General features: G+C 39.3%; 5 protein-coding genes across 12 annotated transcripts; 3 read left to right on the plus strand and 2 right to left on the minus strand.

Annotated features, from left to right (window-relative positions):
* Window positions 1-24,991: 24,991 nt before the first annotated feature.
* ERMARD (ER membrane associated RNA degradation) lies at window positions 24,992-43,088 on the minus strand. 5 transcript variants are annotated; one of them, XM_074580187.1, is made up of 19 exons: window positions 43,055-43,088; window positions 42,735-42,798; window positions 41,629-41,797; window positions 40,371-40,510; window positions 39,763-39,864; window positions 37,872-37,961; window positions 37,271-37,368; window positions 36,545-36,681; window positions 35,118-35,232; window positions 34,429-34,531; window positions 33,951-33,980; window positions 33,364-33,432; window positions 32,377-32,547; window positions 31,379-31,462; window positions 29,852-29,931; window positions 28,923-29,051; window positions 27,250-27,459; window positions 26,186-26,299; window positions 24,992-25,510 (listed from the first exon to the last, which is right to left on the minus strand). In XM_074580187.1, the coding sequence occupies exons 3-19, from the start codon at window positions 41,795-41,797 to the stop codon at window positions 25,351-25,353; spliced, it is 2,001 nt and encodes a 666-aa protein (XP_074436288.1). In that variant the 5' UTR covers window positions 42,735-42,798; window positions 43,055-43,088; the 3' UTR covers window positions 24,992-25,350. The 5 variants fall into 5 exon arrangements, with proteins under 5 accessions (XP_074436288.1, XP_074436292.1, XP_074436290.1 ...); XM_074580191.1 differs by lacking the exon at window positions 39,763-39,864 and having other exon boundaries at window positions 43,055-43,080; XM_074580189.1 differs by lacking the exon at window positions 42,735-42,798 and having other exon boundaries at window positions 43,055-43,072.
* Window positions 43,089-43,104: 16 nt separating this feature from the next.
* Window positions 43,105-46,938, plus strand: DYNLT2 (dynein light chain Tctex-type 2). The gene is made up of 4 exons (XM_074580192.1): window positions 43,105-43,366; window positions 43,937-44,143; window positions 44,966-45,124; window positions 46,447-46,938. The coding sequence occupies exons 1-4, from the start codon at window positions 43,280-43,282 to the stop codon at window positions 46,555-46,557; spliced, it is 564 nt and encodes a 187-aa protein (XP_074436293.1). The 5' UTR covers window positions 43,105-43,279; the 3' UTR covers window positions 46,558-46,938.
* Window positions 46,939-47,853: 915 nt separating this feature from the next.
* PHF10 (PHD finger protein 10) lies at window positions 47,854-67,075 on the plus strand. Of its 3 annotated transcripts, none has more exons than XM_074580195.1 (12): window positions 48,188-48,369; window positions 50,721-50,827; window positions 51,395-51,525; window positions 52,315-52,392; window positions 53,764-53,897; window positions 54,006-54,155; window positions 55,365-55,474; window positions 57,284-57,437; window positions 59,878-60,033; window positions 64,772-64,880; window positions 65,165-65,353; window positions 66,843-67,062. In XM_074580195.1, the coding sequence occupies exons 1-12, from the start codon at window positions 48,301-48,303 to the stop codon at window positions 66,926-66,928; spliced, it is 1,473 nt and encodes a 490-aa protein (XP_074436296.1). In that variant the 5' UTR covers window positions 48,188-48,300; the 3' UTR covers window positions 66,929-67,062. The 3 variants fall into 3 exon arrangements, with proteins under 3 accessions (XP_074436294.1, XP_074436296.1, XP_074436295.1); XM_074580194.1 differs by having other exon boundaries at window positions 48,190-48,369; window positions 52,309-52,392; window positions 66,843-67,075; XM_074580193.1 differs by lacking the exon at window positions 59,878-60,033 and having other exon boundaries at window positions 47,854-48,369; window positions 52,309-52,392; window positions 66,843-67,069.
* On the minus strand, window positions 65,593-70,934 carry C3H6orf120 (chromosome 3 C6orf120 homolog). 2 transcript variants are annotated; one of them, XM_074580196.1, is made up of 2 exons: window positions 70,860-70,934; window positions 65,593-68,855 (listed from the first exon to the last, which is right to left on the minus strand). In XM_074580196.1, the coding sequence occupies exon 2, from the start codon at window positions 68,808-68,810 to the stop codon at window positions 68,253-68,255; it is 558 nt and encodes a 185-aa protein (XP_074436297.1). In that variant the 5' UTR covers window positions 68,811-68,855; window positions 70,860-70,934; the 3' UTR covers window positions 65,593-68,252. The 2 variants fall into 2 exon arrangements, with proteins under 2 accessions (XP_074436297.1, XP_074436299.1); XM_074580198.1 differs by lacking the exon at window positions 70,860-70,934 and adding an exon at window positions 70,552-70,687.
* Window positions 70,935-75,982: 5,048 nt separating this feature from the next.
* Window positions 75,983-199,725, plus strand: WDR27 (WD repeat domain 27). Its single transcript, XM_074578256.1, has 24 exons — window positions 75,983-76,371; window positions 77,244-77,385; window positions 79,733-79,857; window positions 80,363-80,476; window positions 82,518-82,569; window positions 83,382-83,455; window positions 84,344-84,458; window positions 84,752-84,884; window positions 88,208-88,311; window positions 88,749-88,816; window positions 89,761-89,894; window positions 91,906-91,982; window positions 93,572-93,650; window positions 94,188-94,259; window positions 95,479-95,582; window positions 98,482-98,571; window positions 104,423-104,544; window positions 105,139-105,272; window positions 111,370-111,467; window positions 111,769-111,890; window positions 115,563-115,660; window positions 128,464-128,566; window positions 144,257-144,355; window positions 198,945-199,725. Exons 1-24 carry the CDS (start codon window positions 76,189-76,191, stop codon window positions 198,990-198,992), a joined length of 2,490 nt encoding a protein of 829 aa, XP_074434357.1. The 5' UTR covers window positions 75,983-76,188; the 3' UTR covers window positions 198,993-199,725.
* Window positions 199,726-288,358: the final 88,633 nt, after the last annotated feature.

Here is a 288,358-nt window from a genome sequence, read left to right on the forward strand (position 1 = left end):
AGACGGATGCATTATTCGTGCTGTAATTTGGCATGGATTTTGCTCCCCTATTTGTATAGTGTGCCAGGTGCCTTGCTGTTCATGAACCCAACCCCGCTGCTACTAAGGAGCCAGGAAAGCAAACAAGCAGTGGTGACATGCCAGTGGTACAAAACGCTCTCATCTCTGAAGGCCAGCAGCGAGGGCAGGGGCGTGCGGCATGAGCTAATACCCGAACGGCAGCCAAGAGTTTGAATGCGCCTTCTCATTTCCTCTGCTTCGGGAGGTTAAAGGTGGGCCTTTCATGTTCCTTAAGTGTAGCTTTGGTTTTGATGACTCAAACTGGCCGTACACGGTTGGACACCCGTATTTATAGCAGATTACGTCTCTTGGTAGCTCTCTCGCCACCGCGAGCCACCTGGTAGCTCTCTCGCCACAGCTCTCCTCTTTCAAGGAGGAGCCGGGAGTTATCACCTTGTTGATACTCATTTTGAATCGTATACCTTTTTTCAAAAGCTTCGTCCTTTTCTCTCCATGGCTGCCTGCTGCGAGGTGCCCGTGACGGCTTGTTTCCTTATCTTGCATGCCCCCCTCACTCGCACACTCTGCACAGCTTTTTTGGCAGCGAGCTCTGCAGACGCAGGACTTGTCCAAGTCCTCCTCCCAGCTCTCCCAGTAACCTTTGCAGGAAGAAGTGTCCCATTAAATGCGAGGTGTTAACTGCTCTCCTGCCTACATATTCCAAGATGTTTCCTGCTCATATTTCAGGAGCGGTCTGCAATGTTGCAACCCCCACTGGGGCCGTTCTGTCAGTCCAAGCATTTAATTAGCTAATTACAACCTGCTGACATGAATACACAGAATATGGTGTTCGAAGAGCAATTTTTTTTTCAATTCATTTATTATTAACCCCCAGTAAACATCTGATATGCTCTTCCCCGAGGGGACAGAGTGGTAATTGGTCCCTTGAACACTGAGTTCCCTTTCTAATCTGCCTGAGCTGGAGCCGAGTGTCACCATCTGTCAGTGTTTGCACATACAGCCCACCGCGCGCTTCACGTGGTGAGAGGGGAGAAAGAGAAAAAGGAAGCAGGAAAATCTCAGGGAAGGGTTTTGAAAGTGGTGGGGTCCCGGCTCCTCTGCCACTCACTCACCGGCCGCACATCTGCAGCCGGCCCGGCGGGCGGTATGGAGGGCCCAGCTGAAACGGCCTGCCCAGGGTGCTGCGCTAATTGGGCTGGCCCCCGTTAGCCCGGCTTTCTTCCGTGCTTCATCAGGCATCTGTATAATGTCTGAGGCAGGGGTGGAAATGCCACTCCCCTCCAGTGCTCTGACCAAAGTGATACAAAGCAGCGATAGCTGGGTTGTGTTTTTGAAGGGGACAAGGATGCCTTACAAATGTAAAATGTTGTGGGCATCTGATCCTGGGTGAAGCACCGTGGCTGGAGACAATCTGGTGAGCGCAAGATCTACCAAACCAGGCTTGGCTGGTCCACTGGGTGCTTCCGAAAGGAGTGAGACCAATGTTTGCATCACAACAGCTCCTATAGACCCTCCTCGAGGTGTTATGCGCGGAGCCACGGGAATGGGGGTCTGTCATGGAGGGAGACAATCCCTGCCCCGAAGAGCACACCCAGCACGCACAGCCCAGCTTTCCCCTCTGGCTCGGCCACCTTGCTCCCACCGCTCCAAGCTGCCTCCCCAGTGCTGTTAGAAACAATTAATCCAAGGTCCTAAATACTGATACAATGAACTCAGAAAAACTGCCAGAATAATTGTTCACGGTATTTGAAAGCAACTGGGCTTCAACTGTATCCATGCTGCTTTGGTACCTACTTTCTATGAATGCAGCACTGATTGCCAAAACAAAGTAGATGCTGGGAAATATCTACAAAAAATGAACTTTTAGACTTTGTGCCAGTAGTGACATTTCTGCTTAACGTGATAAAGAGTCTCTCCAATGGGTACTCCAATGTCAGCAGCATTTTCTCAATACTACATTGTCAGGGTCCCACAGTCGGACAGCAATGGCAAGGTGGAGACACGGAAAGAGGCAGGAGAATCCGGGAAACCACAAAAATCATGGATCTTTGGTTATAAGTAGCAAAATCTAACTTATGGTCTCATCAAAGGTTTTCAAGATTTCAAGAAAAAAAAACACACGTTTGTCTTTGGGCTTATAAAAATGTGATTTGCCCACATCTGCCTGTGAGGAAAAAGCAGCCAAATCCAGAGGAAACGGAAAATAAAAATAAATAAATAAATGAGAGAAAAAAAAAGATAAAAATAAATCAAATTTTGCATCAAAGGGGGAATGGGGGAAGACCAAGCACCTCGAGCTAGATGGTTGAGAGGCAGATGCCTGATTGTAGACAGCTTGTCTTGGTGCCATCCTGCGCAGACAGGGGTGGCTGGTGGTTACCCAGAATTTGTCCTGTACAGGGCGAATCAAGCACAGGCAGGTGCAGGTATCATCACTGAGCCTGACTAAGACCCACGTGTTCAATGCTGGGAGCAGAAAAAAAATTATAGAGCAGAGTCTGTGTGGTTTAGAAAGAGTCTAACTTCTGGCTAGACTTCTTCTTTGGCTCCAAACATTGACTATATCTGTGCTCTGACTCTGACCCCAGCATGGCTTTTTTGTGGCGGGCTACGAGCACGTAGCACAGAATCTATCACAAAGCCAGTTAACAACATTTTCTAATGCAACTTACTGTTTTCTAGTTATTTCTAATAAAGCATAGGAAAAAAAAAATTAAAACATGATTGTGTTGCACAAGGTCTCTGCATTAGGAGACCTTGCTTTTTAGTAAACTTTGGGCTGCAGTTCAGGTACAAGCTAGTGACATTTTGACATCCTGAAAGATAATTCAAAGCTGCTGAGGGAAAACCCTGTGCTATGCGCAGGAGGAAAACCTAAGATCTAAAGCAAAAGGCCAGAAATGTTGCTCTTACCCAGTGTAAGGGCAGAGTCCACTTCAGCCTTTAGATGTGGGAACCAAGCGTGAACTTCATCTTACTTCAAAAACATTTGGGGGTTGGATCTGGTCCATCTCCTCCTGCAAAAGGAAGGTTCAGTTCTAATATCATTTTTTGCGTGTGGTCCAGAACAGCAAAGGTGCCTGCACATCCCCGCTTTGGGAAATGCTTTCTCTTCAGATCCCTAGGATGGCTGGCATGAGCTTCAGCGAGCAGGCTGGCGGCAGGCCCTCCTGAGCGGAACCCTGTAAAACATCTCTTTTTGGTGTCGGGGCACCCCCTTGCACATGATGGTGAGAAATTTGTTCCTCCAGTACACTTTATAGTGATATTTTTTGCCCTGCGGTGGAGCCTGATGGACACCGTTCATGGGGAAGGTGGCAAGCTGTGTGTTTCTGCCTCGGGGGAGGTGGCACGGCCGGGGACATGGGCAAGGGCAGAGGGCTGCCGTCGGCGGCACGTGGGAAAGTGCCTGCTCTTGGGGATTCAATTAAAGCATCCCGGGGCGTAGAGGCATCCCTGACATGGCTCCATGGCCCCGCTGCTTCTCTTTTCCGTGTGCAGCTGCCCCAGGGCTAAAGCAAAGGGATCTCAGCTGCCCCTCGGAGCGAGGCTCGGGCCACTGAGTGCTTCTCACATTTTCAAGCCTGTCTTCCGTGGACTGGGGGTTTCCATGCACGACTCTGGTCATCCTGGATGAGCAGAGGACAGGGCCCTTGTTGTGGGCCTTGGCGCATTTCTGTTAAGCAGGTTTTGGGTAGGTGCCATGCACAGATGGATATAAAACATTTCAGCTGTTCCCTTGTTGTTTTCTGCAACAAAGGGACGCAATAATTTCACTGAACCCTGCTGATAATGTAGAAAACTTTTCTCTTCTCTTTTAGCTGCCCCGGCCTTTTTTCTTTTTTCTTTTTTCTTTTTTCTTTTTTTTTTTCCTTTTTCTTTTTTTTTTTTTTTTAATGCAGCATTATTCAAACAGGTTGGCTACTGACAACTGAGATCATGATGGCAAAGACAGTTTAAAAAAATATCATGAATTAATTATTTTCTCCCATGCCCGGCTGTATCACTTATCAGGCCTTCAATGGGAGCGCTGGCCCAGCTCTCTTACCATGTGCACGCTAATGGCTTGCTCCTCTATTATCCCTTTTGATCAGACACAGGTGGACAACAAGGCCTCCTCCTTGTCTGTTGAAAAAGGTGCACACTGTTGTCAGGGTGATTATATCTAATTACATCCTGGTTAATTATCAGACATGAATAATTATAGCAGAGCTACTCTCCTCCAGACATAGGTGCATCTTCCAGATGTCACATCGCGGTCTCCGCAGGGCAATTTCCCGAGACCTTTTGTTGGGATGCACCGGCTGCAGGAAGGGGCTGTGGGGGAACCGCTGAGACCCACCAGAGACTGAACAGTCCAGTGATCTTCACTTGCCCTCCCTGACCTTACAGCTAACTGGGCTGGGTTGCTTTCTGTTATTTATACTGGTAACACAGAGTCCCTATGTTTCCCTGGCTGGGCTACATTCATTGATGTCACCATGCTGGTATACACGAAATTCTCTTTCCTTTACATTCCCTGTCTCCCCTCTTGTGTCTCCTCTTTTTCTTTCATTTGGTCCTCCTCTCCCAAAAGTCACCTTCCTCTCTATCCCTAATACTCTCAGCTTCTGCCTAGGCTGAATGCAAGAGAGAAAGGTACATGAAGGCACAAAAAGAGCTGCTTGGAGGGTCTAGGAAGAGCGGAATGGATATCCATAGCACAGCAGAAGTGGGGGAATCAGCCTGCAGGCAAGTAGAAATGAGTGCTTGCTAAAATACTATTGCTTAAACCTCCTTCTCTCTTATTCCCCCTCCAAGTCAGAACGCACCATGGTAGCTTGACCATTTAAAAAATGGGCCATTACGGCCTCCCCCGGTTTTTTGAAACCCCTACCAAAAACAAGTACAGTGGGGCCAAGTACAGAAACAAGTACAGCTCTTTCCTAAGGGGTTTCAAAGATATGGGCAGGGGCTGCAATGACCAAAAATCACCTTGGGTGTGGCATTATGGCAGGAAGGGCAGGGGTCCCTGGGTGGCTCTGTGGGCCTGGGGCTTGCCAGGGGGGCTCGCAGGATGCCCACAGCACCTCACCGCAGCTGCGGGGTTGCCCTGTGCACACACTCCTACCACCCTGCTCACTGCTGGTGTGGGTGCAGACACATGAAGGAAAATGTGTCCCCCCACCACCACCGCCACACAAATGCTGGCACGCTGTCAGGCTGGCTACCGCCCAGCAGCTTGGGCACAGACACATCCCTCTGTCCCCTGTCCCCACAGCATTACCCAGCCGAACCCAGCACAGGAGATCTCAGGCCCTCTTCAGTAAGTGGAAACTTTTCGTTTCCTGTCAGAGTCCTAACACGGGTCTGAACTCTCCCAACAAGACCTCTTGTCACCTGAATTGCTGTGCTGGCTTGGCAATCAGGGCTGAGACACTTCTTGTCCCTCCTGGTCCCGTTGACTGCTTGATAGCTGATAGTTGGTAGACAGTTTCAGAGTATTATTTAGGCAAAATCTAAATAAGGAACAAATTGATACCATTTGTATTAAGAATAGCAATGCCTACCTCCAGTTAAATAAGTCTAAGGGCGGGAGAGCTGTCACTGCATGAGTCCGTGAGGTTAACTGAAATGCAATCAGTTCTCCTCCAAACATGAACCAGTCTTCAAATGTGTTAGAGGGCCGCCTACGGTGTGGACACTGAGGTGCCTGTTGTGCTGTGGGTATTCGGTGCATGGCATCGCTCCCACTCTAGCAACATTTACAAGAGTTGTCCTAGCGTGTGTCTTGATGGACTAGATCGGGTGGCAGCAATCACCTCAAACCCTATATGTTCATATAGCCCACTCCACTGTCCTACCCCTTGCCCTGCAGCTCATTCTTTAAGGTCTCCTCAGCCTGGCTCTAGTTGTTCTTTGAAAGACTTGAATATCTCTGACAACCTGAAAACAGCAAAATAATTAAAAAAAATAATCACCTATTGGATTTGGTGCAACTTATGACTGCTTTCACTTCAAAGGCCACTCCAGAGTCTGCTCTGTGGACAGGAGCAATAAAGAAACAGCAGCGCGAGAAGCACCCTAGGAATTTCTCTAAATAAATTCATGTTAAGGACGCACAAGTTTATCAAATAGTCTGTATTAAACATACTTAAATATTTCATTTAATGCCATAATTGACTAGATTTGAAGAGACATCACAGAATTAAATCACAAGGGTCTTCCTGGGTCCTTAACGCAAAATGTTACATCCTCCCTGTCACTTAATGAAAAATAAAAAGAGCATAAAATTAAAATTAAGTAAAGTAAAATAAAATAGCTATCAGCTTCCAAATGTCTTTAGTATAATTCTGATATTCTTTTTACATCATAAAAGTCAAGCCCCACTTTGAGTCTTAGTAGGTTCTTGGGCTCAAAAGGGGAATCTACATTAAGACTGGAGTTTGGATCTGAGGTGTGCTTTTGAATCATTTCTCCCCGTGGTCCCCATGTACCACGCTTTGGTTCACAGTGTGGAGTGTTCAATTCTATCTATCTGGTGCATTTGCATCAGATGAAAATAAACCACAACACACACCCAAGGAGCACGACTCATGAGCTGCTGCTGATGGTCTGTGGGATCAGCATAAAAGCCCTGAAGGCACATAGCATGGATGGTGAGGCCCCAGCACCCCAGCTCACTCTGCAAGCCTGCTCCTCTCATGCCAAACCACTTGCTGTTACAGGCTTAGCAACTGACGTCTGGTGGCATCAAGGCCAATGATATGCGTGCAAAATCTTTTCTGCTCTTAATCAGCTCTGAAACGGCTACTTCTTCAGTTCACTCATTTCTCTCTTGCTCCTGAATTGTAACACAGGCCAAACAGACTTTGTGTTTGCTAGCTGTATATCACAACCTGCCTTTACAGTATTTATATCATGTCACCTCTTTTTCAGCTTTTTTAAAGGTAATCTGTCCAGTCTTTTCAGTCTCTTCTCATGTGAGAGATTTCACATGTCCTTTGCCATTCCTGTCACCTTTCTCTGAACTCTTTCTTGCTTTGGTGCAGGCTTCTTGCGAAACTTGGGAGTATTGGGTGACCAGTCCTGCATATGTTATTCCAAACGTGAATGCATCATCGACTTACACTATTAATTGCTTGCATTTTACACATCGTTCTCTATCCTATTCCTTTTGCAGCCTAACGTCTTGCCTGACCAATAAATTAGAGCTGTGCTCTGCATCCAAATGATCACTGGACCGTCCACAGTGACACTCAGCTGCCTTTCCCAAGCCACTGCAGGTAATTGAGAGCCCTGTAAGGCATATACGCACACCCATTTTTTTCTCCCCTTCAGTGTGCAACACTTTGTCTGACCAGAGCTGAACTTTGTCTGACACCGTGTCACCCATTCATCTAGTTGGATTAGGTGCCTCTGAAGTTTCTCACAGCCTTTTCAGAATTTGACTAATTCTGTATTCTTTGCAGATTTGGTGGATTCACAGCCACCTTTCTCCAGATCTTTCCTCAATACCCTGAGCAACCCAAGAGGGAGTACGGAACATTAAATAACCCAAAGAGCAAATTTTTGCCAGATGAAAACCAGATATTTAAACCCACTTTTTGTTTCCTCAGCGTTAATCAAAACTCTTCTATGAGCAAATCTTATATAGGAGGTTTTGGGGTTTTTTTTCTCTCTGAGGGCCCAGGGCTGTACCACCTGTATAGGCGCAAGCAGAGAAAGCAAGAGTCCGTAAAGGTTAGAAGAGGAGAAATCTTTCTCTCAGACCACTCCAAAACACTAAGGACAGCTGTGGTTCCCAGTGGTATCCACGAACAGCCCTATGCCTCCTAGGCGTAATTTCCCTCTATTCTATTGTAGTTAAAACACCACCATTTCCCTTTATTCCTCTGTCAGCCCATATTTGCCTGAGGTTTCAGGAGTGCTGTGTGTCTGCCCCTATTTTTGCTTCTGTTTTATTTTGAGGGAAGAATAGTGTGCGACACGGCGTTGCCCGAGAGTGGCAGACTCAAACGTGGCAAGGAGGAGAGGGACAGGAAAGGTGCCAAGCATGAATTAAGCCTGCATTCTGCCAGAACAATGCTGCATCGTACAGACGTGTCCCGGAGCACACAGCACCCTAGTGATAATTTCACAGAATTAATTTTCCCAAAATGAAAAAAAAAAAAAAAAGGCAACAGCACAGAAAGGACGAGGCAAATTACCAACACTAATCAGTCTCCCTCTCTCTCTCTCCACTTTCCCCTTGTATGATAATTATGATAATTAACAAGCTAACAAGCTTCTAGTAAAAACAGTTCCAGAATTTCAATGTATAATTAATATTTACATCCATAACAAGTTGTCATTTATGGTGCATGTTGATTTTCTTTTTTCAAAAGAAACTGTGCTTTACAGTCAGAAAAGAAAAACCCTTCGAGAACATGCACTAAAAAAGCATCCCAAATTCAGAAACCTTGTTCTTATTTGCTGTTTATTTATGCAGGGATATGCAAGCATTTTAACATCTGGGTTTCTCACAAATTATGAGTGCACATATGTAAACTAGTGCAGTTTCCTTCTTTTTCTACACAGAAGAGAAAGCCACAAATCCACCACCATACTCAAAGTCAGAAAACAGAAGCATCCACAATGCACTTGTGTTTCAGGCGGGTCTTCACTCATAAACCTTGTATCATTATTTAGCGACCTGTAAAGCCAAGTTCAGGGGACCCATCATTTGCAGAAATTATGAACCCTTAGCATGCAAAACTCTGCTGTTTGTTGTTACATGTTTTCTCCAGGAAAGCTGGATCTGTAGTTTTCCATCTGCTGGGGAATACAGAACAGGAGGCAAATACTTCACTAAAATAGGCTCAAATTTCTCAGTGCTCGTGCAGAGTGGTAGCCATGCTCAGATATCACAGTGATGACGGACAAGAGTTGCATCAAGGAATAACAGTCAACAGCCACTTCTCTTTGAGTATAAAAGCATCACCCGTGGGCAGCTGGATAAACTGGCTGCAACAAACACCTTAAAGTTACAGCTTCTGCTTTACAGCTGAAAGATTGTATAACCTAAGAAATAGGGAGGGTACTATCTCGAGGGCAGGTACCGACCAAGTTCCTCTTAACCCATGCTCTTGTCTCATTCTATGGCAAATGGTTGTCCTCAGACTCTGACAACAAGCTGGCACGTCAAAGGAGTTACTGCAGGAGACAGGACAATGATTTACATGGCATCAAAAAATAGGTTAAATGATGAAGAAAATATCTATGGAGATATGGAGAAGAGAAGAAATGGGAGATACAGCCAAGAAAAATTCTGGAAAGACTTACTGTCCTTATTCATTAATATTTGACCCAACAGCCCTTTGGCCCAACAGCCCTTTGGCCAGCTGGTTTTTAGGTTTTGTCTTCCCCACAAGCGCAAAAAGCAAATTCTTAAAGGAAGCACGGGTGTGGGGTGAAGCCCCAGCCCCAGGGGAGGGACGATGCTGGTGAGGGGTGGGGGCAGCTCATCCTCCAGCTCCCGCCGGTGGAGACCACAGCCCATGATCCCAGGGTATCTGCTTGACAGAAGGGTTGGGAACAAGGGAAGAAAAAGGGAGGGGATGCACACCTGGAAAACTAGGGTGCCTTTGAGTGTCTCTAAGACACAGGTATTCAAGAAAAGGAAAGGTACTGTAAATATCCACAGCCTAGAGAGAAATTCATAGAAGTAGCCAATTTCAGAAGGAAGTCAACACTTGGTATTTAAGTTGGAACCGAAGGTAGATTTCTATAAAAGGGAAGTTGGACGTGAATTCTGGCATTTACTTCTTTGCTAGATGAGATGAAACATGTGGTCTAGGTATACAGTCAAGTCCACAGAACCTGAACTAATTAAAAAAATTCATTAAATCAGATGCTCCCATCCAGCTGTGGAGGTGTGCGTAAGCATTCATCTACACCAAGTCATCATTTTGTTCAATATTTCATGGGAAAAAAAGAGAGAGCTATGAACTTGTCCTTCTTCCAAACTACTACGCAGACAGATCTCTGCCAAATGTTGATAGCGGAATCATCTTGCAGTTGTTTCCCAAGTGACTGGCAAACTTTGAATGAATGCTCTGCGAAGAACCAAGATTATGGATTACAACCACCATGGTTGGACGCTTGCACAACATGAATAAAAAATCAGAACAGAACAGAAATATGTCTTGTGAACAAAGCTAGAAGTCTCCTTCTAAGCTCTGACTCCTGTAGTTATTTCAAGCCCGAATGAGGGTACTTTGCCATGATGAAATATAGAAAAAGTATCGTACAGAGGATGCTCAACAGCTGTTGAATCACACATTTGATTAATAAGGGCAAAATAATGACACAGGAGATTTAGATTTCTTTTACAAAGCATTTCACCTGCTGCCATATGGCATTTTAATTAAGAAACTAGGACATAAAAGATAAAAGCTCTTAGATTACATTTATTAAAAATTAACTGATAGTTCTCAAAGTGCAATTTGGGAAGGTAAATCTTTGTTATGGGCATCAATCTCCAGTAAGTGGGTGTGACTTTTATACATATAGTGTATATTTATGTCTATTTTTATCAGTGGGGAAAAATTAGTTTTAATATTGCAGGTGGCACAAGATAACATTATTCTGTTTATCTATGTTATGAATTATGGTAGAAGTTAGGCAGTTCAGATGGCCCTGTTAAGCCATAAAATATTGCAAAACACTGGAATCCTTCTTTTACTGTGGAAACTGAAGGACTTTTCTGCTGGAGAGTCTGTCACTTACTAGCTGCACTGATCCAAGATTGGGAATATTTAGAGGTCGCTTAAGCAAGGAAATAGTTCAACAGGGTACAGCTGTACAGAGGCAAATTAAAAGCAGCAAAGCAAAGCAGCCTGCTGTCAATAAGAAGAAGGATGCAAAACTGCCTAAATAGCGACTAAATAATAAGCTTCAGATGAAAAAGAGGAAATACTGGCACACTTTTCTTGCAGGAATTTCAGTTGAATCAGGGAACCCTCTAAGGACAGGGAGAACAAGTCTACCTAGACAGGATTCTGAAGGGAAAATACCAACTGCAAAAAGAAGTTGAATAATTTAGAGAGCTTCACACTTTTCCAGCTCTTGAGAAGGATGAGAAATAGAAATAAAACAAAGGCATATAAATGTGCTTATTATTTCTTCAGCCCTAGTGTTCTGCTACGCAGTTTGTAACACTATGTTAGGTCAGGTGCAAAGCCTGTCTGTGCCTCTGCATGCTTGTACTGTGTCTGTCTGTCTGTGGCCCCAGACTAACCCTGGGGATGCAGCTTTGGAAAGGGCTGGGGGTTCAGAAGTGGGGAATCTGCAGCTCACAGTGCAAAGGCAAGTCCCCTTCCTGAGATCCCAGAGCTACTGGGCTGTGAGATCCCATTGTGAGAAAATTTTGGTTACAGGCAGTTTTGGCTCACTTTGGAATGACACTAAATCCCAAACACACCAAAATTTCTCACAGGTAGGAAACTTTGCTTCTTAGTCAGTGGTGAAGTAAAAGTTTGCTGTGGTCTTTATCATATCTTCAGAGGATGCCCCAACAAAGCTTTACTGGGCATGCAACCTTTATTCTTAGCACAGCCAATTCAATTTTACCAGGAGAAAGATGACCACTGGCTGCTTTATTCATCCTGTACAGTCAAGATCTTTTTGACAGCCTAGGTTCAGGTCATGGGGACTTGGGAAACAATGACTCAGATCTTAAAAACAAAAGCCATCACCATGCTGCACATCCAGATTTTCAAAGGGGCCCTGCTTGATTGAATGTGTTTTAAATTAGCATAGAGAAAGAAACAAATCTGTTCACACAATAAATAAATCTTCCACTTTGGGTGCACAGTGCAAGACTTGGAGAACCAAGAAGCTGTTCTCATCTCAGAACATGGACGCAAGAGGGAAATAGCCCAGAGCGGCTGCTCTGTATTAACTTCTAGCTTGGACACACGCATTTTCTACTGAGCACTGCCTGCATTTAGCCAGTTCTGGAGGTGGCTTAGGTGGAGTGACCAAAAGGTTCTTTTAGACAAATAAAGGCATCCATTTAAGGAGCTGATTCAGAGCATGGATTTAAATTCAGCCCTCACGTATACGCACTTATTTTGCTACAGCCTCCCCATGAGGACAGGTGCTGAGCCTACAGAAATCTAGGTGCTATGGGAGAAAGGGGAAAAAGTTCGCTGGGGAAAAACATGCCGCTTTTCATCATGATAGATGCACCGATGCCCTGTATTTTGCTCTTTTACTGATGTAATTTTAAGAGATGTGCCCTCAGTAATGGGTGCGATGTTTCCATTAGTCCTCAGGACTTCTCCTCCCTTTATGTCATTCTGTAAAAACACCCGAGCACGAGGTGGTGCGAGCTCCTTGTGACTGCCAGGGACAAACAGCTCTGCAGGCTGGAAGGAGGTGGGCGCACTCCAGCGTGCCATCCTTCAGCCCCTGGAGAGGCTACAGCGTGTAAGGCAGAGCTCCCAGCTTGTGCCCAGGCTCCACTGCCACACAGCTGCGCTGGCTGAAGCAGAAGGTGGCTGGAGCAGACTGAAGCTGCAATAAGGTTTGCCCAGCCATGCCGAAGGGTGAGTCGGGCAGGTGCTGTTAGCAATAAGGAAGAGTGAACAGGCTTGATCTGCAGTCAGTCTCAAACACCTCTGAATCAGCTGGGCACACTTGTGTGCCTGCTGAGGGATGGCAATACCTGTGACGGGCACGGGATGGGAATGCATCATCATGCAGCTCTCCCTCCAGCCATGATAACACAGTCTGCTCTGTGGACCATTCCCAGCACCTAGAGAGAGCTAGGAAGAGCCAGTAGCTCTTGATGATCTTGTTCTTGGTGGGATTTCCAAGGCAATGGCTCTCTGGAACCTCTTTTTGTTCCCGGGAGAAGCAGCCATCTACTGGTCCCCTGACTCGGCCCGGGACTAACAGCCATCCTTTATTCCCTGCCAGTGCTATCCCAAACAGAGCTTTTAAGTTAAGAGCCCCTCATTGCTAACACTTGTAAATCTAAAAAGATTCCTCAAGAATCAATGTAATTTTTTCCTGTAACTATGAGGTCTGCATACAGTAAAAGAGGGAGAGAGAAGTAGAAGAGAAGAGGAAAGGAAGAAAAGCAAGCAAGTCCATACCCAACACCAGGGAATTTGACTACACCCATCACAAAAAATAGGGACAGGTATAATTCTCATATGGGTAAAAAGTGAGGTGAAAGCGAAGCTCCCCTTCACTCACACATTTGTTCTCTTTTCCTAGCTCTGAGTCGTCTCTCTTTGGTCAGTCATCCTTGCTGTAAGTTTCTTTAAATTGTAATTGGATAATCTTCCAGATTCTGAGGTGCCTTTTATCAGAGGAATTCCCCCATGGTACAGCCCCTGTTTGGTGAAACTGAGAGTTGCTAAATTAACAAAGGACTGACTAAAGATAAAATTCTTTGTAGTAGAAATCCTGTTTTATCAGCAACTATTCCTAAGGAACCCTGTAACAAAATACACATGCTCATACATTCATGTTACTATATTTTATGTCTAATAAGAATCTGAATTTCTGAATATCGTGACCTGTGCATGTGTCTCATTGGGAATTTGGACCTTAGGCTGCATGCTTGCTACCCTCAACCTCAGACATCCCAAACGTGTAGGCACCATTTGCACTAATTTCCTTAAATCTGTTTCATTTTTGCACTCTGAGTGTACATGTGGCCCTTAGTCACATGCAAAAAGCCCCACACATAACAAGTGAGCTCTCACTAGAAAAGGAGCGCAGGGACATGCCAGCGACACGGCCGCAGCCCCCCGGCTGCGTCCCCCTGAGTGTGGGCATGGACCCACTGCCCGCCTTTCCCTTTGCAGCAGGTTGTGCCTTCTGGCCTTCTCTTTCCACCCATTGCCTTCTTATGGGCCATTCACAGAAGGGAAATTCAGGAGCTTTGCCTTAGTCGGGATGTGCCAGCATTTGAGTCAAGGGCAAACCTGATTTATTTTTTCTCCCAGTAGGTAAGAACATGCTTCTGTGCAGAGTAACAGAAGATATCCTCCACCACCCCCTCCTCGCTGCCTATTTGTTTTCTCTCGCTTAAGTCTGTGAGGAAATCCTCTTGGTAAAGCCAGTTAATAAGATTAGATAAATGTCTTTGAAACCAAAATGCTGATATAAAAATCAGAACAACAGAGCACCAGCTGGCTTTTCTTTCACTCATTCAAATGCAGCTGGAACGGCACAGCCAGTAATGTGCAAACTGGGAGTGATAATCAATAAGCAGTGAAACAAGAGCAAGATGCCTCTGGAGGAATTTTCCCTTGGTGAGAAAGATGGATTAACTCTAATTCTCAAGGCAACTGAACAAAAAACATTTGCCTAAATTCAGACATAATTTAAATACTGCTCCAGAGAAATGTGACAGCCTGAAATAGCAGTGAAACAAGATCCTCCAGTCACAGCCAATGATGTTATTTAATGCTGGCACCGACCTTTTTTTAATGCAAGGTAGCTGCTGCACTGTACAATAAGGAACACATATTAACGATGTATAATGATTAAAGGCTGTGTTGTTAAGGACACCAGGTGAGACAGTGATATTGCTGGCTATTATAGCTCTGTGCATACAGAGGCACACAGTTCTGGGCAGCTTATCCAGCAGGGTGCTGTGTACACAGCAGGCTGAAGACAGAAACATTAACTAAATCACAAGATTCAGATCATTTATCTTATCGTCGCATGGGGGAAGAGTTTATCTTTCAAGCAGGCACACCTGCTCTCCTTGTAAAACTTTACTCGCGCCATTACTGAGCGTGTTATTGTTTCTTGTTCAAACATGCCGCTGCAGGAGTGAGACAGAGCCAAGGGTGGGTGTCTGTCCCTCTTCGAGCGAGCACCCGGCCCTGCATCTGCACATCATCACTGGCGCGGGAGCACCTGCCCCGCTCGGGGCACTGGTGCATGGCAGCAGCAGACAAGCTCCATTACCCATTCACCTTACCCATGAGAAGGGTGCTGGGCTAAAATCAAACATGCTCTAGAGGCTGTTACAGCAGGTCAGCAGGTCAGGGGAGGTGATTCTGCCCCTCTACTCTGCTCTCGTGAGACCCCACCCGGAGTACCACATCCAGCTCTGGAGCCCCCAACATAAGAAGGACACAGACCTGTTGGAATGGGTCCAGCAGAGGGCCACGAAGATGATCCGAGGGCTGGAGCATCTCTCCTGTGAGGACAGGCTGAGAGAGTTGGGGTTGTTCAGTCTGGAGAAGAGAAGGCTTCAGGGAGACCTTATAGCGGCCTTCCAGTACCTAAAGGAGGCCTACAGGAAAGATGGGGAGGGACTCTTTATCAGGGAGTGGAGCGATAGGACAAGGGGTAATGGTTTTAAACTGAAAGAGGGTAAAATTAGGTTAGATATTAGGAAGAAAATCTTTGCTGTGAGAGCGGTGAGGCACTGGAACAGGTTGCCCAGAGAAGTTGTGGATGCCCCATCCCTGGAGGTGTTCAAGGATGAGGCTTTGAGCAACCTGGTCTAGGGGAAGGTGTCCCTGCCCATGGGAGGGGGGTTGTAACTAGATGATCTTCCAACTCTATCCATTCTATGATACAGAATCAACACAAATTTCTCGTTTGTGCCTCTGTACCATGGGATATAGCGATGGGAATTAAATTTGGGGATTTAATTAAATTTTAGAATTTAATGGGATGAGTTAGTGTAGTGAATTGGGTTGAAAATCTCATTGACCTGGATTTCAGAAGAAACCTGGAATGTCTTCAAGACAAAATTTCCGTGAAATGTCAAACCTCTGGCCAAGGGCAGAACCAAACCCATGTGGATGAATGATCACCTTGAAAAGTGTATCATATTAAGCAAAGATCAGATAAATACTGGAAACTGGGACTGGCCTCTGAAGAAGTCACATTAGGGTGTGCCACCAAAGTAGAAATTATTCCAGCTGATCCGACCTTGACCTTACCCAACAAAACAAAGTAAAAAAATTGAGGCATTAAATACCATGAAAACCACAGAAAATTAGGCTCTTCTGAGGTTAAAGACATCACAAATATTCTAGCATGACCTGAAATCTATATGAAAGCTTCACCAGCAGGCCTTGGGAGAGAGGGCAATGTAAAAGATGGAAGCAAAGGTAGGATGGCTAAAGGGAAGGAGGCTGTGGAGGTGGAAGCCACTTATCCTAAAAGGCTGTAAACTAAGAAAGGGACTGAGTAGGATCCTGAAAAAACTGCATCATAGGAAGCTGTAAGATCAGTGGCAATATTTTTAACAAATATTCCAAGTGGGGAAGGGGCAAGGGAGATCTAAATAAATACATGGCATTTTTCCAGAGCAAAAAAACCAAAACCTGCATGCCCACTTAAGGAAGACCGAGAGGAAAAAGACCTTTATTTATTAGATGATCATAGAACAATCATGACCGCTGAACAGGAGACGTTGCAAAGGTAGATATGGTCCTAGTGCGTAGCATGCAAAGAAAAGCCAGTGCAGGCAGGCGGGCCGATATTTCTGCCATTATACTAGATGGTGGTGCAACCTCATCTGCAAGTATGGGAGGGTTGTGCAAGACTGGTCCCATGGATGAGGAACTGAAACCAGAACAGGTGCAGGGAAAGGCTACTGGGTATATCCAGGAAATAACGAATCTATTTTATGAGGTTTAGCTTGTTTAGCCTACAATATGAAGACTGAGAAAGCATATGGTTCCTTATAAATACATCAAAGTGATGTGTAAACATTAGATAGAGAGAAGAGCTACCCAATAAGGGGACAATACTGGCACAACAACAAATGAACACGAATGGGCCGTGGAAAAAATTGGACACTAGAAGAGGGTTTCTAGGCAATCTCAACAAGGTTCTGATACAGCAGTACAGCAAATAAAAGACTAGGAGAGACAAATGATTTCTGGTATTTGTTACAGCTGAAAAAGATAGTGCGCGACCTGGTTGGCTGTGACGGCAGCATACAGCACCTAGGAGGCCCCTTCTAGTCCCATCCTTGACACTTCTAAAAGATTTTCACTAATTGGAGAGGAAAGTACAAATACAAAGGTCAAACTCAGGATCTTTGGAAAATTTGGATAAAAACACCTGAATAAATAGAACTTATATTAGGCCAGTCTGTAAAAGTCAAAAGGAAACGATAGCTTCCTCTTGATTGCTAACAGCTGCAATCCCTGCCATTCAGCAAGGGTGTTGGCAAGCGAATCCCCATCGTCACAGACCCACCAACGTACACGATCAGTGCATTCACGCTCACACCCAGTTTCCTATAAGCCCACAGAAGCCACAGCTATAGATTATTGTGCTGCAGATGCAGGGATGCAGGGCTCCTTCCGTCATGCGTCCTGTCTTTCCCACAGACAGGACTGCACCTTGCTTGAATGTCAACGAAAATAAAATATCAAAATATCCATAGCATAGCTTTGACACAGTCCAGGTTAAATTAATGTCTGTGAATCGAGTACATGTATTTGCAGAGGTGGTTGCTCGCTGTACATCACACAATGAAACTGAGAAATATGGTTCGGTCCAGATGATTTATAATCTCACTCAGGACATCCAGTCACAGACACAGTGCAAATAATAAACAAAACGCAGTTGTACTGCTCAGGTCCCTCTCCTGAGATCAGTAACGTCTCTCTTTCTTCAGTACATTAACCTGGTTTAAAGTGAGGGATTCTAAGAATCTCTATTAGGCACTATCTCACATTACCTGATACAGATAGTCAACCAAAAAAATCCAACCCAACCCAACAACAGCTCCCCCAGCTTTATACATATGCAAATCACATAGGAGACTTCAGCCAAAAAAAAAAAAAAAAAAAGGAAGGAAGGAAGGAAGATTACAAATCAGGTTAAACTGGCCAGTATTTCTAGCATGAATAATAGATTGTAAATAAATAAACAATAATGGTGTGTGGTAAAGCTTTAAAGCTCACAATGTGATTCCTCATGTCAAGCAACTGCTGATTAATCTGAATAGAAATTAACAGCAAACTGGAAGATAATTGTGTAGCAGCTCTGTCTTTCCTGGATCCAGAGCGCAGGTGCTGGGCCACATCTGCCCCTGAGGACGGCACAGAGACCATTATTCTTACCCAGAAAACGCCCTGTCCCACTTTTACAGCAGAAGACTCAGGAGGACAGAGAAATGCTATCAATTTGATGGCCATCAGTTCTGTAATCATCCCACAGCCATCTCCCCAGGGATGTATTTAGTATCAGATGCATTTTTCAACCAAATAAATATTCCAGACTTCAGTGTTAATACACCATTAAAATGACACCATCGTGCTACATGGAATACTATAAATTAGACCTTGAATATAAGTGGCCAGACAGAAATGCTATTACACTCCCCCCTGCCCCACTTTCCCCATCTCCGCCTACCCTTCCAAAGAAAAATATTTGTAAAGGAAGCAGAAAAATTGCCTCCTTGTAACAATGCCTATGACTTTGAGGTGGACACTCTTTCTCTGCTGACGCAGATCCCTAAATATCAAGGAATAAGTGCTGGGAGGGCCAGCCGCCAGACATTTTCAGTTCAGAGCGCGGTGCTGAAGAGCTGAGCTGGGTTTGCTCTATCTTCCCTCCTGCCTCTTTTTCCCCCTCCCTCTTCCCTCACCTCATCTTCCTTACCCCCTCCCTTTGGCGCTATATAAACCAGAGGGCAGGGCATCCAGCTGCTTCCACAGCAGAACAATGTTTGGGCAGAGTCCATGTTGACACAAGTGCATTATATCCCGAAGGGTCAACTGCAGCTTTTTTTTTTTTTTTGGTTACTTTTTTCTTTAGCAACTGCGTAGAATTAACCTTCCGCTTTTGCACAGATGCCATTGGTCCAAAATTTATGAGCTCATCTAATTGTCACCTCCTATCATTCTACTGTCCTGTGAGTTTAAGAGTATTATTATTTTTCCATTAAAACAATTAGAAACCCTCCCCTTCCTTAACCTTTAATAGAAGTTACACCTAGAAGGTTGCGCATAGGACTGGTTAGACAAGCAAGGTTCCCTTCTCAGGCTTTTCTGAGCAAGGATTACCTCAGATAAAGGTCAAACATAAAACCACAGTGCACCAGCCCGCAGTCCCTGGCTAACGTGGGTACCTCAGCATCTACCCCCTCGTGCAGTGGAGAGCTGTCTAAGGGCTTGGTACGCACTACATAACCCCCCTCCACAGCACACCTGTGCTAGTCGGTCCTGTGGTCCCTAGGAACGGTAAACTTTACATGGGAGAGCCTACAGTGTACAGCCTGTTTGAGAAGCGCCTTGGTAAATACCCCATGCTACAGCTCTGAAGGGGCAAAACCGCTTCAGCCACCGACAGGCAACAGCCCAGCCAAACCACTCAGTTTGACTGCTGTTTCTGGGAAGTAGAATTGTTCCTCATGTTTTCAGAAAACTCCACAAAATGCGCTCAAGGTGGTGTTTAGCTAGTGCAGGTGCTCGCAGAGTGGTGAATCAGGCACAATGCCACCTATTACACAAGGAAGTGGCATTATTGATAAAGCTCCTCCCAGATTTGAGACTCACATTCTCAGGACAAGAGGCCCATGATTCTTCTAGCTATTCTAGGCACATTTCCTCCACTCTGTAAGTTTTTTTCCTGGTGGCAATATACTCTGCAGTCTATTAAAAATGGACTATCTGATGGTGCTTGAATTTTCCTTCTCTAATCGGATCTCTACTAAAATCAGCATAAGGGACTTCAGAAACACATCCCCACCCATCGCACTTCTAAATATTGACTGCACATCAATAGTTCAGGTCCACGCATTTCTGATACAAAACAATCAAACAAATGAAAGGAAAGATTATTTTTTTAAAAAAACTTCCACCATTCATTTTTCCAGGCAAATCCTTTGTGTGTTCGCTCTTCCAAAACACAATGCTGTGGTATCTCAGGATTTCTGAAGTGGCAGTGTAGGCACTGTACTCTTATGTTTCATTGAGTGCTCGTTCAAAACAGCTGTATGTTCTATATAAAACATGTTTACATAGTAAATGTACTTCCTGTAGACACAAAGAAATGTTAATGAATAACCATTCCTGCATTTCAAATTTTGCAGGGCTGTGTGGGAAGGATCAGTGCATGACAAAATAGTTAATGTTCACCCACTTTCTGGCACATGAAATCTGTTACTACAACTAATCCCTTACAGAGGAAAGAAAACATGGAAAACAAACTGGCGCTGGCTGGTTCTACTATGCTTTTTTTTTTTTTTTTCGGTAGAGAAACTGTGAGATGCATATACATGGGAGTGGAACAGAGGAGGTATTCAGTGGAGAATGCCAGAAGGCATGGACTCTTTTCGGTAGGCAAGGCTGTTGGCTTTAATTGTATATATTGTCTCGGATTCTCACCTTCAGAAAAAAAATGCCAGTTTGATCTCACACAGTATTCACTACCCATATTTACATCCTATTGCCTGGGGCCCAGGGAAGGCAAACAACAGGCATTTTCTTTTCAGCCAGTTTCTATCTGAAAATCTATATGGCTTAAAAGAATTCTTAAATAACAGATCTGCATTTATCATTGAAAATTTTTAAAAAGTGAAAATCAGGTGAACTAACCTATAGCATTGCCCCCGAAAAAGCCTCAAAAAGAAAACTGATTTCCACTCTAGATGAAGTTCTTTCTGAAACACAAAAATATTAAAGAATTCAGAATTCGGTACGGCTGTGAAGTCCCACGCACCATACCCCCTTCCCTGCAAAGTAAGCCACTAAATTAATTAGGCTTCACTATACAGCAATTTTATCTGAAATACATAGCTATTTCTTTCAGTCCCCTGAAAATACACTAGCCTGAAAAAGAAGCACAGAAGCACAGATAGGAACCAATCCACTTCAAGGGAAACCCAAACAGCACGGGGCGGATCCTCAGTGGAGTAAAGGATCTGCACTGAAGTAGATGGGACAGGAACAGTTTACGCCAGCCCTGAATCTGCTCTGCATCTGCGGACCAATTTATGAAAAAAAGGTGATACACCATACACGGACCAGATGCACTAATGTCGTATAAGGCAAAAACAAGCTCTGCTGGGGATGTTCCAACATTTCTACACAAGATTTCACAGCGTACAAAAATTACTTCATGTGAATGAAAAACTGCAACCTCTCTGCATGGTTTGAAAGTGCTACTGTGGACAAGGTTTTCAAAGGCCACCCAACAAGCAATGCTCAACTATATCTTCTTCACAGGGTGGCATATGAATAACACATTTTGGTTTTAACGGACTGAAAAATCATTACCCACAGCAATAAGGCTGAGACCTCAGAGCAATTTTCTCGATAAACACATTCCTTGACAATTATTATTTTTGTTCAAAAGATACATTTTTCTTTTGAGATAATATTTTTCATGATATCACAGCAATTAACAAAGGACAATCTGGATTTTTTTTTCTTTTAGGAATGTCAATACCTTTTATATTTTGTAATACACAATAATTTATTAAAATAAACTATATTAAAATCAGAGAACTCATTCTCTTAAACTACCTGAGGGGAGGGGGAGTTGATGAACTTCTGGCAAATTTGAAAAGTGATGAGCCTCTATCTAATTATTAAAACGCTGTTTGCAAAACATTTTTTCAGAGGTTTTCGATTTCCCCAGAAGTGATCTGAAACAAATGAGAGAAAAAAAGTTGCACCAGAAGCAACGGCCACCATTAAAGACATATATAACAAAGCTGACGAAATCAGAAGAAAACTTGATTTCTTTATACACGTTCTAGGGGATAAGAAAGTAGTCAGGATGCAATTCAATTTTGAATTACCGAACACTGCCACCACGTGTTCACTTCAAAGACTATCACGCTGCTTGAACACAGCTAGATGGTAAGTATTAAAAGATAAAGTAAATCAAATTTGTTACTCTCTCTCTTACACAAAAATTTTCTGTATAATGCACGTGATGACAACCCCAAAAAGGTTTTAAGTATTTTTAGCCGCTTGTGCTACACTTGTACAAGAACACATGGTTCCATTTCTAACCCCTCCTGTCATTTCGGAGGGCAGTAGAGAACGACAGAGAGAAAATAATGGACAAGCTTTGTTTCCACAAACAGACGCCTACCATAATTGATGCTTCATTGTGTTTTTACCTCAGTAAATTTCTTTACCTCAGTAAACTTCTTGTTCATCTTGATGGTCCTTAGAAGGTACCAAAACCCATAAATGTTCACACAACTACAACATAATTATTTCAGAGATTGGCTTTTCTTCAAATGTTTATGCATATGAACAAAAACATTCATATAATGATGGAAACAATGGATTCAGAGAACTTCCTACAACATTCATTTTCACTAGTTCTAATGTAAGCAGCAAAGGATCTCTACTCTTCCTTGAAAACTCTATCCATTCCAATTTGAATGACGAGCATTCCATTTCTTATTATTTAATACGATCTCTCACCTGAAAACGCCCCTTGAGGTGAAAGGCAGGCAGAGGAACTGCTTCTCACTACTGAAAATCTAAAATTATTAAAGATGTTCCTCCTCTCATTTAGGTGGGATATTCAAGAAAATGCAAAGGAATTCCAATGACAGCCAAAAAGATGGACTTTTTTCCATGTTTTCAAAACTTCTGTCATAAATTCTTTGATTTGGGATGCCTAATATTAGCTTGTAAGATCAGAGAGTATTAGAAACAAATTCTCAGCTATTTTTAATTAAAACACATACACACACACATACAAATTGATTAATTGAGCTCGGAAGAACTGACTAAATAATCATCACTCCCTCCTCAGCATTATCCAGGTAAACAAAATATTTCAACCACTTTCCCCACAGGATGCTGCAGCTTCCACATCTATGTCTGTATAGATTCATTGAGTGAATAGTAGCTCCAGGAAAATGCAGACCTCAGGGAGCAAGACCAACAATTAAAACAAATCCAAGCAATACTTGGATGAAATACCACACTTGCGAGAAAACATTCTTTGGTACAATTCTAGATATTTGAACTTTCAAGAACGAAAGAATTTTGAAAAAAGACTAAACAACTACTTGAATGCTTAATGGATGACTATGCAGTTTCGGACAGCTGAGCTCCAGAATTAATTCCCTTTAGGACAACAAAAATCAGAACACTTGCATTTAAATGTGATGTGTTTTGTCAGCATTACTCGTGTGTACCCACTGGATTTATTTGGTTATTCCAAGCTGCTTTTGCTCTCAGGAATACTAAATGTTCAGAGTCAAGATTTTTTCTAATGTCTTAAAACTCAAAGTGACTCCAAACAGATGGCAAAGATGAATAACTGAAGTGGAGACGTCATTTCAAGTAACTGATAAAGGACAAACCCCATGATCTTTATCACGTCTCTTGCCATTTGTTCTTCAGTGTGCATTGTAGAATATAGAGAATTCTGCAGCTCTATTCTGCAAGTCTTTTAACAGCAGGAAGAAACCATAAGCCCCACATGCAGCTCTACTGGCAAATGACAGCATTAAGTCAGAATAAATTGGATTGTCCCAGTCTGTTACAGATTTGTTTAAAAATAGACGGTAGCAGCGTTCCCATCAGAGAGCTTCAGAGGTAGGAAAACAAACTGGAAAAGCATCTTTGACAAAACGGCCAGAAGTCCATCATGTTTCTTAGTGCAGACAGAAAGCAGCAAATAACATCTATGGCACTAATTAGTAAAGGAAAAACTGTCAACGTGCTCCATCTTAGGTAAAAGTATATGAAGAGAATCGCATGCAAGATCATTATAGCAAAGTTTAAACATAGGAACAAAAGGAGAACTTATGATGTTGAAAATAAACATCTATAGTTTATAAGGTGCTTTTCAGTACAGGAACATACTTTCAAAAGGAGAAAGTGGGTCAGCTGTTTATATACTTTTAAACCATGACTCTGTGTTTTAATTTCTTGATCTCTCTCTTATAATAAATATGTAAAGCTCAAACAAATTTTTTGCCTTACAATACTTATCATCATCAAAGCAAGTGTCATCATAAATGTCACTGCCAAGCTACGCTTAGCAGAGTTAACACATCTGAGCAAAGCCTACGGGTACAAAATAAGTCTTCAAAAATATAATTAGGATTTGCCAACTCAGGTGTTAAAAAAAAGCCGAAATTTCAGACTGTGACTCATTTGATGCATTATTCTCTATTCCCAGTTTTAATCATTTTTTATCTGCTTCACATTTCTTCACATCATTCAGTTCCATAGTAACAAAAAAACTTGGAAAGTGACATAGTTAAGTTTCAGGCACACACAACGTATTGCAAGAGTAGCATGAAGAATACAATATGATCTTAGTTGATATCCATCCCCCACAATGAATAAACTGAACTAATAATTCTCTCACTGTGATTTCCAGTCAGGAAACATTGCAAAGAATCTTATTAAAATGTAACTTGAATCTCTAAATCCTTTGTAGAGTCAAACATTCTCCAGACATTACCCTCTTGTTTTACTCTCAACAGGAGAAAGCAAATGGATAGAGACTGGTGGTCTTTCTGTGAATCAGTTCTTCAACTGATGCATTCCTTTGAAATTCTACTCTTTGGGGATGAGAAAAGGGGAGAATTTATGTTGAAAAAAAATAAATTATTCAAATGAATGTTGTGTGCAACAAGAGAATAAATTTTTGAACCGCAATAAGCACATGTCTGTGAGCTGTGCATGTGAGTTTTCATATTTAATCTGCATGAAATTAACTCACTAACTGGCTAGATATGTGTTGGAAATGAGCAGATGAAATTGAACAAAACAAACACATGTTATGCAAAAGTTATTCCCCCCTACCTCCTTTAAATCCTGGTATATAAACAGCTGGTTACCGTATTACCAACTCTACCTCAGTGCAAGATCTGACTCTGTTTTGAACTAATAACAACAACCACAGCTGCCAATGAGCACTACTTTGTGCTAAATGTTCAACATTTCTTATCATGTTGATCACGGTGTCTGACATTATTTCCAGTATATTTCAAAGTAAAAAATTACTTTTTGGATTTTAAAATTTTCCAGAGCTTTTATTCACACTCTTTTCTTAGATATTTCCAGTATAATAGAAAAGTACAAAAAAAAATAAAATCAATCTACAAAACACACAATATACTTAAAGTAGAACTTGCATCATCCTGATTTAGCTTACAGTAAATCTTTTTCACTGGATTTGGCAAACACTCCATTCTTTGGAAGCTTGATCATTCAACTCCAATCTCAAACCCCACCTACTAACAAAAAGACTAAATCTTGCATCAAAAATTTGACAATGAAGTTTTTCTTTGAATTAGACATGTGAAATTTGAGGACTCCATTACTCTTTAGGTATAACAATGTCCAAATAATCTTAAACCCATTTAATTTATGTAGCTAGCTGCATTAACATTAGCTTTCTGTCACAGATTTCCCTTATTTTTATCAAAGCCTTGTTTGTAAGCTCCATGGTTTCATCCCACTTGTTTTTCTCAGAGCTTGTATACGTCACCAAGTTCTCAGTATACTGCAAGACTGATTTCAAAAACCTACAAGAAATAAAATCAGAGAAGAAAAACTCATTAAAGGATATAAAAAGAAATAAAGAAATAAAGAAAAATATCTCAATGCCTGATTTAAAGCTGGTAATGTCTCCAGATTTCCAAATCTCCCTCAGGATGATCAATACATTATGGTTTCTTCTACTTCTGGAAGAGAACCACTCCCTCATTCTCACAGTAAGAAGCGATGATTTTCAGAACTGCAATTAAACACTGCCATAGGAAGAATGCGGTGATAAAATGTGTGATATAATTTTCCCCAAATGGCTTCCTTTCCTTTCTCAGTCAAATATTTCACAACGCCTATGATATCCAACCAGCTGTTAATTGACACACAAGGAGCGACGTTACCAACATATTAAATACAGCTTTTATGTATTAATATTTTTTGAGTGTGTGATAGTTCTCTATCTATCCTAAGGAAGAGTCTAATAAAAATTAAATATTTAATATCTGGACCATATATTTTCAACTAAGTTATTTTAGTTCTTGGGTGAACGTTGTCTGAGATATAACGATGACAATAATGACAGAAAGAAGGACAACAATGTATTAAAAGTCATGCTGTTCCTTTTTATTCTTTTCTCTACAGGATTTATATTATGGATCAAAAAGGAATGTGTAAAACTTCCTATTTTCATGATGTAAATCTTATATACTCACTTTAGATACTGCTGATAATCAAAAGGATTCTTCTTACAAACCAAATGAATGTTGACTAGTTCCAGAGTAATCAACACTAAGATGAGTCGCAGCACCGGAGACAAAAATTTAATGCTAGAAATAAGCAAAAATATTTTAAAATAAAAAAAAAACTAAACCCAAAGTCAATAGAAATCATTAATATAAAAAAATTCTTCAGACTTCTGCATTCATACAAAATAGCTGTATATTGCATAGTTGAGGCAAAAAGAAGATTATGAAATGTCTTCCAGCAAAGAGCAGAGTAAATATCAAAATTATAAATGAAGACTATAAATTATGAGACCTCAAAACAAGGAAAAAAAAAGAAACACATACAGTTAAGATTCCAAAGGAAACATTACCAGCAGCCATTACTCCGTAGATAACAAATAAAGTGGAGTTCAACTGAATTGCAAATACGTATTGTCACTTGTCAGTTTAATTTATGTTTCTTAAATAATACGATTAACATTTTTAGGAACATAACCTGGACAAGAATACAAATATTTACAATTTCCCCAGTTTTTAAAGTAGATTCATAAATCTCGGGAAAACACTTCTGAATAGGAACAAAATTAAAGAAGCACTAAACAATTTCACTTCTATCTATAAAGAGGGTGACCAGGTATAATGATAAAAACCAGCAGAACTAGAGTAGGTAGAGTATTGAAATCAGTTTAACCTATTGCATTCAGCTAAAACTTGAATGGCATTTCTATGCTTAAATAGGAAAAGCTAGCAACTGAAAAATACAATCTAACATTTAAATGATACTTTTATTTGAAAGCTTATAATTTACAGAGAAGTAATCTAGCAATGCTAAAAATACCCACTAAATTATTCTCCAAGTTGAGATCTTCTTGTTATTTCAGTATTACTACATAATAGAAATCTGGGTTGACAACTCTGAAACGGTTAACAAGAACACACGAACACTGTTTGACTTTAAACTTGGAAGACAATCCACTGAAAGCTAGCAACAGCAGCATGCAGCCACACTCTCATAAACCTAACCACAAAGTAAAGAAAAACCATCAGCCAACCTGTTCAACATGCGTAGATAGTTATGCCTCTGGCGAGAACGTAGAGCCTTGTTCATCCACTGTTTGTATCTCAACTCAGTGCTGGCAATAACTTGTTCAGACACTTGATGGCACTGTGTGCTTATTTTACGGAGTACCACCACTATTTCCAGAACAGGTCGCGGCGAATAAAGTGTGCAAATATAAGTATCACATAGTGCAATCAGCAGCCTCCAAAACAGGAAGGAATTGTTAATTTCAACCTTTTGTTAGCTGGATTTAACATGAAATGCATTTCATATTTGGTGTGGTTTGATTCATAATGTTTTAACTCAGAAAACCTGAAAACAGATTACTCTCAACCTCATGACTGAAAAAAAAAAAAAGCAAGGATCTATGTAGTAGGGGTAGTGATTGTGTTGTCCATTACTTTACTGAATATAAATGCAAAACTGCTGCTGCTGAATATGTTTTCCATTTCAGATCAAAGAAATACAACCACAATAAACAAAACTGCCTGGCTGAAATGATACAGTGAACACATAAAATCACAGCAGGGTTGTCATTGAAGCCTCCCACCATAGTTCAATTCACAATGAATTAACATCCACCATAATAAAACTCACTCAAACAAATGGTACTAATGAGTACTCCCATTAGTGTGTGGTCTTTCTTCTGGGCAGAACAAGAAGCAGACTTCACATTTTGTGAAATGCAGGTGGTGAGGTCATTGTTTTAATCAACACCACACCAGATTATGCTTTGTTAAAGCACCCAAATATATTTCTGCTGTCATATTCTAATCTGCTAACCTAATGTGTCACACATCACTTTAAACACTCTGTTCTTATAGAAATGTTTCTTAATCTCCCTCATGCTCAAACTATCTCTGAGACAGCAAAACATTAAACACAAAAAGCAATAAAGTCAGAAAACACTAAAAATGGTTTAATACTTTAGTAATTAGGCTTCTTTTTCATACATGAAAAAAGTGCAGACAGGTAGGAAACAGAAGGCGCACACGCTATGTAAGTAAAGTGACAGGTAGAATCCTCTTTGCACTATTCTGCCCACGCCTAATGGGTTCGATTAGGAGATTTTTGTTCCAACATATTCATTCAGTCATGGGACTCTTAAGACTGCTGTAAGAGTGCCATTGATCATTATTCCAAGTCAGATATAACTGAACTAACACATCTCCAAGTCTGACAACAAGTATAACAAGACATCTTCTATTTTGGGGCCTTAACAGGTAAGAACAGAATTATGTAGTGACATATTACTATTTTAAATGCCACACACAGTTGTGACACCAAGTACATGAAAACTAATTTCTGATGCATTTTTAGCACACAAAACAGATTAAACCCAACTTAATCTAGTCAGTACATAAATATTTAAACCGTTTTGCTTTCTCAATCTGAAAAATGATTATTTTTATCATGTTAATTTCCAAGTAAAAGCTCCACTGTAATAATGCCCCAAATTTACAATGTCTCATCTTAATTTTGAAGATGATGTTCAGCTGCACTCTTAAATTCTTTAGATTAAATAAGAAGCAACATTAGAAAAGTGCATGCAACATTTCAAGCATTGCTCTAAAATCAGGGAAATGAGTAACTTAGGCTTGAGAGTTCTTGTATTGGGCTGCATGTAGAAGCCGACAGCAGGAGCCAGGAGAACATCAAACTCACCTCTCTGTTAGGACACTATTGATGGGATCATCTGAACTATAGCAATTCTGGGGCATATATCGCTGTAGCCGAGATAAAATTTCAGACATCATCAAAATTAAAGTACTAGCTTCAGCATTTCCTTCCAACCTTAAAAACAAAAGAAAAAATTAAGATTTGAGATGATAAAACTGTGTAGCACTTATTATTTCTCTAATGGCATACATCAAGAAGCATATTTTTCGGATAGCAGTGTATTCAATGTCCACTCTCACTCTCTGATATTATGGTTCTTTTCCCTCCACCTTATAAGCATGATTTTCTTTCTCCAACTAAACCCAACCTTTTCTCAGTCTCAATAGTTTTCTGAACCACCCTTAATCCTCTATTCATTCATCAAAATCCTGCAGCATATTAGTATGTGCTAGATGCATTGAATTTTCACCTCTCAGCTCTAAACAAGTACAGTTTCCTCCAGTGATATTAATGACTTTCTCCTTTTCAAATAACAAGAGAATGTTACAAGCAAAGTCTTCCACTGATTTGGTAACCAAGCCCTTTTCAGAATAAGAAGTTATTTTCTGGTTTTCATCTGGTGAGCCATCTTTTCTTTTTCTTTTTTTTATTGTGATGGACTCAAGCTCTGTTTTAACTTCCTAACTGCCCCTTCAGCATCTCTTCAAAAATAGAATATGGAGCCACTAACACCTTTGTATGTTTCATATGTCTTCTCATTCCCTTCAAGTTAGCACACTGTTGTTAGTTTTTATAGTATTTGTACTGATGTATGTAGCATAGATTAAGCTAAAAAGATCAAAGGGATCTTCTCACAACCCCTCTGGTGTCTATCATCTTCCTGGTAATTTATTTGAAGAGACATGTCACCATCTCAAATCCCATTCTTCGTAACTATTTTGAGAATTATCTTTTTTTCAATAGCACGTACATACCCTTTAGTTGTTTCAACGTGTTCCTCAGGCACTGTTGGCAATTCAGGCCATAAGTGAATGCTCTTCATACATTCCAGCACCTCAAAAATGTACCATGAAAAATGTTATGGAAAGTGTAACTTTTGACAGACAGGACAACATATTTTAATTTTCTTAGTGGCTATTTTAGAAAAAAACTGCAACAGGTCATAAGTTACTTGTTCAGTAGTTGTGATTGCATAAGCTGACATCAATTGTTAAGGTTTATGTTAGGGCACAAAGTCTTGATGTACACTTTCATGCTAAAACATCACCTGAATAAACTAATTTACTATTCTTTCTTCCATTTTCTTTTTAATAAAAAATTAACTGACATGACTTTTGTAATACACGGTTTGAATGCTGTCAAAAATTAAAAGTACTAACTATGTCTACTGCAATCTCAAATCAATAGAAGAACATCTTCAAACAGTTCAATAAATCATAAACTGACTGGCAGAGAACTACCACGACACTTGAAAGCACATTTTACTACAATGACAGAATCTTAATCAGCTGGCTTTTATACAAGAAAAACTTTAGTTACACCCTAATCCAAGATTCCTAGAGACGTGACCAAACAGAGTGTTCCTGACATAAGAAAGAACAAGAAGATTAAGAAAGCTACAGAACAGCAAACATTCAGGTAAGAATAAAGCTATTCAGTGACCGAGGACTGTCATTGTTTAACCCCAGCTGGCAACTAAGCACCACACAGCTGCTTGCTCACTCCTGCAGGAGGATGGGAGAAGAGAATTGGAAGGGTAAAAATGAGAAAACACATGGGTTGAGATGAGAATGGTTTAATAATTGAAATAAAATAATAATTGTTATCAATGATAATAATAAAAAAATAATAATAAAATTGTAATTAAAAGGAAAATAAGACAGAGAAATAAAAGTCAAGAAAGACAAGTGATGCAAATAAAACCAACTGCTCACCAGGAACTGACTGATGCCCAGCCAGTCCCCAAGCAGCAGCCCCCCGCCAACTTTCCCCCTAGTTTTATTGCTGAACATGACATCATATGGTACAAAATATCCCTTTGGAGAGTTGTGGTCGGCTGTCCCAGCTGTGTGTTCTCCCAACTTTTTGTGCACCCCCAGCCTCGCTGGTGGGTTGGTGAGAGGAGCAGAAAAGGCCGTGACTCTGTGTAAGCACTGCTCAGCAATAGCGAAAACTTCCCTGTATTATGAACACTGTTTCCAGCGCAAATCCAAATCATAGCCCCATACCAGCTACTATGAAGAAAATTAACTCTACCACAGCCAAAACCAGCACAAGGGCACAAACACCAATTACATCAAAAGGACTGTGCTTAATTACATCTCATTTTAGCAACTGTAAATTCCTGTAAAGTCCAAAAGATAAAACTAAAAAGCTCATTTAAAAACAAAAGTAAGATTTTAACTTTTTAGGGCAATCAAAGCATGAACACAACAATTATACCAATTTTAAGGATTTACAATTTTAAGGACCAAAATGCTTTCACAGTGGGAAGTACCTACCTGTTTCTTGAGTCGGGAAATTGGATGAAATCGAGAACGGTAGCAACTTGCACAGTTCATCAGTGGTTTTATGACCATGTGTTCCTGATTTACAAAATCATGGACAACAGACAAAAGTTTCTTTAAATTGTCCTAATCGTATGCAGACCTAGAGTTACAACTACTTTATGGAAGCCACCTAGAGTACTAAAGTCAATGTCTTCCAAATGTCTGAGGGCTGAAAGCAGTAATCAGCGCAGTCAGTGTTTAAAGCTTAATTTCTTTGACACATTTTAACTATGAAACCTGACAGCAGCTGACAGAAAAGCAACCAAGTACTCTCTTAATGCAGCAGCATGCAATATATCTTGAGAAACTAAAAAGAGCTTCAACTAATAAATGGAAGATTTATCTCACAGGCTGCTGTATGATATTGAAAGAAGTAATCCTAAATATTCACGGAATACTGGGGGGAGCAAATATAATAATTGCTAATGTTGAGAAACCTGTATTGCTAGACAAAAAGTATTCACAAATTCACAGTATAGAGTGTGGATACAAATCACACCTCTGTTAGTGAGCCGTCATTATTTATAGTGTCTCAGAGAAAGAAAATCTCAAATATTACATAGCTCAGTGACTGAGCTACGGCTGTTCTACATACCTTTCCAATAATTCAGCAGATAAATGTGCTAGGTACGGACAAAATTTGACAAATAAAATTCAGTGGAACCACTATAATTTATGGATCAACCATGTCAATAAGGAGTGGTTAAGCAAACGAATTAAGGTGCAATAAGAAAGGGTAATCTTTTGCAAAAAATTCTGTACTTATTTCACTACAAAACTAGAAAAAACATACTTTCACAATTTTTTACTTGGAGGAATACTGCATTTCCACAAAAAGCTGCTATCAAGATTCAGTCATAATCTCTCTCTGAATCAGAAATCTCTAAAATCGGATTTGCCATCCAAAACTCCTGAAAAAAATCTTCTGAGAGCATAATATTGGTCCCTACCTTAAAAGCAAACATGTCCTCATCTGAGAATCTGCAGAGGAGAGTAATTGCAAGTGCAACTATCTGATTAGCTACTTTTCTGGGAAATGCTTCTAGATTGATCTCTCCGTGGCTTAAACGATCTCTTATACGTGGACCCTCCTGGTGATTCAAGAAATCCCAAAGAAATTCCTGTGGAAACATACACGAAGTGTATAGAATTCTACTGTATACATAGAATGCAATATAGTCAGTGTATAGAATACCTCTGAAAGATAAGTATGTGATCATGTCTATAGGAAAAGGGCATTTAGATGGTCAGAAAAAAAAATGCAAACTATGCTAGTAGCAAAATAAAAAAAAAAAGGCAACTCTTGGTAGCTTCTGAGGAAATTCAAAACTAACATACATGCTATTTCATGAGAGGTAACAACAGATTTCCTTCAGCTTTGTGTCCCAAGTCCTCCACAGCCCCACTGCCTCTGGCAAAAGGACAATAAACTCAGGTCTCCCCTACAGTCTCAAAAGGCCTCTAAATTGAACGCCCCTAGTTTTCATGTTCATTATCTGTTTGGGTGGCAAGATGCAGGATGTGCTCTGGTAGGTTTGCAGATATGTCTTTGTGCTATCTGCCCAGGTAGTGTAAGAAGTGTCTCAGAGGCAATCAGAAATAAGTTTTAATTTTCCCTGTATGAGGCATCCATTTTTCCTCTGCCCCATTCAGCTGATCTTCAGAAGTCTAAAGACAAATATCTCTGAGACTTCTATATTTCAGATAGTCTTATATCCTAACCCAATATTGCTTATCAGGTACTACTTTGTATCCTTCACAATGAAAAAAGGTAACAAGCTTCTGGTTCTAAGCTGCTGGAGATAAGCTACGTGAAATGAGTATTTGGTACTATCACAAATACATTATTAAATATAAACCAAACCAAATCAAACCAAACAACAACAAGGGAAAAAAAAACACACAAAAACAACAAAAAAAACTTTCAAAACACTTGCCATGGTAGGTTCCTCAAGAACTGCAGGAAGCTGGTTGACTTCTTCATTATCCAAATGCTTTGCTAGCATCTAGAAAAAAGTAATGTGAAAAGAAACTTATTACTGAAAGCCAAACAATCAAAGAAAAAACACCAACTAAAGCAATTAGTTCCCCAAAATTTAAGCGATTACTTCTGCCACTCAAGAATCAATGTGCCTAATTATTACTCACAGACCATTTGAGATAATTAATGAGTTGTAAAATTTGAGGATTTCTGCTTGCAATGTTTATTTGTATTTATTTTGAATAACTGAATCTATGAAAAATGACAGAATGTTTGCTTCTACGAGATGAAGAATTTCAAGATAAAAACATTCAGAAGAAATTAAAGTCTGTCCATTAAAATTTGTATTAATTTTTATATTTTTCTGAGGGACTCCAAATTTAAAATGTTTACTGTCCGTCATCTTCCATTTGGGAAAAAATCAGAAATAATATCTTATCCAACAAAAGAAAGTGCTTTCTAGTCTCCAGTAATGGAAAACATGCATGTTTTTAAATTCTGGCACTGACACATATTTAAAAAAAAAAAAAAAATCCAAATTACCTCATCAAAAGTGGTGTAGAGAGTAGAAGGCTAGAAAAAAAGACAATGAATATTATTCAATTTTCAAGCAAAACCAATTAACTAGACATGCATACCAAACTTATATTTATTCATTTGCATGAGAACCAGAGGTGTAGGAGTAGCAAAACCAACCCCTTACAAGTGAAAAAAGGGGCTGTTGGATTTTGTGCCAAGTTTTTTAAAATAAATATAACATGATCTACTTTCCACCCTAAACTAGTGTTTCTGAACACTAACCTTCAGGTACTTTTTCAGACCTCTTTTACTGGCAGACATCTTTACAAAAAGATAAGAGACATTCATGAAAGTCTGCTGGAAATTTGTAAATAATGTTCCACAACTGATTGAAAAATCCTGGGGGAAAATCTGTAAATGTTTAGACACTATGCTTCTAGAATAAATACTTTGCAAATATTGTTAGCCCTAAATCATAATTGACTTTAGACAGAAATTTTACCTCAGCTGTTAGCAAACGGTTTGGACACTTATTAGTTGTAGTGAAGAGCAATCTAAGTCCAACTTCCAGCTGAGGAAGTAAGAGAATCACACAGTCAGCATACCTGAAAAAATAACAGAGATACCCAAAGGGGTTTTCCCCCCTTATAAATCTAATCCAAATGGAAAATAGAGCCATCCCAGAGTTACACTCTCAGGCCAAACAACCCAGAACAAAATTCCTTTGTAATGCACTTTGTAAATAAACAATAAATCACTACCTGTGCCCAACAGAAACTGACCACTGAATTCAAACCAGCTCAGAGATGAGAATAACTTACAAAAAGGTGGAGCAGGGGAGAGGAAGACAAAACAATGTAATTTGGTTTTTTTTTTAATCCAACATGTCAATATCTGAAGATTTGTTTCCACTTGCTTTGTAAAGCTCTCCTTTTGGCTACATCTGCAATAGTTCTTTTTAGATTTCAAAATATAGTTTATAATCCTAGGTGGCACAAAATAAAGCATGAAATCTACAAACTTTCTGAAAGATCACCGTAACAATGCATAACTATATGTTCTTAAGCAACAGTTTTACAACAGCAAAAAGCTTTGGAATCTACAAATGCTGGTATTATGCTATAAATACAGAATATATTCTTTTTATATTCTGTTAAAAAATATTTTTAAAAAACCCAAAACGACTGTTACCTGCTTTGCTTGAAAGCTGTTAAAGCATCCATCCAAAATGGTAACATTGTTTTTAATACAAAACTGGACAGTTTTACTAGCTCTTCAGCTATGGAAAGCATTTCATGATTGAGATCTGCAAGTTAGCAAAACAACATTGATAAAATACATACAATCTATGATTTACTAATTCATTCTTAATATTTCACTGAGAATACAGGATTATTTCAGCATTTTTAAAGGGAGACTTAAAAGTTACCCTATTTATTTTAACTATGCAAATACAATGGTAACTACATTTACGATAAGAAATTGCGTTTATAAGATTGCATTTTTAGTGATAACATAAAATTAACAGAATAAAGACAATTAAAAAATTGTGGCTGCTTTTTACTGAGACTAAAAGACTACACAGCAACTGGACCCAGCTTCTGTTGAGTTGTTCTCCACCTACTTCAAATCCTTAAAAAGACTGTAATATATATTAGTCATTTCAATTAGGTAAATGGTATGAACATTTGAACATGAGCACATCGTTCCTACTTTAACAATTTTCTGTGCTGACATCCAGCATAATAAATTAACGCTTCATACTTCAATGCTACCATATAATGAAACTCACACTTATGAATTCACTTATAAATATCTTATCCAAGAGAAAGCTTAAAATTGCGAGTGCAACTTGATTGCAGTAGGTGTTTTTTTGAAGCAATTCAACAGCTACGGCATTTATACTACTTGATGATTGGAATGTTATCAGCTTGATTTGGTTCCCAGAAGCCCTGTCTCAGTTCCGTGAACAGATGTTCCACCGGCAAATTGATTACATAGCACAAATTGGCCATGACCACCATTGACACCAAGATCCCCCATATGCTGTTGTTGCTTTAAAAATAGTAGGAATAAACCAAATAAGGCCCGTAGCCAGGGAGATGAGAAGATTTTACTGACACTTCAGGTCCTCCCCTGAGACAAGCATATGTGTACTGAAGATGTGTCAACATCCTTTACTCTGTTTTAGCACTACCTTCCCTGTCAAATGCAGGTCACTCCTGCTGGGAGCCTTACAGTTGGAACACACTGATTTTGGAAAGATTTAGACTTTGTAAAGGCAAACTAGATGACTATTACTTGAAATGAACTCTCATCATCAAAAAACTGGAACATACAGTTGAAGTCTTTTAGAAGCAGTAAAGTTAAACGTTTTAATGCGTTATAATTATTTTAGAACGCTGTATTTTTTGATTCAATAGTCAGTGGAACCACCTACATATTAAAAAGTTGTCCCACAAGTATGATTGATTTATCTAATGAGAGTGTATACAGGCATCTTAGTTAAGATTCAATTTTAGAACTGTAGAAAATGCACTATTTTCAACAGCACTTTTTGACAATGGAACAGTCGTAAATATAGCATAATAAAAAATTGCTCGTGGTTTAATACTTGCCTGGAAATACATCAAGCTCCTCTAAGCTAACAAAGATCACGTAAGGTCGATGTACTAAAATGCATTTAGTTTGCAGAAGATACGTCTGTAACAACTGACCCAATCCTGCAGTTAAAAAAAGCAGCATAGCACAATATCTAGGGAGAATACCATAATATATTAGAAAAGCTTATACAACTAAAACCTGCAAAGAATCAACATTTGTGGGCCGGGGACAAAAGGCGGGTTGTTTTTTTTCAAAGAACATCCAAAGCCTAAGCTCCACATCTCTTTTGAGCAGGGGCACTTAATAATTAATTGCATTCACAAGCATGAAAAAACAATGCAGAATCAGGAAAAAAGCATCACTGTATTCTACACTGGCTGCTGTTGCTCCTTCTCCTACCCCATTCCTCTGCCTTTTGTTCTGAGTTATTCCTGACTGCCCTGATAGACAAGGAACCGCGTTTCAAAAAAAGACCTTAAGCTTTCTCGTTTTTCCTGCTAGTAAAAAAAACAATGGTCCTAAAACTGACGAGCTTTATAATGGCTGAAGTATTCTATGGAAATCCCTTTCCAAAAGAAGCAGCAGCAGCAGGGGAAAACTGTCAGGATACTGTCAGAGGTCTTTGGATATTTTTCTTTTTTAATTTTTTTTTTTCAATAAGAGCAATAAGTTTTACTAGCAGCTTTTCAAGCACTCTCAAGTCTGACTAGTAAGAAAATGGGATTTTTTTGGTAACTTACTTTGCAGGAATTTCTTGTGGGGATGCAAAACCATGCCACAAAACATTACGAAGATTCAGACCATATGGAGATCCAATGAATACTCTCAGTACATTCATCTAATTAATAAACAAAGTGATTATTGCATGAAGAAATCTATTATTTATTACCTTGTATCTTTCCCTGACAGAAAATTTCAGAAGTTATTGAGAAACTACAATGCCTACTGTCAAAATGACTGGCCACAGCTTGCCACACTAACAGCAACTCATTATTTGCAATTCCCAGTAACTCAGAAAGAGGTGGACAACTCTGTAGTTTGCTTACCCCCTTGAAAGATATGTGAAATTTTATGTATGTAGGTTTTATGTATGTATGCTTTATCTACAAAAGCAAATAAGAACTTATGAGCTTGCCTTAAAAAATATTTCCATTTACAATATTCACTATTTTTGCCATATAACCCCCAGACTGTAACATGTAAAATGAAAAGTTTTCCAATACATTACAGAATTTACAAACTCTTCTTCTGTGCAAGCAATGGTTATGCCTGGAAACCTGCCATTTGGCAAGAAGAAAACCAGCTCAGTATTTATTACTTATTTCAAAACTATGCACTTACTACAGCTTGTCCAAAGACAACTGCAAGCTGCTCAGAAGCAAGCAAGTCTCTCAGAAGGAAAGGGCAATCTTTACCAATCAGTAAATAGACCTATCAAAAAAAAGCAAAACAGATAACATAAGTAATTCAGTATAATTCTTTGTATTTCAAACATACAACTTGACTATTTCACCCAGTAACCATTTTCATTATTGTAAAAACACTAATCAAACAAAACCCACAAAATGTTAAAATTTATGGAATATATCAGGAAACAGTGGATATCCTACTTAATGTTCGCATAGTTAGGCTTTCCACAGTGTCTGTACGCATACTGCTCTTCTCTTCCAAAAAAAAAAAAAAAAAGGAAAGCACAACAAGAACACATAATTAAGGGAATAAACTCTACCCAGGACACCATACTTCATTCTTACCCTAGAAATCTATAGTGTCTGTCATGTTAAACCAAGGAGACTTGTGGTTTGTCTTCTGATTCTGGCTGTTCCTTAAACTAGATTTTATCCTAGTGGGGCAATCTCAGCATCTCTAGTCTCAACTGCTATGAAGCCTTCCATTCTTTCTATTCTCCCTGGCATTTTTTTCCAGTCTTTCATAATTTTTCATTACTTCAAAACTTAACACCTCACCCCACTCATGGGCAAATTTGTTTGTCTAGGTGTGAATTAGCCCACTGTTCTTTCTCTGGCATTTACTTCTCCAGAGGTCCTCCTAGAGTTTTAACAACCAGCTATATTATCTTATCTGTGGGCAATATGACCTAGCACCAAAGCCTCTTAAAACAGCTGTTGCTCCCTTCTCCCTAACCTGCATGCCCATAAGTAGTGGTGGCATCTGTTTGTGTAGTCATGCAGTGAAGCTGACCTAGGAACCGATAGCACTGAAAAACAAAAATGGAAGTAGGGGAAAAAGGTGGAAAGGTACCCGGACCAGTTCATTAATCTAGCTTGCTACTAGACCTTCAAATATTTGCACTCACATAACATATAGAATACCGGCAGATGGCTGTGAAGACTGACTGAACAAACTTAAGCAGTGCTATCACCAAATGTTGAACCATAGCCTAATTCATGTTCCATCAACAAGGATTCACGACACAAAAAGGATTCACGACACAAAAAGGATTCACGACACAAGTTTCTTAATACCAGTCAGAATTCTTAAGTCTAAGTCATATCACATACCCTCTGCTTCCCTCATGCCAGTCATTGAACTCCTGCAGCATAACACTTTAAGCACGAACTCTTTAAGCATAACAAGAGTGCATACCTTTAATAACTATTACAAGGTAAAGGCAAGAAGGAACACACTAACAAGACAAACGTTCAGGACTACAGGATGGATCCCAAATCTACCCAGCTGATCAGTTAGGTCAAGAATTTAAGTTGTTAGCTGACTTCTAGATGTTTTTGCAGCACAAGAATCATGCCGAAGCACTGAAACAGATGTACACTCTGCGAACAGAGCTCTGAGGAAAGAAGTCATCCTAGCAGCCCATTTCCAGCTGCATGCTCCTGCCTCTCCTCACAGAAGTTTCTACATCATCAGATTTTCTGCGGAAGGTATGCTGCTCCCTGTTTCAGTTAAATCAGAGTAACAAAGACCTACTATACATACACTGATTAAACAAACTTTGCTCTTTTTTAATGAAACTGGTTAATAACAGCACTCACACAAGCAACTCTATCAGCACACGTGAAGGAGCCCCAGAAGATGCTTCCATTTGCACAACTGGATCCAGAAAAGAACATCTGTCCAACTCAAAATGCAGTCGGGCTATTAGCATACTACTACAGTACAGGGTAATCTCACTTTTTCAACATGCAATTAAATCCAAGAGGTCATTCTCGTCTTATATAACCAAATCTGCAAGACTCCTCATGCTAGCACTTACATCACCCAAGGCTCGCTCCAAGCATGATGTTAGTTTCATTAAGCCAAGGGCAACTTCTGTAGTTTGCGTATATTGTAGAACATCAAATACTTCAAGAAATAACTGTGTGATGGGGGAGAGGAAGAATGTTGTGTTAAATATTTGAAAGGAGAAATCAAATTGTCAAAAGCACAGACAAACCTAAATATTCCTCCGTGATAGTTGCTACGCAAATGTAGAAAGAAAACCATGCCAAAGAGATAAAAATGTAGATACCTGGAAAGAAACTTCCCTAGAGCACCTCTTGTATTTTTAGTTGCAATATATCTAGTGCCTTACATCTATAAAAATTATCAACACTAACTTTAGACTTTAAAACTTGATATTAAGCACAGATTATTAGAAAACCAAAATCCCACCATGTTAGGTTAAAACAGGCCCTCAGGTCTTCTTGTAATAACTTCCATGCAATCTAATTACAAAGTCGGGAAAATTAGAAGCAACTATGTATCAGAGAAGGACAATTAGTTACAAATTCTAAGCATTTTGGTTCATTGATATCTTCCACATTAAACTTCCACAGAGGGTTCATGTGCCAAAACACAAAGTGTCAACAGATGTTTCCATACCTCTGAGCAGTTTGTCCAGCGGAACCATAATGCATACTGAATTACAAATTGCTCCTTGGTCAGAGATTTGAAGTGCAAATTAACAGATTCACATACCGGTCCTAATGATCGTATGCTTTCAATATAATCCACACTTTGATCTTAAATTGAAAAACAGAAGATGATTAGAGTGCCAATATCCCGAAGGTCCAATATTTTAAAAATCACAAGGATTAAAACCTGCTACAGCTTGTGTACATAATTAGCACCGAGAATTTTATCCAGATTGTTTTAACACAACTAATACACTACAATTTACTGTCCAAAAGACCACATATATAAGATATAGAAAAGTAAAAGTGCAGTGTGAAACTAGATAAGATCAAGTACCTTCTCCAAATCAAAAAAAACCCAAACAATTTAATGCAAGAAAATATGGAATTAAAGAGGATTATGATGTTCTGGTGTTGTTGAAGTGGGAAGAACCTACTAGAGTACATAAATTCCACATAATCAAGATGGAAGCTAGTGCAAACTCAGAGGGATCGGTGAGGTTGCACCACTTACACCCTTTAAAGAACGCAGATGGATGTGGTACCTTCCAGAGCGGTATCACTGCTTCTCTTTGGTGGGACACTTTCATAGGAAAATAAATTCTTCTGATTTACTGAAATATATTGCTTGAGGCAGAATCATGTATCATTTTTACCATCTCCGGAAATTAATAAGAGTTTGCATGACGCAATTTCGCAAACTAAAATTCAATGAGTTCATCAGGGCATAAATACTTTGTTTTGGTTATAAAAACAATTGTAAACTGTTTTACATACAGAAGGGAAACCAAACAGTACTTCTGTATGAGCTAAAGTTGGGGAAACAAAACCAGAAGCAACAATAGGAATACTGATGGTCCCAGAGTGTTGCATATTTACTGCAAAAAGAGATATAAAGAACACAGAAGAAAGCAATTATGAGAGAAGCAGAACCGAACCTCTTATGTACAGGCACATGAAGCTGGGAACCAAGATGAATGAGGAAGCAAAGAGGAGCTATATATGTAGCACAGATCACATGAATCTTAGGAGCCAGTAATAACAAAATACAAAATGCAGATGAAAAATTTTAAGTTCCTTGTAGATATGAACTGTATGTACTCTAACCTGCAGTAATAACGCTCTGCTGTAATAAAATGTTATAACTGAGCTATGATTGCTATGAACTATACTGAGATTCTGCATCAGACTTAAATGTATCGCTACTACAACAGGTAAACACCAACCTGATTTAAGGTAACACACATGCTCCGTAACAGCTTGCCAACATACTTCACCATTTTCAGATACAATATTATTAATATCATAGGTGTCTGTCTTCTCAAATCCAAGTTTGCAAATCACATAATGCACAGGTGGAGAAAGACAAGTAGTGACTGAATCTGACAGCGCCATCTAGAACACACAAAAAAAGGGAGTTCTTGCATTAAGAAAGTATATGAGAACAAAGAAAATGATTATTAAAGCATACTCATAAGCACAGATATACAGATAGTAATACAGCATCTGTAAACAAGTTGTTAAATTTTGCAATGAAACTTTCACCTATGCATATGATGAAAGGAACCCTCTGAGCAGAATCACCTTGTGGAAAACTGAGGGGAAGAATTGCTCTATTTGCATAATGCCAGGATGGTATAGTTCTGAATGGTCATATCTACTGATGCCAAGATAGACTGAAGCAAAAGATCCCAGATTATCTATAACTGCTCTGTCTAATCTCCGTGCTTGCAGGGAAACTGAGGCTACTTCAAGTAAAACCAAGAGCTTCAGTCCTTATGACCAGTAAAATCATTGGTGGGGTGGGGTGCGGGGGAGGTGGAAGCATGTGAATTCTGTGCGAACTAAAATGGTAGTAACGGTAGAAGAATCTAACCATAAATGTTATGTGCACATTAGACTAAAGAGAAAGACAGACTGATTCAGAAGCACACATTGAAATTAAAGAATTTTAAAAGATAGAACTGCTCATGCTAACAAGGAGGAAAATGCTTCTGATATAGTAAAAAAAGTCACGCTTCCTCTTTAATCAAACAGAAAGGACAGACAAATCGTTTGAAAATGAAGTATCACAACAAATATTAAAAGATTCCATTAAAGTTAAACATAAACCACTTTTTTCCTCTTTAATTAGGTAGTGGAATTGACCCTGACAGTACCTAATTGCTGAATTCATGGCTTCAAGGAGAGACTGCATATTTATATGGGTAACAGCACAGCGCGAGTATGACAGTTCCTATGAGGAATGGCTATTAGCTGCCATCAGGAGTACCCTATCTGCTACTAAAGAAAAATATAAAATGTCCTTAAAACATGTAATTCAGTCTTTCACCTTGAGGTCCCCGGCGTTTCACTGTCAGAGCAAAACTCGAACTACCACAGACACCCTTTATTGCCTGAAACAGAGCAGACGAGGCGCAGGTAGATGACTTTTCCGGGGAAAGTACGTGACCAAGCCCCGGGTTTCCAGCGGCAGGGCTGCCGCTGCCCCCGCCCCCGCCCCCGCCACACCAGAGTCAGTGGGCTCCGCGGGCGACCGCGCAGCCCCGGGGGGGCGGCAGCAACCCCCGACCCAGCGGCCCCGATCCTCCCCCCTCCGCCAGCTCACGGAAGCCACCGCCCCGCCCCGCTATGGCGACCCGCCGCTGTTACCTCCGGGCCTGCCCGCTCTACGTCACGACGCTGTGCCGGCGCGTGGCGTCACGCCTGGCTCGCGCGGGAAGAGCGCTGCTCTGGCACGCGGCTGCTTCTCGCGCGCGGAGCGCTAAGGCGGCGGCTGCCGGCGGAGGGAGGCGAGGAGAAGGCAGGCGGCTGTGTCCGCCCGCCCGCCTCCCCTCGGGCGGCGCGGCGCTGGGCGCCGCTGGGCGCCGCTGGGCCATGGAGAAGCGCTCCAAGATGCCGAAGCTCCCCGCCGCCAGCCTGGAGGGAGGAAAGCGGCGCCAGAGCCTGTTCGATAAAGACGGCGTGAGCGGCCGCCGGGGCGGGGGCGGCATGGCAGGGGAGACCCGGAGGGGTTTAGCTGCTGGAGGCCGGTGCTGGCGGCGTCCCCCGACCGGGCCGGGAGGGAAGAGAAGGGTGTGAGGGCGGCGGTAACGGCCACAACGGCGGCACCGCGCGCCCGTCGCGTGGCCGTAGCGCGCGTTGGGTTGGGGGGCGGGGGGTGGCGGCTTGAGGGATCGGACCCATATGTTAATATCTGTGTGGCTTTACTTGGAAAACGGAGTGGATTCAAAGCGCTAGCCTGGTGTGTCCGATTGACGGAGTTTACATGCAAACTTCATGTGGATTTTGGTGGAAAAGAAGTTAAAATTGCGCAGAAGTTAACCACTGTTCTGTGTTTTCAGTCGAAGTGATAATGTCACAACAGCCAGAGGAATATGCCCATTTTCTAGCTTTTCTGTTTTTTTTGTAACATATTCCCAGACTAATAGGATTTTTTCCTTTTAACTGTACACCATAAAGTATTATTTAGAGACTGCTAAATGCTAAAATATTGATACGTGATGTGGACTTTTTTTTTATTGTCTTGCACAGATGAAAGGAAAAAGGAAACAATCACATTATGAAGCTTTAGGTATGGTTCCACTGGAAGAAGAGCATTTTAGTGATTCAATGAAAGCTAAGCTATTGGCATTCAAAGCTAATAGAACAAAGATAAGATATGCTAATACATACAGATTGGAGCCACGTAATAAAGTTCGGGATTATTTAGTAAGAGACAAAGCTCAAGCGATACTAACGGTATAGTATTTTTTAAAATTGTTTGTCTAATTTCATTGCAAAAGTAGCTTGTCTTTCAAAGATTATATTAATTGAACAGTGTAAGTTGCATAAACTTAAGTGTATGTGTAAATCTTTGCAAACTTCAAGGTTTGGCACACAAATGTAATGTGCTCCGTTTTGACACATGCAGAAGGCCCTGTGGAAGGTTGCCACTGAGCATGTGCTCTTAAAATGGAGCTGAAGCTTCTCAAACTCTTACTCATTTCTAAATCAAATTGAGCTATAGCTCAGTTCCAAGTGCCCTAATCTGCAAAATACACAGTTATCCAAAGATGCCGACCTTGAATTTGTGGAATTCTGGTCCTTCAATTAGTTCTACTAATATCACATGACCTGCGTAAAATATACTTGGTATCCTTGACAGTCTGACTGCCACATGCAAAAATGAGGGAGAACAATCCCTCATTTGTAGTAGCTGTTAGTGATAGCTTGAATAGTTACAACCGACTCTTGTAATTCTGCTGTCTTGAAGACATGCCTTGGATATTTGGAGCAGGTGTTTGTAGTACTGTTTTCCAGTGAACCAAGCCCAAATGATGGTGAAGAAGAATACACTCCGGTTTGTTAAATGGAGATTTTTCTGGATGTGTTTGTCACTGTGAAAAAATAGATAAGACATTTTAGAGTAAAAGTAGCGCAGCCTTTGCTGTTTGAGGGTATCATCTATATTGACTATTCTGCTCATTAATTCTTCTGATATTCTTGTGGAAATGACTAAAAGGATTTTTGCAAAAGACTACTAGGATGAAAACTAAGATCTTTCAAAAATGTTTTTGATAGAATAGACTTCAAGAAGCCAAATACGATGGAGCTTCTAGTCCCTCCTTGTGTGCTTCAATCTCAGAAGAAATATTAAAGGCTGTGAAGGCATTGGACTTTGACCGTTATAAGTACGTGGTATCAGTACTAATGGTGGAAAAGGCAGGTCAGGCAATAAATGTGAGCAAACCTATTATTCATAATATCTTTTGCAATTTTAAAATTCATCCACGTTTAGCAGCTTAAGTAGTTTGAGGTGGTCTCGAAGCCTTTGGGTTCTTTATGGGGAGTAGTATGCCAGGTGACAATTTAAGGTACTGGTGTGATTCTACCTAGCCCTGGTGAAGATTGTCTTCTTTTCTGAGTTCCGTAACAGTGGTAAGCAGCCCGTGCTGCTCTTCCCTGTCAACCGGTTATTTCCGCTGTGTGCTGTGCCAGTACGATTGCATGACTGCCATGAGTTTTCTCTTTCTTTTTCCAGTGTACTTTGATCTCCAGTTGGGTTGTCACGTTCAGTGCAAAATGCTGCGCAGTTGTAGAGTGGGGTGACATGAAAGGAAGGGGTGGCAAGGAAAGGGATTGGATTTTAACTGTAGCTGCCACCAAACAGATGCTCCTGGGACTACAAAATAACATTACTGACCTGAATTTGGCACACCCAAAATAAAAGTATTTAGACTTTCCCATGTTGTATATAAATGTACATGTATTGCAAAGTCTCATTGGCATTCAGAACACTTTCAGGTATCCTCCCAAGTGTCAGACAGCACTTCCATTTAGGAGTGTTCATCATCAGCTCTTAAAACCTGGTGAAACCATACCTGCTTTTAGTGAAACAATGTTTGAAGGGTCCACACCTTCAGTAATGAAGCCAGTCTGGGAGGGGCCTGGGTCTACCTACTTTTCTGGTGCTGTCTCATAGTACGTGCTGCCTGTGAAGTTGTACTTTGACTGAGGAGCTGTAGGTTATAAATGGATTACTGAAATGGTCCAGGTTAACTTTTTTCTCCTGAGGAATATGTTTATTCCAGCAGTCAATTCACACATTTTAGCTTTGAAAACAGTTTTATCAAAAAAAAAAAAGAAAAAAAAGCTGAGAGCCCAGTAAATTGTCACAACTGGACTGTGTAAGTTGGCAGTGGAGGAGTCAGTGACGTGACTTCTTAGCTGTATCTGTTCCCAAAACTAATGTCTATTCACTTTGTTTTTGAAGGGGTGCCGTTACAGTACACTAAAGTGCTAACAGGTGAACATGAGAGAGAACTGAGTTTTTGGTGTAGAGATTTTTGGATCTAACAGGGTGGAAGCTTTACAGTGAAGCAAGAACATATATTTTAACATCTAATAGGACTTGTTCATTTTCACTGTAATTTTGCAGTTGTTACTACTTGTAACTCTCATAATGCAATTATATCAGTATTTATATAATGCTGTGTGTTCTTTTAAAAAAATATAAAATAGTATATAGATTTACAAATAGCTTTTTCTTTTCTTTCCTTTAGGTTGCCAGCAGATGGGTCTGGGATGTTCAAAGAGATACTTGGGTTTCAGCTAAATGTGAGACGGGAACATTTATTGCACTGGCTTTGGTAATGGCTTGTTATTATGACTAATGCTCCAAAAGCCACACCTGGTTTTGTGCATCACGGTACCTGGTATATTTGAAAATTTACAGAATGTCATTATTTTAGTAGTAACTTTTGTCCTACTGCTGTTGGCACATTGAAATCAACATAGAGTTGAGATAATTTTGCTCATTTTTCTCTGTTAAAAAAAAACCACACACAAACCCAAAAAAATGCTTGTAAAATGCGTATGGTTGAGTACATATGGGCTTCATCTGTTGTAACACTCTGCTGTGGAAGCTGAAGCAGCTGGTGTAAGGCCAAACTTTGCAAAATTATGAATGTTGGTTGTCTGTTGCATGCCTGGAGTTGTTAATGAATGTTTACAATAAACTGCAGGTATTGGTATTCTTAAAAGCATGCCCTTTGTAAGAAAAGGCAGCGTCCTTTTTGTATTTTCTAGGTGTATCTTTGTTGCAATGCTGGTTTGTGTAGAAACATGGTCAGGAGGGAAGCGCCCTTTTGCACAATTTGTGCAAATTTCTAGTGGTTTGCCTCCAATGAAGCGTGAGTTCAGCCTCCAGCTTCCCTGGGCCTTCAGATGGCATTAAATGTCACCTGCCTTGGGGCTGGTGGCTGGGCGCTGGATGGGGTGTGTTTGATCGTTTCAGTCGAGTGATGTCAACGGCGGGAGGATGATGACGGGATCGGTAATGAGGCCATTGATGACTGGGCCGTAATTGGCAAGGGCCGTAATGATGAGATTTTGAAGAGTAAGCCCCCGGCGTGCCTGTGAAGCACGTAGACGTCTGCTTTTGGAACTGCCGTGTGTGGAAACCGCGTCCGGTGCATTGTTCAGCGATGGAAACGAGCGTCGGGGGCGTGGGGTGGTGCCGCCTGCGAGCGCCGCTGGGCCGGGTGGGCTCGGAGCGGGTCTGGAGCGGCGGGGGGAGCTCCCGCCGGGGGCGGCTCCGCGCTTTGTTCGCCGAGGAGGGGTCCGCTCGCCGCCGCGGAGCCCCGGCTGCGCGCACGCGTGTCACCGGGGGCGCGCGCCGCGCCGCCCCGCCGCCGGCGGGACGAGGGTCTCTGCTGCTGGGGGAGGGGGGGGAGCCCACGCTCCGCCTTCGCCCGGCCGTAACGGCGGGAGGGCCGGCTCCGAGCGCCCTCCTTGCCGGCTCCTCCGAGTGCGCCCCCCGCCCCCCTACACCCCTCCTGCGGGGGCTGGTGGTTCACAAACGTAGCTCGTCCCCGGCTGACGTTCCCGGAGACGGGAGCCTAGCGGCGGAGCGGCCCGGCCCTGCTGTGTGCTAGCTCCTGCGCCGGTCAGCGGCGGCGCTCGGCGCTCACCACCGCGGGGGGATGCTGCCCCTCCGCCCGGCGCTGCTGCCCAAGCGATACCGCGGCGGCTCGGCTCCGCGATCGCGGACGGGCCGCGGAGCCGCCCGAGCGGCGGCAGCGGGAGGAGCAGGAGGAGGAGGAGGGCGCGGCAGCGGCGCTGGCGCTGTTGGCGGGGCGACAGCGGCGCCGGGCCCGCGCGGCGGCGCTGTGGGCGGTGCGGGCCGGCTGCCGGTCCGGCGGCGCGGGCCGGGGTCGCCGCGGGCTGCCCGGAGGGGGGCGGAGCAGGAGCTGCGCGAGCCGCCGCGCTCGTGCGCGGGCTGGCCGGTAGGGGCCGTTGCCGCCACCCCCCGCAGGGGGAGGGGGGGCGGAGCCGGGCGCGGCGCGAGGCCGGGTCGCGCGGCGGCGGCGGCGCTTCTCCTGGCCCAGCCGGCGGCGGCGGCCCCCGCGGCGGTCATGGCGGCCGTCCTGTCCCCGCGCCTCTGCGACAGCGACCCGGCCACGCCCGGCGCCCAGTCCTTGAAGGTGAGAGCGGGCGGCGGCCGCGGGGCCCAGCGCGGCGGCCTGGGGCGGTGGCGCAACAAGCCGCCGCGGCGGGAGGCCTTGCCCGGCCCCCCCCTTCCCAACACGAGCTCGCCTCACGCCGCCCCGGGGAGCCGGGCGGCCTCCCGCCCCTCGGGCCGAACTTCGGGTTTGGGTCCGGGGCTGTCTGGGGAGGTGGAGGCCCCGCTGGGTGCCCGGGGGTCGTCCACCTTCCTAAAAAGTCCTTTGGCGGGAGCGGGGCGGAGGCTCGTTCCGTAGCGCTGGCGGTGTCCCGGCGTCGCACGCAGCAAAGTTTGGGTTGGAGTCGCAGGGTCTTCTGCCTGGGCCCTGCGACACCGTACCCGCGATTCCCGGGCGCTGCTTGTGGCACCACCGCGTACTTGCTGCTGTCTCTGCCCACTCGCCCGGGCGCAGGCTGGCAGTTACTTTTTGAAAGGCATCTTGGTAATTCACGCTTTCCGATTACATAATAAAAGATCGTTACGTACATCTGGGTAGTTGGTAGACCTACCAGCAATTGGTCATATAACTTTGTTTCTTAAGGACTAACAGGCTTTTTACAGAAACGCGTTTTCAGGGGAAGAAGGGGCTTTTTTGGCAATGTTTGACTTTCCATGTAAAGAAAGCCACAAGACTGTCCCTAAATATTATTTTTGCTACAGTAAGAGTAGTTGAACTACAGCATGTCTTAGATTGCAGTGCAAATGTTTTCACTTTTTCTGCAAAGTCCTCTGTGACAAACCATCTCATTTCTTCAAGTGTTTTAGTCTGTGAGCCTGTGTGTTTGGATTTGCTGAAGTTTTCAGCAAATAAGAAAGCAAAGATGGAAATGGAGGATGTTCATCGCTCCTGTGGTATGGGTGCTTAGACTTTATAACAGTACTGGGTTTAATAAAAGGAAATTTCAAAGCAAAAGGAGAAACTGACATGTAGCACTTCCTCCTAACTGTCAGGTTGAGATCTGTCTTTTAAAAAAAGTTTTGAAGTCTTGGTAGGTTTGGCATAGCAAAGCATGGCTTTGGCCCTGTTCATGTTTTTGTTGAGGTTTGGAGTGCATTAATGTTCCTTGTGGGAAGTAGGGATGAACTACTGATGAGACATAGCTGTGTCACAAAATACTCTAGTCTGATACTGTTTTGATTGGGGACGGCTACTTGGTTTGTACAGGGTATTGTCAGCAATACTAGGAAATAGTATTACTAGTAATATTAGTGGAGATGCTGTTTACCTGATTCTTTAAGTATAGCCGCACTAAGAAAGCGCAACTTCGTTAAATTTGCTTTTCAGTTTTTGTTATTGCATGAAACATACTCTTCTTGCTACTCCACAAGAAAGAAAAAAAAATGTAAAGAATTGTGAAAAATATGAAATAAACCAAAAATACAGGAGACAAATGCTTTTTCCCTGTGGCCTGTCTTGATTATGGTACTATGAAATGTTGTATAACAAAAGTAATGTATTCTCATTTGCTGAAATCGCTTTAAATGATAAGTCAAGTGATATGATATGTAAAACATACTAGAATGAAAGACATTAGCTAAGGTAGGCCTAGTAGTTGTTCTTGTCATTATTTAATAAGTAAAGATAAATGGGCTTGATCCATTTATTTCTGACAGGTTAATTCTTTCTTAAACTTTTCACAAAAGTTATGAAACATGACTCTGTCGTACTACACTTTAGAGTTTCAGGTTCTTAAAGAGCTGTTTTGTTCTTGGCTCTGCTATTGGTGACAGTAGTCAATTGACTTGAACACTTCTGCCTTCTGTAATCTTTTTATAAACCGTATACCATTCCTTTTATTTTAATTGTATGTCCTGTCTGTAAACTCCTGTGTTGCTTTTGGTAATATTTCCCTTGATTTTATAAGCATCAGCTCTCAGCAGGGGCTTGGTGTTTTTGCTCAGCCCTTGCTGTTGCTTTTGAGAACTAGCTGATTAAGTGAATTAGCCTTGTCCCTGACTGTCACCAAAGAGGGTAGTTTGCAGGATCCACAGCTGTCTGGCTGTGCTGGTGCCATGGGTAGTTTATGTCAAGAACGATGAACTTGGTGGTCAAAGCCACAGCTCTGTCTGTTCAGTGCTCCACCTGTGCAACAGGTGAGAAACTACCCAGTTCTCCTTCTGTGCCACGATGTGTCGTGCAGCTAGTTTGTAGCAAAGAATAATTTACTACGTAAATTGTCCTATGAGTTGTTTGTAAAGAGTATTATTAAATAGCTCAGTAGTTCAGGTATATTTAAACTGTGGGTTGCCTTGCAGTATTTTTTGACGTTTTACATTATCTGCTGAATGCTCCTTTAATTTTTTTAATGTTTATCTTCATTTTTATTTCAGGATGACACAGAAGAAAATTCCAATGATGGCAGCCAGCCATCCAAAAGACGACGTATGGGCTCAGGGGACAGTTCTCGGAGCTGTGAAACTTCTAGTCAAGACCTTGGGTAATACCAGTTTTTACAATTCCCACTTTTCATTGTTAGTCTTATCGTATTTTTGATATGCTTAAGTATTATCTCTTCTTTCTTTGCTTGTATATTCTTCGTGTGTGTTTCTGAATTCTGAATTCAGGCAATGTCCTGTGAGTAGCTAGCTGTCTTTTTCTCCCAGCATTTTTTAAGACATTTTATTTTAAAACAACACAAAACGTGCTGCGTCTAATTTACAATCAGAAGCACAGCTTACATGTTTTTAAAAATCACATATTTTTTGAATGAATGTTAACACTGTAGTACCTGCCTTTCCTGGTGTCCTGGCCACTATCATGAATATCTCTTTCTTCATGTTCTGGCCCTCAGCCCATTGATGGATGCTGGTTTGGAGAAATCTACATGAAGTTGGGTGTAACAAAGTGACTTTGAAATGGGTTAACAGGATGCGGTGTTCTGAAGCGCTTGTCTGACTTCATAGATGTTGTTCATTGACATATATATAGGAATTACTGAATTTCTAGGAATGTAAGTATCCCTTTTAAGGATTTTTTTTTTTATTTGTTCTAACATTGTTCTTAGGTACAGCTATTTTCCTGCTGAAAATTTGATAGAATACAAGTGGCCACCAGATGAAACAGGAGAATACTATATGCTTCAGGAGCAAGTCAGTGAATATTTGGGTGTGACTTCCTTTAAAAGAAAATATCCAGGTATTTATTTTTAAAGTTTTTTTTTTTTCTAAAAATCTTTGTCTTTATACAGTTTGGATGTAATCTGTGCCTCTCTCACTATAGCATGAGCCAACTGATTAAAAAAAAGACCATGGCAAAAGCAGACCTGAGTTATGTATGTTGTACTTTTTATTTTTGTTATTGGCATATTGAAAATGTATCCTATGGTTTTCAAAGTAGTTTAAGACTTACTGAAAATCTGTAAACAAGTCTGATTGGGGATTTAGATCAGCAAGCACCTTTTGAAAACTGGCCTCAATTTTATAAGTATTTCGTTGGTGATTTCTTACAATATCGTTATATCTCAATATTCAGTTTCCTGAATTGTGGCAACATTTCTACACTGTGGAACGATTTTATAAAATGAATTGGGGAGGTTCTAGGATTTGAGCCTTCATTATTCAGAATTGTCAAATCTGGTTCTTCTGTCATGGAATTTAATTTTTAAAAGGCATATTAAAAGAAAAAATGGATATACCTTCAGTGCTCGATAGTGTTTTCTGCATCCAAACTCATATGTCAGGTTTTCTCGGTATTTCTGTAAATCATAACTACAGGCAGAGCACTCAGAAAAATTAACAATGTCCCGACAGTGTATATTAAATCTAAAATCAATTTATAAAATTTTCATGTTTATAGGAATAGCAGTATAATACACTCTCACTGCCTGGAAATAAAATTGTCAAAATACTTTGACACTGTATATGGGGGAGTTTGAGTAACTGCGCACATTTTTATTGCTGTTTTTTGTGTTCTTTGGAGATTTAGAAAGACGAGATCTATCTCACAAGGAGAAACTCTACCTCAGAGAACTAAATGTTATCACAGAAACTCAGTGCACACTAGGTAAGAGAGCAAATTGTTAGATTCCTTGTTATGGTGTTAAAAATATGACGCACTGAAAATGTGATTCGGTTTGGTAGAGAAGAGTTGCATCACTCTCAACTGAAAACATAAATTCTGAAATGAAAAACGGTGTATTACTAATTTGTGTAAATTGGCCATGAGGTGTCAGTATTCCAGATTTATTATAAAAAAATAAATTTTGGACCTATTCTAATTACTTAGCAACATCCCTTCTATGTTGTAAATTAACTTTTAAAACCTTTTTATCCTTCTAGAAAAGAGAACACCATAATTTTTCAAATTGAAAAGAACATCAGTCTTGTTTTGCTGAGTTAGTTGGAACTCAGCAAACATTAGTATGTCTTACATGGTTTAGCTTATATGTAAGAAGTTAGAAGGGTGTGTATTAAAGCACTTTAATGTACTTGAAATGGAATGATATCATTGATGCGGCTTATGTCGAAAGAGCTTGAAGTATTTTTTTCTTCCTCTGCTAATACACGTTACTTGAAGCGTGTTAGAGATTAAATTACACCTGTCACATTTTTTTTCTGTGTATCACGGGTTTGTGCAAATGTAATGTCATTTTATATAGTAACAGTCTTTGGTATGCTACCTTATTTCTCACCTCCCAGCTCTCTTGATTTCTTTTTGTTTATTTTTTAACTTAAATATGTGGGAGAGAACAGTGTCTAATTTTTATCAATAGCAGCAAAATACTATATTCTGCCTCATATCCAGTAGAGATGTGCACTGAGTTTAACTATCCCTATTTTTTAAGGTTGTACTTATAGTAATATAAGTCAACCTCCATCTATTGCCAGCGTTTGGGAATTAGTTGTGTTGGAACCCTTAAAGGAGGAGTTCTGCATTGTAGCTGCAAACTGAGGCATTCCGACTTCTGAATCTCAAATGCTTTAATTGTGAGTCAGGAGCCTGTGTGCAGTTTGCTGCTCCATATTGCCCTCACAGTGGTTCTTCCTTGATTTGCATAGGGAGGTTATGTAAATCTCATAATTTCAGTTAAGGTTCTGCAAGTTAGTTAAACTAACACTTCACCAATATTGGAAACTGAAATTAACAGTTAACCAGGTCCCACTTAGAACAAAGGTTCTGCCTCACAGGGGAGTTTAGTAGGTGTTAAGCACGAAAAAAAAATGAGCCTCGCCTCCTTGCGTAGAAGCAAACTCCTCATCAGCCTTGGGAGCTGAACAGCACAAGTTCACTCCTACTTGAGAGAGAGAGAAAAGCATTGTGCACAGCAGGTTGTTGTCTTTAGCTGCTTAAAAACTTGAGTTCATCATTGTGGGATATAAATAACCTACAGTTAGTTTTGCGAGATAGCATCATTATTGCATTTATCTATTTTAGGTCTAACAGCTTTGCGTAGTGATGAAGTAATTGATCTTATGATTAAAGAATACCCTGCCAAACATGCTGAGTATTCTGTTATACTGCAAGAGAAAGAACGTCAGCGAATAACAGATCATTATAAAGAGTACTCTGTAAGTAGTGTATACGTGAACCAGATCTGTAATGTGGCATATAAGAAAAGGCTGTTCTCAAACTGATAATGAAATGTATATGAATTAATAAAATTGTTTTTATTCCAGCAAATGCAGCAGCAGAACACACAGAAAGTAGAAGCCAGTAAAGTTCCAGAATATATTAAAAAAGCTGCCAAGAAAGCTGCAGAGTTCAACAGCAATTTAAACCGAGAGCGGATGGAAGAAAGAAGAGCCTATTTTGATTTACAGACACATGTAGGAAGATTTAAATTTCTTACCAATATCAATAGGTAGCTCCTTGCTTGTTTTAGTAAAGTTGGTTTTGGTACCGTTTTAACTATTTTATTATCAAGGAGTTTGATTAATCTTGTTTCAGTCATGTAGGAACTTACTGCTATTAGATGGGTAATACTGCTAAAAAAAATAATCTCAAATATATTTAATGCGAAAACTTTTTTTTTTTTTAACTTGAAAATACATGTCTCGGGAAGCTTTAAAAATTTCAGTGTTGCTTTGTTGTCATGTCTTTAACCTGCTGGTAGTAGCATAAACTAAGAGGGAAGTTTAGGTTACTAAGAAGCTTCTGTTGCTATTTTATCTATTCATGTAAGCGCCTAATTCTTTTTTGGAACACCTCCAAAATTCTGCCAGAACAGTACGTAGGGTAAAAAAGTAAACTATTTATCCTCTAAGAGAGTGCTGCCTGTCAGTGTTATGCCCTTGGTTTTGTTAGGGGACATATTATTTTTTTATTAGATAAGTTTCATGCTTCTGTGCCTGATTTAAAAAAAAATTGAATTAGCTGGCATTTTGAAGCAGGACTATTCTGCTTGTGTAAAGACAGTAAAGCAAAAATTTTCTCTATGTACATTATTACGTGGTAGTTTATTATGGAAAGTTTACATTTTTCTGGTATTGAACCATGTTAGTGGCAAGATAGTGGATAATTAGTTTTATTTCTTTCTAAGGGAAAGAAGGCTTCTGTGTAAGCTTCTCCTTTCCATATAATTGTATGGAAATTCATTTATTTAATGGATTTTTTTTTTTTTAATAGTGCAGCCTGTTTTCAAATTAGATGGACATGTTCTTGCTACCCTCTACTGGTATGGACCAAAAATGATAATTCATGCTAAAAATGCCAGTTACAGAAGTTAATGTTTACTGTTTCAATTGTTAGATTTTAATTTTTAAATTATTTTATATAATATACTGTTAGAACTAGCCCTACCTAATATTTGTTCAGTTCACTAGATACTTAGTGATTGGACTTAATCTGTAATACTGTTTTTTGAGTGGGATCTCCGCATGTTTTAATGACTTGAATTTCCCATGGGAGAACTCAGGTAGCTGTTCCAACTCAATAAAACTGGCTAGTTAAAAAATATTTGGGGGGTAGATGGTGAGAAAGGCTCAAAAGTTTGTACGTGAAACAAAAACGTCATTGTTTTGTATTAAACAATACAGATTATCCAGGTCCCTCAAGGAAAATACAAAATCTTACCTACTGAGAGAACAAAGGTTAGTCCTTATCCAGTGGCTCTCATACCCGGCCAGTTCCAGGAGTACTACAAAAGGTATTTTAAAAGCATCCTAACTGCTGATTCTCTTGCACTGATCTACTTTCTCTACATCTAGCAGACAGAGAACATTTCAGTGTTTTTACTGTAAGGTTTTGAATTAATTTCATGTTTGAGACACTTGCTAGTCTAATAGAAGCATAGTGTGACAGCTTTTGTCAACAAAACATTACTGGCTGCAAGAGTACTGTCTCTGCTGATATATTGGAGTGCCTGAGATTTGGCCTGCTCAGATATTTACTGTGGTAAAAGGAGACATTGATTTCACTCCTGCCCCTCTCATGTGTTCACTTATCATCTGCCTCTGCATGTGTGCTAAGATTAATGTCTATATTGAAGTGTTGTAATGCTGGCTTGCGATCACATGTTTTTTGTGTGACAGCGTTACTGTCTGTTTTTAAAATTTTCAGAAAGCTTTTAATTTAGCAAAAAAAGAATAATTTGATTGGTCTTGTGGGCTAAGTTTAATGTTGGATGGGTAAGTGAGAGAGAAAGATATTGCTAGTTGGATCTTTATGTTTCATGAAAATATGTGTACTTGACTGTCTAAACAAATTTAAGACTGTACCTGGTGGCATGCTCCCATTTGACAAATAGATACTGATTTGAAAATTGTTGCTGAAGTTTTACCATCTGTACAACAAAGCTGGTACTCATCCTATACGTGACATAGTTTTCTATAGAGAAGGTCTTTATCTACATATGCCTTGCTCATTCTAGTGTGTGTGCATACAGCCCACCCCAAATTTACATGTTACAGGATATTCTTGAAGGAATTCAATTTTATTAAATGAATTGAATTAAAAATACTAGATATCTTGCTTATTTCGCTCTTACAAGCTGCAAGTGAAACTGCTTGTCCTTCTTAACAAAGGACACAACCTTTCAAATATGAGTCAAAATAATACACTCCTTACAATGCTTGTCCTTAATAGTAAAAGGACTTTCACCTTTGTCCTGGTATTTAAAGTTGTTTTTTTTTTTTTTTAAAAAAAAAGGGTGGGATTGCATGTGTTAAGCTGTATTTGGCTATAAGCAATGTGATTAGAACTTCACATTCTTCTGAAATTTTATTTTTGTATGCATTTTTTGTTCTCCTTCAATGATCAAGGAACTCAGACATATAGCTATATTGATTAGAATCATAGAATGTGTTGGGTTGGAAGGGATCTTTAAAGGTCATCTAGTCCTACCCCCCTGCAGTAAGCAGGGACACCTTTAACTAGATCAGGTTGCTCAGAGCCTCATCAAGCCTGGCCTTGAATGTCTCCAGGCATGGGGCATCCACAACTTCTCTGGGCAACCAGTTCCAGTGTCTCACCACCCTCATTGTAAAGAGCTTCTTCCTAATGTCTAATCTAAACCTACCCTGCTCTAGCTTAAAGATACTTACTTTGCTTTGGACCCTCGCTATTTATGTGCCCCAGGTTAGAATTGTTGTGCACATGCTCTGTGGGCACTGCATAGTCATAAACAAGATGTATACATTGGGCATAGTAATTTGGAAGGGTTAAAGCTTTTTAGGGGTTCCATAGCCTTTTATGATTATGTAGGTTCGGAACATTGCAAATATACTCTCCTGTGTTCCACAAATATCTGCTGTACAAAGAAGACAAGTACTAGATGGTATCACATATTGGAGGAGAAATTAATGTTTCCTGTGTTAGCAGAACTGCATGTTTTTATATGCCTTCTTGAAAAAAGGGAGTTTTTCTTACTTTTTCTCATTGAAGTCCTTGTATGCTCTGTGACTTAGTATTTATGCATAAAGTACACATGAATTATTTATTTATTTAATAACTTTAGATACTCTCCAGATGAACTTCGTTACTTGCCATTAAACACAGCTCTTTACGAACCTCCTTTGGATCCAGAGCTGCCTGCGTTAGACAGTGATGGAGATTCAGATGATGCGGAGGAAGGGCGAGGTGATGAAAAACGGAAAACCAAAGGCAATTCGGTGAGACAAATTGAAAGTATTTTTTAACAAAAAAGTCCTTTTCTTTCACTTTTGTTAGTTTCTGTAGTTTCTTAGTAGAATCTCTAACATTTACAAAATGAAGGAGAATCTTAAACTAAAAGTGTGCTCCCTTTTTTAGTACCTCTCTTTATTTTATAACATTGCTCTCCAGCTTTCTGTTTGATCCATTTTTAGAGTAAACCAAACAAGTATTTGAAATTTCAGGCCCTTTCTTCCTTATTTTTAAAGAAATCTTGAAGGATCTTCCCCACCATAGCTCTTCATTATGCCCTTATTCCCAACGGGAAGTTGCTACCGTTTCTGAGGGGAATGAACGCTGTAGTTCAGGTCACAGCATATTTTGGTATTTAAGTCCTACAGAATCTGTCACTAAAGCAAAGGTGTTGATAGCCTGATAACTTTTTATTTTCGTGATGTAGGAGCAGAAAATACTCAATACAGAAATAGCTACTTCATTCCAATTCAAAGAGAAGGTAAAAAGCACTGGGTTTTTGTGTTACAATACATCTTTAAAAAGATGTTTATGTTCTCCCTATTTATGCAAAAGCAAAATTATCTGTTACTGGAAGTTAAGAGAAACTTTCACCTACCTACCTTGATAGTGTTTTAAGTGCTCAATAACAGTTGAGCTGTCTGAGTACAAGTGAACCATTGATATATTGGTATAGTTAGTATGTTGGTGACAACCATTTTCCAGAAGTTTAACCCTAATTTCAAGAGAAATAGAATGTAAAATCCCAGGTGCATTTAACAGTTTCAAGTTCAGTTGACGAACATGTTAGATGGTGGGTATGCATAATGCTAAATTTTGCCATATAAACATTTATTTTGTTTGAATATTCATAAAATAACTGAGGAAGAAAGGAAGGGGTCAGTTTGTAGACTAACAAGGGAGAGAGACATACTTGTTAATACACCCTTTCTGCTTGTGTTTTTCTGGAGAAAAATAAATCATATAAACTCAGCATGCTACATATCAAGTCAAAATTTTGGTTTAGTCATACTCTAGCTTTTTTACAGTTGGTCTTTAACCATTTCTTCCCAGTTCCCTTTTCCACTGACTTCCGTTCCCCTTAATGGTAAAGTAACTGGACCAAGCAGACTATCCTTTAATTTTTCACAGAAGTTCAGAAGTCTTTTTTGTGGCAGTATGCGGAAGGGGAAATGTCTTTGTGTTGGAAAAGTGCAGGGAAAATTTAAAAGGAGATTCCTGTGAAGTGGGTTTGGCTATGGCAGCAGGGGTTCTTTGCTAGTCATTGAGGCATATTGTTTGGGAAAAATACCTGTTGAACACAGAAGTGGGCAGTTGTCAGGCCTCTTTTCCTGAGTTTTGGGCTACCCACCATTCGTCAGGTCTCCCTGGTGAGTCCTGCAGTATGCTTTATGCTTTTTCCTTTTTCACCCTCCCCATTGTTGGAGTCAGGTAGCAATTTTCCTGTTCTGTAGTGTTTTAATTGACTGTCCTAAATAACCCTTCCCCTAAAATACTGGTGAAACGTACCATTTCTTGTTCCCATATAGTTTGCTTTGCTTTTGTGTTATACTCCTCCCTTTGCCCTGTGTCTGTTTTGTCTGTTTTGATTTTAGGCTCTGGGGCATAGGCTGATTACTATTTTGTTTGCACAGAGTGCCTTTTACTGTAGGGCACCGTTGTTATTTGGCCTTTTGGGTTTTATTGTAATAAATGTGATTAATTGATTAATTATATTGCTTTCTTCTGGAGCTTTTTGGAGGCCTTTATTAACACTTTTCTGAGAAGAATCTTGTGCTGCTGCTCTTAATTATGCTTACATTGATCTCTCACCCTCTTTGAACCTCTTCCCCTCTTTCTTGCCTCCCCATTCCTCAAAAAAAAAAAAATGCTTTAACTGCAGCATAAATTCTGTTGTTTGGTTCTGTATTAAATGTTGAAGTGTGTTTTGCCTTTGATGGCATTCTGCTGCAATCCAAATGAAATACTTAGATTGCTCCTGGTGAAAATAGTAGATGAGGGTGGCATAAAAAACCTTCACATGTTTAGCTCAAGGCAGTGCTATTTGGTAGTACACTTCAAATGCATGGCAAGGGCACTTCTAACTTTTTGCTGGCCCTTTACTTTGTAAACAACATCTTGCATATAGTGGATTTCTTGCTGACTTTTAAAGGAAAACGGTTCAAAGAATTACACTGTTGTGCTCCTCACTCTGGTATCAAGACAACTGGAAAATCTGACTGCTATTGCTGATGCCAGTCTCTTAGCATGAGAAATAATAGATAATGAAGATTATGAGCAAAGATGTTCTAGATTGTGATGTACCCCATGCTTTTGCAGAAGGAAAGATGTATCCTCCTCTTATCTTAGTTGGCTCTAAGGGGCATAGGAGAGACTTGTCTGTCTATCCGAAAAATAAAAAATATAGCTATGGTATTTTTATTATAGGACAATTCGTCTGGCAATGTATCTGAAGGTGATTGCGCCACAGACAACCAGGAGGATTCTTTTCAGGGAAGACAAAAAACAAGAGACAAAAGTGCTACTCCAAGAAAAGATGGTTCCAAACGTTCTGTATTATCCAAATCAGTTCCTGGGTACAAGGTAGAAGAAAAAAGCCCCTGACTGAACTTCTTTACTGACCAACCTCTCCCCGAAATACTTGTTTTTTCAGTAATATGGAACTTCTGCTTGCTGTTCTTCACTAGCTGCTCTCCTGTTGTGTGCTCCATCTGTTTGCTTCCTTACTTCCTTTTTGCTTTTATTTCACGTGGGGCTTTCCTTTACCCTAGCTGTACAGCGGCCTCTGTTAATTTCTCAGATTCCCAGGCAGCAACACTAGAAATACCCATTGTGGATTTATCATTGGAACTCTGCATCTTTCTGGCTGCCTTAACACAGCAGTCAGAATGACTTGCCAGTTCAAAATGAGCATTCAGTATCCATTTTTTTTTCTACTGTTTAGTATGGTAGCATACCAAGAGATCAGCGCTGTAAAGTGCGGCTACGTGGTTGAACATACCGTTATGACATTAATTTTAAATACAGTCTTTCATCCTGAGATGTTACAATGTATAGGGTGGAAGGCAAGAAGCTTACTACAGTTGTATAGGCAACACTACGTAAACACTTTAACAGTATATGAAAAATAGCTTTTTATGTAGTTCATGCTATATAGAAATGTTTGTGGGCAATATGCTTTTATCCACACTAAAAATTTGGTGAGGATGTTAAGACGTTTCAGCTGTCAAGCAGTGATTGCCAAACCTAAGACCCAAATCATCAGTATTATTGTATAATAATTTCAAAAATTAAGATAAAAATAAGATTAAGGTAAAAATACTTTTCAGAAGAAATGGGAATTGACATGCATTATTTATGTGTTATTATTCTGCATACTAAGAGAGGATATGAATGTGGTATAACACTTTCAAAGCACATTATTGCCTAGTCTTGTTCCACTGAAAGAAGTGAGAATTTTCCATTGACTTGCACGGGAGCAGGAATAGACGCATAAAGAGGGAAAACACTACATTAAGACACGGTTTAGTATTTAGCAATCAGGAATGCTTGTTAAGAGAGGTTATGGAAAAGAAACTTTTTTGTCAGTGACAAGATTGTACATATTGAGAAACTCTCGGAAAAAGTGAGCTGTTGATGGCTTGCGTTTTACATTCATAAATATTTACTGTCTGTATTTACCAAGTTAACAGTAAATAAATTGTAACTTACCTTAAGAAGCTAATTTCTGCAAGAATTGGACAGCTTTGATAAATTTTCTCTACATACATACATACATCTGTACAAGTTCATAACAGATAGCAATCTCCAGTTGCATTTTCTCTGTTCAGGAACTTACTAAGAAATATGCAAACTATGGAGATTTAGACTGTGGTACCATATGTATATTTTTTTATATGTAACTTTGCAAATTGTTGTAGACACAGAATGCATACCAATATTCCCATGAACATGAAATCCAAAGATGGAGCTTGAAATATTTTTTTTAGCTTTGTTAAACTTGACATTAGAGATCGTGTGCCACTGGTTTACAGAGGTTTCACGTAGCCGTGAAATGCCTGAGTGTTTGATTAGTCCAATCTGTTTAATGGCCTTATGAATGCATAGGGAGAGAACCAATGGACTTCTAATTGTAGAAGAGTAATGGTAGGATACAGCATTGCATTTTGAAAATGGATTCCTGGAGCAATTACTCATTGCTTCAAGATGACCAATTGTGTTAGTATTACTGTAAACTTACAGCGCCACATCTTTGCAATGTCAGCGTAAGTCAAAGGCGGTGATGTTGTGTTGGGAGGGTGAGAGGATTGGCTTTCTTGTTCGTGGGAACGTCTAAATGCTTTCAGTAAACCAAATTAACATGAGCTGTTTTAACTGGTAAGACAGGAAGATTCTTGTTTGTTAGTCTACAAGAACACCAGGTAATGGTATACCGTATGTGCCTAAACGTTAAGGCACTTTGAGCTGAAGGCTTAACTGATTTAAAATGTTGTCCCTGTGAATTCTAAATCTTTGTAATACTTTTGTTCTGTATTGTTCTCTAATATTTGACTATTTTTGTAGGACAGTAATCTTTTGGTTACATGTAGTTAAAATTGAAGGATGATTGCTATGGCATCAACATGCAAATGTATAGTTATAGCCACACAATGAGTATTACAGGTTTCACACATTTCCACTGAGTTATTTTTGAGTAAAAGAAATAATGTATTTTATATGGAGCCATTTTTATTGTCAGTTCTTTAACAAAGAACGGTTAGCGTGTGTTTTACATTTTCTCATGTTACAAGTAGTGAGTCTTTGTTGCTGCAGGACTGGCTACTACAATTGCACACACAGGGTACTGTTAAAAGTACAGGAGTTTTTTTGCACATAAAACTGAAATGTATTGAGAAACTATATTTTACAACACTTCTGTTTCGGGTCACTGTATATGAAAATAGAACACTTTGCATTCAGAATAGGATGTTATAAAAAAGGTGTAGTTGGAACGCTTACTTTGAGACCTGCAGCACAGCAGCATGGAAGTGAAAACTTACAGAGCAGGCAGTCGTCATTTTGACCCTGCATTCATTTTCTCTCCCTTCCTCATCCCAATAAGATGAGGACATAGAAAGCAAAATTTACTCTAATCAGGTGGGATATTATGACTTCCCATTTGGATTTGATAGCCTTTTCTTCATAGCGTTTCTAAAAGCCGTTTATGGTGGTAGAACTTGGAACTGTTTTGAAATGTGAATAGTCTTGCATTTTTTTTTTTTTCATTTTTGTAAAAATACTTCCATACTGTTGGAACTTTATTATTAATAGGCTGTGATTCTCACCCTCCCAACATGCACGATATGTAATGAACACAATTTAGTGAAGTAAGAATAGATGGAAGCATTGTTAATAAATGCATCTATATCAGTGTGTAATTAGAATTATGTGTATCTGAGTGTTAACTGCACATACCCTAATGCAGGTACAGTGACCGAAAAGCAGCTCACTTTAGTTTTGCTGGAGTACAAGGGAGTCTGCTGCTGTATATTAAAGGCAGTAAAATACAAATCCATAACAAACTAGAAGTCTGATTAGAAAAGTGCACTTGCTATTCTAGAAAGGCTTGGTTTACTTAGAAATAGATGAAACCACAATTAAAAAAAATTAAAATGTAGCCTAGACAACAGAAGGGTAAATGCTGCAACACGGATGAGGTTTAAGCATGTGCCGCTTTTGTTGGGAGGAGCAGGGTATAAAGGTATACATGTAGGACATGTAGAATAGGTAACAGTAAAAGAGTTTGTGTGGTTTTGCTTCCATTATATTTATTATTTTGTAGAGATGTTTGTGAATGTTAGACTTCTTTTATTGTTTTATTATATTTATGTATAAAACAGGTTGACTCTGCTTTTTTAAAATAAATAAGCAAAAAAAAGCCTGTATGAATGCCTCTGTCATCTTTTGAAGGAAGTTACCTCTAAACATCTGGTATGGTGTTCTGTTTTCTTAAATAAAGCTCTTTAGACCAGGCAGTTTGAAGCAGATTGTAGCCATGTTTTAATATAAAAAGCAGATTGAAAACTTCAGAAAACTTAAAGCGATGCGTCCTGACTACTTAAAAATGAGTGAAGATAATAACTTGCTAGGTGCTAGGAAAAAAACTGAGGAAATAGACACACTTAAGATAACTTGCATTTCAAAAGATCATGGTAATTTGTTTTCTCATATATATATATATATATAGAGAGAGAGAGAGAGAGAGAGTTCTGTTTCCACTTTTAAAATTTATTTTAAAATGAAACTTCATTCTTCTCCCACCTTCGGTGCTTGGTAGTTGACTGGAACTCTCCTTGCTTATTGATAAGACATTCGGTTACGTAGAAAACAGGATAGATAAGCCTTGAACTCCCTCTATTAGCTGCATCTTTGCAGCAACAATTTTAGAAACTCTGGCGCTAGTCAATTTAACATTAGTCAGTACTAGATTAATTTTAACGGCATTTCATTATGCAGAGGTCAAAGCTCAACAATATAACTACTGAAATGTTTCTGAAATTCGTAATGCCTTACCCTCTTCCTTGGTTCTCATCGGGATGAAACTGTTGGTGTATCTCTGGGTTGGGACACAGAATACATACACAAATGTTGCTCGCTGTAGCAGCCTCTGCTGTTTTTCTCTCACCTTTTAAATGGATTTCATGGACCCAAATACACTCCAGATGGTCACTTGGAAAGATGGTGAATGTCAAACTGTAGTTAAATGCAAGGGTGCGTACTTCTTACGGCGATTATGACTGGATACAAGAAAGAATTGTAAAACAGATAGCCGTGTTCAGCATAGCTAACCAGATATTTTGAAACTAAAGATCCAGAAATCAAGATTGTTGCTTTTGTAATTCATTTTCTATATTTAGGGACAAATGTAATGCAAATGGAAAATTGTATTTAATTTCTTTCATAAACAGGAGATCTGCATGGAGATTCATAAAGAAGTACTCTATAATGGAAAAAAAAATACTGAAATTTTTAATGCAATGTCACGTTTAATTTACATCGAGGGGAATTTTAGTCGATGAATTCATAGGAAGAAGCGAGTATGTGCTTTTGCTCCAATTTGATTTTCATGTAACTCACTACATGTGCCAAATGCAAAATTCTATGTAGTTAATCTACGATTTTTTCCAGTGCTGCTGCTCATCAATTATTGTCATATGTTTTAAGGTTCACCCATCATAACAGATAGTTCATTAATTTTAAGAGTTAAGGAGATATATGACATTTCCTGTTAAATCTGTAAATTCTTCTGGAATGAATTTATAGCCCTCTTCTACCCTTCCAGCCAAAGGCCATTCCAAATGCTATATGTGGAATTTGTCTGAAGGGTAAGGAGTCCAACAAGAAAGGAAAAGCTGAAGCTCTTATACATTGCTCCCAGTGTGACAACAGTGGTAAGTATCTGCATACACTAAGCGGATTCCTAAGGGAGTTTGCTTGACGGATCTTTTTGTGGAAATACTTAGTGTACTACAGCTGTCTACCAACAGTCCAGTTGCCTTTTCTGTCCTTCGTTAAGACTCCATCTCTATTTAATGTTTCGTGTACTAGCACGCTCAGTGCGCTGTGGGATCTCTCCAGGAGGTGAGCTAAGCTTCAGCTTCTGAAAAAGCAAACAGTCTAACTCATTTTACGTTTCGTTTCAGATGCAAAAGTAATAATATTGGTTTTAATCTAGGCCACCCTTCTTGCCTTGATATGACCCCGGAGCTTGTTGCTATGATTAAGACTTATCCTTGGCAATGTATGGAGTGTAAAACATGCATTATATGTGGGCAGCCTCACCACGAAGAAGAAATGATGTTCTGTGATGTGTGTGACCGTGGTTATCACACTTTTTGTGTGGGGCTTGACGCTATCCCTTCAGGTAATAAAGTAAGAGTTAATTGTTCCCTTCCCACCTCTTCTGAGTCCTGGGCTTTTTCTGTCAGAATTAATTTATGCATTGCTTTTGAAAGAATAGTTTAAAACAAGTGTGAAGGGTAGGAGTAAGCAACAGCGTAGGAAAGCATTCACACTGCAGGACCCAATTTTTTTAATAAGCTTTATTTCTGTATATTTGGTTGTGCACAGTTTAACCTGGCTATTCCTGTACAGGAAATATAATTGGCTTTTACAACAGAATCCAAACAGACTCACTCAGAACTAGGTTGTTGGTGTTTTGGTTTTGTTTTGGTTTTTTTCGATATCCACAGAATACTGAGAATAATTACCTCTTTTCATAAAGGAAACCTGTAAAGAGGTTTTATTGCTGCATATTGCTGGAGTATAACTTTCACATCAATAAAGTGTTTGTGCTATTATTTCAGTTTCTAAATTAAAAAGTATGCTGAATTTAATATTTGTAAACACCTTTTAAAACCCCTTCCTTCTTTTTTTTTTTTTTTTCTTAAACATCAAAGCTGGAAGTGAAGTACCTTAGATGCCAGGCAGCCTGTACCTTTTGATTTCCTGGTCACTTGTATCTCCTGGCCAACTCGAGGCAGTGTAAAGAAAGCTTCAGACTTATAAACAACTGGTAGTACTGTTGCTTTTCATGTAGTATCAAGTCCATGGCAAGTTAGTTCAGTGTCTGCAAGTTCTGCAGGGCCGGTATTGGCTGTAACTACAGTACTTCAAATACACTGTACAGTCCCCTTTTGGGAAGCACTGGTGCTAGCGGTCACTTCAGTGCAGGTTCGGTGGCCGATTTAACTTTCAGGCTGACCTAAGGACAGAATCTAAACAAAATAGATTATATGCCTACAAAACTATAAGATTACCAAAGCAGCCTCTATGATTCCAGCTGTTGTAATATAAACAGTTAAATGCTTCTATGCTCAACCCTTTACTGTTCCCTCAGTAAATGAGTTTTTAGTACAAGGTCTGGCGATGAACCCCTGCCAGCTGTTTAACCTGCGCTGCCTGACTGCACCGAAAGAACTGATGCTGGTTTGGGGAGCGGGACCCCGTACCTGTGGCACAAAAGCAGCATTCCCAAACTGCCGTTCATTTCTGCTCAGCTCCCATGACCTCTAGCTGTGGTCATTCACATGAAAATGTAACTCACAAACTCAAGCATAGTTTGTCAAGTTCTTTCCTAATAACCACCTCCTTAGCAGTGCTGGCACTTCTTGAGGTCCACAAAGATTAGTGTAACCAGCTGTTACATGTAATGAGTCTGCAATGGAGGGCAAATTTTATATGCTGCCTTCTATACCTTTTAGAAAAGATGCCTACATTTTAAAGAAAAGCACTGGTTCTTTACATCAAAGGCAGTACTGCAAATAGATGAGCACCTATTAGTAGAATGGTGGAAGGTGCGTGAGTGAGTAACAAAGGAAGTTTCCCAATAATTGATAACTTTCTTTTCTTAGGTCGCTGGATTTGTGATTGTTGTCAGAAAGACTCTCCCGTACCCCGAAGAGGAGGAAGAAGGGGGAAAAACAGCAAGGAGGGCTAAAAAAACCCCAAAAACTTGCTGTTCAAAACTTAACTGCACAAATTAAAGTGATACTTTGGTGCTATTTAACCAACCACTCTAAGAGGAACAATACCACTTTTTTTTTTCCTTTTTACCAAATAAACTTTTAATTTTGGCTATATAATGATTTTTTTGTGATAAAAGTCACTGATAATGTTCTGTCAGGTGTCTAGATAGAGACAGACAAGCCAAATTCCCTCTCAGAAAGAGAAGGCTTTCAGTAATGAAATTTAAATTGTACGTGCACCGTTTGTATAAAATGATAGTATCGTACTTGTTTATTTCAGTGCACTCATCAGTAAGCTCTGTGAAAGGAAAGTTACAGAGCAATTTCAACATACGCTATTTGCATAGCAACTGGTTATTCTGAAAGACTCGACCAAAGCAAAAAAATACTGGAAAAACTAACTTTCAAGGAAGAGCGGGCAGGACCTGACCTTCATACAACATACTGCAAATTCGTTTCACCAGAAATTTTCCTTGCAAGCTAATGACTTATTCATAAAGATGTACTAAAAAGATCAATCACAAAAAGCTATAAAGGGAGGTGTAAGAAAACACCTCTCAAGTTGAAGATACTATATGCTGCGTTGCTTTTTAACGAGGAATGGAAATGTCGTATTGACAACAACAGCTGAAGGCTTGCACTCCCTGCAGTAATAGTGAAGAGGTAACACGCGCTTGATTCAGGTCATGGATTTGCAGAGGTGATGAGTGACTGGACAGACCTCTGCTTGACAGACGGCTGACTCGATGCGGAGCACAAGCAGTCAAAATACAGATCATCTAGCCCCTTAGGTGATTGATTGGTTTTTCCTTCCTTTACCCTAGGCTCCTCACCTCATATACACTCAAAAGCCATTGCTAATTATTTTTACACTGGAAATACTTGCTCAGAAAAGGAGTAGATTTTAAATATGCTCTAAATTGAGAGGGGGCACTGAAGTGCAGTACTTCATTATTTTACTTTTCTTTATAACAACAATAGAAAATACTGACTTGGAGCTGATTTTCCTAAGCACCTGTTTAAAGTGAATTTAACAAGAACCCAACTGTACATTCATTTTTAAGCCCTGATCTCTGAAGAACACTGCAAATACTGTGCTTGCTGCTCATTTTACATATGGGGAGGATTTACAATATAAAATTAAAATATGGCTTTTTCCCCCGATTCCTTTCTGGTTTAGGAAAAGTAACCTGAATACCTCTTCAGGAAACATAACAAAGAGTATTAAATATTACAGCAAGTCATTTGTGTTCAATTTCACAGGCTGAAGCGTGATTTAGTCCAATGTGTATCAATTTAAAAAAGAATTTCAAGTATTAATTTCAAGATTCCAAAAAGTATAGTCCAGAAAACAGATTCCCCATCCTGAAACTCATCTTCTGTAGACTGTGAGTATTTCTGGTTTGCCTCCATCTCCTCGGGGTTGTAAGAAGCCTCGCCAAAGGGGTACTGTACAACTGTTCGATCGTAGTATACTTTCATTTCAAATTCGCTCTCCAGGTGAGAGGGATGACCATAAATCCCTATTCCCACTGGGCGGCGGAAGTGTGCGGGTACATGGACAACATCTTGGCCGCAAGTTACAGACTGTAACTCATATTCGTCAAAGCTGGGGTGAAGCGTCATGTCAGATACGTACAAGTCTGCATCACCTTTTAAACTCCGCATCTGAAGTACTATCTTTCCCTCATGATTTAGTCTCAAATAGCTGTAGTTTCCTGCTCCGATTTGACCTTGAACAACGTGAAGAAGAATCCATTCTTCAGGTACATCCTCTTCCTCAAAGGCATTTACCACAAATAGTACTTGAGCTGCCACAAATATTACCAGGATTCTTCTCCAGCGCACTGCCATGGTCTTAAACTATATCCAGACTCTTCCCACGTCTCGAGCACTATCCTGTGAATACAAACATAATTCAGATTTTATCATATTCCATTCCTGGAAGGAATTGATTATTTTTTTTAATTTGATAATTTTTAGAAAGCCCCACTAGTCCATACAAATACAAGCAACTTCAATGAAGTATGTTCATTAACTTTTCTTCTTTTTTAATAGTAACAAAACCCATTGCCAAGATTCAGAGTGCTGTAGGATTAAAATGGCTTGAATTTCTTAAAACAAGTTAAACAGAAAATAATCAAGCTGGTGTTCTTTCATCCAGAACTGACACAGAGACTTTAGTTTCATTCTACCTGCATACATGCCAAATTTGACAAACACCTAGAAGAGATGAAACCCAATACTGATTTTAGCCTCAGTTTAAAAAAACAGTTAAAAAAGAAGGCTTTCGCGTGCTTGAAGAAGCTTAACTTTGTATCAGGTATTTAGGGCATCCTATTTGTTCTGCTGTCCTCTCATCTTCACTTCAGAAGACAGTAAAGGTGCAAATCTGGATGTATGCATGAAGCAGTATGCATCCTGACTTCCACTGGGAATGGAGTTGGAAATAAAACCAAATTATCTAGTGAGGTAATACATTCATTTATGCTTCTGCTGTGTGGATTGTTTCTGGGACTAAACTTGGCATATTTTCCCTGAAAAAAAATGCATTTACTTTCCTGAAGATTTTGTTACGGCACAAACGCTCAGTTCTTTACAGAACTTGCTTACAAAACAGAAGGTTGAAGTTACCGGGGCAAGGGGGAGCGGGAAAGGACTGCTGTGAGATTAAGGCTCTTGTACCTTTCTCTCCTTGGTGCACGCTCCCAGTCAGGCAGCCTCAGCGAGCGTGCCTGCAGCCTGCCCATCCTTTGAAGAACAGTTGCACCAAGTGCATGTGTACAAAGAAGCAAGCTCCGAACCTTGCTGAAGGCTTCCAAATCATATAGCTGACTGAACTTGACATGCAAATCACAGTCAAGTATACGAGCCACACACACTTTAAGAGGTAGATTCTCATCCCCTCATTCCTTCCATAAGGACACTACAATTACCTTCCACATGAAAGCTACCAGTAAGTTGTTTTGTACCCTGTTAGCATCAAAACAAACTGCATGACTTCCACTGAGATGTCACTTAGAGGTTTTACAGTTAAACAGATCTAGGGAAAAAACGTACAAGTATTTCTGTAGTCCCCATTTTTCTGCCCCAGAGGCCTCTACAATACAAGGCCACAATTCTGCAAAGACAGCATAAAAGAAGGAAGCATGGCATTCGCAGAACCTGCCAGACCGACAAAAGCCCTTCCACAGCGACAGAAAAAAAATACTCTTCTGCTTCTCGTCTCCCTCTATCAGGGAACCCACTCTCTGCCACTTTTAAATCGAAGCGGCGATGAAATATCCGAGCAGAGGAACAGGAAGAGCTCCACATCTGAGCAGAAAATTATTAAGTTACCGAGGGACGAACGAAAGCGTTCTTGGCGCTGGCACGGCACTTGGAAAGGGGAAGGGATTTCAGGAGACCTTGGACAGAGCCACCACCGCCCCCGCCGACTCCCTCCCTCCCTCCCTCCCCGCCGGCGGGACAGCCGCTGGGGGCACGGCCGGCTCCCAGGGACGCCAACGGACTCTGCCGCCCTCCCCGGACCCCGCCGGGCACGGCAGCGATTCCGGCGTCACCCCCGCCGACTGAGGGCCGGGGCACGGCTCACCTCCGACCCGCCGCTGGGCTCCGGCAGCGGCGAGGCCACGACCCGGGGGAAGCAGAGCACCAGGCTTCGCCGACGTGCGCAGCCGGTGGAGGGGGGGGACGCCGCGGCCAAGCCCCTCCCCAGGGGCGGGCTGAGGCGGGCCCGGCCTGGCCCCGGAGGCAGCGCGGCGGGCGCCGAGGCCGCCCCTGAAGGAGCCGGCAGAGCGCCGGGCCGAGCCGTCCCCCTCCCTGCACACCCCGGGAGCGGCACCGGACCCGTCAGCGGCTGAGGGGAGGGGGCTGTGAAGGGGGTGGGGGGACGCCACTCACCGCCGTTACCGCCGAGCTCTCCCGCCGCCGCTGTCCCGCCCCTGCCCGCACCCCTCCCCCGGGGCGGGGCGGGGCGGGGCGGGCCGGGCACCCCCAACTCTCGCGAGAGTTGGCGTCGTCGTCATGGCAACGCGGAACACCCCTTCCCCGCACGGACCGCGGTGGCTCCGGCCGCCCCAGGGCCTCGCTTTTGGCCGTTAATAATATACCCCCCGCACCCCCGAATTCCGCCATTCGGCGGAATTCGGGGGCGCGGGGGGTATATTATTAACGGCCAAAAGCGGGGGCGGGGGGGGAGGCGGGGGCTTCCACCGCGTACTCTTGCTTCAGGGACCGCCTGGAGTGGGGGTCTGCCGGGGCGGGCGGCCAGGGCCCGCAGGAGGTACCTGGACTATGGCCGGGGAAGGGTTTGCTGTGTTGTCAGAGGGGATGTGTTTGTTGGGGCGCGGGGGGGGGGGGGGGAAGCACGGCTTCAGAGGACCAGGCACCTGTAAATCCAGAAAAATAAGATTCGGTTAGTTGTAAATTCTGAGTTAAGGATGACGCGTTTGAGGGGGATGGTGAGGCGTCGAGTGGCTGAATATGTAGATTTTTCTACGTGTCAGGCGTTTTTCACAATGGAGTCCTAAAATGAGAGAAGTCCGATTTTATCTGCGCTGAAACTGGATGTAATACATTTACTGGAGGATAGGTTGCCCTTCAACAGTTGGTAACGATTTATGTGACTATCAGCATAAGCTTCGCCTAAGATCACAGAGAAACACGGCGTGAAGAGAAAAAACAAAAATAATTGCTTTTGAGTACGCATTGGTTTCAACAAAGTTACCTTAAATTGACGGAGCTCTTTAAAATTGTAAGCAAGACCGAAGGATTGAAATTGAAAAACAAATCTGCGCTGACTGTATTTCAAGAGGATCTGTGTGTGTACCCCAAGGGTCCTGTATTCACAGAATGAGCTAATGTTCTGTCTTCATAGCTCTCTAATTTCATAAAACCAACGTAACTTGTTTGGTTCATTCCTACCCCAAACAAATAGGCTGCATAAACCCGCCAAATGTGGATTGTGTTAAATTTGAGCTTTATTAAAATAAATTTCAATCTTATAAACAGGCTTATCAACGGCTTAAAACACATTAAAATATTAAAGCTGATAAATCTCTATTATTTAAAGTTTGTACGTGACTGAATATCGAGACCAATATAAATACACTATTGAACACAGAAGCATGACATGATAAAGAACTGGTGTTTCCCTAAAATGCCTGAAAATTTCAACAGTATTTTTTCCATGTGGCTGTCAGTTCCATTTGAAATGGGTGGATACCCAAGCTGTGGGAACACACTGGAGCCAAGGTCTTTTAGCATTGTGTTGCATAGAAACAGGACATTGCCAGGAGGTATGTTTCATGGGGGTGTGGTGTGGCATACATTTCTCACTGCACACTTAGATGTCACCAGTGTTCCCATGCAAGTGTCACCTTGTCCCAACAGGGCAGGAATCTGCTTCTTGTCGTGTTGCTGGATGAGTAGCGTCTCAGCCACTGAGAAGCAGTAACACCGGTTGCAAGGGCAAAAAGCAGTGGTGGTCCACACCTCTCTGAATTGGTCTCCATCAGATTGACGTTACTGGCTCAGGGTCCAGCTGCAGAAAAGCAGTTGGTGCTCTAAATCCTGTTTGAACAGTCAAGAAATTGGTCCAAGATCTCCAATACTTGCTTGGATTTCTACTAGTTCCCTAGTTGTTAGGGAGAGTAGGTTATTGAAAGTACTGTAGCAAAAAACATTGAAAGATGAATCATAGAATCACAGAATTGTTTTGGTTGGAAAAGACCTTTAGATCATTGATTCCAACCACTAACTTAGCACTGACAAGTTACTACTAAACCATGCCCCTCAGCACCACATCTACATATCTTTTAGAATACACATCCAGGGATGGTGACTGAACCACTTCCCTGGGCAGCCTCTTCCAATGCTTGATAACCCCTTCTGTGAAGAAATTTTTCCTACTGTCCAATCTAAACCTCCCCTGGCACAACTGGAGGCCGTTTCCTCCCATCCTGTCACTTGTAACTTGGGAGAAGAGACCGATGCCCACCTCGCTACAACCTCCTTTCAGGTAGTTGTAGAGAGCGAGAAGGTCTCCCCTCAGCCTCCTTTTCTCCAGGCTAAACAGCCCCAGTTCCCTCAGCTGCTCCTCATAACACTTGTGCTCTAGACCCTTCACCAGCTTTGTTTCCCTTCTCTGGACTCACTCCAGTGCCTCAATGGCTTTTTTGTAGTGAGGGGCCCAAAACCAAGGTGCAGCCTCACCGGTGCCGAGTACAGGGGGATGATCACTTCACAAGTCCTGCTGGCCACGCTATTTCTAATACAAGCCAGGATGCTGTTGGCCTTCTTGGCCACCCAGGCACACTGCTGGCTCGCATTCAGCCAGCTGTCAACCAACATGCCCGGGTCCTTTTCTGACGGACAGCTTTCCAGCCACTCTTCCCCAAGCCTGTAGCACTGCATGGGGTTGTTGTGACCCAAGTGTAGGACCTGATACTTGGCCTTGATGAACCTCATACCATTGGCCTTGGCCCATTGATCCAGCCTCCAGATCCCTCTGTAGATTCTTCCTACGCTCAAGCAGATCAACACTCCCACCCAACTTGGTGTCGTTTGCAAACTTACTGAGGGTGCACTCGATCCCCTCATCCAGATCACTGATAAAGACATTAAACAGAACTGTCCCCAATACCGAGCCCTGGGGAACACCACTTGTGCCCAGCTGCTAACTGGTGGCTTTAACTCCATTCACCAGCACTCTTTGGGCCCGGCCAGCCAGCCAGTCTTTCACCCAGCAAAGAGTATACCTGTCTAAGCCATGAGCAGCCAGTTTCTCCAGGAAAAAGTGGGAAACAGTGTCAAAGGCCTTACTAAAGTCTAGGAAGACAACATCCACAGCCTTTCCCTCATCCACTAAGTGCGTTACCTTGTCATAGATCAGGTTAGTCACGCAGGACCTGCCTTTCATAAGCACATGCTGACCTGATTGCCTGGTTGTCCTGTACGTGCCACATGATGACGCTCAAGATAATCTGCTCCATAACCTTCCCTGGCACCAAGGTCAGACCTTCTAGCCCTTCTTGTAGACAGGTGTCACATTTGCTAACCTCCAGTCTTCTGGGGCGTCCCCGGTTTAGCCAGGACTGCTGATAAATGATGTAAGTTGGCTTGGTGAGCACTTCTGCCAGCTCCCTCGGGTGGATCCCATCCAGTCCCATAAATGTGTGCGTGTCCAAGTGGTTAGCAGGTTGGTAACCATTTCCCCTTGGATTATGGGGGGGTTCACTCTGCTCCCTGTCCCTGTCTTCCAGCCTGGGGGGCTGGGTACCCAGAGAACAACTGGTCTTAGTATTAAAGACTGAGGCAAAGGCAGCATTACGTACCTCAACCCTTTTCCTCATCCTCTGCCACTATGTTTGCCCCCGCATCCAATAGAGAACAGAGATTCTCCTTAGCCCTCCTTTTGTTACTAATGTATTTATAGAAACATTTTTATTGTCTTTTACGGCAGTAGACAGATTAAGTTCTATTTGGGAATTGGCCCTTCTAATTTTCTCCCTGCTTAACTTCATGACCTCCTTGTAGTCCTCCTGAGTTGTCTGCCCCTTCTTCCAAAGGTCATAAGCTCACTTTTTCCCCCCTGAGTTTCAGCCAAAACTCTCTGTTCAGCCAGGCCAGTCTTCTTCCCCACCGGCTTGTCTTCCAGCACATGGAGACGGCCTGCTCCTGTGCCTTTAGGATTTTATTCTTGAAGACTGTCCAGCCTTCCTCCTTTGCCCTTCAGGACCGCCTCCCAAGGGACTCTGTCAAGCAGTCTCCTAAACAGGTAAAAGTCTGCCCTCTGGAAGTCCAAGGTAGCAGTTCTGCTGACCCCCCACTTTACCTCTCCAAGAATCAAAACTTTTGTCGCCATGCCCAAGACAGCCTCTAACTGTCACGTGACCCATCAGTCCTTCTCTATTCACAAAGAACAGAAACTACAGAAAATAAAATACAGTGAAAAGCATTGGGAAAAAAAAGCATACTGAACTGCCTAGAAACAATACAGGCAAGGACACAGCATGTTTCAGAACAAGTTCTGAACGAGTTTGCCTGCCTGAACAACCCTTTTTCTGTATCAGCATGTATCATTCTTTACTAATGAATAAACTGTCATAACACATTCATGACTGTACCACTCATGAAAATTGTCATCAGCACATTACTATAATTTTTTTCTCAAGTATTTTCAGCCATGAGTCACAGTTCAGAAAAGAAATACTGTCATATGCAGTGCATTGAGTTACCTCTATGCAGCTGGTGCTCAATACAGTGGTAGGGACATCTTCCACTGGACCAGGTTGTTCAGAGCCCCATCCAACCCGACCCTGAACACTTCCAATGACATCCACAACTTCTCTGGGCAACCTGTTCCAGTGCCTCACCACCCTCATCGTAAAAAATTACCTCCTTATGTCCAATTTAAATCTACCCTCATTCAGTTAAAAACAATTTCCCCTTGTCCTGTCCCTACAGGCCTTGGTAAAAAGTCTCTCTCCATCTTATAAGCCGCCTTTAAGTATTGAAAGGCCGCAATAAGATCTCCCCGGAGCCTTCTCTTCTCCAGGGTGAACAACCCCAATCCTTTCGGCCTTTCTTCATAGGAGAGGTGTTTCTGGCCCTCCTGTGGACTCGCTCACACATATTCGTGTCAGTCTTGTGCTGTGGTCCCAGAGCTGGCTGTAGCGCTCCAGGTGGGGTTTCATGAGGGAGGAGTCGAGGGGAGAGAATGGCCGCCCTCGACCTGCTGGCCGCCCTGCTTTCTATGCAGCCCAGGGTTCGGTTGAGGAGGGCGAAGGCCCCTTGGCGCCGACGCTACGTTTTGGAGGCAGGGACAACGGCCGCAAGCGGCTGTTGCCGATGGCTGGGGCCTGCGCTGCGCTGGGCGCCCGCAGGCGGCGCGGGCGAGCCGTTATGCTCGCGCTCAGCCGTTGCCCAGCTGCTGCGGGCGGGAGAGGGGCCGGGCCGCGCGGGGCCCTGAGGGGAAGGCGGCCGCCACGCTGCCGCCGCGCTCGGCGGGCGAGGCGGGGGTTTGTCCCGCTCGGCCACCCGTCGGCGGGGCCGGGCTGTGGGGCCGGATAAGAGCGGGAGCCGCGGAGCCGGGTGTGCCCCTACGCCTCTCCCCGCGGCGGGCTGTGTGTCCCGGGCACCCCCGCGCTGTCAGGCGGTAAGGACGCAGCCGGTGAGGCGAAGCCGGTCCCCTCTGGGGCTTCGCCGCGGGGCCCGTGTCAGCCGCAGGATGGAAAGCGGCGGGGACCGCTGTTCTGCTGAAGGAAACTGCAGTCCTGACGTGGTCTGCGAAAAACACTTGTTTAAATCCAAACTGTCGGAGTCCCTTGTTCAGCTGGCGTGTAGTCACCATCACTGTGCTTTCCCTTTGAACCGCAACGAGTTATGCATCTGGAATACAGCGACTGCTCAGGTAAACCCAAAAGATGTCTCTTTATAGGCTGTTATTTCAGAAGGAGACAAAAAGGAAGATATAAAAAAAATATTCGGGGATAGCATAGGAGTGTCAGGTTTCGCTTTAATGCTGGGAAGACATTAGCATTTGTTATGAGCATTGTTACTGAGATGAGACTAATGTAAACTGTTGTGGTGGGTTGACCCTGGCTGGCAGCTAAACCACCACCCAGTCTCCTCCTCACTCCTTCCCAGCGAGGCGAAGGAGAAAATCAGATAGGCAAAAGTGAGAAGAACTCATGGGTCAAGATAAAGATAATTTAACGAGTGAATGACAGAGGAAAAAAGAAGTGATACAAGCGCAATCACTCATGACCACATACAAGCGGACCAGTCCCCAGCCAGGCTTCAAGAACACAACCCCTCAGTCCCCCAATACCTTCATCCAATACCCCAGTTTTATTGCTGAGCACAACATCATATGGTAGGGAATATCCCTTTGCCATTTCAGGCCAGCTGTCCTGGCTCTGTCCCTGTTGAATCTCTTGTGCACCTCCAGCCTATTCGCTGCGGGTGGGGTGGGGCGGCACAGAGTGGGAAAAAGAGAAAGCCTTGATGCTGTGCATGCACTCTTTGGCAACAGCCAAAACATTGGTGTGTTATCAACACTGTTTTTGTCACAAAATGCAAAGCTCTGCACTGTGCAAGATGCTATGAACAAAGTTAACTCCATACCAGACAGACCCAGTACAACTACATAGTAGTTAAGTGATTTTGAAACAATAAAGAAAAAATAGTTGTTTTGGTAATGTTATCCATTTGTAATTTTGTATTGTTCATAATCTGAGTTTGAAGTGACTCATTTATCTCTTCTTTATCTGCATTTGTCAGCCATTACGTTTGTCAGGACATCATTACTCAATTTCTGCGGTGTCATTTGGAAGTAAACCCAACCCACTACTTGTCTGCTCTGCTTCTCGTGAACGTGTGATAGTGTGGAATCTTGACGAATGCACACAGAAAGTGCAAGAAGGTAGAATATTATTTATATAACATATACATATTACGTATATATAAAAGGAAGCGATGCAAAGGCAATCACTCACCACCTCTTACAGGCAGACCAATGCCCAGCCAGTCTCTGAGCAATGGCCATCTTAGAAGACAACTCCCCAACACCTCCTTTTCTTCCACTACTACTGCTATAAAAAGGTTGTTATTTCTGCGTAGCATGCATTAGCCACTCAGATTCATCAGCCCTAACAGTGACCAATACTGCTTTATTTCTGTTGCTCTTCTTTGGCAACGCCAAGCTGAATCAGGCCCGTAGTCCAGGCAGTCTGGTCATCATACCTTCCCAGAAAACTGGGCATTAACAACCGCCGCGCTCCCGAGCGCCCACCGGCCCGCAGCGCCCGGGGGTGCACCCCCGCGGCGACGTGGTGCGGGGCCGGGGATGCGGGGGGCGAGCGTGCGGCCCCGGGAGCTGGCCAAGGTGCTGTGCGGGTGGGGGCGAGTGCAGGCAACCTCGAGGGAAACGCAGAGAAGCACTGCAAAGGCAGTTAAGTTGTACTACAGTGGAATAAAAGGCACAGCAAAATTTTTAACCATAGCAGCACTGCATAACTAAGCATGAAATGCCAAAATAACTAAATGCTACTTATTCTGGAATATGTGTAGAACTAGTGTTTTACATCCTGCTTTGTCTGGTCCTGTCTCTCCTTCTGCCTCTGTTTGGAACACTATTGTCATGTGTATGGAGGAGCAAGGCGAGTATCTGATTTGGGAGGATAGTGCACGAGTGAAAGAGTGTTATGATGATCTAACACAAAGAAAGCAGAAGTTCCAGTATCCTGACCACCATCTTGGTTTGGAGCCTCAACCAATGGTGTTGGCTTCTAGGGACCAGTGCTAACTCCTCTTTGAGCTTAAATCAATTGGAAAGTAGAGGAATAATAGAAAGAAAGGGAGTAAGACCCCTGGAGTCACGACTCACTGGAGTCCCAATGACACTTTGTCCAAAATGTATTGTTATGACATGGTAATTGAGAGATATTTCAGTCACCCTTTGGTGTCAATATTGAGAGTCATATGGCATTGTCCAACACTATTAGAAGTTTCCTCCTTCTTATCTGTGGGTAGGTATTTGCCTATGATTTAATGTGTGGGAGTTGTCTCTTGTACACTACTCCACAATGAATTTGCAAATCTACATATTATGAAAATTAATGTTGTAAAGAAAAGTGAACATTTTAAGTGGTTTTATAATAAATGTCATTATTACATTTTAACCCATGTAAGAGTAACATAGAGAAAAATGGAAGTTAGAAATAGACAGTTAGTAGCAGACAGAATATGTGTAGCTTTTATACAAAGACATTTGAGAGCCAGATTATCTTCTGCTGCCCTCTCTTTCGCTTTTCCTCTTTATCCACAGGCACTTTCGCAGATGCTGTGTAGTCTTTCCCTCCCCAAAACGTGCTCTGCACAGTCTTGGCATGTTTTCTCTGACCATATTCTTATCAACTGTATCAAGGTAGTTAGGGAGTTCTTTGTGTCATCCATCTCTCCATCTTGGTAGATCTTGACACAATAATCAATTGTAGAAGCACTCTACAGCATCTGGGATAAAACCTAGGAAAGGACATGTATCGTTGTTGTGCCTGTATCCTAGTTAATTTGTTGCCTATGAAATCCTAAAATTTAATGAGATGTCCAAAATCTCCTCACATAGTTAAAGGTGGTAACATAAAATAGGGATCTGCAGAAGCACGCCTGCTTGAGCCAGTGAGATGACCGGAATGAAGTAAAACATGAGCCTGTTCTCAAAGCTAGTCTTACCATCTGACTCTGTAATTGTATTTAGTGGCGTACTTCCTCTTTCAGCCCTTTCCCACAGCAGAATTAAAACCAAGAGAAGGAAAGTCCCCCGTGCTTGATGGCTGAGTGGCTGGGATATTCTCCTGGAAGAAGTATTTTTCAAACCCCTGTTTTGCTGGGCTTCAGTCAGGATTTCTTGCCTCCAAAATGAATGTAGCACTACTGGGTTCCTTGGGGACATCAGCCTACTCTAAAAAATTGTATCCATGGCAGTTTTCAATGGAAGTATGATTTGATGGTCACACTTATTGTTAGTATCTCAAAGAGTACCAGATCATATCTAGGCAACAAGGCAGATGGAGGAATCTTGCTTGTGCATAGTTCTATGCTTTGCTTTCCAATAGCCTGGTATAATTAAACTGTGGGTTGTTCCGTACATCTTCCTGACAGAAACTGGGAGAGCTCTGTGGTTAGATAACTGCTATGCAAAGTTTCTAAGAATCTCACTGCACCAGAGTTTTATATTTCATTGAGTCTTATTCACGATAAAATTGCTGCAGGGTTAACACCTCGAGGAATTGTTATAGGAACTCTTTTGGGAATGGTGCTTCATGTAAGATTTAGTCCAGATGACCAACAAGTGGCAGTATGTGCTGGAAAATGGATCTACATGTTAAGTGCAAAGGTGAGATACCATTCTTTGTAGCCATGGTGCTGGTATTTCTTTAACTTATTCACTTTCAAATAAAATCATGATACAGAAATGTCAGTATAATTAAGCAAAAGCATTCATTTTTCTCATAGAGGTGAAAAGTATGAACTAATGCTTGATCATAGAATCATATACCACATAGAAGAACATATTAAAAAAGTTGAAATGAAACAGTATCTCAATAACTTAGAAGAAGAAAATATTCTGAGGACATCTGAAAAATTACTCCTATGTCATTCATTCTGAAGAAGCAAATGTAATGTGTAGTGGTTTTGCCAGCAGGAAGATATACAGGGTCTGCAGTTTCCATAAGAAAAATCACATTGAATTAATATTTTGTATCCAAAACTGGCAATTTTTAGCAACAGTTATTAATTATTATTAATTATTAATTAATTAATTATTAACTAACTATTAAATAATTATAATTTTTAGTTTGAAATCTAATCTGATTTTATTTTTACTTGACTAATTACAGAATGAAGTTATACTAGCTGAATTGGATGGCCACTTGGCACCAGTGACTGCTGCTGAGTTTTGCACATGGGAGAAAAGTATGCTTGTATCAGTGTCAGAAGACAGAACCTTTAAGGCAAGAAAACTGTAGAGCTGCACCTTAAAAAAATATAATTTAGTGAATATGTGAAGTAGGTTTTTTTCCCTTTAAATATTTTCTGAAGATTAAGCAAAAAATCTTTGACTTTACAGAGATCAGGACATTGTTCTTAGAGTTGCTTGGGAAATTATTGTAAAAATTAATTACTCTTTTTTAAAAGAGTAATGCAGGGTTTGTATATTCAAAACTTTGTACAGTGAAGTGTTAACTTTGGTGATTATTATCATCTGTCAAATGGAAATAAAATAAAATATTTTGATCAGTTTGGTTGTAACGGAAATATTTCAGGTATGCTGAACTGAATGAAAGCATTTCACTTTGAGTCTGCTGACACCGATTGCAATTTTCCCTTTTGGGAATTTTGGGCTATTGCATGTAGTGGCTGGGTAATTGCATACTGGTAGGATTTTTTGCCAGACATCTTATACAATGACACCATGGATTGCTGCTGCTGTACGTGACAGCAATTGAAGACAACTTAGACAGTAAGGGGAAAAAAAGAGCTTAAGTGAACCCAGGGTATCTTCCAGGAGATACTGGGTGGGTACCTTGATTAGATACAGTTTAGTCTACTACTGATTGTCCTCTATATGATTCTAAACATAGCCCAACATTTTGGTTCTACAAGCTAAAGGAAAATTAAAGTTTACTATATCAAAGGCTGGGGTTTTTTTTTGTTTGTTTGTCTTTCCTAAATTCAATTTTTATGTAACTATCTGTTCTGGAGACAATGTGATTTTGATTTTTTGTCCTGGTCTTGAAAAAAAAAAGCGAATATTTAATTGGAATTTTAGGAAATATTAATAATTCTGACTTTCTGTTTGATTGCTTCTTATTTAGTTCATGTTGATCTAAGAAATTAAATAGTAAAATGACTAAGGTAAAAATGACTAAAGGAAAAGATCTATATGCTTCTTCATATTAATTTAATGAAGACTTGATAAATTATACAAAATCCGAATAAATAAGTTTGGGGAGGGGTTGTTGTTATTTTATTTTTTTTAACCTCGATAAATGTTGGACTAAAATGACAATCAAATGAAAATAAATTGCAAGTTTCTCAAGTAATTTAGTAAGTAAGTCTTCAAGTTTTATTTTCTCTGCCTGATTCTGCAGATCAGAGGTAATTCTCTGAGGGTAGCCGTACTGGAGTCTATGATAGTTGGCTCCTGTGATTGCGGGACTTGCAGTGTCCAAAACCTTGTTCTCCCCTAGCCCTTTTAGTTGGCCAAAGAATTGAAACAGATAAGAATCTCTTCAGATAAATTTGTGAAGCAAGATCTTAGGAAACAGCTTTTTGGAAGAATGATGTTTACATTCAGAGAGAAATGAGACATGAATAATGAGAAAAGCTTGGGAGCTAAATAGAGGCTCACAACCATGTTCAGAAGGCAGGGATTGACTGTCTGTCTGAGAATTTTTCAATTCCAGCTGTGATAGCAATGATAAATATAGTGGAATTACTTGTGGAGATGAAAGCTCATAGAAGTAACAACATGAGAGGAAAAATTTGGGTTTATTTACCTTTTTTAATCAACTATTAAGCATAAAATGCATCACTTAGAAACGGTCATGTTAATAATGAAAGTTGAGTTATATGTGGGTCTATAGATCATAGTAAGTATTATTGTTATTAATAATGACCTCTTATCCCAGACCCTAGTATGAAAATTGTGAAGCTATGCAAGTTCCCTGTATGAAATCTAGAACCAGTTCAAGTATGTCTTCATTAATTTAGCTTAAGTTACCAAGAGATGAACCTAAGAAAAGATAATAAGTACTTCTAATTACGTTGTGTATCCATACCAGGTGAGTTTCACCTTTTTCACTATGGATACTTATCAATTAAACAAAGCCCTACATAGTTAGAAAAAAATGCTGGAAAAAAATCCTTTACCATGTTGCATCGCTTTCAATGGCTGCATTTCTCTGTTTTCACCACATGATGGCCGTTGAAGTTTCTGTTTTCCTTTAAAGATCTAAGTAGGTGCCTATCTTTTTTTTTTTTTCTCTAAAGGTGTGGAACTATTCTACCGGCCAGTTAATATATCAGTCAGGAGTATTAACGCGTAAGTTTTCTTTTTTATACATACTTTTTCATAGCAAAAATACACTCTCTCCCTAAACAATAATATAGAATTATTATAGAAGTATTTAGTTGATTTAGTGAAAATAATTCTAGTAGACAGGTAGTAGTTAACATATTATCCTTTAAAGCCAGTAGTAAGGAGGAAGGCAAGCATTGTCCCCAGTGCAGCAGGGACCCCCCCCTTCCAATAGCGTTTTTCCTTCAGGAACTATATTGTTTTCAACAGGACCTGCTCAAACTCCCCTTTGGTTGTTCTTGCATGTGGTGCTGTTAGTGGTGATCGGAGCACATTTTGGGGAAACAAGCTGCATGGAGATTGGTTGTTAAACTTTGTGCATACATATTATTGGATGAATTCGTGTAAACTAAAAGCTAAAGCCACATGGTAGGAAAGGAGAAGAAGGGGTGATTCCTCCCTGGTTGCCCGTGGCAATTGCTTCCCTTGAAAACGTGCCTTAACCGCAATATCAGGGTTTGCAGGTGCAAGGCCATGAAACTAACAGCATGGGAATAACAAGGGAAAACTAAAACCATGCCACAGCAGCTTGGGTGAAAGGCTGCAGAAAACGACTGCCATGGCAACTTGGGTGAAAGGCAGGCCACAGACCTGCAAATGGAAGGCCCTGAGCAACACAAAAGCTAAGGCACACAAAACATTGTGAAACCCTAATAATTGCAGTAAGGTTTTTTTTCTCCATCCTTTACGAATAGGAGGATTCAATTTTGAATCATGTATTATAATTAAGTATCTGATTTATGTCTACTCTGGAAATAATTTTATCTTTTTTGAAGCAGCATTTCCTTTGTTAAGTCTGCTAATTGATGAAGAAAATAAACAGATTATCACTGGATGTGCTGAGGGACAGGTAAGAATTGGCCATTAAACTTAGTCTCTATGTCAAAACAGTCAACTGCTATTGACGTATCTGTGTATAAAAAAGTTTCACAATCTGCATACATGTTTTGAACTGCTAAAACAGTTATTTTAGTAAGCATAATTCAGTTCTTTGAGCGTAAGCCATATATGGTATATAAGACCTCTATCACAAAATGGAAACTTTTTTCTGAAAACCAGGAAAGTTTCTAAAAGGACAATCAGTGATTATATGAGAAGAGTACACTGAGAGGCTATAAATATGTCTGGTTTAAAAGAAAAAAGGTGAAAAATAGGATTCTCCTATTTTGGCCAAGGAATGAAACACATGACAATAAATGGAAGAGACTATGATTTCAGCATGTTGGAATTCTAATCAAAATGTGATAATGGTGAATAGGCAGTTCACGTCCGTCGTCTTTAATTTAATGTTAAGAATATGTTTACATGAAATTTTCCAGCTGTTTTCCTTCAGTGTTACCGTTCAGTGAATTGTGAAGAAAATTAAAGATTTAACTATAGTGGTGCGTGAAAAGAGAAAGGTATAAATTAAATTCATGTACATGACTCAGTGAGCAATTACATGCAGGTTACCTGTGACTTTTAATTGTGGGAAATAGTCTATGAGGAGTTTTTTCCAAGACATAAACCTGTGGGAATTAGATGTGCAGTTCAAACGGATAATGGCTAATATTGAATATATGCTTTGATACTCTTAGAAATGCATATAATTGAATTTCTGGTCCAAAATGAGGTTCCAGATACAAAAATTCATTAGTTATATCAACAGTTTTAAATATTGGACCTTTAGTTTGTATTCATGCAAGCTTTATGGTTAGTGTCAAAAGGTTATTGCAATTGCTTTTTCTTTTTCTTGCAGCTTTGGATCTTCAGTTTAATCAGCGGTCATAATTACCGTTGTGTAGCACTTATCAACTTAAAGAAAGAGCAAGAGAAATTCTGTAATAAAGTGTGGAAATCTGGAAAAAAAATAGGTAGCACAGTGCTTCTAGATTGCTGTTTATGATATATTCTAGTTGTTATTGGCTACTGATGGTGTGCTTTTTATACTATGATAATTATAAGTGGTAGAGTTGTGAGTCTCAGACTGTACCATAGAATTCTTATTGAAGCCGATATGATTTATTATTTATATTATTTAAAAAAGAAACTTCTTGAGTGTGGTCTTAGTTCATGCTACTTTACTACTTCTAATTCTTTCTTAAATCCTATCTGTTTCCCATATTTTTTTGTTTTTATAGCTAGTATTGTTGTCTGTCTTCCCTAGGTGAAGGGCAAAATACTTCCAAGCTCTGCAAAACAAACAACATGAGACCAGAAGGATCAGTGGAAACATCATTGCCTGTCCTCTTAATTGAACACTGTGACTTCTTAATATGTTTCCGTAATGAAGAAAACATGTAAGTCCTTTAAAATGCTGCTAAGTATTTGTCTGGAATCTATTCCTAGGAGTTCCTATTGGTTCTTGGATTATTTTCACTGCAACTTACTATTTTTTTAAAAATGCAGTAGGAAAATCAAAGAACGTGTTTAGTGATCTGCAAGTTTTGGTAGCCTACTCTTAGACAGATAATATACACAAACTGATCCAAAGTTAAAACTGGTTTCTAGTCTGAAAAATTATTTTACAAAATTGGCATTGGGAATAGCCATTTTAGCATCTATTGATTCCAATTGATCAAGGAAGATCAATTAAAAAAATAATCAAGAAGCCAATTAGAATGAAAAGGCCAAATTTATTTGGCCGAAGTTTGCTTTCCTAAGGAAGTAAGTCGGATGCAGCCACTGTGTGCCTGTGTCAGTTTGCCTTCCAAATTTAAATAACTTCTGAACTACATAACCTGTTCTAGCCAAACTTCTGTCAGGTATAACTGATTAATCTTCTGGTTACATATAGAAACAATTTTTGATAAACAGGGAAGAAAAATACCCAGCAGTCTTGGATCATTTTGTTTGTCTTTATGTCAAATTGCAATACTTATTAACAGTTATTTTCATGATGCTTGCATTTTCAGAAGGACTACCATTGAAAGGAAGGAAATGGTGATTTTAAAAATGTACATCTCAGACATACTTTAATGGAATGTCAGAACTTCAAGGCCAGAAGATTAATTATTACAGTCAGTTAGTCTTTTTGCTTGTATAATACCACTCTCAAATCAACAAAACTTTGTCTTCATCAAAGCTATAGGTTTGATTTGAACTACAGCACATCTTTAAAGATGTCTTTAATTTAGTTGTTACAGCAACTGACTCATTCCATTTTATTTCTAAATTGAGTTAACCTCTTTTCATGTACAGTTGTTGGCTCTTAGTATGTTTTTTATTTTGATAGTCTAGAACCAGCTGCTATCAAGTTCCCTCCTTGCATAGCAAATTATGGGTCATGAATAAGTTATCTCTACACTCCTGGATAAAATAATTTGCACCTTGTGTAAGGCATGTGTAAGGCATGTAATATTTTTAACATTTGCTTTTGGACTTTTCCTGAAATTCAATCGCATTTCTTTTTCAATGCCCTTTTTGGACATGGTTTCCTGAAATGGATCCACAGTAATAGGTTAATTGAAATAATTTTCTGAATTGAGATAACATCACTTCCTGTACTCGCCTGATACTGCCTGGCATTGTACATCTAAGGACTATTTATGCTTTCAGCTATTTCATCACAGTTGGAGGTTTTGTTCTGCTTATAAACAACCATGACCATTAAATTATTACTATTAATCCAGTTCCATTATATTTTTGGGTTTAGAGTTTTGTATTTAGAGGTATTTTTATGTTTAATTTTTAAATTACCATGTGCTGGTTTTAGCAGGTGGTTCAGATTTGTCTGAACAACTGAGGAATCCCTGGTTTACCATTTTTCCTGCCTGCAATGAAATGCAACAATGAAACTTTTTTGCAAGACTGATATGCAAAAAATTACCGGCCTCATATCTCCCTAAGCTTTTTGACATTGAGGAATTTCTTCACAGTGGATGGCATTTTATTATTTTAAAGTGGGTGTGAGATCAACTTCCTGTATATATTGGTTGACATCATCGTTCATAATAACTTGATAGTGCCACTTCTTTATAAATAATTCAAAGAATTCACAAATTAAATCAGTCTCTTACTGCCATGCATGAAAGTAGTGCAAACCACAAATAAAATTATACAGAGCACATAAAAATGTCACAAACCACAACTGAAACTGTCTTCCCCTATCTGATTTTTAGAGTATTTGACTGTTTCTGTTTTGTTGTGTTTTTTTTTTTTTCTATAAAAAAATACTTAGCCACTGTGGTGAGTCTTTTCATGCCAAGTTTCAGCTTTATATTTTTACATACCCTTATTTCAACTCTTGTACTCTGACCTTACAAATCAATCCAGTAAGTCTATGCACTCTTATTTGGAAAATGTATTAAAATGTTGTGGTTTAACTCCAGCCAGCAACTGGGACCATGCAGCCATTCACTCCCCTCATCCTCACTTCACCCCCCCATTCCCCTGAGAAGGGCAGGGAGAAGAGGGAGAAAAAGGATGAAAAAGACTCATGGGTTGAGGTGGAGACAGTTTAATGGCACAGTAATGGAAGAGAAAATAATAAAAATAAAATAATAATAATAAATTATTAATAATAAATAATAATAGTAAAAAATTATACAAAATAAAGTGATACAATGCAATTGCTCTCACCACCCGATGTTTGATTGCCCAGCCTGTCCTGAGCAGCGATCATGGATTCCTGCTCCCCAGCTAGCCACCATTTATATACTGTGCATGACATCTATGGTATGGAATATTCCTTTCGCCACCTTGTCCTGTTTGTGCTCCTTCTCAGCTTCTATGGGAAGCTGAAAAAGTCCTTGACTTAATACAAACATTACTTAGCAACAACTAAAACAATACATGTTATCTCATAGTTATTTTCAGTATAAATCCAAGACACAGCAGCTAGTAGGAAGAAAATTAAGTCTGTCCCAGCTGAAATGAAGACATTGACCATAATGTCCGTTTTTATTAACTATGGCATCAAAACATTTTCTGTTCGAGGATGACAACCGTTATTTTGTTATAATGATCTTATGCTTGATAACATTTTTCTTCTGTGAGGGTGTTGACTGAAACTGTAACCAGTTGGTCTACCCTGTGGTGTTTGCAAAGACTGGATTTCATTACCTAACTGCAATACTACTGCCACTAAGCACAGACTGAGACAGACATTCAAGGCTCGTCTGTTTTTTCCCCCTTAATTTTTGCTGGTTTTTTTCTTGTACTTTAACTATGTACAAACGCACCTTAAATTTCACTGCTTTTTGTGTGTTCATATTACAGGTGGTAAAAGTAAGAATATACGTGGATTTGCGCCTTTGTTTGAATTCAGCTTTTGTGTATACAGTGCTTTACAGCATCTTTGTGTTACAAACATAAGTTATTTTTGAAGAAAATTGTTTCCTATGCTGTTTTAGACTTGCTATGAGCACTTACATAAAATCAAGGATTGTGTGTTCTGTTCTTAGCTTTCAAAACTTCAACGTTTGATTGAAACTTTTTACTTTGAGCTGCAGATTTTTAAAAAAAATCTGTAAATTTAAAATCTTTTTTTGGGGTTGTGGTTTATTATTATTGTTCTGGGAATGGGTAACAAGTATTAAGAAAACCCAATTGCTGTGTTTTGGATAGTAATAAGGAAAGCTTCTTTATCATACTCAGTTAATTTTTTCTCCTTTTTTAATAGATCTTCTGCCCTGAGTACTAACTATTTTTGGATAGGAAGCTCTACTGGCTTGCTAATAATTAATTTGGCAAACTTTGAATTAGAAGGTTTTTTATCTTACAAAGGTATGATAATAAAATATCTGACTACACCATAATGTGCTTACCTTTGTTATCTGATATAAATAGTATAAGAATTAGTTTGTGAAACAGCAGAATACAGTAAAACCTAAGTGGGTTTTTTAAAATGTTTTTTTTTTCTAATTAATTTTTATGTGTTTTTCTGCCATTACTGACTTGTCTCAGAAGATGTGTTGACACTAGGTTTCTGTAGTGGCTAGCAATGAATTTTTATCTGATTTTGCAGTTTATGAGTGTTAATACAAGGAATGTTATTCTAGTCCTACTTTACAATGTGGGGGTAAGCTAGGATATATATACTGAAGACAGTGGATTATAGTGGTGTCAAATTAGTATGAGTAATTTTTTTTCCTGTCTTAGTGATAGTTTTTTCTTTTGAAATGCAAACTCAGTTTTATAGCACTGTGTTCTTTTTGGCAAAGATTACAGTGACCTCAGCATTCGGTTTGCTGGATCATGTGCAATAACACGGAAGGCAGTTAATGGAAAGGTAATTATACAGTAAACATTGATTTAATGAATGTTTACATTTCCAGTTATTTTCAATAAGTATTAATTATGCATTTTGTTTAATTTTGCATTTATTTTGCTTGGGGTGAATTACACAGTAGTTTCTCTGGAGAAGGTTGATTCTTCTTTATGGAATCTACTAGTTTACATACATGGGTGGTTTTAAAGCTCTCACAGTTTGTGTACTGTCCAAAGTGACTAATAAGCAAAACGTGAATTGTTTTTTATAGTGTTCAGTGTGTACTTTGAATGTCAAGAATGACCATTGGGGGAGCAGAGGCAATCTTTTCAGGGAAAAAAGATACAAGCATTGTTATGCTTCGTTTCTCAAACAAATGCTAGGATGAACTGCTTCTGAATCCTTCCAAGAAATCTGTGCAGACTATTTGAGTTGTGAGAAAATTTCTGTGGAAAGTCACTAAGCGCTTTTAAGGAAGTGAAAGGCATTCTTTTTTGTATACTCCATTTTTTATGTTACAGTTTTCCTATAGAAGTGAGCTGAATCTAGGTCTTTCTACATATTTAACATAGCAGAGTTTTGTTTTAAAGAAGGATTTTGTTTTAAATTCAGTTCTTAGCATGTTCTCAGCATGTCTCTGAAACCAATCTTTCTTCCATGTGTGCTTCTTTTCTCACAACTCTTAACTGCAGAAATATATATATTGTAGAAGGTATTGGAATTTCTGTGACTGTTACATATGCAAGTCTATTAAGACACATATTTAAGCAACATAAGCCTATTTTTGAAGGATAACATTAACCACTTTTTGCTGCTTAATGCTCTGCAAGACTAAATCCATGGATATTTTTGACTAATTTTCATAAATGACACAAAGTGATTTAATTTTCCATTATAAATGCTTCAGTGCTGGAGCTTAAATTATGAAGTAAATGGAGTGTTATTTTATGGTATAATTGCTACAGGTTTTATGCTTGATCACCTCAATGTTTGAAGATATTATTGCTGTGTTGGAAGTTAACCTTGCTGCATTGGTGAGAACTCAGCAGACTGATTTTCTACTAAGTAGAAACAAAAAAAGTCTATCGGTTATTGCCAGGTACAGAATAACTTTAAATGTTTTCTTTCCTCTGAGTTGGATTATGTGTTAGTTTTCCTGACACTGAAGTGCATCAGATGGTTTTGTACAGTGCCATTTGTTGACATGGGATCATGTTTTAGTTGTATTGAGTGGGAGAAATCACAGAATCAAAGAGTGATTGAGATTGTAAGGCACCTCTGCCAGACTTCTTGTCCAGCCGCCCACCTCAAGCAAGGCCACCTAGAGCCAGTTGCCCAGCACCATGTCCTTTTGAATATTTCCAGTGAGGGAGACTCCATATTGTCTCTGGGCAGCCTGTGCCAATGCTCAGTCACTCTCACAAGTAAGAAAGTGTTTCCTAGTGTTCAGAGAGGACCTCCTGTATTTCAGTTTGTGCCCATTGCCTCTTGTCCTTTCACTGGGCAGATGGCACATGGCCTGACCTTGTCTTCCTGACAGCCATGTACTGGTGCATAGGGTTGTGCCTCCCCAGGTGCAGGACTTTGCACTTCCCACTGTTGAACTTCATGAGGTTGCTGTCAGCCCATTTCTCCACCCTGTGGATGTCTGTCTGGATGGCAGCACAAACTTCTGGTGTATCAGATACTCTTCTCAGTTTTGTGTCATCAACAAACATGGTGAGGGTACACTCTGCTCCTTCATCCAGATTGTTAGAATCATAGAATCATAGAATCATTTAGGTTGGAAAAGACCTTTAAGGTCATCAAGTCCAACCATTAATTTAACATTGCCAGCTCCACCAATAAACCATGTCCCTAAGTGCCACATCTACATGTCTTTTAAATACCTCTAGGGATGGTGATTCAACCACTTCCTGGGCAGCCTGTTTGAATGCTTCACAATCCCTTTGGTGAAGAAATTTTTTCTAATATCCAATCTAAACCTCCCCTGGGGAAACTTGAGGCATTTTGTCTTGTTCTGTCGCTTGTTACCTGACACAAGAGATGGATCCCCGCTTCCCTACAACCTCCTTTCAGGTAGTTGTAAAGAGCAATAAGGTCTCCCCTCAGCCTCCTTTTCTCCAGGCTAAACAACCCCAGTTCCCTTAGCTGCTTCTCATAAGACTTGTGCTCTAGAGCCCTCACCAGCTTTGTTTCCCTTCTCTGGACTCGCTCCAGCACCTCAGCGGCTTTCTTGTAGTGAGAGGCCCAAAATGGAACACAGTATTCGAGGTGTGGCCTCACCAGTGCTGAGTACAGGAGGATGATCACTTCCCTAGTCACCTACTCACTCACTCCTACTCACCCTAGTCCTGCTCACCATCCTACTTACCTGTATCATTCCTGATACAGGCCAGGGTGCTGTTGACCTTCTTGGCCACCTGGGCACGCTGCTGGCTCATATTCAGCTGGCTGTCGACCAACACCCCCAGGTCCTTTTCTGCCAGGCAGCTTTCCAGCCACTCTTCCCCAAGCCTGTAGCGTTGCATGGGGTTGTTTTGACCCAAGAGCAGGACGCGGTATTTGGCCCTGTTGCAACTTGATGTTGTCTGTAAATTTACTGAGGGTGCACTCGATCCCCTTGTCCAGATCATTGATAAAGATATTAAAGACAACTGGCCCCAGTATTGAGCCCTGGGGAACACCACTTGTGCCCAGACGCTAACTGGGTTTAACTCCATTCACCACCACTCTTAGAGCCTGGCCAGCCAGCCAGCCAGTCTGTCACCCAGTGAAGAGTACACCCATCCAAGCCATGTTTCTCCAGGAGAATGCTGTGAGAAACACAACATGTGCTTGTAATAAAATCATCAGTTATTATTCACAGGAATGGGATTTAACATGTAAATACAATGGTCTGTGAATCTAGTCAGGGTCAGGGCTTATCTGTGCTGCTGGGTATCTGAGCTGATAACTGATCTGCTATGCCTGATTTGTATTTATGAAAATCTCACTGGTATGACATATACAAACATGCATATAAATATCTAAAAAGTCTTGACGCTTTTTCCTAATCTGACGCTTTTCCATTGCATTGATTGATTTTTGTGCTTGGTTTTATAACTTAGGTGTTCTTTATTGACAAATTCTCCATTGTGTAAAGGTTTAAAGAAAAACTTGAAAGAACCTTCTAGTAAAACATTTGGTAAGTATAAACCAATCTTGAAATGAATTAATAAAGTTATATTTCTAATAACAGTAATTAACTCACAATTGGGTGGTGCCTAATACAATCAATATATTTATTTCTGTTTTATATATTGCATGATATTTTTACTTTAGTAGGAAGGATTTTATCCTTCTAATAGTATTTCATATCCTACATCTGTATTCGTAGTGAAAATGATGGTAATATGGTATTTTTTGTCTTCTAAAAACAATCCTGTGAGAACTTTCTGTGGATTTTCAGAGAGTTTAGTAGTGTAGAATGTTTACATTTTTTGTAAGTCATTCTTTTTCCATAGCATGCGATATATTTTTTTCTGTATAATTTGCCATTTCTTTCTTAATTTTAGTTTCCTGTTTTGGTTAATTTTGTTGTCCTGAATAGTCTTTTGTCAATACCCGAAAGTTTAGGAAGTTAATTTTTGCCTCAATGTTCTACTGTGTGAAAAAAAAAAGGTCTGACTTGCAGTTGCTGTTGAAGCACTTGTAGCTTCTTTGCTTAGCAATAGTAAAGCAAAGTCTAAAAAATACCTGCAAAATAATATTTCATCATCACCTTTTGTTTAGGAAAGATATAAAAATATTAGTAGCTGTATACACGTAGAAATAATCTATTTTTATTATATTGATGAATTTGTTGGGCCTGTTAGAATGTCAAAGTATGTACCTTTAGTGTTGTATGATATTCCAAGAGTGCATCTGCAGCGTTGTAGCTAGAATTCCAGGCTGCTTTGGACATCCAGCACCTATGTCTGTACTACCCTTGGTGACACGCCGCACTCAGACAGATTAGGTGCTGTAAGGAAATCATATGATCTCTGATGGTGAGTGGTACTGGGAGCTTCCCAAGAAGGACCCTTTTCTGCCTCATCGCTACATAAAGAGAAGGAATAGCTGGTGGGAGCTGAAGGAGCTTCTGTCCTCGGCATAGGTAAATGTGCCCAGGAGATGACTCCCAATGCACATGAAGATTTTTCCTGGGAATATCGACAAAATTTCCCCCTTTACACCATTTATTTAATTAGGTTGTTTCTGCTGCTATGAAATGCTCATATTTAATTTTGGGCTGGAGGCTGCCCTTCAGGCTTCTTAGTACAGCAGTGTGAATGCAGACATTGTTAATGACTTAAAACACATAAAAACCCAGACATTTCTCTAACCACTAACCAGTTTGTTAATGATCTGTAAATGTATTCCATATTCCAAATATAAAGTGTGAATATATTATAGCTAGTGCATATAAAGTCTAAGCATAAAATAGGCAACTGCAAAACACACTTGTGAATCAATGATGAAACAAGTTCCTCAGAACAATATTCTTGTTAATTCAAAGTTTAAAGAAGTTCCTACTCATCGATATTATTGGAGGACAGATGTTATGCAATGTAACAGTTCATATTTCTTTCCTTTTCTCAGTAATCATTATTTTAGGGTGATTGGTCATAAATGTATTTTGTGACATAAGGAGACACCAAATATTTCTACTGTGTCAGCTTCACTGTCTACCTTAACTCTAAGAATATAGTGTTAAAAAAACGTTTTAATGAAAATTAAATTATTTTGCTATAGGAGTGAAAAGCACAGTGAAAGATCAGCCATTGGTTTTCCATAATAAAATTAAATCATCAGGTTATACAGCAGCTCCACAGTGAGTAGATACATTACTATTTTGCCTCTTTTATTGGTATGTGATATTTTGTCACATAATAGAGCCATATAGTCTCATGACTGTGAAATCAATGACCCGTGAAAAACAGATATGATATTATCAAAGAAAATAATTTTTAAAATATGTTGTAAAACAAAATCCTCATAGCTTCTGGTCACTGTTCAACATCTTTTCAAAACCTATATTAGGCATCCTTTCTCTTTCATACAATTAAACTCTTTTTGTTTCTTCAGCTTGCAAAAAGAAATGTTTGAGAACTTTATATGAATGGATTTTGACCTTCAGAATACATTATCCAACAAATAATTCACACAAAGCAAAACTTAGGTGCAAACTTGAGCGTTAGATCATTAGAAAGTTATCTTGTTGTCAATGTGTACGTTATCTTACCTACTGACATTACTAGTAGACATAAATAGTAAGAAGGAAGTAGGATTGTTTTTTGTTTGAAAGAAACTATTTCTGTCATGAAACATTTAATGTTACATATAGAAGAGTCTGTGTTCTCTCCTGTAGAATGACCATGTTTTCTCCAAATAATAACCTGAAGAAAAAAGAGGTATCAAAGTGGAAGACCACTTGTAAACAGTAGGTAATCTAGCAACTCCATTAGAGGAGGAACAAATTAAAATTAAGATGAATACAGTTATATTGGAAATATAGTTTGCAGCTGCTTCTCTCATTGGAACTTTTTAGTTAGGAGTATAACTGAAACTAAAAGGCTTTGTAAATTTGCTATAAAATGACTGCAGCAAGTGATTCAGATTATCAGACTATCAATTAAATTTGAGTAAGTCTTACACATAAAAGAAAATACACACATCTATTTTCTTAGGTTTTTGTTGGTAGGAAGAAGAACAGATGCTAAATATGGTTGGAAGCATAGTCCCGACGTTCTTAAGCTGGAATTCTAGTCAGAAAAATAACTGAATGTGGCACAGGGAGACTTAGTGTTTTCAGATCATGTGCCTCACTCACCCCTAAAATCATGTTATCTTAAGCTAATGCAAGCTTACTCTAATGGATTTAAACAGAGTATGCATAACGGTACTATTGGACAGTGGATTCATCATCACTGTGGACACAAAGAATTAATGTTTTTTTAGAGCTGGCACTTTCACGTTTCTTGGTGCGGTATTTTACACACATTTTTTTCTCATTATTATTATTATATAGAGTCTTTGTTCTATGAAGTACAAACATAAAATTTAAGAATGATTAAATCCATCATTTTTCTCTTTTTATAAAACCATTTTGTAAACAATTAATAGCTCAAGACTAAATTTTTGTAATCCTTGCACACATAGGCAAGCCTTCAGATGAGCACTTCAGATAATTTCTAGATTGGTTTGCACTATTTTATGATAGATTAAGCTACTTAGTACTTCAAGTTTTGTCTGGTTTTTTTTTTGTATCTTGTTAAATAGGTTATCAGTGTAATTCTTATTTTTACATACAGAGATATTTTTCATACCGCATATTGCCACAACAAGGTAGAGTTCGCATTCTTTAAATATTTTTATTAGATAGGTATGCAACTTAAGTTTCATTTATATGTACAAGTCCATATTAACTCTTGATCTTATGAATTCATAATGGTTGGTGATAGGAGTAATTTAGGTATGACAATTTAAAATTCATTCTGCCTCTTATTTTGGATTTAGCATAAGTTTTCCAGGAAATATTTATATAAAGATGTTTAGAATAGCTCCCAAAGCACATGTATTTCATAATTGCAATGAAAATGTATCATGGGCTTAAATATCTTAATATTTTTCCTCTCTTTCTCTTTTTTCCTTCTTTGAAGAAAAAATAAAGAATATCCATTGGAAAGCTATCCTCCAGTCAAATATGAGAAAGAGATATCTGTTACATGTAAATCAACCCCAATTTGTTGCATTGAGTATTCTGGTATGTACAGGCTTTATAAAATGTACTGTTGCATCACTGTGCAGAAAGAAAACCAAAATTTGTGTGACATGCTTTATTAAGACCGGGTATTTACTAGGTAAATTCCCAGAAAACTTTCTGGCAATATCATATATGTTTGATCATAATTTTTTAACTTGCAAAACCATGCAAGCTGCTAACACGTATGCAAAAGGATTCTAATTCTTCTCTGATTTTACATCTTCTATCCTTTTGGATTTATTGTATGACTTTCCCACTAGAACTTGAATATTAGTAGTCTAATCAGTAGTCTTTCACTAAGGAATTTATTTTCTGAGACATTTACTTAGTGTCATTAGGGTGTATTAAAAGCTGAAGTTCTGTTTAAAAATAATCAAAATACTCCTATTTCTTATGTAAAGATTATTCCACTTTATATATTAAAATATAAAAAAAGAATTCTTCCATATAACCTAAAGAAATGCTTCATGGCTTTGGAGAAGTGAGTCTTGTAATAGGTTTAGTCATTTCCAATCTATATAAATATACAGAAACAACTTAGATTACCAGTCAAATGTATTAGCAAGTATATAATTATGTCAATGTACACTCTGCAAACCACAATACTTCCAAAGTATTTTAAAATGTATATCTTTATAAATATTTTGGGGACAAGCACAACTTTCATCTTCCAGAAATAAAAGGAATTAGACACAATCAGTAACTTTTCTAAAATATATTCCAGCCATCTCCGTGTTCCCTAGAGAACGGGAAGAAATTATTTTCATGGCTACTGCAAGAAAATGGTTGCAGAGAGCTTATTTCTAGGAATGTTATGTGCACTTAAAACTAAATGTCTTTTTTAGCAAAGAAAAGCTTTGCTATAGTTTCGATAATACATTTTAAGTACAAATCCTCTTTTACTTACACAGAAGAAAGAACATCTTTCTCTGTCTTTATCTCTGTCTCTCGCACACACACGCATGCACACACGGGCTTAAGCAACCACAGTTTAGCAAAACAAGGTTTAGCAAAACTTGCAGAGATTTTTTTTCTTGGAGTAAAAAAATCATGTTATTGTAAGGTTTTAAAGGGTGTTCTGTTGTTGTTGTAGTCTGTGTTGACCAGATGGTTCCTAGCTTTACACTATCTTTTGGGTTGCAAATTTGCAACTTGGAATTGAAGCTTGGAGCAGTATTTCAAGTGATCTTTGTGAAGTATGAATTACAATAATTAATATTATGTGCATCTTTAAACATAGTTGAAAAAAAATTAAATAGAAAACTTAAGTAAAACTTAAGAGGTTTTAAAGTTGCATTACTAAGTTAATGCACACCTTAGATTTATCAAACATCCTTTTGTAGTATTGGAAGTGTTATGAGTTATAACTTGTGGATCTGTTAGAAAACAGTTTTCTTCAGGATTTGAGATGATGTTCCATTAAACAAGCCTCCAAAATTCTATGCAAAATTATTTTCTCTCTTTCTGTATGCACAAGAAGGTTTATGTATTGTTAATTATGTTAATTATGTATGTATGTCTTACTTTATATCACTGACCAGATATACTTACCAAGTAGCTCTCATGCTGAAAATCCATACTGTCAAAACTTTAGGAAAAGTGGGGGAAATCTGCAGAAGAGCACCACCCTTTACCTCAAAGACTTCATACTTTTGAGTTTGTGGGGCATGCATTTTTTGGAATATTTTGTCCAGGACTACTTATCTTATTTTTGTGATGAAAATATTTAACAGCATTATCCAGTATGTGCAATTACTAGTACCTGGAGAAAAAGTCGACTGAAATACAGCTTTTCAGATAAAATGAAAAATATTTTCATAAAGTAGTTCTTTGCCAGTTTAGTATACTGGTGCATTTAACTGGTAATGAAAAAAGTTTCTGGAATGCCTCTTCTTAGCATATACGTGTACCCCATTGTGTGTCCCACTTAAAAGTAGCTTATAGCAGATGACTCTCAGAGATTAGAAATATGGATCTCTTATCTGTTTATATTGCCATAATGTGGGAAAAAGATGTGTTGTGGAACATAGTATTCTGAACCTGCAATGTAGATGGTTCTTGGACAATGGATAGCAATGTCTAATGTTGGTGAGTCAAGCATGACTTTAATTTCCTCTCCCTTTGTAAACATGCTCAGGAGGTGTATAAAGGGGGTGTTCAGGTGGTACCTTTTTAAAAATACTTTTCACAGTGAACCTAGTAGCACTGATTTGAATTCTGCGCTTCATTTCCTTACTTTCACTGCGATCTTCTCTTCCTCCACCATGTCTTATTTTTTCCCATTCGTTCATTTATCTGCTCTTTTTACTTTTAATTTTTTCAGGAAAAGTTTTTGAGCAGTTAGATTTCACGAATCACTGCCATTATGTAGACATTAAGGGAGTCTATCCTGTCACTGTGTGCCCCTCACTGATTACTAATGTAAATGAACAATCTGAATGAACTTGGATAGTTTTTAGGAGTACCTTATGAAGGAAATTCATCGTCTTTGAGAAGTGATCCAGAATGACTAATATGTGCTTTTCATTCTAATATATAAGAAAAGATGATATAACTTTAATAAGAAAATATAAAAAAATTAGTGTAAGGAGATAGATTTAAATGACTGCTAAAAAATTCTGCACTTAAATTTTGTAGCACTATTTTTGTGAAAAGTTAATTTCTACCTTGTGATGAATAACTGTTTTGAGAATATATCAGGACAAGAAATTAGTTGTGTAAAAATTCATACCAAATTTTGCCATATGAGTTTGTGATGTTCATACAAAATACATAGAAAATATGAATTTTTGGTGTGTGTTTTGTTGTAGTGACATGTGTGATTTTTATGATTAAAAGAAACAGCATATTAGGTCCTTGTTGCTTTCAAATATAAATCATTAGACGCTCGTCTTTACAGGGGATGGAGAGATGCTGGCTTGTGGCCTGGCTGACAAGGCTGTACTGATATTCAATTCCAACCTCACCAATACATATAATGTTTTTGCAGGTAAATTTATGAATTAAATTATGAAAGAAATAGTACATAATTGATTTTAACCTGAAATAGCATAGTAATTAAAAGATTCCGATTTCATCACCTTGAGAAGAATGGGTGAGAGGGAATACTGCTGATTCAAAATGTAGAGTTATTTCTCTGGTTGGTTAATTTTTGTTATGGAATTAAACTGCCTACCAGGCTTTCCCATTTCTCAGTTTTCTGGGAGGTAAATAGTAGTGTATCATGATATATATTGCAATCTGCATTGCATATGTATATTACGATAGTGAAATAGAAACAATGAAGACAATATACTATAATGACAATGCATATGTATATTGCAGTAATATATTGTAACAGATTATTAACTAAAAAATTGACTGCAATGACTTGGCAACAAATGTGTTTGGTTTGTAGCTCCAGACTTCTAAAGAACAACTATTTTAAAAAAAAGGGACTATTCCTATGGAGAAATCCATATCTGCAAAAATGTTTGCATGTGCAAATATATGTGCATTACTTAAAATTGCAAATGAGCCTTAAAAAAAAATGAATTCTAAATTTCTATAAGAACTATTTGTCTGTTAAATTTGTAATAGTAGTAAATGTTATGATTTAAAATTCATATAGCAGGACTGATTTACTGTGGAACTTCATAATGGAAGAGGACTGTTATTTACTAGCAGGCCTTAGCAAGTATAAAAGTAGACTATTTTAAGTTATTGTAGAAAATTATTTCTAAGTAAAAATCTCTGATAACTGATTTCTGAAAACTGGGGGGTTTTTTGAGTAATTTTCATTTTATTTTGTGGAAGCAACTGTGGCACTGTGACAACTAATGGAGGTAACATTATTGATATTTTTCTCTTTGTGAGAAAATTGATGAAAATATACCTTGTGGGCAGGGTAGTGAGGTCTTTTTTTTTACACAATAGCAAGTTCATAAACTTTAAAAAAAATTTGCTTCATGTATCACTGACTAATTTGAGCAAATGCATAGTGCAAGTTACATAAACTGCAGGGAGGAATAGTGTCTTGAGGTTTTATTGATGTATTATTGTCATAGGTTTGTTCTTTAGGTAGCACTGGAATAAAAGCAGTGATTTTGTCCAAAGGGACACCATGTTTCTGGAATATATTAAACATTGTTTTAGAAGGTCAGGATTTCTAAAAATGTAATTAACCAAAAGAGATAAAAGTTCTGTATTTCCTTCCTGTACTTGTTACAAACATCTGTAAAAATAATGATACAGTACTGCTACAGTATTTGTTACACAGTAGTTTAACAAATTTGTTCTCAGGGAATTCAGTGTTTCTTCAGATTATTAAGACATCTTTCTTAAGTAATTGGAAGAAGGTAAGATGTAAATGATTTTCAGGAACTTTAAAGCCTTTTTTTTTTTTGATAGCAGGGCTAAGCTGAACATAAAGTAGCACACAAATATTGCAAAATTATTCCATGAGGCTATAAATGATCATTGTACAGTATGTGTTCTGTAGCTGTTCTTTGCAGTTTGTCTTTTGCATCACAAATCCAGCTTCTCTTTATGTGAACCACTATCAAGAAGTTAGGCTGTTTTTACTTCAATGTATATAGAGATTATGTGCTGCAGAAAGTGACATTTGAATCCTGTGAAATACTCTTTTTTGGATGTTTTTTTCACTGGAGTTTGTTTTTATTCAGGCTTCATTGATTTTGGACAGGTAGTAGCTGGGTTTTATCTTTGTGTCCTCTGAGGAGAAGATACGAATTTCATTGACTGTGTTGCAGCCATACTGCCATATATTTGCTACATACTAAATAATATCAAAGGAATGGTTTGATACAGGCAATAAAAGAAAACATAGATTTTAATAAGAAAAAAATTCATTGAAAGCAGGGGAAAAAAGTTTAGAATTTAGAGGTTTCTAAATTTGAAAGAAAATCGTTTATGTTACTCTGTAAATCATGAAGGAAACAGTATTTAGGTTTTGACACATTAACAAAAGGCTTTGGTTTTCTATGAAGTAAAATTAAATATTATGATTTTATAAGATGTATTTTAAGATGTGTTGCTTAACATACAGAATTCAAATTCCTGTGCTAATTCAACATTCAGAGCTCCCTAAAATACTGCAGTAGTCTGCAAAAGCAGGCTAATTTACTGTGATGAGAAGAGTAACCTGCAACAAACTTCATGATACTACAGAGAAGCTTTTTCTGGTTACAGTAGTTAAGGTGTCAAGTACTAGTTCTTTTTCTTGCTTGAAAATTTTTTTGATTTATTACTAAATTCTTCTTCTGACAATTGGCTTTGTTCTATTCGTTTTCTTAGGTTTTGCTCTACTGTCTAATTTATTTCACTGGTACCTTTTGTTCTTTATTCTATGTCTTTTTTATGATGCATAGTCTGAAAAGTAGTGTAAACCACGTTCTACTTCACGCCCTTCAGGTAACATAAGAATGCAACTTGTGCAGGTAGTTCTTTTCAAAAGGAACATAAATGTGAAATTGTCAGATACTGTACTATAGGGGAGTAGGAACCATAAACCATCAGTTACGTGCTTATTTCATTCATGTAATTCTTCTGTACAGTTCAGATTATCATGAAATCACCTATTTATTTTCTACTTTAAATGCCTTTGGTTTTGAAGTGTCATAATAAAAGTATTTTCATTAAAACCCATGAAGCATTACTCTTATTCAGAGCTGCAATCAATGGTAACGTAAAACTTTCCTTTTTCAAGAAATGGCAATGATATCTCTTCTGTTAAAAAATTTCAAGGCAGCATTAACATCTGAATATAGCTGATTATCAAAAATCTTATTTTTATAATGCACCATCAGAGAGGAGTGGTATAACAACAGCTATTTTGCTATAAGCCTAATTTATTCGTTTTTGTTCCCTGAAGTGCTCAGTTACACTTTTAAGTAGTTCTGCATTCCTCTTCAGTGTTGGCTCTTCAGGTGTCTGTGTCCTGTAGTGAAGTGCAGGTAATATTGGCCAGCTTTAAAAGAGTTACAGCCAGCAGGGCCTCTTTGAAGAAGTATTTTTCAAAACTTCTCAATGTGCTTCAGGACTGGGGAACCCTGAGTAATGCCTGTTTTGAAGCTTACTGGCCTCTTGCAAGCCAGCTGGCATCTCCTTCACTGTGCTTTGGGATTGGGGGATCTGGAATGCAGAGATTCTTACGCTTTTTGCATGGTTCTTCCAATTTTCCAAACCTCAGATTTTCCTAAAGTTTCTCATGTTCCTTACCACTTTGGAAAACTGTTTTGTGTATTCTGGTAAGTTGTTTTTGTTTTCTTTAATGCAGATAATTCAAGGATTCCAAATGGTTTTACAAAACCAAAGCCTGCAAATAAATCTTTGTGCTGAGAATAAAATAAGTGTAGTAATTACATATATACTTATCCAGTACCTATGCAGTTTTCTGGTGAAAATTCTACAGGTCTTTGGTAACTGAGAATTAAAATATCTTGTTTAGAAGCCTTTTTATAGATATAGGTTATCGAAGAAGATTGTAATTGCTGAGATAAATTGATTAGCCTTTCTGTAATTTAAAGCAGTCAATTTTTTTTTTTTATATAAAACTTCAGTTGACTAAAGAGAGAATGTGCACAAGAGGGCAGCATAAGAACTTTGAATTTTTTAAGTATAGGTGAAATTCATCAGACTTCATCTGGAAAAATTAGAATAATGCGGGCCAAAGTTTGTTAATTTTGTTTGACATATTTTCTTCTGTTTTGACCTTTTTGATCACCTTCAATATAATTTTAGATCAAATTAATAATTTTAGCTTCTGGATGATGTTTCTGGCTTTTGAAGTTCTTTCCTTGTAGTTTTCCAATTTGTTTTTAACCGTGTGACACCAAACTGGAAAGTCTGTTTCTATTAACTGGAGATGATAATACTTTAAACTATGATTTTTAAACAGGTAGTTACATTTTTTTAATCTAATGAGATGGTCTTGCAGAAGCTGCTGTAGTGCAACGTTCATTGTGTTTTTACAAAAAACAGCTAGCTCAGTAATAAAAGCCCAATGGATAAAATAAAATATTGCAACTATTTGCAAGGTCTTAAGTGTTTTCTGGATCATGTTTAATATAAAATTTCATTCTAATATAATACTCAGATTTTTTTGAGTAACACTGTATCTTTTCTTAAATTGAATTTCAAGGATATTTCTTGAAAATGCTCTTCCAATAACTTTCAAAAACTAGGGTCAGAATTGTCATCATCTGTAGATAAATTAGATTGGTCATTCTTTTGTACCTGCTTATATTTTGTGTTTTAACACACTGAACTTCGTCAAAGTCAGGTGTTCTGTTGCTGGGACTTCTACAATAAGTACTTATTTGCCATAGCTATGGTGAGTTCCTTTATTGCATTACGTGATAAAATCCTTCTGGATCTCATTAGCCTTGCCTTCCTTCCTTTTAAAGCAGCATCTAATCAATTACATTGTCTTCTTCTAGAATATATGCCACTTTGCAGCTCTGTAAAATCAGTTTCTAAGCACTTGAAGTTAAGCATCCAAAATGAAGTTCATATGAAGCCTGACTCAGATCTTGAAGGCCTTCAATGCTAGAGTAACCATCCTGGGATTCAGGATTTTTCTCTGGGATGAATCTTCCTGCACCAGTACATTTCTTGCAGGCCCATGACAAAAAATAAACCAGTCTTTAAAAGCTCCAGTGTGGTAACTTCAGGTTTTCTGGACTTTCAACCCTCTGTTGTTAGAGATGAGCAGAGATGAAGCCATCTAGAATGAAACACTCAGGACAGCTTATTAGTCAGAGTGAAATAGGACATGTTCATCAACACTGGGCTAGATGCCAGGTTTTGGACCTCTCCGTGAGCCGAATACTGGCTAACAATCAGATGCAGAGAGCTGTGGTCTTGCATGATGACCATCCTATTTTGCCACTTGGGTACAGTAGCAAGTCACAGGGCTCTGGACCTTCACCATCCCAGCTGCACTTTGAAATATTTGGTAGCCATGTTGTCAGTGATGGTTGTTTTCTTCATTCTATTGCCTCAATATCCCTCTTTGGGTAGTCTTCTTCAGACTAATGTTTGGACCTCTGTCCATCAGAAGACATTGTTTCCAGACCTTAGAAACATTAGGAGCTGATTGTCAAACTTCTATTTTCTGTGGAGTTTTTTGCCACAATTTGGAATAATTTTAATCCAATTCAGCACTTCGCTCTGAGACAGTCAGTATTTAATGAAAAAGATCAGAAATACAACTTAGCAGAAAGACTTACTTTTAACAACAACCTTATAACCACTTCTGTGCTTCCGATTCAGTTTGGTGTGGAGATAGAATTTTTTAATATTACGGTGACAGTAAAGTGCTGTGAATGTGTTTTTGTTGTTTACTTAAAGTAAGTTTGTTTCTTTGTTATATATTTGTTTAGAACTGTTTTATAGTTCTAGTTGAGTCAAATCTGAATTGACAAAAGCTGAAGAAAATTTAGATACTAGTTTTTATTCTTTTAGAATGTGAATGTCTGTAAAAGATAAATGTGTCTTGTATATTTGTTATAACATTTTCTTACAAACTCCCTTACAGCAACAGATGCAATGTCATACAAATGCGTATGAGATTTCAGGTAGAATAACTTGGTATTTCTCTAACCTTATTTAATTTAGTGAATCTTAATTATTAATCAGGCATTTTTCTATAGTTTTTGGTGGAAGAAAAAATCAGTAACTGGTTTACTGTTACCAGTTTTAATCCAAGCATTTGAAGCCACTATTTAAAATTTGCTTTAATATTGTGTATAATTATATTAAAAAATATTATTAACTCTAGAGAAATGTATAAATGCAAGAAATAAGCTTTATGATATTTCCATTATGATTTTTATTAGGTCATGATGGTGCAGTTAACTCTGTTGGCTGGAGTCACGACAAGAAGTGGTTAGTTTCTGCATCAGAAGACAGAACTTTAAGGGTCTGGTCAGTCTGCAAGAATGAACCTGCCTTAATTCTGGTAATTATAAACTCTTGTCAGTTTGGTTCACAGGGGATGGTGTTTTGCATTTTTACCTACTTCTATTTTAGCAGCTCTGTAGAAGGAACATATGGCCTGATTTTCAGAGCTACTGAGTGGTGGTGATTCAAACTGATACTATGATCTGGGTGACCTCCGTTGACTTCAAAATGGGCTTTTATCATGACAATTTATGAAAAGAAAATATCCAGTCTTGGTAGACAAAACTAGCAGGCATGTCTGAAAGTTTTGGTTTTATTGTCTGCTCTGTGTATTCTATTTTCATTGTCTCAGTTCTGCTTGCCTGTATAATTACTCCCCCATTCAAATGTAAGTTTAGAGTATGAAGACAGATTGTATTAGATTCAACTGACTAGAAATACTATAAGCTTTACTGACAACTACTTTAAGTGGAACTAAGACTTTAGTTTGAGTTTAATAGATGTGAAAAGTAGGAAGGGCCACTATGTAGTAGATTAACCTCCTGCGTTATGGTTAGGATACCAAGGAGACTATGCTTTAACACCAGGAATCTCAGATAAAAAATATTCAGTGTCTTCAAATGCGTTCTTAATAATTTACTTTGTATTTTAGGGCAAAGAGAAGTTCCTTAAGACTGTACGCTTTGCGCAGTTTTATTTTATAGATGCATTTATATTGCTGTGTTGTGGATCTGAATTTCATCTATTAAGTTTCCATCTAGACACAACCAAGGATGACCTCAAACGGTGAGTAAAATTTCTCATTAATAGTCCAGTGAAAGTACTTGTACTGTTTGATCTGAGATTTTTTGGGTTGTGAGGCGGTATGGGGTAGAGGGCAAGAATATTAACAGAAGAAAAAAATTCAGATTTTACAAACAGTAAAAACTAATTGTAAAAATATTTCGGTTCTGGCATAATAGAAAAATAATTGAAATGTCAAATAATTTTTTATAGTGCATACCTTATCTGGTGCAAATACAGTTTTACTATTACTGTTACCATTTGGGACATTCTGACCTTTACCTTCTGCCTGGTTACATCTTAGTGTGAATTAATGTACAAAATTACATTTGAGAAGCTGTTGCAATTCTTTCTCTCATGGGAATATTTCTATGTACTTTTCCTTTCAGAGGCTCCAACATGCTGTGCCTGTTTTCTTCCTTCTCTGTCAAGTAGAAGTAGATCACTCTCATAATTGCCACTGACTTTCCAACTCTTTTATTGTACTTAATTACTTTTCTTATTATCCTATTTTGTCCCTATATTTCTTCATTGTTAGGCATCATTCCTTCTGATGTGGAATCAATTCTTTTATCAAGTGTCTGATATACCTTTTCTGTTCTTTTAGTTTATAATTAGAGCTAAAACTGTCCCTGTATCCTTTTACTAAGTTTCTCTGCTCTTCATTTTATTTTGCTGGTTTCCAGCAGAATTTGCGTATATAAAACTTTATTATAATATATATATATGAATGTATATATGTATATGTTTAGATGTAATAGCATTTAAAAAACTCTTGAAGATATATTTTTCTTTGTCTGATATTATGACTTTATATTTTGAGTTCATTTCCCAGCATTTCTTTCTTTTATGGAATACTGCATCACGCCTTTTTTTTCTCACAACTCTTTAATCCTGCCTTCTGAGTCAAATTTGGAAGAATGCTTGCATAGAACTGATTCAAAAAGGTGCTCGATCTAACCCCAAAGCACGCTTTATACCCTTAATTAGAAGGATGTGGCAATGCAGTCTGGCTAACCAATAGATTGCTACTGCATTTCAGGGGTGAAGAAGGTACAATGAGAAATCATATCACTGTTTCTATGTGCAGAGTTTCCAAAGAGCTCCTTGTAAGTCTTAACTAAGCATCACAGCAACTTAATTAAATGGTTAAATAGTGATTCTGTTTTAAAGGTGAAACTGAGAAGTGGAAATAAGAAAAAAAAATGTTGTATTCCTTATTGGCTTATTTAAATATATCCTAATTTACAAATGCCATAGAGGAGATTTATTGCAGTTCTGGGAACAGAATAGAGATCTCCTGACTTCTGCTTCTATGATTAGTCTCAAAATGATTCACAACCTAAAAAAAAGTATTTACCTTTTCCAAAATTGCTAACTATTGAATTTCCACTCTCATCAGCAGTTGTGCATACTGATATGAAGTGTAACAATTTGCTTCTCAGTTTATTTTTTTTAATTCTTAATTACTTTTAAGTCACGTAAGAATTTGAGCTGAACAAAACATCTATGAGTTGTTATCTCACTTTTATGGTTTTATGTATTGTTTTAAATATCAGCATGAGCAATTTGAAATGAGTTTAACAGGATAAAATTGTGTTCCAGCAACAGAAACAATGCATTTTAAAGCCTTTATATTTATAGCTGGTTGTAGTAATCATACATACAGTAAGGGAAGTAATGATAAAATACCTACTCTGATGAAATGAGAAACTATACCAGGACATATTATAGATGGATAAAGCAAAAGCCATGGTAAGTGGGTTTAAAACTTAGCATGCTAATGATACATAAGAGAGTGTTCATTTCAGGTACTTCTGGAAAGTTAATGTTCAACTTCTTAAGTAAATGGGTTGCACAGACCTGATCCAGCAGCTTGGTTCCTTTGAGAATGGAAACTAGATGAGAAGTACATAACTCATAACAACATTCTAACAGCAACCATCTCTAAATGCTTTTAATTTTCCCATGTTTATCTTTTCTTATGCCTAAGATTCATTACGTCGGGTCAGCGAATGACATCCACTCTCCTCTGTAGTGTAAGAGAGAATATTTTTCAGTTATGATGAATTCTAAGCATTCCAGAAGATGAAGTGATTCTTTTCCTTTTCATGTAGCTGTTTTTCTTACTTTACTGAACTCCAGGCTGTGTCTGGAAAGGTATAATGGGACTACTGTTTGAAGATAATTTTTTACAGTGCATATAAATATGTTTTTAATAGCCTGAAACCTTATGATCTGTTATACTGATGATGATTGTGGTCTGTCAATTACTTTCGACTTTGTCATGTGTAGCCATGTTCCTTGAAATTTTAAAAGTCAGATCCACATCAAGCTGGTTTTGGGTGTTTTTGGGAGTTTTATTTAGGTGCCTATTCATCTTCTGGTTTTAGCATAGTAACACACTTCCATGCATTGAAGTTTTTTTGTGTGTCATCAAAATATTTCTACTGTACCCTGAAAAACGCTTTCAGTGAAGGACACATCAGTCTCTCAATCTTTGCAGGAAGTGTTTGTATCTTAAAATCTGGTTTTATATTTTATTTCTGAAGATATACCATTCTGCGGAAAATAACTATATATTGTAAATGTATGCCCCAAAAATTATTACATGCCCATACCTTATCCCAAGATGTATACTTGGGATCTATCTTATATACCAAGTATGTGGGATATAAGAGATGACAGAGGCTGGTCACTTACACTGTTGTCAGAGTTATAACGATTGAAGACATTAAAGGAGGATGGAATTGTAGTTTTGAGTATATCAAACAAATATGACTTTATTTGGATACCTGATCTCTAGGATTGTCAGCTGAGATTATGTGCTGTGCATAGAATTGGAGACCTGGAAAAAATGTAGTAAGGAGATACTGTTCATCCATTTCTTTGCCTCTATCAACAAGCCTTACTGTGGCTTGAGGAGGTGTTGGTCTAATTTAGACAAATTTAGGGTGCACTTATGCTACAGGAGCCTGTCCAGTTGACTTATGCGATGGAATTTTGCTTATATTCACTTCACACTCTTGGTCTTTATCTGTGCATCATTTTCTCGGGCTTGTAGCATTTTGTAATAGCTGAAAACAACCTCACAACTGTTTGTGACAGTGTGTTCCTATTGGAAATCTTGCAACAAAGGAATTATCTTTGCTAATGACAGACTGTCAAATTTATCCATGGAAAGTGGTCAGATCTGAGATAGAGTTCTTGATCTAGTTGTATATAATCTTGTTTTCGGAACTTGCTTCTGATAGGAAAATAAAAATCTTTCCTTTCGAAGATTTCTTATCTTATTTGTTATTATCTTCTTCTTCTTACTTACAAAGTAACCCGTGTTATATTCACAAAAATCTGTTGTTTTTCTGCAGACAAAAGCACGGTTATTTTGTTAAACGCACCTTACTGATTAGATATTACAACTTTAAAACTTTTCCTTTGTGTGCTCTTCACATGTTTATCTTGATAAACATTACAACACCTTCTGGCCTTTACTGGATTAATTAATCTGATTAATTCCTCAAGAACAAGCCCTTTGTAAGATATAGAACAATCTCTTCTATAGCAAACAGGAAATTATGTTAACTTAAGATGTAGATTTTGCACTTTTGCTTATGTTTCAACATACAGTTTTATTCTCAAAGTCTGTTCTTGTATATTACAAGTGAGAGGCATTTAAGCTTTTGTTTTGTGTCTGTTTGAATTATGTAATACCTTTCTTCAACAACCTGATTACCTACCTTCTGTGTTGCCTGTTAATTCTTAGTTTATGGAGGTATTAGTAAAGCAATAAAAAGGTAACCCAAATTGTTATATAAACTGTAATCTCTAAAAGGCAAGAACTAACGTACAGTCTCTAGCTGAGTGTATCCACAATGCCTGGCTGAATTCTAGTTGACTTGCACTTTGACTTGAATGTCTATAGGACATGTGGCAAATGCATTGTGTCCAAAAAATATAAGGTCTTAAATATAGTAAAGTTCCTCTTTTTTTTTTTTTTTTTTTTTTTTTTTTCCTTTGTTACTTTGGTTCAGTTTTCTCCTAACTTGTACTTGACAAATCTCAGTTTACTGTTGGTTGAAGATTTGCTTTCTAGGTGAAATTCTACCATCTGGGAAACACCCTGTCATGTGTTTAGCTATGTAGCAGATTGTACTGTAGAAGAGAGATACTTCAGCTAATTCAAAACAATTGTTCTTGCATTTGGGAGCAATCTGTTTCATTAAGCCTCTTCTAGCAGGGTAAATTAGACCAGAGGAAGCTTCATGCTGCCTTCATTAGATTGTTCAGCTTGTTTAAAGTTAGCTTGGATATCTTTACCCCAAAATGGAGATAAATCAGTTGTTCCTGAAGTCTAGAACAGTTTATTCTTGTAGTTTAATTGAATAAAATACTTCCGGAATCCACAAATGGATCTTGGATTAAATTGCAAAATACTTCAGTTTACCTTCTGCTTCACCATCACCGCTGAGGTAGCTCTAATGTCTACCTGGAAAAGCTCAGCAGATCATTGTTTAAGAGTGACAAAGAAAGGCAAAAGCAAATCATTAACCATTTTTCTTTTGAAATGATCCAGCTGATAAATGTATTGCTTTTGTCAAATGATCTGTTCTGCAAACTTTTAGCATTGTCGGAAAGAAACAGTAATTATTCCTACAAGTGTGTCACATGTGAACTTTTGTATTGTCTTTAGACAGACATGCAAAAAGGGAAGTATAACAGTTACATTGGAATTATTTTACTGCATAGAAGTGCCTGCTTTTAGAATATTATGTAGAAATTTTGAGTTATTGAGGTACATTGAACTTTGCTGGCAGCTAAGCCCCCACACAGTTGCTCACTCGCTCTCCCCCAGTGGCATGGGGGTGAGAGTTGGAAGGGCAAAGGTGAGGAAAACTCATGGGATGAGATAAAGACTGTTTAACAAGCGAAGAAAAAAAACCCCAAGTGATACAAAAGTAATCACTCACTAGCTTCCACCAGCAGACCAATGCTCAGCCAGTCTCTAAGCGATGGCTGCTTTAAAAAAAAAACCCTCCCCCCCAGTTTTATTGCTGAGCTTGGTATTATACATTATGGAATATCTCTTTGGATAATTCATGTAAGTGGTCGTGGCTATGTCTCCATCTGACCTCTCGCACTCCCCCAGCCTATTCAGCCTGGCGGCACAGTGAGAAATAGAGGATATCTTAATGCTATGCAGACACTGTTCAGCCATAACAGATAGATAAACAGGTAAGATAAAACCCTGGTGTGTTATCAACACTGTTTCATTCACAAATGTAAAACAGCACTATACAAGCTACTATGAAGAAAATTAACTGCACCCCAACCAGATCCAGGACAGTTATTAACAACTCTGTTTATATTCCTTAGGTGACTTCTTCTATGGAAGTCATACTCTTCTTGCCCAGCATATCCGTATCCATGGAGGAATGTTTTCTGTTGACTTTGGTGGATTTAAGATCAGATCCATGTTGGCGGTGCTGATATATTTCAGTAAACGGAAAGAATCTAGTCAGACTAAATCACAACACAGTTTTGCCTTGTGTGATATAAATAAATCTGAAGTCATTTTAGAGGACTCAGTACGTCTGCAACATCTGCATGGAGCTGGCAGATATCCCACAGGACCTTGAGTAGTCCACTGTATGTTGGGAAGCTAAATTTCTTTGATAGTGTGTGATCAGCCCCTTGTTCTGTTCCCACCTAAGTAGAAATTATTCTTTCCTCACTGGTTTCTCCACATTTTCTTTCTTATTGACCCTATAATCAGCACATGAAGTGCTATATGGAAAGTACTGGTATTTCTGGTTTTTGATCATAGGTACTTGACATTTTCAATGTACATACAGGATTATTTTAGTATTTCACGTTGGTGGAAAAATCTATCTTACAAATACATGTTTCTTTTCTTCCAAATGAGTTTTGTTACCAAGTTTTTTAATAGAGTTCAGTAACGAGTCAAAAGGTCTGCAGCTTTAATATTTAATAATGAAAGAAAGCATTTTGGTTTGCTTTGTGATTCCAATGGGAGTTTACTGGTGGCCACAGATCATAATTTATTTCGCTAACACTAGCATTCATTTGATATTTTTTGCAGATACAAACAGAGAAGTGTTTGCAAATTGGTACAGAAATTTCCCATGGCTTCAACAATGGAGATTACCAGCCTTTCAGCAGTAAATGATTTCTACTCTTGTATCCTTTGTATTTCTTATTTTCTTTATTGTTCTTTGGACTTAATTACATGGAAATAACTGGTTAAAGTAATTAGCATTTGATTCTTTATTACTCTTTTTCTATTGGACTAAAAATGTTGTATTTTTTGCGATATTGAACTTCAGCCGTGGACATAAACTTTTTAGTACTGCAAGATTTTTGATGCTGCTCATAGAGCACTTAATGGAACCGAGTCTTGATACCTATTTATCTTTCTTTTTGTCTATCTATATGTTTTTATTCCTTTAGATCAGTTTAACTTTAACAGAGAACTGTACAGATATTGTGCTTACAGCTGGCAGCAACCGAGCACTGGAAGTTTTTGACCTCAATGCAGGCTGCAGCACAGCAGTGATACCAGAAGCTCATACTAGATCAGTCTATCAGATCTGCCAAAATAAGGTATATGCTTTATTGAATTTTATTTGTAGTACCAGTACAGCTCCACCAACAAAGAAATTGGAGGCTAAAAATATAATTGATAGTAATCAATAGAGTTTTCAATATGTTGGAAAGGATAGGCAAGGTCATAAGTCTGTGTGATAAAGGCACCCAGATCTCGTATTTTCTCTAGTGGAAAGCAGGGAGCAGTCAGAACAACTAAACAAGCTTGCTATCGGGGAAGCGTATATTACCCTTTACCTTACTTGTGCCAGACTGTAATACTGTAGTTCAGCAAGAACTTTTCCTTATGTAACTGTTCTCTCCTAAAGTTGAATCTGAACCCGTCTAATTTATTCTGAAACTTCAGAAACAGCAACTAAAAAAAATCGCTCAGTACTGCAATAGAATAAATTATTTAAACCCCCTCATGCTTCATCTGTTTTTTTTTTTTTACTTGAAGATTGATTTGAATGTTCGGAAGTCTTATGATACCATACATGCTGGAATGCCCACTGTGTTGGGTTTGGTTGAGTATGGTTCTTCATTTCCAGTTGGAAAGTCCTTGCTTCTGTGGGTTTAAAACAATTTCTTATTACTACTTTTGTATAACTCTGTGGGTTTTCCTGAGAGATGTGATCTGGTAAAATACTTAAAATAGTGCAAACTATTTCAGTACTATTTGTAACACATATAGGCTTAAAGTTCTGGCTTTTCTTTTTGCTTGGTCAGCTTAGTGGCTTCAGGTTATTTAATCAAGAAAAAATTTAAAGCTGTGGGCAGCTGTTCACTTGGGGAAAAAAACTAGAGGTATGTAGTATAGCAAATAAAATTGATCATTTTGGGGGAAAATTATAGATCAAGGTTCTCCATTTTTTCAGTTATATAAAATTAATATTTTAGATAAATCAATAGGAAAATTACACATCAGCTACTTTGTTACAGGTGTATAGTTTAAAGCTGTATTAGAGTAAATATAACTCAGTGCAATTACATTAAGATAATATGCTAAAATATTTTATAGACTTATAAAAACATGCAGAATGCTGTGTGTAAATTACATCCTGTTTAAAGTACGGAACACATTGGAAACTAAGGTTTAGCTAGTGATGAGGGGTAGTGCAATAGAAACAAATCTGTGGAGTGAAACAGTTGATACTGCAGATCCAGTACCTACATAACAAAATTTGTGAAGGCTTTCCTTTGGACTAGCCTTAGTCTCATCTTGAGGACTGAATGCTCATTAGTGATTGCAATATATATATTCTTGAAGTGCATTTTCTGGTTTAGGTCCATGCAAATCAGTTCCCATATTCCAAGACTGCTTCACGATGCTACCTGGACAGTAGTAAGTGGGGATGATCAGGAGATTTGTTCTTTAAATAAATAAATAAATAAAATCTATTTGGAAGGTCTTGCAAAACACTAAGCAGGATATGTTCTGTTTAAGTGTAGGAGAAACCTGTTAGCAAATTATTAAATACATAATATATTCTAGAAACATAGGTGAACAGCATGACATTCTATTATTTCTGGGTTTGGACATCAGCAGCTGTAAGCAAGTATATATAATTTGCAATGTAATGACTTTGATTTTTAAATTGTTCTTTTGGTCAGTTCTAGAGATTGTTTGTAAGAATTGTCAATATGTGAAATTTATCTCAACCTGCAGCGTACTTGATTTAAGCTTATTATATCACTTGCAATATGTTCTCTTCACAGCAGACATTGTCTGATGTATAATAGAACAGTATTCTGAATCTTCCTCCAGAACAGTTTCGCAGGAAATATTGCAAAAAGAATTAATATATAGATATAGAAGATTTGGCTGCACTGACTGTTATAAAGTATATCTCTTAGAAGATCATGGAGTGTGACACCCATTTTAATGGGTGTCTGTAATTCCTGTTTCCTTTTAGAATTTTAGTACTTTGAAAATATATTTAGAAGATGATAATAAGTATTGCTATGACTGTGTTAATCAAGAAACATAGACTGGGAGTGAAAATTGAATAAACTTGTCATATTACTTGTATATGCATATAAGTTGCTGCTAAATCAGTGTTTCTGTAAAGGTACAGAAAATGTGCATGACACTACAGAAATTTAGAATGTGCTATAGGGAAATGTTCAGAGGGACATTCAAACATTTAAATAACAGCTGAATCTAAGAACTGGTCGCCTTACTCTCTTGTATTATTTTGAAAATGTCTCTCTGTGGCCTATTAAATAAAACTAATGTAGATGTCTTCTGTCTCTCAAGAATCAAGAAATGTTTGTTTTGCTTATCAAAACATGCAGTAATTACGATGAAGCCAGAGTAGAATTATTTATAGTTGTTCCTGTTGAAATCTGCTAAAATCATTGAGTACAGCTCCTGCGACCATCCCCCCCCCCCCAGCTCCCTCCCCCAGTACTCTAATGACCATAGGTGCTCAGAATCATCACTTTACGTTTAGTAGAGTATAACAGATCCCTTGTTGCAGTGGCAGTTATCAGTGTGATGAAGCCCTGATCCAGTAATGGTATGTTGAAGATGATAAACCACCCTACTGAATCATTACTTGTCACAGCTTATCTTTCTTTAGTAGGAATGTTTTGAATATTCCTGACTGTAATTAGGTTGTAAAATCAGACCGTATCCTTGCCTGAGATATTAATTCTGCAGCCTCTCTACAGATGTCAGTACAGTTAATGAAAACTTGTCCCTTATCTGCACCTTGAATTATGGAAGGTAATCTCTGTTCTTGTTAACACTTTGTGAAATATTGCAGGTGAACATAGAGTATGTATTCATACAGTGTACATATATAGAATAAGTACATGGAGTGTTTGCTATTGTAGGCTAGCAAATTGCTGCAGTGGTCCTTTTCAGGTGAGGTGTGAATCTAGTGGTGGTTCTGCCCATTCTTACTGACTCTTCTCCCTCTTCCCTGGAGACAAGAACAGTGGCAACAATGAGATGGGCCTTCCAGCTTGTCTTCTATTGTGTCACTCTTCTCCCTTTCTCATTTGCAACCTCTGTGATGACTCTACTGCCTCAAGCTTCCTGACAGTCTGCTGGAGCTCCAGAATAACCAATCTGTGGCTGAAGCCTGTTCCTCTGATCCTGTGCCACTTGACCAGTTTACATCTCCAAACCTATTTCACCGGTTGAAGCTAGGCTGTATCTCTCTATATCATTAGAGGTGCTCTGTTTCTGCAGCTGAGTCTTCACTTCTCCACCTCCTATAACCTCTTTCCTTTCTCCTCCTCCTCTTACTTAATTCTGTACTCTAGTAGAATCCTCCCCTCCTGCCCCATACTGTTCCAGTCGTCCATGACCATGTAGATTACTGCTTTTCCCAGAGGTCCTTTTCCCTGATTATGTCCTCCCTTCTCACCTCCTTGAATCTCAGTCTCTTGCAAGGGTCCAGAGGAGACAGATACAAGGACTGGAAGAAACTAGGTTTGGGAAGGTAATGGCCATGAGGGAGGAAAAGGATGCGGGGAAGTGAAGAGAGCAGCATCAGTAAAGCTTACTCGCAGAAGGCTGGGACTTCTGCTTTAGTACAAAGACTAATTCTAAAAATCTTTAAATTAAATGAAGTAACAGACTTAGAAAGACTTCCTATTTTTAACTCATATTCTATGATTCTATAAATATTTAGCAGTGTGAGAATAGTTATCTGAAATATATTTCATATTTTACAGGGGTCATCATTCAGTGCTCAGCAACCCGAAGCTTACAATCTTTTCATGACCACAGCTGCTGGTGATGGCATCAAACTGTGGGATTTAAGAACATTGAGGTAAGGCTGAATTAAGTACCTTGGAATAAAAAGCCATGCTTTACCTTTATTCAGAATTTTCATACTTGTTGTGATATACCAGTAGAAATTTGGATGTGGAATAAGATCTACAGTCAGGCCTTTAAAAATGAAAATTAAAGGCTAATTGGAATTTACTAATTTTAAGAGACCAAAAAAAATGCTGGTTCCTCAGTTGTAGTTAGCTATGTGGAAGCCATTAAATGGTCAAGATTTATCACACGTGTCTTACCTACCTTTGTAGATCTAATTGTATATATAAAACAGTATATTGAACTGAATGCTAATGGTATTTCCAAACCAGCATGTCATAACTGCTAACGTAGGTAAAATTTATGATCCAGCTTTTAAAATCAAATGTAATTGTAACATTATTACAAATCATGTATGTAGTGCTATAAATTTGAGTAATATCATAAACTTAAAATAAAAATGCTACACTTTTTCTAAAACACTTTGTGTTGTACTTGAAAAATCTGTGGGACAAAGGGAGAGAGTGTCAGGGAGGGAACGTTGCTCAAGAGAGGAAATACTTGTGGCAACCTCTGTGCATGATAAAAGAATTATGTTTAAAATAAAAGAAGTTTAGACAGGGAGGATATGTAAGTTTTAAAGAATAATTTCATATTTTCTTTGTGTGTATGTAAACATAGATTTACTGAAAGATGTAATATAACTTTTTTGGTACTGAATTTGCTATTTAGGAAATGCTTAATGATCCTTTCATTTTTTCCCATCTTTCTGTGGTAAGAATACATTAAACCTATAGGGGGCATGTATGTTCTTGCCAAAACCATTGCTGTATTACCTGCACTCAATGTCAGAAAGTAATGAAACTAGAGACTACTAGGTTGGAATCTGTTACCTTCTTATGTTTTTCTAATAAGCTGCTCAAACTGTGTTGCTGAGGAGTAATGAAAAAGTAGAAAGCTTTTCACAGATCACTTATCTGTCTCTTTGTTTCTAAATACTAATGTAAGTAGAGCAGGTGAATGGTAAAATAGTTAAAGTGTAAAATCTGGGCAATCAATTAAATGAATATGTCTTGGGAAGAGGGGAATAATTTATGTATGTTCTTGCTCTATATTTAATTTGGCAAAGTAGTTGTATTCTAGAGGCCACTGAGTTCTATTAGCCAAACTTCAAAAAAGTAATTCAAGTCCTTATTGACACATATTTTAAGGGTGCTTCTTAGGTACTATGTATATGTATTTGTTACACATTACACAGTGATCAATATTAGTAACCACTGTGGAGAAGAAATAAAGAAAATATATCATTATTTTTCACTTGCTAGTAGAATTTAGGGGAAAAAAAATTCTGTTTTTAAAAATTAAATTCTCTCTTTGCTCATACCAGAGATTGAGTCTTCTGTATTTTAAAATCTATTCTTGAGTTCTCATAAGGAAGAAATCTGTTCACTTTTTCCTAATGTGTTCACCAGGTGTTTTTCACATAAATAAATTTGAAAGGGCTGAGTTTGGAAAACTCTATCTGAACTTGGAACGAGTCTCCACTGAAGTGTTAGGTCTACTATACAGTTACACAGACTGAAAACTTTTGCTGTTTTTTTTTGTTCATAGGTCTTGTCCAATCAAATCCAGTCCATCCCTTGCGCTGTTGGGTGCTTACAGGAGAGATTAGTTCCTAAACAATCTTATGATGGGCCAGTACCTTTAATCTCTTAAAGTTGTTGATTTGTAAAGTTGGTGCATCAGCCATTACTGTGTTTTGAATGGTCCCTCTGGAATGACCTCTCTCTATTTCTGCTTTGGGTTTGCCAGAATAGGGTTTGTTTAGTGAAATCTTTGTCCAGTGTTCTTGAAATATAGCAAAGGTAAGTCCACCTTCTCATTTATACTCTGCAGTATTGTGAGTAGTAACACTAACTGCAAGATCTCAACTTTATGGTTTGTTGTTTTTATTCTAAATATTTGCCCTAGACATCTACAGTGAAAACTTTTTTGTTTAATCTGCTTGTTACCCTTGTTGAGTTCTATCCATTGTTACTTTATTTAATAATACTGTAAAGTATGACATTCTAATTAATTAGGAAAAAAACCCTCCAGCATGGTCCTCTTGAAAGCTGCAGTCGAAAGCATGGGAAACAATTTTCAGAGTAACTCTGCACAATTTTTCTGGGACTCTCAGTTATATCTTTTATTCATTTTCTTTGATGATGGTTCTTTTTTTTATTATTATTCTGACATGCATTCCTTTTCTTATAATTGACTGGTGTATCATAGCAGAATGCTCAGGTTCATTTTTGATCTTTGCTTAGAGTAAATCTTCAGAGAGGTTATCCTGGCCTGCAGCTTTATAGGTTTTTGAATATACTGATTTATTTTTCTTTCTCTGAGTTCCACAAGAATTTTTCCATTCAGTCTGTATTATCAAACTACATTTTTCCCAGTGAAAATTCTTTTAATTTATCTTTACTTTTGTTCTCGAAGTTGATGAGAGTATTTTGCCGCTTGCATTTTCATCATCCTTACTAGATAAAGCTGTGAATCTGTCTGTCTGTTTCACTATTGATGATCTGGAGGCATTCCAAGATTGCTTCAGAGAGTGCCAGAAAGTCTTATGGGTTCCTCTGAAGGTGGCACAAGAAAAGGCATTTTAACTTTCTGATGTTGTCAGCCAACCTCACACAGCCAGATCATTTTGCCAATAAATGAGGGAATCTTGGACACTGCTAGTGACTTTTGGATTTACTCAGACTCTTTCTTCATTTGCTTTGAAATGCATGGATTTGTAAAGTTTCATCTGAAGATTCTGAATATTTTTGTACTTCTCCTGCATTCTCCTCATTTGTAACTGTAGCTAAGAAAAGCTCCAGAAAATCTACAAAGCAGACTTACAAATAAAGAACCAAGGAGAATAAATCTTTCTGGAAGAAGAACTAACTCTGGCTACTCTTCTTCCAGGTTTGGATAATAAACTATGAGGCTTTGTGAATACATGCATCATGGTAAGGTTCTGACCTTTGACCAACTTCCAATACATTGTGAAGAGCAATTTAATTCTATCTTGTCTAAAAGAATGGCTACTTGGAGAATAAGTAAAAATACTTTCTCTCGGATCCAAGGTGGAAGCAGTGAACGTAGGAGTTAGACTGAGGTGCAATGGGAATCAGAATGAGAAGAACAATACAGTTACCAGCTTCAGGATGACCAAGAAAGTGTCAGACAAGTATTTAATGATCAGGAGGTACAAAGGCTGATGCATGCTTACATTTTTTGAAGGAGTTTAAGTGTTCTTAATGATGAAACACTGTAGACTCCTGGTTGTCCGTAAAACACAAGAAACTTTACCATTCTACCTCATTCTGCTGTCTCTCTGTTGAATGCAATTTAGAGACATCACAACTCTTTCTGAAGTCAGGAATCTAGCAATGATTCGTAGGGATCTGTACCTATTGTCTCCACCATTTTAATCTTTTGGGAAAGTCTGGATTGGAATAACACAAATTGGTGAGTCTTATAGATCACTCAGGCTAGATATATCAGAAAATTCCAATACACTAAGCCTCTTTATCTGTCAGTCCTGCCTGGTTTTAGTGACTATGTTCATGAACATATAGGGCAGTGAAAGACATATATTTTGGCATCCTAGTGCTGTAAAACCAATGCATATAAAGAGTGTAGAAACTTAGGAATTAAGGAAAATTCCATTCCCTTACACAGTAAATGCATAACAACCCAAAATAACATACTAGACTAAATACCAGCTGCTTTAACATGTTCATATGTAACTTAAGCTTCACATGATAGTTTTTAATTCTGTTTTACCAGTCTGGATCCCTTCAATTTCTTGTTACCTCCCACTTGTAGATTAGATCATTTGATGCATTAAAACATCCAGAAGAAATTAAGTTCCTTTCATTCATTATGTTAGGAGGAAACTATCAATTCAAAGCATTGTCCTTTTTGCTTTGTTAAATGCTTCAGGTACTCCATTTAGACTCCGTCCTGGACATTTAGTCTTTGCCTGAACTATGTTGTTGGTGTACCTGTCTCAAGTCCTGCTCCAGCCTTGTTTTTTGTATGGACCCTGACTGACCTTCTAGGTAGTTTGCCTTGAGTTCTGTTTCTGGCAGACCGATGTTGCAGTCTTGCCTACAGCCCTGAATCTGGGTCCATCTCTTGCTGCTCCTGACTGGACTCCCAGGACGGATGCTGGACCTGGTTAATGACCTCACTTTTTCTGGGACTGTCAATGGACCTTGTTACCAGCACGCTACTCTGACTACCCTATTCAGATATGGTAGGATGGTGTCATGGTTGATGAGAACACTGCACCATGATCACCATTGGCTTCTCACTCACTTTCCCTTTTATAGCAGCCCTGCTTTTGCATATCCACCATTATATTTATTTCTCACGTAATGTGCATAGGCCTGCAAAATGTACACTAAGGAATGCCTTGTGATGTTTTGGGTTTTTTTCTGCTCAAAAAAAAAAGTGATAAGTTGGTCCTGGTAATTATCAAGCATGTAATCCTTGTAGTTAATTGGAACTCAAAAGCTGATTAACATTCTAAGCAATACTCCTAACTTTAAAGTAATTCCTTTCACTTCTGAAAGGGATAGTAACATAGGTAGTACTTACACAGCTCTGTAATGTATTATATAAACAGATTAAGATAATCCAAGGTTATTCCCCTCTGTGCAGGGAAGCCATGCACTGATGAATTTGCTAGATTGTGAGCACAATCAGCATATGAATATGCTCATAATTCAAGCTATGTGAATAATTGAATAAAGATTTACTGATTTTGCAGAGGTTATCCCAGATCCCACACACTCAGATCTTTTCATAGAATCATAGAACTGTTTGGGTTGGAAGGGACCTTAAAGATCACCTAGTTCCAAACCCCTGTCATGGGCAGGGACACCTCCCACTAGACCAGGTTACTCAAAGCCCCATCCAGTCTGGCCTTGAACGCTTACAGGGATGGGACATCCACACCTTTTCTGGGCAAACTGTTCCAGTGCCTCACCACCCTCACAGTAAAGAATTTCTTCCTAATATCTAATCTAAATCTACCTTCTTTCAGTTTAAAGCCCCTCATTACCCTTCATCCTATCACTGTTCTCCATGATAGAGACCCTCTTCATCTTTCCTGTAGGCCCCTGTAGGTACTGAAAGGTTGCAATAAGGTCTTCCCAGACGCTATTCTCCTTTCCAGGCTGAATAGCCCCAACTCTCCCAGGCCATCTTCATAGGAGCTCCAGCCCTCTGATCATCTTTGTGGCCCTCCTCTGGACACTTAATAATAATAGTCAGTGGACTGTACAAGGCTTGGTAGTCTCCTGATGACATCCCAGATACGAGCCCCTAGTAAGCAGCAGGGGGCTCTAGAAAGTGGGTCAGCTCAGCAAATGGATGCCTCCGTACCCTTCAGAAGAGAGTCACCTACTACTATCACCTGTTGCATTTTCTTAGTTGTGCTGGTTGTTATATGGAGAGCCGACTGGTCTGCCTTATTCAGCTCCAGTGTCTCTCCTGGTGTGACTGGTGAAGCAGTTCTGCAAGGGCACCTCAGGCTTCAGAGTAAGTCTCTTCCTCCTGCTGGTCCTTGCTATTGCAAGCTTCTGTTCTGCGTTACTGGCCCCCTTCCCTTCTGTGTGTGTCGATGGGGGAGTTTCTGGTTGTTTGGCTGTAGATCCACTGCAGACTGTGCTTGGAACAAGCTATCTAACTCCTTCGTGGCCTTTCTGATGCTATGCAGCCTCCTCACTGCCTCCTGCAGCTCAGCCACCTGTGGCAGGAGGTCCTCCACCTGGGCACACCTTTTGCAGGCAGGTGTGCTACCTATCTCTGCCCCAGGAGAAAGATCTAGGCTCCTCCTGCAATCTGAGGTCTGCACTGCAGCTTCTCACTTCAGCAGCTCCATTTGGTGGAGTCATCATCCACCACTGGGGTAGATGGTGCAGACCCCCAAGCCAGGGCTGCAGCCTTTGCTCTCAGACGAGTGCCCACCATTCTGCCTTGAGGGTCAGGTAGGATGAGTGCCCTTGACCTGTGCAGATGGTCACAGAATGGTGCCTGTTTGCTGGTCAAGTCTCCCACTCAGACAGGGGAATGGCCCTCCTTCGAAGAGGCACCTTTCTGCAAAACTGCCGTGCCAGGCCCTGGCTCATGCGCCATGCTCTGTGTTCCTACTCTGTTCATGGTGCTCCTGGTTGCTAGTGCTCCCTAGGCTGCTTTTTATAGGCATTTTCATCTTCGAAGACATGAAAAAATATTCTCTGTCTGCTCCTATCGGCCATTGCCTTCCCTTTGAAGGAAGAATATCTGCATCAACAGCAGACTTCTCAATCTGAGACACTTAGTGGTTGGCAGAATATGACATGAAGCAAGATACAAATTGTCTTGGTAGGTGCAGGTTGGGTGATTTTTATATGTTGTCATACAATATCTATTCAGTAATTGTTCCTATCTTTAGCTGACCAAGAAGACATAGTTTCTAAAAATTTCTGAGGAGCGAGGCCCTTCAGAGAGGGCAAAAAGGAGGACTACGGAACTACAGGCTGGTCAGCCTCACTTCAATCCCTGGGAACGTGATGGAGCAGTTAATCCTGGAAACTATTTACAGGTTCAAGTATGGGCTGGATGAGCAGGCAGTGAGGTGGATTGAAAACTGTCTGAATGGGAGCCTCAGAGGGTGGTGATCAGTAGCGTGAAGTCTAGTTGGAGGCCAGTAACTAGCAGTGTACCCCAGGGATCAGTACTGGTTCTAATCCAGTTCAGCATCTTCATTAACTATCTGGATGATGGAGCAAAGTGTAGCAAGTTTACTGGTGAGACAAAACTGAGGGTTGTGTTGCCATACAAAAGGACCTCAACAGTCTGGAGAAATGGGCTGACAGAAGCCTCATAAAGTTCAACACGAGGAAGTGCGAAGCGCCCTTGGCACCAAGTGCAACCCCCCAGGCACCAATATATGCTGGGAGTGGGGGATGATTAGCTGGAAAGCAGCTTTGTGGAAAAGATCTGGGGGTCCTGGCAGACACCAAGTTGAACTTGAGCCAGAAATGTGGCCTTGTAGGAAAGAAGACTAATGATGTCCTGGGCTGCATCAGGAGGAGTGTTGCCAGCGGGTTGAGGGAGGTGATGCTTCCCCTCTGTTTAGCACTGGGGAAGTCACACTGGCTCTATGCGAGCAGGGAGGTTGGATAAGATGACCTCCAGAGCTGCCTTCCAACCTCAACCATGATGTGACTGTGATTCTATGAAATTAGTATTTGCTTTTCTCTACTTGCCACAGAAATATAGAGATGTGCAACTTGCTGGGAGAACTGATGTAATGTTGAATAAGAGAGCAGGATGCACAATAACAGCTGACATTGGGAATTAATTTAAAAGGAAGGAATGGGACAGTTGTTCTATGCTGTCAGATGTGCTCATCATCTACCCAGAGGTGAGGAGAGCAGGGAAAAGTTATTACTCCCCAATTTAGAGGTCTGGGTTGCTACTGTGGTAGGTATGGGGAGGTAGATGTGACAGCTGCTAGATTACTGTTGCAGGTAATGAGATTGCAGGGCAAAGTGTTGGGGGGAGCTCCCAACCACCACCACACTAACACCTCTGGTGGCAGGAACAGTCTGCCTCTGACTCACAGTCTGAACAGTTGAAGAATAGAAGTTCAGCTGCTCTAATGCTGTTTGCTGCTGAAATAGCCATTCCTCATCTCTCTCTGGAAAAAAGTCAGTGGGTGCTTATTGGACCACAGTGAAGATATTTGAAGAATATTGGACTACTTGGACACACTGAATTTCTTTTGCAGAATACTCAGATGCATGATAATGCTTTGATGCATGATCCCAGGGAAAAATCAGTTTCACCTTCTTTCAGCCTCTGAAAAGATTTGCCAATTGTATAAAGATAGTTTTAGACATTAAGGTAGTATCTCCAACTAGTAGTATGATCCTGTGAAACTAGATCATAAGCTCCCCTGGCAACATATTTTAGTAAAATTCCTGCAGCCACATGGAACTCATCTCATACATTTTCTAACAATTACACTCTGAGAGCCTTAGGGTCAGAATGGCCCTTCAATTTCCAGATACTTTTCAGTTTGCATCTCCACTGTGAACTAACTACTTGACATCATCCTGAGCAAGATACAAAGGTACACATACTCACAATTTCATTACTTCTTGGTCTCTTCTGAATGTGAGGATCCTATGATTTGCCATCTTTTTGTCCCTGGAGGTTTGAGTCTTGTTATCTGGATTGTGAGGTAAGAGGGGATAAAGCAGTGGTTGGAGTTCCTCCAAGTTTGTGACTGGGGATGCGTGAAAGTATACAGGATGGGGAACATGTGGTCCCTGCTGGACGCTGTTGGTGAAAACATGCTGAGCTCCTATGTGAAGGGTTTGGTGTGTGTTTAAAATGAAACCCATGTGTACAGAGTATCTAAGGTAGCTACTACTATAGTCAAGTTATACTTGAATTTTGTAGATCCTCAATGGATCTGCTGATACTGAAGGGTCTCTGAACAAATACCAGAGCACTGGGACAAAGTAACAGAACACAAGGAAAAGTGGTTAAAAAAAATCAAACTTTGGTTTGCAGTCAACATTTTTTTAAAATGCAGTAAGTACAATAAAATACTTATTTGTGAGAGTATTCTCCGATTTATAAAGACATGCACCACTCTGGTATCTTTCTTTACAAAGACAGAAAACCTGTTGCATTTTTTTTTCCTAATACTCTGCAAGTTGTTTGCGACATAAAAAGATACATATTTTGGAGTGTAGACTAAAAGCTGTACAATGGAGAACATAGGGAAAACTTGGCTGTTTGCTGTCCCATGCAATTACCAGATGTTTGTCATGGTAACCCCTGAAAAGCTCTGACCAGAAAAGAATTCTTAGGAGGCTGGACAGCATGCCAGTTGGCCACGTAAAGCTTGCAATATCCAAAATAAGTTTGATCACCACCTGTTGCTACTTAAAAAAAAAAAACCAAAAAAAAAAACCTACAAAAACAAACCAGGAGGAAAAAAAAAGCCTGAAATAAGAGAACTCCTAGAATAAGATAAATTATGCACATAGTACCTATTTATTTATTCTAGGATTTTTTATCCACTTTTTTCTATTGCTGTGATACCTGGAGATATCTGGAGTTAATAGATCATATAACAAAGTTTCTACTGGATTCTGTGGAAAGTTTAACTAGAATCAGTTTTTTAAAATGTCTTTTTAGAGTAGGATTTTGATGGGGTGGAGAAGTAGCTGTACTTGTAATAGAGCATACATCCTGATTATAATGGAAAAGATGAAGAGGAAAACAAATAAGAAAACAGAATCCAGGATGTTACCTGTTACTGTGGCCGTATTAGCACACGGGAAAGTGGCACTGTCCTATGACTCAGACATTGCTTTATATTGCTGTGGGATAGCAGAGAAAAGATCAGTGATAGCCTTGGAACCCTGTTAGTTCTTATGCACCCATTTATAGGTGGAGTAATTGAGTTATTGCTCACAGATGCAGAGGAGTCAAATTCTTTTGAAAGGAAGTTGTTTGCAGTGATTTATTAGGAGACTTTTCTGTGAAGAAGAAACACCTCATTGAGGAAGTTAACTTTTACAGGCCCTGAGAACAAGGTCTTAAGCACTGAGAACTAATCCTGATAGCCAGTGCTCTACTTAAGGAAGAATGGTGATCCTGAAGGCATATTTAGGAGGGACAGAGGATATATCAATTTTGTTTATTTTTCTCATGGGATGCCGTTGTATCTTACAAGTATAAGATTATAAAGAAACTTTTTCTTCAAACGTTTTTATGAACATTGTCCATATGTGACAATGGGAAAAGGCACTGAGGAGGACTGTATTGTTCGGGGAACTCTGAAATTCGCAAACAATGCAATTGGGACTCTGACAGAGACAAGAAAAAACATGATTGAGGCTGAGCTGTAGGAGAGATCTACTCTACACTACAAAAAATGTTTGGTAGGAGCCTAACTGAGGGCAAAATCTTGCAATGCCACATCTGACTATGAAGAGGAACAGCAGACAGATGAAGCACATCATGCTTCATTTTTATTTCTGTCTGCATAAGATATTTGAAGAAAAGGCTTGCCCAAAGTTACAATAATGCCTTTGATGCTTAATCTCAGAATCACATAGTGATCGTGGTTGGAAGGCACCTTTGGAGTGCTCAAGCAGGGTCACCTACAGTCCATGCCTACGTCCAGATGTCTTTTGAATATCTTTAAGGAGGGAGATTCTACAACTTCTCTGGGCAGCCTGTGCCAGTGCTTAGTCAACCTCACAGTAAAAAAGTGTTTCTTGATCAGACAGAGCCTCCTTTCTGTATTTCAGTTTTTGCCCAGTGCCTCTTGTCCTTTCACTGGACACCACTGAAAAGAGCCTAGCTCTGTCTTCATTAAAGCCTGCCTTCAGCTCATTGATGGCAGATGTCATTGTGAGACCACTCATAATTATCTTCAAAAGGTCATGGTGATGAGGAGATGCGTCTGAGGACTGAAGAAAAAGAAATGTCACTCCTATCACTCCTATCTTCAAAAAGGGCAAGAAGGAGATCCCAGGGAACTACAGACTGGTCAGCCTCACCTTAATCCCTGGGAAGTTGGTGGAACAACTAATTCTGGAAAGCAGTTTCTAGTAACTGACCACTGGCACAGGTTGCCCAATGAGATTGTGAAGTTTCGCACCTTGGAGATATTCAAAACCTGTCTGGACATGGTCCTCGGCAATCAGCTCTAGGTAAGCAGAGAAGTTGGATAAGATGACCTCCAGAGGTGCCTTCCAACCTCAGTCATATGATTCTATGAATGTTATGGTATGGGAAGCATGTGCTACCCTTTATGTTTTCTTTTAAGTTACCTTGCAAAAAGTAAAGTATTTTAAAAGTATAAATGTATTCTGTGACTTGTCCCCCATTGCCTAAACTTTGGACTCATATATGTTAGAATGACTCATTTGAGAGGAGACTGAAGTAGTTAGCGTTCTCCTTTACTGTCAATAGGAAGCTTGAATAGAGGTACGTTATTCAGTGGCCCAAATGTGGCCATTGGTTATTGGAAGTCTCTGAATACTCATACAAGAGCTATATGCAAACTGAAGTTGAAGAATGTTTTCACATCTTAGGCACAGTAATTGACTGTGTTTATGAGTTACTTCTCTTTGAACTGTAGTGTTCTCTTAAATTGAATTTTTTACAACAGTTTTAGGGTAGAACTAGCCTGTGGTGGAAGGTCTGGTTACTGTATACACAAAATGTCCATTGATATCAGTAGTTTTCTTAGATAGAAATTCAGCCAAGTATATACTGTCTGTGAAAGTTCAGTGTTAGGGTCTGTAAAATGATGTATTTTCATGCATTCAAAAGTGTCTTTTTTATGATTTACTAAGTGATAGCCATTGGAGCAGTCACGAAGTAATGTTTTTAACTATGCCAGTTTCACCTGGGTAAACGAAATCAACTTGGTATTCAGTGCATTCTTACACATACAACAATATCTAAAACAGAACACCGGGGTATAAAAATTTAGAGATTCACATGTGCGTTCAGTCAATCGAATTAACACAGTGTCTGTGATTTCACTGACCAGGAAAGAGTGTATATCACAGGTTTTGGCAGGAGATGTTACTCTTCCAAATTTGTTCCCGGATCTATCATACAAAAAAAAAAAAAAAAAAAAGAATGTGCAACAGCCGTATTATGGTTAAGTATATGAATTTGTTTTGTAAGGAGAAGGGCAGGTTGATCGCATTCATAATAAAGACAAAAGAAGAATACAGATTATTCTGGTTTGTCTGTTTTGAAATGATACGTCGTGAATACAAAAATGAAGCTGTGAAATTATCATATAAATGATAATTCTGAATGGCGTTGAAACTTGTATTAAAATGTCTTTTAACATTGAAGCAATTCTAAATACTACTTTTTCCTTAGTTTTGCCGTGATTAAAAAGCTATCACAGTTCTTTACAACCATGGAATATTTTAGGTGGATATTAATCTTCATCTCATTAAAAAAAATTATTTTTAAATGGGACAATTGTGCTCAGCTATCAAAAACTTGCTCCACAATGCATCTTGCATTATTAACATGAAACGCAGGAAATTAATTAATTCCTTTAGACTGTATTAACACAGATAGATAAGAAGTTATCTACAGAGCTAGATTAATCAGTTTGGAATGTCATTTGTATATTGCGTTTCTTGAATTTGCAAGATACAATAAATTAGTGCATCGAGTAGGAATGTAAATAGAGCAAGACAGAAAAAATATCCAGATTTGGGTATAAGAAAAGCAAGCAATAATTATTTATGTTATGATTCCACATACCGGATCTTCATTTGATATAAATTGCTTGAGGGAGATTTCTAAAGCTTCACAAAGCAGACTGGCTTTCACAACGCCCTTCCTTTAATGCAAGGGAGTTTGTTTTCCCTGCTGAGATGGTTGACTAGGGGTAGCTTTATGGTAGGCATCACAGCTCCTCATTTCTAAATACTAATGATGTTTCTATCTTTGTAAACTGAACAAGGCGAAAGCATGGTTTTGGGCATTGTCCTGGTGTAGTTTTGTGTATTCAATTTATTTTTAGTTGTTAATATTCTTTAATGTCTTTCGGTTTTGTCAAAATCCTACTGCAGAGATACTTAAAATTTAATTTGCGCATTTGCCTTAGTAAATTTGTAGACTAAGAAAAAAGGATGAGACTTCAGCAGGATATAATGAAAATGGCAGTAAAAGATCTAGTTTTCAGTTGTTGTTAATAAGACTGAAATTTCCCTGAAGGTGTGAACGTCGTTTTGAAGGGCACAGTAGCCACTGCTATCCATGTGGAATTGCAGTATCTCCTTGTGGACGGTTTATAGCCAGTGGATCAGATGACAAATGTGTAAGTAATGTTTTTTCTTATTTTCCTCCTAAACTACAGGAGCTACTCATATTGTACACGAAGTAATCTTTTTATGTGTGTTTGTAGGATTCAGCTTAATGTGCAAAACTGAGGCCTATCATACTTTCATGTACTTTATTTATATATAGCTGTTACATATGATTCCTGATCTGTATGTTCTTCATTTTGCCTGAAAAATCCTTGAACAACCAAATCTTAGTGCTCAAAGTAATTGTTAAAAGCTTGTTTTTAAAAAATTTCACAGTGCTTGACTCTGAATTGTCACGTGCCATCAAAGATGAGAATAGTATCCGCTGTAGCACATCTTTATGTAGCGTGTACGTATCTGACTACTAGGACTATGTAGCCACTACACATTAATTTGCTTAAGCTCCTAAATACAAGGTGATGAATCTTTCATTACTGGTTTCTTATGACCCAGTCAGCTGAATACAAAATGAAAAGTCATTCAACTGTAATTAGAACTTTTCATAATTTATGATGTAAATTTGATTGTGTGTTTCCTCCCCAGACATGTTCTCTTCTCATTCAATGTCAACTGTATTTAAATTATTACACTTAGCAAAGCGTCCTGAAAAAAAGTGTATTACCACCTTTTTGAGGATGCACCTAATTTTAATTCAGTAAGTCCTGCATTGTTGGCACAATGTTTTTCTTGGTGTTTGCTGAGAGAGAGATGATTGCTAGCTTGTAGTATAGGCCTTTGAAACTGGGCTGGGGCTGGGTTCATTGTAAACACATGCTTTCAAAACAGCTGGGTAGGAAAGTTGTTTAACTTTCTTCTAGGTCTTTCTAGGTGACTCATCAGGACTATGACACAGGGTTTCTGGTCAAATTCAGAACAAGAGGAATTTACTGTTGTGTGGCTAGTTTTGAAATACTGACTGCAATCATGTATGAAGGTTAGAGATTTTATTGGCAGATTGCTGGAGGTTTGGCAGTAGCTAATGTGTTCTTGACATTTCCATGACAAAATATATTTTTCAAGTTTCTGGTACTTTGCATTTCAAAATGTAGTTTGCAATACAAAAGAAATGCTTTTTGCTTTGTCTTTGAAACAAAATGCATCTAATACTGATCTCGGCTCATGACGTATGTGATATATTTAGTCAAGATTACTCATTAAGGTTGAATAGTATAAAAAGAGGTGCAGTCACAAGACCTTTTGTCTTCTCTTTTGCATTAAGGCTATTGGTTGTAATTACTGCTGATGCGAAAAAAGAAAGGCACGGAGCATGATTTTGCCCTTATTCTAAATTCTTGGCACATGGTTGCTCAATTTTGCCCTTACTCCAAATTCCTGGCACGTGGTTGCTCATCACAGGAAGCTGAATAGCTGGAATGCATCCTGCTCCGGTTGACATGTGGTCCCTGGTGGGCACAGTGCCAGTCAATATTTTTTAGTGTGGCTCCTGGTTTGGAATTTTACATAATTTGCATTGTATGCCTGTAGAAAAATTTCATTGTTCTTGTTGTCCGCTCAGGAAAACTGAGTCAAGTTTCGGACTCTTGCTACAACTATACTGCTAGGATAAAATACAGTTTGGGGGCATTTTTAGGAGGCTGCTTCTCTTTGAAATCTTGAGACTGGATATAGTTCTGTATTTCCTTTTGAAAAAGAAAATTGAACATGGCACTGAATAGTCCATTCATATTGTTAAACTAATAATATCCTGACAGATGGACTGATGTGCAACTGGAACAGTTTTAGGAGTATCAAGAAGCCACATATTTTTGCAGATTGTATTCTATGAGTGAATGTCCACTGGAATTCAATAAGCTGCATAAAAATTCAGCAGTGTGAATACGAAGTGTTATCTTGAATAACACATTCTGGAAATAAGTTATGTAAGTTTCCACTGACCAGCAACTGCATCTTCAATCAACTTGGAGTTTAATTTATCAAGTGCAATGCTTGCACCCTGTGGTTGACAAATACAATTGATTTTAAAGCCAAAAGAGGCAGAATTGGAATATAATTGAGAGACATTAATCCTAAACTGCCTTTTATATTTCACAATATCTGAAGTGTTTGACAGGGGGATACGTTGGCTGCATTGATTAATAGCAAAATCAAAACCATAATCCTACAGGGCATAGAATCAGAAACCCAAAATATGTTATTGTAAACAAAGAGATGCAAATTCTGTCTGCCTTTTCTCTACTTACAAAGCATATGACCTATTTTATATGAGATCAGCTTGGGATAGCTTCTGTGTGTCTGACGTAGCCAGTTGTTTTTATTTGAACTGCTTTTGTGTGTGTTAGCATGAGATTTGTAAATACTGTAAATCATGGGTTGAAAGTGTTCCCCTAATTGATTACTCCAACTTCTTTAAGGGAACCTTTGTCAAGACGTGTGTAGGATCTGACAGTCTGATCAAAGCAGGTACCCACAGTATCCTCGTTATGAGCTGTGATTATCCTTACCATAATTCATTGTGATTAGAAAACCTGGAAAGTTATAATTTCTAATATCAGATCTTCTCTTCACCTTAAATAGCCTAAGGTTACAAGAGACATGGGTTGACTTTTTCTTAACTGAATACACATAATATTTTAAGTTCTAATCATTTTACAAGTGGACAGTTTGAGGTTTCTGACTGTAAGACAATAGTATTAAGGATGTTGGACAAATACTCTAATTTGGTTTAGATTTCTATTTTCCTGGTCTCTGTACAGAAATGTTTACCTAAACGTTTATTGACCAAAGAAATCTTAGTCTAAAAGGACAAAAATATCTGGAGAGTGTGAAACGCTAGTTTTTAAAATAGAAATAGCAAATCTTCTCCTGTGCTCCATGTAGTTCTAGTTAGCTGTTTTACTTCATGTCTAATTAGGTTCTTCTTTTTGTCTTTGAAGACCTTAAGGCTCTCAATAAATTCCAAGTTTCCAGAAATGAAGTAGGGAATGCAGAAATAAAGATTTGTCTCTTTAATTGTTTTCAGATTCATTCTTGCTAGTTCTCTTTGAACTGTAGACTTTAAGGGGCCCATTTTGACCCTAGTGCTGAAATGGTATTTGCTAACGTAAACCTCTGTGTCCATGTCAAATGCCAAAGCCTTGGGTCAGACAGTGGGAACTGTGAGCCCAACACAGAAGTTTTTTCAGCATAACAGGTTGCTACATCAATAACCAAAATCCATGGGTAACGTATGAAATTGTCTTCCATTTTGTTTATGCTTTTTATGAAAGTATAGGATTTTGCCTACAACGTTGTTTCTGAAACACATTCTAAATCCAGAATTAAATTTATGCCTTCGAACTGTGAAGGCACCAAAGCCAGATAGAGTAGGAAGATTGTTTCTTCTTTTCCAGAGAGCATCAACACTAAAAAGAGTAATTGGAGACAGGATAAGGCAATTTGATGCTTATACATAACACCAGCGTACTAACCACTTGTTAATCCCATTTGTGCAAAATTGGTTTTAGAGTAAATTCCCATTATCCAAGTGATGCTGGCAACATACTGGTCAGGGGGCATGTCCAAAGAATTCTGCAACCTGTGAGCGGCGGCTGGATGTAAACCTGGACCTGAGGGTGCTTGCAGATTCAGTTGTTTTCAGATACAAGGTTCTGCATCTGGCATAATACAAACTGTAGAACTTGTTTATAGTTGACACCTTACTTTTTTAAATAATTACAGAGGTTGATATTCCAAATAGCATGTCAGTCCTGCTAAACAATATACTTTAATGTTTTGCTACCAGATATTTATTTAGTTATAAAATTCACTGTCTCAAATCACATAATATCTTTATGACTTTCCCTATTGGATTAGATGCATAACTTCTTTGATAGGGACAAGAAAAGTACGTATTACAGAACAGTACTCTTAGTTTTATTTTTATCTGGTCTTACATCAAGATGGGTAGCTTTAGAAACATTTCTTATTTTGCCACTCATAAATACATTCAAAATGCAATGCTGCCATCTGTTAAACTCATCATCTACTCTACTTGGCCACATATATTTTGCCTTTGAAAAGCCATAGTGAAAGAAGCTCTATAATTTGGAGTAGTTTAAATTTTTAAAGTTTTTACCCTTATTTCCTCTAGTGTATGAATTGCAGTGTACTAGTGCAGAGTGAGTACACCACTCTGCACTGCTTTTTAGTTTGGATAAGGTGTGTATACACCCCTTCTTAAAGCACATCTCCCGGTCCTCCCCATTTACTATGCTTTGATTTGTAACACAAAGGCATCTTGGATCATGCAGATCAATTCATTTCAGGTGAGGCTGAAGTGGAAGAGCAACTCCTTGAGCAAATTGAATGCTCTCTATATCCTAATAGTGTTCAGTTCACAGAATCGGAGATAAGATAGCCTGAAGTAAAGCATGAAAACATATTTGGAGGTTGTGCTGCCAGCACTGTTCTGTACATCTGCTCCTCTTGCTCTGCACTACTTCGTAATGTAATCATTGCCGTAGGAGTTTATGATCTATTTCTTGACTACCATAAATACATTATCAGTCATATTAGTCTTTCTGTGGCTCAGTTCTGACTTATAAAGTGGAGATTAGCAATGGTACCTTTCTTCTGTCCTTTTCTCTTTAAAAGAGTACTTCAGATGAGGCCTATCTCAAGTTATTACCACTGTAGTCAGTTACTCTGATCTTATACGAAATACTTCCACCCTTGTGTGTCTGTAGTGTGATAAGCTTAAAAACTGTATCTGATTAGGTACAAAATTGTATAAAATGATCTAGATAGCAAAGAGAAAACCACCCCAAGAACCCCAAAATATAAATGACAAAATTATGTGATTGTCTACTCTCCCTTTGAGACCTCAATTTCACTAGACCTTTTTAGGTACTAATGAATGGAAGATAAAAGACTACAGATGAGAGAAGAGGCAGAGGGTTGAGAAAGATGTTTTGGTATGGATGTATGTAGATGGAGGAGATAGGACATACTAATAGTTCAGAATGTTTAGTTCATTGGGGTTGGACTAGATGACCTTTAAAGGTCCCTTGCAACCCAACACATTCTGTGATGATTCTATGATTCATTATCTCATGGAAGTATATCTTGGAGGTATCACTGATGTTTAAAATATCTATCTTTGATACAATAGAGTATGCCGTAGTGTTTTTAATACTGGGTTTGGAGAAATAGGATATTTTTTTTACTGGAAAATTACTTTTAGAAATGTCTGATAGTGGTGTTGTGCAGTAATTATTGTCTTGGTCTACACTTTGTACCGGAAGGTTTGCTGAACATAATGTATTATTGTTCTGGTTCGGGGTGAAGCAGAGGCAATTTTCTGTTCAGTGAGAGAGGCTGTTGCTTACACTTGTTGCTGTGGCAACCAGGGTCAGCTGACTTGGTTGTCTACCGTGTGGAGGGGTTGCACTGGTGGACAGGTCAGGTGACCCAAAATGACCAATAGGGTGTTCCATCCCGTCTGCCATGCTCAGTATAAAAGCTGAGCAATGAAACAGATCAGGTTGGCTTTTCTTAGTTGGCTCTTCTCCAAGGGTTCTTCTCCAGTGGACCTCTTTCTTCAATAACACGCGTCTGGGGAGGACCCTATCGGCTCATATGCCTTTTGATCCTGGTTAGTGTGTGCCAGTTCCTTTTTGTCACTGAGTCTAGTCTGGAACATCCCCAGTGCCTGCCAGTGACATCTCCCTGGGAGCTTGAGGTGGTTTTGTGTATATTTGTATATATTTCATTATTTCATTTTTAATTTTATTATTAATGTTTCAGTAAAGTAGTTTAGTTTTTTTCTAAACTCATAACTCTCTTTATCTCTCTTCTTCTCTTTGGAGCGAGAGGTGGAGGAGAGCATCTGTTGTCTTGTCATTGGCCAACCCAGTCCAAACTACGTGTCCTGGTTCCGGTGGGGACAGGGTTAATTCTCCCCAGGAGAGGTATCCCATGCCATGTGAGTCATGCCCACCCTCAGCTGCCGGGGGAGGGGGCAGGAAGTCGCCGCTCGGAGCGGGCTGGGGGGTCCCGGTCCGGTCGGGGAGCGGCGGTTCCGTAACCGTGTTTGTATATTCCTCTATCCGTGTTATTGTTGTTTTCTTGTTCCCTTTGCTGTTCTGTTAAACTGCCTTTGTCTCAACCCATGAGTTTTGCCTTTTTCTTCCGATTCTTCCCGTATTGGGAAGGCCCCGGGAAGCGGCACGTGGTTCTTTGTTGCTGTCTGAGGCTAAACCACGACACTACGACAATTATATGAAGTAGTGGCAGGGACTATCTGGGGTGTTTTGATTTTCAGTGTCATTGGTATCCCAATTATATGTTGTTCAAGTTTTATTTTATATGTCCATATCGATTAACTAAGATAGGCTTTAAGAGAAAACATCTGGAGAAAACAGCATGAGTAATGTTTACTGTGGAAAAAACAGGACTGACATTGCTTGGCAGAAGGAAATCCATGGCAGAGAATGAATGATAGGGACTGCGACTACCTCTCTGCCAGCTATTGCTGGAGAAAATCTATTCCTTTCCAAAGAACACAACTTTGTGTTACTCTTGAACCTCAGTTTCTTGGATTCTTTGGTCGTGTGGTTGGCTTTTAGGCCGATGTAGATATGAACACCCAAGTATCTTTTAATATTTTAACCAAATTTTAACCAATATCTTTTAGTATATATCAACACTGACAGTTCATTTTGGTGTGCATGCAGCAGTGAGGTGCTAAAATGGATATGTGAAGATTTTTACCCACAGGGCTTGTGTTTTCTATGTGTGTACTTCTTTGTCTACAACTCTGACAGCAGTTGAATTTTGTGTATTTGTACATATGCCTGTAAAACTACTAGTTGATTGCATTCTGCTTGCAAATTTATTAAGATGAGGTAATCCGTTGTAAAGCTAATGAAATTCCCTGTTATGTCTAAACATCTGAATGAAGATCCTCTGCATCATCTGAATCTTTCAGCATTTCTGTCAAACAGTCAACACCAATACACAAACAGGGAATGCAATTATTGGTACAGCTAATACAAAAGAAAGTCTTAGCAGCAGTCAGAAAAGAGGCATTTCCAGAGTGCATGTGATCCAACCATGCTGCTTCATAATGAGAGGTGAGGTAAATTTTCTTAGAACAAAATCTTCAAGTAATAATTCTGCACCCTGTCAAACCTAAGTATGTTATAATACTAAAAGCAACCTAACTACGGCAGTGTTTGGTGCAACAGAATTTCCACAGGCAGACAAATAAAACCAATGGTATATGTGAGGTTTTCAAATTGGCTAATTAAATATAAACCAGAATCAGGAAAAATATAAATTGAAAGCTTCTGAGAAGGGTGGTTTACAGAGGCAAATCTGAGATATGGTTAAGATCTGTTTATTTAAACTTTTTTAATGAGAAAAATTCAAAAGTGTGTTAGCTATAACTGCATGCTGATACATTTGAAAAGTATCCCCTGCATCTTGAAAGATGACTGATCTTGATAATATTCGCTGTTTTAATAATAGAGTATTGTGAATTTTCACTGTTACTCCTTTTGTAGTTACATTGAAGGAACTCAGATGGAAACAGGAATCTTACTGTAGTGGTCAGTTTCCTGTGACTACCACAAAGACAACCTCCATAAGTGGTATTAGAAGGGGAAGGGACTCTGAGAGGGCATGTTGTACTCAACGTTTTCATGACAGTGTGAATAGACTTACCATGCTGCCATGCGGCAAGTGTGTAAGATACCTTGGGACTGAAGAGCATTAATCAGTGCTTAGGATACTTGTGAAGTCTGTTTTATTATGTGTGGATTTGGCACGGATGCCTATAGTCAAGGTAGTCTAACACTTTCCACTATAATTCTGTTTTCAGTTCCTTATAATTGAGAACATTTTTGGCTGAAGCTTTCTGTGCTGGGTGTCTGCGTCAGGCTGATTGTTTTTCATTTTGTCATTGTTTTTCATAAGTCGTTCAGGTGATTTTTCAGCTTGAGGAAAAATACATGGTTGAGTGGGAGATGTCCCCCAGTGTAGACTGGGGACGGTGGAGTGCCAGCCAGAGAATTTTATCATAGAATCTTCATTGTTGGAAGAGACCTTTAAGACCATCAAGTCCAACTGTTAACTTAGCACTGCCAAGTTACTACTACTACCAAGCCATGTCCCTCAGCACTAGACCTACATGGCTCTTAAAATACATGCAGGGATGGCGACTCAACCACTTCTCTGGGCAGCCTGTTCCAATGCTTGACAGCCCTTTCTGTAAAGAAATTTTACCTAATATCCAATCTAAACCTCCCCTGGTGCAATTTACAGACATTTCCTCATGTCCTATTGCTTGTTACCTGGGAGAAGAGACCAGCCCCCACCTCTCTACAACCTCTATTCAGGTAGTTGTAGAGAGCAATAAGGTCTCCCCTCAGCCTCCTTTTCTCAGGCTGAACAACGTGTTCCCTCAGCCGCTCCTCATAAGACTTGTGCTTCAGAGCCCTCATCAGCTTTGCTGCCCTTCTTTGAACACACTCCAGCACCTCAATGTCTGTCTTGTAGTGAGTGAGAGGCCCAAAACTGAACACTGTACTCAAGGTGGGGCCTCACCAGTGCTGAGTACAGGGGGATGATCACTTCCCTAGTCCTGCCGGTCACACTATTTCTAGTACAAGCCAGGATGCTGCAGACATTCCTGGCCACCTGGCCACACTGCCGGCTCATATTCAGCTGGCTGTTGACCAACACCCCCAGGTCCTTTTCTGCCAGGCAGCTTTCCAGCCACTCTTCCCCAAGCCTGTAGTGTTGCATGGGGTTGTTGTGATCCAAGAGTAGGACCCGGCACTTCATCTTGTTGAACCTCATACTGTTGGCCTCGGTCCATTGATCCAGCCTGTCCAGGTCCCTCTGTAAAGCCTTCCTACCCTTAAGCAGATCAACACTCCCACTCAACTTGGTGGTGTCTGTAAACTTACCGAGGGGTCACTCGATCCCCTCATACAGATCATTGATAAAGATATTACACGTAACTGAGGCCTAGAGAACACCACTTGCGACTGGCCACCAACTGGATTTAAATCCATTCACCACAACTCTTTGGGCCTGACCAGCCATCCAGTTTTTCACCCAGTGAAGCGTATACCCATCTAAGCCATAAGCAGCCAGTTTCTCCAGGAGAATGCTGTGGGAAACGGTCTCAAAGGCTTTTCTAAAGTCTAGGTAAACAACATCCGCAGCCTTTCCTTCATCCACTAAACAGCTCACCTTGTTGTAGGAGGAGATCAGGTTAGTCAGGCCGGACCTGCATTTCATAAACCCGTGCTGACTGGGCCCGATTGCCTGGTTGTGCTGTATGTGCCGTGTGATGGCCCTCAAGATGGTCTGTTCCATAACCTTCCTTGGCGCTGAGGTCAGACTGACAGGCCTGTAGTTCCCCAGATCCTCCTTCTGCCCCTTCTTGTAGATGGGTGTTCACATTTGGTATCTTCCGGTCAACTGGGACCTCCCCATTTAGCCAGGACTGCTGATAAATGATGGAAAGTGTCTGAGTGAGTACATCTGCCAGCTCCCTCAGTACCCTCGGGTGGATCACATCCAGCCCCATAGACGTGTGTGTATCTAAGTCGTTAGCAGGTTGCTAACAATTTCCCCTTGGATTATGGGGGATTCACTCTGCTCCCTCTCTCTGTCTTCCAGCTTGGGGGGGCTGGGTACCCAGAGAACAACTGGTCTTAGTATTAATGACTGAAGCAAAGAAGGCATTAAATATTTCAGGCATAAAGTACTATCATGTAGTTTGGGAGCATTCATTATATTTCATGTCACTAATGGAGGCAAATGGAGACTAATGGAGTCTGGAATAAATCCAGATACCTTTCGTAAAAGTGTAAGTAAGAATATTTATTTATTTTTCTATCAAGAGGCTTTAACACTTCCATCTTCTGTAGCTGATTTGAAATATTAGAAAAAATAGTTACTGGAAAGGGATGACTTTGGCCAATCCATGCAAAACTTCTGAAGAACAAAAATCTCTGTTTACATAAGGTCAAACTAGGTATTTTATATAGCAGTATTTTTTCTCCCCGCCCCCCGATGTGTTTTTAAAATATGTGCTCTAGTTTAAAGCCACAGCAGTTACAAAGGGTTTTTCTCGAAACTGATATTGCTTTTCTGGTCCCTGTGCAAGAGGTGATAGCAAGGAGAATTCTTCTGTTATGCTTTGTTTCCTTTTCTGATTTTCTTCCCTCTCCCTTCCCAGGAGGGAGTAGAAGTGTAAGTAGTTTGACTCTAATGCATATGGCCGTGGATTGGGCTAGGGGGCAGTGGGAACAGATGGGAACAAGTTTGCTTTGAAGACAGTGTATAAGAAAACAGAGGAAAGAATTTATAGTGAAGCTCTGCAGATAAAGAGTCAATTTATTTAGCACACTCTCTCTACCAATGCAGTTGAATTAAGTAGTTTTCCATTTGGATACAAATTCTTCCCCTCAAGGAAGGACCTTCACCCTTCTCTGTCTCTTGCTTCAAATTAAAGAAGAAAGTACAAGCTTGTATGGACATATAAGGCGCTAAATACACTCTCTAACTGTGGGTTAATGAAAACTGACTACTCCAAATTTTCTTCAAACTTCAAGTGAAAGGAAACACAAGTAAGTATGTGCTTATGGGTGCAGGAAACTTGTTTGGAAGCTATTGGTACAGGTAAATGATTTTTACTTTTGGCTGACCCTTGGACAAGAATGGAAAGGAAATACCAATATCTACTGAATCAGTATTTTTATTACAAGAAATTGGTCTTAATATAAAAAAAAGGGATTGACTTTGGCTAAAGTCTATAACAGATTATATGCACATATGCATTTTTGGTATTGCTGAGTACTTCCTAGGCTGTTTTGCTTTCTTTTTTTATTACATTTGGTTTGCTGAAAATCTGTTCTTCCTCTGTCATTGAATTCATATTTTAAACCTTTTTTTTCCCTGTGGCTAGTATTATGATATCATTTATAATTCACTTACTGTTCTTTTTTTCTGTAGAGAAGAATATGCTAAAAAGATCTAGTAAGTATCGAGTAGAAAAACAATTTGAATGACATCAGAAATGTAGTAAAACTAGAATGATGGCAGACTACAGTAGGAGAATGTTTATACTGGAGTTGTTCCCCTTCTTATGAATACCTGAATGTCATGTCTGTTGAAATACAATTTCCTTTGGGTTGTTGTTGGTTTTTCTGTGTTTTTTTTTTTTATTCAAGTTAAAAATAAATGTACTGAAAAGTTTATTTTCAATCTTGCACCAAGTTAACTTTTATTCTCAGAATTTAGACTATCACTGACTAGCTTAAATATCTGTGACTGGAGTTACTTAAATGGAAGGTGTTTTTATACATTCTTTATGGTGATGGTTTTCTTTTAATCACAATTTATTGTGTTACATGTGAAAATCACTCTGATTTAAAATATTTGCTATTACTTTCCTTAAAAGCACAGTTATTGGAAGAGAAGATGATAGCTACCACAAAATAATAAACTGTTCTGGGATGTAGTCAGGGACTCTGTCATGTTTTCTGTTGAAGCTGAACCATGACACCTAAATATTTCAGATTTGTTGGGCTAGAAATACAGTATCAGAAGGAAGCTTAGCACTGTTTCTGTTAGGATAGAATTGTAGGAATGAAGTACAGTGGGAAAGTTGTGTTCCTAGCCATGTTCTGGCTGTAGCAGCTGTTCAATATGAAAGTATTCTCTGTAGTAAAGATCAGAGTAAAGGTCATGCTGATGAATGCTTCTGTGGTTAGCTACAGGGGCACTTCTATCTGTACTTGCTTGTCATTGCTTTTCTCTGACCCAGTGAATCTTGTTACACAATGTGACAATGCAGAAGAGCAATGCATCCCCAGCCTAACCTCTAGCTTAGGGCGTAGAAGCTTTTCTTGAAAGGTGGGAGGTAAGAGTTTGAATGCTTTTTAGGTTCAGAAGTGTGATTAACTTACGTCTCTTTTTAGACAACTGAATGCACACTTGCTAGATCCTACTGAAGCTGCACAACTGCTTCATAGCAATTTTAAAAGAAATGTATGAGCCAGATAGTTGATTTAAGAACTGCGTGGAAGAGCATAAATTGCTAGAATACCTGGGTTTCGCAAACATTGGATTTGTCTTCAAAAAAAGCAGTGAAATATTATCACGCCTATTTTACAGAGAGGAATTGGGACGTAGAGATTAAGCCAAAAATGAATGTGCTCCTCCCCAAATTAAACTGAGAACCTGGAATGGAAAATTAATTTTTATTGGGTAAGTTTGGCAAAGTTATGTAAACCACTAGATTATGATGGAAAATTTTCAGCTTCACTAACTATCTCTCTCTGTGCTATGTTCTCTTGGTTAAAACATGGAGCCATGTTTCTTCTTGTCTCAGAAATTATTGGAATGCATTTGTAGATCTGTGATTCGGAGCATTTTGTGCTTTTGACTCTTGCTGTCCTTAACTTTGCCTCTTTTTTGTGCCGATTTCCATGAGGGAGGAGAATAGGCTTGAAGAGAAAAAGAAAAGCGACAGTAAGACAATTTGGGGTCAGGAAGAGAAAAGATGGTGAGTGACAGAAAGCATAGTCCTGTCTGCTGCTTATACCTCTCTGCCAAAGATTGGTCTTAGTATATGCAGAAGAACCGATGCAGGCATTCCAAAAACTTGCAAATGCAGAGTAATTCGCTCGTGAAGAGAAATACATGTTTGCAATAGGAGTTTTGTGAACCTATTTTACTAGTTCCCTGTGTGTCAGTTGTGCGGAGTCCAGAGGACTTATGCTACCAATACCAAACACCTTAATTTTAGAATTGATTTTATTCTCTCCAGTATTTTCCTCATTCAGTTTTATTCTGTTTAAATTCTTGTATCTCAAAGCTCTGTAATGTGTTAAGAAATGTGATGTATTTGTCCTCATTCAGTTTTATTCTGTTTAAATTCTTGTATCTCATAAAGCTCTGTAATGTGTTAAGAAATGTGATGTATTTGTCCTATTTTGGTCATTCCCAAAAGTTCCAAAGGGTATGGACATGCATATAATAACTACAAGAAATAGGATTTGAATCTTTCATGATACAAACGCCTAACAGGTGTCATGGTGTTACTGAGTATTGGAGATACTATTGAACCATTTTGACAAGAGGTCCACAGGATTTTGTGGGGCTGTTTAGTAAGAATGATTTCTTCCTGTTATCATGAATACTCTCTTTCTTCAATCAGTTAGATGCAGAGGAGCATCCTCTTCTGGGGTCTGCAGTACAGCTTGTATTCCTTCTTGCTCTCCTCTCAGCGTAGTCCCTTCCTTTCTGGAGTCTCCTTGGAATATGGACTTGTACAGCATCTCCTCTCTCGTTTTCTTGAGACTTCCAGATTTCCAGTAATAATGTGAGCATGGCCACTGTAGTCTGCTCTGGCACTGTGGTGGTGAAGTACAACCTGACTGCAGTCGCTACATCTCATCCTTGCTGGAGTAAAAAGGTTGTTGCTAGCGCTCTGTTTTTAGAACAGAGTCCTGAGGGAAGTCTGGACAGTAGGGCCAGGTGATATACAGTGTGACAGAGCTTGGCTATCAAGAAAACACAATGTTTCGGGTACTGTGACAGCACATGGGTGGCAGCATCTGGTAAGTTTAATACCAGTTGAGTCATGGTATAGTATCATCAGAGTGAAAATGGAGAGCCAGTATGGAAGAAGGAAAACGGAGGGATGTAGCCCTAAAGAATAAGGGAAATTTTGAAGGGTACTATTATGTTAGACCTCTGAAACTTTCTCTGTTTAAGCCTAATTACTTGGCAATATTGTAATCTGTTTGGAATGTAAAGTAAATAACCAAGACTACGTTTTAATATTTTTATGTCAATAAAGAGGAATTCTATGACTAGCTGGAGATACTTACAAACAGCAATTGTGGTCTTTTTGTGTGGGAAAAGCAAGAACTCGAGTTGTCCTGTGTTTAAGCTGAATTTACTAATATACGTTCTTGTACTTCCCATCAGAGAAAATAATTTCATGTCTACAGACACATCAGAATGCCTTCTTCATTATATCACTTTTATCTTGTTTGGGTTCCCCTTACCTATCTGTTCCCTTGCAAATTGATCATGTCCCAGGTGGTATAAGTCACAGTAGCTGTGGTACGGCCTACATTTCTGTCTGATTTTATGTACTTCATTTATGCTGGTAGATAGTTTTAATTCCATATCCTGGACTGAATCCAGAATATGTGAGGTATATAAACTGGATGCAATTAAGTAGATTTACAGCGGGCCTCTTGGTTTGCTTCTCAGTGAATATGGTCATGAATGGAATATTTTACACTGAGGACTATCCAGTGTATCTTCAGTGCTGGTTTGGACTAGAGAGTCTTTGGAGTTGGCTGGTAAGAATTGTTTTCTGAGTGAGGCATTAAGAGTTTTTTCAGGTCCTGCGTTATTCCATGAATCTTTTAATAAATTGGGAAGACTGTCAACTGAGTCCACAAGTTTTGGGGACCTGTATCTCGTAGTAGTTTGCTGTCTGCTAGGGAAAACTCTGCTGCCTTGGGTCTGACTCATTGACCTCATTTTAGGGTACTATCAACAGAGAACTTAAGACAAGCCACAGAGTAGTACATCTTTATATTGGTGCCTATGCATAGTTTGGTTTAGTTTATGTTACACTGTGCTCTGAGTTTCATGTTCAGACTTTTAACTGCAGAGATTTAATAAAGGCAATAGAACATTTTAATTTTTTGTTGAAACTGTAAAGTTTGGATTATCATCTTTGGCTATTTTTTTGCATGCTTTGCAGTTTATTCTTTCTTTTGAGATAAACGTTTTCTTTATAATGTACCAAATAAGTCTGCATATTTTCTACATGTTATGTGTCTTTTCTGATATGCCTTGTGTATGCATACTGTCTGATTATATCCTGCAAATAATTGTTATTTTTACTAGATAAGGCATAGTCTAAAACAATACTATATTCCTGCACGTGACTCTCACAAGTGTTTCTTACGTGGAGGATCTATACTACAGGATTTATTTTAAAATATTTTCTGTTTTGTTTATGTAAGATAATGCTAATTTAGTATCACAGTCTAACTGTTTTCATAATATCAGTATGTCTGTGGCTTTCACTGGATTTTGGATTGGTTTCTTAATGCACTTTTGCACTGGAACTGTTTCATTATTTGAGGCTGCATGAATAAGAATATAATTATTTTGCTACTAAATTTATTTTACTGCTTGGAAAGCACTTCTCCCTTTTTCCTTTGAGAAGCAAAGGCAGGCAGTATGCTTTTTGTCATTCATAATCACTTGTAATATTATTGATTTGTTATTGAATTCTATGCTGTTAAATTAAAAACTGAAAAATTTTATTTAATGTAGCAACAAACATATATACTTCTACTTAAAGGGTTTAAATTCTGGAGAACACCCTTAAAAATATTTTTCGAAAAGGGTAATTTTTTTACTTGCCTACTTGAAATATACCTAATGTTTAGTTGTTTAAGGGGAAAAGATTGCATGACTTTCTAAATATTTTTTTTTTGTTTGAGTTAACGTAAGCATTTGTTAAATTATCCTGAATGATAGAAATAAATTCTAAGATGTTGGTAACTTTTATATCTGTTTAGCTATTATGGAAATTTTCTAAATTCTCTGTAGGCCGAATCTTTAGTCCTCCTATACTATAACCTAGTGCTTCCAGAATGTGATGTATTTCTTTAAAGTGAAAATACAATGTCATTGTTTTTTAGGCTTACATATATGAAATGCGTTCAAGCACTTTTTCACATAAACTGGGAGGACACACAGACTCTGTCATCAATGTGACTTTTAGTCCCTCATCTCCACAGGTAAGTCATTGCGTTTTTCTCTCTTTGTAATTAAAAAATGTAAACTCTTCACTGTAAACTTGCTTTATACTGCTCTTCTGTTTACCTGCCAATATGCTGTGCAGCTGTAAGGCTGTTCACCTTCTTCCAACTATATTGTGGTTATTGTGTCAATTATAAACTAACGCAAAATGCTGCATGCTACAGAGACAAATGCTCTGACTAACTGCCTGCCAAGAAGAGTTCTGCCATGGGAACTATTGCGAACCTGTACTTGTTGAATGTTGGGAAAATGTACATTCTTCCTCAAATTACCTGAGTAGACTACTCCTAATTCAGAGAATTTAAAAGAAATAAGTAAGGGCAGGGAAGCAACAAGGGGCTGAGGCCTGCCATAATTACTCAAAGTCCTGAAAGATTTAAAAAGCAATGTTAATTTAAATGTGCTGTGTCAGAATAAAAAATTAAATAGCTTTATGACACTGTTTTGAAAAACTGTTACTGTTGTGTTTTGAGCCTTTCAGATATCTATAGGTAAAAAGTACTCCAAAGAAGTTAGCCATTATGCAATGACAGTTCCTATTTTTTTTTTACTAATCATTAATACTATGCTGAATTAACAGCATTATGTTTCAATGTAATGGTTTAATTATAATGCAGCAATATATACACAGGGGTCTGTTTTCTAAGTTTTATCTTGAAACCAGAGCTTCCCTACAGCTAGTTTATTACTTGAATTCTTCATATACAGTTTTAAATCCCTTCTTGAAACCTTTTTTTTCATGCATTGAAACTGCATTGAATCTTTCTACTTTCTACGCTTCATACTTTAAAGAGATGACAATGGTCACTATATATAAAAGAGTGCACGGTAGCTCATCTTTAAGTCACTACCTCCTCAATACTGGTTATACTTGCTACTATTAAAAATATTTATGGAGTAAGTATAACTTCTTTACATGTGGGAGTATTGTCATATTTACTTATCTCCTTCCATTTGTAGACAAAGACGCTAGAATTTCTGTGATTTTAGAATTTCTGGAAGTTTTATTCCTTGAGTGTATGTTGTTTGAAGTGAGAAATTGTTATGTATTTCTGCTCTTTGGATTCAGCAATGATAAATTCAATGAAATGGTACAGTTTATTAAATTTTGCACCCAGGTTAAGACTAGTTGCAGGTTTAGTACTGAACACAGTTCTTCAAAAAAGATGTTATATACTGAAGAGTAGAGCTGACTGTAGTCTTGCAGCATCTTGATCTGTGGTCCAGCTGTTGGAGTGCATTTTGGTGAAAAATGTCTTATTAGAGTTTAGTTGTTAAAAGTCTAGAAGCTCAGTTGCTTCTAGATATTATGCAGATACTATGAATCAAGACTTTGAAGTAACTAAATTCAGGCAAATCAGTTGTTGATCAGGGGGTAGAATCTGTAAATGGTGTAAAATAAACATTGGCTGTGAATCCAAGCCAGACTGGTTTTACTCCGAAAGTGTGTCTTAGGGCACAAAGCCTTTAATATTGAACTATATGAAACATCACACCGTCAATTTAGCATTATGTTTAGGAGCCAAATTCTTGAAGAGCTCTTTGCTGAGAAGCAAAAGCTGTGGATTTGAACCATCTGACAAATTTCCCTAAAGATGTGATTCTGGGGGAAGATTTTGGAGCTGATGTTATCAGGAACGCTTTACCTAAAAGCAAGGAATGTTCAGAAACTGCTCCTTTGAAGGATTAGGCTGAAATGTAAATTCTGTTAACCAAGTTGTTCTGTATAATAAGCACTCCAAAATGCTTTCTAAATAAATATTTTTGGGGGAGTTGCAGAACCAAAAATAATAACCTGGGCTTTCCAATATAGGATTTAGCATGAAGTTACATTCAAAGGCACTAGGAGAAGAAGCTAAGAAATGCAATGGAAAGCTTATAGAGTGGAGAAGAAGAAAACCACAAATGAATCAGAAAAGAATAATCCCAGGGCTTGAGAGAAAGACTTTGTATTAGGCAGCTAAAGTTTCCAGCACTGCAAGATTTTTATACCTACCGCTACCATCAGTTTGGGATTTGAAGTTGATACTATTCTTGTTTCATCCAAAGTTTGAATGAATACAGTTAAGAATTATACTGGGTTCTGAATAACTTCTGCACAAAGCCCGATTGCATTCAAAGGGAAACACTGGCAGGGGAAGGAGTAAGGGGTAAAAAAGGAAGTGGCTGACGAGTGAAATTCAAACATTACGGCTAAGCTTTCTGCTGTGGAAAGATCCAGCCAAGAGTGAGGTGTACTGGCAGCACTCCAGTTCAGTGGTTGCTTGCCCAGCACCTGTCCATGAGGTAGTTTCTTCCAACCATTATTATAACTCTCACTTGCATAAATGATGTTCCTGTTCCAGAAAAGAGGCGAAAAACCCTGTGTGTGTATAATAGTGATTTTTTTTTTTTTTTTTTTTACTGACGGGGGGCATTGTTGCCTTCATCATATGGTATTCTGGAATGATGTATAAAAGATAGAATCTTTGCATTTATCTTAGGTTTATTCTAAAGATGATTTCTGAGCTTTAGCTTCTCATTGTAACTTCCTGGTTTGCTTTCCTTGTTTAAAACCTATGTAGGGAAAAGTATTAATCTTACCAAAACTATGCATTGAATTTCAGTCTGTTTTAGGGAATAGACATTAAGGGACATTATAGTGTTTAACCATAATAACTACTAACTATAACACATTTGAGTCAATCTCAGTTAAAATGCAGTGGGAGTCTCATCTTCCAAATATGGGGACAATAAATCATCTCTCTTTGAAATGTTTTTGAAGTAGGATAAAAGCAAATGGGGACACTATTGTCATCTGTTGGTTTTTGGTGGCGTTAGCGTAGTTGACTGTTGGTTTCATCTTTGTACAACTTGGGTGAACACTGTGTGCAAAACCATCCAAGTACACTCTAGCATTTTATTGTCATCGTTGGTAGTTACTTAAAAAAAAAAGGGCAGAAAAGAAGAAAAGATCTAAGCTCTGAGCCAATATACTGAACTGGAAGTTATTTTTGCTGCCAGAGTCATGACCTTGAAATTGCTACCACTTCACTGATATACTGATAGGTAGCTTAGAGAGAGAAAAAAAAAAACCACCCCAAACTACACTTTAATAGAACAAGCCCTGAGCAACCTGATCTGAGTTCAGCATTGACCTTATTTTGAGTAGAAGGTTGGATGAGGTGATTTCCTGAAGTCCTCAGGTGGCTACCTGTCTGAAAGTTACACATGTATAAACACATACTCAATAAGTAAATGTATGGCATTTGACAAAAAATAATAAAAAATGTAATTTGCATTGGATGAAATACGTGAAATCTGTTCCATTCTGTTTGTCTATAGATTTAAAGGAAGTAAATATAGGACAGTTTGATATGACCAACCAACTGAGATACTGAGAGATAACTTACAGAGGGAAAAAACACAACCCAAAACTGATCTATAATTGAAAAAGTCCTCAGCATCCTGGTCTGAGTTCAGCGTTGACCTTACTTCGAGTAGGCTGGATGATAAGGTTTCCCAGAGTCAGTGCAACTTGAATTTATTCTCTGATTTTGTGATAATGTACATGCTCCAGAAATCTCTTGTCACTGAAGGCACAGCAATTTAAAATTGTCACGTAGAAAACATTAACATCTCTTGATTACCATGTAAGTTCAACTTGTGGCCTCTTTATCAGTAAAATATCTAATTTACATGTGTAGAAGTTATTAATTCATGTTGTTACTCAATAGAATATATATTTTTTGCATTAATTTATAAGTCTGATTTTATGTTTAGAAGTACAGCTATATTAGCTGTATTAGTTTCAGGTATTATTATGTTGTGGCACATTTAGGTTAGATAATAACTGACCATAAATGCATTACTTGGCAGCTGGAGAAAGTTAAATGCATAGTAGGGGTCTGGAAATCTCTTTCACAGCTAGATTTGTGTGGGAGCCATTGAAAGTTTCCTATTGATTTTCTGCTGACCTGCTTGAAGGGAGACATATTTAATGTCACTAGTAAGGAAGTTTGCTTGTGGATCTCTCAGATAGTAATACAGTTTAGCACTAAACACACCACTTCAGTCAGAATTTGCTACAGGTGGTTTTGGATATGTCTGGAAATACGAGTTATCATGTTTTACCAGCTACTTAAAAAGTATATTTTTTCCTGGTGGTCACATCTGGAGATTTCAGTTTAGAACAATTTGTATGAAAACTCCATTCTTTTGTGATTTTCGTTCACCATTAATCATAAAGTTTTCCACAATGAAGGTAGCTTTTGTAGTGATATGGAAAATTCTTTTTCAAACTTAAAAGACTAAATTTGCTTTTTCAGACTTCAGACTAAATTTGCTGAGTTTTGGCTTTAGTATTTAATTAGTCTTGTCTCGTCGCTACGTGGAGCACATTTTTTCCAGCACAATAGTCTTACTTAGGACTCAGGACTATCTTGTCATAGACTAAATCATGTGGATTTAAAACCTGTGACCAGCTTGACCTCTAATATGATCTCACTGAACTCAGGAAAGCTCTTTCACGTGGTACTTTTGACCGTACTCTTTGGCCCAATTACTTCCTCTCATAATCCACAAATACATCAAAAGTAGACATAAATGGAATTTGGTTGGGTTTTTTTCTTTCTCCTGTGATTTTGTCTCTGAGAGGAATAAGCAGCCAGATGTCAGCTTTTCTGATCTTCCATTCCAGCAGATCAAATTCAAAGGTGAGAAAATGCCATCAAATTCTAAAAATTCTAGTTTTTCTTTTGCTTCTCTGAAATGTATTTTAAATTTCCAAATTCTGCTGGAAGGCTAGAGTAGCTTTAAAAATTTTAAAGGTTTTAAAAAGTTTTCTATAGACATTTGTTGGAAAATTATTTGGTATAATCCTTTGTCTTATTTATGGCCCTTGGATGGAACAGCCTTTAATACTCATGAAAGAAGTAGAAGCAGAAGATGGAAAGTAAGCTAGCTTGGACATCTAAGGGGAAGCTGTAGTCACGTCAGAAAAACTTCAGAGAGAGTGTGTCTGGGAGTGTGAGTGTTCTCATAATGAACAATAAAGCAGTGAGGAAGCAGCAATGAAAAGGCTTGAGAATGAAGTCTGAGGAAGGCAATCAGGACATATTTTGAAGGCAGATAGCTCACAAATTAAAATCTGGCAACTCAGTAGCAGCCAATGGACAGAGATTCTCTTGTACTTTCTGAGATAATCTAAATCTTTAAAGGCTAGAAATGGTTTACTGAAGCCTGAGAAAGCCAGACATTGAGAATAGGGATGTGAGCATATTTGTGGAAAAGGACACCTGGTAAAAATCTGAAGATTTATTATTTTATTTTGGATTTTAAGTAGCTTCAGAAGGAATAGGCTTATGCGAATAGGTTACTATTCATCTCAGAAAAGGCACTTTCCTGGAATTTTAGGAAATTCACAGATTGCTGAACTGAATGTACCTCTACTATGCGTGTTAAACAACTACAGTTAATTTGCTTAAAAAATTGAATTCTCTAAATGCCATAATGTCCTGCTTAGGAATTACTGGTAAAGGAGAAGAAAAGAGATGCTCTTTTTGATCAGAAATGGACTACTGAATTGTTATTTTTTTATTGAATACAAGAATTCACAAACCCACTTATTCTACTGTAGAAGTCTTTTGTACTGTAGGCCTTTCTACTGTAGACGCCTTCGAGCATCTGCTGTGCTGCTATTTTGAAGTTTGTTCTTGTATGCCACTGTAGATGTTAAACAAAGCATGTTTGCAACTGCAGTGGTTTAAGCTAGCATATTTTACTTCATTCTTTTAATGAGCTGGGGATATATAATGCAGTCAGTCAACTGGCTTGGCTGAGGACATTCTGATGCAGAACGTGATTAAAATTGGGTGATTAAAATCAGAGAAGATTGTGAAGAGGAGACCATTTTAATGTTTTTCCAGCATTTCCTTGTATGTCTTAATATCAAGTCTTTAACTCTTCACTCATTTCACAAATCCGTTCTCTTCCTACGTACTACTTTAAGCTGCTGAGGAAGAAACTTCATCAGTTTTCTTTATGAGCAGTAGTGTGCAGAAATGCAGGCTTTGTATGAGGATTGTCTTTGCCAAAGACTGTACTGCAGTTTGTGTCTGGTGAGAAGTTATTTCCTTTACCCTCATCCAGCCAAAGAAGACAGCTGCGTTAAAAAGAAAAAGCCTGCTGCTGACCTCATATACATGCTTTCTGAGGTTGACTCAGACCAGGACAACTGTATTTCTCTCCTTGTCTTCTCCTTGAACTCTTAGCCAAATTTGTGCACTCTCATTTGTGTAATCTCAGTGAATTGAATGAGGATTTGGAGTGGGTATCCCTTAAATTTAATGAATATATCAGTTTAATTTTTCTATCCAATTTACTGAAATAGCAGTCTGACTAAATTTTATTAACATTTTATTTTCATTCACCATCATGTTTAATATCCATTTTCTTTTATCCTTAAGTGTACAGATTTATTATCATGGTATTAATTGTAAAAAAAAAAAAAAAATAAATTGGGATGGCAGTTGATACAATTTTTCTTAACTCTCATGAGCTAACAGCTGTTCCAGTTTGATCAACTTGTAAATGGTAACCAAGACATTCATGCAAAGTAGGCAAAGGCAGCTGCATGCGCCCTTTCTTATTCTTGTAGGACTCTAAGACTTATAGGAAGAAGTTGGATTCACTGGGCCAAACACTAGAGTAAAAAGATCTCTGCGAAAGGTAACAGCACCCTGAGTGCTGTGGAGCAAATGAATCACTGTTACAGAGAGTGAGACCTTTGGGGTTTTTTTTTATGTAAGACAGTGCTTTTTAAAAAAATTGTTAGCAGTCACCGACTAATGCAGTTGTGTAGTTTACAAGCCCATAACTTCTTAATAATCTATGAGGTGCTCTTCAAATTTAGAGGATTGCATAACCATTCAGCATTGAACGGTTAAATGGATTGAGAAATTCATCCAAAGCACAGAAATACAGTTTGTCTTTTATCATAAATTTTGTCCTAGTCTAAGTGGCTTGGGGGAAAAGAGGGGCTTCAGCTTTACCCACCTTTGGGAGATTCTCAAACTGGACTTGGTTTCTTATAGTGCCTTATTTGGCTGCTGCCTTTAAGTCACTGGTTACACTTGCAAATCTTGTCCCTTGCCTTTTTAAAAACTGCTTTGATGAAAAGAATATAGAGCTTTGGGTTGTACCACGCTCCTGCTACAAGGGTGGTCGAGCCTGTGGAGAACCTTAGTGTGACACAGCAGGTAGTCCTACTGAGTTTATTCCAGTCCCTGAGAATTCAGGATCAGAGTTCCTCACTGCACATACATGTTTCTGCCTATAGCAGGAAGGCCATTTCTTCTGCGGTTTCTAACAAAACCCAGTAATGGTGTGTGCCAATTAATATAGAAGTGGATGTTTTTTAGTGGAAAAAATTGTTTATACCAAATAAATTCTTTTAAGTACATATGACAACTCTGAAGAAGGATGGCAGGTTTTACAAAAGAAAGAAAAAAAGCTTTTTGTGAGCTAGAAAGAACGATATAATTCAGTTTAATCACGGGATGCTCCAGCGGTTCTAAGTGCGTTGCCAGCAAACAACAGCTGTACACCACATGATTTTAGATAAATATGCTTGCAGTGGCAAGCTTCTCAATTCATAGCACGTTTGTCATAAAATCTTTACTGTACTTCTTACAAGTGCAGATATTTTATTGAATGGCACTACTAGGTTGAAAGGGTACTAAAGGGTACTAAACAATTGATTACTCAGCTGTTCAATGTGAATTCTGTTTACCAACTATGTAGACAGGGAGGGCAGGGGTCCCTTGTGGACTGGAAACAGAGAGGATTGGCTGGGAGTAGGAAGGAAAAGCACTAACTGTAGCCACGGGGATAATTTGGAGAACAGACAGTTTCTTGGAAACCATCAGATAGAAAATGAGAGTGAAGAGGGAATCGTGGAGACTAACTGTAAGAACTGGAGGAAAAGAGTATATGTGTGGAGAGAAGTGGTGATGTTGGAGAGATGAGAGTGCCTAGAGGAAGGGAGTGAAAGCCCTGCAGAGAAAAGTATGAGAAGATAGCTGCAAGGTTAAGAATTACAGTTTCTTCACTTTTAGTTAAGCCTTTTTTTCTGAAAAAGATAGCAAAAGTGAGTGCCCATGGCTGGGTTTTCAGAGTTGCTAAGAACCAGAGGTTGCTCTTGACTTAACGGTTCTGAAAATCAGTGTGCTTAATGCCTCAGAAAAAACTGCTTTTCAAAGGACATGAACAGACACTGCCAGATAACAAACCCTGTCTTGCTGCCTTCACACACTACACAACTATCTTCCAGGAGCCAATAACACAATATTGAAAGGGATAAGCACGTGAGCATCTACTTTTCATGCTCCATGAAAGGGCACGTAGAAAAATATTTTGTGAAGTGTACTTTGAATACAGTGTCCTCCTCTGTCCTGAGAAGCTGAACCGGAGAAGGCTTTGCCAAACAGGAAGAACTGAAGGACTAATCATTAGGAGTTCAACTCTGTTTCTTGTATAGAAGTAGGAATTAGATTTAATTATTTACATAGGCCTCTAGGAAGCTGTCCTTAAGGTATCTCATTTCTTTTTCTTGCCATCTTGAAAAGTGTCTCTATCGTGCATCTCTCTTGCTCAACAAATAATATTGATAGAATTCAGTTGAATATTTTCTGATGCTAGAAATGACTCTGGGGGAGGTTTCAGTTCTAAAATTCCTGGGCTTTCATGTAGAACATGTACAAAGCTTCTTCCCCCAATTCGATTCAAATTCAAGCATTTGCATTGCAAGAAGATTCTCCCTTCTTACATGGTCTTTAAGAAACTTAGGGCCAAATTGATTGGCAATTATCATATAAATGTGTAGGGAATGTATAACAAAGCAAAAATACAACTAGATGAAATACAAGGAAAATGAAGTATGGAATAAACTGCATTCTAGATGAGCTTTTGGAAAAGGGAAAGCTAAGTCTTAGCTAACAGATTAAATATGAAAAGAAAAACAGACGCGACTTCTGTCTCAAATTAAAATAGCAACATAAAATGATTCCAGCTGTCCAACGGAGTATAATATAGCCCCACCAAGCATTTTGTCCCAGCTCCTGGCTGTATCTGAACTGTGTACAGCATAGTGTGGGGAAGGCGGGAAGGAGAAATTCTTTAAAGCTGCCTTTTATGCTTCTTTTCTTCCAGTCCACTGCATAAACTAGTACAGCAGGCTCAGAAGTGCTGGATTCTGTACACCCTAACAAGTTTTCCCTGTGAGCTGATTTGGTAGCGGTGGGGGGGGAGTTCTGCTTTGCCTTCTTCCCTTCAGGCCTGTGACGGGTGCTGGAGTAGGCAGGAAAGAGTAGATGCTGATAAGGGGATCCTGTGATCCTTTTTCTTATGCCGTAGAAATAATTCAACAGCTGGAATCACCATCGTTCCTAGCCACTGTATTTCTGAAAAGTAGTACTTGAGATGTTTAACAATTATGGTAATTCACGCATTAAAATGCTGGCATTGTAATCTGAAGGGATTGGTTGATCTATGCTCTTTCATAATTCAGTCACAATGTATCTTTTTTGTCCGGAATATCATAGTAGCCGAGACATCCCATGACATGTTTTTTTTTTTTTTTTATGGAACTGTATCTGTATTCTGTCCAGCTAGTTGCTTACTGATTGAAGAACCTTTCTTGAAAGAAATAGATCATTTTCCCACTGCCATGCCATGCCTTGCCCTGTCCTGCCCCGCCCCACCCCTGGGACTTATTCCAACACTTATGACCTTCATTTCAGCTGCTCTGCTAAGAACATCTGGAAAGAGTCACACTGACTCTTGCCACTGTCTTTTTTGCCTTTGACCAGGTAGTGAGTGACCTATACTGTGCAATGAAGAAAGACGTTAGGTCTGGAGAAAGATAAATGGTAAAGCTGCAGTTTGCTGCAGCTGCACTTTTAAAGTGTCACCTGAGTATGCGTGTCATTCTTTCACCTGAAAGCAAGTGAACCACTTTTTAATTCAGATGAGGACTCTGAAGGAAGGATCGTCAGAGGATGATGGCAGTAGCACGAAATTCTAGCCCAGCTTGTATCAGTGGCTTCAGTAGTTTCACTTCTGGTTTCCCAGAGAAGCTAAACAGAACACTGGCTCCTTGCGTGTTATTACTGGAAGCAGGGAGAGTGGAAGAAACAGAAATGTGATATAACTTCCAATTATAAGGGAATTACTTGAGACAAAATGTACATTTAGGATTCTTTATAAGTCACATTGATGTTACATTAGATAATGTTTTAGTTAATTTTATTAAGATCTCAGGAAAGTGTCCGTCATTTATTTTATTATAAGGTTCTCATTTTATCCTGTCTTATCCCACAAAAAAAATATGAAACATTTCTGCTTAGTTGATATCTGCCATGCAATAATCTAAGCTATGAACTTAGTAAAAAATGCATTGTAAAAGAAACTGGGGTACAATTCTTGAAGCGTTGCATCATATAGCTGACTAGTGTTCTCTTGCAGTTTCCTAGAGTTTCTGCTCCTTGTTTATTAATTGCCCTCTGTCATATTACAGAACATTTAATTAACAGAAGGAGAAAATCATTAACAATACCGTCTGTGTTTTAAAAAGTATGGAATGTAAAGTTGGATATTTTATATCCTTAGATCTTTATCCTTACATTGTTGATGATCTGGTAGGGAAACTAGATCCTGTGTAAATTATTCTATGACTGTGACAAAAAGGTGTGTGTACTAGGCGGAAGGCAATGCAGATGGAAAATGCTGAGGAGGTGGTCTGGCAGGCCGTTTGCTTCGCTACTCTGACACTTTTCTGTATAAAATCTCACAAAGATTGTGTTCTCAAGAGAGAAGGTGCAATTCTAATTTATATTTACTCAATATGGGGTTGAGTAATGGGGTTGAAGTTAATGTAAATCAAAACAGAATAACAACGTGTTGACTACCTGCAGTCTTCCCGTGTTTTCTAACACTGACTTCAGGTCATCAGACTCAGGGAAGAATCTGGCTCTTCACTTTTAATTTATATTAATACTAGCTTTCAGTACGACATCTGGTTTCATTTACATTGTTTCCTCCTCCAGTTGTGTGTAGTTATTTACGTGAATGGTTTCACTGAGATCAGTGAAATTACTGTTGTAAGCAATAGTGCCATGAGTGAAGAAATTAGACTCTGTTATGCCCAAGAATTGTATCCATTCAACTGTTTCTCAATACTAGCAATTTCTCTCTATGTAGAAGCTGATAACAGGATGAAGTTCACCAAAAATTAAGTTTTCAGCAAGATTGTCAATATAAGAGTGCAATAACTTCTTTTCTAAATTTCTGTTTTTCTTCCTTGTATATCTGTCTTTTAATCACTTAGCTGGTAGTGTGCTTTTCACTTCTTGGTTATATACCTTTGGAGGGGAGCTACCTTCTACGTGTTCCAAATAATCTCTCAAGGATAAAAGAAAATATTTTCTCCAGATGTTCAACCTGAAGTCTATTATGTCTTAGCAACTCTTTGTGCTATAGATTTGAACTTTTTTTCTAATTCCCGTAGTTTCTGTGTTGAGAGTGGCCAGGTAGAATAGCAAAACTCATACATGAACGCTTTGTGCAGTGTTTGCAGTTTAAAAGACATTGGAAGCGATCACAAGCCTTTTATCACTGGTAGGAGGAGAACTGGACAGGGAAGCACTGAACTCTTCTCCCTGGTATCCAGTGACAGGATGCATGGGAATGGCTCAAAGCTGTGCCTGTCAGGGAGCTTTGGACTTGACATGAGCAAACGTTTCTTCAACAGAGAGCGTGGTGAAACACTGGAACAGGTTTCCTGGAGAGGTGGTCAATGCCTCATGCCTGTCAGTTTTTAAGGGGCATTTGGGCAGTGCCCTTTAATACCATGCTTTAATTTTTGTTCAGCCCTGAAGTGGTCAGGCGGTTGGACTAGGTGATCATTATAGGTTCCTTCCAGCTGAAAATATTTTATTCTATTCTATAAAACATTAAAAACCACTGATTAAGTATTTCACCAATGCTTAATTTATTTCAGAGGTTAGTGCAATTATATTTTGGAGACAAGTCCTCAGCAAGTTGCTTGGAAAACAACATAATGATCGTGGAACATCATTAACTCTAAAAGGAGCATTTCCAGATAATGCTTCAGTAAAGAGAAATAAAAGCAAAGAGATATGTTAGATGTTATTCTCAGGAAACATTCATTTATTCATTCATTCATTCCAGAACTAAGAAAGATTGAAAGAATCAAACACAAATAGGAAAGAATTGCTTTATATTAAATACGTTATCACTTGAAAAACTGCTAACATTTAAAAACTGATTGTCAAAGATTTGTGTGTGAATATTTTAAATAATTTAGAAAAAATATTTAGCCTAAAGCCATGGAAATAAATATCAGTGTTCTCATATTTTATTCCTGAGCCTAAAATGTGTAGAGTTTAGAACATAGAAGAGGCCCTGTCAGCATAAAACCATCCTTTGGCAATTTTTTGTTTTTCCGCCTAGATCAGTGCCTTGATCCAATTTACCTTGCAGCCAAGTCTTTAGGATGACATGCGACATAGGGATAGGAACAAATGTTTAAGGTGAGGGGAGAAAGGTGGTGATGGTTATCATTGGGTAATTGGCACTACAGATATGTCTGGGGAACTACAGCCTCAAGTTATTAATTAGTGAAGTTCTGAAATATACACCATTCAAATTATTTGTTTAAAATTAGTGTAAGTCTTCCACCTACAAGTAGCCGGGACAGATAGATAAGATAGTAAATATCCTGAATAAGAACAGATGCAACAGACATCTCACAAATCCAACTAGGCAGTAAGTATTACTAGAGTCTGGGGCAAAAAAAAAGAGTGCTGGTTTCACTAATATTCTGTTTTAGAAAAGTGATGCACATGGTGAGGAGAAAAACACCCCAACTTTATAAACTGATGGGCTTAGAGACAGCTACTACAGATCTAGAACAAGATCCTAGGGTTCAATAGATGTGTGTAAGCATCAGTTTAGTATTCAGTAGCAGTGAGTAAATGAAAAAGTGTTAGGAATTGTTAAGAATTAAATGGAAAGCAGAACAGAGATATCATCATGTCATTGTATAAATACATGGCAGTTTCTGTGCAAGGTCTGATTTGTCAACCTCAAAAAACATTTAATAGAATTGAAAAAGTTTCAGAAAAGACTGACCAAGTTGATCAAAGGTGTGGAATAGCTTTAACAGAGGAAACAACTAACTAGAGTAAAGGTTCTTCAGCCCAGAAAAGAAGCAACTCTGAGGTGTTATATGAGATGTTTAAAAAAACATGAGTAAATTTTGTAGCCTGCAGGGGATGAATAAGGAATGCTTGTTCATCTTCCAATACAGAATTAATGAATGTCATGTGAAGATAACCTGTCATAGGCTAAAAAGAAATGGAAGATGATTTTCCATAACATGTAATTAATCTTTGGAATACCTTTCCATGGGATGCTGTGAACGCTGAAAGTCTATTTTGTTTCAAAGGAAGACTAGACCGATTAATGGCTGAGAAATCCGTTAAAGGTAAATTAAAATACATAGAGATACCCTTTTCTATGAAATTTACCTACATTTCAAGTTCTACAAGCAGAATGTTAGGGATGATATACTTAGTCTATTCTTATATTATATCTTGGTATTATAAAAAGTTAATTCTTTCCTATATTCTCATTTCCTGGACATCCATTTTGGAACACTGTCAGAGGCAGGACAGTGGGCTAGTCTGACCCAGTATAGTAATTTGTATAATCTATATGCAGAGAAAATCTCTGTGATCTTTCTGATGTTTAGAAATTATATGAGATATAGAAGTTCCATAAACTGAAAAGACTGGGTGAGGAACTTAACATATTTTCCCCAGCCCAAAGGCAAAGTCACATATATATTTGAATTTAATAGCTTAGTTTTTATTTTACAGTTACACACTAAATAAATATTTTGCTGGTGATCTGAATAAAGTTATATCATATCTTTGATTATGTCATAAAGAAAACAACTGAAACCTCATATATGTGGTTATGATGTCATTGAAAAATGTCTATATCATATGTTTAGCCAACACATATAGCCAACAATTTCATTATTCTAGTTACTGTGATACCTGAGCTCTTTATACAAAATTGCCAGAGTCCCTCTTTTTTCTGCTGTCCTGATTTCTTCCTTCCACCCTAGCCTCCCTAAGAATTAGGCTCTGCTCCACTTTTCAAAAAAAAAAAATTAACTCATTATTGTTTTCCACAATTAATATTCTCCACCATCTATTGGAGTAAAAGTGAAGTACTCTGTTATGATGCTGCTAAGAAACACGGCCATTTATTTTCAAAGTTTGTCTTACTTATTTTACAGCTATTAATTTTTCCCTAGTTTTTTTTCTAAACCTGAAAACAGGGCTTTTTTTATGGGTCATAACAGTGGATAGTATGGACAGCATCTAACTAATTCTCTTAAGAGCAGCATCATCTTTGTGGTATCCTAATATTGTTAATTCTGCACCTCAAGCTTTTTTCCTTTATTTTTTTTTGAATGCTCAGCTTGATTCAGATGTTATCCCATTATTTCTGTCACAGGAGAAATGCTCTCAGTAACAGCAATACTAGAAAGAACTCTACATTTGTACCACTGTTTTACAACCTTAGCATTAGAACTAGGTGTCCTGCTTGTTGTAAGAACTACAGACCTCTGCAATACTATCACCACTTCAAGAGATTATATACTTTTTAAGACAGAATCTGGAGAAAAAACAACTGAAGTCCAGTAGTTCTTATGATCTTAAAGTATGATTTGAAACTTATCTGTGTATAGAGTGCAAGTGAAAGTATCTGTGCAGAGTGTGGACTTTTGAATCATTGCTCTGTTCTCATTTTCGGAAGCAGAAATCTTGGAGTCTTTTCCTGTCTTGTTATGAGTGTATAGTATGTTTTAAATGACTCAGAAACTTCCCTTTGATAACATTTTAGTCTGCATTTTATCCCAGTGACACACAAAAAAATCCACCTCCCTGTGGGTTTCATACAAGATTTTTGGAGAAAACCCACTAGATTTCATTATTTTTCACTGTCATCACCACCACCAGATGATCTATACATTATATCTGAAGAATCTACTAGACCTTATAATAATTAGGTATATACATATAAAAATCTTTAGGCAAGTTTCTTATTTTTGCTTACTTAATCCTAGAACTATACACAGAGGATTCTGAGATCATGATGTGTCCATTAAGTACTAAAAAAAGAGCAAGAAAATATTTCTGATATTTCAGCGTACTTCGCACAAATATGTTGGTCATATTCTGGAAAAAAAAAAAGGTCTTTAATTTCATTAACTGTTCACTGAAATCCAAGTTGGCTGCTAGACTAGGTGCCTTCTAGGTGTCCACTCAGTGAACCTAATAACTAAAAGGACAGAGAGTTTTCCATATTTTCTTACGCGTGTTTCTATTGCTTAGATTCCTTAAATAGCCTATTAATCTTCAGATTGTTCCATTATTCTTACAGATAATGCAGACACGTCAAATCTTTGTATTTTAGTGGTCTTTTTTGAATCCAAATAATGTGTTAAAATCTATTTTTTCCTTGTGATGAATTACTTAGTACAAATTTATTTAAGATAGAAATTAGTTTACAAGGCGAAAGAGACATTTTTTTTCCGTTGGCATGGTTACATAGATTTTGCTCTCATGAAGCCTGTATCTTGTGTCTTACTGAAGTGGAGGAATCATTTTTGCATCAAAAATAGTTAAGGAAGAAAGGACTATTTTTTTTTTTTTTTTTTTTAAAATCTAGAATTTTTGGGACAAAGTGAAGGCTTTTGCTTATTCTTAACAAGATTGAAACTCAAGCTTCCATTTTGAAAATTACTTAACTTACTCAAGGGAAGTAGAATTGCTGTGATGCAGAGACTTTGACAAATGGCAAGGATAACTAAATCCTGAAGGAGGATCTGGAATTGTTCTGTATCTATATATGTCTGAATGCGTGTATATATCATCTATGTGCACCATATCCCTTATAACTAGACACATCAATAATGCATTTAAAATTAATGAAAGAAGCACTTTCTGTTAAACTGTGAAAGCTGTGAAATTCTACATTGAATTTAATTGTTAGTACCAGAAAAACCTTAGAAAAACCCCATTGCTTGGCTTTTTTACTTTAACGAAATTCGGCCTTGATTAGACTGAACAGTTTAATTCATATGCTTAAAATATGTTATGTTCTTTACTTTCAAATTTAATCTAATAAAATACAAATTCTTGAAACAAATGAGAAATAGAATTACTTTGTTGTGCACCTTTTAATAACACATCTCTTAAAAACTGGTTAGTGGAATATGAATCTTGTTTCTCAGTATCATGCTGAGATAAATTTCAGGCAAAGGCTTTTTATTAGTGTATACAAAAAGAGATAAACTAATCATAGTTTTAAATCTCAAATTGTAAGTGTATGTATATAGTAGAAATAGATTTATTTTTTCCTTGATTATAGACAAGAAGGAATCATCCGTGGTCTCACAGTATGTACCCAAAATTCATGATCATAATTCAACAGTATTTGTTAGGAATAGACCTTGCAATTACGTGATATGAAGTTTCCTGAGTGGCAGCACAAGTCTGTAAATTATAGTATTTGCAGGCATAAAGTATGCAGATGATCCAAGGATTTAAGGAAGCTCCTTCTTTTCTGTCTTCCATCATGCTGTTCTGTTTTCACTCAACTTTGTTTTTTGTTGCTTTGTGTTTTGGTTTTTCTATTCTTTTAAACATTTGAAAAGAATTAAGTGGGACCTTTCAGGACATGGAAATTTGCTGGAGATATTTTAGCATTCAGAAACTTCATGAGAAAGGTGAAAATTAGTAGGTCTACTATCAATATGAAAATATCCTTCACTAGTAAAAGCGTTCAAAGTAAAATTACTTGTATGCTGATAGCATATCACTCAGGATGAGGGATGGACTCCACAGAGAAAATTGTTACTGTGTATCTACTGCAGTTCAGAAGTTTTGAAAGCCAGCCTTTCCACACCAGTTTCTCCCCTAGTTCTGTAAGCTCTGGTGTACTGTAGGCAATGAAAAATTATATATAATATGGACACTTTTTATTATGGGCGGGGGATTCTGGTACAGATAGTGATCATATGTAGGCAGCTTGAGTCCATTAGCCTTTACTAGCTTTGTCTCAGCAGTAGCCCTGCAAAATCTGTGTAAAACTCCATATTGCTCCATGTTAGCTTATTAGCTTATTATTTGCATAGAGATAACTCATGTCTTGCGCTTTGCTGAAACCTAATTTTTCTCCAAAACCTCAGTCTCTGAGAAGTGCAGTGCAAAGTCATCTGAATGACCCTGTAGAGAGCTAGCTCTTGTCCCTCAGAGCTTATTAGTGCAAGCCTTGTGCACTTACCTCCTCTCTCCTTACCTGTTTCATGAACCCTCCTCACCTACCTGCTGGCCAAACAAAATAACTGCGTTTTGTGCAGGCTATTCCAAAGCTTTTCAGATGCCTGTTAAAATTTCTCCTTCGCCTGTTTTCATCCTAAAGCCACCACCTGGTCTTCACTGGTTTAAAATAGCTCACATTAAATTGTAACATGTGCCACTGCAGAAGGAGATTATGTTTTTTACAATTAAAATTCTAGGTTTGAGATGTGATGATGAGTGTAGTATAGGAGCCTTTGTAGAACAGGATAACTGGAATTTAATTGCCCGATTTGAATTTGGACAGAACACTGGGGGTGAGAAGCCTGCAGTAGTGAAAAGCAACATCTGATTCCAATTATCAGATTTTAGCTAACTTTCCTAAGTTCAAGGGTTTTTTTATACATGTATAATGCCAAATATAAGAAATAATATAATAATCAAAAGGAAAACGGAAATCGTAGAGCTGTCATTCTAAGAAAAGGCATAAAGTAAGATTACTGTATGGAGAGTATGACATAAAGGTTACTCTTTCAAGTGTACGTATTTGTGTTAAAATTTCTTAAGAATAGTGGATACAGAACCTGCAGATGAATCTTGAGAACTTCCAAGAATTTGTACAGTAAACCAAATGTCACACTACGTCTGGCAGCATTTTATTGTATTTGGAGCACATAACATTTTCTCCTGTGATTCTAGCTGAAGTTGCATTCCTTCCACTTTATTTTCAGGGCTCTTTTAATACGAAGTCTGATACAAAATTAAGAAATACATTTTTTGGTTTTGCTTAAGAAGCAGTCTAAAATCTAGAGGAATACGTTAATGATAACAATAGGTGCCTATAAATATCTGTCATTTGTAGTTTACTTACTGTCAAGTAATAATAACGACAAAATAATGCTGATTGGGAAAAAGAACTTTTTCATTGGGCTGTTTTAGTTAAATATCATCTTGAGGTTAAAAAATACCTAATGAGGGACACCTAAGCTGTGATTCATTACAAAATTTATAAGGATTTCCAAAATTCCTTCTCTGCCTTGCAGAATACTGTATTTGTAGTGTGAAGTATGTTCTGTTTTCTTTGTAAACTATACTTGATCTGAAAGTTTTGAATAGATTCCAGCTTGCATCTGAAATGTTGATATCTGCTCTGAAATGAAACTTTGAGGTTCTCCCATCAATAATGTGCGTACACAGTTATATTATGATACTTATGAGCGAAGTGTTTTTCACTTCTAGGTGGATTCTCTTTCCAAATTTCAGATTTACTCTATAATTGAAAGTTGGAACAAATTCTTTCTACAAATGACTCAACTTCAAAATGTTTTGTTTGCACTGCAGAATATGATACACTCTCCATTGGGAAGCTGCTAGTCTGGCAGGTTTAGCTGGTTTTCCCAACACTTACCAAGTGTTATGCAAGCATTGCTATCCCATGACTTGAACAGCTCCTCTTACTTTTACTTTAGACATGGAAACACAGTGTTTTAAGATATCTTGTAAATAATAAGGTCCCTTATGAAAGTTAAGTACGTTATTTAAATACTCCTATAAGTGATACAAAGGTCTGTATGGAATAAATACGATTCAACTTTCTTTAAGTGTGAGTTATATGCCTTTATTATTTTTAAACAGAATATCCTTTTCTCTTGAAAATCTTTAAATATGCAGAATGTCATTTAAGATCATGGTTTGGCTTTTGAATTTGCTATGATCTGCAAAATATTTTCCTGAGGAAAAGGTGGATTACCCAATAATAAAATGAACTTACTTTCTGTGGGTAAACAGATATGGGGACGAATAATTCAGAAACAAAATCTATTTTGAGTCCCAGGCTATATCATCCAGGCACATATACACATTATAAATCTCTCAGCCACAGAGGATGAGCACCATCCAGAGGAAAATAAAACCTTGAAGAAAGGAAGTAATACTGAATTAATAAAATCAGTTGTTATCTAAGTCATTCGGATGGAATGATAACATTGAGTATTAAGGAACTGGGATGTGTGTTAGAATGGCAGAAATTGTTCTTTCTGCCATTTTTTTTAAAAGGCAAATCACTATTAACTTTTCATAAAAATATGCTTATTATATAACCAATAAAAATTGACCAATGTAAGGGAATTTTAAACCATGAAATGAGCTATATTATCTCCTGTTTGCATGCAAGGAGAGCTAATGTAATTCCCTGGACTAGAGCTTGCATTTTTGGCCTCTTCAAAAAGGAAATGCAAGCAAAAGAGACCATGATCAAATCTGGAGGCAAAGAGGCTGTTCTGTGATTCTCCAGGAGCAAGTTAAAGAAAACCAATATTAATACATCCGCTTAATTACATAATTAAACTTGTACTAGAAAAGAGAGAGGTTTTTTCTGTGACCTGTTGTGCTACATGGGAAATTGTAAAGAAACAGGAGATTTTTATTTATTTCATGAAATAATTTTGTAAATATACGATATCAGGTCTGGAATCCATTTGACTGACATCACTATACCTGGCGAGCCTGTCATAGTGCTTACGGCTGAAGTGAAAAACAGTCATAGTTTTTAAGCTCCCACTTCTGTAAACATTTCCTGTTCCATTGAGTTATTTTCAGAGTTTTAATGTGCAGTGGTTCCAAAGAAGTAGTGCCAATAAGTAGAGTATGAAAAGCAGTATTGAAAATCACTTACTTTAATTTAGTAGAATATTATATATTAGATGGCATAGTGCCTTTCAACTTAGCTATATATATACCTTGTTTTCTGACATTATTTTATATATTAAATGTTTGCTCTTTTGTGCCTGTTTGGCACAAAGTATGGCCTCACAGTTCAAAAGGAGAACAAATGAGATAGTCCATCAGAATTATACTCAAGACCTAGAATGAAGGGCTTCCTAAGAGCTAAACTTAACTTACAGGTAATTAATGGACAATATTCAAACCATATCCACTGTGCATACTCTTGTTACATGTTCTTTTCCACTCTGCTTCTAAGTTAACAAATTTCTGGACTTTAAAAATTGGAACGATTTAAAAGTAAAAATATACTGCTATACTTAAAACTAAGAGAATATAAAAGTGACTGAGATTTATACAGTAGGTGCTAGGGACAATATTCTGTAGGAAATGTAATTTTGGAGTGAAGATATAGAGTAGGTCATACGGCATTATTCATGAGAGAGATGTTCGCAAGACAACAGTGGCACTTTATTAATAGTAATACTGGAGTCTGGAAAGCTAAGTATATTGCAAGAATATGCAACCCATATTAATGTATCAGAGGTTTTTGTACTTTTCCAGGATTTCATACATAAGAGTGTAAGGTATCTGCTACAGATGTTGGCTTATGGACTAAATAGCAGGATATAAAAACACTCAAGTGATTTAGGCTTCTGAGAGCTTACAGATACTTTTTGAGGATGGGACTGTAACCTACTCTTAAGCCAGTTATTTAGGTATCATTTATTCATTTGTGAAATCTTTTTATTCAGTGTTTGAGCTTTTAGTACTTTAGCTCAACTCATGGAGGCTCTTACTGTTTTTGTGGAATGGCCTGAGTCACATTCCTCAAGTAAACCCACAATGGGTGGTCATAATATGTTGGCAGTCTGGGAGAGTCCATCAATAACAAATAGTTCTTAAATAGCATGTATCATGGGTGGTCCAAGTGTTTCCTGGGAGGTTTAATTTCAGGAAGACACTGTGGCTAGAATGGGAGTAGTGCTCTCTGTTTCTCGATGTGCTCTCCATTCAGTTCTGCTAAGCATGGCTAACCTTGTGACAGCCACTCCACTGGGAAGGAGAGAGACATTGTAGAAAAAGAAGATTCTACATGCATAATAACTCCATATGAAATGGTCTGATAGGTCACAGTCTCGTTTTAAGGCATATTTTGGTTAACTGGCTTTTTATTTTTCAGAGAAGAAAATCAGTTTATGATTCTAAATTTATAACTACAGAGGCAGGTATAGTTACTGGATTGTGGTAGAGTAATGAAAGATCAGAATGTCTGATTTTACATCCTGTAATATCTTTAAAAACAGATAAACTCTTTATATTAATTCATATAGTTGCACTCTTCTGAAAGAATACAGTTTCGCTTCGTAATACTGTATACAGTTGGACCCTTGTGCTGCTCTCTTGCTAAACCACAGAATTTTTCCAGACCTTGAAGTTGAAGGGCATTTGTGTGCCAAACTGCTGTAGGGAAACTTTGATTCGAATTACATGGGCTTAGTATGGGAGTGAATCACTTTGATTACTTTCTTATTAGAGCAGAGTTCCTTCTTGTTGACGGTTTCTTAAGAATGACACTACCTCCAGTAGCACAGCTCCTTTTGTTTAAAATATCAGTGGTGCTATTGCAAATGGTTTCAATGCCTTCCATATATTCCCCATAAGTCAGTGCATTTATCCATTCTTACTGGTTTATATTAACATATTTATGTCAGAGATGATAAACTGTAAATTTTAGCCACTACAAATCAGCAAAGTAGCCATTTTTTTTCCTTTACAGTAGTCTGGGTAATATATGTTTATTCTGCATTAAATTCTGCATTAATGCAGACTGTAAAACAAACAAACTGTCTGTTTATAAAAAGACATAGTCTTATGTCTGTCTTTTTATAAAATGCCAGTGCTACAATAGCAAAAAAAAAATGTTAAGTGAAACAAAATGAAGAAAAACAGAAAAAGTGTGTTGCTATAAACCACTATTAGGATTGAATCATGCTAGAGTTTGGGAATGTTTTCATTTTAGCACATCAGTTTATTAATTTCTGACATTTTTTGTTCTTTGGACAAATTACTAAAATGTTTTCCTTCTCAACTCTCAAAAAAATAGGTTTTGATATTTTTTAAGTAAAAAGTGAGCAAAAAGACTTATTTGCACTTTTTGTGTGCTTGTTCCTGTCTTGAACAATATGAATACTTCAGCAGCACGAAATAGATGCTTTACATTTAGTTTCTACTACATCATGTTGCATAAGTACAACAAACTTGGCATGATGGATGGGATGCCATCCAGAGGGACCTGGACAGGCTTGAGAAGTGGGCCCATGTGAACCTTATGAGGCTGAGTGCAGGGTCCTGCACCTGGGTTAGGGCAACCCCTGGTATCAATACAGGCTGGGGGATGAAAGAATTGAGAGCAGCCTTGCTGAGAAGGACTTGGGAGTACTGGTGATTGAAAAGCTGGGCATGAGCTGGCAATGTGTGATTGCTGCCCAGAAAGCCAACTGTATCCTCGGCTACATCAAAAGAAGTGTGGCCAGTAGGTTGAGGGAGGTGATTCTGTTCTCCTCCTCAGCTCTGCTGAGACCCCGTCTGGAGTACTGTGTCCAGCTCTGGGGCCCTCAGCACAAGAAAGACAGGTTGGAACAGGTCCAGAGGAGGGCCACAAAAATGATCAGAGGGCTGGAGCACATCTCCTGTGAGGACAGGTTGAAAGAGTTGGGGTTGTTCAGCCTGGAGAAGAGAGAAGGCTCTGAGGAGACCTTATAGTGGTCTCCCCCTTCTAGTACTTAAAGGGGGCCTACAGGAAAGATGGGGACAAACTTTTTAGTAGGGCCTGTTGCAATAGGTCAAGGGGTAACGGTCTTAAACTAAAAGAGGGAAGATTTAGACTAGATAAAAGAAGAATTTTTTTACGAGGGTGGTGAAACAGTGGAACAGGTTACCCAGAGAGGTGGTAGATGCCTCATCCCTGGAAACTTTCAAGGTGAGGTTGGATGGTGCTCTGGGCAACCTGATCTAGATGAAGATGTCCCTGCTCATTGCAGGGGCGCTGGACTAGCTGACCTTTAAAGGTCCCTACCAACCCAAACTATTCTATGATTCTTTATGCTGCTTAATTTTGTGGGGGAAAAAAAGGATCATGAAGAAAGAAACAGTAAACTTTACTGCATTAGTATTAGTCAATTCTGGCACACAAAGTGACCTAATGGTCAGTTAGGAATGAGCTGTTGATAATTTTATGGTTGGTTGTGCAAACGTATAAGCCAGTCTGTTTAGTTACTGAAATCTACAACATGTCTCTATTTGTTTTTATCCCCCTACTTCTCTGATAGTATGAGAATAGAAACAGACCAGCGAAGTCTTTCTTTTAGCTGTAATTAGGGTTGTTTTCTTTTGTCATTTGTGGTTGAGAAATCCATAGCTAATGAGGCTACAAAAATGAAAGATTGTTCCAAGGTCAAAGCGAGCAGCCATCCCTACAATGACTTTGCAAGTGCAAACTTGACAATATGATTGGATTTACTGCAAGTTTGCTTGATGAAGAATTCAGAAAAATTGTCTCTTGGTTTCTTTTGATTCCATAATATCTAATGTGAGCCGTAAACCAACTGTAGTCTCGCAACAGATTGATTTCACAGTTGATTTCCCGGATGGTATGGTCAATCCTCGTAAACTGTCCCTTTTCGGTTTTTGAATTCGTGTCACTGTTTTTTGGTACATGAATAAGTAAGACTTTCTGTATATATCCATGTTCAAACAGATCTTCAAAAAATCTAGAATTCACCATCTTGTTCTGAAGAAAGCTTCAAGTATAACTAGTATTACCAAACTAAGATGTTCAGGCATGTCCAGAGTTCTTACATGGCATTTGAATGTTTCTTTTTAGCAAAAATACATGTCTCTGACTGAAGATGGTGAAGTGGGGAGGGGAGAATGCAGTCTTGTTAACTAACATTCTTTGTAGGAGGCACATTACGAGTATATAAACTTATTAATAAGCTTATTATAGTATTATTATTAATAAATTGTTATATAGCTTATTAATGGTCCAGTTCCATTACAGATCCTGAAAGCGTTGACCTAATCTACAGTGAAATCAGCCTCATAGATCTAAGCACGTTAGGAAAGTTGTTGTTTATCATGTGTAGTTGTGTACCTTTAACCATTTGTGGCTGCAGTTACATCATGCTTATAATTGTGGTGCTATAAATATTGTCACTTGGCATTGAAGACATTTATTCCTTCATGCTATTTAGAAATGCAGGTAGTTTTTAAAAATTAATTAATTCTTTGGGCAAATTAAAACCTTTTTTCTGATAGGTAATGGCAGAGAAATCTTTCATGGGATTGCAGAAAATGACAGCAAATTAATGATCTATTTGTGCTTTTACATTTTAACGTTTCTAAATGGGAAGTTAATTTAGGCAGCAATCTTTTCCTGTCAGCACAGCTGAAAAAATATTTTTACACAGCTAGATCCCATATATGATCTGATACCATGCTGAGGTGGACAGTCCGGGGATAATTAAATCTTGCAGAACTGTTGGCAGCACTTTTTGATTTTGATGCGTTCTTATCAGAGCTGCTCCATCATAATTTCGAATGGTCTCTTATTGGTTGATGGCTCTGTTGGACAATGCATAACTTTGGCTTGAAAGCTGCTTTGCTTTGGAAATTCAGCATTGATATGCGATTTTGTAAGTCATTGCGAATGCTGTCAAACACAGTTTGAAAAGTATATATTGGCTTAGTTATCAATACAGCTTCTGATCATAACTGTCCCTATTGAAAATCAGCTTAATATTAATCTTGCCTGTGACATTGAGGTGCAGCATTCTAAATATTTCAAGGACTGTTCTTAAAGTCTCTTCCCAGTTCACTAGTGGGTTTTTAAAAGATACCATGCTAACAAGTTTTTCAGAAAGCGAAGTATCTGCAGAATGGCTCACGTGTCTCATATGGACCGTGGATACTGAGGATGAATAATGAATGGCAGGCTGATGTAATCAACAATCTCTACTTTTGCTTTTTGCCTTATATCAAGTGTCAGAACATGATCAATCATAAAAGTATCTGCAACAATGCCAAACTGTTACTGCCATCTTTGCTGCTTTGTTTTTAATGACTTCCTTTGTAAAAATTATAATAACGGAAAACTGATGAATTGCGATGTTCTCAAGAAATTGTTATGTGTCAAGAGTTGCATGCTTGTCAAAAGCTTTGAGAGGGCAGTGAGATTGCCAGCAATATACTCACCATCTAGGCTTCTGCGTAGCATTTGGTCTGCAAGGAACTTTGAAAACTGCACGAGTGCTGAGTCAGCAGTGGACCTGAAGAGAAGTGAGTGAGTGAATTAAGTGTAGATTAGGAAAGAGTAACAAGGGAAACAAAACAAAGGGAGCCATAAGAAAAAGGTGGACAGAATAACCATTTTGATGGTTAATTTCAGACATTTATTAAAGACATATTTCTTTGGGACCAGTGCTAGGGAATTTTCTAACTATCCAACAGATGAGCCAGAGAGTTTACAACAAGGTAAGAACATATATATTTTTAAAGAAATTACTTCATGAGCGTCCATTGTTTGTCTGCTTGATTCAGAAAGTTTCTTGCCACAGCATGCAGTTAAAGAAAATTCAGATATTGCTTACCAAGCCTTGTTGTAGATTGTGCTATAGAGGGATTCTATGGTCAATGTGTGGCAACTGTGAGTATTGGAATTTCACATCAGACCCACATTCAGCATGACCAAAGCTAAATATTCCAAGTTCCAAAGAAACTTAATCTGTGTTTGGCATTAGCAATTCGTGTTGAATGCCCATTTTAGGCTATTTTTTGGAGACATGCAAGGCATATATTATAGCTGATGTAATATGGTCTTTTTTTTTTTTAACTGAAAAGTTATATAAAGAATAATGATATAGCTGTAGATCAAATGTTTTGAAACTAGTAAATCTTTTCAATTTAAAGAACTGTGATATTAAAGAATAATATCTGTCTGTCGCTTTGTATTTTTAAATCACAGTCATTTTTTTTTCCATTTGTCTGTGAGTCCTCATTGTGCTGCTCACAGTAAACATATAAGAATTTCTCCAGACTGTTCTGTCTCTAAGTCTTTATGGAGTCTTTGGTCATGCTGTGAAAGAGCTTCACTCAACATTGACATTTTCTATTAATAACCTGCAAGAATTAATATTCTGGAAAACTAACAGTATACCTTACATGCATGTTTTTTCTTTCTTTGTATTACCATAAGAGTAAACCTCAAAGATTATTACAATTATGTTTCTATTTTTTCAGGAGTAATTTTCTTTGGCATTCAAAATCATCTTTCTGATTATTCCTTTTTAGGTATTAATTTAATTTGGAATAAATCAGATTAATTTCTGTCTGTGAATGTCAAAATATATCAGTGTAGCACTAATAAACTCTTTGCAGCATTCTGCAATAGCTGGTTTGTTCTTTTAAATAGAAGGGCAGACTAATGAATTATTCATTGTAGAGATGCCTGATACAGATGAGTTGTTCTCCTGTGTAAGCAAGATGCTCAAAGCTTGATTTAGAGGCAGACTTTGCAAATTTGGTAGTGAAAACAACTAGCTTCAGTCTGATGCATTAAAAAGGGAAGGTGGTGGCATGGTCAAAGTGATGGACTTCTCATTTTTGTTTTGAATCAAGGGGTGAGAATAATGAAGGAAAGGAATGATGAAAGCAATGAGCAAGCTGAGGAAAAAGCAATAGGTCTCATTTTAGCAATGAGACCTAGATTTAAATAAATGTTTTACCTGTTTAAAAGAATATGGAAGACCAGATCCTTGAGATCTTAAGCAGAAAGAATTTATAGGACTGAAACATAACCTAGATATGATGATGTAGAAGGAAATAGAAACTGCCGATGATCTCCAGTTTATCTGTCCCAGTAACAAGTTGCTGTGTACAATGACGAAGAAGGTTTGAACAAAAATTCCAGTGAAAGAGAAATGAGAATCCTTGTTCTAATGTTTTTGGACTTGAAATGATGGTGAATCATTAGATAGGTGAGGAGCGCTATCTAGGTGATAGATAGGTGAGGTCTAGAATACAGGTTTAACTGTGAATCACGCATAGAGAAACAGTAGTTTGACATTATCTGAAGCTAAGATGTAAAAAGTGGGGGAGGGAAAGAGAAAAGTAAGGGCAGACTTCTGTGAGATGTTATAGGGAATTGACTGGGAATGAGAATGCTCTTCTGAAGGACCAATGAAGCAGGAAGAGAATGCGAACAGGGAAGAATCAAGGAAGCCAAGAGAGATCTAGACTCCAGGAAAAGCATTGTCAGCTGTATTGAAGGCAGCTTGATAGATGGAAGCAATAAACTTATTTATTCTCAGTTATGGCTAGGAACAGGTCATTAGTAGGATTGTCAGGAATGATTTCAATGAAATTCAAGGGCAAAAGGTACATCAGAGAAGACGACTGGAAAAAAAACCACGCAACACCTGACTACAACAGCATGTTCTTTGTTATTAAGTAAATGAGAAGTGATCTGTAGCTGGAGAAACAACTGTGGACAACAGCAGGCCTTTTAAGGACACACGAACTAAGGAAAGTTTACACTGGAAGGAGGAAGAGCCAGATGACATTGATATGTTAATAAGTAATGGAGAGAATAAAGGAAATAAGTTAATGTGTGAGACTAGGCCTCCGAGGCAAGGGAAGGAGAACAGAAGAGAAATTTCTCAAGTCTCAAGGAGGCAAGCATTGCAGTAGGGGAAAAGAAAAGGAAGACAAAAGTTGGAAAGTACTGTGGAGGAATAAAAATGGTTAAGAAAGAACCAATGGGGATTACAGACATGAAATTTCGTGCTAGAAAAGTAGAATTATTTAGCCAAGGTAGTAACCACATGAAAAACAAAGAAAATTCTCAGAATGTTAATTGAAACACCTGTTGACAGTTCCTACAGTTAAAGGTGTTCTGCTCATCTGCTCAACTGCAGCAGCACAGTTAGCCAGGTCTGGGTCAGACTGACGTTCCTAGATCCTGTATACATACTAAACAAACTTTATCTGTCATTAGGGCAGGAGTTTCTTGGGTTGTGCTATTGAAATTCCTGGTAATCCATATTTTATCTTTAGTAGAATTTGTGTTTGAGATCTGTCCTCATAAAGGTAGAAGAGGTATCCCTTTATGGAATATGCAGAGATCTTTACAAGTGGTCTCTATTTAATCTTTTTTGGTATTATGTATCATTATGCAAAGTGCTGTGAAATTTATGCTTTTGGGGAAGAGGATGGAGTAGAGTCATCTTCTTTAAAAGTCTCTAGAATGCTTTCCTCACAATTTTAACATAAACCAGTTTGAGCCTGTTAAAAAACGTTTGGTTTTTCTTATTATTTGCTATGTAGGGCATTACAGTATTCCTTATGGATTAAACTGTATAGGTATGATGGCAACTCTAGGATATGCTGTTCCAAAGTGTTCCATCAGTCTTACAACTTCTTTAAGTTTTGACTTTTTCAAATGAAATAAGAACCAAAGGAAAGGATTTGCTTTATGGATACAATTCTTACTAGTGTTAGCTTATACCATTAATAAATGTTTGGATAATTACATGTCAAAATAGTTATACTTTATGTATAGTTGTGGTTATAGAAATAGTTATACTTATTCTCCTGTATGAAATACTAGATTCCCAGAAGGCTGATTGCACCATCCTACTCTACACTTTTATGTGGAACATATTATTAATCTGTTTGCTTGTGTTTATTCAAAAGGTACTTTTGAAAGGTGAGGTGTTAGCATTGTGCGTACTTTCATACCTTGGCACTTTAATGTTCTTACCTTTACACTGGCAATTTAAAAAAAAAACAACAAAAAACAAAAACCAAAAAACTTGCTTCCATTTGCAAAATCTTTCATTCCTGAAGGAAATACATCTGCTAGGAAAATATGTAATAAGATTAAGATTTCTCCCTGTTTTGTTCTCTGGAATATAGTGGAATATATTTGACAGTGATTTGACTTAAAATTATTCTTCAAAAGGAATATTAGCAATTTAGCACATCAGTAAAACATAATAGAAGTAAATACAAAATTGTATACAATTAGACTCACCAAATGTAACAAAAAAGAAACAGAAGTATAAGAGAATCTAGAAGAAAAAAAAAGAAAAATTGTATTCACGCACAAGTTTACTACAAAGCTTTAAAGTGCTGAAAAGGGTAGAACGGATATATATTTTTATAAAGTGAAAAATTCTTGAAACAAGCAAGAGTAATGAAAAAATACTAACAAATACCCAGTAAATATGAGGTGAATAAAAATGAGATATGCCTTGCATTTGCAAGACAATGAAATTAGAAAGGAAATACGTTTCACCAAGAATAGTAATAATTAAACACAAATTAAATTTTGCTCTAATAGCCATATAGGAAAAAGTTTGTGGTACGGAACAGTGAATTCTCATGTTATTTACATGTAAAATGAAAAGGATTATCTGGATTACTGTGCTAAGGATGGACAAATAGTAATAGTAGTGTCAAACATACTTCAGTGAACAGATCCAATTTTCCAGACTTATAACTTGAAAAATACAGTTTTAAATCTTGGAGTTCTGGGGAGGAAATTGTTTTAGTAAGTGTTCTAATTTAAAAAGAAATAGCATATTATTAATTTACACCAGAGCCATTTTCTAACATTTGTTAAAATTTAGAGAAAAACTGGAAGATAGATTAATTAATTATTCAAGGAATTTCAGTCCTTTAGAGTACAAAATACACTCACAGGATTGAAAACTCTGGGTTTGACAAATTTTTGTCAAATGTTAATAACAGATCCACAGTGCTATTTTATTTGGCTGTGGAGTCTACTTTTCAGGCCAAGAGTTGAGGTTTGATTGGCCTAAATCAGACATTCTACAATATATATGGTGAAAAATCTTGATATTTGGAGACAGGATCTCTTTCTAAATGTAGATCTTTGTTTAAAAGGCTAATCATTGTAGTTGTACTTAATTTTACAGTGATTTCAAAATACAAGCAAGGGTGCTTTCATGTTTTGTGTGCTCAAAGTACAGGATTGAAACTATAGACCTTACTCTGATTGACATTAGTCGAAACAGCCATCTGTTTCATTTGGAGCAGTACCATGTCCAGAGGCTGTCATGAAATTATAATAAATAGTAGCAAAGCCTGCTAGAATAGTACCTACAGCCACAGTCATGATGTTATATAACATAATAAATGGGGAACCCAAATACTAAAAATAACACCGTTTTCTTTGTGGAAAGGTGCATGTACAATAGTTGTTTACAGAACTTATTCAAGGAAATGTTGAAATCTTGAATGTGTGAAGATTCTTGTAATTATTTTCTGTGTAAGTAATCCACACAGGTGCAGTGGGACTGATTTCCAGGAATTTTCATGCACCTCTAAGTATCTGCTAATTAACTTGACAGAATTAGATGTGTGCAAACCTTGTCAGCAAACAAGACCCCAGACTTCTGTAGCCTCTGCAATACCAAAGGACATGTTCCTAATTTTCCACTGTCTGCCGTTCGAAACTGTCAGAGAATGTATCACCTCTCTTCTTAACTACCCAGTGGAGGCAAAGCTCTTCTGCTGTAGTGCTTTAGTTATGTTCTGCATGTTCATCTCCTACATTAGTTACTGGTTTTTGGTTTATGTTGCTTGTGTTGACATTTTAGTGTTAATTTTGTCATTTTATTTCATTATTGGTCTTTCTATCATCTCCTACATGAACTGTTTGAGATTAACCTGTGCCTCTGTTTTGGGCATCCGATTCCACTCTTTGGTTTTAAAGGAAGAACACATACAGCTAAGTGTTTGGATACCCAAACCCTGAATTAGACAGAAGTAGCAGAAAAAACTCTGACATTCTCTCTACTGTTTGTCTCATCATCCTGCTGGATCTATCTTTTGTCTTTATCTGAGGCTCTAATACATGTCCTTTTGTTTCTGCTTTTTCAAACTGCTTTCCTCTAGTACTGTAAATACAGAGGAAAGCAAGGCAGAATGTTTCCAAGAAAATTACTTCACAAGAATGATAACTCTTGATTTGAGGACCTACTCCGCTTACCAGCTGCGTCCTCAACTTTGGTGACAGACTTGTCTAATGGCTTGGAATGAAGCTTCCGCACAAACTTGATAAATCTGCTCCAGACTACAGAAATACTGTATGACTGAGGGTTAAAGCAAGTTTACTTGTCAGATAATTAATAAGAGAAAGGATCCTGCAAATGTGTAGTGTAGTGGACTGGCATTCTAATGTTGCACGTAATCAGATGCTTTTCAATCCCGAAAGACCCATTTCTTCCCCCTTCAGCATGAGGAATTCCATGAACTGTGTGAAGATGCACTTAGCATCAGTCTCTGCTTGCTACTTTTGTGGAAGAGTATTTCGTTTTTTCATATGCTGACATCCTTAACTTCTTTGAGCAATTGACTTTTTCTCCTTCTAGGGACCATATCACAGAAAGGGATATCAACTTGCTGTGAACCTTTATGTCTGTAACCTAGTATCTTCATCTTTTAATGAAAATGACCTTTTGGTAACCATTATCTTCCCTGGAAAAATACATAGGTCCAGGCTTTTTGAAAAGAACTATTGCATATCATTTTGTTTTCCTGCTATGATTATTCTTAAGGCTTTCACTAAGTTCTTCTCCCAAGTAGTGACAGCTTTATGCATATTCGCTGTGAAGGTCCTGGAGAAAACTGTCAGCTCAAGCCAAAGGGACTCCCAAGAAGATTCTGGAAATGTTTCTAAGCTAGTGATGTGTACACTTGCTGCCTGCAGATCAACCCATGTTTTTATTAAAAATTATGCCACTGCTAAAGTGAATATGTCCTTCTAGTATCTCTGAGTTTGTCTAATCAGTTAGGCTAGGAATGATACTGCTTGGGGTCACCCAGAGCATGAGTATGCAAGGATAATCACCTGAAGATTGTTTCCTTAAAAACTGGGGGGCATTCTTAGCAAAGTGTTTTACGTATTCACAGCTGCATTCCTTGCCTTTGGTTTTGAAGTCATTTTTCAAAGGGAGAGGTTGTGTTTGTAACCAAAAAGCTGGGGCACTCTCTATGACTTTTATCTCATGTTCAGACAGCAGGACGGGGAACAGGGGAGTGCAAACCTTACAGATATCCCAGTCCAAGATGCTTGACTGTGTGTACTCAGACTGTGAATGTCTGTGTAGACTACTCCACTTTAGTGTTACTGATAAATGGCCACCCTTTATCAGTAAAGACTGAAGTCCTGATAGCAGTAAGGACATATTTATGTAGGTGTGCATGAAGAATGCAGCCTTGCTTTATTCACGCCAGACTTAAACTCATCAATAGCGTCCTGGCAAGCCAGCTTGTGGCCTGGGACGGTTTAGCTGTTTTATTCCAACACTGTAGATGAGATAATAACCCTTGTCAGTCTTACTGGAAGGTGATTCCAAACTAACATGGCTACATGGACTGTGAACTCACACAAGTAAGACTGCACAGTGCTGTACTAAACCATATGGACATGTTGCTTTGATTTTCTGTTGACACAAGGTAACAGCACCATGGTCCATTTCACAGTATAGCCATGCCTTAAATTTCATGCCTTGAAGTTCTTTGTTTTTGTTTCTGTTACAATGTAAATAACAGACTTCTCCTTATAAGACTTGCAGTTGTTTTAAAACTTGCGTTTAAATTTAATGTGTATGTTCTAACCGCCCTCCCGAGTTACTTAATGCAAATGTTTTTATATGTGTATTTGAGGTACAGCACACTGAGTGAGCTTGTTACTTGACATGCTACATTTAAAATTCTCATTTGGCTGTACAAATCGTGCACTTAGGAAAAACACATTTTAAGAAAGCTATTAATCTAATTTCTCTTCTGTTTTTCTTTTGTGAGCTAAGAATTTCCAGGAAACTAACCCTGGTTAGTCGTCTTCTGTTAGTGTTCTGAGTATTTTGTGAGTGTATATTATTTTAGTAATTTTTTTGTTCCAAATTGCAATGTGGCATTGCATTTTTGACTGCAGAATATTTCTCCATCTTTACAATTTTGAAAAGTTAACAGAAATTGGTAAATATTCAGTGCTCTGAAAATTAAAATAATATTAATATTTTGTGTTCACCGTGTCACTTGTTAGCTATAGAGAATGTTTACCATGTTGCATATTTAGGGGCTTTCATATTTTGTAGGATTGTAGTCAAAAGCATATGTAGGAATCTGCGTACTTGCCAATGAAATGATAGATGACATAAAATTTAAGTGATCATATTTTGATTTATTTATAATTTTTACACAGATATTTTACATGATGTTCACATTAATATTATTTCCCTCGTTACTATAGGATAAACAATTCGTTGATAATAGAAATTACATTAAAGTAGAAAAATGTAATTCAGTGAGTCTGTAGCATCTTAGTTTGAAAAGAACAGAAAACTGTACAAAATATCAAAGAATTAATAAGGTGTATAGAGAACCAAACTGATCATTCATATTTTTTTTTTTTAGTTCAGAGGGATTATGGATGGTAAGATTTTAGCTTTCTGTATTAAATAATTAATTTTCCCACTACAGTATAACAATAAAGTTTTCTTTTAGAAATGAAATATGCCCTACAAAAAGTATTTGATTTTTCTCTTATAATATAACAAATTTGATATATGAGTCTTTGTCTTAGTGATACTTCTGTACATGCTTGTATTTTAAGTCCCTGGGCTTTTGACATGGAATTTGGTTCAGATTATCCTTTCTGATTGTTGATCTAGTGTCTGGCTAGTAAAAGCTATTTGTTCGTAATAGTCTGGCAAGCCACTCAGTCCTTCATGTGCCGAGTACTGGGATATCCAGAATTGGGTGCACTGAAGTCACATCTGAGGAATGTGTCAATTGAGTAGCAATCTTCTGTTCTGAGAATTTTATTTCTGGGCAGTTTATAAACTCAGTACATAGTATGCCTTCTAATCATGCCTCTTTTCCTCCTTCCCCATACATATGAACCCTTTTCAAATTGCATAACTGGGATACATTCATTGCAGTTTTTCAGTGTGGTATATTTGTATTACATATGGGGTCCAAAAGATCAAGTTAATGAGGAACCAACAGACAACAAAGTGTGTAATTTGTAGGAACTTGAAATATAGTCCTTATTTCCCAAATGGCAGCAAACAACATTAAATAATTTGTTTATAAATAATCTTCATATTATGAAATAAGTAACTCCACATGTAGAGCCTACTGTTTCATAGTCAAATTAGAATGGTGAGGAATCTAGAAATTGCACCTTTGATGGCTTTATTTCAGTTTATTGTCAGAAACATTAAACTTCCTAACATAAAGTTAAAATGTAAAGTGAAAAGAAAAATCAGTTCATGCTTTCTTTCTATTCCTTCTTTCTTTTGTGGGGGAAGAAGTGAAGAGTATTCCAGATGTGATGACCCACTCTTAATAACAGTGCAAGGTTACAAGGAAAAAAAATATGTACACGCTCATCTCATATTTTGCATAGGAATAGAAGACTTCTGAAGCGACATTTATATTTAAATATCACTCAGATTTACAGCATGGATTTAAAAGATTTAAAGATGAATCTGCACAAGGTTGCAATAATCTTAAAAATTTCTTTTTAAAATTAAATTTCATCAAAAGACAAGACTAAATTTTTTTTTTCATATTCTATTTTATATTATGGAACTAGGAATGTATTTATAAATTCAGGAAAACAATACTTTTAAAAATATCTTGACCTATATAACACATGGAAATTCTCCTTCTTGCTTGCTTGTGGTATTTTGGGTGATATACCATTTTTTTTCACTCTACCTGCCTTCACAGCAGCCTTAGGTAGTAGAAAGGTCGTCTTATCCCTGTTTACAAATTGGATAATGAAAGCACCAAAAGGCTGGGTTTGCACTTGGTCATGAAGTTTTTGGTTTTCCTGATGAAAACCAAAAGTATCCTGAGTACACACAGTGGTATTAAAAAGGGGATTTAGACCTATCTCCTAATCTGACTAATTTAGCTCAGGCTTGAAGATACTCATGAGCTGGTGGTAGGCAGGGTTCCATGAGGCTGGTTCTGGAGAATGGAACTGCTTTTCACTGCTCTTCAGGAAAAGAGCTATGTGTGGTCCCAGAAAATGCATTAGGTGGGTCAGTTGTTTCACCCAAGCAATACAAGAGAGAAGATGTGGCTACTACATGGTTGACCAAGTCCCATTGGCAATTCAGTGCACAGGCTGGTAAGCTATCTTGTCCTCTTAGCATACCGGTGATCGCTAGGGAGGCATCGTGACCTGTGCTCTTATAGGATAACAGACATGTAGAGAATGCCTGTAAGCAAGAGGAATCAGTGCATCCTGGTGTGCATAATTTTGAAATTACTTGTGAATCATTAATTTGAGCTTTCATCTAAAGTTCTAGTGTTTTCTAGCTAAATGAATACATTGCACTCTATCAGAAAAGACAGAGGCAGCCTTTGTTGACTTCGGATAAATGGCATTTGTACTCTGAGAAATTTGACTTAACAAGAACGATCTACATTTATGTATTCATGGTTTTTCTTTTCATTTGATATTTGATGCTCTATTTTACCATTAAAACTTTGTGTTTTGGAATGCTTCTTCTAATTACTAACGTCAACAATAATGATCTCAAAATATAAGTCTGTTTCAAAAATTTTAGAATAATCATCTGTGGGATGGCAAATGTGCAATGCGTGTTCCCTCGCCACAAGATGGTTATGCATACTGTAGTGGTCATGAATGGAAAATTCATGCCATATGGCTAATCCTGCCACAGATTTTTGTAGCTGCCTGCACTGTAAAACATCATCTTCCGTTCTTTGACAAGTGGGCTTGCCCATTTTAAAGGCAGGAGAGCACTCAGATTTAGGGCTCATCCACGCTTTTTAGCGTGTTAGATTCCAAGTGACAATAGCCCATGACTCTGAGAAAGTTGTCTGTAGAGACTACAAAGGCACGTTCACACTGTTACTAATGAGCTACCTGGACACTTTCATGTACAAACTGTTGCAATGTGTCACTAAGTAGTGGGAAGATACTTTTTTCATGTGGTGAAGTCTCAATATGTTTTATGTTTTTTGACTGCCAACAACTGTACTTCATTATACATGGAAAACACATTTGGCTTCTCCTTTCCTTCAAGGTTCATCTTAAGAATTACATTTAGTAGTTGCTTCCAGAAGTATTTTTTGACCACAGTGGAATCTCCCTGGGCCTTCTGTTTCTTTCTTTGGGAAAGTGATAGTATAATACTAGTGCAATGATTTTTTTATGGAATTACATTTCCATGACTTCGATGAGGAAGGTACAATTCTGTGGTTCATGTATAAAGTTACATTTTAATCTCAGGTTAAACTGTGTTGTATATGTATGTTTATGGAAGATGCAAATATACATTTCCTTCACGTCTAGCATTTTAGGCCGGAGGAATGGGCATCTGGAATTTTTTTATTTAATCACTGTACTTTCACAAATTTTGGAATACATGTCTATTACTTAGTCTGCTTAAAAGTCATTAGTAACTATATAAGAGGCTTTAGTAAATGTAACTTACATAAAAATATCATACTGTATTTGGTAGAGGCAGGGCAGAACTGAGATTGATTAACATTTTCATTAATTTAATGTTCTTCAAAATTACATTAGTGTTATTTTTAGTATAAATTACGTATTTAAATAGACTTACTACATCTCAGCAAATTTTTTGGTATGAGCATATAAGACTACTAATGAATCACTGTTTATTTTCTTTATTTAAATTGTTAACCCAGAAGTAAACTAAAACCTGACAAAATTTAGGATGCCTCTTGTCACTGTGGTTAACTGCTAAATGTTTTAGTGATATGTCTGCTTTTATATCCCTTTCATTTTGAAAAGTAATCTGAGAGAATGGTGATTCTAACAGGTGATAGGACAAGAGGAAACGATCTCAAGTCGCACCAGGGGAGGTTTAGACTGGATATTCGGAAAAATTTTCACACTGAAAGGGTTATTAAGCATTGGAACAGGCTGCCCAGAGAAGTGGTTGAGTCACCATCCCTGGAGGTATTTAAAAGACGGGTAGACATAGTGCTTAGAGATATGGTTTAGTGATGGTTTTTGTCAGAGTTAGGTTGATGGTTGGACTAGGTGATCTGAAAGGTCCCTTCCAACCTAGGCGATTCTATGATTTTATATGAATAAGAGATTTTGTATCTTTTAAAATGTTTTAAACTGTGGTGACAATTTTGACTGTATATGTTGGTATCCTGAAGAAGTACATCCACTTGCAGTTATTTTCAATCCGTCTAGATCTGCCAGTCACAGATAACTTCATCAGGCTGTTTTGTGCTTATGTGACCAGTAGTTAACACCTACTTTTTAAAAAAATGTTGCTCTTTCTCACAGCTTTTGTAACACATGGACTTTATGCCAGTTGCAGAAATTTTGTAAATACCCTGTGGGGATAGAAACAACACTACCCAAGATGAATCATCTTGAAAATTTCCATTCACTCTTGCACTTTGTTTTGAAAATGTTGAATGCGAGAAGTCATAGAAGTTCCTTCATACAGAAGGTTTACTCTTTTGATAGTTGTCTTTCTCTTGTGATACATTGTTTCATGATGAAGTGACTATTTTAAATGCAGAAGTTGTATGAGTATGTCAGGATTTTGAGGAAAAAAAAAAGAAAAAAGGAATATACTCTAAATAACATGTTCACTTGAATGTGGAATAATAAAAGAAGACATGTGAGCCTGTTAAGTTCTGATACATGCTCTATTTTTAGGAAGAAAAATGCATTCCTCTGGTGTATCAGGGATAATTAGGGGTATAAAACAACTACTTTGAAGGGGACTGCCTGACTATGCTTGTGTGGATAGGTTTGCATGAAAGAATTTGGGGTTTTTAGTGTATTTTGCTGTGAGCTAATGTCCAGATTTTGAAGTGGAATTTGAAATAATACACCTGAGTAGGACGCTAGTAAAAACTTTTTCATGTTTCCCTCAGTTTTTCTCGTTATGGAGTGAAGAGACAGGATTGTAATGACAATGATGTCATGCAAACATTAGCAGCCTCAGAGATTAAGGCAGTCTTTTGAAGAATGTCTGAGATTACACTTAAGTTGTTTCAAACCTGTCATTAAACAAAATGATCTGGAAACCATTCCTGATCATTTGTCCAGCCATATGAGTTCTAGGTGTATTTTGCAGACTTTCAAAAATTGCTATTGTAAGAATATAGTAAAAGTGTTTTCTACATTAAAAAATGGTTTATTACACATATTCATACCACTAATTATATACTTTCTTTCTTTTGAATTTAATTGAATTTTGCTTTAATGTACCCAAGAGTTTGACTGACCTTGGCATCTTTCTTTCTTATATAATAATGATCAAGGCCAATAACGTACTCTACTTCATTGCACTCTTTGTTGTTGTTCATCATGCAGTATCTTCAGATCCCTTCTTCGCTATTCTGATATGAGAGAATCACAGAATGGTTGAGGTTGTAAGCGACATCTGGAGGTCAGCTAGTGCAACACTCCTGCTCAAGCAGGGCCACCCAGAGCAGGCTGCTCAGGAGGACCATGTCCAGTCAGCTTTTGAGTGTCTCCAATGATGTCTCTCTGGGCAACTTGACAGCAATCTGACAGCTTCAAAATTACCTTCAATATGCTGTAATTATGACAAGCCCTTTATTATAGTGCCCTACATTTAAAGTGGAATAGGTAAGAGATACGTGTGGATGCGTGGCTGAAAAAATTAACCACCACATAAGCAGCTGTCCTCTGATTTGTACAAATTTGTGTCTGTTGCACAGAACTTGAGCAAGGAAACTACAAGGAAAGAAGAATTATACAGAATTGTGACATACTGTGGAATGTGGAATATGTGTAATTCTTAGTAGAATTCTTAGTCCAGCCATGACACTTTAAAAAAGGATTCCTTAGAAACAGCAATCATGGAAAAACTTAAAAACTCGTTCCTAGTTTCCTGACCAATAATCAAAGGAGTGGGGACCTGGAACAGGCTTCTAATTGGAGGTGTAGGGACAGAAAAGCTTTTAGTTACAGAATGGATCTTGATAGTATATGAAACAGATCAACATTTCTTGATCTAGAATATACTTTTTATTCCATGTTCCATACAGAAACATGGACATTCTTCACCTTTTTATCAGAAAGCAAAAAGCTTTAGGTTGTGTTATTTTAACAATGGAACGATATAATCATTCTGTTGCTTTTATGTATGTGAAGCAGTGAAGTAAGACATTTTTAATTCCCTTAGCATAATATCTTGAGGTAAACCAGCTGTATTTTACATTGTGTTGTGTGTTTTTATATGTTAATTGATGTGTATTTATAAAGACATGGTAATATTAACATAGCACACTTGTTTAAATGCAGCTTTATGAACCTTTGTGAGTTCAGTAAGAAAGGCTCTGAGGTGTTCTTCATGTGAAACACAGTCAGGACATAAAACTTCTGAAGTCTGAAAAAAGTAAAAATAAACTTTATATATGTGCATGGGTATGAACCCATGCATATATGCCCATATAAACATGCATTGTTAGTGTATGGCATGATTTTACCAGGTTATAAAAGCAACGTTATAATAGAAGAGGAAATGTTCACGGTATGTTGCCTTTTTTTCCAATGAGAGAACGTAACTACATTCACAAGGTGGGTGGGCGTCCCATTAGCACTTGAGGGCAGAGACTTTGTAAGCTGGTCTTTTCAATAAAGGGCACATATTGTCCTGGGTCAAGGGCATGGCCAGTACCATTCTTTTCTGCACATCTTGGCACTCTTTTTCTTCTTTCTCTTCGCATGTTTGTTTGTAAACTGTGTGTGCAGTGCAACAGGTTACTCTGTTGAGAGACTCTTCTCTCCTTTTTCGCTTTTTTCTCGAACTCCATTCCCTTGGGGACATCATATCATACGGAGCAAGGCGGCACTACCAAAGCTTTTGGTGTTAAAGATTTACTTTTCCTCTTCTGGCTTTATATTGGCTGGTGATGGGCTTATGCGCTGCTTTGATTATCTTAGAGACTCCCATAACTGAGATCAATGAAGCAGCATGCCTAAAAAAGCAGTAGTAACAACCTGATATTTTTTAAACTGTATATTATGAGCTTCATTTCATGTCTGGGGGATGCAAGCTGATAGTGCAAGAAGACCAGAACTGCTGTGTCCCTCGGGACTGATGGCAACACCTGCTGTTCAGAAGTCAACCACAAAATGAAAGGATAAGCCAGAGGTAAAATTGCCTAAGAAAATCTGTTCAGAACAAGACCCATTATGTTTCTTTAGGATTTGAGGAGCCTTTGAAATCTTACTCAGTTTGTGCAACCTGTCTTTATGAGCATATCAGCTAGCTGTTGTTATTATTATTATTGGTTAATATTGCCTTTTTGACCAGCAAAGATCTCTGATGACCTCCTCCCTCTAAGGCAAACAAATTACTTTTATCTTTCCTGAATGACCAGTACCTGTTGGCACATATTTATCTATAAGACATTAATAACATACAGAGGATTTAAAAGACAAGCGTGGGTGCTACTGGTGGATGAAAAGCTGGACATGAGATGGCAATGTGTGCTTGCAGCCCAGAAAGTCAACCTATCCTGGGCTGCATCGAAAGAACCATGGCCAGCAGGTTCAAGGGAGGTGATTCTGTCCTTCTGCTCCACTCTGGTGATACCCCACTTCAGCTCTGGAGCCCTCAGCACATGAAAGACATGGACCTGTTGGAGCGGGTGCAGAGGAGGGCCACAAAAATGATCAGAGGGCTAGAGCACCTCTCCTAGGAGAACAGGCTGAGCGAGGTGGGGTTGTTCAGCCTGGAGAAGAAGAGGCTCCGGGGAGACCTTATTGAGGCCTTCCAGTACTTAAAGGGGGCTTACAAGAAAGACAGGGACAAACTTTTTCACAGGACCTGTTGTGATAGGACAAGGGGTAACAGTAGTCTTAAACTAAAAGAGACTAGATTTAGACTGGGTAGAAGGAAGGAATTTTTTACAATGAGGGTGGTGAAGCATGGAACAGGTTTCCCAGAGAAGTGGTAGGTGCCCCATTCCTGGAAATAGTCAAGGTCAGGTTGGGTGGGGCTCTGGGCAACCTGATCTAATTGAAGATGTCCCCGCTCATTGCTGGGGAGCTGGACTAGCTGACCTTTAAAGGTCCCTTCCAACCCAAACTATTCTATGGTTCTGTGAAAAGTCAAGGTAAATTAGATTTCGAAAAAAGTCCCAATATTGCAAAAATAAAATTATATTTAGCTATAAATATGAAAAGAAGCAAGAAAATATGTGAGATGTTGTGAGGATTACAACAAGATGAAGATTACGTAGTATAACCAAAAAGAATAAAAGAATTCTGTTAATTTCTCATTGATGTTGACACAATGGAAAGAGGATGGGAGCCAAAGAAGAATTAGTAGTGGTGATGAGGCATAGAAATAGAAATTACTTTATCTGTGTTGGAAATAAAATTGAAATATCTTGAAGTGAGTGGCACGATACCCCTAATTAAGGTAAATTAGAAAACTTCTTAGAATATGGATGTAATTGGCATGTGAAGTCATACCTCCTGTTGCCAAGTTTTGTACTAAGTGAATGAGGAATGACATCACATTAATGTGAGACATCAACGAATTTTTACAGTTTGTCCAATCTACATAAGTGCTATGAAGTCATCACATGGGACACTGTAGCCAGTTTTGGGCATTGCATTTCAAAAAATGCTTTACTGACCTCAAGAAAAGGTGTCTCTTATTTGACTCCAATAGACTCGATGCAAACACAAGCTAGTCTTTGCCAAGGAGGGATGAACATCTGTGTATAAGGAGGCCAAGAACCATATTTCTGTATCTGGCAATTTTAGAAATAATATGTGTAGGATAATATGTCACGAAGTGCATCACTGATGAGAGTAAAACCAAAACATCACTCCTGTCAATTCTCACATGATGAGGGAAACAATTTTGCTTCTTTTTATGCTATCTGCAGCTACTGTGTCTCAAGCATCGGTATCACTATGCCACTTTCTCTATGCCCTCCGGAAATGCTTGATCTAGGCTAAGTTTGCCAGTGGGTCCCTCAAGTGTGAATTAGCCGCACTGTGCGTGGATTCCCAGATCAGGCTGGATTGCTGTGTTGCTGTGCTACAGTCAGACACATGGTCAGAAACCAGGTGGCACATTTGTCCTCTGCTATAAGAATCAGTGTGGACTATAACGTAATTTGGGGCTGGGCACACCATAAGATGGGGTATCCCACCATCTCAGTGAGGGAGGGCAAGAGCCCCTGCGTGGGTCCCCAGGGATGCGGGAGCTGTATGGAATGCTGGCCAAGCTGTATTGAAACCTTGCAGTCTGCAGAAATTAGAAATGTCCTTACTATAAGATTTTGTTGTCTGAGATGTGTTTCCTCTTTTGCTTCTGAAGCTACCTCAGCTCTGTTTTTCAAACAAGTCAAAATCATAGGAAATTTGCTATTAGTATATTATAATTCATAGAATCATAGAATTGTCTAGGTTGGAAGGGACCTTTCAGATCATCGAGTCCAACTATCAACCTAACAGTGACAAAAACCGTCACTAAACCATGTCTCTAAGCACCACGTCTGCCAGTCTTTTAAATACCTCCAGGGAGATGAAGTCCTCTGAAGTTACTGTTGGCTTTCTGTACATCTGTAGTCTTGTGAAGGAAGTCAGAACAACTGATGAAGTGACTTACATATAGGTACTGTAAGTTAAAGATCTTAATTACAGTCCTGTCCCCAGGAAATTTGCTGGAGTTTTGCCTTTATTATACTAAGCGATAAAATGCCTGCCTTAGACACGGGGGCCAGTTTAGAAATTTAATGTTGAATGCATTGGAAAGCAGCAATGGTTTGCCTGAACCACTGTTGTGAGCATAGATTAGACATAAATGGCTCATTCTTGTTTGGAAATTTCTTCTATTTTTTTAGCTCGAATACTCTCATCAATATTTATTATGTTCAGCTCCTCTTCTCTGTTGCTTAACCCAGAAAAAGATTAAATTTCTTTGACTTTCCTGTGTTTTGTTGCTTCTAGTTCTTCCTTATTGATCTCCTATGTATGTAGTTTCATAATGTGTGAGACCTATCCAGTCTAGACTTTCTCCTTATTTTATTCTGGATCTAAATAAGTCGAAGAAAATTTATCAGAAAAATATTTTTTTCTTTCTTGTAGATAAACTGAGCAATACCTCAATATATGATTTCAATTAAAAGTGAAAAAGCTGAGATGTGCATTTGAAAGGACTGGATAATTCTGATGGAAGACTACTTTAAGAATTTATATATAGCGTATTTAAGTACTTCCGTTGCTGTTGGCTTGTAATTACAAAAATGACAAATCAAAAATGTATATTTTATTCTGGAAATTGTTTAACAATGATATCAGCAATTCCAAAGGGACTAAGCTAGGAGTCTAAAATGATAATATTTAAAACTTAAATACCTCTTTAAGTATGGGAAGTGTGGTGTTCTCTTGTTACAAGAGATGTGGCCTGTAGAGAGCTTTCCCTTTTAATCACGAAACATACAGAGTAACGAATTGCACTTTTCTTTATTGCTGTGCTTCAATACCTTGACGCTGTCTTGGTTGTATCATTTCTGGAATAGAAGAGTGTAGTTCATCCTCTAATCCCACATCGCTTTCCTCATTATTGCTATTTGTGATTTTTCTTTACACAGTACAAACACATTCCCATTAGCAGAGTGAGTCCCCCGCCCCCGTTTTGAAGTGAGTAGTACACTGTGTTTGATAAATGCTAACCTGAAACAGAATTAGCTGCTTCGAAGTGTCAGGCTCCATACATTCTGTGAGCAGTCCCCCAAGGTGTTAGACCACCAGGATGGAGTGTCTGTTGAGACAGAACTTTATGCTGGAACAAAATTTAATAAATAAAGGATTGTCTGAAAATACAGTTGTTCTTAATGACCCCTTTCCTAAGTTCACTTTTTATTGCTAAAATGTTTGGGGTTTTTAAAGTAACTATTTTACACTTCAGCTTTCTGCTTGCTATGAAATCAATAACAAAACTGGTAATTATTTTTGACATGAAAACAGGTATGATGTCATAAAGCCCAAGCCACTATAATGATTTCGTTAAAAAATAAAAAGTTTGGAGAAAGAGAACATCTGTAGTGAGCAAAACTCAGTCTAAGGAAAGGAAAAAATAATTTATTTAGGTTCATGATACAAATTTTATGAGAGACACTCTCCCAGTAGTTCTCCTGTCAAACAGCACTTCATACATGAGAGTGCTTAAAACATGAATGTTATGTTTATTGAACCATTCTCCAATGTCGCCACTGCTTACCCCATCCTTGTATTATGTCTGACTTATTTTTATTTTCAGTTATTTTTTAAGTTGTCTGCTTTCATTTGTATTCTAGCAGCTGGTATTTGATATATTGATATGTATTTAATTGTGTAAGGAATATTTACCACTAATTTGTCTTAGTTCTCTGCACACATGCGGGTCTACTGCCAAAATGGCATGCTTTCTGGAATGGAAATATTTAATATGGCCTATTAAAAGAAAAACAGCATTTGGGGGCCTATGTAAATTGTCATTAATAGTATAGTAGCAAGCAGTGAAACTAGATTTTCTGATCGCTGAGAGTTGTAAAGAGTAACTCTAAATTAATGTGTTGTTCCAGTTATTGGCTTTTAACATTAAGATTTGATTCAATGCCCCTTGAAGTTAGAGGAAACTCTTTTGCTGGACTTAACAAGTGTTGGCTTATATGTTAAAGCTGGAAAATGTGCAGAGCTTTCCATAAAATCCTATTCTGCGTTGCATCAATCCTCAGACCATATGCATTGCTGTGGTGTTGACCTATCTTCCAGTCGTGATATAAGCATTATTACTGCCTTCTGTCGTGTATTTGTTTCTTCGTTAGCTCTACAGGCAGAAAAATATGAAGTGGATTATATTGTTTTAGATGAGGCTATTTAATATGTTTTTTATTACCTTGCTGATTGAGGATTTTTCTATACTTACACAGATTCTTATCTACGTTTGAGAAGGCAAAGTCAAAAAAATGAGATCCGTTACAGGAGTTTGTAGTTATTTGGGGTAGCTTATTCCTTCATCTATATCGTATCTAAATGAAAAAGATTTCTGAATGTCAGTATAGAAGCAAGAAGATAGATTTAAGATTGCTTCAAATATTATTTTTTTGGTCAAGCGCATTTCACAGATGAAAATACTTATTGGGAATTACTGGTTTTACTTGCCTATAAAAATGTCATGTTAGATATAGATGGGAATTTTGCTTTTTTTGAGCATGCAAATAATACTTACTAAAAGCTGACAGCAGAGAGGTGCACATGCTGAAATGAGTAATACATTTAAAAATATGATATCTTAGGTAAATTTTCCAGGAGATTCCAGCAACATCTGTACAGAAGATATGAACTTAATCTGAATCATAAGGGAACAAAGGTTTTAAAACTTCAGGTTGGGTTTGGGATGACACTGCTGTGAAAGATCAAGATGCAGAAATTCTGTATTCTCACAGATATGTCAGAGGGTAGGAATAATCAGGTAGAAAGTAGAACTTAGGCTGCCAAGAACAGAATTAGTGATACATTTGCAGAAATACTAAGAAATAAGATGGGAAAATGGAATGGTCAGCACTGGGTGAAGGCAGCCCTAGGTGATCTGTTTGGCCTATCACAAATTGGTGGAAGAAGGGTAATCAGTGAAACACTCCAGTACAAGGTTACAAAATGTATGGGGAACATAGACTAAACCTTGCTGGCAGTGGAGGTATGCTTTATGTTAAAGACAGCGTAGAAGAGAGACAAATTGGTAAACCTCAACAATGAGTCCTGCACAGGCTGAAATTTCCAGCCTGTATAGGAAGAAAAGAGTATTGGACTTATATCCTAACAAGACCAGGATGGCACTGTCCGTGTCCGTTAACTGTCCGTGTTAACGATAAATCGCTGAGGGCAGGAAGGTCCATTACCTTATATGCAGAGATCAGATCTTACATACTAAGAATGACTGTTTCATGGTGAGGGAGACCACTAGAGTTAACTCTTGACTACATTAACAAATATATAGAAATTGTATCTGTCTCAGGAAGTCATAGAATGATTTAGGTTGGAAAAGACCCTTAAGATCACTGAGTCCATCTGTACACCTAACATTAGGTTATGTCCTAGTGTTAGGTTCTCTAACATTGAATGTAGGGGCACCTACATTCAAGCTGTGAGAGTATCTCGCTCTCTCCTAGATATTTGTTTATAGCACTCTTGAAGAAGACTGCAAGATGGAGTCTAGCTAGGTGGATCTTTGCTCTAGTATATATATTCCTCTGCTCCAAATAAACATACTTGAATAAACACACTGAGAAATCTGGACAGAAATTTCAGATAAATATGTTCACATGGTTTGGCTTTGCCAAAGTATGTATTTGTTTTAACAATTTTAAGAACTTTAAATGACAAGAAGCCCAGATGAGGCCATAATATTAAGATCCCTTTCTTTCAGATCTGTGTTTCTGGAATATTTTATTTGGAGAGAAAATTACAAATTAAAATTAGAGGTTTTAAAAATCAGGTTTTGCTATGAAGATTCAGTAGGAAGCTGAGTTAGATGACCTCTCCATGTTGCATTCAATTATCTTTTTCTTTAAACATTTCTGGTTGATTTTCTTGAGTGACTGGTGAAAATACTGTAAATGGTGTTACATTATTCATATGTTTTCTTATGGCGTTCTGCACATATAGATTTTCTGGAAAAATCTATTTATTCTTTGGCCTCTCTACAGCTCCAGCTTACCAATTCTGAGGCATTGTTTGCCTGTTACTCAATGCGTTGAATAATTTCCTTTTGTTACAATTATCCTTCCTACCAACACTAGAAAAGACTTTCTCCTTTTTAAGGCCCAAGCCCTATCAAGAACATGTCTATATATACATCATCAGTGACCCGTTTAACAACTGTTTTAATGTCTTATTCATGGTGGCCTCTGAACTTGAGTTCCTCTAGATACACAAGCCATCTCTGATATGCAAGACATATCAAATATAGATATTAGAGACAGTAAAAGTTACATGAGGTGGATTCCAGATAAAGTGTCAAACCTTCTGATTAAGCCACATGGGATTTTTTTTTTAGACATGCTTGAATTCACTTTCTGGCAGTCTTCCATTCTTCAGTGATTTCTGTCTGGAAATCTGAGATATGGATTCTGTGTTTAAGGGAAACAGAAATAGAGCAATGTACTCAATCTGCCCTATCCATGCGCTGAGCATAAAGGGAGGGAAAATGTGAGTGTATCATCTATGGGTACTAAGAAGACAGAAAAGTCCTCAGCTCTTGAATGACACTACATGTACTTACCCCTTATATGATCATGTGTGTGTATGCCACACCTCAAGGAATTATGATTAAAAGCTGCTAATCTGTTTTTTGTATTTTCCTCTCAGATGTCATTTCTTTTCTGCAATAGGACAGTTATCTTCAACAATACAAACTTCTGTCTTCTGTCTACAAAAAAACATGTGGGTTTGATCTAACTGATTGAATGCTTAGAGTGTAGCTGTCAAATTAAGCAATCATCTTTCAAGAAAACAAATCTTTTCAAAGTGCTACTAACATGTCTTCTGATCTTGAGTTAAACCACAAAACCAGACTTGGTAAAGCCTTCATATACTGTAGAGCTTCAGGGGTGAATTCTACATCGCTTTAGACACCACTATCTGAACAGGAAAAATATAATAAAAATCAGTTCCATAATGTCTCCTTTTCCTGTTGCTCTTGATTGTTGCTAGCTGTCAAACCAATGCAAAATTCAGGAGCACCACTAAGTACTACAGTATTGGTGATTTCATTGTCTTTGATAAGCACTAGTATTTAGTGGTGTTCCTGTCAATTTCATTTCAGCCACATCATTTGCTTTCTGACAGTTTTATATTGCAGCTGTGAGTTTGCCGCTAGTAAATTCAGAGATTGTATCTATCCATTCAAAGGTGATGAAAACAAACATCCATTGTAAGAGACGTTGACTATATCCATTGAAGAGAGATCTGAGTTGTTTCCTAAAATATATATGAGTCTAGGTCTGACCAGTATTGATTGAGAATCTGGAGTTTTAGAATACTGTATAAGGATTTATATGTATATCATATAAAAAATAAATGCAAATGTATACTTAGTTGATTTTAAAAATCATTACAGTTGCAGTTTTATTTTTGATCTGCATTTAGTTCTGAGTTAATTCAAATTTGTAAGTTTTTAAAGGGTCTTGGCACATAAAGATTTCCACTGGCATTTAAAGTTTACAGTTTTAAAAATAACAGTGGTCAAACTCCTGAAGGATTTACAGCACTGATTTGGAATGTGGCTTGTTGCCAATGGCCTGGAATTGAGATTTATTGTATCAGTGAGTAATGTTTGTCTGCTGTAATATGTGGAATACAAGATGGTGTTTCTTGTGTACCACGCTTTAAATGCATTGAGCAGTGCCTTTTTTTTCTAATTCTCATAATTAGCTGAAAACCATGAAACTAAAGATACTGCTGCATGGCAATAGAGAGAAGCGAGTTCTATCTATATTTTATCCGTGTGACTAATTTCATGTTCATTTTCAAAATAAATACTTGCTGAGATGATATTTGGTTATCTTGACTTCTGTGCAGTTTACACTTGAAGCCACATTGACGGGTTATTGTGTGTTTGGTTATCCGGACTGAAAAAGGCATGGATAAGAGAAGTCTGTGACACTCTGAATAGTGTAGAGAAGGTTGAAGTCTTTAGTTTAATCTCTGCTTTCGGAGATGATATGAAAAAAATGGAGAATGAATTAAATTAAATGCTTAAAGAGTCTCAAAAAACCTCCAAAACTTGCTATATCACATGTGACTCCAAGTTGATTATACATATAAATGAACCAGGTATTTTTTTTAGGTTTGACATGAAAGAAAAACAGCTTTCACTTTTACCATTAGTTCTTTAGACCTGTCTCTGCTGCTCTGACTGTTGATACTCATCCATCCCTAGTTCCTACACGAGGAAGTCCCTGCCACTTCCTCCAGCAGGGGCTGCTGCCAGTGCCGGCAGTGCCACTTGCTGGTGCACCTTCTGTGCCCAGTCCTGCCCACCGTGGTACAGTGGCACCAGCTGTGCCAGTAGCGTAGGGGTGACTGGGGTGGGTGGGACCCTGTGCTGCAGCATGGGAGTGATGCTCAGTTGCAATTGCAGATAAATTTGGTGAGTGTTTTTGGTTTTGTTTTTTTTTTAAAATCTTTCTTTTAGAAGGACAGAAATGGTGAGCTTGTAATCAGAACAATTCAGTATGTGTTGGGCTCTGGCTTAGCGCTTCTTGGTTCCATGAAAGATCAATGATTAGCTTTTACAGATACTGATTTTGTATGTAAGTTATTTATACAAAATCACTCGAGGGGAAAAAATAAGAGGCACTTTTAATTTAATTTCACCATTGTTTACTGTTTATTACTGCGTAGCACAATAAATGTGGTGGTTGGGAAGCAGTTTCATACGATGAATTTCAAAACATGCTAATTCAATAGACCAGAAGGCTACAGACAATTATTTTAAACCCTTAACTTACTGTGTGCTGTGTGTGCTGTTTGATAGCTGTGTAATGAATTAGCATTTCCTTTGGAAAGCGTGTATTTCTTGTGAAGTTAGATTTTGGTGTATTGAAGCACAGGTAATAGCAAGCCTCTGCAACAAGTGGAAGAGGAGTCCAAACAATGCTAAAAAGATGTTCTTGAACTAAAGTCTATAATGCAAAGAAGCCACTAGGACATTCAAAAGCAGATGTAAAAAAGTGTAAGTTAAGTTAGAAAATGTGTGTATTCCTCTAACTTGGTATGCTTATTTTGCGTCTCAAGTACATGGTGGAATGCAGAAAGGCTCTAAGCTTCCATAGTGGTCAGTCAGCAGTCGCAGGCTGTTGTGGAAAAGTTGTAGTTGCAATTGGTGCTTCAACAGCATTTAGGCTATTTATACATAAATATTTCTGCAGTCTCATATGCAAGTATTACTAAATAATAACTCAGTATGTTATACTTTGATTTCTGCTTTGATCACTTTTTCTATCATATCGATATATGCCACATAAGAAAATGAAGGGAACAGTAAGAGTAACTGACTAGCCAAACCGTAAACAAATGCTTCCCAAAACAGTGATTGCTACTTTGAAAATACGATTTGTGGCAGCAATTCCTATAAATTGTAAATAACAGCTTGACCTGAAGAATTCTTTATCTTTTTGAAGCTCGAGGGATGACTTTATAGAGACATATTGGTCCACATTGTCTGCTTCTGACAGTTTTGGTTCTACATGTGCCCTACTGTTTTCAAAGAATGGTTTGTATAATGAAAACTAAAAATAATAAACCCCTAAAAACTACATTCCCATCTGGTCTGCTGAGATACGGGATTTTTGGCGAGATGATACGTTTTGCTGTGCAGCTAGTGGAACTTTTCAAGATTTTTATCTCTACTTGCATATTATGCATATGTATATCTTTATAGTAATTAAGAGAAAGCAAAATCATATTATGTGCCTGTAATGTGAAACTAGCTGGAATTCCTTTGATTGTTATTATGTCCTAAAGTACAATATATCTTGAAGCCCCATATACACGTAAGCTTGCTGTGTGAAATATTAGAACAAAATATTTGTTATATGTGTTTCTCTTCAAAGCCAACTGTTAGTGTTTGTGGCTTACAAAACCCCAGGTCTCTAATTTACAGCACATTTTTTTTTATGTGGCATCACTACAGAAGCATATTTCCCACCCCCAAAAGATAATTCTAAAAAAAATATATACTGTGTTGTTGTAAAAGGAAATTCAGTAGGCAATGTCTTTAAATTAATTGTTAGTCAACTGACAGCCTTCCAACACTGCATGTCACTGTTTTAACTTTGTTGCGGTAAACTTTTATATCTTCTGCAATCTATCAAGTAGAGGACTGTGTTCAAGAACTTGTTCTCACCCCTTTCTGGGATCAGATGTCATAGATGCTTTCTAAATCTTGAAGCTTCTGTAAAAAGCTCTAAAACGCACAAAACCTACGCTTTCTTCCCTGCCCTACTTGAAGGTCTTTTCTTCACTGCTCATATATCCATTGATATGAAAAATAGTTCATGCTTTCATATGCCTTCTAATATTCCATAATGTTCTAGTGTTCATCCCATAGGAAACCTTTACATAGGTTTCACATTATTCACAGAACTGATGCCAAAATTTGAATATGTAATAGTATGACAGAATTATTATTATTTTTTTATTTTAAGAAGTATATTGACTTGACTACTATAGAGATTTCAAATCTAATTTAAAACACAATTTTGGAGTAGCATGTTTGGGAGCTGAGGGGTTTGAATAAAGTTACATGCTTGCACTATTTGGAAATGTAATATTGGCATAAGTGAAACAATTGTTTTCTTTAAAATCTTAAATTTCTATGGATTCTAAGTGCAGCTGAGCACATTCTTTCTTGATCAATTTTGATAGCTCTTAAGTGTAAAAATTCAATAATTTCAAGGGTCCTATGGGTCAGATTTTTAGTAGCTCTTGATGCAGCTCTTGTTGATGCAGGTTGCAGTTAACTTTGTACTGTTATTGTATTAGTAATGCGCTATTAACTAAAATTTATCTTCAGTGACTTCTGAAGTATGCCACTTTTACAAGTGAAAATGCTTTGTTAGCAATCAGGCACAGAAATTTATTTTAAAACCCGAAGGCTAAACAGGACTCCCTGTGAATGCGTATTAGCAAATCAGTTTGGATCAGAAACGAGCCTTTGAAGTGAATCTCCCTTGTCTCTACTTATCCAACTTTGCTTCTCATTACTGTACACTCACTGAGGATGTGAATTGGATTTATCTCTGATCAATTCAAACCAAAAGATGAACTCCAGGAATGCACTCAGTGTGCCAACACTTTCAATTCATGGGACTAGAGTAGAGCTAGTCTACATTAACCCTTGTAATGTCTAAATGTAACCCAAGGGAACCCCAGTCTGAGAAGGAAGAAAATCCTTACCATCAACACTGTACTCCTCCCAAGGAAGAACTCAGGATCTCCAAGGGCAGAACTCAGGCTGCTAGTGACTCACTGAACCTATCAAAAATTCTATTTTTGATGAAATTTTCTGCAATACTTAGGTAATTTTTGGATTACAAGTGTCATTTTAAATGTCTAATAAGTTTTTCATTCCAATTAGCCTTTTAAACATAGTTTGGACTAAAAAAAAATAATGCTGGCTCTGTATATAGGGCATATTCCTTTTGTCCATGGCAAGATACCAAGTGTAACACTTCTCGGGAGAATGAAACAATCAAAGGGCAGCCTCTTATCTATTGCCAAGGAAAGCAGTTTGAAAAAGCAGGAGAAAGGAAGGAGGAGGACTTGTGAGACAATCGGTGGTTTAGAGCATATGATCAACAAGGAGCAAACTGAAAGCCAGAAGGTGGGCATTTTTAATTCAGTCAATGTTTCAATGATTCTGTGGTTTAGTGTTGGCAAAAGTGTGGAAGGTGGTTAGATGGAATAGAAAGATCATTTTTAATGGATAACAAAAACAGAAGGACTCTGGATGAAGAATGTAATAGTAGTGTAGGGAATACATTTACATTTAGCAGGTGGAAGCCAAGCAGTGTTTCAGTAGTGTCAGAGGATATGACAAGAGGGATTGTCGTGGTTTGGGCCGGATTGGCCAATGACAAGACCTCAAACCAGGACAGGGATTGACCACACATTGCAGTTTTTGAGGTTCAGGTTGACCATTAGGAAAAAAAAGGCACTAGGAGGGCAGTGCAACACTGGAACAAATTGTGAAATTTCCTTGTAGTTTTTCAAGATTTAGCCAGACAAAGCCATAGCTAATCTCTTCTAATGTTTTCTGTGGTAGCACCTAGAGCAGGAAGATGGACCAGATGACCTCCTTGGGTCTTGTAAAAATTCAGTTTGTTTAAAATTATTTTATTTTCAATTGAAAACTAAACAAAGTTTCTATAATATCTCCTGTATACTAATCAATCTTCAGTTAGAATAGAATCCATCTCTGATTTCTCAGTTAGGTCAGTTGTTTTGTGACAAAATGAAATAGTAATAAAAGCATTTTCTTTTTCTTCTCACACGATAAATGACTACGGAAAGTTAGAAAAGATACTTTACTTAGATATTTCGTAGATATATCATCTTTCCAATAATAAGTTACAGAGGTAGATAAGGAGCTAATAGAAGTCTTTGGAAAGATGTAATAATCTTGGATAGCTGTAAAAAATACAGTTGGAGGAATTAGATTGGACAGTTCTGGGTAGTCTGTACTTTAAGATTGCATAAGTGATAGTGAGAAAGAAGAAAATAAGTGAACAAATTCACTGTCTTGGGAGATAACGGTTGTGAGAGATTAAAAGAATTCGCCATTGTAGATGTTGAAGGAGGGAATATAAAGCCAAGAAGATAATTTATTGACCACAGAGTCACTTTATCCAAAGGAAGAAAACAAATGAGTAAACATGTCAAACAAAGGCCAGATCAAGAAAAATAAGGATGAGAAAAGTTAACCAGATCCATCGGTTAGAACATGAGATACATTTTTTTTTTTTTTTTGTTCCAGCTCTTCAGATTTTTGTCACTGATGTGAATAACTGTAAATCCTAATATGCAAGGAGTAAACATCATGAATAAAAGATGCCATTTGTAGATCATCAGTTTCTGAGCTACAGCAGGTTTTGAAGGGCTTGTTTGTAGAAGTAATTGCAGGAAATAGTATTTGGTTTTGTTTTATAATTTAGATTTTGTGAGACTGGTAAAAGAAAGCTAATGCAGTTGAAGACTCTTTATGCATGTCTTTGAGGCTTGCCTCTTCCTAAAGGTTTGTGGCCTTCTTTAACATACTTTCTTACAAAGGGAATTCTTATACTACATTTAACACCAATAAAAATCAGAAAACTGCATTTGTTGGTATGCCTGATTCAATTCATAGTATTTTCCATCTTCATGTATTCCAGGTCTTTCTTATTTCTTCCATGCTCCCTTCTTGAATCACACACAGCGAAGTCTGTTTGACTTTCTGTGTGGTTTAAATATGTGCTTCGGCTTTACAAACTGTTGATGTGTTAGCAGATGTTGACACAAATTTAAAAATAGTTGGAAAAGAAAAATCTAAGTTAAATGGAATTTTCAGATTAGCTTGGTTGAGAAGAGCCTATAGGTTAAGTTGTTCCTTATTTGAAATGAAACCTGGACCTGTTAACATAGAAGTAATTTAAATATCTTCTTAATGATCTTCATTCAGTCTGTTGTGCTAAAGCAAACTTCACTCACTGGAAAGATCTTTATTAAAGCCATATGTTCTTTTCTTTTGAACTGCAGCTCACCACAGCCACCTTGGATGGCAAACTCCAATTGTTTCTACCCTGATATTTCGCAGCCTGTGAAGCTTTGGCCCTGGTGCCCTGAGAAAGAACAACTTGCTGAGAGAAAGGAGACTGGTAACTGGCCACAGGCAAGCAGCATAATATTCCCTTCTGAACTACAGTTTTCTTCTGACTTTGTTTTCTGAAAGTTCCTCAAGCTGTTCTCAAAGTTCTTCCATTGTACACTCTGTTACCTGTATTGCAAAAATAATGGCAAAAGATCAAGAAAAGAAAGAGACTACTCATTCTGACTTCATTCTGGCAAATTACCACAGAAGTGGCTTTCAGAGAACTTCTTGGGTGCTCATAGTTAGGTGTATTCTGTAGTGCTTTGCTAGGCTGGGACCTCTTTACTCGAGATTGAAAATGCAGTTAAAATAACAACTGTTCCATTTTTAAAGCCAGGTCTGCCAAATATTTAAATTAATCTGAAAGAGAGAAGAATTGTATGTCTTTCTGAAATGCCACGAGAGTCCTTCTGTTATACTTATTTGGGGTTACTGGAATTAGCATCGATGTTGTTTGAAGGCAGAATTTTAGTGGTTTATCCTTTATGCTACATTCTGTAAATTTCTTAGGGAGTACGTCAGAAAGATCTTCTCTTTAAAATACTACCTTATTGATACTATTGAAACAGCTTTAAATGTAAAGAAACTATTTCTGTCATTTAATAACTGTTTAAATATTTGCAAAACAAAGTTAAGTAGTATGAAAATAAAGTTATGGGAAAAAATGTTAATTTCTTGTATTCTTCCTAGTTTATTTATCCTGATCTTAGAAAAGATTTGTTAGAAAACTGTTTTTATAAAAGTAGGCATTCTACGTGTTTATTGACTCTAGATAAGAGTAGAGAGCATGTATGTGGCTCGTGGAAGGAGACGTATTTTTTCTTTTCTTTGCAAAATTGCGCTGCCATTTCAGTTAAATTTGCCAGAACAGAATCACTAAACTTCATTAATCAGATTGCTTTAAAAAAAATAAATGGAAAAAATGGAATTCCCGCCACCACTTTAACATCAATCGGTATGGCCAGATCACTTTCAGTACTGTAAAGAATGTTGTATCTAATAGGCATCCCCAATTTGTACGTATAATATTTAGTATGAGTAAATCAAGATACTTCTATAAGTTGATTAATTTCCATAGCAAATATTCTTTTGGAAAGTCTTTAGCTGTGTTTTGGTATGCAAAATCATATACTGTCTCTATGGATTAAATTCAGATATCTTCCTCAACACAACAGTCTCGTCAATAACTGTAGGAGTGCAGTGCAGCTAGAGCATGCTCATCAGGAGTCTGAATATCAGAATCAGGCCTGCAATGATCAAAGCAAATGTGGAATAACCCACCTGAATACGTTTTCAGTTCAAGATCAGATTAACCGAGAGATCACCTTCTGTGCTGTGGCCGCACACTGGTACACTACGCTCATGAATTATCAGCAAGGTTGGAATTTTTATCTCCACCACAGGGATCTTCAGGATGGTCTTCTTCAGACTTCATTTAGCTAACTTTCTCATCTGCGTGCTCTAAACTCCACACCAAGAGTCGCTATTCAAATACAGAAAAACAGCATGGCCTATGGCTGTATTTTCAAGGAAAGTGTTCCTGAGCCCTAGGTTGCAACTTGCTTAGTAGTGACCAACTCTTTGTAGAGTTTGTAACATCTGCTGAGGAGGTGTGAACTGTAATTATTACTATTATTTTTTTAAAAAATGCCACATTTTAAAACCAGAATAATAACATTCTGAAGAGTCAAGGCAGAGGATACACTCAGAAAAACTCTGCATCCTTGCTGCAAGCATGGAGGTTGTCACAGTCCCCATGGGACTGAAGTAAAAAAGAAAGGCTTCCATTTTCTAGATCTCCTACCTAGAAGTCCTAGAAGGACTAACAGTTGTCAGTCCCCAGTCAGCCAGCGTGTATCCCAAATCCCCCTCTTAATCTTGGGCTAGTTTGATCTCTGAAGGAGGAGCTCTTCTTCCAAATCTAGTGTTATATCTCTCTTTCCCTAAAGTGAGACTCATCTGTCTGGTGCTTTCTGGTTACTTTCATCATGAAGGACTTTTGCTGGACAGCCCTTTGGGGGCATGACCACAGCATCGTCAATCCGTGCTGAATAGGGACTTTCATCTGTTCTGGACTTGCAGATGTGCAGCTCTTTGGTAGCCCAAAAATTTGTTAACCCCTTTTTCCTGCACGGGGTGAGAGAATTTGCCCTACCACACAGGCATTAGAACTTTTCAAATGGAAATTCCCTACAATTTTTTCGTATGTTCAAAAAAAAACCCCATTCCACCCCATCCCCACCCCAGCTCCTCAGAAATGCTTGAATGCTTGTGGTTTTGAGAATGGAAAACTTTAGCTGACACACTTTAAGTTTGGCGAAGTCAAATGCTTGAAAGCAGGTTTTCTAATGGCAAATAGGAAGAAAAAAAAGTTGTCGGTGGTGCTACCATCTTATAATATTATATATAAAATTTTCATAATCACTAGGCTTTCGTTCTGAGATCTGTTTGATGAAAGAACACAGGAGACTATACATAATTACTGAAGAGTCATAAAAGATTACTCTTGGGGTACATAATGTGGGTTATTTTTACAGATTACGTGGGTACCCACGCTGTACCCACAGAAGCACTATACCTTTGGTTTTAAACAGGCAAACCTGACAGTTTATATTTTCAGTTTCTGGCATAAAGGGAAGACTATTTGAAATGAGACAGTTCTAAAAGCAGATAGGAATAGTTCCTGGTTAGCTAAGGTGGATAGCCTATTTCAGCTATAAAAAATTGACACAGACAACTGTAAGTGTAAATATTTAATAGGCCATTGTGAGGAATTTCAATTATGCTTTCAGACTGTTTTGGGAAAAAAGTGACTATAGTATAGCTCTCAAATATCTCATGAAAATTAGAAGTCTGGCTTTGAAGGAATATGTGGCAATATGTGAGGAAAGCAGTTGGCAGAAGAATAGTGCAGTTTCATTAAATATTTGCTGTGTCATTATGTCTTTGTCTTCGAATGTCCTGTATATTGGGGAGAGGAGTAGTGGTTTTGTGACTTTCTGTGTGCTGTTATGTGGGGGGCTTTCCCAGCTGAACATCTACCAAATGTTGCAGAATTCTTAAAATGGTTTTACACAGCAGTTTGGTCTGGTGCTCTGGAGGTCAGAAAGCACAGGGGGGCTGGCAGCACTGTTCCGAAGTGGATCCTGTTAAAAACCGTTCGGGAGTAAGCGGTTTGCAAAATATCAGGTACTACCCATTTTTCTGTGTAGAATAAAAGGAGAGATGGACAAGTTTGGGTTGCACTGTCAGAAGGAGGGGAAGAGCAAACCCGTGAATGAGCGCTGCTTTCCCTTGGCCTTTTCCATTTCCTTAATTCACCGTGAAAGAAGTGCTCTTTGGATGCATTCTTCAAGACTATATTGCTTTCCATTATACGTGATGATTACATTTAAATATATAGTGAAATACTCCTGGAATATCTAGTGGTAGTTAGTGCCATTTATTCTTTTCTCCCTTCCATTATTACTTCATTTAATCATACCCAATTATCTTTTCAAAACCATGTTGTGAATCATATTTTCCCTTTTAAACAATGAAAAGATCTGTTTGTCTTATGGTATTTTATTGCAGGAAGAAAGTATATAAATAAAAATTGCATAAAAAATTTTCAAAAAAAAATGTTGGGGTGTGACTGACAAATAAAAATGTAGTGATGTGGTATGAAATGCCTATTAATATAATTTAGGATGCTTTGCTTCAGTGCATGAGCGACAGTTCTAAAATACATACCAACAGAAATCGAAGACTAACATAGTACCTTCCTTGAAATCATTGCAGGTTTAAAAGAGTAATCTTATTTAAGGATAGTAAGATGTTGGTCTGGGAGATACTACTTTTTATGTTATTGTCTAAATTGGACTTCTACCCACCAGTATTCCAATGATCACTTAAGCTAAATTCTGCTCTTCGGAATTCTGCACTTCAGTGAAGCACAAGTAATTCTGCTTACTTTTATGAACACGGTGCTGCTGGGAGTAGACTCTGTCTCACATATTTTAATAACTTTCAAGGGAGAATGGTATACTTCCATTAATAAGAAATTTTTGGTGATGGAATGGTGTAAACTCTGAAAGCTGGATAGACCTGAGGAAGCCTACAGAATTTACTGATGGCAAGTAAGTTCTATGTTAACTCTTTATAGTTTTGATGTAAATATGGTATCTTTACTTGAAAAAATACCTTAATCCAAAAGGTAGTGTTTAGCTGAAGGCCTTTCTTATATATATTTTCATGAAAGATGAATGTTGCTAAAAGGAAGGTACTGGACTGTACACACAGTAAATGAATGAGCAGAATTATAGGTATGATTAATTTGATCTAACATAAAGTCATATAAATACCATTCCCAGATTAAAAATTGCCAGATTAATTTTATGTTGTGGCCAAAGTTAAATGGCCCACAGTGAAACATTTGCACTGTCTTAGTTAATGAAAACAAATGAACTCATTCCTTCTCTTCTGTTCAAACAAGAGAGAGTTTGTGATTTGTTGACGTTTGTTTTGCTTTGTTTGTTGCTGGACAAAAATATGTTCTGAGCAGAAAACTATTTAAGATAATGTGGCAATTATGTTGATCCTGTCTTCCAGTCACAGAAGAAAAATGAACCCTTGAGAAGTCACCTCTGAAGACCCACCTACTAGCCCAAAGCAGCTACTTTTAAATCATTCTTGACAGATGTTTGTCTAAACTGTTCCTCAAAACCTCTGGTGACAGAGATTCCACAGCTTACCCAGGTCAGAAATCCCCTTGGTGCAATTGCTCTCTGTCTTAATCCATTAGGCACAGGGGATAATTCATTACCTTCTGTTGGTAGCAACGTTCTACGTACTTGGCAATTGTTAACATGCCTCCCCTCAGACTTCTCTTTTCTAGTCTAAACAAAGACAGGTCTTTCAATCCATCTTCATAGGTCATTTTTTTCTAGACCTCTTAATTTTTGGTTTGGTTTTTTTTTTTTCTGTACTTTCTCCAGTCCTGGGTTCCTCTTTCTGGAAATGCCGTGGTCCCAGAAGGTTACACCACTACGTGCTATGTCAGTGCTGTGTAAACTGAAGACGTGGCTCAGTGCATCTTAGATATGGCACTCCTAATTTGATGTTCCACTGGGGTGTTGGGTTTGCCTACAGCTGTGTGGCAGCATGGACTCATGTTCACCCCCCGGCTTTTCTGGATCCAACATAATTTCAGCTCATTTTTCCAAGTGGCCAACATCACATTGAATTCTGGTCCTGTGCTCCCCAGTGCCTCCAGCCCCTCCTAATTTATTATTGTCTGTAAATTGAATAAGTAATGATTCTGGAGGGTGGAGGAAGTCAGTTCCCTGCAGACTTTGCTCCTAGGTTATATATTCACTGCCAAGGAAGGTGTTATTTTTATTTCACTTACTGTAGATGGGGGCAGGGGGAGAAGACATTGAGTGAGACAATTAGCTGAAATTACCGCCTTATTCTAGCAATCCAGTGAAGGCAAGGCACTTGCACTTTTACTGATGTAAAAGTGTCAACATTGTTACAAGCATGGATGTTGTTAACGTCAACAACATGTGAATGTCATCATTACTGTGTCACAGTACAAATTTCTTGTTCCTTCACTCATCAGGACTTTGTGTAAATGCATTAGTCCCCTGCCATAAAAAACCCTCAATCATGCTCATACGTATATGCATAGATTTTAGTTTTATCCGAAGGCATGAGCTTTGAAACAATTTGTTGGCCTGACCCTCCTGTTAGGTTCAAGGAGGTTCCTACCATGAGAAAGGCAATTGACACTTGGACTAGACATGTTAGCCACAATGACTTCACTTTTGTTTTACATCTAATATCTGCGTTCATTTTCAAAGAGCCGTTCCTCATTTGCACTGGCACTATTAAGATGAGTTTAATCTCTGACTTTTCTTCCCTCCAAAGGCCTTGTATTAATGTAGCACCAAACACTGCAGTTTGTCTGTGTTCATTCAGACTCAGGGAATTCGCATCTTCTGGAAAGGGACAGGAAAAAAGAAGAAGGAGTTACTACTCTATTCTTCAAGGTAGCATTTTCTGATTTTTTTTTTAATGCAGCTTTCATGTAAAAGCTACCATGTCCCACTGCAGGACTGGCCATTTGAGGGGACCTACTGGAGGCTCCCGGCTGCTGTTTCTCTCATGAGCTGTGTCAAGTACAGGGAGCTTGGATATTATTGCAAAATATTTCTCTGAGCATTTGAATTGACAGAAGAAAATAATTATACAATTTTCTTAAGGCCAGAGGAAAAATGCAGACTATCTGAAGTAAGCATATTCCCCATTGTTTCAGGCTTTTCATGTGGCAATTAATAGCAATAAAAGTGAAGGATAAAAGTTAACCTGATTTTGCTGCGCCTTGTTTTAATTTTAAAAAAAGAGAGGATTTCAAAGTTCTGAGCCTTATTAGTCTTAAAGCCCTGTATAATCCAAAACTTTTTTAGTCTCTACATGAAAGAAGACTTCTAATCATCTACAAAGCATCATCCAGCATGTTTCTGCTTGAGGACTGCGATGGGACAGTCGGGCTGTGCTCTCCTCCTACAGGGAGTAAGCTTACATGCTGCCAAATCTTTGTGGCACATTCCATCCATTATTTTAAGCTGCAGTGAGAGAGTGAATAAGAAAAGACAGCTCTAGCTTAAATTCAGGCCCAAATTCAGGGTTCACTGGAGTACTTGTTGAGTACTTCCCATTTGTTTGTGGAGTCTGTAATGGCAAACCCATCCTAGAGCCGATTTGCAACGTGAGCTGTGAAAAATAACAGCACCTAGTAATGTAGCTGTGGATCTGCTTCCATGCTATTACTCAGAGATCTGCCAAAATGCCTGGATTAATCACTTTTTGCTTTCCCAGGGCAGCACCTGCCCCTAAACTTGCCATTTAAGCTCTCCTTTTGGAAGCGAGAGACGTCTGTATGTAGTTTACTCTCCCACAACACCCAGAGGTATCTCATTTTACCAATTTGTAGACAGGACTCACAGGCGGCTACCAATCCCTGGGCAGAGAGCGTTGCCTCACATCTGTGCACGCTGACTAGCTGCCCCGAGAGCCATGCCTCGGGGGAGGATGCCGGCTTCAGGTGGTAACGATCCCAGAAAGGAGGAGACCAGAGGCTGAAAGTGTTCCTGGCCCAACTCCACACACTTGGCTAGGGTTACACCGGGGGCGAGCTTGGCCTAATGAGTATAAAACACGCTCTCCACAATTGTAGATAAAAAGACGTCTTGAGGAAAGGAAATAGAAGCTGAAAAAATGAATTGAACGCCTTCCACCATGTGTGATCCTGGGCTATGAAAAATTCAGTTGGAAGGAGCTTTTTTCCCTCCTCTAGCTGAAACCACTGTGATCAGTGGTTTGACATGGTGGCGAGTTTCCTTTTACCCATTCTTCCCTCTTTGCTCCCACCCATGAAGTCATAACAGAGAATATATTCAAGTGAAGCACGATGTGGAGCTGTGGGATCCAATAAATGCAAATTACCTTCTGTCCTAACCAAGTAGTAGAGTTTTTTTTCGTTCACTCATCCCAATGCTTTTTCATCCACTGCAGTTTTTTGATTTCATGATAGTAAGCCATACTGAAATTGCTTAAGAAAACAAAGTCGTGTAATAAGATAGTTGTAAAAATATCATTTCAGGTTTCATTCAAGAGACACACCAATGTGCTTTTATTATTCTTCTTCAGAAATATTTTATGCTTTTGCACTTTCCAGATTGCCAGTCAGTACCTTAATACAAATAATCCTCTTTGTTATCTCTCTTAAGCACCTTCTAAAATGATCTGCATGCTGAGAACAATCAGAATAATCTAATATACAGTGATTAAAATGAAGACTATAAGGATGATGTAAAAACAAATATAGTTTGGGTGGAGGAGACTGGAGATTTAAGGCGTTTTTCTTCAAAGTGTGGACACTCACTAAGGGTAATGAAGTTGCACACCCTTTATATATGTCATAGTATAGGCACAACATCATCATCCTACATAGTCCTTTGGCAGGCAGACTGGAAAAACATTTTAAAGTTAATAAATGACAACTGTAACTAACACCCAGCAACATCCCTATGCATTTCATATTGATTGTATGTAGTTAATACATTACCTAAGAAGACACCTATACAAAATGTAATTAGGAAGGGAAGTAGCTTTCTCCCAGAGGGAAACCTCTAGGAAGGGTGAGGTTTCCTCTTGTAGGGCTTTTTCCAAATTCCTTTCCAGTAAGTTGCCAAATTATGTGAAAGATACAAGAGCTTCAAGTTCCAACCTTCCCTAAGATTCACTAGAAACATATACACCCTGTATGTTCTCTAAATGGAGCAGAGGAAATGATACCCAGAAAATGAGCCTGGTTAAGTGGTTAATTTTAGGTATTTGTTTTGATCTAATTAGCGTTACCAAGGCCTTATATGATAGCAAAAACCACAGCCAAATCAGAAAGGATTTTTTGCTAAAGGTACGGACTCCAGGCTCACGGATCCCTAATGTCAGGTAACCCACTGAAGAGTCTTCCCCATAAAATTGGCCTTCTGTGTGATAGAAAAGAGATGTTTCTATAAAAAGGAATAAATAAAATGAAATTAGTTGCTACAGGCACTTCCTTTCCACTCCTAACCACTTCACTAATATTCAGTTGGAAAAACTTCTTAACATAAAAGTCTGGATTCAAAAGTAATGTCAGAAAAAGACATTCTGAGCTTTCCTTGGTCTCTTAACCCTTCCTCTAGATGCTTGTCCTCCTCTGTTTTTGCAATTTGCCATTCACTGCAAAAAGGCCTCTTCTAGCCTCTGTTTTGAGCAAAGAAAAAAAAAGGGCACAAATGAAATGCCTGAGACCCCAGAACTCATCCTTGGCATTTTTTCCTTGAGGAATAGAGCTCTGAAGAAATTCAAAGTTGCAGCCACATTTAGCTCTGCTTCCCTCGCCCTTCCTTTGTGGGCACACTTCAGAGGAGAGGGAATGTGTATCTGCCTCCCATCTGACATTAAATTAACAAATGGCCCATCCGTGGTGCTGGCAAAATGAGACTCTTTTCCTGGGAAATGTTGCTGTGTTGTAAAAAGGGCTTTGTTTTGAACGAGGACAAAATGTCAAAGGGCAGACTTTGGGGTTTATTTCCCAACATGGGGGGATTTCCAGGAAATTCTACTTCATGAGACAAAAAATGAAATGTTCTGCTTTCCTTGCTGCTCCTGCCTCCACACTGTCTTGCTCTTTAAGATAGGAGAAATCATGGGAAGATGGTTAGTTGACAAGTCAGATACCTGGGAAGGGAACCCCCAAAATCCCAGGTGAGCTCTAGGAGCCAGTGAACAGCTACGCCTGCTCCCAAGCAGTGCAGGAAACAGCAGAGCCTGGGAACCTGAGAATCCAAATTGCTGAATGGGGAGAGAGCTTGCCATGGAGCCCATTGCTTGCCTGCTGGGCTGGCCCATAGGATAAGGGAAAAAAGCTTGGGGAACTGGTGAGCTGCTTATTCAGCTTGGAGTAGCCCCTAGCATCTGGAAAACCAAAGGCCTCCAGATCTCTGGCATCTTCTTGGAGAGCCTGAGCAAAAGAAGAGAGGTGAAGACCTCAAACAGCCAGCCCACCAGGACATGTAGAGAGAAACCTGGAGTGCGAAGCATAGGTGGGCTGAATTGACAAATAAGCAGCCAGTCCTCTGCCAGAAACGTGTCAAGTTTCTTCCTGAAGTTGCCACAGTATCGGCCTTTTCCCGTGGAAAACTGTCTCTATGGAAAAACTTCCACCAGGTCTAGTTACCTGTCCTGTATCAACAAACTCCAGAAATGTACAGGATGTCAAGGGGGTAGGAACTAGAGTGCCCATTTGCTCTGACAGGACCTGCCTGCAAATCCAGCCTAGAAAAACTCCTGCTACCCTGCCCTTTCAGAGTAAAAAACCTGCTGATCCGTATGCTATTTTAATAAGTTAATTGCCTTCCTTTCCACTAGTGTTCTCTTAGATGGACTGAAATCCTGATTTCCAGGCTGGGAATAGCCTACGCTCATCAGCCTGTTCTCACTTCCATGTTGTATTTTGCAGGAGAGCAAAAGATTGCATTGTTCACATTTTTGTCCCATAAATCATTGTCTGTTAAATCATTTTTCATTTTAATGAAAGTTTCAATCAGAAGATGAGGTTGCGACTAGACCAACTGGCAAAATCCCACTGAAAGTAGTAGATTCAGATTGCGTCCTAATGCACAGCAACCACACGGGATCTCCAGGCACATTCAGACTACGAGAAGTGTATTTGCTCAGTGCAACCCCCTGGACGGCTGCCAGACCTGGTAGATCACTTTGTGTTCGAGCGGCCTGAATTTAATAGCAGAACTACAGCTTCAAATTGTATTGACTTTGTTTTGCTGAACAAAGCAGGAGGTGGGAGAGGCCTTCCTTGAGTCCAGCTGCAGTTTTAAAGTCAACGCTTGCCATCAAGACCTGTCACTGATGTTATTCCAGAATCTGCTCGTAAGGGGCTCCTGTGTTTCTACCAGGAGATCACAGACCAAGGGATTTACAGAGCTTGCTCAGCCACACTTCGTGCACCAGAGAGCCAGGCCTTTGGGAAACGTCAGCCATAGCACTGACACGGTGCCCTGATGGTCTGTGAGAGGGCAGGGTCTCTGCCTGCAATGTTAATTGGGATAAGGTTATGACAGGTCTGTGGGATGTCTGCTACGTGTCCCAAGTCCTCCAATTCTACCCAGATGTAGTTTCCAGGCAATATGGTGGGAGACCTGCCCCCGTGGACATCCTCTCAGATCCAATTCAGAAATCTCTCCTATGCAAAAACAAAGGCTCTTCCTCTGGGCTGGAAAACACAATTCAGGCATTAGGGCCTGAGATTTGTCCTGCTTTACAGATGAGAGGGCAGTTGGAATGCATGGAACTCTGCCTTGGGATGAGTCGGGATCCAGTCAAGAGCTTATGGGTCAAGATCCTGTGCAACCTGCTTTAGGAGACCCTGCTTGAGCATGGAGGGTGGACTAGATCTCCAGAGGTCCCTTCCACCCTCGGCTCACTATAATTCTGTGATGAGCAAGGTAAGCATGAAATACTACTGCATTACTGTGTATAACTAGTCACAGGGAGTCTGGAAAATGCTTTTAATGCTTAGCTAAGAGGACAAAACAGCCTTTTGGAAGGATAAAAACATTTCAGACTCCAGCTTGACTTAGTTGCCCTGGCCTAAATGCTACCTAAGGGCTTTGTCAGCTAAGTTAAGGGCTACATTCAAAATGACTCATATTTGTTAGGTTTGACAACTTCTGCCACCTAAGGAGTAGGGTTGTGGCAGTACTGACGCACATGCAGTTCCCAAAAAAGCAGCTCATGTTTCCTGCAAGTGCAATAAAGAAATTCCGGTGCCATTTCTTCTTCTGGGTAACTCAGTAGGTGGCTGAGAGGGATTTGTTTGTACCTCAGAAATGAGGAGTAAGTTACGTATGAATATTAATTCTTTGGGCTTGATTGTTTTTGTGGTGTGCGCTTCTTGGATGAAAAGCCAATTTTGTTTGTAAGTAACGATCAAATCCAGGAATGATTTATTCATAGCCTTGGCCATATCTTTAAATAGGAAGGAAAAAACTTATTTCAAGTCCTAGTCTACAGCCTTATACTTCCATTTAGACACTTTCTTGCACTGGAGGACCTTTGAAAATCCAAATTAAGAGGTAAAATGTTCAATATTACTTTGTTAGGAAAATAAAAGCAGTAGGTCTCTACTGGCATGATTTTCAAACGCAATCTGAAATATGAAATAATATTCTTCTTGAGAGCTTTTAAAGTTTCCAACCACACAGATTTTCTATTTCCAATCTTATCTACAGGACGAGTACACGTAAGTCTGATGTTTGGGTTTCTCAATAATTTTCAAGCAAGGGATGCTCATAGTGCAGAGATACTCACGTGATGTGAATTTTTATACTGGTACAAATGCAGAGATAAGAAGAGTTAAAATTCTTGGGTCTGTTGAACTCCCTGTCCTCAAGGCAACCAGAGTGTTAACTAGAGACTGGTACTTGCCGGTACTGTATGTATTGTGTGTGTTGAACTCGGCATACTGTGGCATTGATTATTGTCAGGTTCTATTTTAAATTGGTTGAAATTTCTCTCCCAGGAAGTTTTAATTGCTTTAAATTCTTTCTTTCCAGACTGAATAGATTTTTGGTGGGCAGAGGGAACTTGCAGAAAGGTATCTGTGTGCCAGGGAGCTTCAGGATTGCCCGGCCACTTCTTTCACTTCACTGAGGTTGCCTTAAGACAGAAGCCACTGAGACCCACCTCTGTGTCTCACAGAGGAGAAATGTATTTAAGTGAACGACCCAGAAGTGTGTGTGGCTTATTGATGAATCAAACAACATTAATGGGCACAGGCTATTCCTCCAAGCCCAGTCAACTCTTCTGCGTTCGTTTTAACTGTTCTATACAGCAGTAGCAGCCCTGTGGGTGTTTCTTCCAGGCACCTTGCATGCTTTGGAATCATTTCAGCAAACAAAGCAGTCATGCTCATAACTCCCCTGCATGCAGTCTGGCACAGGTACACTTGGTTGATGCAAAATTCAGGACTACTGTGATGTAAACCACTGCAAAAGACCAGAAGGGAACAAAGTATATTCATGGATTAGGATAACACGGGGACACCCTGGCTCGCTCTTTCTCCCACAGCCTGCCGTTCCCCTCCCTCTCTTTCTCCACTGCGTCTGTGCTGGAGCTCCAGACAGCAAAATGATTAAAAGGTTTTGTTTGAACTTTGGTACTGACAGTCAGTCTAACACTGAGTGGTCAGGCTGGCTGGGTGCGCTGTGTCTGAACTCAAAGGCGTCATGCTGCACAGCACAGCCGGACCTGATAGGTCACGTAAGAATTGCCCCAAAAGCAATTTTTGGCAAAGCACAATGGATCAGTGTTGCCATACACATATTCTTGCATTGCACCTTATTGGAACAGTGGGGTTTTGCTCCCTCTGCTTGGGACAATATCCTGTTTCTTGAGACTCTGCCCTCTGAGGCTGGTGAGAAGAGATCCTCCTAAATTTTTTTGCTATGACATTCTTTTTGAAGATTTAAATACGAAATGCCAAAAAAGGAATGCATGCAAAAAAGAATGTCACCTCCAGTTCCAAATGTGAAGGGTGATAATGAAGTTCACATAACATATGGGAAACGGTACTGCTTTGTTTAGCCACTTGGCTTGAAATGTGGACTCGATGGTGCTCGCTATGCAAACAATGCTCAGTTTATCCATCACAACAAAATCATGGCCGTATATAATACTAACGATTCTCCATGATCACATACCATATGGCTTTGTGCTAGAACGTACACAATCCCAAAGGACATTATGTGAATATAAAAGATTGTTGACTCGTGATTCCCCAGTTGTGTTCTCTGGCAACGTCTCTTCAAGAACAGAGAGACACATACGCAAATATGAGGGCCCTAATGGGATTTTTTTTTTTCTTTCAGCTTAATGTGTTACTGACAGCAGTGTGTAGGATCTTTATTAGCAAAAATATACATAAATATATTCATAACATTGAATTCCACGTTGTATCACTGATCTAATAAGCCAGACTGAAGCACAGGATCTTTACATATTGAAGTAACATTGAAAATGTTTTCTTTTTTTCGTTCTGTTTTGCATGATACTTTTATTCTGATTTTTTATTCCTTCCTGAGATAATAAATGAATGATGAGGCAAGAATAGCTTGTTTTGGTTTGTACAAATCCTCAGAAATACTGTTGGTGTTCGCCACAGACTTTGGTGCCAGCCACAGACTTTTCAAGCCTGCATCCTCATACCATTTTGGCTCCTTCTTGAGGAGTTTCTTTGTTCCCCTTTGCTTGGACCCCACTCTTTCCTTGCCAGCTTCTTTTAATCTTGTGCGTCTTTTTGTTATAATTCTTGTTAGCCCCGCTTGGCAACTAGTAAACCTTTTATTTGCTCAGGTAGGGGTGGATGGTGGCAGGGGTCACCAGCAGTTTTCTTTCCCTGCTTGCTCTGCCTAGGGCAGCTCTTTTCAGGTCCGGACCAGCAGGAGCGTGGGCTCTGCTGCTTTCCACCAGAGTGGAGACGCTCGATGGCAGGAGTGACATGATTGGCACAGGGGTCCAGGCAGGTCCTCTGAGGTGCCTGGGGACAGGCGTGGGGCAGAGGGTAGAGAAGGAGGGAAGATCTCTCCTGGATGGCAGCGATGGCAGCCAGGGTCTGACAGACATGCTATTAGTAAGCGCACAAAGCTACTGAAACTCCCATCAGGAGGGAAAAGCGTATCAGACTTCCTTCTCCGAGGTGGGAGTAACTGCCTGGATGGCTACACAGGAGTCCTGGCTGCTGAGCGCTGCTCTGCGCCTGCCTGCGCCCAGAACCCCAGGCTCACCCTTCTCCTTTCCAGGGCAGGTTGCCGTCTCCCCAGGCGTATTTAACACCCGGAGCACAGTGTGGAAGCTTTGCTGCATGTTTTCTAATGGAAGCTGGGTTAGCAGGATTTACACAATAATTTGTACGCAAGCTCTTGTCCTCGCTTTGTTAATTATTTATTCTCAAGTGTCTCTATTTAAATATAGGCATTGTAAAGTTTGTGTTGTTTTGGGTTTTTTTATTACTTGTGTATGTACGTAAACAACATGTTTGACTATGTGGACGGCACATGTGACTGATAAACCAAGTCACCTGCAGCTATTTCAGTCGCTAGATTGGGTGAAAAATTAAATTTATGTGGCTTTTATGTCTTCCAGTACAAATAGTGAGTTCTTGTTCTGACTTAGAAGTCTCCCTGTCCGATTCACATATGGGTTTTAGCAGGAATAAACAAGTACTAGATGAAGAGCTGCTTCTGTGGTAGTCTGTTGCTGGCTGACCACGAAAAAAGACGGATGCTACAAAATAAAATCCTGAAGTTTACAAAAATATTTTTGGAATACTCATCGGTTTCTGATTATGGTATTATCATTCACAAATCCTGTTCTTATTCTCTAATTATGTTTCTATTAATCTGCCTGCTATGATGCTTTCAGGTACCTGCCTTCAAAATGCTCTGGAGAATCATTAAGTCCTTTACTCGACCTCACTGTGGCAGTTTAGTGGTTTAGTTCCTCCACAGAGGTGCAAACGGAGGAGCAGAGCTATTTCATTTACACAGCAAATCTGTAGCAGAGGCTGAGGGAGAATCTCAGGTTCATTATTCTCCCTCCAGCCGATTCACAAGCTGCCTTACTCTAATGGTATCTCTGCTGCAGGGCTACGGGCTGTGAATTGGCCATGTCACCGTGAAAACAGCCGTGATGGTTTGTCCAGGAATTAAAAATCCCATGCGCCACAGCTGTTGATATTTTGATTCCTGAGCCAGATTTAGGCAATGTATCAGTAGTTTATAAAGCAAATCTTTTATCTTTCCCGCCTTCATTCAGCTAAAGCTGTAAACAGGACACGTTGTGTAATTTTTGTAAGCTGAGCTGGGTGGAGCGTGGCTGCAGCTGTTAATCAAACTGAGTAATTGTAAACATTTGATTGTCTAAAAAGCACTGAAAGGGCTGCTTCGCTCTTGGTTGCAGTCAGCAACCCACAGGAGTGTTGCTGGGCGTCTTCTGGGGCCTGGTCTGAATTAAGAGTTATCAGATGGACAGAAACCCAGCTCTGGGTTTTGGCTCCGAAAGTGAAATCCAGGCTGCAGGTGAGGCAGCAGATCAATTTGCCCAGAACTTTCCAGTTCACTGGGTAAAGTCTGGAGGTCCCCATTTCAGTGTAAAATGTTCAAATGCATAAAGCCGCGTATGAAGTGCAGACATGTAATTGGCAGGCTGCAGTAACGTGCCGGCCAGGTCAGAGATTTATACTAGCCTGCACCATGATTAGGTCACTGGCAACCTGTGGAAACAAAGCAGGTTGTACTACAAAGTTAAAAAGCTGCTTTCCAGGTCCTGAGGAGAGGGCTGAAGTTTGCCAAGACATCCAGAAATCTCAGAAACAGCCAAGTGGAGACTGACATGAGTTCTTTATCTGAGAGGTTTTATCTTGTCTGCCAAGTCCTTAGCTCCTGAAACAAAGGAACTCTGTCTGTGTTCATGCGAAGCATGGCATCTACAGCCAAAAGCTAAAGGGGGCTTTGCCCTGTCAGGCTGCTCAGGTCTGTGTGGCTGCCAGGTCCTTCCCAGAGCCATGCTCCTGGTGCAGGCTCAGAGCCAGGGCGAGCCTCGGCGAAAGGAATGGGCCACAGGCGCGCCGTGGTACCACAAGTGATGGGAGGGGGTGAAGGTGTTTTCCACACCAGTCTCCAGGTGCTGATTTTTTAGAGAAAAGGCTTATTCTGCTTGAGGGATGCAAGGACAGGAGTGGGAGTTGAAAGCATGAGTCCAAGAGGACCAAAAGAGGGACAAAAATGTCAAGCAAGGCAGAGAAACGGTGGTGTTTTGCGAAGCATAGAGCAGGCAGCCATGCATGGAGAAGGGCCTGTGAGGCCACATGACTTACAAGAGGGATAATTAGGAGTTGTGAAGCCACATTTTGAAAGGGTGCCAGGCTTATGTTTGCCCAATACGTTAATCTAAGCAGACCTACACTGACTGGTTACTTAATATAGAGTCTGACTGTTTTGCAAGCCATTGGTCAAGCCGTTGCTCAAGCTAACATTGGTCAAAGTTAGCTGTAAAGACATGCATATGCATTGAGGACGACTAGTGTTGGGGCTAGAAAAAGATGGCACCAGTTTTATTCATGGCTGAGTGGGACCATTCCAGAGTCAGATGGAGACACTCAAGGGAAAGGGCTTCAGGGTTCCCTTTGGTACGATATATCTCCTTTACTATGGTAATCACTGCACTCACCAATCTGCTTTGCAAAGGGTGTCCTGAAATATAGCAGTTTTCAGTGTGAATAATTTTTTTCCCAATTATTTATCACTTTTTCACCATGATTATTATTTCTTCCTTGCTGGTTTCCTTCCCACATTGTTTTAAGTGGTTCTGACAACCTTGACGGTCAGCACCCTCAGCATACATGCTGTTGCATTCCCTTGGAGCAGCTGGATGTTTCCTTACAGGGACACGGTGTTGGTTAGCGAATTTATCTATAATGCACGTTTGAGATGATTCTCTTCTCTTTAGAAATTTTCGTTCCATTCTGAGGCATCTTTGCTGAGTTCCTCTTAATGTTGATAGTCAGTTGAAAATGCATGTTTGCCTTCACAAGGAGGCTGATTTTCATTGTTGTCCTTTTGTGATTGAAGGCATAAGCTGATCTCGCAAGCGGCATCCTTGTAGCGGCATCTTTCGAGTATGTAAAATAATACTGATAAAAATTATGGAATTAGAACTCTGAATTATGAATAAAGTTCTATTTAATGGCTGCTCTTGCATGAGCCATACTATATAAAGCAATAGCAGATTAGGCTCAAGAGCCTAAATGTCATTTAAAATCTTATATTACATTTAAAAACAATAAAGGAAAACATAAATAAAATGACTAGGGCCTTGATCCGCAAAGCCATTGTTTCCTATCAACATCAGACTATCTAAGAATGTCGGAGCTGTAAAAAACCTGATCCTCCTGTCTATTAACTCCTCAGCAAACAGTTCAACCAGGCAAATACAAGAGCTGCAGTGGGTGCATGACTCATTTAATACATAAATATCAGCTGGGCAATGATGAATACTAATACTTACGTACAAAAAGCTCCAATGTTAACGGAGCAAGAAATAAAAATGAAACTTTTCCATCCTAAAGCCCTCAAATTTGAACGGGCAAAGGTCCCCTTAATGTCACGAAAACAATGGAACATGCTCTCTGAGGTCATTGCGTCCTACACCCAGCTCCCCTGTGGGATGAACGGAGTGTTGCTGAGCAGGAGGGTAGTTTTAGAAGTGAGATGTCTGTAGTCCCTAAAGAGGTTTGAGATGACTACAAGGCTTACTTCTGCCATCAGAGAAAAAACGATGTCTCTGGCCTAAAACCATGGTACAGTGGCAAACTCACAGCACCAATTAAAAAGAAAAAATATAATAAGCAGTAATTGTAAGAGAAGAAAATAGACAGAAGTCAATATGTTTTTATTACATTCTTATATACTATCAGACCCAGATAACTTCTGTCTAGAAATCCTAAAGCTGAGAATATCTTTGGCTTCCTGATACTAACTTTAAATAAATCTTTGAAAACTGAGGACATTTCAGAAAATTTAAGTGTGCTAATGTTCTGCCAATATTTAAGAAAAGTACTACACCATGTTCAGATGAAAAATACTTGATCTGAATTAGGCTTTGGGTAAAATAACAGACAAATTGATACAGATATCAAATGATGGTTAAAAAAAGGGGTTATAAATCATGACAGCATAATGCATGAAAAGTTATTGTTGAGCGAAAGCATATATCTTTGATGAGCTTTCTAATGACTAACGCAAAAGAGCTGCACAATAGAGTGCATTTAGACTTTGTAAAGAAATTTGCTTACTATAGCATGATATTTGAAATTAGCACTGCATAGTAACAGCACGTTTTAAATGGATTGAAGATTATGTGTGAGGTGAATCTCACAAAACACAATGAAAAAAGCAATTGTCACTAGAGAATCATTGTCAAATTAATTATTTCAAAGGGTGCTCTCCAATGAGCCATTGTAGAGCTGGCAATCTTCCATGTAACCGTAACATGAAGGAGGAAAAATAAAATAACAATAGATAAAATTAGCCACTGGAGCAGAACTGGCAGTCATACACAAAAATGAGAATATGGCAGCTGGAAAATGGCTCATAGTGGACTTATAGACGATGATTAACTTGCAACACAAAGCTGTGACACAGCTGAGGAGACCTAGAAGAGCAGCAGAGTCATTTTGCTTTGAACATGTCAGACATTAAAGAGTCAATGCTGCTGTCAACCAGTCATCAAGAAAAAGGAAAAAATTAGAGAGATAATGTAAAAAAGAAAACCAGAAACAACTGAAGAGATGGAGAAATTATTCATATCGAAGTATTAAAAGTGCTTCAACTGTTTATATTATCAAAAAAGAAAATGGGCCTTGGTTGCTCTATTTTAATATCTTTATGTCTAGGGGAAAGAAAGTACTAAATTTTTTTTAATCCATGCAAGAAAAGATAACAAGAATCTGTGGCCATATGTTTTTTAACAGTGTATCAGGAAAGCTATTAAGGGAAGTGGTGGGTTCTTCATCTCATGGAGTCACCAAGCTGGGATGCCTCTGTCAGAACTAGGGGTGAATCAAGTGAAAGGAGTGGGGGAAAAGGACCTCCTCCACAACAGCACTATGGGGCCTGAATTACTTGCCTCCCAGACTGCGTTTAAGTGCAGCTTAGCTCTGTTGCTGTGGGGAAGGTGCTTGGCCATGTTGCTTCACTCAGGTCCTTCATAAGGAAGCAGTTAGTAAACTCTGGAAAAAACCTTAAACAATAACCACCGACTTGTTCTTCATTCTTCTGTTAATATAGTCAAAGTGGTAGATAAGGAACAATTTGTCACCAACTCTGAACTCCACGTCCTGGGAAGTGTCCAGCAGGTAAGACAGACAAGAGAGTTGTGAGCCATCTGCATACATTTTAATCTTTTTGTCATTCAAGAGTTAAAAGACCACTGGACTGCAGAGGACCAGCAAAAACCCCAGAGGTCTTCCTCTGCCCACATCCACCATTCCTGTCTAGGGTGGTGGGTCTGGAAAGGCTGATTTAGGTACAGAGGTGGTCATTTCTTAAAGCGACAGAGTTGTGAGAGTCAGTTAGGAGCTCAGAGACATCCAAAAAGTTTGCTTGAATAAAGTAGAGGCCTAGCTAGTGTTTCAAACCCAGGAGGTGCCCTTGGGATGGGTATTTTGCAGTTGGCAGTTCGTTGCCTCATAAGTCATGACTCGACCCAATTTATTATTAAAGGTAAATCAAGCAGTAGAGGATTTATTGAGTGTTGAGTAATTCCTGAATCAATGCTATGCACTTTCTTTTAAACAGAGAATCAGATGCCAAACTTGTGCTTGACAGCGAGTTTAAACTCATGGGGAAATTGTAGATCTGGGCTTTCCACCTGGACAAGCAATGTTAATTGGATTTGGGAGGTAATACTGGAAGAAACAATCCTAATAGGAGTCCATTCTCCTCCTTGAGATTGCGGTTACGTGGAGGGGTGAATTCAGGAGAAAGGGATGCAGAACCTTGGGGGAAGTGAGGAAAGATACATGTTTGGGATGGCCAGCGTTTCAAGCCCTTTAGAGGAGATGGTGCATATATTTCAATGTTGAGAGCCTGGGAGGCTTCAGACTTGCTGTGGAGCCTTGGGCCTGAATTAGTTTTGTCTTAGTGCAAAGCATCCTTGAATATTCAAGTGTGTGTTTTGGAGTTGCGGAGAAACACGTTCCTCTTCAATTTCCAAACTGGGTGTTGCAATCTATGATGTCATGGGTACAGTATATGCTGATATATCTACTTTGGGGTCCTCTGTTGAGCAGTGCCCTTCATAGGAGGATGGTAAGTTTTTAATAGCCCTTATACTGGGATTTTATTGGGTTACTGTTGGAAACCAGACTTGTGCTCATGGTTTCTGTTTGGTTTTTTTTTCTAGCACAGGTGAGACACTAGTGCCATCTGCTTTATTCTTTTCTTATGTTGGGTATTTGGAAAGTAAATTTAATTTTTACAGCGCTCTTGACAACAGAAATGGTCAGAGTTCTTAAAGCCACTTACAACCTATTTTCATGAAGTGCTGTTATTTTAAAAACTTAGCTTAGTGTTAGCTTTTTCTCCAGTTGCAACTATTTTACAGGCACTTAATGGGTTTTGATTTCTGTGCAGCATGCCCACAGGGACATTTTTGGTCAGAACTGGGAATAAACATTGAGAACCAGACCGTGTTTGCCACCTCCTAATGATAGGCTTATTTTAAGGAATTGTTAAATAGTAAGTACATGCTGCTGGTTTAAATTGTTTCTGTGAAAAATGAAACTTATCCTTGAGGAATTTGTTCTGTAGCTCAGAATTACACTAGTGAAGACATGATTTACCCTTTCTTTCGCTGAGAATCTAGTCATTCTCCAGAAAACGATCTCTGTCTGAGAAGTGGATCAATAACTTCAGATCTCAGCAGGGCTTTACTTCTGTTCTGTGGATGAGATAGAGCAGAGCGTGCTGGTGGTCTGCCAGAGCCCCCGTGCCAAAGTCAGCGAGTGTTACACATCATACAGTTTCCCATGCAAAAATAAATAGGCTAATTTTGAAACATGGATCGTTTTACTGTCAATAAGCCTGCAGGTGCTGTTGTAATGCAGTATGCTGTACCTGCAATTCAGAGGGTCATTCCTGAAGAAAGGAATAGTTCAAGACTTAGCCCTTCATTCCTCGCTGTCGGTCAAAAAGCCAATAATAAACAACTACTGCACTCAGCAACACATTTTGGGGGTCAATACTGAACTGTATTCTCCCCATCCGCTCAAATTTCTGCTCTACTTTCAACCTGATGAGAAAGTTTTCCAGGAGTACTGTGTTAGGCAATGTTGGTTTTAGACAGGATAAAAAATGAGGGAGCGTTGTGGTATGAGGAGGGAGCAAAACCCATAGAGAAGAGGAAGAGTTAATTTTTGCCCAGAGAAAAGGTACTGAAAATAAAGTTTGCAAATTCATTGACTTACTATAATTTCATAACAAAAAATTAAGCCAGAGGCAATGCCATTTTGCCAATGATTCTCACTGAACTATGGCTCATTAGTTATTTTATGTTGCTTAGCAAGGTCTGTTTACATCTACAGAAATTCAGCTAATTCAATGAGTGCCTTCTCTCTGCACAGACATCCCAGTATTCTTGCCCATCTGCCCATGCCCTGTGGGTTTGCCATCCATGTGCTATATACAGAGCTGAGCACATGTGCTTATTTTGATGAGGAAAAACAAAACTGTTGAGATCCATTCCAGCTACATTGGCAATCATCTGAGCTATTTCAGACCAGGCCAGAGAATATTTCACCATGATTCACCCTACCTTTTCTATGTTTTTATGAGCCCAGAGATCAGAATCATATAACTCGGGTCCATGCCTCTTAAAAATGCCACAGTTGAAGAATACAGTTGAAATCTATTTTTGTCCAAGCCGTGGCTATTCCAAGCACTCTATTTTGACACAGATTAAAATGACCTTTCCAAAAGTTCTTCTTAATGTGCCAGTCCCAAGGTACTTTGCTGCCTCTGATACCAAGCACATATCATGCCCTTGTGTCAGACAACAGCCGATGGAGCACACCGGGAGAGCACGTCATTGATGTGGAACCTTGGGATCAACTGGCTGGATGCTTTGAAGAGGCAGCAGAGGACCACAGGGCAGCTGACGAGCAGATTGGAGTTGTTCAGGAGCAGATTGGTACTTCCAACCTGACTGGGCCAGGAAAACTCTGGGATTACTCCCACCTGTTTTCTCTTCTGTGTAATGGTGTGGTAAGGCCCCAGTGACTCCTCCTTAGCAGATTCACATGTCAATTACTGGCACAGATCAACCTGTGTTACGTGTTTGTTTGCTTTTTTCCTAACTTCAAGTCTTTGTTAATGCTGATGGTAGGAACTAACCGTGGTATTTCATAACACGTTCTGTGTATCTATCTGCAGCTAAGTGCAGATAAAATAAGAGTGATATAAGTAGGCAGATAAATAAAAACATCCAAACTGATGTTTTCATAGTACTTTATGGCTTTCAGGAAACTTTTGAGTTTGATTTAGGGAGACTCGCTTGTACTCCCCATACGGTTTTCCAGTGTGATTGCTTTCCGACAGGATAACTTTCTCTTTAATGGAAGAATGAATCATTGAGACAAAAGCCATCCCAGGATTTAGTTTTACCCAAACCAGTGGTTGGTATTATTTCCATTATAGAGTTCAAAGTACACAAATCACCAGCTTAAAACTATAGTTTAAAACTAAACATTCCAGGCACACTAAATATTATGTTCACTTTATTCAAGACATATTTCCTCAGCAGCACAGGAATATAGTCTTCACTTGGTCTCCCATTTCCATTAAAATCTTTGTTTAAATCCTTCCACAGTGAATTTCATAGGCAAGCAGCCAAATAAGTAAGCGAGTGAATTGTTGGCAAATTTTTAAACACACTGAATGGTAAATGACTCTAAGATCTGAACTTTATACTAATTTTCAGATCTTTACGTGATTTTTATGTAAACTGGAAGGATACTTAAGAATGCTTCCTCTTCCCCATCCTCTCTGTGCATACACAAACGCGCGCATTTCCAGGATTTCATGTCAATATTTCATCCAGTGAAAGTTCAGGGAGGCCCAGCTCATCACCTCAGAAAAAATACCATGATGTCCCGCTGGACTAACATTTAACACGTGCACGTTCTTATCACAGCCCCGCAGTTTTGTTTCACCTGAAGCGTTGAGGATCCCTATACATGGCTTCCTCAGATTTCAAGGATGCTGAAAATGCAGCTGCTATTAAGAAAAACTCTGCCCAGCAAAAAGTCTTGCTTTCTCGGCACCAGAACACCCATCTCTCTCTCACCTTGCAGGTATTTGAATCAATGCAGGTTGGCCCTCTCACCTAGACTGAAATAACAAATTGGAAACCAAGCTGGAACAATACTTTTTTTTCCCCTTCCCCCCACCACTAACTTCCTGCACATACCGGAATGAACCAAAGGGATGAAGCACAAATAAGCAATTGGGAACTGAATTAATTAATCCTGAGGTAAATAACACAGCTTTGAAAATAAATCAAACCACCCCGTTGAACAGGAGTGAATAACACAGTTTAACTTAACTAACACCCCAACAATAACAGCAGCATCTTTCATAGATCCTAGGCAAGCAAAGTTCAAGCCAGCAAAATACTTTCCAGTTTATAAAAGTTTTAAAAACTGCCAGGGGATATGTCCTGGCCTTCCCAGCAATGGAGCAAGAGTGAGCTCCAGCAAATCACATGGAAAAAGCATAAGGGGAGCAGATTTTCCAGGCACTAACTCAGTGCAAAAGGGGGTCTCCCTTCCAATATTACAGAGCACCGATGTGTTAGTGGTCTCCTTTCTCACATCACTGAGCCCTGTTGGATGGATTGCAGGGGGTCTCTTTCCAAATACCATTAAGTCCAAAGAAAAGGAAAGTTCTCTCTTCTCTAGTATCAATCAATTGAGTATTAACAAATGGATATATAGAAGGTCACAGGTTTTGCTGGAGATTTTTTGCTGCAGGAGAACGCGGGAATATTTTCTGTAAGCACTCCTGCACGTAGCCCTTATGGAAAAAATATGATAGATTTTAATAGAGTAATAGTCTTCCTACAGAATTTAAAAATCAATTTATAGAATTGTATAGGAGGGATACAAGTGTTGGAGAAAGTAATTTCTATTGGACCATTTGGGCTTCAATCTTACTACATTCCAGAGGATTTTTCCATAAGTTAATAAAGCTGAATATACTGTACTAGATGGTTCTGCAGTTTATCTACTGAAATAACTCTGTACCTACTGAAATGACTCTATAGAAAGAGTCTTTAAAAGGTTGCAGTTATTACAATGTGCCTTCACTTTTATATATTTCCATGAGTTTGCTGTGTATATGCTGGTATAGTTTTCTTGTAGGACATTTTCACGATCTTTTAATTCATTTGAAAAAGCCAAACAAATAGCAAATCAAAGAAAAAAAATCTGTGCTTCTGGTTTGTCTCCTCCTTTCTTTTTCCTCCAGCTTTGTTCAACTCCTTTCTGTTTTGTCTCCCTTTACATTTGGAGAAGATTTGTACAGCGTACCTCCCGGTAAGAAAACCTACCCGTTATTGAGAGCTTTTATCCAATACACTGAGAGCCATTCCCTCCCCAGCATGCAGGAAAATGAGTTGGAAGTCTTCAGTGAAATGATTTATTATTCAGACCTCTGCTTACTGACAACAGCCTAGTAATCCTCTTAGTTTGCAAACTAGCAAACAGAACAATTTCACCCATTTATGATACTGTGAGATACCAGTAAAGTCCCTTTGGTGCCTTTGACTATAACCTCATTAGCTCCCTCCACCTGTGTTCTGTCCTTACTGATTGATCAGAGCTTATTTAGAGATGAGGGCATATGATGACTTGCTTTCATTGCCTGTGTTTACATTTCAAAAAAAATTTTTTACAGAATTTATATGAAAATGACAGGTTCCCAAGATTCAGCAATGAGCAGTTTCTCTTTTTTTCCCCTCCCTTCCTGCCTTAATGGGAGAAGGAATCCCTTATCCCTGTTATATCTGCTCTGCTGTTGATAAGGCAGGTCTCTGAAGTTACTCTACCACCAACCTCTTCTAGTCTGGTATCACTCATATGTGTATTGTATTGGAAGAGAGCGGTGGTTAGCATTTGTAGCTCTCTTTTGGGGACAACAGGGGACACATGATCAGTTTGTGTAGAATACCATGAGATTACTTTGTACAAGAAACGCTGTTTAGGCTTAAAGAAAAATGACTGCAAACACTCATATACAGGCCTGATGATGTGTCACAGTTGTTTTCTTAGACTTCATGCTCTTCTGCAACAAGCCTCTGCTGTTTCCCTCCAGCCTGCTCAAAGGGAGTCTGCTGGGAGTCCAGGCATAGCCTAGGGAATATTTAACATTCCTATGCCCCCAAATAGATGTTGAGCACCTGAATATGCTGATGGCTCTCAAAATCATCTTTAAGATGATTTTTTGAGTTTTTTGGACAGAGGTAGATGGCTAAGACCAGTGAAATGAGCTATTCTGGGAAGATGTCTAGCACTCTGCGTTGTCTGTGGATAACTAACTTAGACTGGATGTCTGTGTTTTTGAGACCCAAAGCTTGGTGTGATGAACCCAACCCTAAGCGGAGACAGATGCACTGGACATTGTCACCAATTCTGGAGGATTCCTGACAAGGAACTCTCTAAAGAAAAGTATTACTTTTTCTCAGCGTCTAAGAAAGTATTTTTCTCATAAACATTGTGCTGCTAAAGCTGAGAGCTCTTTCATTCACTTTGGATGTGCTCTATAGCAAGTAGCAACCCAAATGTCTAGTTCAAGTCTTCCTTTCTGACTTAGCAGAGTAAATAACTGAATTAACATTTTTATTCTCTCCCATTGTTCTTGTACTTCCTTTTTGACCTTTTGGCTACTCATACATTTATAACAAACCCTTCTGTTTACCACTATGTTCTAGATAACACTTTTTGAGCTGTAGGCTTCCAGCTGTAATCCAGCAACCAGCTGCTGAGCACTACTGTGGTCAAATGTGTTGATTTTCCAGGCCACAAGCAAGCTAGAACATATATTACAGTTCAGAACCTGTGGATGTTTACATCTTAACCATTGTTGGGTTGCAAAGCACTCCCTACATCTGTTGTCTTTGATTTTGTAAGAGCTGGATGAACAAAAGGCGAATTTCGACTTCAGATGTGGTGGGGCTGCGGGACAGACCCTCCTTCCCCTCAATGTCAAATCTCCTGTTTGCAGACCAGAATGAAATCTGTCAATACAATGTCAAAAGAGAGAATCTGCTTGTTGTCTGTGACCTGGGGCTATGGAGAAGTCAGGAAGGAGCTATCTTTGGAGGAGCTATCTTGGAGGCCCCATCCCTGGAGACATTGAAGGCCAGGCTTGATGGGGCTCTGAGCAACCTGATCTAGTTGAAGATGTCCCTGCTTACTGCAGCGGGGTTGGACTAGATGACCTTTAAAGGTCCCTTCCAACCCAACACATTCTATGATTCTATGATTCTATCATCTTTTCCTTTGCACTCAAAATATAATTGTCATCTTTTTAAAAATATTTGTGAAAAATCCAAACTTTGGCTTATTTGTTTAGATACCTCTGTTTCCCTGACAATTCGTATGCACCAGGAATGTCAAGCTGCAACTTCTGCAAGGAGAATCCTAGAGAGGCATGTTTGTGCTGTTCCCTGAAGAGTGAGGCAATATCACTATTGCCGTTGGCTGATCCTTCAGAGCATACAACTGGGTGTTCTGGGATGAGAGGCACCCTGGATATCTGCCACACGCTCAGAATCAAAAAGACTTCATAAGATTTGCAAGACACAAAGCAGATGAGGCTAAAGAAATTCAGGCAGAGGTCATGGATTGTTTTCAGTTCAGTGTAAGATGCCATTTCTTTTGTTTGTTCATCTTTGGTAAAAGTGCAAATAGAAGCTTGTGTTTTCCAGGAAAATAGCAAAGCTGGAAGTTTCTGTGTCCTGAAACTCCTCTACTTTGGGTGATGGGAGCGCATCTAGTGCAGATAGCTGTTAGGGGACATGCCAAAGACTCTGAGATCTGCACAAGATTCTGTCTGTCTTACATATTGCTGAACAGGTTGGGGCAATCTGAAGAGGACTGTGTTGTTCATATTTGCCTTCTTAATTTGGGATGAATGTTTTTAATCCATTCTCTGAGACTGTTCTGCAACTAAAGAAAGTATTTGAAGACCTAGAAGCTGTTCAGAACGTTTAGTGCCTTCTGTCAACTGTGGTGATATAGTGGTCCCTTTTCGCCAATCATCCAAATGCTCCACATTAAAAAACACTATATTTTTTGTATTTTTTGTATTTTTTATTTTTTATTGTATCATTTTGCATTTCCAAAATGGGGTCAGTGCACATTTCTTTTGTACTGCTTAATTCCATCCTAATAATATAATATTTGAAACTAGAGTATACTGGAAAATGAATCAAAAATATTTTCTTCTTTATAAATAGGAGAAATATTTTCTGAAATGAAAAGCTGAAAAGAATTCAAACCAGTTGTAAATCCTTCAAGAAAGCTTGTGGAAAACAGTCATTTTTATTTGCATATTGCTTGGAGTGAGAAGTTGCTATTGTTTCCCATTGAGAACTGATTTTTACAGCTCCACCTGCAGATACCTCCATTGTGGTGTAGGTAATTCGATGTGATCATAGAATTAGGAATGCTGGGTGACAGTGTGGTGGGGAAAGACTCCATGATTTGGAAGGTACAAAGTTAAATGCTCAACTGACCACTACAGTTGGCGCAATTGGGTCGTAAATCCTGTCAGAAGACCGTTTCAGGAGAGATTTATGATGTTTCTTTTTTCCAGTCAGCAAGGGGGAAAAACCCACCTGAAGGTCAGTCAGAACTCCAGGTGGGTGGGTCTTGATCAACTGCAGATAATGAACCGTGTGGTACACTGTTTCTCCTTTGTACCAAGTAGAAATCCCAGGTTCGTATCTGGTTTTATTTCATGCAGGAAAAAAATATTGCCTGCCAAGTAGGATAGACCTTGGGGGACTGCTACTGCGGTTTTGAAACCACATCAAGTGTCCGTGCTGACCTCTGGTCTCATTGTATACGTGTGTGATGAAGGTTTCTACTTTTCTTTTGCTGTGGAGACAGAAAGAAAAACGGAAACTAATCAGTCAGCTTGCATGTCTGTCCCCGAGACTCTTGCTAGAAAGCAAGAGTTATTTCTGGCCTAGCTGTTGCTGCTCAGGGTCCGTTGCTGTACGAACTGTGAGTATGTGCCATCCCTATTCTCCTCTCCTCAGCAGAGGGGAAGCCTGACAGATCAGTAGCTCTGCATAAGCTCTAATAAAAATAAATCCAAAGGGGCTGGCATGATAACTTTCCTCCACTAGGAAATGCTCTGTGGAAGCGGAAGTAGAGCTGAACTCAGGGAACAAAGATCCCTGCAGTCAAGACTTGGATCTGAACTTGGGATTTATTTACATGGGGCAGATGGATGTGTGTGTCCTTGTGGTGAGATTTCTTGCCCCTGCGGTAGGAAGTGAAAGCGTACGTTGTAAATGCAGCAGATGCTGCTGCTGCAGCCCAGGGAGAGTCAATACAAACGAAGTAGTGTAAGGGAATCTCTAGGACACTGAACAGTGCTGTTGCCTGTTGACAGGCTGCGTTATCTGCTGTATAGAAGGACAGCAAACAAGCCCCACTCTCTCAACACTGGCTTAAGGAATTATTCCACCGAATCGCACGACCCACAGACACCTCAGCCGTGCAATGCCCGCGATGAAGCTGGGAAATGGATGCAATTGCCCTTGCAGTTCAACCTCACGTCATGAAGGAGCACTGATCCTAAAAGTGGGAGGTGGCATCTATTTCAGTTTGGGGGATATAGTCAAGAGTGCCACCTCCTACCTTAACTGGGGCTGCGAATGAGTGGAGTTGCGTTCCCAAGGCTGCACTGAGAGCTGAGTCTTGTCCTGGTTGGCTTTGCATCAGAGTGTCTGGGACATGGGTATTTCGTTTTCTGCAGGAAACCCACTGCCCAGGTGCGAGTTCCATCGCGTGAGAAGATGGAAAGGAAAGGAGAGCCTTGCCCTGAGCCCCGCAGGAGGCACGGGCACAGCCGGGCACGCTCTGCTGTCGATGGCAGCATTTGCACAAAATGAGACTGGCTGTGCTTTTGGGAGAGGGGTTAACCAGGGAAGCATTTTGTTGGCCTCGTACAGTGTAAGCACCGTAGTGAGACTACATGCTGCTTATTTTTTTCAGGGCAGAAATGGAGAAAGCAGCTTTGTTGGCTTCTTTTTAGCCTCTTCCAATTTTTAAGGCACATCAGGCAGAGAGTTCAGACCAAGCTTGGTCGGTGGCTAGGACCAGTGAGAAAAGTTCCAATAAGCAAGGATTTTAATCAAGAAAGACAGACTCTTTCACAAAAATTACTCCAACCTCATATTGCACATTTCCAACTAAAAAAAAAAAAAAAGGCTGATCACCAAGCAAATAACTCATGTATGTGTGGTTTGTAGCATAAAGTAATTTACAGCCTAAGAACTAGTGTCAAATCTAGTTAAAACCATGTACAGATTATGTTCTCAACTGCTTATCTCTCTGCTTGTCTGACAGCCTTTGGTTTTTCACCTGCAGATGAACACATACAGCTGTACCACACTGACATGTTTACAGCTTACACATTCATGCCAAATTTTTGAACTGCAGGCAAATTGCAATGTGAATCTTTTTAGTTTCTTTTTTACTAAAAAAGTATAGCTAGTATAGAAAAAAAAATATATTTTATATATATATAATATATAACAAGTATAGCTAGCATAGAAAATGAATAATATTTGGGCATTTAATAAATAATGATATTTCTAGTTTCTCCCAGTGAGACCTAGAAGTTGGAAGTAAGGAGAAGTTCATCTAATTTTTGTGATCAAATAATTTTCAGCAAGTTGGTGGTGAAGGCATGATGGTCCATGAGCTACAGTTTGGGAACTAGGTGCAGTTCATCCCAGCAGCCGTAAGGATCTGACGTGTGCAAAGGCCTGTCTCCAAGGATGACAGACTGCCAGTACCCAGCCTGGCCTTTCCTGGTACTCTCTGGGAAGCCGAGTCAGTCAGCTAAAAGATGAGGACGGGAGCCATTTGCAAATGTCATGCTATCTTGAAGAGGACATTTTAAAAATATATGTAATTATATATTTTTAAAATAATCTGCTATTTCCCAAATATCTGGATCAATGCAACGAGCGATTTAGGGGGAAAAAAACAAGTCATACAAATAGAAACAGAACACAGCAGAACAGCCATGCTGAGATAAATGAACTTGACAGGAGGGAGGCAGCAATGAGGATTATGGGACGCTGGTGTGCTCCCTGTGAACCAGATCCAATTCCTGTTATTTTGTACCATTTAAGAACATGTACGGGAATTGTTTATGGTCAATGGAATGAAGCAGAAGGGAAGACAGAGAGTGATCTCCTTTGGCTGGCCTTTCTCAGGGAGCCTGATACACTTATGACTCAGAGAAACACATTGAAATCCTCAGCCCAGTCCTTTGTTTTGAAGGTTGTGTAACCAACCAGCCTCTCGGGTCAATTGGACACATTTATTTGCTTTATTTACTTATATTTCAGTTAATATCTGAATGATTCTGTGCTGTATTTTGGAATTTGTTTGGACCCCTTTTTTTTTCTTCTTTCCTACATATATATTTTTAATCTTCAAAGTTATGAAAATTTGTTGAGCTGAGGAAGTTCTTGGGAGGTGTCTACCTGTCACTGCGGAAGGCTTAAAGGAGGGATCAAGGTGCCAAGTTTATAAAACCCAGCGGGGAAAGTAAATGAGAAAGAAGGTGCAGAGGGCAGCTTTTGTTGTATAGGCCTGGGGACAGATTTCTTATTTCAGGACATGCAGGAAGAAATGTCTGATTGGGGCAGGGAAAATAGACCCACCATAGAAATCCTGTTAGAGCTTGACATCTCTCTTCCTGCATGGGGCCACTCTGTGCCCGGGCCCTTGGGATGAATAAAACAAATCCTGCCATAGAAGAATGGGAAACAGAGTCTCAGGCAGTCCACTCTGCCTCTAAAAGGTAGAAACAAATTTCTTTTGCTTCTCCTGACATCCGTAATGCTTTGAGGCTTGCTTGAGATGCCATCCTGCTCCTTCAGATGAGGTGTGTCCAGAAACGAAGGAGACATTACTTGCTGATGTCCAACAGTTTTATTTTCATTTTTCCCTTCATGCTCACTGCAGGGACAGGTCTGGAATTGTCTCTAACAAGTAAATGAGGGAGAGGTCCTCCGGGGAGGACGATGAGGCTTGTAGGTGGAGTCGGAGGCTCCATCCTTTTTCCCTTCTTTTGGTTCTGAGAGGTACCACCCTGGGTGAGAGCAGCTCCTGCTCCTCTCCTGGGGACACCTACCCCTTTGAAGCAGCCTGTGGGACACGTGAACGCTGTCTGCGAGCTCCTGGGCTGAGATGGGGCTCCTGCTCAGACCCTGCCGCCCTGTCTGAGCCCCATGGGAGAAGTTACTCTGAGGGTGTCCTCCCCTGGGGGATCTTGGTGCCTGGCTGGGCTGGGAAGGCCCCCGAGGGCACGGACTGTCTCTCAGCATGAAGCTCAGCAGAGAATCCAGTGAGGTAATGCGGCGAGACAAACAATAAAATGACTCAATAAATAGCTATAACTTCAATTTGTAAAATGAGTTTACCATTCCCCCCGCGTCCCCCCCCCACCTCGCCTTCTCTGCTAACGTAATGAATGCACTCATTGTCACTGTCTTTTGGGGTTTTTCAGTGCATTCTGGCAGCAAAGCACTCTGAGTCATAAGCAGAAACAGATTAATATTAATAGAAAATGTCTACGATTGAGCTATGAACGTTACCCATCTCTAACAGATAGACTCTCAAGATGTGCACAAATTGGAATTAGTCCAAAATTGCTACTGATACCCTGGATTTAGCCTGGCTCCTATCTCCTTCCAGGAGCACAATAAAACTCTAATGTTCCCATTATAAACTTGATCTATAGATGGTTTTAAATACTTTCACCCTCCAGGAAGAGGGAAAGGAAAGCAACTCTGAATCTTACAGCAAAAGTTCTTTGGCTTAAAGCTTATTTTTCACTTAAGTGATGAACCATCAGTGGGTATGTTTAATTAGAAGATATTAATAATACTTTGTATACTCTAATGGGACAATCAGATGCTGTATAACATCACAGAAGTTTTGTTTAAAACTCTTATGTACTCACACAGTAAGCACAATTTTTAAAGTATTTAACTGCAATATAAAATGTAGTGAAATTGAGAGGGGAGAAAAAAAGCCAATGAATGACATTTATGAACACATTTTCTGTAAGGTTAAAGTCCTTCCAGAGCCGGTGGTGTGGCAAGGCAAGGCAAAGCAAGCTTTGCCAGAAATGGCTTTTGGAGGAAGATGCGCATAAAGAGGATATTTCTGAAGGTTGTGAATGGATCCTGTGCTCGATGTGTGGTAGAGAAGACCAGAATTTCCCGGGTGGTGTTATGTGTTAAATTTTCCGCTGGTATGAAGACAAGATAAGATGATCCCTTGGCTGTACCACATCACAGGAGGTTCATTCCTGCTCATGTGCCACAGCTTGCCACCCCTTCAGGCGTGCAGCTCAAGCTATCTGTGGGATGTCCTTCTGGCTGTGACCACTGACATGCCCCTACCCAAAAAGAAGCTCTTTTGGGAGGAGAGGGGGAGGGGAAAGGCTTGAGGGTTGGTGAGCTTCAGCCTGGGGACAGCTGTGAGTGGTGGATGAGGGACTGGGGAGCAGAAAGCTCCCCGGCAGAAAGCCATTGTTGCCATTGCAGGAAACCTTCCTCATCTTTCAGCAGTTGCCGGTACTCGGTGCTGCAGAGGAAGAAACAAAGACATGCCAAACGAAAAAGGGCAATGGCATGCTGTGACATCACAGCCACCTATTTCCCTGTAAATCGTTTTTCCCCCGATTATCATCTGGTTTGCACCTGGAGCCAACACAGCTGGTTGTCCTTTCAGATGACCCAAGCCCTCCCCACCCCTGCCCTCCAGGAGCAATTGCTCATGGTGTCCAGGGACCTGAGATTTGTTTCTCCCACACTGTTCTTTCCCCCTTGCCTTGCCCTCCTTGTCCCCATGTCCTTCTAGGCTCTCAGGTGGCAGGGGAGCCCTAAACGCCTGCAAGGAGCCGGCTTGCTGAGCCATCAGCACGCTCCCCCTCTCGTGTTCGTGGCCAGAGGAGACTGAGCTCTGCCTGGGGGACTGCTGATGTGTTACACAGAGCAAGAGAATAGTCCCAAACGTGGGATCCTTCTACCTCGGTCAGAAGCTTTGGCTGCTCAGCTGATTTAATTTTGTAGCTGAAAGTATTACTAGTGGTAATAAATTTGTCCGCCTTTTTGGAAATCCAGCCAGTGAACCTTTACTCTCCTTTGTAATGGGATGTAAAAGTCTGGGGAAGGGCTACAATCCTAAAAAAAAAAATACTGCACCAGAGAGCTACAGAAATTACAATGCACCAGTCATGTGAGAAGAATGTTTGCAGTCATCCATTGCGGGTGTAGCTAGAAACGCCTGTTGAAAGGATGCAAACAGAAATAAACACACACACACACGAAGGCTGTATCAGGTCAGATTCTGATCTCACCAAAAATTAATACCAGGTGACCTGCAGTGGCTCCTTTATGCACCACATCTGTGCACAAGTGAGACCAAACTTGGTCCCTACCAGGGAAACTCAGGAGGGCTGTGTGGGTCTGAGCCTCGGGCAGACTTACGCAGCATCGTGTGTTGTAAGGAGAGAAGTAGCAAACAGCTCATAGTCTTCTACTAGCTGTCCTGTGATGTTCCCCTCCCAAGTAACATTTGCAAAGCACCCACTGAAGTGTTTTGTTTTGTTTTTTTTTTTAGCATGTAACTGTGTAGGACTAAATAAGAGGGACTTGGGGCTGCTGGAAGTGTCTCTGTGCATTCACTAGGCTTTATGCTTTCCTAGAGGAAGCTGAGGATGGATGCAAAGTGTTCTGGCCTTGCTTTTCTTCTCCGTGCTCTTTGTTAGCTCTCAAGTCCCTCTCGCACAATTGCAGTTTTGCTTAGGATCGCTCGTGAGAAGTGATCATACTTGTGAGGAGGAGAAAAGTGAAGAAGATCCTCCAGAATGATAGTTTTAACATGGTAATAGGAGAACATTTAAATACACAGCTAGTATATAAATTGTAATCGTGCCATGCAACTTTACAAGCCAGGAATAAACTGGCACTTAAGAAGCAGACCCTGTCTTCATAGCAATGGCAGGATCTGTAAAACAGGAGGCGGTGGCTCCTCTGCATGGCAGGAGGACTCTGGCTTTCCTGCACCTCCCTGGGCGTACAAGACCAGGGGCTACTTGTGGGAGTTTCCTGCATGCCCGTTGAGTCTGCTGGGCTCCAGTGCTGTCAGACAAGCCTCTCTGCCCCATCAGCAAAGGAGTGTCCTCCTCCCTTTCTGCACATCTCCTCCTCCTCAGCTCTTCTTCTTGGGAGAGATGCTGGGCTCAGGTCTCATGCCAGCGGCGCGAGGAAAGAGGAACACGGATCAGCCTTGCAGGTGAGCTGTCAAAGAAGTCGCAGCAGCTTGTGCTCATGCCTCACTTGGAGGAAGGTGATCTTCTCAATTGCACTGCTCAATTGCTGCTGCTTTTAGCCGTATTTTTGTTGTTGGGCCTGTGATTCTGGTTTTGCTTTTTTTCCTGAAAGGAGAAAAAAAAGAGAAATGTGAATTTGCAAGATATGTGATGGACACAGCATTTGGAGGGCGAGGATGGTTTGTGTCTAATGAAAAATCTTTTGTTAGGCAAACTGCAGACCTTCTCACCCTGCCATTGGTCTGATGCCAAATCTATCTTTCCAGCTTGTTGAGACACTCTCCACAGACATGGAATTTTCTTAAAAGAAGAGGCCAAAGAAACGAAATGTATTGTTCTGACAGAAATGGTAAAAAAAAAAAAAAAGAAAAAATGCCTTCCAGGTAAAACATGTTTGGACAGTTATGCCCAGATCTGTTGAAAGGAAACATTTTCTTCCTAAGAGGTATTATCTGTTCCTTATAACTGCAAGAGATACTTTTTGGTAGACTAAAGTGTTTTTTGCTTTCTGGCGATCAAACCCTTGCATTGCATAAAGATGGGACAGATTAAAGCTGAAGGCCTGCTGTTTTCAGCGGACGCCTTTTGCATCTGGGGCCCTGATGACGAGAGTACCAGCTGCTCTCACAGGCAGGGTTTGGTAGCAAAGGTGCTCTCTGGAGAACAGTTATCAGTGCCTCTGGTTATAAGGTAACTTGGTGTCCTGATATTTCTTCTTTTAATAGCAGGGGGAGTCCAGGTGCAAATCACCAGTGTTGGGATGCTCTGCTTTCAAAAGTGAGGAGTGTTAAATGGGGATTGTGGTAGTTCTTTCAGGGGGATGTCTCTCCTCTTTGATTAACAAATATCTGCACAGCGAAAGGAACTACCCATCTTTCTAAATGTAACATGGAAGTCGCTGAATTGAACTACATCCCAAATCCATGTGACCCCATGTGTAGTTTCAGTCCACAGCCAGCACCAGATGCTCCAGAGAAGGGCACAAATAGCCTTGATGAAGGCAGGTGTCATCCACAGTACTTCAAGGCTGGCTAAGACCTAAAGGATTTATGTTTTAATTTTTGCCTTTTTTTTGTGGTGGTAATTTTAATTATTCCGTGTAACTAATTTGAATGTCTGATTGGCGATCAGACAAAATCTGAGCTCTGTTAAATTCTTCTGTCACCAGAAAACATTCTTCTACAGGAATACAGCTTTCCTGCTCACAAAGATATTTGGGTGAATTCCCCCTTGCTTCCCTGAGAGTAGGATTAACTACTGCAGGAAATTCTGGATGCTCCCAGCTAGAACAGTCCTGAAAATATAAGTTCACATGGAAGAAACATGTAAATGTTGCTTCCCCAAGAAGGCATGTTCTAAAAAATTATACAAAAGGAGGTCTGGCCATGTGAGAGACATCAGATCTGTGGTTACCTCTGCAACACCAAACCTGTTAATCCTTCTTCTGCGGCCTTGTTCCAGCAGTACAGCTTGAGACAACCAATATCTTCAAAGAGTAAAAAAAAGTCCCTTCTCTCCTAATATTTCTTTCCTTTTCGTGGATATGAAAAGTCCTACACAAATTACGTTAAAGACAAAACTAAGTTAAAGGCAAACCTGCTGCAATTCAGAGAGCTGCTCTAGGCAACGCAATTGCTAGTGCATCTCTAAAGAAAAGTTACGAGGATCTGTGCGATGGAGGCTGTTCAGTGATGATTCATTCCCCACGCACTGAAATTGGCCTTTAATAGGTTCTGCTGTAATGATACAACAACATATATGAAACCTGTCCCTGCCAAATAATTTTGGACAAGTGACATTATTGTTCCAGGCTACCGTTGCTCTCTTCTTACCATCTGAATGTCTTCTCTGCCACTTTTCTCAATTGCCTTGTTTATTGGGATATCTAATGCGGGCTGGGGTCACTTGCAGCATCTGGCTTTTGCCTTAACAAAAACTCATTAATAACTGCAACAAAACCCAATGTAAGGCCTCAAAAGATTAACATTTTCGCTTTAAAACAAGTTTATTGCATTGAGGATTCATTCACATCATGAAGTGAAGTGAACATACTGTTGTGCTGACCAAACTCTGAAGCATGTGTGCTAAAATTAACTCTATTAAGTTGTTCTTCTCTGAGGTACAATGCGCGCCCTTCCAGGCCTAGCAAATGATGGCTCTTTCTTATCTAAGGAGACAAGAAAGCTATTGTCATATATAAAGCTGGAATAATAACAATTACTTATTGCAGTAGGAATGTCAAAGAACTTGCCTGGTTATGTCCACTTGGCATAAAACACCTTTGTTTATGCCAGGCTCAGAGAAATGACTGAACTCATGCATTTTGATTGAACATTTTGCACACCAGAGTTTTCCTAGGACAACATAAATCATCCAGAAGATAGTAACGTGATGCTAAGAGACAACTTGTAACTTAATAAAACTACCGTCTGTCTGTAATGGTTGGTTTTTTTTTCAATATAGTTGATGGAATTCTAGCACTGATGGTGTTTTTCTCTGCTAACCTTGCCTTTCTCAGACTTTGAGGCCTTTGACTCCTTGTGTGACAGGTGATCTTACCGAAAAGCTTTTTACTGGTAGGAGAGTCACTTGCTAAACTCACACTCTGGGATCATCATCTTTGTTTTATATGAAAATCTACATTTCAGAGTATGACAAGATGCAGGATGAGGTTTTGCAGCAGGCTTGTCTCCCCTCTTTCCCTCTCTGCTGGTACGGCACACTTTCCACCACAAAGCAAGCCCTTACAGGCGTTCTGCCTTTGCAAAAACACTCGTCTTCTTAGTGCCAAACAATTTTTTTGGGAATCTTTGTATCCATGGGGATTCTTGCCCTTGAGGTAGCACTCTTTGACAGTTTTACCCGTGGCTTGTTTCAGAGTGGATATTTGCATCTATGTATACTTGTGAAGTTGGAGGATATGTTTGGCTAGAACTAGTCCTGTGCCCCTACTGGAGTTAGTAGCTGTTATTAGTTTGGTGCAATTGCCCACTCGGAAGAAACTCTTTAAAAGTTTCCCTGGTGTTCAGTGACTGATTTTGGGGTGCTCCAAATGAGAGTACAGCACCTGTTAAGGATTATTGGGTATTTATAGACCCATAATGTACAGTTTAAGCTGTGTGACTGGTTACCGCTCCCCCTCTTTTTTTACAACTTCACACTTTTGTAAATCCTCACATTGTTATTTCTGTTTGTGGTTAGTCAACTCTGAGGGCCATAGCCTGTTCCTGGTAGTAGACAATTAAGTTACTCTTCAGCTGTAGGTTTTGGCACTTAATGGTTTCTAACCTTGTCTGTGGGTAGTTCGGGTTGGACTAGATGATCTCCAGAGGTCCCTTCCAACCCCACCATTCTATGATTCTGTGATTGACGCCTTCTTACAATCCTGCTGGCCTCTGAACATAACTTTGATACTCTTGAAAGCTAAATTAGGGGCCAGCTCACATTTCTTCCTGGTAAACAGGCAAAGACATCAAGAAAGACATTACCTGGGCATATTACTAGGTGACCTTGCCTCAGATATATTTTGGACTGCTGGCACAATGAACATGAAACCCCCAAACTTCTTCCTAACCAGGGTAAACATTCTTACACCGGTGACACACTTTGTCAGTAGTTCTGTAGTAGCTGCCTGCTCCTGTGACAGTCAGGGCTGCGGAAAATCTCTTTGCAAGGATGAAACCAGCAAACGTGGTCTTTGGGGTAGGAGGAATGGGGGTAAGATTTAAAGAAAATGCAAGGAAAGTATCCTTTCCCCGATGTTATTTTCTCCTAAGTAGAAACAGATGTGTGGGGAAAGACCGTCTATTTTAAACTTTGCAAACATGAATTTTACTCTGAACTTCACAGGAAAAAGCAGAGGGACACTGATGTTTTTGATACCAAGGAAAAAAATGCTTTTTGTTTTCAGAGCCCCCAAACCATAACACGTTAATATCTGGGAAGCATCGTTATTCCAGAGCCTCTCAGGGAAAGGACACCTGCCACTTCGGCACAGAAAGAAAGAGATCTAATACCCCCTCCAGCTTCCTTCCTGCATTATTCCTCCAAACCAAGCGGCCACTCCTTACAGTCCCCCCTGTGCTGCCCATTGCCTTCCCCTGCCTCCTCCCTGTCTCCTCCCACTGTAACGATGCTTTTGTTTCTTGTGACTTGGCTCTGATCACTGTTTCCCTTGCTCTCAGGTTTATGATTACATAAAAAAGGGACTTTCTTATAAGAAGTTTGGATATGAAACATGTTGACCTAGATTCCTCAGATGTGCTGAGGGTGATTTGGGGGCCAGACCCCTTAGAAACAGGCCGCGCTCCTCAGGCAGGAGATGTAGCTATGGCACTCCGACACTCCTTGTGCTGTCATGAAGACTCGGTCTGAACCAGACATAGCATAAAAGGAAGCTCTTGCAAGCTGGGACGCCTCTCCACTTCTGCAAATGGACATTAGACAGCTGGGTTTCTTAAAATTATTATTATTCTTTTATTTGTAAAAGGGCTCAGTGCAGCAGCGTGGTGACCCAGTCCAACCTGACCCCTGACTTTCTGGTAAAACTAGCACATGTAACGTGTCTGTTTTTGGTTAGTTGTGAGTAACAGATTACGGGTGGTTTGTGAATAGAAGCCCTCAGCATACTTCTGAGAAAAAAATACAGACACAAAAATACATGGGCAAATATGGTAAATGAATGCATCTTTTCATAGTTTTAAACTGTGGGAAGAAAACTTTTACAGGACAAATCAGTTGGTATCTGCTAAAGATACCAACTCGGACTGTCATTACGGGCAGTAGGCAGAGAGGAACATGCAGGAAGCAGTGTATCTCCACTGTTGTGTAAACCTAGCTGTCGTGCTTGACCTCGTATGTTGGTGGTGAATTATGTTTTGGAGCCGAGGAGTTAAATGTTATATTGCAATAGCAAAGTCTACCATCCAGGGATTTCACACTGCCCTCCAGGCTGTTGGCTGCCACGTCAGCTGTAAAGACTTTACAAGCCCTGGGGATTTCACTGACAGGTCTTTATTGCTCCACAGGAAGGGTTTCTTGGGAAAATCAGAGGGAAGCCTGGTGAGCTTATGCATGACAAATGGCTGGTGGTCTTGAGCCTTGTATAATATAGGCAAGAAGGACCAGCTATGTCCACCATGGTTCTTTTAGTGACAACCACAGCCTACCCAAGCAGGCCTCTTGGCCATTTGAGACTGATGATTTCATTTCTCCTTTCTGAGTTTTGCTCATTTCCTCGGGCCTCAACTCTTTGTAGCCAGATCTCTGGAGTGTTTTACACTATACTAGAATACTTTTCAAATGTCTCTATTCCCCAAAACCAAAATCGTCCAATTATCCTAGGAAGAAAGCCTTTGTAAACATGCCTATCAAGCTGAATCTATCCTACAGAAGAATGTGTCTCAAGTATGATGGATACACATACCCTTGGGTAGAATAAACTTCTATATTATTAGCTTGTGTTTCAAATGATGGGGTTAGCGTTCATGCCTAGCCACTAAATAATTTGGTTTCCGGAAGCTTCTCTGGAATAGGACACAGTAATTCTAGTAGCTGTATATTCTGTAATGTAAATACTGAAAAGCCAGCCCTGCAGGATGGAAAATACCCGATGAGTTTATTGTGGCTTTTCTCCCTTTCATATTTTTTTTCGCTTTTGCTACTTAGAAGTACACTAAGTTCCTACCCTTACTGAACTGAAAACAGGGAGTGATTGTGGTATTCTTTCAGGTGCTTGGAGATATAGTTAAGGGTTCTAAGAGGCTGCTTTCTTCTTCCTCAGTGCAGCCACCACTTCACATTTCTGTCCAAGCAAAATGGAAAATGCAACTATTCTGAAATCTGACAAAGATTTTTCCCCCCAATAACTGCAGTTTTATTAAAAGATCAGTTTACATGCTGTTACATTTATTAGTACTTTGACTACTAGCCCCGTAAAACTACATGAAAAATAATGGCAGATCAGACCACAGGGACATGTACCTTCTGAAAAAGTAGAGTTGTGCTTGGGCTTGTGGAAATTGGTTGGCAACACATGAGAAAGCCAGAAACTGCCATTGTGCAAGCTGATGGTTTTCTTGGCGTATATGTGCCCTCCGGCCAGGCTGGTTTTATGGTATAGTCGTGAGCGGTGATTCAGTGTGGGAATTCTTCATGACGTTATTTATGGCTTTATGTCTCTGCCTTTCTGCAAACCACATTCATAGATCTCCAGTCTGGCACCCCCAAAGCAAAGAGCACACATTGAGCACCACCTGAGAAAAGTCTGTCTTAAAAGACTGGATGTGTCCCCTGGGTGTACTGGGGGATTGGAAGAGATAGAGTCCGGCTCTGTGGCATCGTTCAGCTGCCTTAGCCATGAGCTCATCCTCTCCTGAAATCTTCTGCCTACAAAAAGGCAAGCACAGTCTTTTATAGACAAGTCTTTTACTACACCATCTTGACTTCTGTCTAGGGAAAACATCTAGTCATTTAAAGGCATGTGATGAATTAGGAATTATAGGCAACCCTATCCAACAGTTACAAATTTTGGAGAGCTCAGAACTGGAGCTTTAAGCCTGCAGTATAAGATAGCGTTTATATTATATATTAATTTATAATATATATTAATAATGTAATGTAAGGTTTGTGCATGCATGCACTTCACATGTATACATTCAATTTCTTAAGTCTCTAAATAAACGGAAAACCAGAATATTGGCACATATGCATAGTCATCATTCAACTCTTAATTTTGATGCTTGGCCCCATCCTCAGCAAATCCCCCTGAACATCCAGCCCAATCCTAGCTTGCTGTTAGCTTCTCAGTGCTGCTGCTCAGGCCTGGCCATTTCCACTTTCTGTTACAACTTCCTAGCTGAGCCACAGCAGATTTGTGTGTCTCCACTGCTTTTGTCTCCCATTGCCTCACTATATTGTCTATGCCTACTGTTTCCAGTCTTACTCTCCTTCATTCGGCTCTTCTGCTAATTTCATTCCTTCTTCTTCATCCTGCCTCCCTGAGCAGGCACCCATAACATGGTGTTCGCGTCTTGCTTTGCTGTGTCTCCATGTCCTCTTCTGCAACACCTCCTGTCCTCTTGCTCCTCAGCTCCATCCTCTTTGCAATCCCAGTTTTCCCTTCCCCAAATGATCCCTTGCCTTCTTCCCACCTCCCTGCTCAATTCCCTTACCTAGCTGGTCATTCTCCTCGTGCAACCAATGTCTGTCTCCTTACCACCTGCGCACCATCCCCAGCATGGAAGACTGCGTTCACACATATCTTTCTTAACTTCCCATTTCCAGGTTTTCTTGAAGGGCAGGAGATGCCATCTACACCCATTTAATCTGTTGCAGACTGCAAAGCTGCCATTCACTTTCGGCAATGTCACTCTTGGTAGGCTGGAAAACTGCTCTGTCAAGACTTTGGCCTCATATTAGAAGGAAAGAGCTGGTCTGGCTGGACTCTGAACACCAAAACATGCAGGAGTGGGTTTGTACGGGAAGGAAAGAGAAGCCTTAGTGAAAAAATAAAAAGCATGGTAGGAATGATTGATGTGCCCACGCTCAGTGAGAAGCTCTGTGAAAATGTGTCTGTCTCACTAGATGGCACTGCAGAACAGTTTGGCAGCCGTTTGCCAGGGAGAAAGATCAAAGGAGGCTGTATGTGCGAAGGGGAAGCATCCTGTTTAATCCATGAAAGGGTCTGGGTGAAGTCTGAGCAGTTTAGACATTTTCTCTGCACAGATGGAGATGTGTCGGGGAGCAGGGAGTGGGTTTCTATCATCCCTAACTGAAATTTGAAAGAGAAATTTCCAAAAGGTTTTCCAACTTTGGGATCTGACGGTCCTGAAAGAGGACAAAGTGAAATTTCAGAGGGTGTTTGGGGCCAAGAAAGGGGCTGAGCATCCTGATAATAATTTCTGCATTCTGGCTACAGGAAATACTTTAGTATGGGCTCTTAAAAGCCCTTGTAATTCCCAATTCTCTTCTGCTGGTAAATGGCCAGGGGCCAAGGACATCTCCCAGATTTTCACTGTGGAGCTGAGGATGAATTCACCTTTGAAGGGTGAGAGCTAGAGAGCTGATATGTATGTAGACTGAAACGGAACCATAAAATAGGAAAGATCTGTCCCCTGGGACTAAAAGGAAGCACAAAGTACTTCCCCCTCCAAACATGCAACCGAGGGGGCTGGGTTTGCAGTACGTGTCTGGGTCCTGAACAAGTGTGGAAACCTTTGAGGCTCCGCAGGATCCAAGTGGAGGAACAAGGGAGACAGTGAAGAGAACTCAATTATTTTTATTTTCTTATTGATCCTTGTTGCAGACCAAGGAACGAGCATCAGCTCCTTCCTTGGTGGCCTGATCATCTTGTGCATCTGTCCGTGTGCTGCAAAGCTGCTACACAAAACTGCGTTTCAAGAATACCTCCTGCTCTCATGGGCAGGGTCGTATTCTGGCTCCGTGGCTGTGAACCCACTGCCATTCTCAGTCACAAACACACACAGTACTAAATAAAGCAACCCGTATTTAATGGTGGTCTGGGGGAGTTTATGAAGTGACCTGCATCAAAACGGCCTGTGAGCCACGCTGGTTTCGGGCAGAGGAGGTGGTTTCACCAGCAACAGGAACCAGGTGAGTGTTGCCCTGGAATAAGGCACTTTCTGTGTCCTGTTTTTCTTTTTTCTGCTGGTCGGGATTCCTCACATAGCAGCTCTGCTTAGGGACCCTCTCAGATCTGCTCTCTGGCAGACAGTGCCCTGGAGGGAGGAAGACAGTAAATTAACTTTGCCTATTGCTACAGTAAAGCGAACAGCAGCTTTTTTTCTTTCTTTTTTTTTTTTTTTTTTTTTTTCCAGAAAGGAAAGGACAGCTGATTTACCAGGTGGTAAGTAAGATCGTTTCCCTTTATTTGTAGTCTCACTAAAGTACCAGGAACTGGAGACTTCGTATGGCCTTTAGGCTTAATAATGCTGTGAACGAACAGATTGCACTAGTCAAGACTTTCCCTGCACACTGTGTGCCACATTACTGGGAAGCTTACTGGGCTTGGGGAGGGTGTGCTGGCTCCCCAGGCCTTGTTCCCATCTCAGCAGGCATTGCAGCTGTCTCCTTGAAGGGAAGGTGACAGTAGGAAACAGTTCCTACTTGCTCCTCCGTCTCTGGTCTAGCAGCTGAAGGCAGAGGGAAGTCTTGCTCTTGGGCTGTTGTTTGTTGGCCCCTGACAAGCACTGTCTGGGATGTGTGTGGTCGGTGTGCTGCCGTGGGAGCCCTGCGGCAGAAAGGAGCGGTACCATGCGTGTGCTGCTCTGCTGTAGACCATTGCTCTATGACCTCCAATCCCAAGCATGCAAATGTCCTCCCTTTCCCTGCATTAAGTTAAGCTTCCCAAAAATGATGTGACTGTCCTAAAAACCTTGAGCTTCAAATAAACCCATTTGGGTTTGCTTTATTGCCCTTTCGTCTTTTGGAATTTAAGTTTTAACTACGTCAAACTCTTCAGCTTTTCTCTGCAGCTATAAGAGTGAGAAGCTTTGTGGGAAAAATAAATTCATACCATCCTTGTCTGTAAGGCTTGAAATAAACACCAACATTTGTGAAATGCAAGAAAAGTTCCTTGACTCAGAATAAAAGGCTAAGAGTTGGTAAAGCTGCCTGCTTGTCAGAGGAAGAACAGCATGTGGCTGCTTTCCCTCAGGAGCAATTAAGTTGCCCTCTGCTTACTGCTGCCCACCAAGCCCGGAGTAAGCAGGCCCATACCCAAAGCTGTGTAAATTGTCTGATGCTAAGACATGGCTACATCAGCTGGTTTGGTGCAGGAGCCAAAACATTGCTGACCAAGTCTACTGTGGCCAGACAGTAGGTGCCTGAGGCAAGGAAAAATTGAAAGGGAGTCTGAGAGTGATGCAGGTAGGCCTGCTGTGGAGTTCTTTCTTTTTGTTGTTGAAACTCATTGACATAATCCAAAATATAGGTTAATTTATCAGCTTTGCTTTTTATTTCCCTTGGATTATGCATTTCCTAACATTATTTGATGTAATAAGCACAAAATACTAGCACATTTTGGGGGGATTGCAGCTTGATTTCCCCTTGAGGGCTAAACCAGTTTAGCAGCACTTTTATTTTAACTGATAGAACTAGTGTTAATTGTATTGTGTGTTCGTATTCTTGAAGAGAGGCAATAAAAGGGCAGACACATAAACCTCTCTAGCTCAGGCACCTGAGGTAGAACACTACTGCCTGATTCCCAAAGGATAGCTTGGTCTTGCCAAAATATTGCTGCTTCAGATATACGCATGTGGTCACTGGGGGAATAAATTGCAGTATTTCCTCAAATACTGAACAGCAGCTGAGTGCTAATATAAGCATGTGCAGCAACACCAGAGGTAATGTCATCAGAATAGTAGGCAATCTCTTCTTTAAAATACAGTTACACGTGACTGGATTTTTGTCTGACTTTAGTCATAGTACCTTCACCTTTGACACATCCCACTGAAATCAAAAAGTATGGGACTATTTCATGTAAGCACATGCTTGGAGTTCAAGAATTTGGCATGTTCCTTAAGCTAAACTTTAAATCACACTGTGCCATCTTTACTCACACATGGTACTATACGTTTAAATGGCACTCTTAGGTTGTAAGAGACGATTAGTTGGCACAACTGAACCCTGCCTCCAAAACATTGAAGAAAGTCACTGTCACCGTGATTTAGGGTTGTATTCAACTCATGCATATTGAAATAGGGAATGGAAGGAGGAAGTAGGCTAAGAGGACAAAGCTGAGGTGAGCAGCTCAGATGTGACTGGGCAAATCTCTCTAGCTTCACTTGCTCAGGTATAAACTAGAGGTGATGAGTATCAGCATAAAGACCTTCAGAGGAATTAATTAGTTAATGGTTTTGAAGAAATTCAAAGATTCAAGCGGTGTTTTCAAAAGCACAGATTTTGCTCGCTCTCTCTAGTGAAGGCAGTGATAGTTTCAAGTGTTTACAAAGGCATTTTCTTTCTCTGGTTTTCATATTCTAACAAGGTGGAAACTACTTTTTACCACACCAAATATAGGAGTGGAAGGATGAATACAAGATTTGATTTTCGTTACGGAGTGAGCAAGTGAGGAATGCTGGCATATGGTTGTATGGTTGTGTCAGTTACAGAAGCTGCTGAAAGAAAATTCAATGAATGTCCTCGGAGGTCCTGTGAAGTCTTTATGTATTTGAAATGAATTCTTCTTCAGTGTTTGCAGCTGATTTTATGGGGTAAGTAATTTGTAACTCAGACAAAGCCTTCATAGAAGACAGTGGACTTGTAGATACCATGCAGAAGCAACTGAGGACCAGTGAAGACACATCACTCAGCAGATGGAGAAGTCTTTTCTTTTTTTTCCCCTGCAAAATAAGTCAAGATGGCTGCTATGATGCTCGATCTGTAAGTGTACTGCTAAGGTGGCCTATGCTTTCTATAGCAACCTGTGTAGAATACCAGGTGTTCACAGCTTCTGAAGGAACGTTCTTATTTCCTTCTTTCACAGTGCCAAAATTGTGCTAGGCATACACCATACTGCTTCAAGATTAATGAGGTTCATACCAGATGTGCCTTAGCACAGTAAGCTCCAGTTATTTCTCAGGGGTGAAATGAATACTGTAACTGTTGGAATAAAAGTCTATTGAAAAGCTAATTCAGTACTGAGCAATTCAGGTGTCGAGGGCAAAATAAAGGTGAGTAACTCTGCAAGAAAGCCCTGAGTCACATGACCATCATCCATTGTTGGGAGTTTTCATGATTTCATGCCAAAAAGTCACACAGGACTCCGGACAGGTATTAGCATTAAAAGAGCGTCAGATGATCTGAACTTCATAGATGCACACTGGAGTTGTTATCAGAGATTCAAATGTAACTGTTTCTGATAGGGATGGAATAACTGATTAGCTAGGGTTCTTATTCATTATATTATTGTAGTAATGCTCTATATAGAGTGTGACACAGGGTGTGGTCTCTCTTCTGTTCCCCTTTCTCACTGGTCGAGTTGTTTCTTTCTTTAAAGTGAATAAGGGTGTCACAATCCAGGCTGACACCGGTCTGTTCAATGAGGTAGCTACAGGCGCAGCTCAAGACTTGCATGTCCACAGGTTGGCAGTGCAGCCCTGTACAGCCGTGGTTCCCGGTTCTTCAGCAGATGTGCTACTGAAGTTTTCTGCTGTAAGTAGAGTCCCTGACCGCCAGTGCAATGTAGTGTAAACCTGTGAGTAGCCATGCATTTCTTAATTACTTTTCAGGTACCCATTGCAAATGGTCTTCAGGCACTACCAAAAATCAGATCAAAACCTCATGGTTTCAACTGGTCCAGTTGGATGTACTAGTTTTCCTGTATGTACTGGGTATGCTTCTGAGAACAGCCAGTCCTGAACAGCTACATGTTTAGCAGATACTTAACAAAGAAGAAGAAGTAAACATGGTGTGCCATGAGGTCCCATGGGGTGAGTGACTTATGCTTCGACAGCTGTGAATCTTTCTTTTTTGCTGCTTCTTTCATATCACTGAAAGAGGCATCGGCTCTCCTGCCTGGGAGGGGAAAGGCTCAAGCTGAAGGTGGTCCCCACCTGATTTTCGTCAAGAGCTAAGCCAGCTAGATCCATCCAGATCTGGGCTAGGATGCAAGCCAACACACAGCATGCACAGTTTGACTTAGCAGGGAGTTCGGGTTTTGGTGTAAGCACAAGACCTGATCTAAGGTGGTGTGGCAGAGCACGCGGGGTTCTCTCCCAAGTGTGTTGAGTATCAAGGAGTTTCTGTTCATACTGCTTACACTGCACGTGTGCCCTTTACAGTCAGCCTTGGTTATGTATACTGACACAGATCTTGTGATGGCTTTGCTTCTTAGTGAGTAATACAGATTTTCTCTGTACAAAGGCAATCATTTGCTGCCTGGTTTTTTTTTTTTTTTAATGTACTCAAGAATTCCTCTGTGTCTAGTTCATCAGCCTATGGGGACATACTTGATTCATTTGGTGTAATCAGAAAGCACGGCTGGGAGGGATAGGCTCACAGGTGACAGTTGGCAATAGCCCCAGCTGTACTGGAGTTTGCAGGCTGCAGATAGCAGGAAACAGACCCTTTTACTGTAGGGCGGCAGGAGAAAGCAGGCAGACAGTCTCAGAGCCCACGTGTCAAGTATCGCATTCAGTTTGTTACGCTGAGGTCAGGGGGTGATTTGTTTTTGCATATGAGATCATTATGTCAACAGGACGAGGAGGCAATGAAATGCAAAACAAAATTCCCAGTCCTGGGAATCTTATCGCTTAGCTCACAAGCCAGACAGCACGGAGTCCCCAGAAGGGGAAGCAGCTATACTGGCAGAAAAGCGCCTGTGTTCTTACATACCATTTTTATTTTCAAACATAAATAGGCTGCAGAAGAATGAAAGCAAATCAGCTCCACTGCTGTGACTGGCTTCTAAGCACGAACTCTCGTCCATGCTGTCTGCATCCAGCAGCCGTCATTCATCTGCAGTGCTTTAGAGCGGGACTAGCAGAAATCACCCTTTGTACCCAGGGACCCCAAGCCAAGGCTCCTCCTCCAGCGCTCTCCTCTGTGAGAAGCCGAAAGCTCTCACTGCTCTCCGCAGCGGCAGGGAAGCCTGCTCTGAAACATAGCAATTCGCTGTGGCAGCACTTACCTACTGCACAAAAGCAAGTCACAGATAGCAATTTTAGTTTTCCAAAGTAGCAAATGGTCTGGAGCAGTTGTCTCGTAAAGGACCCTCTGCATTTCACCCAGCCTGTGTCGCCCTTACGGAGTCTGTGTTCTCCACTAAATGCCAGAGGGGCTGAGTCCTCACCCCCAGCACTGGGGCATGTTAGCGATGCCACTAATCTAAATAGACATGTGCTGGTAAGATGAGTCCAATTCTCCCTTTTTTCAGCCAAAACAAGATATCAAAAGATATTTCCAGTTTAATTCACCTCCATTTACACTTGCGTCAGCGCAAGCAGAATTGGGTCCGAAGCTGCTGGAGTATCAGGATGAGTTTAACCAAGTTAGTGCTTAATTTTGTGCCCTTCTAAGGAGCAGAGAGCTGCAAGTCCATGCTGGGAACACTCCTGCTTCCCCATCATTTCACTCCGCTTTGTCCCTCTTCTCTCCTCCCAGCCAGGCAGGGGAGGGGATCTGGCATGAGGCGCAGCGCAGGTGACAGCTGGAGGGACACCGCGGCCCTCGTGCTGATGGGAATACCTCCCAATCACACAGGTTGCACCAGCAGGGTGGAGGAGCAGGGTGAGAGGAAATTCCTTGTACCGCTTCCAGCACTCACTAATACGCACCTCTGCAGGAATGGGGCAGAGTCTGACCCTCAGTAAATAGGTTCCTTGGGGATGAAAGGTGCTATGAAAGCGAGACGGCAAGCACTCAAAAGTTTGTTGCTCTCTTTTTCCCCTTCCCTTGATCCTTTGTGGATTTGGCTAGTTGGATCTGTGCTGTTACTGTGTCAGGATTCAGAGACCAAGCAGCAATGAATTTCTCACTGCTACTGCTCCAGCCCTAATAGCAAACAGCTGAGCGAAGAATGAGGTCCCGGCTGAAAAACAAACAGAGCTTTCCCTCCCCTTGCCTCGGCTGTTGCTGGAGCAGCAGCAGCTCCAGTGTTATTGTAAGCCCCTGGTGTTAGATGCCAGTTCTGGGACTGTAAGCGTGGTTATATTTAGCCTGCCGCCACTCTATTGTTGGGGAATGGCCCAGACGATACTGCCTTTTTCTGGATAGGTAGAGCCCGAATTTCAAGCCAGGAACAGTTAAATTCATTTTAAAGGTAGTTTCCCACATCCCATTCTACTGATCAGAAAAAGCACGTGGCACAAAGAAAACAAAGCAGAGTTTGATTGAAAGCGTATTTGCATCATTTTGGACTGTTTTTTTTTTATAACTGGTAGCTTTCTGAAGAGGTGAAGGCAACTTTATTTTATTTTTTTTAAAGCAGTCAAACGTTTTAGCACAACTTACCTTATTTGAACAGAGTGAAAGTTGGCAGATTTGCTTCTAACTCTCGGCCTCATCAACTTCTTGGGCTGCTCTACAGCAGTTGATGTTATGCCAGCCTTTCCATTATAACATTCCCCTCTCTTCTCATTTTCAGGGCTTTCAAACTTGGCTGTAAAAATTTGCTCCAGGATAAAATCTTGGCACCCAAAGTCCCAGCCCAGGTGTGACTTCTTAAAATCACCATGGGCCAAACCCTGAAATTAGTTTCTACTTAGTCTTTAGTCACTGGCACACAGCTGTATGTTCACTTCAGGAGAGCTCGGCATGAGAAATTATAGGGTACGGATTAAAGGAAGATTGCATTTCCTTAAGGGAAAACTAACTAGAATAAATATACAAATATTTGTGAGATATACGTCTGTTGAACTGAGGTTGTGCAATCACCCAGCTTTTCTAAACGGCTCACGGAGATGCCCTTTGCTTACTTCTCGCAGACCTCACGGCCACGTTGTGTAGCTCTACACAAAGTGAACGGACTGCCTTGCGCTTTCCACAACTTTTGGCAAAATGCAGGAGGGAAGGCTGGCCAGGGGCTGAGTTTCTGCAGTCCTCCATGCTGTTTCTCCAAGGCCAATCTAGGCTACAACCTGTATTTCACAGCCCGCCTGGTGGTGCACACCTGCCTGGAGGCTTGCACAGAGGAGCGTGTCCCTGGTCTCCTTAACGTTATTCCCTGGCACTGAAGCAGGGGCTTCTCTTTCCGAGGGAGGTCACAAGCCTGGGGTGATCCCAGTTGAACTCAGCTGCACTCAGGGGGCATAATGCCAGCCCGTTTGAAGGCTTTTGTGGATGTCCATGGAGAGGCACCATAGCAGAGGTCCCTAAGGGCAATTAATCAGGTCATATAGGATGTATAACAGCCTGCAGTGCATAACTCCAGTCCCAGCAGGAGTCAGACTTTTACATTGTTCAAGACAGAGAAATAGTAATTTGCTTTCTTTACCTACACATGAAAAGAACAGGTCCTCATATTCAACCCAGAGAGCAGCATTCCTGTGTCTGTGGTGCCATGTAAAAACATCCAGGACTCATACTGAAGGGAACCTGTTTTGGTGCACTTGCAATGCTCTGAAACTAGGTGCTCTGAGACTGGGAATTAGACCTAGGCTGCCTGCAGACTTGGGCAAAGACCCAGCAAAAGACAAGAAACATCAAGAAAGCCCATGCTGACACTTCCACAGAAGCTCTCTAAATTTCCTGTCCCTCCATGCTTGTAACATTTGGCTCTAATTAGCATGAAAAGGCCACAGTCTAGTCTGTCCTGCAAGGCTGCCTTGCAAAAGAAGATTGAGGTCTGTCTGCCAAGGCACATGGAGAAATGGCAAGGAGAGAATAACACAGGAAGCCTATCCCTCCAAAGGCAAAGAAAGAAATAATGAAAGAGAGTATCCACCAGCTCTCTCATCCCAAACATGCTTCCTTCTTTAAGAGAACTTTCAATATTTGAGGTCTTAGACCTTGTTAGGATAGCTGTCCCCATGGCCCATCCTATGTTGGTCTACAAAGACCTTTCCAGGTTCTGTGCCGTATTAAATGACATAAGACCATAAGGATGTTACGTACGGGGTCCAAGCAAAGGCTCATCAGTATCCTGTAAGCTGTCTCTGACAGCGGCTGAAAGCAGAAGTGGAGCGAAGAATATAAAATATAAATGCATCCATATTTCCCCCAAATGCTCTTCTAGCCCCCAGTAGCCTGTGTCTTACAAACTTCCTCACTTGTAGATGGAGGCTTTGTATTTGATGACCCTTGATAGCTTTTTCTTTCATTACTTTGATCAACTTTGAACACATGTAGACTTTGCAACAACCAACAGTTCCACAGTAAAATTACACACTGTGTGAAAAAAAACCCACCAACCCTTTCTTTGGCTTTCTGGACCTGTCACTTAGAGTTTCTTGTAGTGGAAGAAGGAGTGAGCAGTTGCTCCCTGCCCACTGCTCCTTGTCATGGCTTTACTGTGGCACGTGTCCGGGCTGCTGGCTGGGGTGCAGCTGCCTGACTGCCCAGGTATTGTAAGGTCTCAGCCTGAATCGCTGGGGCTGTGCACTTGAGTGTGGGGACATAGGAACTGATGAGTGTGTGTTTGGAAGGCACGTCGCCTGTTTACACTTAGATGGGTAAACTTCCATTTATGATTTTCAGGGAGCTTCTGAAGGAACATTATATATGATTAACTAACTCAGGGAAAGCTTGTGTTGTGGTACAATGCTCAAAAATACTTGAAAATAACTAAGTGGTACTTCCAAAAATACTCCTGCTTTGAGAAGAGAAATGAAAAAGCCAGAGGTATAATTACAAGGGAGTGATGGACAGCTAGGCCCTTGCTGCTTTTATTCTCCTGTTCCACTCGGTGGCTTTGGAATGTCAGAGGGGCAAGTGTTGGTTGCCGTAGCCCAAAAAAGTGTTTGCCAAGCATCCTTCCCCGGGGATTATAATTTCAAAGAAAATAGATTCTTTTGCTCTGCTAATCACTGTTGTGGTTATCAAACCTTTGTACTTTAAAGATGCGACAACTGGAATCATTCAGAGGCAATTTGGATCTATGTTCTTTAACGTATGTAAACCATAGAAATGTTTTATATCACCTGCTAACACTTTTCCGTAACCTCATACTTTCCAAAGTTGTGTCTTTCTCGTGAGGGAAAAGAAATCTCTTCCTCCACCCACACTACTACCACATATACCAGCCGACATCAGACAGCAGCTGTTTCTAGTTTCAGTGAAAAATATAATAAAAAACAAAATGTCGAACGTGGTATGCCAAAAAAAAAAAAAAAGTGTTGTTCCAAATTACCCAGAGGTATGAATATTGTTAGAAGGAAAACGTCCTTTTCCAATCAGCTTTCTGCAAAACATTCATGCTCCATCACTTTCTATTTATGACCTGGTCCTAGTCGCTTCTCTGGTTGAGTAGGGGAAAAAGCTGCAACAGAGGAAAGTGAAAGGGTATGTGCCTGTTATTTGTCGATATGGCACCTAGAAATGCTAGGGAGCACATGAAAATATAATGCTAACAGGAATATGCTCAACGGGACTGCACTATAGGCATAGAGAATTAAAAAAAATGTTATGAATAATTTTAAGTGGACGAAAATCCAAGCTCCTAGTATTCACTTCAGAATTTATTTTATTCTTTTCCTTTCTAGATAAACTTGTTTGCATTTTTAAGTTTGCAATTTTTTTCTCCAATGGCGGGCAATTTTGGAAAAGTTGCTCTGCAAACACTTCCTTTTCTTACTTGTGTGTTTCCATTCCTCTTTGAGATTTGCAGTTTCTTTGTGGAAAAATAAAGTCAGGAATTAATTATTTTTAATGCTCAGCTGGTAGCTTCAGAGAATGAGTCCCATAATTTTTTTTGTTGTTGTTGCACAGAAATGGGTATTCATGGAGGTCAGTGGATGCCAGTTCCTTCACTTTGTTCACATCTCCTTTTACAAGGAGCCAGGATCTCTTCCTCTGGAAGACTCTAAATCAAACCAGCTGCAATGACTTGCTAATTGGCTGGAGGATGCCATCTTTGCTGCAGTATTTATGGGCCTGATCTTTGGTACTGATGATGTATCAAGCTCCCTTCAAACACAACTTAATTGCACAAACCCCCTTTGTCCATTTAAGCACAAAATTAAATATATTTAAAATTAAAGGAAAAATATGTGCAGTTGCTTAATTTTCAAAATACGAAAAGCACAACAGGAAAGATCTATGGGACTAGAGCCAGATTTGCAGCCCCACCTTGGGTTTTAGCTACATCTAATGTAAACTGAGAATCAAGGGACTGACAATGGGACTCGTGTGAGCAAGACAAGGGTGGAGTATACCATGTGCTAATCGTTAATGTAAATACAGATGAAAATTGCGTTTGTGTTCTTTTTTGGTACTTAGTTTTTTATAAAGAAACCTTGAAAACTTTTGTTTAAATATTCATTTGAAATAGTTTTAATTTCTTATGCCTCTATATTTGGAGGTTTATGTGGGGGGACAGAACAGTGCAGGTCTCATGACTCAGTTTCTCCAGAGTAATGGTAATGGCTTATATCTTCATATGAGGATAATATAGTATCTAGTGATTTAATTTTACAGGTTTTTGAGACAGACTGAACAAAAAGTTACACTTTTCTACCTGTGTTTTATCCCATGAATGAAAAATCCTTTGCTCTGGGGAAATAACTTTAGGATTTTCCTGTGCATACTAGACATAAGAAACCTGCATCTGCCTTTTTCTAATGAATAGATGAAACGTAACAGGAAATTCAAAGAATTCATGATAACCTCAGCCAGAAACTAATAAATATGGTGCATATTTGAACATGATTCTATGATTCTATGTAGAACATTCATTACATACTAATGATAATAATAATACTTGAAAAACAACTTGAAAAGGAACAGAAAATCTCTTGTGAAAGACAGTTCTTCCAGCAAAGGAAACATTCCTTTGGTGGTCACATCAATCTGGTCCTTTGCAAATGCACGTAATACATCACGTTTGCCTGTCTCCTCAGGAACGCCTTGGGAACAGGTTCAGAGGGGTCTTGTAGAGGTCAGGAGAGAGGTGTTAGGGACCTGCTGCGTGCAGAGAAATTTGCACAACTCTTGCCAGATTTAGGGCACTTCTGTCTAAAATTGGCAGCTTCCTCACGTCAGGAACACCTCTAAATCCCTACTGTAAAAATAAGTGAAACCTTTTTTTCCTCCCTTAGGCAAAGAATTTCACTAGCAGTGTTTGAAGGCAGAAAAGAATAGCTCATCAGTTCAACCAGCCCTAAGATCTGCAGCAGACAATACTCAGGGCTGTCCCAAACGGTTTGTTGAATCACTTTCTCCCTTTTTGTTTAAATGTAAGCAGCTCTGTAAACCAATGTTACCAGTGGTTCTGAACATTTTCATACTTTAACCCTGATCTTCAAGAGAAAAAAAGGTCTGTTCTACACAGCTAAACAGAAAGGGAAGGGAATCTGAGCACTACAGCTCTGAAATGCTCTGGTTAAGATTTCTATTACCTGTGGAATTGCTTTTTATTGCATTGTCTAGCCCTGGAAAATTCTGGAGCATCTTATATTGTGCTTTTTACAGTTCTTTGAACAGCAGCAACTGGATCAAGCATCATGATTGAAGAGAGCTTCAAAACACTTTCTTTCCCTCACTGGTGTTTTTGAAAATAGGCTACCATTGGCAAGAGTATGCCAATTATTTCCTCTCTGGTATGAGGCTCAGGATAGGAGATCGTATGTGTACTAACAAAAAAGAATCCCAAAAATTCAAACCCAGCTAGCATCTTGCTGGGGGCAGGTCTGTGGCACCTGGCTGTAACTACATCAGCGATGAGAATTGTTCCTGGCTCTGGAGCCTCGTGCCCAGCATACCTCTCAGCGGTTTCAGCGGGGAGAAAAATGTCTCCAGCATATTAACAGCTGTGGGTGAGTAAGGACTTAGCACATCTTGTTACCACACAATTAGCATTACAGTGCTTGAAACTTTTAAGCAAACAAAAGTTACATCAATTCCACTGCTTTCCCTGGCTGGCTACTCTCACCTGCCTGCACCTCCAGCTGCAACCTTGCCTATTTCTGTACAGCTGCTTTAATGTGTTCATAACGAAGATGGTGGTAGGGTAGGATGAGGGAGCTGAAAGTTGGAAAAGGGGGTTATTAACAATCAAGAACACTATTAAGATACTGCTGTGCAAGACCTAGGAGTTGCAGTAAATTTTACACCACTGGTCTCCCATTTCTCTCAGTAGTTTGCTAGTACAGAGTAGAAACCATCACTCTGATTTTGGATTGGTGGTGTGTTTGTGGTGGTGGTATTTGAAAGTGAACGACCCAAAATGCTGACGTATTAGCTTCTCCATCCCCTCTTTCTTCCCCTCCCATTCCCCTGGGGAATATTTCACTGGCGTGATGTGGAAAAGAAGTCTATTCCAAGTGGTCTCAAAGCTGATCCTCACCCTAGACGTGTTGCAGGAACTGGGTTTCTGATCCTCATACGCCTTCTCAGCTGAGGTCACATATGATTGCAACTCTGTCTCTATCCATCAACACTCCATATTCTTTGAATTTGTTTAATCAGGTGTTATTTGTATTTCTGTAATCCATATAATGTCCACTTTGGGTTAAAGCAGTGTGCATAAACAGCAGTGGATGACTGCCCTTAAATCCAGTAGATGGCTTTTTATCAGTATGAGTCAGCCGTGAAGAAAATCTCTAGATAGTGTTAATAGTTGAATAGAAAGCCAAAATCTAAATATCTGCCTGTGGGTACCTAGCATATACAGCACTTCACTGGCTACCTGGCCTGTATTTAAGTTCGATACCGTGCTCGGGAAAGCTAATGAGAATCTTTCCGCTGTTTTTAAGTCAACATTTAGCTATCTATTTAAAGGGCATATTTGTATTTGAAAAATAATTTAAGGTCAGAATGATACCTCTCCTGCTCAGAATAGATCTATGCTATATATAAAACTTATATTTTTTACTGTATTTTGCACTGTTTTACAAATGCATTTCCTCATAGAATGCTGCATAGGACAAGAACTGAGGAAGTCTTTTCCAGCAGAAGCTGTGAGGCTAAAGGTGAAGACTGCATTTACTCACACTTGGAATTTGGCAAGATAATTGGAATAATGTCAGACACAACATAGATCAAAGTTCTATTTCATAAAATTACTGTCTTAAGGATAGCACATCCCAGGAGGGCAGGGTGTGCAGTAGGAGTTGTTTTAGCACCAGAAAGGATTACCGGCAATATTGTCTGTGGCATCTGGTTTCCTATGGAGGCATTCAATCTAAATGCTATCCATTCCTTATGTTATGCCTGAGAGCCACAAAATTTAATGGAAGCTGAACAATTAGGTCTTAAGCATAAGATCACGGTAGATCAAATTTCACTGTATCACTTTCTGCTGGCCTTGAAGTGAGTCTAATAATTTCTGTTTGGTGAAAGCAGCTTTTAGAAAGATGGAAAGTTTGAAGCTGGAAGCATGAAGAGTCGAGAATTCCTTGGTGCTTTATTCCGGTTGCTAAAACCAGAGCAATTACGACTTCTTTCTCAATTGCACTTGGCTGACCTCAGTCATCAGGCATTGTTTTTCTGTCATTGCTTTCTCTCCTGTGTTATATTCTTGTACTTCATATTTTCTCCTTATATAGACTTTATACCTAGGACAAACAAGGCACCTGTCGAGTTTCTTTTGCAAAGACAAATTTATGAAATGTTTCTCATCTCTCATAACAAATCCCCTTTTCTATCCCTTAACCTTTTTTTGTGACTTTTATCTGAACTGCCTCTTCTCAGTACTGACCACAGTATGGATTCAGTTCCTGTCCTTTAGATCTTTTTGGATTGTACTGTGACCAAGTCTTCTGGAAATTCAGGGTACCAGCTTTCTGCACCTATGAGCTGCATTTTAAGATGGATTGTGTTAGGAAGAAAACACCTTTTTTAAAACTGCTCACCTGGGTTCCTAGCCCTAGACTTGAGAAAAATGTCAGTAGAAACCCAGACCTTTGCATACACTTTTGATGTATTCGGCCTTGTGCATGAAAGTTGATACTAGCTGGCCTCGCTAATGTTCATCTTGCCTCAAGGCAGGGGAATAGACCACCTGAGGTCCTTTTCAGGTGTGTTTTATAAGCTTCTTCCTTTTTTTGTGTCTAAGATAGTTGTCACATTAGCTGACCATTTTTCTTGCTCCTCTGCAAATACTGGCACAGCGTTAGCACTTGCAGTCTGCTAGATTTTCTGAGGAATACGAGATTGGCCACATACAGTGTGTGGAGTGAAAGGAAGGGAGAGGGAGGCATATAAATTTTCAAATGGAGACTTCTCTGACTTAATGAAATAAAAGCAAAACCCTTCTCAAATCAGAACAATTACTACAGTGAGATTATTTGTCCTTCCATTATTTATCTAGATTTCAGCAGTTTCCTGACTATAACCAGTTAAAATTAGCATTTTGATCAACATATCTTCTGGAGAAATTATAATTAGATTTTTTTTAAAAAACATACCTTTATTAAAATGGTAAAATGGTAGAAACAGATAAAATCTGCTGCTCTCAGTTACTTATCCAGATTTTCTGACAGTACAGTGGGCTGGTTATGAGACAATTGCAGGGGCCAAGGGCCTTGCACTAGAAGCTAAACACTGGGACTACCTACTCTTTACTTTGGCATGCTTTCTATTTTTTTATTTATTTTCTTTTTGCTGTTGCCAGGCAGTACAGCCATGTTCTAATCCTTTGCCACGACTTCGGTAGATGAAGCCATGTAATTGAAACTGGCCAGATTTGCATGTGCCATAGCCCAAATACACAAGACGGGCTGATGCAGAGACTGCTGCCTGCCACTCTGCTTACACCCACTTCAGCAATCTCTACTCGTGTAAAGAGGGAGTAACTTCATTACAGAAAAAAATTCTCCTGACTTCCATCAGTGCAATTGAGAGCGTAACTCAGCTCATCATCAAGTTGCCCTTAAGTATTGCCTCTTACAGATTTTTTGACAAATGTTCCAAATTATTCTTCTATAAATGAAGACTGCACTTATACTGCCAGCAAGCTATTTTCTTTCTGCCACTTCTAGTTTGCCAAAGGAACAGTGGGAGAGAGACATTCTCATGACAGCAAATATTTTTGAAATTTATTATCTCCATAATGGTGTAGTCTACAGGAAAGAGGAAAGAAAATGTCCATAACCATACTTCAAGTATTGTGTCAGCAACCTCCACCAGTGCCTAGCAGATTAGGCATATGCCATTTTGATATCCCAGAATTGTTCTTATTTTTAAAAGATTACTGGCTCAAATTTGCTGATTTAGCAGCAACATTTTATTTTTATGTATTGAGCTTTTCTACTGCTTTGCTTTTAGACTCAAGGCATTTTTAGGAAAATTTTCCTTACTGAGAAATTGCAGGTGGATGTGTAATATATAGTTGACAAATCTGCATGTCTTGACACCATATGAAATTATGTGTACTGTGTGCGAGTGAGGGAAATAAAAGCTATATAGAGGCTGTGAAGCTAGCACAGCATGTACAATTAGCAGAGACTCATTTTGCTGCAACAGAGATGGAGAAATATGCTGTCACTTGCTTATATGTACATTAGCAACCGCACATGTTTGCAAAGCAGATGTTCGTAGACACGAAAGTGCACAGTTCTGTCTATACCTACCTGTGCATTGATATATTTAGATCAAGTCTGCACACAATTATTTTTGCATGTGGTGCAATTTACTTTTTTTTCAAGTCTAATTCCTCTAATAAGAATAAAAAGAAAACATTCAATCAAGAAAGTTTTTTATCGTGGTCTCTTAATTTGTTAGTCACCATAAAATGAAATTATTTCAGATGTTATGGAAGCCTGGTGTTTAAAAATGCCAAATATTCCCTGATATACATCCTTATAATGTAAAGCAGTTGTATGATTAGAAATATACAGCCTGCTTTTCATAGTAACTCTTATTTTAACACTCTAAAGGGCGCCAGTGACTGTACCTCCATATAACTTACTTTATAAAAGGAATGTAAGGCAAAGAAAATAAGTGCTAGCTAAAAATAAATTGGACTTGCAATGAAGTCCAACACTGAAAACTGTTGATGCATTTCATGAAGCCACTGAAAGGAGAGTCCCTCAGAAGCTGAAGGCTTTCTGGACGTAGCCAGAGATGGCTTCTGTTAGGCATTAAGTGGAAATTGCCTCAGTTTCCTGCCAAACTTCCGTGCGTTTCTGCCTGAAGTGTTGGGCCATGAGGCTGCTGCTACCTTTGTTCCTGTCTTACACTGATCCAAGAACTACCCATTTTGTGCAGCATGATTAATCTTCTTTTCATGCTTTCTCCTTTTGTAGCTGAGCAGACCCAAAAATCCTGTGAATTTACTACCCGCCCCTCCATCAGTCTGACTCTTTGGACTGTGTTTTTATAAGCTCTATGGTTGTATTTTAATTTTTCCATGCTTTTTGACATTTTTCTACAGAAAGTCAGTACAGGGTGCACTTTGTCCCCAAAAATGTCTGTTGAAATAGGAGTTCATATGAGTGACTAAGGCGATATGCCACCTCTGGAAAAATTAAATCAGCAGCCTTAGCTTACATCTGGAGACAAAAATGTTTGGAGGGAAACTGCCTTTCTGAGAAGAAATTAAAGACAGTGTGGAGGCAGCCAAATTGGAATAGTACAGAGACCCTGTTACCCTAGTAACAACAAGTCCTGCATACTGAGAACTTCTGGTACTTGAACCAGGTCCTCTATTGAACTTTACATTCAAGCAGAATTCTTCTTGCTGGCCCATCACTTCCAAGGGACTCTTTAATTCTCTGTAATAACAGCTCGTACCTGCTCCTGCTCCTCATTCATTATCTGCTTCACCGGGCTCTTCTGGTCGAAACAAGTTTAGGTAGCGAGACCTGGCAACACTCACCCTTCATAATAAGGCTGAGTAACTGACTGTTCAAGGGACACTTGCTTTTGGGGTTACTGCCAGGAGTGTGACCCCGGCGTGTTCTCTGTGCTGCCATTAGGGCAGCTGAGGACCATACATTGTGCACAGATCTTCTGGCCTTATTCTCTCCCAGCAATATTTTCTGCAAGGAATGACACTTGAAATGTTGAAATGAGGCTTGAATTGAGTTTTTACCCGAAAACTCTTTTTTTTTTTTTTTTTTTTTTTGGTATTTGTATGCAAGGCCAGCAGGACTGTTTAGAGGTGTCTTGGTTTGGGACAGGTTAAATATTTATGTTACATGCCACATTCTGGTCTGAATTACATTGATATCGATTCAAAATGACGTGATTGCTCTGTATATCAGGATGGTTCACTAAAGCTGAGGGAGATTCTATTCCACAAAGAAAAAAAACACTATGGGGGAAGTGCAGATTTAAAAGACTAAGGCTTTGTTGCTGTTGTTAGTGGCAGTACTAGTGAAAACACTTCATGGCAAAAATAAGAAAGCTAACACAAATCATTTTAGAATGCCACATAATACCATACTTTCCCAAATAACTTTTTTGACCTTTAGTACTGATTTTTTCCGTGCTTGCCAGTTAGCATTCATGAATGACTGTGAAGCAGAGGCCCTGCAGAATGTGGGGTTCATCCCCAGCAGCAATATTATTTTCTCCTAATACATCTAGAGAGGCTGGAACAAAGACCCAAAAATGAGTCAGGGCAGGATGTAGTTGGAGTGCTGCTCAGGACAGGCAGCAGCAGTATTTTCCCCACCAAGTGGTACAGGCACATGCAACATATGGAAGCCATTTGCTTTGAAGGCTTATAGAATCATAGAATTGCCTTGGTTGGAAGGGACCTTTCAGATGATTGAGTCCAACTATCAACCTAACACTTACAAAAAATATCACTAAACTATATCTCTAAGTACTATGTCTACCCATCTTTTAAATGCCTCCAGGGATGATGATTCCACCACTTCCCTGGGCAGTCTGTTCCAATGCTTAATAACCCTTTCAGTGTAGAAATTTTTCCTAATATCCAATCTAAACCTCCCCTGGCACAATTTGAGGCCATTTCCTCTTGTCCTATTGCTTGTCACTTGGGAGAAGAGACCGACCCCCACCTCGCTACAACCTCCTTTCAGGTAGTTGTAGAGAGCGAGAAGGTCTCCCCTCAGCCTCCTTTTCTCCAGGCTAAACAACCCCAGCTCCCTCAGCTGCTCCTCATAAAACTTGTGCTCTAGACCCTTCACCAGCTTCGTTGCCCTTCTTTGAAGTCACTCGAGAATCTCAATATCTTTCCTGCACCTCTTTGGCCCTCAGGTAAACCCTTCTCTAGTCAGTCTTCTCAGTCTAAGATGCTCAAAGCTATGGTGAAACATTTGTCTCTTATGTACTGCACTGTATTATAGTCATATGTTAAATAGTCTTTTATTAATATTGTGTTAAAACTAATTACAGTAATTGTGCATGGTCCTGGATATGTGTATGAATAGTCCTAGAGGATCTTTTATACCACATGCCTCTGCCATAGTTTCTATATACACTTATAATTTCACGTCTACAAATAGTACATTGAATAAAGCAAAGGCATCATCTTTTCATTTGATGAGGAAAACGTTCAACACTTACAGCTTCTATAAAGAAAAACAGCTTCCAACAAACTTTAGCTGTTTTTTAGTCAATTGCCTTACTAGCTGTATGACCTTTCATTCATTTCTGTGCCCAATTCAAGTAGTTGATGTTGGCCTATAAAACCTACTCCTTGCTGAATGTGCACCTCTTTCTTCCTGTGTCACTACATCTGAGTCTTCTCAAGGAAAATCAGAGGGACCTGAGGAGTCTCAAAGAAAGATCCTCAGCTGTGGAATTTTTTTACCCGTTGTTTTGACAGACCATGAATCAGAGAACCTTAAAGGAAAGGCCTGTCATTTGTTGCAGTCTTCTCTGAACAGGAGAGTGGGTGGAACGGCATTTTTGGAAAACCACAGTCTATGATTTATTAAGTTTTGAAAAGTGTACATCTGTTAAAGGCCCACACATCAAATGCATTTTATTAATAAAGAAATGTCTTCTCAAGTAAAAACCTACTTGAAGGAGTACAGTACACTGTGTGGCTTTTTCTTCTACTCTGACTTCCATGTGTTTCTAGGACTCTGTATCTCTAGCTCACCTATTAATGCCACAAAATTTGCATTCTATTTGAAGAGAAATTTATTGAGGTTAGTAAAATTGCTAGCATAAATTACTTACTTCACTTAAATTCAAATGCACCAAAATGCAATATGAAGACTGTTTCTTAACTTCACCTGGGGATCCGGGAAGGGCTCTTCTGTTACTGCTTTCAGTCACTTTGTTTCTTGGTTTCCTCCACCATTTATGCAAATGAAGCAGCAGATCCTACTTCAGTGTAGTAATACTGTAAAGGAAAAATGATTAATTGCCTTGTCAGAGGTAATGTATGTCCAAGACCCACAGGATATATTTAACTGGTGACATTTATTGATCACAGCTCTGTTGGAAATTCATGAGCACTTTTAAATTCAATCTATTGGAAAAACTTTGATTCTCCGGGGTTTTTTTGCCCACACAACTTAGCTAAGTGTCATTAAAAGCCTCTTTTTAAAAAAGAAGAAAAAGGAGAATAAGAAAAAGGAGAACATTAGGAAAGGCTTTTTCACCATGAGGGTGACTGAGCACTGGCGCGGGTTGCTGAGAGAGGGGTTGTGGAGTCTCCATCCTTGGAGATATTCAGAAGCCATCTGGGCAACTGGCTCTAGGTGCCCCTGCTTGAGCAGGGAGGGTTGGACAGGACGACCTCCAGGGGTCCCTTCTTTTTATGACTATATTTGAATCTGCCCAGGATTTTACGTACTTTCTTTTGGAAAGCTTCTAAATTGCAAGATGAATTAATTAACTTATGCAGCAATTTCACTGTCGTTCCACCAGAGTAAAAGCACATCTTGTGAGCCAATTAGGTCAACTAGCTGTACTTATCAGCAGTTTCAACCAACAGTCAAAAAATGCTAGTGGAGGCCACACAGAGGTTTATATTTGTGTTTTGTTTTGGTATTTAAGGACTAACATATCCTAGGCAGCCCAGAAAACACCATATGGAATGCATGGGGAGGAGGGAGTAGCCAGTCTTCTGAGATGAATCTTCACGAAATTACATTTCTTGGAAGAATACCAGGGAATGCTGTAAATAAAGCACAGCATATGTATAAAGATACTGTTGTCTAGACCACTAAGGATTAGGTGTTCCTTCTTATTTGTTCAAAGCAATGCTGTCTTCTCTGCAAGATGAAACTCAGTCCCCAATATGTACTTAGTGGCTGTAAAGAAAAAAAACTATCCATGGCATTTATTAGCTGGGCTCTTTTTTTGAAAACAAAAGCAAACTAAGCATGCCAGATCTTAACATTATGAGAACTCACGCTCATTTCTGTGTGTTTGACTTCCCCTAGGCCTCGTGCATATAACCTGACACCACTGATTTACAGCGCATGTGCCCTCTTCATTGTGTTAGCTTGCTAAAGGAATGTTTTTCATAATGTTCAGTAATTAACTGAAACCCAGGCCAAAATAAAAATAATTCTAGAGGAAGTTGTTTTTCTTTGGAGTGATGTAGGAAACTTGTGTAGAATTCACAACTCTCTAGCTGACTTGTGCACAGATCCAGCCAATCTAGTCACTGAGGCTCAGAGAGAGGATCTAAGTATTCTCAAAAGCACAGCATACATCACACAAAAAGGTTTGGTTTTTTTCACATCTCAACTGCTTAAGAGCATTATTGGTTCTTGCCCTGCACCAAGCTTTGAGTCTTTTGACTTTGCCTCGCCCCTCCTTTTTTTTTCCTGGAAGAAAGTAGATCTTAATTTTCTTTTTTCCTTGCACAAATCTAAGCACTGCCTCCCATGAAAGCAACGAGACTACCATTGCCTTGAACAGATGTGCCTCAGGTTAGTCACTGTAGCTGCCTTCTGACATTTTCCTGATTTTCTATAGGTGGCACTACTCCAATTCATCAATGCTTATCAGTGGTACCACAAGAATTTAAACTATTTGCAAAAAATCTCCAAAACAAAACCCAGAAAAAGTACCATGGAATCTGTAGCTACTTAATGAAGGCACTATCTGGTATCTGAATGGTTTTGCAAATGAGAAATAACTGATTTCTAAGCAAGGCTAGCAATTCTACAGAAAGAATTGTCAATAATTAACGCCGCGAAATAAACACACTTCTAGCATTCCTTCCCAGAGCCTCCAGCTTGGTGGTTTTAGTAAAATTTGTCAATTCCTCTTTTTTCCTACTGTTAACACAGAAACTTGGACCTTTGAATTATGTCACTGCTCTGCTAAAACAGCAGTTTGTTGAAGCAGGCATTACAGCAAACACCAAGTGGCTTTATAGCAGAAAATTAATAGTCAATTAAATGAATCCTTTAATAAATGCCTGAAGTGGGGTGTCCTCGTTCCAGCAGGTATAGGGTTAATTTTCACAAGAAGTTGGGACAAGACACAGCTGGAATGGCTGTCCCAAACTAGCCAAAGGGGTATTTTGATACTGTGAGATGCCACGCTCAGTATACAGCTGGGGTAGCTGGCCAGGGGACAAGAAGTCAGTGCTCAGGTGTGGTCTGGGCATTTTGGGTTCCGGTTGATGATAGTTGTGCATTAATCACATTTTTGTATATTCTTTTATCAATATTATTGTTGGGGGTTTTCTCTTCCTTTGCTGTTCCGTTAAACTGTCTTTATCCCAACCCACGAATTTTGCCTTTTTCCTTCCGATTCTCCTCCCCATCCCACCAGGGCAGGCAGGAGCGAGCGAGCAGCCACGTGGTTCTTTGCTGTTGGCTGGGGCTAAACCATGACATGAGGGTTGCACTATATGCTCTGTTTGGTTGGTGAAGCTTCTAAAAGCATTCCAGATAAAAATTAGCATTGTCCAAAGACTTGACAGATGTAGCTTGTATGTGCAATGTGAGCAAAATGATTGTTAACACCTGGAACTATCTATACTTAATGAGGCAAGACTGAGTTCAAATTCAGAACTGCTCACTATTTTCCCACTACGCATACACATATAGCTGAGTGGACACCAAATGATATAAGATTCAGCATTTTAAGCAACTGAATAATGAAGAAAAGTTGATCATAGAACAGATTTTGCAGCTATGGAGAGCTGTGGTTGTAAAACAGATGATTCAGTCTGTAGAATTACACTAAAATATTTCAATAAGGAACTTTGTGCACAGATAATAATAGATGCTAATTATTTAGGAGTTGAGCTCTAGATAAATTATATATCATAAACCTACATAATGTGCTGTTATTATTAACTGTATGTTTTTGTGAAGTGAGTGTAAGCAAGCTGGTTGAAACTTTTAGTGGCTGAATGACACCTTCAGCTTACATGAATACTTAACTACCTGATCTCTACTGGGACTTGGAACAGGAAGGTGGAATTATTAATTTTGTTTTATAGTACTTGAAAGTTACTTACTCAATTAACTTGTAGACTTAACATTTTAAAAATGGAAAATGCTCAGCTCATTCTCAGAGAATGCAGAATAGCAAACTGGCCAGATGCTTGAAGACCCTGGCTTCTATAATTTTCCTATGCCATATTTTTCCTTACCTCATGCTAGACATATCACATCATTACACAATTTTTTTCACAGCATCCTTTCAAAGTGCGTGTACGTCTTCAGCACTGGCTTCAGACTGAATGTGGTGGAAATAAAATTTCTAAAGAGAGATTGCTTTGGATTTTTCAGTTGTTTTACACTGCCCTCGATTCATCTGCAACTAAGTAGGTGTTCCTAGTTGAAGATTTTTGTTGGGACCTTTTTTACCTGATACTTGCTTTCAAAAAATTGTGTGACTAGGTTCCTCCTAGAAATCAACCCAAAAAATTCTGTAGTATATAATACATATTTAACTCAAAATTATACAGTACATATTTAACTCGAAAGTAACTCTACCACTTAGTTTTTATCCTTAGGTTTAGAATCTGTTATTCAGTATCACACTTAATGAGTAAAAACTGTATACATTTTTTGTCAGATTCCTTCTAAAGTAATTGTAATCCAAGAATAGTTTGTTTACATATAAATTCAAAATTCAGTATAAGAAACAACCATGATTTTCTTAAGTTTCAGTTTGGCTGGACGTAAAAGATACATGAATGCATTTGAATATTTGATATATGGAGTAGAGGATAAGATGCCACTTTTGCCTTTGTGTTTTGGGGTGTTTTTTTATGTGACAAATGTGGCAGGTAGTATACAAAGCAGTGAGTCTGAGCATTGTAAAGCATATTATGTTGATTGTCCTGTCATAAATTTGTCTCAGGCTTGGACTAATTCAGGAGGTCAACATTCTCCTTTATGAGCAACACTTGAGGCTAGGAGGTAGCTTCAAGGTTGTAGCTGTCTGGCATTATGTAGCAGCTTTGGGGAAAATAATACATTTTCACCCTAAGCGCACCAGTATGAAGGCTGACAAATGTCAGTCTACTATGCTTTATTTCAATATCTTATTGAAGAGACACCACTGAAAGAGGAAAGCAAAAAATGTGCAATGTTTTTCTTGCACTGATTTAGAAAGTGAGGAAAAATGCTGGAACTGATCTCAAAAGGCTTTGGAAGAGTTTGAATATTCATGTTTAAAATTAGACTAAACGTGTTCTGAAATGTCCTTAAACAAGACAAAGTTTAAATATAGCTTTTATGTTCATGGTCCAAACATTGGCAATGTGCTTACTAGGTTCAAAAACACCTGTACAGAAATGCAGGTGAGATGAGGCACAAATGAATTCTCCTGCAGGCCGCATCAGAGAAGGTGACTCTGTGAAACAAAATTATAGGAACATTGAAGAACACGTGACATTTTCACCAGCATTATGGAAAACACCTTTTTGGAACATTGTGAGATTTCTGGACATGATTAGCAGACATCTGTCAGAACATTTTGTTCAAATTACTTCTCTTCAGATAATAATTGTATTTAACAACAGAACAGGAGATTAATAGGTTTGGAATGACCAGACTATAAACCAAAATTATGCAGTTTTTTATTTTGATTAATACTGCCATAAAATATCATCTTGCAATTTATTGTTTTAGTAGAAAAGTACTTCCAGGAATAGATGACTTCTAGCTTCTGTTAATCACATACCTGTGAGCTTTCAGAAAGCAGAAATAGAACCGTTTAACTGGAACGCTTCATGTAAAAGCTATACTTTTCTTGCCATTTCCCAAACATCAGATTTTAATCTACTAAGCTTTATCTAGTTATTGTAATAGAAGAATGGATGGAATGACAGAATAAAACTGTTACAAGACCAAGGAGTCAGTCGTGCCCTCTGTCCTCTCCCGCTGCCTCTTCCGTAGCCTGTGGACAGCATCACGACACCGCTGGTTACTGGGGTATGTAGCCAACTCATTGTCTTTATTCAGACCCCTTACTGGTTCCTTGTACACAGATTACATCTAAGCCTTGCAGTTTCTTTCTGTTTATCTTCTCTAGGATACTGCTCTTTTATAAGCTTGCCTAACCCTCAAATTAAAACTTCGTTTCCCACCTAAATTAATACAATATCCTTTTTTTTTTTTTTTTCTTTTCTTTCCCAACCTAGACAAATGGAATCCGTCCCTTTACTGGCTTCTGTTTCCATTTTCTATCAAATGTAGCCTTCGTATCTTCCCTTTTCAGGCCCTTCATGGCCAATCTTCTTTCCCATTGTCATTTTTGACAGCAATGAAGATCATTGCTGTAAAGTTCTATTCCTGCTTCTAATGAAGCCTGGCCTCTTCCCCTGTTAGGTTTATTTCACAGAGGATGTTAGTTCTTCCTTTTTGCATGTTAGTGCTTTCCCTTGGGAGGACCTCTCTAAAAGCCAAATTGTTGCTTTCCTTTAAGTGTTTCCCTCGGATTCTCCTTTGACAATACCTGCAAAAAACTTGACATGTCCTCAGCCAACAGGGTGATTAATATCATCCGGTTCTTCGCTTAAGCTCTTCTATATCTATCTTATCTTTCATTGCAATATTAAACATTATATATGTATCTTTGGCATAGGATTCGTCTTGTTCTGTTTCTGGTTAACTGGCTATGATCAAGACCCTTTAGCACTTCAAAAATAGACAGAAATAAGCAAGGAAATTATAAAACATGAATGGAATACTCAAACACACACGTCCCCTTTTACACATAGGAATTTATCAGCATTTCTGCAAGCCTTAGAAGTTTGATTTTGAATCGGACCTGAGAAATTTCAGTGCTGAGAACGTACCCAGCAGCATCAGCTTTGCAGACTTGAAATGGAAGGTTCATGAGACTATGATTTAAATGATTTGCATTTGCAAGTGCAGATTGTGCCAGATCTTATAGGATGGAAGCAGGAGAAATACAAAGAACTAATGATCAAAACAGAATAATAATTCTAAACAGGTATGAGTAAGCCCTCATGTTAACTGTATGGTTTTCTTTTCCCATGTTCCTTATCACTAAAGGAGCCAGATAAGTCACCGGTATTTTTATTTATTGCTGACATTTCAGTCATGCCTCATAACCGTTTCCCTATGAGCAGTTGTATGTGTACGCACATCAAATACTAAGCCAATGCACCCGAGTGCCGTAACATTCAACTTCATAAGCATAATATAGTCCGAGTTCCACCATGATGTAATCAACAGCATCATTAGAGCCAAAGAAAACAAATGATATATCAGCTGATACTCTTAGGCCAAAATATAGTCAGGAAAAATTCTTCAAAGCCAGACCAGTAATGCAAAATGCATTCATTATTTGTAACATGTCAACTAAGTATTTGTTCTGCGTCACTGCACAAGTTAATTGTAGATACACACACTACCAGCTTCCTCCCAGTTCTCACTGGCAATCTTGTGATGTTACTTTGTGATTTCATTAATTTTACTTATGTGTTCTTCCTCTTTGAAAATGATCATCTGGACTAAGTGCAGTGGAAAAAAACATCTTAGACATGCCAGTAACAATCTGGCTTTACAACAATCCAGCTAAAGGTAGAATTTTGTCTGTCCTCCCTGCCTCCATTTTTAAAACTTACAACCGTGTGTTTCCACCCCAGTCTTGCCATCCTATTTGAGTACTCTGGCCATGCTAGGCTTTGGGATAGGGTTCCCTTCTGACTGCTCTCCTTCTTACCCCGTAAATCTTGTGCTCACAGGTTTTGACAGCAGCTCTGGGAAGTGTTCTCTCAGTGTGTGCCCAGCTAGTTAGAGCACTCCTCAGAGCAGCAGGAGATGTTAATCTGAATTCCTGGGGAGGAAACTTAGGCCGGGCTTCCCCATCCCTTGTGAATCATAAGAATATCCGTGCTTTCCTCTTCCAGCCATCTTTTATGGTCAAAATGTCCATGGCTACCACCCCATCTCCAATGTGTTTCTCTGGATTTGGTTCTGTCATTGTGCATTGGATGAGGAAGGTCTGGGGAGGTAGGAGGTAGGACACTTTGCTAGTGTGCCATAGTCTCTACAGCGGGTGAGCTGCCTCAATGCTCAGCCCAGGCAAAGGCGGCAGCCCTTCTGCACAGGGAAAGCAGCACCACTGAGGTACTTAAGGAACATCTGTGGAAAAAAATGTAGGCGTCTGTGGCCTTTAGGCACCTCAGGAAGCTAGGGAGGGTGCTTATTTCTTTATCTTGGAGCTAAGGACATCAATGATAATTTGTGTTCTTACATGCTTATTTTTGGATCTTATCTTTGAACACGTTTCAAAAGACCGAGATTTGTTTAATCATCTTTTATTTTCTAGTTTCATAATATTTCCAAACAATTTTCTGTTCCTCTGTTCTGCGAAGCTCATCCCAAAAATATTTATCTTGGCTGACAGCAAAATTAAGCAGCGTAGCTGACATCTGTCACGGATTAGTGGATTGAAAAGTTACAATAAAAAAATTTGGTTATCTGTGACTGGAACTATTTGAAAAGTCTTTTCACTTCTTTGTGACACTAGCTGGCTTGCACTTCTAGCTTTCCAAGTATGTAGTTACTACCAAGAGCCTTCATATGTTTGTGATGTTTTCCAAAATGATAACCACCACAAGTCAAATATGCAAATCAAATCTATCAACCAGTTATTGTGGAACCAAAAAATATTTGTGAATGATACATTCATTATCTCATCACATGGCAATCCTTGAAGAGATCAGAGCAACTTGTGCTGAGCGTTAATAAAAACACAGAACAAAATCATCCATTCCACAGTATATATGTGAATGCAGGAACATGAATAGTTTTATTGACCTCAAGGAGGGTACGTAAATTCTTAAAGACATGCAAACTTGCACTGAGGTCCAAATAAGACAAAACTTATGAGCAAAGTTGAAGAACCCTTGTTTGCTCCTTTTCCTGTTTTCTGCTGCTGAGAGAAAAATTACATTTTGAATTGCCACTTTACAGCTCTTTATTCCTCTTTGGCTTCTATTAATTTCTGTTTCATAGTTTCTGGGGAAAAAAAATCTTAAAGAATTCCTTTCATACTATCTTTTATAGCAACTCCATGGATTACTACTGGAAAATTGGTTCACTACTCTTATAGACCTATAAAATCTTTAAGCAATCTTTCCCAGAGTGTTAAAACATGTATTTTTCAGTAAAGTAAGCAAATATAATTTGGGACACACATAGGGATCAGAGCTGTTGGGTAAGGAGCTACTGCACTGACTTTAGCTATGATTTAAGATCCTTGAAGACAGGAAAAGCTAAAGATGGGGCAGAATATTCAACTATGATTCAACAAGAGAGGACAGCGTGGAGTATGGAACATATGAAACGAATATACTCAGCACAGAGGAAGTCAAGAAAAAAAATAATTCAAGGGAAAAAAAATCAGAACAGCATTGAAAACTTGAGGTGACCTTTGACTGAGATTATTTTGAAATCAGCAAAGACCTCTCCTGACTTGTGTTCTTTGAATTTGATTCATAGTGGAAGTCATGGCAGACATAGCAAAAAAAGAGGTGTGACTGGAAGCGCTTAAATTACTTTGAGAAGTTATTTCACTTCAGTTTTGATAAAGAAAAGATTTCTGTGTGATAGATATATTGGAATGTTATATGGATACTGTTTTTACAGATACACTAGCATGACCCTAATCTGATGCCAAACAAAACTGATAGACATTCTGGATGGGATTAGTTGAATATAACTTTAGCCGTTTAAAAATTAAACATCTGGCCCAGACTACTTGTATAGGCTGTCCATACTCTCAGTGCAACAGATAAATATCTCCAGAGGATGATTCAACCTGTCCTGAGTTTGATGTCTGAGATAGGTGAGAGAGTTACCCTTTGGAGATTTCACTGTTTATCTCTTGCATATAGGCAGAGTCTAAGCATTCACTTTTAGACAGTTAAGGCAGGAGATGAATTCCACTCTCTCAGTCTACATTAACAGACCTTGTAACACTCATCTTTCCTTAAGTGAAAGATTTGTGTGGTTGTCAGTATCTGTTAAGGATTTGTTACAATCACAGAGAAAATACGTTTTTAACTTTTCTTTTGTGGAGACTTCAGTAACAGCAATAAAAAGCAATGTTGGGAAATTAGTCAGCAAGCCACAAACTTCATTAGAAAGAGTTTGCACAATAACTTCAGACAAGTTCAACAAGTAGACTAAGAATTCAGTTTTATAGGGTTTTTTATAATTTATAATATGTTCTCTACAAGAATCTTTTTCTAAGGAAACCATTACCCCTTTTCTTCTTCAACTCTAAAATACAGCTCTCTGGTAGGTGCTGCATGACACATTACACCTGTCATGTTGGCATGCTCTGCGAGAAAGGACATAAGGTTCCTTTGCTTGTTTTTCTCTGCTTTCTTCTATTTTGTTTTATTTTTGAATGTTTTTTGTTATTATTATTATTATTTATTTTTCCCATTGGAAAAGAACAGTACCGCAACATTTCTTGTGAAGTTGAATATATAAACTGTGGTACGAGCATTGACGTCAGCCTTATTGTTCCATTTATCACTTATAATTGCTCCATTAATACTAGTCGTTCACTCTGTGGAATTTTAATAGTTTGGACAATGAAAATAGATGAAACAGGCTCACTTTTATCCCTCATAGATCTGTCAGCATTTCATTACTTGATATTATCCCAAGAACAAGTCAGTGTGGTATCCTCTCAGCTCCTGCTGTGCCAATGCTACTGTATCAGGAGATAGACTGAGGTCCTGGTCATTTGTTATATTTATAGAAACTTTGATATTCTTTTGCCTGGAACATTACGTCAGCTCTTACTTAAAAGGTAGATCTCTAATCAGCCTTAAAGAGAGACTCTTAACAAAAGTTAAATGACAAAATGTCACACTGACCCACAGTGGAGTCCCCGAAGTGCTTTGTCCTCCTGTGCTGAGAGCCATTTATTTGTTCATGTCATCCAATAATCATCTTTTCAAATGCTTAATAAACAGTTATTGCAATAAGAACCAAACCACAGGTCCTTTTCCACTGATCAGTTCCCAGTTCACTGGAGTGCAGAACTATGTCCCTTTTGCATGGTTTGTTTTCAGCATGAAGATTCAGATTGTTTGGGGAACAGGTTCTGAAGGAAATGGTGGGACGGTAGTGGGCAGTGGAGGATTCCTCTCCCCTCCACAGCCACAGCACTCCACCTCTTGCCCACCTACTGTCCTAGGTCAGCAGTTAGGATCCTCGCTGTAGGATTTCAATCTTTATATGTAGTGGAAGACACTAAACCCAAATCTTCCACGTACCTTGTTTTTGCTTTTGGGATTGTATTTTTTTTTGTTGTTTGGTTGTTTGGTTTGGTTTTTTTTTTAAATACCCAGGATATTATATAAAAGAGATTGGTTTTAAAAGAAAGTAGCAACCCCTGTTGTGTATTTTAAGGAGAATTTGGGTATGCATGCTTTACCAAAGTAAAAGAGTTGAGCCCTTAAGGTTCTTAAGCTTTTTAAACAAAGAAACATCTATTATTTTTATTCTCATCCCAGTGAGCCAGGCACTGAGATACCCCAACAGTCTTACACACTTCCTAAGGGACATCTGAGCTCCCTAGGAAGTTTTAGAGTTAGCTTCTGTAGTTTGCCTGCCTAGAAGGTTGGGTAGCAGCTGGAGCAGAGGTTTTTGCAATCACAGTTTTGAATTTATGTCCCATTTTAGGCCCACAAAGTAGTTGAACAACAGGAGAACTCAGAATAAGCATGGATACTGCTGGTGTTTAATGAGACCTGCGACACCAATTCTGCTTTCTAAAGTCCTTCTTCCCTACTGCTACAGGATTTCAAGACAGTTGATCTGAATCTGTAGATGCCTTTTTATCTAACAATAAATTATAAACACAAGCATTGCCTGGAATGTTTTAGAAGAATCATAGGAGGACCACAAGTTGCTCAAAAGCCTGCAATTCAAGTAATCTGAGGATGCTGAAAAAAGTTTCCAGAGATGTGTGGTTAATATTCATCGTTATGTGCATTTTTTCCAACATGACTAAAAAAGTTTTTAGGCCAGTCTCGCATTCCTGCTCACCTAATCCAAACGATGACACTGTGCAATCAGTCACAGCGAACGAAGTGTGCTTTGTAAGCAGTCAACACTTCTCGTTTTCTGAGCCCCGTCCAGTTCCACTCATCATCTATTTGCTGAGAAACATGGCAGTCCCCTTCCTCATTTCTGCTGGCTGTCTCTACTTTGAAAAGCACATCTTGAAACTACTCTCTGATAAGTACAGAGTTATCTCTGTCACTGCCAAGTATTTCACTTGTGATCATTTTGGGGTTTGTATTTCTTTCCTTAAAGATATCTCTGTATTAAGATGAATAAATAATGCTATTGTTTCCTTTGGGAGAGTCAGGCAAGCATGTGCTATTTAATATGGCCTGGCAGAATTATAATGGATGCCAGTGAAAAATGGTCTGAAATTGCCAGTAAGGGACTAGGCAACATCCAGAGCCGAAGCAGGAGCACAGCTGAGCAAGAGAGGACAGTCCCGGGGGCGGTGGGGGCTGCCCATGGGGGTCCATGAGGGCAGGATCCGGCAGCCGGGGCCCATCCCACCCCCAGACAGGAGCTGGACAGCCATGGGGGCACCGTGGCAGCCCCAGCCCTGGGCATCAGGCACCTCCATGGGGACAGACTGAGGCTGGGCCAAGACATTGGTCTGCGGGTGGGAGGGTGTCAGGATTTGGGCCCAGTGAGGTGAACCAGGGTCAGACATGGCTGCAGGAAGTCCCAGTAAGGCTGAGGGTGGGAATCTTGGCTGAGGGCGGGAATCTCAGATGGGGCAGTACCCAGAGGAAGGGGGTCCAGCTCAGGCCAAGGCATTTTCCAGCTCTTTCCTTGCAGCAGCTCCTGCCATGGGCCAGCCAGCCCTGTCTCTACAAGCTGAACCCCTGGTAGGAGTATGCTCAGGACAAGTCCCAACAAGGACTCCCCTTGAACAGGTAATAGCAATCTTTCTATCAACAGGAACATATATAGTATTACTGCTTCTACAATGCCTTAGGTGTGTGAGGCATTTTATTGGCAAAGAGTGAGATAAATTTAGGTGCAATGTGCAAGGCAGGCGGTTTCAGATAGCTGAGTGCCATGGGCAGGGCTCCTCAAGCAGTGCTCTGTGGCCAAGCTCCATCCACAAGGCGCAGCCACAGTAGCCACCAAATGAGTGTGGGAAAGAAAAGGCTGCTGGCCACTTAAGGTCAAGACTCAGGAAGTTCCTGTGCTATTGTCTCATCTGAATCTGGTACCAATTTGCTGACTTACTCTGTCTTTCTTCTCTTAAGACACTAGCTGGAGAGCCAGGATATGCGGACATGCAGGAAAACCTGGGAGCATCTCATACCGATGGACAGAGGAGGCTGGAGGTAACATCCTCCACGTGCCTTTTAATTTTCTCCGTAAGTGTTGACCAAGGCTTCTGGCCCCTGTGCACTTGGGGGGCTTGCTTGGTCCTTAGCTTCTTACTCCAGCCATTGCTAACTGCCTTGCAGCATTGGCAACCCATTGGGACAAGGTTTCAGGTATTAAGGGGAAGATGCCAACATGAAGTGGGAACAAGAGGGACACCTCACCACTGAAATCATCTGCATACAAAGCAAAACCCACTGCCTTGCTTGAACATTATGGTTCCACTAATGGTATTGTTGAGTCCAGTGTATAACACGAGAAAGGAAAAAAATGAAGGTATGCTTCTGAGCTCACCAGGAACTGGGCTCAGAATTCACAGCTCCTGCTCCAGTCTAATGTTTGTGAAACTGGGACATCCTACCACATGAGAAGACAAAATCTGAGCTCCCCATATGGCATCTACTGCTAGATTACAGGAGTCTTTGATTTGGTCAGAAATCAGAAACAGCAATACAGCTACTAGGGAAAAGACATTTTCCCCATGGGTAGCAGTGACTACCAGTTTCTGCTACGTTCATATCCAAAGGCAGCTGTCATTCAAGAGCTTGTGCCTATCATCAAAATTTAATTTGCGACTGAGAAGAGCAGCAATTGATAGACTGAAAAACACTCTTCTATCTGAAATCAAAGGAGCTACTGCGATCCAGGTGTCACTGTCATTTTCATGTTATCTGACTGAAAGCAAAACATCTCTTCCTTCCACTAATCAACAAAAAACACGTTTGGGAAAAATGAGAATGTTTGTAACCTTAACATCCTTTATTCTTGAATTAATTACAGTATTGACTCAACTGCATGCTTGGAAATGTAATATTTTGGTACACATGGAATTATTTACTGCATAAAATAAAGTAATTCATATATTTTAGTCACAGGAAAATACTGTGCATTAGTAATCAGATACACATGTATGAAGAGAAATGGCTTTTGAGCAACTATTTTGGAGCTCTGGCTAGGGAAGGGATACTAGGGAACTATCTTGCAACTTTTTGAGAAGCAGCTGCTTTCAGAGTAAGCCTTCCTTTTTCTTTTCTTCTTCTGATAAATGTGTATATTCAAGATATGTACTTATATGCATGTACCTTGTTAGTTTGTTCTATAAGTTCTGCAGAACTTAATCCAAAGTCCTTGAGGATCTAAATTGTTTCCCTAGGGTAAACACACGTATCTGTTAACAGCAATGTAGAAACCAATTATTTTTGTGATATTTCCCTATGACACTTTGAATTCATGCTACTGTATCCTTGCTGTTCTTTGCCCAACATCGTAACGTATCATTTAAAAGATAAATTAATTAAAAAGGAACACAAATGGTAGTTCGAAGCTGGAGTTTGTGTTGTAATATTCATCCTAAACTACAGTGGAGATGAGTGAGAGCTCATTTCTTAGAAGTTTCCAAAAAGCCTTGCTGACTTCTACCTCCTAGGTGGTAAGCAACCAGTGCTCCAAAGCTCAGCTGTTTCACACCCTTTAGAATCCATGAGCTTTCTCGCCAGCGATAAGCTGCCTCTAGGGTTTCTAATTAATAAATGCTGAGACCACAGGATGCAAAGTAATAACCTGGTATGCGTTCATTTTTCTGATTCAAATGAATCAAAAAAAATTCAGTCATTTAACTTTGTCCTTCCATGTATAATGTTATATCAACTGTTGCCTGTCTAAATCATTCAAGTTTTATGCCAAAACAAATATCATCCGTCTCCCACAGCTGGCACACTGTTGGCTTAAAAACATAAAGCTGGCATGCAGTCTGTATCCTGTGTCCTGAGTACTTGGGCTGAAATACAATTGATTGTGTGCCCAGGACTGATTTTTCATTGAATATATATGTCTGAGTGATCTGGCAGTACACAGATCTGATAGGATTGACTTGAAAGCCACAGATACTTCTGATCTCTGCCTAGCTTCTTTTTTTCTTTCTTTCCTTCCCCCCCCCCCCTCCCCCGCCCCTCCCCACCAGAAAACTGTCACTTTAGGTTCGAAAGATAAGCTGTAGCTTAATTTATGGAGTTGGATTAACCATATAGGAAGTTTCACATTGACTTCATGGGTTCACTTTCTCCTACGCAAACAAACCCAGTGATTAGTGATAGCTCCGTGATTCTGCTTGAACTCTTAGAAACATCTGGCCTTTTACAGTTTCCTGATAGAAGGCAGGCATTTTTGCCTTGGTGTACGGTAACATAACGTGTTATTGTAATGACTTAATTACCCACAAAGCAAAGTGATGGGCTGACACAATAGCCATAAAACATTTGGAGTCTGGTTGGGAAAAAATACGTCTGGGGAAAAGATCAAACAATAGTTTGTTCTCCCTTTCTTTCTTTTCTTGAAAATGCTCATGGTAAATAAGACTCAGAAGACCTTACAGTATGAGAAACCTTAATCTGCTATTTCAATTTCTAAGTATATAAAGAGACTATGGGACAAGATAATTATGTCACCGACTGAAACAGAAGAATAGAGCAGATCTTTTTGCAATCGGTATATAAAAGCACAGTGGAAATGTGTAATGGCATAATTTCTATTAGCTTGCAGAATATGAGAACTAAAGTTCAGATAGTATAAATGTACTACACAGTGCAGCGTAAATTAACACATTGACCTTGAAAGCTTGATAAAGCATATGCATCAAGGAAAGCAAATGACAAAAATATTCAGTCAGATGCCTTTAATCTTCTTTTTGGTTTTAGCAATTCTCTTTTCTAATACTATTGCTTAAAAGCACTGAAGAACCCATGGTGTGGCTTATGTCTTTTAAGTTGTAACAGTAGAATAGCGCTATCAACTTTGGAAAGTATTTTGCATTCATATTATAAACATTGCTTGCATTCCTCACTGTACTGAAATGCATGGCAGTTTGGCCGTTCTTTTATTAACTTTAGCTACGCCAGCTTCTCCCCTCTTTTGTATTTATTTTATACATACAAGGAAACCTGAGCACCGACACACTGAACAGTGTCATAAAGAAAAAGATACGTAGAACAAGGGATTTTCTTAGAACTTTAACTTTTCTTTTAAATAAACAGTAGGGACATAAGGGAGTGTGTGTGCTTCTGTATCTGACACTATATGCTTTTGGTATTTCATCAATCTGCATTTTTTGTAGACCTTTCCTTGATCACAATATCAGTTGGCATTGGGGTGCTGTATCCGACTTGGCAGGTGCACATCTGATGGGACAACATATCTTGATACTACAAAGCAGTGGACAAAGGTGGATGCATGAACGTGCTGAGCTGGCAGGTCTCTGCCTCCCTTGTAGGGCTGCAATTTGAGAGGTTGGAAGTGTGGAAACACCTACTTAAAAGAATTTTCTCCAATCAAACTCTGTATTTTGTTGCTGGACAGACAGGAGATGTGCTTAGAAATTACACAGATATTTGTCCTTTCCCCTAGAAAATGCTAACCCTCAACTAAAAGAATCACAGTTAAAAATACACAATTCTAAGTGAAACACAGGGTTTTGACAGTAATTATGATTTTGCTGTTAAAGCTGCTTTAGCTAAGTGCTTGGGCATATGTTAAATGTCATGCACATGTGTAGCCCTGTTGAAAACAATAAATCTAGTCAGGTTGTTATTTATTGGCTTATGTGCTTTCCTGAAGTGGAATATAAGGTGGGAGGAAAAAAAGGAAAAAAAAATGGAGATCTAGTGTAATTAAACTAACAGAAATTCATCATTTAAAGTTACTGTAGCCTATCACATCATTTAAATGTGCACTTCTTAGGCAAAATCATGAAATATTGTTCATATTGGGGCATCTGCACTCCAGGTATTGCTAGCATGCAACTCTGGGGTGGAGCATGACAGTCATATTAAAGAAGAGTGACTTAGGAAGTGAAGAGAAAAAAACACACGTCCATTACAAAGCTGAAGGAGGATGGAGAGAGTTGTGCTCCAGAGCTCTCCTCTTGCTTTGAATTATGAAATTGTGCGTACAAAAGGGCACACAGTACAACAGAGTGAAAAAGAGCTGGTGTTTCTCCTTTCTGTAATTAAATACTACAAATTAAAAAGTACTGGAGAAGTTTATGAGCAGATCCTCATAAACAGCAAGAAAGAAATGAGCAAACTCTGCTTCCCAGGCTCTGTGTTTGTTGCCATGTCTTCCTCTCTGGAAGACAGATGAACTGGAAAGGTGTGGGGACTCAGGATTGTCTGTAGGGTATGGGGGATGAGAAAACCTGTGATATTTAAGCACCATGGCTATTCTGCAATAGCTACACAAAAAAGCGCCTTTAGCCTGGATGCAGACAGATTTTATAGACAGCCATAGGAATAACAAAATTCATCAAGCTCCCCTCTGGTCTTATAGGCAGCAGAATTGGGCCATTGGTGATGGCAGCATGCTCCAATTTTACAGTTTATTTAAAAGCAGGGCTGGGAGAGGACTGCTGTGGCGCAGGCGGCATCTGAAGTTTCAATGCTTTGAGAGATGAATGGGCAGTTTTCAGTCACCACCCTGAGGTGCTTCTCTGTTTTGTACCTTTGCCTGTCTTGCCTGTCCCTGTGCTTGGCTTAGATGGGAACAGAGGCATCCACCTGGCAGTGAGACATTTTATCACGGCACTGTGCACCCCACTGGCCTCCCCATTGCTGCTCCACTTCCAGCGGTGCCTCCCTTCCGCAAACTCACAGTGAGGGGGTGAGGGGGTTCCTCAATGCAACTTACAGTAGAATAATAAAAAAAACCAACCGAAACCACAACCAAACCAAACACAAAAACCAACTTGGTTTTTATAGCAATTCCACTACTTAGACGTATGCGATTTAGGAAATCGGTTTGCCCTCTGGAGATTCTCAGAGATTAGGTTTCTCTTCCAAACCCGCTGCTGACTGCAGGGCAGTTTGCAGAGAAGACACATTCCTTCTCTAGGAAAACTCAGTAGCTTTAATATGCAGCCAGAGCCGGACAAAGCAAAAGCAGGTGCTCTGCGCTGGAGGAACGAGGTGGGGGGAGATGATGATTTATGTTTAGAAAGGTTAAATGTTTTTTTCCAGACTTAGGAATGTTCTTTTTTTTTTTTTTTATTTTTAGTAAAAGGTTTCTGAGGGGAAAAAACCTGTGGTTTCAAGAGGATTTTTTCCCCAAGACATATTACAGTTGTGCAAGAAATCTTTATTTTGTCTCTCCAGAATTTACTTCTCAAAACTGGAAATACTTGCTTTTCATTTCTTCACTTTACTCACTTTATGACACCATTCACAGTCCCCCTATTTCTTGGTAGACACATGAGGGAAGCCACAGGCACTGTACTGCTGACTTGAGCATTCTAGCAATGTGCAGTGGCCCTGATCTACATGGGTACTTGATCTATGTGGCTGTTGCTGTGAAAAGCTGCGTCTAATTACTCCTTTCCCTCAAGCACAAGGACTTTATTTTTATTTTTTTTAAACAATAACAAATTCCACAAGCAGGTCTCAATTCATTTGTATATTTTGTATATTTTATAAAAGACTAACCCCTTTATAAAGACATGCCTTTACCCTCTGCATAACTGCCACTCAGTATAATCTAGCAGAGTTGTGAGGGAGAGTTTATTTGTTTATTTATTTGATTGAGTTGTTTCATTTATCGGTTTCTATAAAACACAGAAATGTTCTCAGAAACAGCTACTGCCCCCTGCTTCCCACGGAAGTAGCTCTTTTCTATTCCCTCATGAACTGTTGAAAAAGAGAAACAGTAGGAAAAGAAGAAATAAGAATCTCTCTCCTCTCTTCCGAAAAGCCCTAGGAACTGGATCTCTTAATACAGCAGAGAAAAAACTAAACTAGTAAGTTAAATACACCTGCGGCGAAATTTAAGTTGGCATATAATAATGACCATTTCTTTTGCATGAAAGACTGTTTTGGTTCTAGAGGCATTTCCTATTATGACAGTAAAGACAGTTTCTGTCTGTCCATCATACCTGGAAGTGAAGGACCTCTGTAAGTCCACCTTTCTGCATCTAAGTGGAAAATTGGATCCATGTTTTTCCTCTGTCCTTTCCACTGAAATTTGGTAGTGCTGCTACCATGTAATTACTAAAATACCAGTCTAGGCTCTTCACCTGGTAGAAAGTATCTTCTGTAGCACAGCAATGTCCCTAGCACCATGCCGAGAAACTCTTTGCTGATAATTCCTCAAATAGGACATGGTTAGTTAATTCATTGTCTTTCATTGAATCCTCTTTCTCTGTTTCATCGCTGTTTGGTGCTTGTGCCTTATTTGAATTATATGCTCAACAGTATGGCAAACGGCCCATGAGGAGATTGGCTTCTGTTGAGATGGAGGTCTGTGAAATAATGTGATTTCAGCTGAATGCTTATCTGACTGAGCCAGTAAGAGACAGGGAGCCTTATTCCATTTAACAAAAATCTGAGTGGAAAGAATGGTTTTTATAACTTCCTTTCCAAGTCTACATAAATGATGAAGTCTTCACTTCCTCACATGGCATTTCTCAAAATAGGGGGTTATAGTACATACCAGGTTGACTCAGGTAGAACATCACCGCCATCCAAAAATGACATTGCTTTTCCAGTAGGCCAGAGAAATACATTTCTTGAGTAATGCATAGCAAATAAATCTCTTTATAGCACTTATTTTATTAATGTTTTTTTCCACTTCTAGTGGCTTACTTTTTCTCTCCTCTCTGCATTTTTCTTTCTCCAGTTCCTAAACCTTTGCTTTTCTGCACAACTTTTTGGATTTCTGGTGTAGATCATCACTTTAGGGAAACATCATGCTCTTTGTGCTGAATTCAATCTGCACAGAGCACCTGCTGTTTTTTGTGCTGCAAATCTTATAATTATATAAAGAGATAAGTTTGTATAACCCACCTTCCCTTTCAGTCACCATCAGCACTATAGAGGAACCCAAGTCCCAGCCTTTCCAGATGGCTGGGAAGGAAACTCCTAGGTCACAACCAGCTGAATCTCAGGATTGCAGGAGCCAGAACAGCGTCTTTGGGAAAGTGACAGGGAAATTTCTGTGGCTGGTGAAGAACGACATATTTTGTCCTGTTTTTGAAAATAGTTCCTCTTTTGTCCCTGTACATTTCTATCCTATATAGCCTTCTCGTTACTTTATCCCTCCTTCTCCCCTGCATACTCCTCTCCCTTTGCAAGTGTCTGAAAACTGCTCCAATTATCAGCATGTTCAAGTCCTCCTCAAATAACAGCTCCAACCTGTAACGTTTTCCTTTTGTGTGTTTGGAAAAGACAGAATTTGGGTGTAAATCACATACAGGGCAATGTGGTAACTACAGATAGAAGAACCAAGAACAGATGAAGAAAGGAAAATGGAGGAAAGTATTGCAATGGTCTTTTCACTAGTGCATAGGCAGGAGGGTACTTGAGAAGATGCTGCTTTCTTAATGTACTTTCCACAGCTCTGTATACCCTTTAAAATTATTCTACGCACAAAACTTTGACAGAGTAAACAGCTGGAAATATAGAAGTAACTTTATCGAGTATCACAGAAGGCTACTGCAGTTACTCTAGGCACCTATAGCATGCTGGTTTATATATCAATAACTGTTGGTTCCTGTTTATGTCCCATAGGGACCTCAATATTCACTATGCAAGTGCATGCCAACGTCATGGGCTCAATCTCATTTCAGTGACTGACCCAAAAGGAGAGCAAAAAGGGTTTTGGACACATTTAAACCTCCAGTCTTTTCAAAAGCCAGGAAACCTTTTGTTAAGTGACGAAAGTACCCTTGAATCTGGGCACGAAATGGAGAAAATCTGCCCTCTGAAGACCATGCTTGTGGGCTAACTCTCCAAATGGGCTCAGAGGGATGTGCTGAGTAAATATTTAGATCATGCTAAGTGGAATATGGAGATACGATTGTGCCGTAATTGAAACTATGTACTGCTTTGTAGGAAACAAATCTGTACTTTTTGCTGAAATGCACATCAGGTCTATTCCTCAGTTGCAGTAAACCAACAGTCACCAGAGAAAAGTCAAATCAAGTTGTACTGAAGGTCTGAATCGGGAAGATTCACCTTCTCCTAGCTGTTTGCAAATTCAGTGACTTGAACAAAAAACGCCTGCATGTATTTACTGTAATTTTACAACTAAATGTAGCACTTAAATGTGCAAATGCCCCATTTGACATGTAAGTTGATGTGGACAGTTTTAGCTGAGTTCATCCTAAGCACAAATTGCGCTTTTTCTGTACACTCTTCGGGTCACCTAGTAGACGGCAGTCACATATCTTTGTGCATATCTGCATTTGCTGTAGCAGGGAACATTTCTTCACTTGCCAGCTTTAGAGAGCACAGGTAATTTTTAATGAACTATTTTGGTTTTTCTTGGAAAGGGTATCCAGGGTTTAGATATAATCAGTCATTCCTTAATTGATTTCAAATGTTGAGATTCAGTATAACATGAATTGAACCACTGAACTGTACTTCACCCACTACAGATTTTCTTTATAGTCCTATATTTTGTCATCCCCAAGGCTGTGGGATACACAGCTGATGTGATACTGCACTCCTGGCATAGTCGTGTGCATTGAAGTGAAACACATTGTGCGGGTCATGTAAAGCGGAAGCTCTTATTTCCTTCGGAGACAGTGACATCTGGAAACCCTGCCTCTCACGTTACTATGAGAAGGATCTCATCTGGGGAGAGCTGAGAAGCTGCAAGTGTCATTTCTGCATATTGTCATTTTCCCAACAGGGGAGTCCTCTCAAAGTCAAAAAAAGCGCTTTACAGACTCTGACATATTTAATGAGAAGTAAAATAAATGCTATGTTGCAGATGTGCAGATCCAAAAGCATTATTTTATTTCATGCCAGGCACACCCCTCTCAGTCCGAACATTTAATTAGATCCACCACCATGACATGGTGAACTGGGAGAGGAAATGGGATCAGGAGCAATATGAAAAATATAACAGGTAAGGGAAGAGGGCAAGGAAATAACACACAGCCTGTGAGGACTCTGTGTTCCTCTGGAAACCAATCTCAGATAATTTCCTTTGCTAGGTTTGAGTGGTAGAGGAGAAGATTTTCTTTTGACAAATCAGGTGCAAAGCAACTTGGCAACTGCAAGTAGCAATTCAAGGAGTGAACAAAAGAACAAAGACAGAGTCATTACAGTCATCACTCATGCAGAGAGAGAGGAGAAAGTGAAGGGAGTTTTTTTGCCGTCATGTATAGTATCAATCACCGCATGTCAGTCAAGACTGTTCTTTGTGCTAAATCCAAAAAGCTAGTCAATGAAAAAAATCTGCTTGCATTATGCACTTTCTTCTTCATCAGCCAAAGATGGCTGCACCACCGGTAGTAGAGTTCCTATGTACTATGGAGAATGCTTCAAATCTTTAATTCCTCCACCAGTCTGTTTTTTCGTATATGCATGGTTTTTTTCTGCAAAGCTGTCAAGATTTTGTCCAAGATATCTGACACAAACCAACCAACATTTGACTAGCTAAGCCTACTCCCCATTCAACTTATACCCCACCACCTTCTTGGACTGGAATAATAGTTCTAATGGAATACGTAAAAAAGTAGTTTCATATTTCTTCTCTAAAATATTCCAGAAGGCTTTTTACAAACCGTGACAGAGAAAGGAAATAGCTGATGGAGATATTTTTCACAGTTGGCTAACCACAATATATAAACATAGAGTTATGATAAATATCAATACCATTTTTTTCTCAATTAAAATATGCATTACATAACACCCAGGGGGTTGCTGTAGTCTGACTATTTGCAGACTTTTAACTTTCCATTGTTTGTAATTTTTAAACGAGGTGGACTTGAAAGAGCCATGGGAGTCTGAATATGAATTTTCTTCAGTGACTGTGTGACTGGTTAGAATTCAGAAACGAATGATACGCTTTTCTGGAAATGTCTTAGAATATCAAACTTCCTCCAAGAGACTTCTAAAAAACCATGGAGGAGGTATAGTGGTAAATTTTCATGGTCTTACCTACATTTTCAGGAAATTTCTATGAACTTTGTTAATACAGAGCTTAGAACACAAAAGCTACTACTCAGTGTAATACAAACTTCACCTTCTGAAAGCAAGGAAATGCAATCAAGCTACCCACCTTCTCTTCAGCCTCTGGAGCACCCTCTTGCCCTGTACACCTTCTCTGTCCCTGCTCCTGAGCACCCTGCTCATACTGATGTCCCCTATACATTCACTCTGACCCAAGAAAGCATCTGAGAAGCATCTGGAAGCGTTATGAAGAGCTCATTGTACAGGATCGGTATGAGGGACCCCATACCCACACAACCTGGTGATTTGCTGTGCTTTGTTTATACTCAGCTCTGTTGGTCAGGAAGTATGCCAGTATAATCCTAGCTACTATGTCAGCATTAATTTCCTTGGAAAGTATTCCTAAAATAAAACTGGAACCTGTATATGGTTTCTCAAGCACGTTGAAATTGTCTTTTACATCCAAAATTATTGATGTCTGGGGTTATAGCTACAGTATGAGATCTTTGTATGCTCCAAGCTTTCAGCTCTGAGTGCACGTATAATTGAACACAGCATCAGGACGAAATCCATGCAAGTTCTAGGCCCTTCCTTATGACCTCCTGCATTCTAATTTTCTCATTTCCTTGGAAGAGAAATCCAGCTTGCAGGCCAGAAATTAGGCATAACACATTTCAGTCATTGCCCAGTCTGGGTGACCCGTGGCTCAGGACACAGATGTACACACTTCATGTGCAGTTGTACATGCCTACATGAAACTTGCCGGAGGAACCCCATTAGGCAGGAGGCAGGAATAGCACAGGTTCTCCAGAGGCCCCAGACATGAAATTTATCTTAACGTCACAGGGAGCAACATGTCTCTCTCAGCCTCGCAGGCTCTGAGTTAGAGCATATGTGGAGCTCCTTTGTTCCTCAACAGACACTAAGCCTCAACATTTACGTGATGCTTCTTTCAGCTCATTTTCCTGGCTGGCTTTGAGCTTCTAACTTAAACCTTGAGAAATTTTGTATGTGAACCCCTTCCCACTACCTGTTTGCCTAAAAGGCCATGGCTGTTATATGCTTGAGATGTATCCAAAAGCTCTTTGTTCATTTTGGAAAAGGTTGAGCCAAAGTTTGAGCCTTAGTTGTATGTATAAAACAAAGGATCAAGTGGCTTTGCGTGCTTCTTCATGGGTACAGGAAGGAGACACTCTGGAATCGATTGTTTAAATAGCCTTGAACCTGGGACACCAACCCTGCCTTGCAGCCTCAGGAGACCAACATTTTTCCAAACAGTCAGGGTTATATGTGAATTTGGGAGTACTTGGAATAGTCATCTTTGAAACAGTAAACCGCTGTCAATCCCAGCTGTAACTCAGTCTTTATTCTGGCACTGTTCCCATTTAATTCTGCGACATTTTTGAGTAAAGAATGATTAAAAACTGAGTATGGACATCAGAATTTGTTCCATTTACTATAATGCTGAGACACTGCACGCTGCCATGTCAACTCCAGAAATGCATGTTTTCCTGGCAAGACTTCCCAGTTTGATGTACAGTTTAGTGACCTCTTCACAATCCCTTCCAAATGCAGATGTAATGAGGAGTTACTTATGGCCATTCATTTAAGCTGAGGAGTTCTTTTCATGCGTGTCTCTAGGATACAATTCAGCAGTTGCCATTTGAGAGTCCTCAAGTTTCATGGGTGAAAGAACTAACAAAAAAATCTTATATGTTTGTGGTGCAAGAAGCATCAGGCATTTCCCCATAGATTTTACTCTTAGCCCAACATTCTTAACATAAATTGGATACATCGAACTGACATGAAAATATGTCAGACATGCAAAATTTTCCTGAAAAATATAAAGGATCAGCTACACTTTGTGAGAATTTTTTTTTTTTATTTTGCATGCCACTTCTCTGGAATATTCCAGTTTTCCCACAAGACTCCCTTCTACTTTTAGAAGTTTATACAGTGAGCATCACATTTTATCTTCCTGTTGCCTGCTTGAAACATGAACTGTATATTTATTGAGATTTTTCTTTCTTGCTTTAAATTTCAGAAAACTGTACTGATGCCATTTCAGTTTGTATATGTCCATAAAGTGAATTCAAATTAATTTTTTAATCAGTACAGAATTAAAAGATTTTTTTCTCTGTTCAACCATACTTAACTTCAAACCCTTTGGACTAGTCAGAGATTTAGAGAGAAATTTCTTATTAGAATAATCACTCAACAGATCTTGGTCAGACTAGGAAAAATTCCTTGATCCTCCCATCCTAAGAACATTCCTACATGGTGAGGGTCAACTTGTATTTCCTACTGACATAAATCTCTTCTGTTTGCTTAATATTTGGTAGCGTAGTTAATCTGATACTTGTGGATTATCCCAAGGCATCCAGTAACAACTGCTATATACATGACAGGAATGTTACAGGCAGTGCAGATATCAACATCTCTGTGTTAAGGCTATCTGATTCTCTTTTTATTAGCTTTCAAGTTTTTCCCCTGCTAATACTCTAAACTAAAATTTTCTGGTTTTGAGGCTGTCTCAGAGCTCATTTTTTAGGGATTTTCAGAAAAAATAGTTAGGAAGGTTGTTTCTGAGGTTGGAATGAGGCCATCTTACATCTGATATCCCCAACTCATACATAAAAGTAATTTAGAGGAATTTGTGTCTTCATTTTTGGAATAAAATTTCAAAATTCAATTAAAACAGGAAGTAGCTCAACTTGGAAATGTCAAAAATGCAGTTTGGGAGTTACTTTGAAGAGCAGATCAGGGGAGTCAGGAGTGTGGGAAAGCAGCGTTGGTCAGGAGATAGCAGCAAGAAAGGGGATCTGGGGACTAGACAAGAGAGATGAAGGCAGAAAGGACACCTTGTGATTTGTGTCACATATAGGGGTCAAATAAGGGGAGAGGGCTAGACAGAAGAAAGACAGAGAAGTATAGTAGCAAGAGAAGAAGAAATAATAGAATCATAGGATCACAGAAGTTCCAACTTGGGTTGGAAGGGACCTTAAAGATCATCTAGATCCAACCGCCCTGCCATGGGCAGGGACACCTCCCGCTAGACCAGGTTGCTCAAAGCCTCATCCAGCCTGGCCTTGAACACTTCCAGGGATGAGCATCCACAGCTTCTCTGGGCAACCTGTTCCAGTGCCTCACCACCCTGACAGTAAAGAATTTCTTCATATTATCTAACCTAAGAGAGAAGCTGCCTTGATAGAGAATACTTACAGATAATTTAACACCCTCACTGCAGAACTGAACTTTTAAATGTCCGAGTCCATGGCTCCCAAGAGGTACATGTGAAACCTGTAGGAAAGTGTTGGACCATCCTTGTCCAAAGCCTGAGTCATTATTCAGCCACTGCTTTTCCCACTGTCTCTGCAATGTCTGGCAGAAGTCTGTTCTGATGATCCAGCCTGTGGGTAAATGTTGTTTGACATGAAGGAATTTCTGGGTATTTTCAATAGGTCTTATATCACTTTGGGAACCTCTAAATAATGAAGCATGGTACAAGAGCTAGAATAATTTGTTCTTTTTACCCTACCAGCTTGACTATCTCATGGGTTTGTCTTGCTGTTATAGAGCTTGGAAGTTCAATAAGAAATTAACTCCCTTTCAGAATCTGTTTTTTATGAGTCCAGCATTGACTTAACATCCAGTTCTATATGTGAATTCAGCACATTCTACCTTCCCCTGTTTCTGTGTAATGGGCTCAATGTCCTCATTCATTCACTGTGAGACTTTAAGTACTCACTTTTCTTTGTCTTCACTGTTACTTTTCCGTATCTGCATTTTCCACATTTGGCTACACATTGGATTGTGAGGCCAGGTAACAACTTCCTAGTCAAAGAACAAATTGTGGACTCATAGAGACTTTAAGCAGGAAAGGCCAAAGGGACCTTGGAAAGGTTAGATAGATAGTAACACTTAAGGAAAAAAGTCTGTTCAGGCTTATCAGAACAATGTGTGAACTCTGACATCTCAGTCATTTACTGTCACTGTAACCTTTAAAGGCATGTTTTGTTCATTTTGGTCTTTGGTAAGCACCTCTGGATCTTGTTCATTTTAGACTTGCTTTTAGGAGGGGAAGAGTCATCCTCTGGAAATGCCTCTGTCTCTGTGTTGACCACAGAAAGACTTGTATAACCAGCTTCTG

Source organism: Larus michahellis, chromosome 3 (assembly GCF_964199755.1).
Source record: "Larus michahellis chromosome 3, bLarMic1.1, whole genome shotgun sequence".
Classification (NCBI taxonomy): Eukaryota; Metazoa; Chordata; class Aves; order Charadriiformes; family Laridae; genus Larus; species Larus michahellis.

Coding starts and splice junctions, on each gene's coding strand:
- PHF10 (XM_074580193.1), top strand. CDS start 47,869: ATGCTGCCCCTCCGCCCGGCGCTGCTGCCCAAGCGATACCGCGGCGGC. Junction 50,828..51,394: donor ACTTCTAGTCAAGACCTTGG/GTAATACCAGTT, acceptor CATTGTTCTTAG/GTACAGCTATTTTCCTGCTG. Junction 55,475..57,283: donor TTCCAGGAGTACTACAAAAG/GTATTTTAAAAG, acceptor TAATAACTTTAG/ATACTCTCCAGATGAACTTC.
- WDR27 (XM_074578256.1), top strand. CDS start 76,189: ATGGAAAGCGGCGGGGACCGCTGTTCTGCTGAAGGAAACTGCAGTCCT. Junction 105,273..111,369: donor ACCAAGGATGACCTCAAACG/GTGAGTAAAATT, acceptor TATTTTTTGCAG/ATACAAACAGAGAAGTGTTT. Junction 111,891..115,562: donor ATCAGATCTGCCAAAATAAG/GTATATGCTTTA, acceptor CATATTTTACAG/GGGTCATCATTCAGTGCTCA.
- C3H6orf120 (XM_074580196.1), bottom strand. CDS start 68,810: ATGGCAGTGCGCTGGAGAAGAATCCTGGTAATATTTGTGGCAGCTCAA.
- ERMARD (XM_074580187.1), bottom strand. CDS start 41,797: ATGGCGCTGTCAGATTCAGTCACTACTTGTCTTTCTCCACCTGTGCAT. Junction 33,433..33,950: donor TCTACACCACTTTTGATGAG/GTAATTTGGATT, acceptor ACTTTTTTCTAG/ATGCTAGCAAAGCATTTGGA. Junction 31,463..32,376: donor AGGACATGTTTGCTTTTAAG/GTAGGGACCAAT, acceptor TTTGTAAATCAG/GAACACATGGTCATAAAACC.
- DYNLT2 (XM_074580192.1), top strand. CDS start 43,280: ATGGAGAAGCGCTCCAAGATGCCGAAGCTCCCCGCCGCCAGCCTGGAG. Junction 43,367..43,936: donor GCCTGTTCGATAAAGACGGC/GTGAGCGGCCGC, acceptor TGTCTTGCACAG/ATGAAAGGAAAAAGGAAACA. Junction 44,144..44,965: donor AAGCTCAAGCGATACTAACG/GTATAGTATTTT, acceptor TGTTTTTGATAG/AATAGACTTCAAGAAGCCAA.